The sequence below is a fragment of the Haliotis asinina genome, chromosome 4 (assembly GCF_037392515.1).
Source record: "Haliotis asinina isolate JCU_RB_2024 chromosome 4, JCU_Hal_asi_v2, whole genome shotgun sequence".
Taxonomy (NCBI): domain Eukaryota; kingdom Metazoa; phylum Mollusca; class Gastropoda; order Lepetellida; family Haliotidae; genus Haliotis; species Haliotis asinina.
The window spans coordinates 23,246,456-23,534,813 of NC_090283.1; the positions used below are offsets into that span (position 1 = coordinate 23,246,456).

The 288,358-nt window shown below is 40.5% G+C and overlaps 13 protein-coding genes and 2 pseudogenes across 13 annotated transcripts; 7 read left to right on the plus strand and 8 right to left on the minus strand.

Moving 5' to 3' along the window:
* LOC137280851 (uncharacterized) overlaps window positions 1-75,188 on the minus strand; it is a 539,924-nt pseudogene extending 464,736 nt beyond the window's left edge.
* On the minus strand, window positions 28,395-29,384 carry LOC137281740 (glucose-dependent insulinotropic receptor-like). Its single transcript, XM_067813326.1, has one exon. It carries the CDS (start codon window positions 29,382-29,384, stop codon window positions 28,395-28,397), a length of 990 nt encoding a protein of 329 aa, XP_067669427.1.
* On the plus strand, window positions 49,275-55,812 carry LOC137282359 (uncharacterized). Its single transcript, XM_067814102.1, has 3 exons — window positions 49,275-49,420; window positions 53,795-53,872; window positions 54,731-55,812. Exons 1-3 carry the CDS (start codon window positions 49,403-49,405, stop codon window positions 55,607-55,609), a joined length of 975 nt encoding a protein of 324 aa, XP_067670203.1. The 5' UTR covers window positions 49,275-49,402; the 3' UTR covers window positions 55,610-55,812.
* LOC137281394 (putative serine protease F56F10.1) lies at window positions 74,817-97,765 on the minus strand. The gene is made up of 10 exons (XM_067812593.1): window positions 97,141-97,765; window positions 94,595-94,776; window positions 94,020-94,156; window positions 87,114-87,209; window positions 85,010-85,142; window positions 83,202-83,313; window positions 82,329-82,536; window positions 81,544-81,637; window positions 80,534-80,742; window positions 74,817-78,241 (listed from the first exon to the last, which is right to left on the minus strand). The coding sequence occupies exons 1-10, from the start codon at window positions 97,369-97,371 to the stop codon at window positions 78,111-78,113; spliced, it is 1,533 nt and encodes a 510-aa protein (XP_067668694.1). The 5' UTR covers window positions 97,372-97,765; the 3' UTR covers window positions 74,817-78,110.
* Window positions 97,766-116,179: 18,414 nt separating this feature from the next.
* Window positions 116,180-124,943, plus strand: LOC137282360 (uncharacterized). The gene is made up of 3 exons (XM_067814103.1): window positions 116,180-116,498; window positions 122,133-122,264; window positions 124,322-124,943. The coding sequence occupies exons 1-3, from the start codon at window positions 116,180-116,182 to the stop codon at window positions 124,591-124,593; spliced, it is 723 nt and encodes a 240-aa protein (XP_067670204.1). The 3' UTR covers window positions 124,594-124,943.
* A 5,318-nt stretch (window positions 124,944-130,261) lies between these two features.
* LOC137280852 (uncharacterized) lies at window positions 130,262-130,921 on the minus strand. The gene has a single exon (XM_067812048.1). The coding sequence runs from the start codon at window positions 130,919-130,921 to the stop codon at window positions 130,262-130,264; it is 660 nt and encodes a 219-aa protein (XP_067668149.1).
* Window positions 130,922-134,254: 3,333 nt separating this feature from the next.
* Window positions 134,255-145,523, plus strand: LOC137281403 (uncharacterized). Its single transcript, XM_067812605.1, has 3 exons — window positions 134,255-134,573; window positions 143,053-143,184; window positions 145,252-145,523. The coding sequence occupies exons 1-3, from the start codon at window positions 134,255-134,257 to the stop codon at window positions 145,521-145,523; spliced, it is 723 nt and encodes a 240-aa protein (XP_067668706.1).
* A 3,193-nt stretch (window positions 145,524-148,716) lies between these two features.
* LOC137282507 (uncharacterized) lies at window positions 148,717-158,952 on the plus strand. The gene is made up of 3 exons (XM_067814262.1): window positions 148,717-149,044; window positions 157,659-157,790; window positions 158,681-158,952. The coding sequence occupies exons 1-3, from the start codon at window positions 148,720-148,722 to the stop codon at window positions 158,950-158,952; spliced, it is 729 nt and encodes a 242-aa protein (XP_067670363.1). The 5' UTR covers window positions 148,717-148,719.
* A 3,077-nt stretch (window positions 158,953-162,029) lies between these two features.
* On the plus strand, window positions 162,030-166,997 carry LOC137281203 (uncharacterized). The gene is made up of 3 exons (XM_067812325.1): window positions 162,030-162,348; window positions 166,093-166,224; window positions 166,664-166,997. The coding sequence occupies exons 1-3, from the start codon at window positions 162,030-162,032 to the stop codon at window positions 166,930-166,932; spliced, it is 720 nt and encodes a 239-aa protein (XP_067668426.1). The 3' UTR covers window positions 166,933-166,997.
* Window positions 166,998-187,574: 20,577 nt separating this feature from the next.
* On the plus strand, window positions 187,575-195,624 carry LOC137280853 (putative serine protease F56F10.1; annotated as a pseudogene).
* On the minus strand, window positions 195,288-202,483 carry LOC137282361 (uncharacterized). The gene is made up of 5 exons (XM_067814105.1): window positions 202,415-202,483; window positions 199,799-199,926; window positions 198,833-198,869; window positions 198,043-198,156; window positions 195,288-197,071 (listed from the first exon to the last, which is right to left on the minus strand). The coding sequence occupies exons 2-5, from the start codon at window positions 199,916-199,918 to the stop codon at window positions 196,695-196,697; spliced, it is 648 nt and encodes a 215-aa protein (XP_067670206.1). The 5' UTR covers window positions 199,919-199,926; window positions 202,415-202,483; the 3' UTR covers window positions 195,288-196,694.
* A 969-nt stretch (window positions 202,484-203,452) lies between these two features.
* LOC137282362 (F-box only protein 36-like) lies at window positions 203,453-219,196 on the plus strand. Its single transcript, XM_067814106.1, has 5 exons — window positions 203,453-203,600; window positions 204,947-205,061; window positions 210,961-211,133; window positions 212,897-213,031; window positions 214,188-219,196. Exons 1-5 carry the CDS (start codon window positions 203,487-203,489, stop codon window positions 214,257-214,259), a joined length of 609 nt encoding a protein of 202 aa, XP_067670207.1. The 5' UTR covers window positions 203,453-203,486; the 3' UTR covers window positions 214,260-219,196.
* A 30,590-nt stretch (window positions 219,197-249,786) lies between these two features.
* On the minus strand, window positions 249,787-257,218 carry LOC137282057 (uncharacterized). Its single transcript, XM_067813806.1, has 3 exons — window positions 256,900-257,218; window positions 250,237-250,368; window positions 249,787-250,046 (listed from the first exon to the last, which is right to left on the minus strand). The coding sequence occupies exons 1-3, from the start codon at window positions 257,216-257,218 to the stop codon at window positions 249,787-249,789; spliced, it is 711 nt and encodes a 236-aa protein (XP_067669907.1).
* Window positions 257,219-262,531: 5,313 nt separating this feature from the next.
* On the minus strand, window positions 262,532-270,320 carry LOC137282058 (uncharacterized). The gene is made up of 3 exons (XM_067813807.1): window positions 270,002-270,320; window positions 263,227-263,358; window positions 262,532-262,803 (listed from the first exon to the last, which is right to left on the minus strand). Exons 1-3 carry the CDS (start codon window positions 270,318-270,320, stop codon window positions 262,532-262,534), a joined length of 723 nt encoding a protein of 240 aa, XP_067669908.1.
* A 5,136-nt stretch (window positions 270,321-275,456) lies between these two features.
* LOC137282059 (uncharacterized) lies at window positions 275,457-282,394 on the minus strand. The gene is made up of 3 exons (XM_067813808.1): window positions 282,076-282,394; window positions 275,976-276,107; window positions 275,457-275,768 (listed from the first exon to the last, which is right to left on the minus strand). The coding sequence occupies exons 1-3, from the start codon at window positions 282,392-282,394 to the stop codon at window positions 275,497-275,499; spliced, it is 723 nt and encodes a 240-aa protein (XP_067669909.1). The 3' UTR covers window positions 275,457-275,496.
* Window positions 282,395-288,358: the final 5,964 nt, after the last annotated feature.

The following is a 288,358-nucleotide window of genomic DNA, read 5'->3' on the forward strand; positions in this document are numbered from 1 at the left end:
TACTCTGAAATTTAAGACCTATTTCTTGATAAGCCTATCATTGGACACATCAAGGGAAATGAATACACAGCTTAGATTGTCAAATAGTAACTAATCTTTTACCTAATGGAGGATATAAGGTTAAAAACATACATGTCCCTTCTATGATCACGTGGTGTGTGTGCATGCGTACTTATGTTCTGTATTTCACTTCATGAAATAGACGGTAAATGAACACATCCACAATCGGAATTGCGAAGAGACGAGAGTTTATTTTTAAGGGTAAAATGTTTGCTTATATGTTCATCACAGAACATGGACGCTAGCCCAGCCCAGCCCAGCCCAGCCCAGCCCAGCCCAGCCCAGCCCATGGGTGCAATGTGCAAAGCCCATTTCTGGGTCCCCGTTGTATTGCTGTAGTTTTGCGAAAAGTCAAATAAAACCACACCCACTCACTCACTCTCTCTCTCTCACTCACTCACTCACTCACTCATCCTAGAACGATCATAGACCAAAGAAGTAAGACATGCCACATACACCCACTGTGAAAGAATTTTGACTTGGTCAGTCACCCTTTTCCATACCCAAATTAACCCTCAAAGTAGTGCTGTAATTATTATTTTCAAATGTCCATATTTCCCCCAGAAATACCCCGAATGCATCAACTACACATACACATCTAGTTAATTACTAGGTCACGTGACCGTCGCCGTGTAGCTGCATGGCTGCGTCCAAGTTAAATTGATTGGCGTTTAAATTTTAGTAATTACAATCTGTCGACAACAAATCAATGGTCTGGTTGTATCAGTGTTTCAAAGCGATTGTTTATTTGTGTATTTGTTTTAACAAAAGAAGTCAGCATAAATGTTAGTATTTGCAGGTACATAACACAAACACCATACACTTGACACAATGCAAGTTTTCAAGAAACACAGTAACACTTTACCCATCTTCCAATCCGCCCATGTCTTAATTGTAACAAATGTATTAATTATTGCTTTCATCGTCACAAATATGCCCACACACCTGACCACGGTTCGTAGGTATGGATGTGCAATCGACAAGTCGACAGTGGTCAATATACTTACGTACGTGTGTCTCGCTCGCGGCATGCCAGCCTGTGGTAACATTTATCCATAAATTTATGTAACGTTGTAACATAGTTGTTTCGCAAACAAGAAACGTTATTTACGGTGAGATCCAGTTCTGCATATGAGAGTATATCTTTAGTAAATCTATGACATATGTTTACAAGAAATAAACATTTCACATGCTCGAAATAAAATACAGGTTTGCTGTTGTCTAGAGTTTTAACAATATGTAACATCAATTTGTATTTTGTTTGTTTTCAGAGAGGGATGCTGACGAAAGAGAAAATATTGCCAGATCTCGGGTTATGCCTCATGATTTTTCATGCTTGTTTGAACAACCGCATCTGTGTGTTTGAATAAAATAGAGTCTTAACTCTGTACAAGATTGTGTCCCTTGTGGTGGATTGTGTCATTCTGTGTTTGGTTTGTAAGACCACATGCAGCAATATTCCAGCAGCAATGTGACGGCGGCCTGTGGCAGTCTTGTTAATTACTCACATGTTGAACAATTGGGATAGGATCAATGACATGACTCAACCAAATCAGCGAGCCTGACCACACGATCCCGTTAGTCGTCTGTTGCCCCGATCTTCACCGATAGCTACCTGGACCAGCAATGGTTTTGGTTTTGTTTGGGAAGAGCAATCTGTTCATTCTGCTACCTCGTTTTTAACTGAGTTTGTCAGTCGGCTTAAATGTACTCACGTACAGAATTGGTACAATTCACTTCAAAATGGCAGCAAATATATGTATCAATATTTTATTCTTATTTCAAAATATCACTACCCAGGGGACTGTATTTAAATGTGATTTACATTAAAAAGTTGAGAGCAGCACTCGCGCAGTTTAGACGTTGTTCACATCGTTTACGTATTGAAACTAAAGTATTATAATGTAGATTGAAATCATAGGTTATGTTTCCAGTGTGATGAAGGAAATGTTGAACATTAGCACCACTTTCTCCTCGTGTGTTCCAAAATCAAACAGCTGCGCTTGAACCATTTACGAAAATCCTTTTATGTCACCCAAGTAAAGCTAAGTTCGAACACCTGTTTTCCCATACACAATGCAAAATTTGTATTTATGCTATGTTCTCTGGATGGTCCAAGAGGTGATCCTGGAATATTTTCTTCCGTGGTCGAATCGGAACTGTTGCACTGACGCCATTCAAAAACGTTCAAAGTGTATTACGTACAATACTCTATGCCGCGATACACAGCGTGCACGTGCACCCGTAATCGGGCGAATCGGAACTACAGTGGTTGAACATTTTGGACTCTATTGCCGTTTTGGGTACCGTACCCGATATTGTTCTGTCTTGTGATTTAGGATAGGATAATATTTGGATTTATTTACCCATACAGTGAAACATAACCGAGTACAGACAAATCACATGTTGCACGCGCGTAATAAACCCTAAAACGACTTTGATTGGTCAGTTGTCTGACCATGACCCCATTGGAATGTGGAACTACTTCTTTCATACATAATTTTTTACTACATATTTACTACGAATGATCAATCTCGCTACTACGAGAACACACCAATGAAATGCTGTCAAATACAAAACGTTACATACAAACAAACAACTTTTCACACACCCTGTTTATTGATGGCTCCATAACGACACACGTCACTGGCGACAAACGGCTAACTAATCACAGTGCCCGCAAACATTTCATTCAGAAGTTGCAAGACATTAACGCACCTTCAACGCAAATCATGCAAGTGGCTGGACATAAAAATGTACAGAGTGTGAACAACTATTCACGCCTTTCTTGTGCACAACACTGGGGAAGTGGGAATCTGTTGTCCTGTATCGGAAATCAGCCTGCCATGTTTCCATGCTCGCGTCGCGCATCTTCAATCGTTCCGTTCCCGTTTGTCCGAAATAAAGCTAACATCCCAATCAATGCATGTCGTACACGAACACAGTCAAAGGCTTGTCTAGTGATGTTGGTCACACTATCTTCGGAGGACATTCCACATCAAAATGGACAAGTCTTGAGACCGTTGCTGGTTTCAAATATGTTGTCATTCCGATTTCCCCCTTGATATCGTTCCGGAACAGTAAACCAAGCTAATGAAATGCAAGGACTTGTATGTCAGTGTAGACATACTTCATATTGTGTACCCAGAGCATGACCACCACATTTTACTTTTTTAGAAGCAAGCGCCGTTATGCAGCAGTGATGTCACAGGAGTAATCATCGTTTCATTTTTTTGCTGCTAGAGAAAGTCTGAAGTGTATTTTTCAGCAACAGTAAAATTATACACATGCACAAAAGTTTTCATAGTGTCTTGATTTCACCACCGAAGAAGATCAGAAATATAAACTATAAATGTTACTGAATTAGCTTTCCATAGATTATTGAACCTAAGCTTGTCAAGGAAACCATTCTGCACGTGCAACTCCATTTCCCTACCATATGAATCTTGAAAATCAAGTTTCACACACCTGGATTCACCGGTCTGTTGTGAGATTCCCCTTTCACTCCAGCGTTAGTTGGTTAACTACCGCTGAGAGATGACAGGTGATAGGTGATAGGCATAAAAATGTTAGCATGTCATGCAGGGCCATCGCAAGGCAAATTGGTCGTCATCACAGCGTCATCACCCGTTTAGTTGCCAAACATAATCAAACCAATGATGTCAATGACAGTCATAGATCTCGTTATGACACTTACCTTTGAGAATCCAAAGTAGCAGATCACAAGGATAGTGGGTGGCGCTTAACTTTTGTGCATGTGTATACATTGAATTGCACATTTATGTCTTACAATCTTCCTTCCTTTGACCAATCAGTTTCGGTACTGTTGCATGGGACATTTTTTTATTATAGAATTAGCCATTCCAGGTAATGTGAGGGCGTTCCCCAATGAAAAAAACCCACAAACTAACAAACAAACAAACAAACAAACAAACAAACAAAACTATCACTATTTTATCCAGGAATACGTCACACTGTCCATAATCCTTAACTAATCAGTTTTAAAAAGAGATACACTCACTCCAAATAGTAAGAAAACTGACTCGTTTTCCATCAAGAAGTGCCTATTAATGTTGGAATCGTCCCATCGTGACCTCATCTAGATGTCACAGGCAGTTAACCGCACGTTTGTGATGCGATCGCTGTCCTTCCCATGTGCACTGATGCGTTGCAGGTCATGTGTGAGAGACGATAATATTACTTAAATTATATACAAATCCATGTTAGTCTACACTCAAAGTGCCACAAAGAGGCCAAAGGTTTCTTTGTGGTTTGTAATGGTGTTTGCATCGTCCTGATGGACTGTAAATATCATATGTTTGTTTAAACTGCAATAATTCCGTTCTTATCACTCACCATGTTCAAATAAGTAATGCCATGATAAATTCCCTCGCCCTCCGAAAAGGCACTCGTCTGTTATGTAATGTGTCAAGTAATAAGTACTGACAATTAACAATTTGTATTGAAACATGGTCTCTATTAAGATTAGGAAAGTGTAGCAAATATTTCAAACCCAAATAAATGAATCGTGGAAACACCTGCCTTACATTCTGTGGATATAATGATTCTAAGGATATAAATAATTTTGCACCAATGTATGTTTTTATTTCCCTAAAGGTTGACAAATATCATCTGCCAACAGTTGACGAGTCGTTGATCGAACCATGAAATATATTCATGTTTAAATACAGTAATGTATAAAACCTGCCCGTTCTGTACACAAAAATATGTTTAAAAGTATGTTTAAAACTGGAGCATTCACGTTGTACATGCTTATCCGTTCAACATTTACCCGAATTCTTACTGTGAATGGTCTTTTAGCATCCCCTAGAGGGTGGACACGTAGACGGTGCACACGCCTCTGTGCGTGAATATGATGGTTGTCTGCTTCATCTGTGGACCAAAACAGGAATTAGACGGTATATGGCTTAGCCCTCCCCCCGCCCTCTCTCTCTCTCTCTCTCTTTCTCTCTCTCTCTCTCTTTCTCTCTCTCTGTGCGTGCGTGCGTGCGTGCGTGCGTGCGTGCGTGCGTGCGTGCGTGCATAGTTTAAGAGGCACCGAAACGTCATCAAAGGTGGACAGTGTATGTTGACAGGTTGACTGAAATTTGTGCACATAGCACGCCACTGTTTGCCGTCCCAGGACCAAGGCTCTCTAGTTCAAGTACAGACGTAATGACGTCACAGGTTTCCACTCGTCTGCTGTCCGTCCAAGCTCTGAAGTTGAAGACTTCACCACAAGCTTGGTTTTCGAAATATTCAAATGATTTAAAAATGCGCTCGATTCTCTGGTTTAGGAGGAGAGGACTGAGTTGGTTACGGGAGTTGGAAAAATAGATAGAGACACTAAAACATTAAGCACTACAGTGTCCTATTTGTCATTCTATGGACAGTCAGTTTCTTTATTTATTGTGTAGATATTGATACATAAAAGTTCATATGAAATCACTCAAAGATTGAATGATTCCCGTAAGCTTGAATTAAACAAACCTAATAAACATAGAATATATATGTACTATAACATTTATGCAGCACAGTACATCATGTTGCATTGCCCATGTCGATATACAGCGAGTTTGGGAGGATTGGGCGATACCAGGCGATATATTACCCAAACTATCCACACCCTTTCCTTTCACCCCAGGGTATATCTTATCATTCATACTTCAGGTTATGTTTTCTGATTCTTTGTACACGTGTATATACAGAAATGTTACAATGGTACGTAAAACTTTTGGGGTGAACATCCACTAAGCATGTGATGTTGCACTGTCCTGTATGGGTAGCTTACGGCTGGTTTTAGATATTTGCAGGCCGCTTCAGTTACTTAGCACTGCCTCTGTTAACTCCTCTTTTAACTAAGAGGAGGAAATGTAATACAAAACACAATCAACCAGGTTCGAACTTGCCGAACACTCACGTTATTTTCATCAGAAAATGTAAATACTCAACGCTCTCTTGGTAGATGTGTGTATGTACAATTCCGTGTAAGAAAGAACTTTTAACTTATCAATGTCTACCACACCATCACCATAAAACATAACTATTTCGATACTGTGTGGCTATAACAGGTAATCACAGTGTGTAAATGCTAAGTTTTTACAGTCCATGTGGCTTGCGACAATAAAACCTGTCTGCCTTAATAATAGCGTTACGTATTAGTATTCCCGCCCCGCCCCGCCCCGCCCCGCCCGGTACCAGAATGTTCCAAAGTTCCTGAGTCTATCCAGCCCTCAATATTGTTTTCTTCAACTTTATTTTCACACATTCTTTATTAGACCTTTTATCATGAAAAATATGAAGTAACATATGAAGACAATTTCAGTTCATTAATCACGCTCAAATGGCTATAATATCATGTATAACATATCCCAACTTACTGCACACTGTACAACACTACATAACATTACTCTGGTCAAACAGCCGTACTGCCTTTCCGCCCGTAATATATGAGTGTCTATTCCACCCATCCATAAATACAATGTAGGAAGGCCAGCAACAATATTTCAAGCTCACTAACCATCTTCCAGGAAAGAAAACGTTTTTATTCAGCTTACGAAAAAAGAAGAAACATATTTATCGCATACAGTTAAAGGCTGACACTAAATCGGAGGAAATTGTTTTTTCCGACTCCTTAAGAAACAATTAGAGAAATAAAACATAACATGTAAAGTACCAGTGTCTAGAAACATCGTGTGTTAAGTCCAACAATGTACACATTTAGAGTGAGCGAGTGATTGAGTGAGTGAGTGAGTGAGTGAGTGAGTTGGCGAGTTGGCGAGTTGGCTTAGTGTTGCGCCGCACTCTGCAACATTCCATCTATATGGCGGCGGTCTGTAAATTATCGAGTCTGGTCCAGTCAATAAAGTGATCAACAACATGAGCATCGACCTACGCAATTGGCAACCGATGACATGTGTCAACCACGTTAGCAAGCCTGACCACCCGATCCCGTCAGTCACCTCTTACCACAGGCATGGTTGCCTCTTATGGCAAGCGTGGATTGCTGGAGGCCTATTCTAACACATTTAGATAGCACCCGCCACACGGTCAGCCAGCCTGCAATGTGATAAGAGTGTTTTCTCTCCTCTACCATCCATTCAATGTAGAAATAAAGTATTTGAATTTTGCACTGTGCACGTTTTGCACTGTTTGTTGTTTCACGCCGCATTCAGCACCTATCCACCTATACGACTACGGTCTGGAAATATTTGAGTTTGTACCATCATCATCATCATCATCATCATCATCATCATCATTTTGTAAATGATATTTTCGCAAATCGGTCCTAGTTTCCTATTTTACTTTACCCCTTATACTCAAGATAAAGATCATGGAAGGAAGGAAGGAAGGAAGGAAGGAAGGAAGGAAATATCAAGTTACTTCTTGACTCTAGTATGTTTGTCTGTCCATCTTGCTACCGCATCCGTCGTCCAGCTACCCGAGTGATGTTACAGAAACAGTGCATGTTACCTTGGATAGTGGACCCAGGCAGCAATGCGTTCAACACTGTACTGTCTGACTGTCTGTCTGTCTGACTGAAGTCTTGAGTGGGTATGACACTTCAAGACACGGTCACGCGCACGCATTTTATTGAAAAAGTGTTCATAGTTAAGACTGAATGATATACTGAAATGGAGCCCTGAGACTTTCTTCATCGAAGCAACGGAAAACTAGACTTATCACATTTTGTAGACTTGAATAGGCTTTCTTGGATACATTTGCTTCAGGGTCTGTACGACAGACAAACGCACAGGCAATCTTCCTTCCATGCAGTTGATAACAAGACTGTGTGTCCAGAACGCCACCCTATAGTCGCCTTGGTGCAGAGTGCGGCGTTGAGCAACATACCACCACCACCAACAACAATAGTAATAGCAATGGCAACAGCAATGTACAATGATAACCATTTAAGCCAATGCGAAATGAGTATTTTTCCCTGTATGATTACCAGAAAGAACGTTTTTCAGTGTGGTATGGTGTGGCTGATAAAGCTGATGGAAAAATGCATTCTTGTCAAATAAGGGGTGGGGTGTTGAAGGACACACCAGTTTGACTCCGTAAATGGTAGTTTTCAGATACTTGCATCAGTCACTCTAACCAAGCGCGCACGTTTCTACGTTACACTAAACACTAAAACTAAAACTAAACACATCATGATCAACATTGGCACGTCCATTATCATCACTGGGACACGCTGCTCAGTATGCACGGCCGAATTTATTTTCACGTCTTACGTCACAATCTGTTCATAATCGCACTGACAATAATTCCTTCACCAAAACAAGGCATTATAGGTGTTTAGCATAACCTAACAGTCCGTTGCTGAAGCCCGAGACGCAAAACCAGACATAAAGTTCCATGAAGAAAACTCAACGTATGCAACAACAACCTGCACTGGAGGGTCTACAGCAGACTATGTTTAGCTTAGATATACGGGACATGTGTAGGAGTGCACCTAATGATTCTATTCTTATAATGTCGTTCAAGCAGGACAATATTCTAGCATCGACTGTAGTCATGAGTAAATAGAGCGAGTTATTATATATATATATATATATATATATATATAGAGAGAGAGAGAGAGAGAGAGAGAGAGAGAAACAAAAATTTATGTTGTAAAGTGGCCTTGATATACTTCAGCGAGAATAGCTAATTCAAATTGAGTAACCCTTATATACTCTTAACAGCGCCACCCCACGGGCAGCTAACTCTCGTTACACACCGTTAGGAGAAAACGCTTTCCTACTGACTCATCCTTCAAACATGGGAAATATAATTTCATGAGACCACACGCGGCTATTTTCCACACATTTATAGTCCGCTTCAGTCAGTTTGTGAGACCATCAAGCAAGGTGTCTGTGAGGCCCTGAATCTCAACGGACGGAAATCTCTTGTCACTACTACTACTACTACTACTACTACTACTACTACCACTACTACTGTTCTCGGAGACGACTAAGTCTGTTACACAACAGGAGTCATGCATGACGGTGATATACTATGTATCCTTGGTCTGAGCAAAGTTTCGCAAACAGCCAACTTCTTCCCCAAACTCCTACCTGCCAGCAAAGCGAGAGGTTCCCTCGTTGTCTGAAAAAAGAACACACTAAACTTAAACTATTCAATCCCTCCACAACCGTCAGCTCATCATTTGCACTCAGCCCCTTCTATGACAGCAGAGATTAACACTGCTTTAATCCAGTTCTGCATGTTGCTTCCGTGACTCTGTCTTAGTAATACCTCGAAATATGCGACGGGTGTTCGCATGCAGTGGCGACAGTTTAACATGATGACCACTGTACCGAAACATTCACAACAAAATCAAAAACACCATTCATGCCACAATAGTTTGACTAATTTTACTAATGCGCACATTGGCATTACTTAATTAGATCAAGGTAATGTCCTTCGTATATTTAAGGTTCAATAACCATCTTGAATGTGTCTTGATTGTGGTTTATGAAAAGAATGCATTACGTTGTCGTAGCGCTCATCAATTTACATCCTGCTTCCCCTTCTTTACCTGCACAGCAGTACCAGATGACCCCAAAGTGTACATTGTTTAGAACATGGGCTTCAGGTGTACTGCTTCTTGAACAGAGGGAGCGCTGGACGCTGGAAGCAATTAAAAAATGGACAGACTCGTGTTTCTTGAATGATGGAAAAAAACTTGTCCAAATTGCATTAAGGAGGAATGTTATTGTTGGAATCACAACAAGAACCCAAAAAATATTTCCAATAGTTTTGGGGTCGGATGCATAATTATAAAGAACTGTGACCCGGAAGCTGTCGTGTTTACCACCGATTCCATAGTGTCATTGCGCTTTCCTGTATCATCTTAGGGTTCGAAAATTCCACAGCCCAAAGTCGTGGTCCAAATTCTTGGCCTGAGCGCCAAATCGGCATCCCCGACTGCAACCATCCACATCGGTGCCGGAAGACATCGCAATCCCTGCCATTCTGGGTTTCTAGAAGGCACTTACGGACACCGTTGCACCACCTTCCCACTAAGGTCACCTGCTATCAATAACGTGCCGACCGACCACACCAATCGCCTTCGGCCACATCCTCACCCAGAACACTCCCTCTCACACGCATCGGAATCACTTCGCCACAACCATCTTCTTTACGATGCTTTCGCAACCAACCAAACATCAGATATCTACCACGCATCCAACACACCTAGACCAAGTAACGCCAAGGTTACAAAAACCCGCAGAAGACTTCAAAGAAAGGCAAGCTAACAAACCTGACCACACTGCCTTCACTTCATTCGTCTCCCATATATGGTCACGTAGTACTATCGCCTCCACTCACCCACACACGACTACCACCTTCGCGTTTCTCAGATACACTTTACCAGTGTTCAGCCCTTCGACCATTCATTGTGCAGAAATTCTCTTTATTTTCTCTACATACACCCATATTTTACAATCTGTTCTCCTTTTCTTTCATCATAGCTCCAATTCATTTCTTTGCATTTCCCACTTTTCACATTAACACACAGCTGGAGTAGGCACTGTCACCTGCATTCACAGGCACCCGGTAACCCGGAAGCAGCATGCCGCAAGCACCAATCACAGGCCACATCCCAATGTTTACCTTCGTCAGCTGATCATGGCGGCCTACACTGCACACCAAGGCATGGACGGCTTGTAGTCACTTTGCTACGCCTTAGCTGGTCAGCGACGACTGTCACATGAATCTGGAGGTAGGTAAGTACATTAGTGTCTTTCGCGCCACATTTTAGTATTCATAACGCCCGTATGAATGACGTCTTTCTAACACTGCCATGTTTTGCAAGGCCAGCAGCTGTAAGTGTATCTCGTTCGTGCAAGACAGTGTCACCCGTTTTCGTGTCTCTATGCCAAGTGGTTTTCGTGGAGAGGATGCAGGCAGGGAACTTCTTGTGCTCTGCTGTGTATAATACATGAACCACCGTGCCTTTCAACGTATAACTCAACAACTCAAACAGAGCACAAATATCAGATATGTTCCCTCATTCCAAAACGTTTCACTTACTTTTTGGTTCAGTGCCCAAAAGTATTGTACGAGCGTTTGGTTTGGTTTGGTTTGGTTTGGTTTGGTTTCAGTGTTTGCTTCATGTATTTTAGGAGTCTACGCATTGCGCCAGCTAATATTCCCGGGGTAGTTCGTGGCACAGAGCACACAAGGTCAATTGTCCCTTATGAATATTACTCACTTATGTCGTGTTTATGAATTCGCATCTAATACAGTACACTCTGTTCAGCATTTTTCATGCAGCGCATACCAATGAACAGTTTCATTCAGGACAGTACAGAGCTGGGTTTCTTACAATCCGAAATGTTCAGTAATGGTAGCCCATACTCAATAGAATTCCTTGCATTTATTGTCGGAGATTGCAGCTTCTACTCGTAATATAGCTGTTTTATCAAGTCTACCAAGGGATGAGTAGAAAATTACCCCAAAATTGTCCTTCTCCATTTGTACTTCACCTACAATATTTCATTCATGTATACACACTACAGTTTCTGATCGATGCTCCGTTCATTGACGCAGCTGTGTCTCTTTGTTCCATTCTGCCCTAGACCTGTCCTGTTGCTGAACCTATGGCTGAACCTATGCCTGAACCTGTGCCTCAACCTGTGCCTCAACCTGTGCCTCAACCTGTGCCTCAACCTGTGCCTCAACCTTTGCTAAACTTGACAGCCAGTAATGTACTTTGTGATGTAATGTATTCTGTGTTCCCAGCACACACATGGTAACCTTGGTAACAGTTCTGTAATTATTTCACCATTGTACGAACTCATCATCAAGAAAATGTGCACAATCAATGCTTTGGGCTACCATGGTTTCCGACCATTAGTATCTCTACAGCAATGTGGGATCATCTTTGTTTATTTGGATGGTAGTAAGTGGTGGTCATTGTGTTGGATGTTGTTGCAGACCCTGACTGATGTTGCTGCCACTGACACAACCTCAGCACACACCTCTACACAGCCCCCAGCGAGGGAAGATTGTGCAGTGCAGGTACGTTTGTATCTCCTAGGTCTGTCACTGTGCTCAATAGTGTTAGATATGTGTTATGTACAGTGTTTACTGCATTGTGCATCCCCTCTCCTCCTCTATTTTGCAAGGGATGCATTTTGCTGCCAAGCTCAGCATATGTTCACAGGATGACCCAGGCTGCTAGCTGTGGGATATGGTGGTGATTACCTCTGCTTTCTGCTTTCCTGGGTTGCGTGCAGATGATGTCTTAAAGATGTTGGAGGTGTCGAACCATGGCTGATGAATCTGTGAGTGGTGTGTGTGGATTATAGGTCGTCACTTCTGGTTTTTGTAGAGGGATATTGGTGAGGAGAGCGATGGCATCATCTCCAAGGGTAGATTACCGTCAACTGTATCCTTAGCCCTTGGATCCCCCTTTCCATCCAACAACCCTTTCCATCCAACAACCCTTTCCGATCCTTAGGGTTAGTTAGGTTAGGGCTTTCTTTCCTGATTTCTGCTCTGTTTGAATGCTATCTTGACATGTGTCCTAACACCTGCATTTAGATGTTTGTGTTGTTAACAAAGGTTCTTGAAAGTCACGATTTGTTGAAATGTGCCCATTATTTGCCGCAAGGGTTTTTGTCTACATACATATGTATGAAGGAACGTATACCACATCTATATGTGACGAATAAGACTGGTCTGGTAAATATTTCCCGTGTGCACACTTCACTCAGTAATTACAAATTTGCTAATTTTCACCCTGATCCTTGCTGGAAATAACCCAATATTCTTCGAATGTCTTCATTTCCCGTGGCCTATGACTAGTTAAGAGTCATGCAGATAAGAAGGGTGTTTCTCCAACCAACTCTCTCCTGAAATGTATATTTGTCATGTTAACAACTGTAACTTGACGTTGCTGCCAGGATACTCTGTAACTCTGTCTGTGGCAAATATCAGTTCCATAATGAGTAAATACACCTAGACGGTATATACATCATGAATGGTTTTGGTAGTCAGGAAATTTGAGTTAGTTGTCTCCGTTACACTACTGTTTTCTTCCAGTATTTATAGGTGTCATATTTACCATACATTACCAAATTTCATTGATTTACCCCACTTCAAGTATTTACGGTTTACAAAGACACTACAGTTTGATTTAAGCACTGATATGTTTCATTAGTAATTTACGACGTTGTATGTTGAGTGACTGATTTGATTTGATTTGATTTGATTTGATTTGATTTGATCCTCCAATGTCTTTGTGTAACTGTTGAATGTTCCTGACAATTCCTATCCATTCTTGCTTACATTATTTCGCTGAATTAATCAACCAAGTCTGTGCCAACGTCAGCAACCCACGCAATGCAATTATACCCTGGTGTTGTGAAAACTGTAAAACCATTATGAAGGTTGGTACCCTTCCAACTAAACACGTCTATTTGGCCCAGCAGAAATATTACTTGGCTGTATTTGAGACTAGGCCTTTAAACGTTTAACTTGTGCAATTGTTTCTATTTTCAGTTGCTATGATTAGCAATGATTACTAAAGATGCTCACAGTATTTTGTAAAGTCAAGTTAAGAAATTTGTCCTGTGCAATTCCAATTGTTTTTAATTTCAATATGTCTAGAAAACATTTAAAGCTTGTGTAAGAAGCTGCCATTGTATAGATATTTGAGCAGTTGCAGGTTGGAAGAGGCATGGATGATGCCAATTCTACTGCATTTGAAGCCGGGAAGCGGTGAAGGAGCAGAGACATGGATGAGACATGGACCTCCAGATAACGTTCACCCAGGCCCACGACCTCTTTGATCCCAACTGTTGAATATTCCCCATTATGTCTCAAATGAAAGAATATTTGTCCACGTCATCATGTGCGAGAATCAGTCATTTTTAGCAAAATACATATTCAAGGCCTCAGTTGTGAGACAGAAGTACCCCAAATACCTGATGCAAGGGCGATAACTCCATTCTATTTCACAGACCATCTTGTCCACCTACAACTGTTAGAGTTCAGTTGTTGGACTTGTAACAGCTACAAAATCTTGTGCTCATTGATCACTATGTCAAAATATAATTTGCCATGACTCAATATGCTCTTTGTCCATAATTGTGTGTCAAGACTGTTATACATCAGGCTCCTTTTCATCAAATCTTGCATCCAAGTGTTATTCATTGTTATAACTTTTCTAATGCAAGGGAGTTAACTCTATCAACTTTTGTATTATTATTATCCAGTTGTTCAATGTATCTGCTTGTATAATTATGCCATTCACATTCTTACGCAGAAGCCACCAAAACAAAATGCTATATATTGTTTGTACTCTGGCCTAAGGCCACTTCTGCCAAAATAAATTGAACTTGAACTTGAACTTGAACTTGTACAACTAATGTATGTGATGTAGACAAATCTAAGAAAGTTATGGAGGATGCTACTTTGTCAGAATCTTTACCATTGTATATTCTTGAGTCCACACACACGAGACCGCTAATGTTAACTGCCAAGGGAGACAACTCATCATTTTACCACCGCTTCATCTACTTTCGGTTCTGAATCATTTTCATTGTGCATGGTGGATATTGTGACTCGAATTTGAATGTGTCTGCGTCACAGCTGCACGACAAGTTGACAAACAAGTTTTTGCCAAGTGATTTTGCAAGTTTAGCTCATGCAAAAGTTACAATTTTTAGGACTGCATTTTGTAAAATGCGCACAAATCACACAACTGTCGGTGTACAGTTAAGGGAGACAACTCACCATTGTACGAACGCTTCGTTTACTTTTGGTGATGGAGAAACTTAACCATTATAAATGAAGACGATATACTTTGTGACTTCCACGTATGTATGTATGTATGTATGTATGTATGTATGTATGTATGTATGTATGGATGGATGGATGGATGGATGGATGGATGGATGGATGGATGGATGGATGGATGGATGGATGGATGGATGGATGCATGCATGCATGTATGTATGTATACATATACAGTGTCTGCAACCTGTCGGCAATTCACAGTGGTGATATTCAGGAACAGACGATTTATGTGAAAATACACGCTTAGTACCGACTGTGTTCGATGCATTTGCAAGCGTATATTTTGGTTCTCATATTAATGCTTTCCTTGGCGTGGCTGTATCCCCCAGGAGTCTTACCTCCTCCATACAATTGAAATCAAAAGTAAAAATCAACACGGGAACAAAATAGCATGTACTGCTCTGCGTTGACAGGTTTCCCTGCTCAAGGGATTCGTCGGATGCCCATCTGTTATGGAGCCCTCATGTGGATAGCCCAATATTGCAGATATACATGGTAGTAAGATACACTAGTGAGGTTACTAACTGAAGTTTGTGTTTCTTCGGAATCGTTCTTCTGGTTAGGGGCGGCGGGGTAGCCTGGTGACACCGCTTGTCACACCGAAGACCCGGGTTCAATCTCCACATGGGTACAACGTCTGAGACCCGTTTCCGGTGTCTCTGGCCCTGATTTTGCTGGATTTTCAGCGTGACAAGCAAATGCTTTAACCAATATAGCTACCCCAACGCCATCCCACCCATGTTGAGCATCAATGACGATGTAACCATATTTCCTATCCTTCACAGCGACACGTTACATATAGATTGTCCAGGGAATATAAAGATATGGGGCCTGAAAAGAAACTATGCATCAATTATTTTTGCATAAAAATTAAAAACGCTGTAGTGATAAAACCATACCGAGCCATCACACACACACACACACACACACACACACACACACACACACACACACACACACACACACACACACACACACACACACACACACACACACACACACACACACACACACACACACACACACACACACACACACACACACACTCCCCATCACAATTTAGACGCTTTAATGTAACATTGTAGATATTTACTTCAGTCAATGGAATGATATATAGTAAAACACATTCGTAGCGGTGAAAAAATATTGTTATGAGTTCAATAAAGTATGAAAATCGGTGAATTTGACAGATTCATTAGAAAACTTCACACCAAAACTCAACTGTTTCCATGCATCATATTTGCAGTCTTGCTTTTCAGCAATTTGATGTATGATCCGTGCAATTCATTGGCATAAGGTTTGCTGTTGGTTCTCCAAAGTTTGTGGAGAAATGAAGCCTCTATATGACCATAAACATATGCATAACATACAGTGCGTGTTTTAAGTATGGCGAAACTCTTGATGGTCAGCGTTTTGATGTACTCATTTTCCACCTCACGCTACAAAACGGCTTCAGTAATTGTCCCGAAACCTCGCTGTTGTGTAAAGTCGACGTTCATCATCCACAAAGGCTCCTAAAAGATTGTTTGCCTTAAAAAAACATGTCACTGGATAGTTAAGCATGCAGCAACATTGTCATGGAGACATAATTGCTCGCGGATGGCACGCATCGCTGGCCGTATGACAATCCTCCCAAAGGAGGTTATTGACTGGGAAAGCAGGAAAAACAGGGTTGAAAAAGCGCTAAGGCAGGTAAACGTGAATAGAATGGGTTTCAAACTAGCCGACTCGCGTAGATACTCAATAAAACAATTATTTCTTATTACCTATCCAGTTATTTCTTTAAATCACTTCAGCTTCTGGAAGGGTCAAAAGAATTCAGTGTTTTGTCTTTTTCTGGTAACTGTTTAAAATAAGAGTTGCTTTTGCTTCAATTATTATGTTTACATTCCAGCTAAAAACTGAAAAAATATAATAATAGAAGACTGGCCATATATTGCACGACTACACTGAAAACAACACTTGTTTTATGGTTGGTTGCATAAGGCTTGACATAAGTTAATGATAGTCGATTGTGAGAACATAATTGCTTTCCTTTTTCACAATTTCAGGTTTGTGGAAACTTGTAAGCTAAAGGTTTATTCCCCGGAAATGTAGGTGAATTCTGCATAGGCCCTCATACCCATACCTCATATTACGTCACGGAGACGCGCCGCTGTGATTGGTTGAAATTTCGTTCACGGCTAAGAATTGTGCACTTTGTCGATTTAAGGTAATTAAAGATCGAAATGGGTTATTTCAATAACAGGGTTTCTTTCACAACGCTGCCATTTGATGTCATTTATGCATTTGCACCACATAGAGTACATGTGATCTTTAATTCATGTCATGAATTATGATTTTCATATTTAGACACATTGCACCAACCTATATTTGTACATCATATCTTGGTACATTCTCTTACCTTACATTGTGTGAACATATTTTGTCAAAATATATTCACTCCATGCACTGACTCAGTATTGACCTGATGAGAGAGCAAGAAGTAGCTCTGAAAAGTGAATTGTTTGAAAACGGAACCACCTCCGATGGTACATGAGTACATACAATGAAATGTAGAACATACACACTATGCAAGGGGTGACGAGGAATATACACAATGATTACTGAAAACTAGAACATATACATTTGATAAATTTTGATAACAGTTTGATTCTGAATACCATATTTTCATTAGTAAAGAGATTAGGTAACAAGCACGTCAAGGGACTGATACGTTGTTGCCTAAAATTTGAGCAAAAATCTGAAGATGTAATGGATTTCCTCCCGCATGAACTGTGTGATATTCGTCCATCTCCCTTCTTCTTTTGGCAATTTATGGTTAGAAGTTTTAAATGTTTATGGTTAGATGTTATAGAATAGGTTTCCATAGTTTTTCTGATAACATTAAGAACTTGTCGAGTGAAAGTAAGTTTTTTAAATGATATTGTCCTTTGGGTGAAGTATTCATTTCAGTGGTCCACGATTGATTGTAAAATAACTGATCTTTCAGGATTGAATCTGTGTCTATGATCCAATATTGAGCATAATGAAATGGGTTTACAAAATATTTGTTTCACGTGATTCAGTCACTGAGCACCATCCTTCCTATAATCTAAAATGAAAGCTGCTATTTTGTTGTTTGGATGGGAAATTTTCGATTCGCACCAGTGAGCTGAATATGTCGTCTTCCAAGTTCTCCAAAACCATAAGGTTCGGGGTGTTGTGTCCAATTTCAGGAATTTAAGATGAACACGTTCAATGATATCGCAATTTTGGAATCTCCATATTTCACACCCCAACTGTGTTTATTGACAATGTTCAAACGCACATTTCTATGCAATAATATAATTCCAAAACATTATGTATCTGTAATCTCTATTGTCTGATATTTGAGATAAACGTGTTTACTTCCTTGCATCAATATTGAAGTCACGTCAAGGTCATCGTTGTCTGATTAGTCTTTTACCATCAACACTGGTATCAGCAATTATAAAATTTCCACTGACTTCTTTTTAGTGCTTGTGTATGTCCATTTCTGCATCGTTGTTAAATAATATTGCCACTCCTGCTGGAGTTTGAGCTAGAAGGAGCTATGATGATATTGATTCCTCACACACTTTTTCATGATGTTTTCATCTTTTTCAGAAATTTGAATATCCTGCAAACAAATAATTGAGACTTTACGTTTAATCTACATATTCATGGATAGATGTCTTAAAATAGCGAATAGGTTTTACATACGTTTAATCCACATATTCATGGTTAGATGTTTTAAAATAGAGAATAGGTTTTACATATTTTTTTCTGATAACATTAAGAATTTCTCGAGTGAAAGTAAGGAAGTAAGTAGTAATTGAGGCTTTACGTTTATTCCACATATTCATAATTTCATGCCTATTTTGGTTTTCAGCTAGCCCACTGCAGCTTGCCGAGACAACTTTAATTCTGCTATCCTTTATCTAAATGGTTAGAAAAAGTAGTAATTACAAAACACATTGACAATAGAGAGAAAGTCAAAGTACACATACTGATTTTTTTTCGTTTTCTATACATAAGAAAAAAAAACAGAGGCAGAAATATATAACGTAACATTGTTGCAGTCGCTTTGATAATCCGCCCTATAGCAGTACTGACAGCACCGGAGCAAGTAGAAATGAGCAAAGGACCGTATTATTTTATCTCTAATTTACTTTCCATACTTTATCAAAAGCGTTCGATATGCACAGAATAATTTTGTATCAGCCTCTTCCATTTTAGGAATAGGATTCGGAACGATAAAACCATTATGCTTTTTTTAAACCAGATTGAGTAAGCGAAATGAACTCGCTATTGTCACGAAATGCTGGTGAATACTTTACCAAAACAACCTACAATCGATATCAGTCGGTACGTGGCAGTTTCCACGTGATTACAACCTTTTCATATGAACAGATCGAATGATACCACTCAACCATGAACTCCGCGTTCTGTTCCTGCATTGAAATATTAATTACAAAAATCCATTCGATAGGACGAGGTTGAAGTTCGTTTTGAATAGAGTGTTATACAGGGGCTTTGTTTCGCTTGAGCTTTTTTGAAGGCTACATTAACTTCAACCAGTGATCTCACCTCATCAAGTCTATTTCATCATAGTCTTGGTGATTTAAATCAATATCTGGCTTTACATCTTCATTGATAAGTGATTCATTTACATGCTTGAAATATTCATGGAAACTTCCAATGACACGGGGTAGGTTGTATTGTATGCCTTAACATTTAACAAATTCCAAAACGTATCGGGATGTGTGAAATGTTTCCTGTAGCTTCTGTCTTACATAATTATTTTCTTTCTAAATGTATTTCAGTCATCACTCTCATTTACTCCTTACCTGTTGTATACAGTAGGGATTTATTCGATTAATCTTGTGTTTGTTTTACTCTTACTAATTGTATTTGTGCTAATAAGAGTAACTGGCAATGTTAATGTAAAAAGATGTTTTTGCCTGTTATAGAGAGAGACTCAAATGTATAAACGGAAGTTGAATTCAAAATGAAGTCACTGTCATCCTTAGCTAATGAATAAAATAGTGCCCAATCAAAATGCAGCGCGTTCCTTCGACATGTGACGACAGTTCGTGACGTTGAAATATTGGATCTTGGAGAAAACATTGTGCTCGCATTCGCCGTGTATTTTACAGAATACCCCGTACGCATGCGCAACTGCAAGATTCGTACGGAATTTCAAGGTCAAAGTTTAAGGCTTTGCAAGGCTTTTCTGGGCAAAAGTAAGGCCAATAAGACGAGCAGTTATATATGCCATGTAGCCATCCGAACATCAGTGAAAAAGGAATATATTAGGAAACAAAGTTGTAAAAACAGTTGTAAGCAGTCTATCACCAACACCAACAACACAACAAAGTTTAACTAGACTGTTCTGACAAATGCATGCAATGGTTGTTCCATGGTAAACACCATTACCCTGAACTGCTCAAAGCTCTCTTCACAGCATCTCTTTAATGTTGCATTTAGGAACAGTGTGCACATTTAGGAAACAGTGACATTAGCGCAATAGTTGTTGGAGGGTCTGTTGGTGCGTTGAATGATGTCCATGACAGGAAATCATCGTTGGCCAACTTTTGTTTCCCAGTTGTCTCTTCATGTTTTCCAACCACTCATAACTATTTACTGTGTTAACCCCATGTATATCTTCAGTTAAGACGGTACATAATGGTGCGTCTTGGTAAAACACAATTTTACATTGGTACAGACAAAGTTTTCAGCGTTAATGTTACGTTTTCTTTTTCAACCATGAGGTACGTGTGAAGAATATCTAATAACACAATAAGATCATTTATTTCTCCGCAAGGAGTGCAAAATCATCAGCATATGCTTTTGACACTGTCTATGTCGACATCGATATCACTGTTATTCAGCAAATTGAGGAGGTCATTGATGAACAAGTTAAAAAACACGGGGGAGAGTATGCAGCCTTTCTATGTCAACATCGATATCACTGTTATTCAGCAAATTGAGGAGGTCATTGATGAACAAGTTAAAAAACACGGGGGAGAGTATGCAACCTTTCTATGTCAACATCGATATCACTGTCATTCAGCAAATTGAGGAGGTCATTGATGAACAAGTTAAAAAACACGGGGGAGAGTATGCAGCCTTTCTATGTCAACATCGATATCACTGTCATTCAGCAAATTGAGGAGGTCATTGATGAACAAGTTAAAAAACACGGGGGAGAGTATGCAACTTTGTCTCAATCCTCTATTCACCCCAGACCATGCCGTTAAATACCCATCTAGCCTCACGCAGCACTACAAGTCCTTGTACAAGGATTCTACCGCAGTTGACATCTTTCCACCTACACCGTCAGTTGCACTGTGTACACTCATATGCATTTTTATGTCAATGAACGCCACAACCGTTGATTTGTTTTGCTGGCTTTAGGAGTTTCTACATTAGACGAGAGAGTTTGTACATGGTCTACAGTTGCATGTTTCTTGCGTAAACCATTCTGAGAATCACTGAGTATGTTATCTGATTTTGATTTAGCGGCCATCTTGGAATTTTTTCAACATCAGGTGGCGCTACAGATGCACGTGCAATACTCTGCTGATAATTCTTCAAAACAACATGATAGGGTATATATATTATTATACAATTTATATACAGTATAGACTGACATATGAACTTCAGTCAAACTGGCGCCTATCCTGGATTTTCTGACACAAGGGGAACTGGAAGTTCCATATTCATAAATCCTTAGAAGTGTTCGGTGTATCAGTGTGCCAAGTACGGTGCGCGTTGTTTCACAAAATTCTAGCATTAACCGCCCGAAAACCATGATAAGCATCTTCACTGGTGTCAACATGTGTTAGTATAGATATAAACTTCCGGGCAAAGGAAAGTTATCACCAACTTTAATTGGCTCAACAGTAAAAACAGTAGCGTATTTGAGATTTCTGATAACTGATGTATTGACAGAAATCATTTTCTGATAATTCGAATGAAAATTCATTGTCGTGTCATTTTGCAATCTCCCGCAATACACGAAGAAAGAGTCCAGGGGTCCAAGTTTAAAATTACACAAATCACCGACCTTTCAAAAAGGTGATAAAGAGTCATTTTATGGCACAGAAGGCAGGAAACACTTCATCAATAGCGAGTGTGACCCCCCTGGGAGTCATTACACGCCAACACACGCCTCCTCATTGACGTTGTCAGACGGCGGATAACGTCAACAGGAATCCATAGGTTCAATAGAGTCTGTTCGAGTTCCTGTCGACTTACTGGAGGTGGAACATGCTGTCTCAACTGACGATCAAGGTGATCCCACAGATGTTCAATGGGGTTCATGCCTGGAGAACACACAGGCCAAGGCAATATGTTGACTTTAACATTGTTGAAGTACTCTCTGGTGGTGTGAGGCCTTGCGTTGTCATGCTGCAAAAGTAACCCTCTTGGCAGATGTTGAATAAGAGGCACCGCAACAGGTCTCAACACTTCATCCTTGTATCGCTGTACAGTCAAATTTCCACGGATGATAACCAGTGGTGTTATCACCTGGACACAAATGCCACCCCATATCATGACACCTCCACCTCCTAATGGTTGCCACCCCATATCATGACACCTCCACCTCCAAATGGTTGCCACCCCATATCATGACACCTCCACCTCCAAATGGTTGAACTTCTCTGACGCACTTCGGTGCCAGTCGCTCGCACCTTCGTCGAAAAACTCTAACCCTGCCATCGTTCCTGAAGAGACAGAACCGACTTTCATCTGTAAAGAGTACCCTTTCCCAGTCGCGTCGCTACGGGTCAAGGCCATTCCACGTATCCCGGCTACACGAAGTCGCCGAATGACAGTTCGCCTGCTGATGGCATGCCCTAGTACCGTCGCCGTCACGAATCTGTTCCGGAGGCGAATCTGTCCGATGTAGCGGTCTTCGGCTGTTGTTCCCGATCTTGATCGGTCTTGAGTCTGTCCTGTCTGCCGGTTTTGCTGTTGCGGGGGATATCGATGACTTTAAGTCTTTCTTGTTTATTTTTCAAGGCTGTTAAATATAGCGGACAGTTTTACCTGGCTCGTGTCCGTCCGTGTTGAAATCGATATCGATCGTATTGGAGTTATGAGGTCATTTATGTAGCTATTAAACATGAGAGGAGATAACATTCATCCTTGTTTTAGTCCACAACCAACCACAAATGTTGCGCTATGTCCTCCATTTAGACATGCACAGTACTGAACATTCTTGTAAAGCAAGATGATGCATCTTTCCTTTGATAATTATCATTATCTGGTAGCTTTGTCCATATAGTTCGTCGATCAATGCAGTCGTAAGCCTTACGAAAGTCTATAAATAAAGCGAATGTTGTTTTTCAAAAGGATTTGCACGTTCCAAAAAATGCAGAAAAAATAGATGCGGTATGTTCCGTTGTGATCTGCTGCGTCAAGAGCTGTTCTTATTATGCTCTAGTATGCAGTTGGTCTCCACAAAGTTTGGAGGTTTCTCATTTAGGGTACTGCAATACAGTTTATATGTGGCACAAGTGAGTCGTTTATATGACAAGGGATCACAGCGGCATTCGGTGGACGTTTTCCGAATGTGGTTTACTATACCTATAGTCCATCTGAAGGAATACAACCACTGTCAAAACCAATATGACAACATTCTAATACTGTAAGCTTGACATGCAAACGTTTACATTTCCTTCACTCCTTGTCGAGTTTCTTTCTAACATCAATGTACATACTTTCAAAATGTAGTTTATGGGGAACAGTGGGCGAATTATTTCAGGTAAACAAATGACTAGGCTTAGCATGTCTTTATGACGACTGCCACCGGTTGGGCAGGATGCGCTCACTTTTCGCGAACCTCTGGTATCAATACGATTTCACAGTGATTCATTACTATTTAAAATAGCATATTTATATAGCGCACATATCCACGCAACTAGTACATGCTAAAAGCGCTGGTATTGTTTTCCATCGTCCAATGGATGTCAGTCTCAACGAGACATCGTATAAAAAAAATCTCAACTCCCCAGGGATCATACAACATTTGCTTCCTCTAGGCGCTTCGAGTTAATGCGTCTTTCCCATCTTCACGAGATACCCATTCACAGCTAGGTGGACTGGGACACATAGTCAGAGTGATATGCCCAAGTTTACTGCACATGTATAAACACATGCTCCGTCATCGTATCACACGGTGGCAATCACTGGATTGTCTGGTTCAGACATCTTACAGCTGTATTACTACAAATGTCTACTTATGATACCGGCACAGCTGATGTCGAATGGCAGAGATATCTTATGAACGTGGAAAGGGGTTTGTCGCTTTTATTTCCAGCATCGCTTTACTTTTTTTTTATGTACCATTTTTACTTATTTACAGATACAATACTTGTAGTCAGTGTGGTTCACATGCACAGTTGTGTTGATGTATAATTATACAAAAACACCAATGATGTATCGTGTTTGCCTGATTCACACATTCTGTTCCAGCATTCCGAGAGTCAATTCTACCATTCCTTTTTAGTTTACTTCTTTTATAGGTCCGTATAATCGTTCTTGAAGGGACAGAACGCCCCATCTCCGCCAAATCTAGGTCTGTAAAGTAAGTACACACCTGACTATCAGTCTCCTGTTTTCTGTCCTCTGGTCTTCTTGTCATATCATTAACACTATGATAATAAATAGGCATGTGTGCATTTATATAGCGCCAAACTGCACTCACTAGGTGAATGCTCACAGCGCTAACAATCAAGGCAGGCATATTATTACCCTGGATAACCCAAGCTCCGTGTTAGGTGCTGGAAGGTTACAGTCACATGACGTATTCCACCGGGTACCCATCCGGGTGAATAGAGACAATTTTGAGGTTGCCTAAGGTGAGACCACATGTGTCATGTGCTTCGTTGTGGGGCAGGACTGAAGTCCTAGAAACTCTCACGCGTCAAGCTGCCAGTCACCCACCCGAGCACTATCTGCACCTTCAGACTTGAGAAACAGGCCAGGTTTATATGAACAATCAAATTCAATCGATTTTGGAACTGGATTGTCTACACCACCAGTATCTTCAGAACTTTGTTCACAATCAGTACACATATGCCATACAATCATTGAGTTAATTTCCGGATACGGGCTATTCAGGTACATTTACAAGTTATTGTATAGGTGTACGCAATTCAGAATACATTTGTTGGGAATGAAAGAGAAAGGAAACCACTTTAACGCACCAGTTATCGTCACAGACAGCCAGTTTTGTTACAGTTTTATCACAAAAATCTTGAAGAACATTGATTTTCTTTTGTTGCTGCAGAATAGTATCTGCTATCATTGACTCGTCATCTGCGAATGGTAGTGCATGTATTTTTGGAATTAGAGTTGATATGACCACATTTGCTTGCAGCATGTTGACTAGTTGATTGATACGCATGATAAATGATTTTGGACTTAGTATACGTCCTTGACGAGTTCCCATGTTACAAGTGAAATATTCCGAGAGACCAGTTTCAGTTTTCACACAAGCTGCTAATTTACCATACTTGTCATTCAGTATCTTGAGGAAGTTACTATAGATTTCAGACATTGTGATGAACGCCGTCAAAGGCCTTCAACAAGTCGATGAATAAACAATAAAACCTTCCATTCCATTTAGATATATACTTTTGAATGATCTTTACAAGCGATGTACATATATTATGGCGTTACAAAGACGGGTTTCTGTAGATATACAGCTCTACTTTTCTCAACATGGCAGTAAGTACGTCCAGAGGCAGGGCAAACGCTAAGTAAACTGAAGTACTCCTTAACAAATCCACATATGCACCATCAACAATATAATGAATTAAGAATTGCTTATGATACTTATAAATAACTTCATGGATTGCTTTAAAGATGGTGACACATTTGATAGTGCCACTGCTGTTGGATCATGAACAATATCTGTCATGAACAAGATGGCAGCTCCTTTTCACAACAGAGGCTAATGTTACTTTAACAGGTCTACAATTTATAAACAGCCAGTCTAAATCGACATAATTTGTCGTATTCACACCCTGTCTATTTTTCTGGCTATTAAACAAGCGTCTTCTAAGCATCCACACATTTAAACTTGAAATGAGTTGTAGTACTGATTGTTTAATGGTCTTGCTACTGGCCAATACGACATCGTTCTTGTTGGTTATTTCTGGTAATTTGTTGGACTTTCTGTAACTCTGTGACGGATGCCGCTATCAAAGCGTTGCATCGTTTTCCTGGTTATTGCTGGTAATTTATTGGAATTTCTATAACTTTATGACAGACGCAGCTGTTAGAGCAACACTCAACAAATCTCTCATGCTTCATCTTCCCTATACTGATTAGGCTGCATGAAAAAATAAATGTTTCTCGGGTACACTTCTTTCAATAGTGACAGGGGTGGTAGGACTTTATTTATAAATGTTCATAAAAAAGTGACGAGGGAGAAACAGATTTTTAATATTTTTTTCTCCCTCAGAAATACAGCTTGGGAAGTTTAGCACGTGTTAATGAGTTGTAGATTCAGTCACACTCGTTCTTACAGACACTCATCCTTAGGGTGGACAGATAGATGATCGGGGCCAAGTCAAAATTATTTTATTAAAGGTCAATGAAAAAATGTTATGTTCACAAATAAAAGTGACGCGCCGATGCCCGAGAAACAGTTCATCTCTTTACTTAGCCTTACAAACATGGCGCTAGAACTTACATCTGTGATCTGTGAGAAATGGGGATGAAGCAAGCATGCATATACAAATGTATTGTATTGGATCCATTACATAGCGGGTCGCGTAATGCAATGATATTGATCTGGAAGACCTCTGTACATTTGTAACTCAGCAACCCCGTCACTCGGTGTTCACATTGCCAATAAAAGTGTCTGTGCACTCTCTGCGACACTGATAATTTACGGGACATTTCCTGCAGTAAAAATGACTACTTGTTTGGGGCAGATAAGACCGACTTCGCTCGAGTGCACTAGGTGTATCATACGGTATATGCGGGGAGGTATTGACAGGTCGACAATCGGGTCAATTTGTGTGTTTCAGCCCCTCCCAGCAAGTCGGCCTGGCATAGCAGTACCCTTACCAATTTTAAAAGGATTAGCGAAACAATCTCAGTGAGGAAATAGCTCTGGAGAAGAGTACATACCGTTTCATTATATTATTACACAAAGCTATATATTTTGTACACTTGTTCGTCCACGGTGGGATGGAGTAAACTTAAGATCTGTCTGTGCGTAAGCCATGATTGGGAATGCATGGCTTAGTAATGTATGGTTCCTCTACTGATACTCTTTGCGAACATTTTACTGATAAACATTCTTTAATGTGGTGAACTCAATGTTTAACCGTTTCCACAGTAAACTCGGTAACTGCTGAACTTGTTCGTATAAACTAACGTGGTGACGTCAAACTCATACTTACAGGCGAATACGTTAATTTCTCTGAAATGATGAGACGACCTCATACTAAAAAATCAAAGTCCGTCTCCTATTCTCGCGGTAAACACGTTTTCTGCCGAGATCGCCTATGCGTGACACTTAGGTGTTGTTTACATCACATAGGTAACTAGCAAGTGGCCCAATTCTAAGAATAATCAATATTTTGCAATGTAACGAATGTTGGTGAGTTTTTACCAACTTGCACAAACCATAAAGTTTTCCAAAAACGTCTTCCTTTATAACGTTACGTCCTCGTTACGCCGCGAGAAGAGGAGATTTCTCATGAAGTCAATAGCGGAGCTATTAACCGAGCTCAAGATCAGTAATACACCTGACAGATCAAGCCGTTGATAGATGCATTTGTTAGAGGAGGAGTCTCTTCGTTTAAAAACAACAAACATTCGTACGATAAGCAAGTTTTGTACTGTTTCTTTCAGCCGATATCCGTAAGTACCGCGAGGACAGTATAATACCTCTCTGCATGTCTGTTTGGTACAAATGTCGGCCTTGTCCCACACCCCGTTTATGTGTTACCTTAACTGTGTTAAATTCGCTGAACAAACTCTTGTCTTTTTTTAATTCGTGGAATGGGAGATTTGCAACATCTAAATGTGATTAAGTGGGCATGGCTTCACGTGACACTCGGCAGCCTCCAAATTACCAATCGCATTGTTGCGCTGAGCCTCAGTTATTGAGCCTCAGTTATTCTAGGCATGACTTTAACACCAAATTTAATGTTGTCAACTGTCGCAAGAGCAATGAACACCCTTCTTCTCGAATATGTTCGCAGACAGCGTTCACCAAAGATGTACTAATTGTTTATGTGAGGGTTTCTGTGAAAAACGTTTGTTTCTCTTTCACTTTACAATAATATAATTCAATATTTATTTCTGTGTCGACAAGCATCTACATGGATAACTGGGTGACGTCACCGGTGGAGCACAATACGCTCACCTGCTCCCACATCTGGGTGAGAGTGATTCATACACAGAATCTTATTGTAAAATCAGCATGGTACTGTTGACTAGAGAGAACTGTGTTCGTTACATTGAGATATATAGTTTATATACGTCATCACATATATCCGTTATGACGCTGGGCAACACTGCCGTTTAATCGTGTTTCTGAAGTTATCCCTGAAATCCTTTGTTCCCACTGCGTAGATTAGTGGATTAAGAAACGAATTAGAAAATCCCAACATTAATAAATATGTTCCAATAATTTCCTTCAAGAAACACGAAACCTTGTCACCAGACACTAGCTGAACAACAGTCGCTATCAAAAAAGGACACCACGTGATCAAAAGGCATCCAATCACACACAGGAGAGTTTTAACTGACTTCCAGTTCCGGGCGGAAATGCCAAAGAGTCTACCTGACTTCCGGGTCACACCAAGTTGTTCCAAAGCATCGATTCGCTTGATGTGGCCCCTTGCACTGCAGTATAAACGAACGTAGATGACAAACACGATCAAAATAGGCAGCACCCCTATAATGAATATCAACACAACATAGCCAGGTGACACAACGAATAAAAAAGAGCAGTATTGGTTATAATTCCCGGTATTCCATCCGATCAGAGGTGCGAATCCAATGAGAAGTGATTGAAAAGTGATCCACAGCATGGCAAACACAACCCGCCTAGTGGTCATTATCTGGATGTATCGTAAAGCACGGGTGATTGCTATGTAGCGGTCAACGGCAATCCACATCACGCACATTGTTGACACTTGAATTCCACTGATGGTGAATCCTATCCTCCCAAGACACTCGTTTAGAGTTGACTCATTTGCTTTTGTGACCACTGCACCTATAGATACAAATCCAATACACATATCCGCTATTCCGAGTAACGTCACAAATGAGTAAGTTGGTCGATGGGACTTCCTCTGTAATGCTATGAACAGCAGAACCGCCCCATTGCTCAATATGATGCATACTGACAACGGTATTAACACAATTCTCTTAACGCGTTCATGAGCATTGTCCCAGTCCGGTTCGCATGTTTCAGGAAGAGGTGTTGATGCAAGGGAAGTCATTGGGTCAGCAGTTTTTGTCAGGTTATGAAGCAACAACATGTTCTGGGTATTAAATTCCTCATTAAAACTATTCGGCTTCTTTAGTAAAATTATATCATCGTCGCGATGGACAATTCTAGCAATGACTGTTTCGCCTTGCTTAGGTGGAAGTCATTTCATCCAGTGTGGTATTTTTCAATCCGATCCATGACGATAAGAATAAAGACTCTTGGAACCGGCGAGTGGTCACGATTCCTCTTAGTCGTTGCGAAATGACCCCTAGAAAGTGTTCAAGAGCTCCAATCAGAGAAACAATCTGGGTGAGTCATTCATTGGCACTTCCTTGTGGCATATGGCTGCCATTCAGACAGACACAGTTATGTCTCAATGTGATCACCCTGAGGAACAATTTCCTTGACATTCCCTTGTATATACGGGTGTATGTACGTCAACTCGGGTGTATGTACGTCAACTCGGGTGTATGAGCCATTACTTCGAATAACTGTCTCCTGCAATTAACAAAATATCAGTTATATCATGATAATAGTATTATTGTCTCTCCACCTGAAATCAGATGATATGATTGATAAATGACGAGTAATTTACAAGTGTAAAATGTGGAAAGTGTATTAGTGCAGCAGTTTTCGATATGTTTGCTGATGCTGATAAAAGCTGTTGAATGGAGTGTCAATGTACCTAGTTAGGCTGTTATGGGACGCATCAAAGCTTATTCTTATATCATGAGTAGTTATTAGTGTCATTTCCGTGTGATGGGTACATAAATATTATACACTTATTGCATTTATGGAACATGTAGATAAACGAACATTGCACACAGGTGGTAGATAATCCAAAGTAAGATACAAGACCAACAGAAACACATTGTACGCCAATTTATGTGAAGAGGTAATGGCAAGATGACCAAAAGGGGAAGAATATATCGTAGTTACACTGCCAAAAGTTGTATTCCGGTTATGACATTGTATTGTATACAGAGAAACCGATTTGGGTTTATGTGTGAAAACAGCAGTCCTATATTCATTCAACGTCTGCCAGTGGCTGTCACTAAAGGTTGTGCAAATATCAGTGAGTAGTTTCCAGATTACAATGCTATAAAATCGTATTAATTTCAACGTATGGGCCTAATATCTTTACAACTTGTGCTGTCATTTCGCAGTTGATGTTAATCAATATCTTATATACCATTCAAAAGGTAGGGGCTATTGGATGTACAAGATTGACAAAGTGCAACTGATGTAGCCAAGGAAGAAACTGATGATGAAGAGAAATTAAGGAAAAATGGGACAATATATTTCATTCATTTGCATATGTTTCATCAGTATGTATATATATTGCTTTTTCTCGTATGCACTGGCATTGGCTAGAGGTATGGAATATCCACTGCATTTTTTGAATGGCATGTATTTTCGGATAAATAACTGAGGACCATTGTTAGTGTTTGTTATGACCATCTTTTCATACAAATGTATAACTGCAATTTGCCAAACTAATCTGTATACGCATCAAAGCTTATAATAGCAATATACTTGTAAAGTTACTTCACGACCAGGTTGGCAAAGTTCTGGATGGGGCAGGTTCTAATTGACCTCTGAATTACAGTAGAGGGTCTAGACGAGTGTCATACTGACAGGTGTCCTTCTGTAAATACGCAATCGATCATGGTTGTATTGATCTTGTTCATACAAGTTGCCTAAACAAATAAATAAAGCGAAAGACTGAATCCCGATCAAATGGTAGAATGCACCGGGTCATTTCGTTCATTTAGATACCACTCCACTTCTTCCACCACCTACACACACTGCATACTTTTTCGAAATAGTTTACACATATTTCTAGCCAGTCGGGATAGCTATGCCTGAAAGTTACTGGCTAAAATAATTCACTTGCTCGAAATGTGAATGTGGACACGGAATTCATCGTTAAGCTGCTAATGAGATTAACAATTTTATCAGGCCGTAATCATGCATGACTTAAACAAGCATTATAACTTAACTGGTCGGAGAGATTGATATATTTACAGAGTGGTCCCATAAAAATATACTAGCCAGTCGGGCCGGTGACTCTGGAAGTTTACTGACCCGACTGAAATTTTACTAGTCACAGTCTAGCGGACCAGTGGCTATTTCTCACAGTCAGTGCAGAACAAAAGATAGACTGTTTACTTTGAGCACACTGACAGGAACAGATTTCAATGAAAACCAATGCAGTGTATTTTGTCCACGTTAGGAAAACACCTTGCGTTCAGTTCCGGAGAGTATGGCTGGATAACACTGGGGTGATCCACGGGAAAGGAATGTTCCCAGCTGTACTGAATCAGAGTGTGGTTAATGTGATGGAAACAAGATGCTGATGTAGCACATTCCTGCTCATCATCACACTATTCCTTCAGAGACATACATATGTTCGCATCCGAAGCAATGCTCGCGTTTATCGACTAGTTGACTGTTAATATTCAGCAAAACGATGATATATCCTGGTCAGTAAATGGGGATTAACTAATGCTCTTGTACCACCTACAAACAGAAAAGCGGCTAAGATCATGCTTCCATTAAAACTATGCATTTAATGATAAAGACACAAAACCAGCTCATTTCTGACATAATTTCAGATATGGAGGCATAAAGATTTTGTCTCTGTGTCTGCATGTGTAGTTGACATGAAATACCATACTATTTCCAATGTTTCCTCTTACGTGGGCAGCTTAGTCATCCATTGCAAACCATTAATTTCACAAGGAATGTTTTACAGGTGCAAGACAAGAGAAGACACATGCATCTTAGTCATCCATTGCAAACCATTAATTTCACAAGGAATGTTTTACAGGTGCAAGACAAAAAAAGACACATGCATCTTAGTCATCCATTGCAAACCATTAATTTCACAAGGAATGTTTTACAGGTGCAAGACAAGAAAAGACACATGCATCTTAGTCATCCATTGCAAACCATTAATTTCACAAGGAATGTTTTACAGGTGCAAGACAAGAGAAGACACATGCATCTTAGTCATCCATTGCAAACTATTAATTTCACAAGGAATATTTTACAGGTGCAAGACAAGAGAAGACACATGCATCTTAGTCATCCATTGCAAACCATTAATTTCACAAGGAATATTTTACAGGTGCAAGACAAGAGAAGACACATGCATCTTAGTCATCCATTGCAAACTATTAATTTCACAAGGAATGTTTTACAGGTGCAAGACAAGAGAAGAAATCGTTAGTTTACATTAGTATAAAACTCTCCAAAATGTAAATGTTTCCTCCATCCAAAATGGCATGTAGCAGACATTCTAGGGGAAAATAAGAGCTCCATGAAAAAGATATGTATGTTGTGGTTTCACTGATCACTACTGACTAAGAGTGCACGTGCTGTTTGGCAAAATAACTCTAGGACAATATTTCCTTAGTATTAGGTATGTTGCAATAAAATCTTTGTGTTGCCTAACGGGGCAGTCATTATTTGTCGTCATTTTATTGTAGTACGCAAAGCATCACTAAACCACACTTATTTATTTTTTAAAATGTTTAACACTTTAGAAAAAAACAATTAAATTATTGCCTTTCAGTAACAAGTTTGCCTAATTCGATGTTAAATTGCAAGGTGAAATATTCTTTGTACGTATGCCTTCAGAAAATACCATTTCAATGTGATTAAGTTGTGAGGTGTTATTTTCAAGGATGGTTGATGATAATACATTGGCTTTATGTTCATAAAATATTTTATTAAAAAATGAAACACATTAATTCGTGACACATTTACAGGCCTGGTGGCAGTTATACCACAAATCATAAATGACAAGTTACGATATTGAAGTTGGCCGTCATGCTCAACATAATAATGGAATATATCCATGAGCATAGATCATGAAATAACCCACGCTTTAAAGGCGAGTGCGAAAACACACGTTGGTGCATATGCTATGAAAACAAGAATTATACAGGTATATATGGTAACTATGACATACTTTACTCGGATTTCAACTCAGGAAGAACTGACACTGAAACATGATAACTGATTACTGCAATCTGAGAGGAACAAATAAAAATGTCAACATCAAAATTGCTTGACAGTATGATCACCATGACTACCCCACCAATCTGATTGTCGTACACTTTTTAATAATGCTTGTCTTGATTGTATGAACCACCACAGGTACCAGATATCGCCAAACTTTCACCATTACCACAGGCAGTCATCCCTCGAATTAATAACATCTGCTAGTCTCTTCCTCATGTAGCCACAGAAGCCTCGAGGCATCCCACTTCCGTTGCAATACTTCCTCATAGACATGATGCTGATGTTTTATACGAATTTACACCCGTTCACCGTGGTCGCTGGTGTTCCCCAATTTGTCGAATGACACTTTAGCTCATGCCTGGTCACGCGGTTTCTCGTTGGCCGCAAGATTCACCTTAAGGGGTCTAACAGCCATGTGATCAGTGTACAAGTTAGCACCAATGTTGTGACAGGACATCCCTGCATTATACTTGCCATCATGCTAGACAGTGGCTTGCCAACAAGAATTTTCTGAATATCTGGGTTTTGTCTGAACAAAGTTATATTTCAGCATCGCCGACTTTTAAATCATTTCAGGAAAAAGTAGCGCATATACTGCAATTTTGAAATTTGAAGCTAGGCCATCATACCATGTGTGCATATAATCTATACAAAAAGAACAGTTTGAGGCCTTTACAAATGAAAGTTTGTCAATAGAACAAAGCCGAGTAATGGTGTTGTGTTTGTGTTTTATTTATGGCGTATTCTAACTTTCTTTGATTAATAAAGGACGTAAGGAAGAGCGTTGAACATCAAAGAGTGACGTGGAACTCACCACAGAAGGCGTCAGTCAGTAGATGATTCTAATCAGTCTGAAAAGCAGAGAGCATTCCCATCAAAAACAGCTGAAGCATTCGCATTGGTATAAAACGTGACCTGTTGGCACATATAGAAACGATAACTCTGGACACAGCGAGAAAGAGGCAAGTAAATTCCCCAATAGAGGACACTTCTCCAGGCTCGTTTGAGTGTGTTTGAGGCGGGTGAAGATTCGGGTTAGACAAAAGGAAAGGGGGATCAGGCTCGCTGACTTGGTTGACATGTGTCATCCTATTCCAGCTGCATAGATCGATGCTCATATTGTCGATCACTTGATGGGTTCATATCGTAGGACGAAGCAGGTATATTTTTGAGGGCGGGAGTTAATAAATATACAAAAACTTATGCACATGCGCAATGTTTCTTTTTAGCCGCTCCACTAAAATACAATCTGCCAACCCGTGAAGGTCCCGGGGTAGAATAGGCCTTCAGCAACCCATGCTTGCCATAAAAGGCGACTCAGCTTGTCGTAAGAGGCGACTAACGGGATCGGGTGGTCAGGCTCGCTGACTTGGTTGACGCATGTCATCGGTTCCCAATTGCGCAGATCGATGCTCATGTTGTTGATCACTGGATTGTCTGGTCCAGACTCGATTATTTACAGACCGCCGCCATATAGCTGTAATATTGCTGAGTGCGGCGTAAAACTCAACTCACTCACTCACTCACAATCTGCCATTATGCATGCCACCAGTGCCCAAACGAAGGAGCTACAAATGGCATTAGAGAAGGTCACTGCTTAAATCTTTCGTCACCATCCGTGGTTGGCTCATTTCTGGAGTCCCTGCAGTGATATTTAATTCGTGTATTTTTTTCATCCAATGGCTCTGCTTCTCGTGTCGACATGAGAAACAAGTATACCCAATGGCACTGCTTCACTTTCAGATGTCACAAACAATTACACCCACTGATACTGCTTTACCGGTCAATGTGGGTAAGAAATACACCTAATAATACTACCGTACATGTTAATATGAGAAATAGGTATACCCAGTGGTACTGCTTCACATGTCAATATGAGAAACATATATACCAAAAGTACTGCTTCACATATCAACATGAAGAACAGATGTACCCAATGGTATTGCTTCACACGCCAATATGAGAAACATATATACCAAAAGTACTGCTTCACATATCAATATGAAGAACAGATGTACCCAATGGTATTGCTTCACATGTCAATATGAGAAACATATATACCAAAAGTACTGCTTCACATATCAATATGAAGAACAGATGTACCCAATGGTATTGCTTCACACGCCAATATGAGAAACATATATACCAAAAGTACTGCTTCACATATCAATATGAAGAACAGATGTACCCAATGGTATTGCTTCACACGTCAATGTGAGAAACATATGTACCAGGTGGTACTGCTAAATGTCAATATGAGAAACAAGTCAACCCAGTAGTACTGCTTCACACGTCAATATGAGAAACAGGTATGCCCAATGGCACTGATTCATATGCCGATATCAGAAACAAGCATACACAATGGTACTGCTTCACATACCGATGTGGGACCTAGGTATACTCAGTGGTATTAATTCATATGTCAGTATGAGAAACAGGTATACCTAATAGTACTGCTTCAATTATCAATATGAGAAACAGGTATTCCCAATGGTACTGCTTCACGTGTAAATATGGTACTAATTTAAATGTCGATATGAAAAATACGTATTCCTAAAGGGTACGGATTCACATGTCGGAATGAGAAACACATATATACCACATAGTACTGCTTCACATGTCAATATGACAGACACCTTTACCCAGTGGTATTGATTCACATACCGATAAGAGAAATAAGTACACCCAATAGTACCGTTTCAAATGCAGATACATAAAACATGTATAGCCAGTGGTACCGACTCACATGCCGATATCAGAACCATGTATACCACATAGCACTGTCTCACATGTCAGCATGAGAAATCACCGGTTCACACACATTAGGAACATGGTATTAACACATGCGATAATTAAATACAAATCTCCGGTTAATTATCTGTAGAGGTGTAACACAAGGCTATCCCTTTGACAGAAAATGCAGCACACTGTGTTACCCCAGTGTATATCTAGATATATCAGATCCGTAAACATAACTTCAAGTTGCAATTATTAAATAAATGTTTACCTTGACAACGAGTATCCGGCTCGGGTTTTACGGTAACGGCTCATTCAAGAACAAGACCCCGGATTTCTTTACCATTCTTGTCAAGCCGACAGCCCTTGCGTTGCTTCATATCAGACCCTCATTCTAAATGGGGCACCACATGGCAACGTGATTGTTTGTAGCTGTGCAAGGAGCTGTTTAGTCAGGTGCCGTGTCGAGGCAACAGTGATGTATTGCTAGTATACTTTGCCCCTAGATAACACTGTGGTGTTGGTATGAGTTTAGACTCTCCATGGGTAGTTAGAGAAGGATCCTTCATATTTATGGGAGCGGCTGAGGTAGTTTTTGTCCTAGTAATTTTCTTTTTCCGTCTACGTGAAAATCCGGGTTAGATTTGATCGTCAGCCACCCATGCTTGTCATATAAGGCGACTAACCGGGTCGGGAGGTCAGGCTCGATGAATTGACACATGTCACAGAATCCCAGTTATGTCGGTACATGCTCATGCTGTTGATCCGTGGATTGTCTGGTCCAGATCCGATTATATACAAACTGCCATTATATAACTCGAATATTGCTGAATGGGGCTCACAATTATGCTCATTCACTCACACTTTTCCCGTCAGTTCTTCAAGACATATATGTTACCTGAAAGCATGAGTTTCAAGAAACAAACCACCTAAACTGCTTATTTAATCAGCACTTAAAATACTACTCAAATTTTCCCAAGTATCCTCATAACGATAATAAGGTAATACTTCGTGTGCATCTGTTGGAGTTTATATAAAAACCCCTATGACAACGGGCCAGTGGTTACTGTCATCATGAAATTGATAGTCTACTGGGTTTGGCAATGCTTAGGTCACTTTGTATATGCTATGACTACTTCGTGTCAACTGCTCTACTGAGGAGGGCGTTATTTTGACCAGTGGTTAATAGTATAAGCATCGAAGCACTACTCTACCGAGGAGGCCATTATTTTAACCAGTGGTTGATAATAAGCATCGAAACACTGCTCTACCGTGGATGACGTTATTTTGACCAATGATTGATATTATAAGCATCGAAGTAAAGTGATGATAAGGATCTGCAAGTTAGCATGTTCCCCACAGCCATAAAATTAGAATCACAGCATATGTCAAATGCTGTTGTATTTCACAGATTCGCACGATAATTCATTACAGTGTGGGACGGCACCAGGGCTGCATGCTTTGGTTGAAACCCACAACCACCATTGTAATGCTGCACACCAAGGATTCAGTCAGGGTGAAACAGGCATTTCAATTCCAATAATAGGATCCCGGCATGGCAAGTGTAAATAATTCTACACAGCTGGGCTATCTCTGGACCTTCCTGTAAAGAAATCGTGCTGAAAGGGACTACAGAAAATCCTAACGCAGCTCATACCGCGAAGACAAGATACAATAGTGTGAATGCTGCTTTCACGGTGTAAGATAGTGCAATGTTTCGTAAGTGAGTGTGTGAGTGAGGTCAGTTTTACGCCGCACTCAGCAATATCCAAGCTATGTGACGGCGGTCTGTAAATAATCGAGTCTGGATCAAACAATCCAGTGATGAACAGCATGAGCAAATGGGAATCTGTGACCGCATGTGGCCGAAGTTTAGAACTAGTTCCTTTTAGCGGCCGTAGTATTACTTGAATGACGCTAAGTGCGGGGAAATACGAAACTCATTCGCTCACACTTTCATCAAGCAAAATGCAAGCGCACAGTGCAGACTCGCTCTTGATGGATTTGTCAAGGACAGCACCAACAGGGTGCTGATTCAGAGGAAAGAATGAAGCTTCGTTGATTGTGTTTATGTAAAAGGAATGTTTGTATTTGTTTATCAACTCAATCATCTATCTTCAAGCTTCCCGTTTTATCGCATTCTCCCTGGTCTGTGGGGCCCGGGCCATATGGAAGGCTTCCTATAGTTACATGATAACAAAACATTTTTTGAGAGAAATCAGAGCTACAGGAATTGGCATGACTTCTCAATATACTTAAACAAAAGGTGTGTTTGTGGAAAACATACAAACGTATTGGTTGATGAGGTCCTTTAAAAAAATCTCTTTTTCATCTATTCTGTTTCATCGTAACCATCACCTTCAGTGAAGCCTTTCCACACAAAACACAGGTTTTGACGATGTTTGGAGATTTTATGTTCATTAAAGGGTTAGACTGTCGAATTGTGGAGAAAAGGTTTTCCGTTGTGATGTACTTAGTTCATGTAGTATCTTCTTACAGTTTTCCAGTAAGTGAGGGTTTACGTCGCTTTTAGCAATGTTCCTGCAATATCACGGCAGAAGACAGGAGAAATGGGCTTCATTCAATGTGACGAATGAAACCCGGATCTTCGGCATGACGAGCGAGCGCTTTAACCACTAGATGACTAGACTTACAGCTAGATGACTAGACCTTAACCTAACGGTACATTACTCTGCTTTTCATTGACGCTAAGGACGCTTGTTAAATCACGCAAACTCTACGTATACACGTAAATACACATTTCATGGGGGAAAGGTGAGACGTGTATTTCTTTCCCTTGGACGTATATACTTACCTGGCGTTTCGTCGGATATGTCTTGTTTTATGGTTTCTTTAATCAATTCAGAATAGGCTGCGCAAGAAATTTAATTCTTCAAAATCTTGATCGCTATTCCCATAAGTGCATGTGATAAGGCTGTCGTTATTTCTTCATTTCATCATTTAAAACGTGTGTACAATTTGCGACACCATCACACAAAATATATAGAATAGCAATTAGTTACACACATATATTTTATATTAAGTTATGACACAGATCAATTGCTTTCATATTATTAATATAAACGACAAGAATAAATATTCCCTATTTGTTAGTTATATTCCAGCAAAATTTCAGCTGTATGGCAGTCCGGAAATATACGAGTCAACACAGCGAGCCTTACCACCCACCCCTTTCGTGGCCACTTAAGACGAGCATGGGTTGCTGGAGACCGATTCTAAACCGGACCTTCACGGATATATGTAGTCATTGGGATGTGATGGCATGTGCCAACCAAGTCAGCGAGTCTGATCACCCACCCCTTTAGTGGCCACTTTGGGCAAAGATGAAGGCCAGTTCCTAGCCAGGTCTTCACGGATCGATACAGTACAGAAAGTATTGCCGTGATTTCTAATGATTACGGAAATGTACTTATCGGTTTGTATTTACCTTGATCTTTGTTGATTTATTACATACGGTTTAGAGGGTGCTGTAACAATGCTTACGGCTGTCAAAGCACCTTCACGTTCAAACCTCGTCAAACATTATCGTGAAGAGTATTTAACCTGTCATGAAGATTAATTACGTTATAAGAGAGCCACGACACGACAGCAAACAACGACTGCATCGAAACAGCCTCAACAGAACAGTCAGTGTACGTGATAATTATGTATGTGTCACGGGTTCGTTGGGTCACTCATGTTTAATTAAGTTATAATACGGTCTAAGCAGTCTGGTTTCCCTTAGCAGCCGAATAATTTTCTAGATGAGATGACAAATCGTCTTTTGTCGCTGTCCCGATAGTTAACACTTAACACGTTTACGATAACCACAGCCCCTCACGCCAAACACTCTTGTCGACAGCCGGTCATATTAAAGGTGTAACGCGTACTTGTCGCTAAAACCAATAGAGAGTGTTCCTGTGTTAAGCTTCTTTAAATAAACCCCCACTACAGGCAGAGTGCTGATCAATGAGAAATATTGATCCGATTTATTGTTGTGGTTGTAAACGTGTACTATGAGCTGATGATTTATTGATGTATGTCTCAAGTAACAAGTAACAATCCCTTTGGTAGAATTGAGTACATGATAAAATATGGACACTCAGCAATCAGGACACTGTAACGTTTGTAATGTAATGTAACACTCAGCAATCAGGACACTGTAACGTTTGTAAGGTAATGGGACTTGCGGCGTATATCAACAAACCTGATCATTTTTGAAAACTTCCAGTGGCGTAGATTGATATTCATGTTGTTGATCACTGGATTGTGTGGTCCATGGTAGATTATTTACAGACCACCGCAATACACTTGTAGTTGGAATATTGCCGAATGCGGCGTAAAACTAAACTCACTTACTCACTGTTTCACTAGGTTGTAGGAAGGAAGTCCTCGGTAAAAGTGTATCAGTACAAAGGTCCTCTGTAAGCAGGTCCGTTTTAATAAAAACTGATTTAGTTATGTTTCTTTGACAAGATTGATCAAAATAACCACGAAGAGGTCGCATACAATGACAGGTCAAATTTTAACATTTTAAATTGTTTGATCTTGTATGTGACATCTAAATGAGCATGATGTCCTCACGGAGAAAGCATCTAAACTAACCTTTGATCTGCAGTAAAACAGCCGTAAGTGTCTCAGAGCGCAAGCATCTCACCCAGCGCTACGTACCAGTAAAGGACATTGTAATCTATATATATCCCGCTATTCTACAACATTAGTACCAGGAGCACCTTTCACAAAGCAACCTTTACTAAGGTTAACCTTAACTACTATTCTCTAACACTGCACTAAGGTTACATTCGACTTACGTACCCTTAGTGCAGTGTTAAAGGATGGGAATGGCACTTGGTTGTTGACAGACTTCCGCAATATAGCTGGAATATTGCTGATTGCGGCGTAAAACTAAATTCACTCACGCAAACACTCACTGTGTAAACGTTAACAACACGGTTAGATAGTATCTGCAAATAATATTGGTAGATCTGTGATCGTGGTATAGGCATGTTCGTCTGCGAGTATAACTGAAACCTTCGGAAATATCTATTGTCAATATATACTGTAACTCTCCATTCTTGAAACATAATGCAGCCGAGGTCTCGGAGGGTCCTAGGCACATTATGTTTAAGAAATGGAGAGTTGCGAGGGTATTACCCTACATAAATTACATCATTGGCAATTTTATAACGTAAGGTAAAGCTGATGACACTCGCCATGCCAATACTTACAGCTCTTCTGTCGATGATGACACTCGTCATACCAATATTTACAGCTCTTCTGTCGATGATGACACTCGTCATGCCAATATGTACAGCACCTCTGTCGATGATAACACTAGTCTTGCCAATATCTACAGCTCTTCTGTCGATGATGACACTCGTCATGCCAATATTTACAGCACCTCTGTCGATGAGGACACTCGTCATGCCAATATGTACAGCACTTCAGTCAATGATGACACTCGTCTTGTCAATATATACAGCACCTCTGTCGATGATGACGCTAGTCATGCCAATATCTACAGCTCTTCTGTCGATGATGACTCTCGTCATGCAAATGTTTACAGCCCCTCTGTCGATGATGGCACTCGTCATGTCAGTATTTACAGCACATCTGTCGATGATGACACTAGTCATGCCAATGTTTAGAGAACTTCTGTCGATGATGACACTAGTCAAGCCAACATTCACAGGTCTTCTCTCGATGATGACACACGTCATGCCAGTATGTACAGCACCTCTGTCGATGATGACACTCGTCATGCCAATATGTACAGCACCTCTGTCGATGATGACACTCGTCATGCCAATATTTACAGCACCTCTGTCGATGATGACACTAGTCAAGCCAATATTTACAGCTCTTCTGTCGATGATGACACTAGTCAAGCCAATATGCACAGCACCTCTGTCGATGATGACACTAGTCAAGCCAATATTTACAGCTCTTCTCCTGCTAACGACACTCGTCATGCCAATGTTTAAAGCACTTCTGTCGATGATGACACTCGTCATGCCAATATGTACAGCACCTCTGTCGATGATGACACTAGTCATACCAATATTTACAGCACCTCTGTCGATGATGACACTAGTCATCCCAATGTTTAGAGCACGTCTGTCAATGATGACACTAGTCAAGCCAATATTTACAGGTCTTTTCTCGATGATGACGCTCGTCATGCCAATATGTACAGCACCTCTGTCGATGATGACACTCGTCATGCCAATCTTTACAGCACCTCTATCGATGATGACACTAGTCAAGCCAATATTTACAGCTCCTCTGTCGATGATGACACTCGCCATGCCAATATGTACGGCACCTCTGTCGATGATGACACTCGTCATCCCAATATTTACAGCACCTCTGTCGATGAGGACACTAGTCATGCCAATATATACAGCACCTCTGTCGATGATGACACTAGTCATACTAATATTTACAACTCTTCTGTCGATGATGACTCTCGTCATGCCAATATTTACAGCACCTCTGTCGATGATGACACTAGTCATACCAATCTTTACAGCTCTTCTGTCGATGATGACTCTCGTCATGCCAATATTTACAGCACTTCTGTCAATGATGACACTAGTCATGCCAATATTTACAGCTCTTCTGTCGATGATGACACTCGTCATGACAATATTTACAGCACCCCTGTCGATGATGACACTAGTCAAGCCAATATTTACAGCTCTTCTGCTGCTAATGACACTCGTCATGCCAATGTTTACAGCACTTCTGTCGATGATGCCACTAGTCATCCCAATATGTACAGCACCTCTGTCGATGATGACACTCGTCAAGCCAATATTTACAGCACCTCTGTCGATGATGACACTCGTCATGCCAATATTTACGGCACCTCTGTCGATGATGACACTAGTAATGCCAATGTTTAGAGCTCTTCTGTCCATGATGACACTAGTCAAGCCAATAGTTACAGGTCTTCTCTCGATGATGACACTCGTCATGCCAATATATACTGCACCTCTGTCGATGATAACCCTCGTCATGCCAATGTTTACAGCACCTCTGTCGATGATGACACTAGTCAAGCCAATATTTACAGCTCATCTGTCGATGATGACACTAGTCAAGCCAATATTTACAGCTCTTCTCCTGCTAACGACACTCGTCATGCCAATGTTTAAAGCACTTCTGTCGATGATGACACTCGTCATGCCAATATGTACAGCACCTCTGTCGATGATGACACTAGTCATACCAATATTTACAGCACCTCTGTCGATGATGACACTAGTCATACCAATGTTTACAGCCCATCTGTCGATGATGACACTCGTCATGGCAATATTTACAGCACCTCTGTCGATGATGACACTAGTCATGCCAATGTTTAGAGCACGTCTGTCAATGATGACACTAGTCAAGCCAATATTTACAGGTCTTTTCTCGATGATGACGCTCGTCATGCCAATATGTACAGCACCTCTGTCGATGATGACACTCGTTATGCCAATCTTTACAGCACCTCTATCGATGATGACACTAGTCAAGCCAATATTTACAGCTCCTCTGTCGATGATGACACTCGCCATGCCAATATGTACGGCACCTCTGTCGATGATGACACTAGTCATGCCAATATTTACAGCTCTTCTGTCGATGATGACACTCGTCATCCCAATATTTACAGCACCTCTGTCGATGAGGACACTAGTCATGCCAATATATACAGCACCTCTGTCGATGATGACACTAGTCATACTAATATTTACAACTCTTCTGTCGATGATGACTCTCGTCATGCCAATATTTACAGCACCTCTGTCGATGATGACACTAGTCATACCAATATTTACAGCTCTTCTGTCGATGATGACTCTCGTCATGCCAATATTTACAGCACTTCTGTCAATGATGACACTAGTCATGCCAATATTTACAGCTCTTCTGTCGATGATGACACTCGTCATGACAATATTTACAGCACCCCTGTCGATGATGACACTAGTCAAGCCAATATTTACAGCTCTTCTGCTGCTAATGACACTCGTCATGCCAATGTTTACAGCACTTCTGTCGATGATGCCACTAGTCATCCCAATATGTACAGCACCTCTGTCGATGATGACACTCGTCAAGCCAATATTTACAGCACCTCTGTCGATGATGACACTCGTCATGCCAATATTTACGGCACCTCTGTCGATGATGACACTAGTAATGCCAATGTTTAGAGCTCTTCTGTCCATGATGACACTAGTCAAGCCAATAGTTACAGGTCTTCTCTCGATGATGACACTCGTCATGCCAATATATACTGCACCTCTGTCGATGATAACCCCGTCATGCCAATGTTTACAGCACCTCTGTCGATGATGACACTAGTCAAGCCAATATTTACAGCTCATCTGTCGATGATGACACTCGTCATGCCAATATTTACAGCTCTTCTGTCGACGATGACACTAGTGAAGCCAGTATGTACAGCACCGCAGTCAATGATGACACTAGTCAAGCCAATATGTACAGCACTTCTGTCGATGATGGCACTCGTCATGCCAATATGTACAGCACCTCTGTCGATGATGACACTCGTCATGCCAATATTTACAGCTCTTCTGTCGATGATGACACTAGTGAAGCCAGCATGTACAGCACCGCAGTCAATGATGACACTAGTCAAGCCAATATGTACAGCACCTCTGTCGATGATGACACTCGTCATGCCAATATGTACTGCACCTCTGTCAATGATGACACTACTCAAGCCAAAATGTACAGCACCTCTGTCGATGATGGCACTCGTCATACCAATATTTACAGCTCTTCTGCTGCTAATGACGCTCGTCATGACCATATTCCCTGCACTCCCGTCGATGATGACGTATAATGGTCATAATGTGAAGTGTTCTTATCCATCCCAGAATTTTAAAACGCAGTAATGTGATTTTGATTTTTGTTACACGTACCAGTTATCGCTAGTGACTGATGCAGTCAGTCGCTAGTGTGTCCATGCACGAAGCAGTCAGTCTGTAAGTCCCTAGAGAACCCAGAACGGTGATCTACCTTCAATGACTGGCGGTCTATAGTCCATTGTCATATTGTTTTGTGTAGTGATATCGTTGTATGATTACATGCTGGTTTGAAATGTTTGTCTGTGATAGTATTATAGCTATCTGCTGTCCGTCGTTGACAGATATTTACATCAGCTACGTCGGTTTTCATATGGAACTCTCATAGTCACTATATGGCTGAATTACACCCGAAATATAAACTCACTCACTCTCTCAATCACTCACACACATATGAAGATCCGAATGAGAAGTTACTCATGCTTATGAATTTCGGCATCGGGCTGTCTGGTTGCTTTAATTGGTGAATACTCGTAATCGTATCCAAACTGCATAGATTGATGTGTGTGATTACCCTTGGGTCCATGCATTTCCTAGGGAAAACCTCCGAGAGAACGCTTCAACCACTAGTTTCCCCGAATCCTTGACCCTGGAGATAGGTATCCTACATGTTAAGTATTTACTTCTTTTTTTTTTCATAATTTTACAGCGATGGCCAATCGAAAATGCATTGCGGTGTTCCTGACTCTGATTTCGTTCATCGGATACATTGCCTTCTGTAAGTATTCATTCATTGTTATAACAACTAATGTTACTATCATGATATTGCCAATATTTCAAATGTCTTTGATTTTATAACTCAATTTAATCAAAATGACAATTTCCCTTTGTTGTTCCAATTCACAACTTTCAATGGGGATTGAGAAAGGTGTTACATTTATTCATAATATAAATATCCTATTTCTTTATTCAGGCATGCCACTCCTGAGAGAGTATCGTTAGTCCATGCCAGTTAAAGAACATCATATCAACCACCGTTGCCAAATATTTGTTGACCCGTGAAGATCCGGGTTACAACGGGTCTTCACCCAACCCATGATTGTCGTAAGAGATGGTTAAGGGGAATCTGGTGGTCAGATTCAATGACTCTGTTGACACATGTTAATCCATGGTCATGGTGTCAATCGCTGGACTGTCTGATGCAGACTCGATTACATAATAACTGCTGCCATATAGCTGGATTATTGCTGACTACGGCGTTAAACAACATCTCGGCAAAACCTTATGGGAACAACCACCATGTGTTGAGGAATTTCTGACGTTTCCTTGGCCCGTGAAGGTCCCGAGCTAGAATAGGCCTTCAGCAACCCATGCTTGCCATAAAAGGTGACTCTGCTTGCCATAAGAGGCGACTAACGGGATCGGGTGGTCAGGCTCGCTGACTTGATTGACACATGCCATTGGTTCCCAATTGCGCAGATACATGCTCATGTTGTTGATCACTGGATTGTCTGATCCAGACTCATTTATTTACAGACCGCCGCCATATAGCTGGAATATTGCCGAGTGTGGGGTAAAACTAAAGTTACTCATTCACTCCCTGTAAAAAAACAATGTTACATTTCTGTCATTAAAACTGACTTTCAGTCCTCAGCGAAGCTACCGTGTAATTTACTCCAAAAGAAAATCACACATTAGGATTACAAAGTGAAAAAAAATACAAGTTCAGATATATCAATGTTTCGATAGCACTGGCCATCAGTAACCCATGCATGTCGTGAAAGGTGACTAACGCGATTATTTACAGACTGCCGCCAATATTGCTGAGTGCGGCGTAAAACTAAACTCACTCACTCACTGACATTTCCTTTGCGATTCAACAACTAACGACTGGTAATCAAACACCTTTCTACTCAGATTGGTAGAAAAAAGGAATAAGGTCAGTCAAAGATCTCTTGGATAATGATGGAAAATATTTAGATTTTAATGAATATGTAACTAAATCTCAGTGCAATGCGATTTTCTTATCTTATCAAACTATGGTCAGTTGTGTTAAACACCGACAAAAATATTATACTCTTGCTACCCTTAATTCAGACCACTTAACATTAGAACTGCCTATAGCACCTTACTACATTCATACACTGTTACAGCCTGATATTGGTAGCAAGTTATTTTATATCACTCTTTTCCCGTCAAATTCAAGAAATCAGCTTCAAATTTTAAATGGGAAACCATACTTGAAACTAACATTGCTGAATCAGATTGGAGAACCTACGATATTATTCTATTTAGATGCACACAGAGTACAGAATTAAGATGTCTACATTCATACACTGTTACAGTCTGATATGGGTAGCAAGTTGTTTTATATCACTCTTTTCCCGTCCAATTCAAAAAATCAGCTTCAAATTTTAAATGGGGAACCATGCTTGAAACATTGCTGAATCAGATTGGAGAACCTACGACATTATTCTATTTAGATGCACACAGAGTACAGAATTAAGATGTCTCTAAATGAAAATTATTAACAATATCTTAAGTACAAACTATTATCAACATAAAATTAAAGTCAGTGAATCATCCCTCTGTAGCTTTTTGTAAAATTTCCAATGAAACTGTTTTATACATTTAGGGACTGTAATTTGATACGTAGACATTGGAAGAAAAGTGAAGAGTGGGTCATGTTTGATGCTGGAATAAGAATACCCCACAAAACATACTATTTGGATTAGAGGAAATCGAATGATCCTTTGAATATAATGTTGCTTCATACTAAACGAACACTCTTTGGGAATCGAAAATATTGAAAAACACCAGATCAAAAGAATACTTTTAGAATCTGCTGCCAGTACTATTATGTCTCACAAAGTATCGCTTTTACAATTTGTTCATGTGATAAGTTTACAAAGTTTTGTCATCACTACATACTTTATTTACCTAGTAATGTAGTACCTGCTTTGGATATAGTCAATATCTAACGCTGAACATAAGCAAAGACTGTAGAGCAATATACTTGTATGTTTATGACATTAACACCATCACATACCTGGTGAATACATGTCAGGGTTTAATTTAATGCTTTGTTACTTGCACTACTGCGGCCCAATATTACCAAATGAACCTACTTATGAGTCTAACTTGTACAAGGTGCAAGTCTTTAAGAAATACAGCTACAGCTAGTCTAAAATTATAAGCATACGTATGTCAGCTCCTCTTTCTCCTACTCTTTGAATAGCTATGACACCGTAGCAATGCTGTTCATGGACACTTCTCGGCTAAGACAATTCATGTAAACAGGGATCAGCGTTGTCATCGTGTTGCTATGGTTTCATTGTAACTACATCAAGTTTATATACACAGAAGCCTCTAATGTTTTACACACTATTCTATAACTGGAGTTTTGGAATTTGGCTGTTGCAGCTGGGTTCCTGTCATAGGCTGCACCTGGTGCAAGTAGGATAGCACTCTTTGAATTCAGCCCTGCATATTCCCTTGGAAATATTAAGACCATGCAATTGCTACCTACGGTTTTGTTGATTACAACATGTAACATGTGACCGGTACTTTGAAAAAATGTGCAAATAAAAAATAATAATATAAAGACCCACCTGAACAAAACATCTCGACATGCATGGTCACTACCATCAGTTTATATACCCAGTGTTGGGAATATGTACATCTAGAGTCAGTCAGTCCTTTTTCTTATTGTATTTTCTGTAAGACTGAAATATGTTGAGGGTCATATGCTAGTTTTAGATCTTTATTTGTGATATTACACGTGTCCTCGACATATTGTATAATCATTAATTTTATTATGAATGTGGAATTGTTTTGTCGGGCTGTGACTTGAATACTGCTGATGGATGTGCCACATGAACTGAATCCATGGTACCCATGTTTGTTGGAAGTGGCGGCTTAATGAACTGAGTGTCAGTCTCGGCGACTCGGTTGATTACACGTTGCCTTTTCCAATTTGGGTACGCGATGCTGGCTAAAACGCCAGGCTAGTAATGCAGCGAGGTGGAGGTGTTGGGATCGAGCCTACCTGTGACCGGGTGTGAAAACCGTGGACTCAATCTTGGCTTGCTTTTCTATGAGTTTGTGGCGGTCTTTCCTCAAACACCTGGTACAATTATCAGAACTATTTTGTTGTGTTCATATGTTCCACATAGTGTTCACATGTTCGGAATCACGTAGTACTTTTATCATATACTCATGTAAACAAATAAGGGAACACACGAGGGTACGTGTTCATATCAAGAATTTCTCTCAGAGTGCAATACATTCCCTGTGAAGAAACTTGTATAAGATTAAGGAAAACGTGTACATGTATTCCCTTAGTAGATGATACATGTAGCGTGCCATGTGCGATTCCGAATGCGGATCGTTTTGGTACTTTTACTTTCCATGGAATTAACACAAATCTCCTTCTTCAGCATCCTATTTCAAGTGGACAATCAGGCTGGAGATGCTTCGAACACCTAAGGTACATATTTAGTTTCATAATACTCTAAATTGTCAAACACCATTGAAAAGCCCTTTAATATGAGATTTCTTATGATTTGAGAAAGGGTTTTTCACTACAACTTTAAATTTAGAGAGTGCAGATATAAGTTAATGACTATGTGACAATAAATGAATGTTTACGGGGAAATACATTTTATTCATTTCACAAAACATTACAACATTATGTATACTCATTGTGTGAGTGAGTGAGTTAGTTTTACGCAGCACTCCGCAGTATTTCACCTTCATGGCTGCGGTTTGTAAACTAATGGCATCTACACATACGTGTGTACATGTAAACATTTGACGGGAAGTAATGGGTCATCTGGACTGGTCATAGGTCATATACAATACCAGCATGTATCTACATAGGCTTGTGTACTTGTAAACATTTGACGGGAAGTAATGGGTAATCTGGACTGGTCATAGGTCATATACAATACCAGCATGTATCTACATAGGCTTGTGTACTTGTAAACATTTGACGGGAAGTAATGGGTAATCTGGACTGGTCATAGGTCATATACAATACCAGCATGTATCTACATAGGCTTGTGTACATGTAAACATTTGACGGGAAGTAATGGGTAATCTGGACTGGTCATAGGTCATATACAATACCAGCATGTATCTACATAGGCTTGTGTACTTGTAAACATTTGACGGGAAGTAATGGGTAATCTGGACTGGTCATAGGTCATATACAATACCAGCATGTATCTACATAGGCTTGTGTACTTGTAAACATTTGACGGGAAGTAATGGGTAATCTGGACTGGTCATAGGTCATATACAATACCAGCATGTATCTACATAGGCTTGTGTACATGTAAACATTTGACGGGAAGTAATGGGTAATCTGGACTGGTCATAGGTCATATACAATACCAGCATGTATCTACATAGGCTTGTGTACTTGTAAACATTTGACGGGAAGTAATGGGTAATCTGGACTGGTCATAGGTCATATACAATACCAGCATGTATCTACATAGGCTTGTGTACTTGTAAACATTTGACGGGAAGTAATGGGTAATCTGGACTGGTCATAGGTCATATACAATACCAGCATGTATCTACATAGGCTTGTGTACTTGTAAACATTTGACGGGAAGTAATGGGTAATCTGGACTGGTCATAGGTCATATACAATACCAGCATGTATCTACATAGGCTTGTGTACATGTAAACATTTGACGGGAAGTAATGGGTAATCTGGACTGGTCATAGGTCATATACAATACCAGCATGTATCTACATAGGCTTGTGTACTTGTAAACATTTGACGGGAAGTAATGGGTAATCTGGACTGGTCATAGGTCATATACAATACCAGCATGTATCTACATAGGCTTGTGTACTTGTAAACATTTGACGGGAAGTAATGGGTAATCTGGACTGGTCATAGGTCATATACAATACCAGCATGTATCTACATAGGCTTGTGTACATGTAAACATTTGACGGGAAGTAATGGGTAATCTGGACTGGTCATAGGTCATATACAATACCAGCATGTATCTACATAGGCTTGTGTACTTGTAAACATTTGACGGGAAGTAATGGGTAATCTGGACTGGTCATAGGTCATATACAATACCAGCATGTATCTACATAGGCTTGTGTACATGTAAACATTTGACGGGAAGTAATGGGTAATCTGGACTGGTCATAGGTCATATACAATACCAGCATGTATCTACATAGGCTTGTGTACTTGTAAACATTTGACGGGAAGTAATGGGTAATCTGGACTGGTCATAGGTCATATACAATACCAGCATGTATCTACATAGGCTTGTGTACATGTAAACATTTGACGGGAAGTAATGGGTAATCTGGACTGGTCATAGGTCATATACAATACCAGCATGTATCTACATAGGCTTGTGTACATGTAAACATTTGACGGGAAGTAATGGGTAATCTGGACTGGTCATAGGTCATATACAATACCAGCATGTATCTACATAGGCTTGTGTACTTGTAAACATTTGACGGGAAGTAATGGGTAATCTGGACTGGTCATAGGTCATATACAATACCAGCATGTATCTACATAGGCTTGTGTACATGTAAACATTTGACGGGAAGTAATGGGTAATCTGGACTGGTCATAGGTCATATACAATACCAGCATGTATCTACATAGGCTTGTGTACTTGTAAACATTTGACGGGAAGTAATGGGTAATCTGGACTGGTCATAGGTCATATACAATACCAGCATGTATCTACATAGGCTTGTGTACATGTAAACATTTGACGGGAAGTAATGGGTAATCTGGACTGGTCATAGGTCATATACAATACCAGCATGTATCTACATAGGCTTGTGTACTTGTAAACATTTGACGGGAAGTAATGGGTAATCTGGACTGGTCATAGGTCATATACAATACCAGCATGTATCTACATAGGCTTGTGTACATGTAAACATTTGACGGGAAGTAATGGGTAATCTGGACTGGTCATAGGTCATATACAATACCAGCATGTATCTACATAGGCTTGTGTACATGTAAACATTTGACGGGAAGTAATGGGTAATCTGGACTGGTCATAGGTCATATACAATACCAGCATGTATCTACATAGGCTTGTGTACTTGTAAACATTTGACGGGAAGTAATGGGTAATCTGGACTGGTCATAGGTCATATACAATACCAGCATGTATCTACATAGGCTTGTGTACTTGTAAACATTTGACGGGAAGTAATGGGTAATCTGGACTGGTCATAGGTCATATACAATACCAGCATGTATCTACATAGGCTTGTGTACATGTAAACATTTGACGGGAAGTAATGGGTAATCTGGACTGGTCATAGGTCATATACAATACCAGCATGTATCTACATAGGCTTGTGTACTTGTAAACATTTGACGGGAAGTAATGGGTAATCTGGACTGGTCATAGGTCATATACAATACCAGCATGTATCTACATAGGCTTGTGTACATGTAAACATTTGACGGGAAGTAATGGGTAATCTGGACTGGTCATAGGTCATATACAATACCAGCATGTATCTACATAGGCTTGTGTACTTGTAAACATTTGACGGGAAGTAATGGGTAATCTGGACTGGTCATAGGTCATATACAATACCAGCATGTATCTACATAGGCTTGTGTACATGTAAACATTTGACGGGAAGTAATGGGTAATCTGGACTGGTCATAGGTCATATACAATACCAGCATGTATCTACATAGGCTTGTGTACATGTAAACATTTGACGGGAAGTAATGGGTAATCTGGACTGGTCATAGGTCATATACAATACCAGCATGTATCTACATAGGCTTGTGTACTTGTAAACATTTGACGGGAAGTAATGGGTAATCTGGACTGGTCATAGGTCATATACAATACCAGCATGTATCTACATAGGCTTGTGTACATGTAAACATTTGACGGGAAGTAATGGGTAATCTGGACTGGTCATAGGTCATATACAATACCAGCATGTATCTACATAGGCTTGTGTACATGTAAACATTTGACGGGAAGTAATGGGTAATCTGGACTGGTCATAGGTCATATACAATACCAGCATGTATCTACATAGGCTTGTGTACTTGTAAACATTTGACGGGAAGTAATGGGTAATCTGGACTGGTCATAGGTCATATACAATACCAGCATGTATCTACATAGGCTTGTGTACATGTAAACATTTGACGGGAAGTAATGGGTAATCTGGACTGGTCATAGGTCATATACAATACCAGCATGTATCTACATAGGCTTGTGTACATGTAAACATTTGACGGGAAGTAATGGGTAATCTGGACTGGTCATAGGTCATATACAATACCAGCATGTATCTACATAGGCTTGTGTACATGTAAACATTTGACGGGAAGTAATGGGTAATCTGGACTGGTCATAGGTCATATACAATACCAGCATGTATCTACATAGGCTTGTGTACATGTAAACATTTGACGGGAAGTAATGGGTAATCTGGACTGGTCATAGGTCATATACAATACCAGCATGTATCTACATAGGCTTGTGTACTTGTAAACATTTGACGGGAAGTAATGGGTAATCTGGACTGGTCATAGGTCATATACAATACCAGCATGTATCTACATAGGCTTGTGTACTTGTAAACATTTGCAAAAAGGTGAAAAAGTACATTTTGCTTTGAAATCATATCATCAAAGGAATGTGACATAAATATATGGATGTTGAGGTATTCGAATCCAGTAGCGTTCTCAACATTAACGAATGTCTATTTGAGTGGCAACGATGTAATATGTATGACAGTCCTAAGCTGCGCATGACAGACAATGGATTTCGACAAAGGATAATTGTTCATGTTTTATTTTATGTTTCAGTCTTGGCAAGGCTCCGACACAGGGGTGAAGTGGCATTCCTTACAAGTGACATATAACATAGACAAGCGTACACATAAAGTGAGTGAGTGAGGGACAAATGAAGTACGTGAAGCACGTGAGCGAAAACCTCCACGGGAACTACACTGTTCCTGAGGTCCTCTCAACGTTCTGCCTACTCTATACGCAAAATCCTTGAGTGCACCCAGCAATCTGGGCGTTTTCAATACCTGTGCGCAAAATTTAGCGATGATGATGATGGTTTGGACATTTTACGTGCGCTTTTCGATATAATGTGTAGTATGCACACACCCATTTAGCCGCGCAAGTTTAAAGCAGGCGCCAGTTTATGGAAGCCCCATTTTCAATATATGGTGCATTTCGCTACCAGCTTAATTTATGGGACTAAATGGAATATAAATAAGACCTAACATACACATATTACTTTGGCATCCAGTAAATTGCATCATTAGACACGAATGGAGTCTATTAAGTCGACCTTACTTCACATACCTGGTAGGCTTTCATTTTTATTAGTTCCTTAGCTCGTGGAGCGGGGATACACTGTAGCCCATGAAAATTAAAGTACGGAAGCAAAAACGTTTGTTATACTTTGATACAGACAAAATCGACGAAAACACACAATGAAATATGGAGTATAATATTGAAAATTTGGCCTAATGGAAATTGTTCTTGAACTTGCATTTAAGCCGCGTTCACACGAACTATATTTGTTCACTAAGACCTCTTATGGATTAATGTTCTTTGATCTTTTTCACACAACGTTTTGGGTTCATTCCAGATCCCTGCATCAGGTGAGGACTATTGTCTTCAGTTCACCTGATGAAGGGATCTAGAAAGACCCCGAAAGTAAGTATTCGTGAATGAATAATTGAAATATGTTTCTCCCTGAATTATCAGAAATATCTTTATTTGTAGATCCTTTCTCAAAGCATTGACGATCCTTCTTTGATCAAACCAGAAATCACAGTGGTTACAGCCTATTTCAACATCGGCTCCTTCGCCAAAGGAAGTGGTGCTAACATGTTTACGCCAACCAAATATAAGCATTGGATGAAAGCTTTTGGCAACATTAAAAACAACCTTGTCGCATATACCGATTCCAAGGATGTGTACGAACTCTTCATAAACCTGAGACGCAAGTTTCCCAGCAATATGACGAAAGTGTTCCTGATAGACAGATACAACCTTTGGTCCTTCTCTTTGGCCGAAGAAATCCGGAGTATCTACAAGCAGCCCAACTATCCAAAGCATCAACCGAACACAGTCAACGAGAACTACTCATGTGCAATGCATGCTAAGTTTGAATTGGTCAATAAAGTTTTAGCGGAGGAGCTGTTTCCAACAAAATATTTCTGCTGGCTAGATATTGGACTCTTCCGGAGTATCGCTGATGACAAGAAGACCTTCAAACTGCAGATTCCCAAAGAATGGGATCAACGGAAAGTCGCTTATAGTGCAATATCCCCCTTCAACAAACAGGAGACAATCGCAAAGGTTATTAAAAACAATATGGTATGGGTTGGAGGCGCCATGTATTTAGGTACACCTGAGGTGCTTCACAACTACACAGAAGACTACATGAATACAGTTAAGATGCTGATAAAGCAACGCTTGATGAATACGGATCAGCAAGTTATATATTCCATGTACCTGCCATCCTCACAGGTTAAACCCCGAGTCCAGATACAAACATTCTCCCGCCAGCATAGTCCTTATGATCCTTGGTTCCTTCTAGGGTACCTGTGCAGGGAGACATGGTTAAAAACCCAAACTCCTGTGAATAAAACATTCTAATAAATGGTGGCCTTTTGCCATGGTCCTATCACTTGCAATTGGCCCCCTAAACACTTATTAATTACAGAAATCTTCAGCTTAAACGTAATTTTGGGGTTTTGTTGTTTTGGGGGATTTTTTGTTGTTGTTCTTGCTCGTTTTGGGGGTTTATTTTGTTTTGTTTTGATGGGTTTTTTGTTTTTTGTTTTTTTTTGTTTTTTTGTTTTATTTATTTTGTTTTATTTATTTTATCTTATTGTTTTTTTGTTTGTGTTTCTTTTTGTTTTTATTTTTTTCTGTTATGTTTTGGGGACGTAAACTATTGACAACCTAGATGAATATCAGCCTCTCTATTTCGTGAGTGTGACGTGCAGATACAAGATACAGTTGTCACAAGCAGAGGAGCAGGCGTATATATACTGAATTGGGCAAAGAAAACAACACAATCAAAAGAACAAAATAGGAATTCTTAACTCAACCGTTATTTTATGATATTTAGAAGTACACCACGCCCAGAGAGGCAGTCTTTCAGTGTTGTCACAAACCCTAATATACAGTTCACACCTCTGAATCCACGAATCCTTTGGTAAATCCACATGGTGACACCGAGTTGCGGGTACAGCAACATGCAATAAACATGGACTAAATGCTGTGACTTTGTGTCCCAGTTCACCCAGTTGTGATTGGGTGGGAAAGCCGCAATACCTTGCTGTGTCATGTCGTACGCGTTGAAGAGTCTGTGCATTATGAGACAAACGTGCGTGTATAAAATAATGGCTGTCTCCATTTCACCCATCAACTTACACTATGATGTAGGGGAATGGCAATAGTGTTCTAGTCCGAGTAAAATGAAGGAGTTCAGTACAAGAGTAGTGTTACCACTGTGGGGGAATTTCATGATATTGGAGTGAATCGTCCAAAGGGAGGTAATTATGTCTATATTGCATAGACGTTCCACAAGTATATGTGTTTACACACACACACACACACACACACACACACACACACACACACACACACACACACACACACACACACACACACACACACACACACACACACACACGTGTGTGTGTGTATGAAAGAAGAAAACGAATTTTTTATGTGTGTGTGTGTGATAGTAGAAAACGCCAATTAGTAAAAAAAGAGGGAGTATTGGATTTACAAAATTGATAAAATGCAAATGATGACGCCAAGGAGGGAACAGATGATGTAGAGAAATAAAGGAAAAATGTGACGATATATTCCATTTCTTTGGCAATGTTTCATCTGTATGGATATATATTGTATCACTTTGTGGCACATGCATAGGCATTGGCTACTTTTTCTTAATGTTATATGTGTGATTGATATTTGGGATATTATCCACTATGTCATGTACATATAGTTTAGTCAGTTTGAACATTTCAGTTTTCAGTACAATTTATACTGGCTCTTATTTTACCATGTTCAATTCCTTTCAATTACGGGTCAATGCTCTACCCATTAGAGTAACTGTGATGTGTCTGCTGTTTAACGCCACACACACAGTATATATGGAGGTGGTCTGTAAATAATCGAATCTGGACCAGACAATCCAGTGATCATCATCATAAGTATCGATTTACGCCACTGGGATACGATGACAAGTGTCAACCAAATCATCGAGACTGATAACTCGATCCCGCTAGTCGCCTCTTATGACAAGCATGGTTTGAGGAAGGCCAGTTGCAACCAAGATGTTTGGGTGCGGATTTCAGCTTCATTAAGTTTGTGTTTTAACCGTTTACTTGATCTGTGATTCAAATTTCTTGTCAGTTATTAAAGAGACTAAAACCACTTCAGCTTGTATTTATTTCATATAAACAATACGTTCATTTGGTAACTGACTTCAAATGAGACACATCAAGGAGGAAAGGAGCTATTTTAATAGTACTGCAATCACTGTGAGAAATGCCTGAAAGTTGCTAACCCACAAGATAATAATTCACTATAGTTGCCAGAATTTGAACGTGGAAACTAAGAAAAAGATTACAAAGATATATAATACTAAGATATTGTCAGCGTGACAAGTTTCATCAATAAGCTGCAAATGCGATGAACATTTTTATCAGGCCATAATCATGGCTTGAAATTGTACTATAGCTTAACAAGTCGGAGAGACTGATATTTTTTACAATATGACTCCTGACCCCATGAAAATTCACTAGCAATGTTGGCCAGTGACTTTGTAGATTCACTGTCCCAGCTGAATTTGTATTAGCCACGTGATAGCGGACCAGTGGCTATTTCGGAAACAGATTGCTATAGTTGGTCGCAATGGACTGCCATCGCTATCGGCTATAGACTGTCACTGTCACTATAGCATGTTGCAACAAGCTATCGCAATAGTTGCTTCTCCCTCAATGGTCACCCCTGGTTCATGTTGAGTAGGTGGCTTACGGTCACGGCTGCTTCACGTCACACTGGTTTATTGGATAGTCTTGTTCCACAATTCCATCGGACATTATGAAGAGGAATAAAAACCCAGTTGTCTGATATGTAGATGTTACAGTCAGGTTTTAGACCCGTGGAATGCTGCTGTCGGTCGAATCTAGCCCTACATAGATACTGTCAACGTGTCTGAAATCAATAAACAAATTTGACTTTTCGCTGCCTTGGGGGATCCATGATCTTGGCTTGGAATTACGGAGGTAGCTGTTTTCTGTGAGTCGTGGCGTATAACTTTTGAAATAATGAGTCGATTGTGATCATTTACAACTCATCTTGTAGGGAAACCATCTAGTTTTTGATCCGTAGGCCTCGACGGAGTCATTGTGAAATCTAACTTTGACTGAGGAGGGTGTGGTTTCGTTGTTACATACCTTTCCTTCGATATAGTACTTGGGTAAAGTCTGTGTACCTATATGTCTTTCTAACACAGTTTCTAAGCGATACAAGCCCCTATGGGTCTGAGCAGGTTAGGCATGTGTATTCATATTTGCACGATCAGCGTGCACACGATCCAGGGTTGAAATCACAAGTTGGAGCCCCCATTTGTTTATCTGACATACTAACTATTCTTTGTCTAAGCTTCAAACAAAGGCACACACAACACATTACTTGGCGTTATGTTTTTTCTTCCTATCAAGAGCACCCCGTGTGCAGGTTTTAAGAACGTCCTCCCTTGTTTTGTGTAGACGTCTCCGATAAATGACAGTTTAATGTAATACATTGTAATTAAACTCACTGAAAAGCAAAGTATCTAGGGGGACAAACCTCACTCAACGTTGTCGCATCTGTGGGTACCTCTTCCTCCACCCTCTCTATTTTCGTCAAAAGACATGTGTTTGACGTCCTTACCCTAAGGACGACTTCAGTATCCAGTATAAAGAAATTGGGGCATAATTAAAAGATAATTATTCCCATGTTCGTTAACGCCCCGAATCGTGTTTCAATGGAAGTTGACGAGTGAGTTCATCAGCATATTTAAATATAATTTCTCACCAAAACATTGCCGGAATTTTGACAACCAGGAAGGTCAAGGTTATGTTTGAAGTCGGCCCCTGTGACCTCATATGGCTGACGTACTGTCAGCATTGCTTTTAATGCCTATCACCCATTTCATTTCTGCGACACATACTTGATTTTACAAATTGATATATGTCTGATATTCAATGTTTTATGATAAATGTCACGATATGCCGAAGCCGCAAACATAGCATGTGAATCCTCTCTTAAAAAACGCTGACCAAGCGGTTTTCACATTTCGTGTTTCAGTTATGGAAGAAATCTCGCTGATGTCAGTGTTATGGATCATTTGAAAAATGATAACTTCATACATGCAACCCCTTGTCAAGTCACACATTTCAAAGTATGTCATGAATCATCTTCATCATCATCATCGTCGTCATCATCATCATCATCTGAGTTGTTATTTTTGCTATTTTGTTATAGATGAAAGATAACATCCAGCAGAGAGTGTTCGGGTGGTCCTGGCACTGTCAGACTCATCATTAGCTCAGGGCCCTTGCCTAGTCGAACCCACCAGGACCTTTTCGGAGAATATGTAGGCTCCCTATCTGCTGATTTCATAACTATCATACTATCATCTATATACTATCATTTCTAAACTAACATCGCTTTAAGTTATTATTATTAACGTGACCAGAGAAAGTGACATAAATGAATAACATAATATAAGCAGCAGGTTATGGTAGAAAGGTAACGGTACATGTGTTCACAGAAGCGTTGATTATGGTTATGGTTTTGTTGCTTTTGATTATGAAAATATACTGGACAAACTACGTTAGGGATATTGGTATTTTTATGATTGATATGTTATCAGTGTGTCCATGAAAAAATGCCTCATTATTAAAAAAATCAAAATTTGCTTGTATCCCTGACTATTTTTGTCGAGTATATTTACAAGTGTAAATACGTTAGAGAGTGGTATGACTAGAAAATGAAAAACAGAACAGTTCATTTGACTCCAACATTACAAACTTTATCTAAACGATCATAAAATAGTTGTCGAGATATTTGCAATTAAACGAACAAAACACAGCTGTGTTACCCGCATCAAAACAAACTACCACTGAAAAATATTAGACATATGTTTCATTTTACACTTCTCCTAACATACATGTCTATACTTTCATTTGGCCGGCAATTTTGCTCACCATTTTCAAGCACATTCTCGAGATATAGTCACAAATGTACACTCGACTTAGCCTTTATAGAGATTTCTTAATATACACCATGTTTAAACATGTCTGCACCGATAACTTCACAGTCTCCCTGAAATTTGACACAAACTACATGTCTATACTTTCGGTTCACGTTATGTAGATAGATGTTCTGGGCAAATATAGGCATCTGTTATCTACAACCTTCAGAAAACAACAGGGTCCAATAAGCATTTCAGTTCAACATACGATTTTCAGTTTTCCTCGACAGAAGTAATATATTCATGCATCCGATCTTTACTTTTCATTATTTCAATATAAATGCATCTTAGAACTATAGACGTAATTAGACTTCAATTCCAATCAAATGAACAATAACGATACAAATTACAGAAAATACACTCTCGTAACATTACACATGTAATGTTTGGGATTATGTACCATATGTATAACATTGTGTACACATCGTAATTACACGTTAAAATGACATCAAAGAAAACCTGTATATTTTCTTCTATAAAAAAAACAGTTCGTATCTTTGAACTGAAGTTTGTCATTGTAAATAAATCAGTTAAGTCGGTCAATCGGTTACTGTAGGAGTTCATGACGTTTTCATTAAGAGGGTAGATTAGCAGATGTTTGGGTAGTACATATGTAACTCGTTATTGTGCACTTCAGTTGTTATTGCTGTTGCTATACACACTATTGTTACTATCTTTGAACTGAAGTTTGTCATTGTAAATAAATCAGTTAAGTCGGTTAATCGGTTACTGTAGGAGTTCATGACGTTTTCATTAAGAAGGTAGATTAGCAGATGTTTGGGTAGTACTTATGTAACTCGTTATTGTGCACTTCAGTTGTTATTGTTGTTGCTATACACACTATTGTTACTATCTTTGAACTGAAGTTTGTCATTGTAAATAAATCAGTTAAGTCGGTTAATCGGTTACTGTAGGAGTTCATGACGTTTTCATTAAGAGGGTAGATTAGCAGATGTTTGGGTAGTACATATGTAACTCGTTATTGTGCACTTCAGTTGTTATTGTTGTTGCTATACACACTATTGTTACTATCTTTGAACTGAAGTTTGTCATTGTAAATAAATTAGTTAAGTCGGTTAATCGGTTACTGTAGGAGTTCATGACGTTTTCATTAAGAGGGTAGATTAGCAGATGTTTGGGTAGTACATATGTAACTCGTTATTGTACACTTCAGTTGTTATTGTTGTTGCTATACATACTATTGTTACTATCTTTGAACTGAAGTTTGCTTTTGTAAATTGGTCAGATAACATGAACCTGTTCATGGAGTTTTTTATTAATAGCGGGAATGTTCGGTTTGATGTCCTGCTTACAAACTGAGAGTTACGACCGAGTGTACCTATTGCTTTACTCAGTTTGTCGGAATATTCCAAAATCACGAGAGAAGGCACTAGAAATGGCTGCACTTAGTGCTGTTATCTGAGGTAATCAAGCGCATGCGCCAAAATATATTTCAAAACATTGGCCTTGCTAAAAGTCTCAAACCCGCCGCCATTTTCGTTTTTCACAAACGCCAAGCTACTGACACCGACTAAAGAGGAATCTCTAGTGCAACTACGACTACAACTTTGCATACTGGTTCCTCTCTAGTGGTTCAACCATACATATAAAAGCATTTGTAAGTATGTTTCATCAGGATAAGTCTCAAACTGTGCATCCCACTGGGCTTAATGGATATCTACGTGATCATTACACAAATGAATCTTCACTTTTTCTGTGTCTCGGAACAATAGTTCAGCTTGTTATTTCTCCTGACGATATGTCTCCTTGAAGACAAAGGGTACTTCTTCCACACTCCCCTGTGGGGCTCCCCTTTAGCTCCAAACCCTAGTACGCAAGTAAATTTACGCACATATAGTGCACTCAAATACATAATAAATACTACAAAGGGTTAAAGCGTAGCATGCCTGTCACTAAAGACTTCTGTCTCCTGTGGGAGGCATTTGAGCAGTTGTTAAGATGAAGTTTTATCGATAGGCAACTTCTTTATTGCAATACGTATGACGTTTCGGGGAAGGTACTAACACTGCTATCAAGCAAGCCATCAACTATATTGAACTTGGTTTTCCTTTAAAGGCATCTTGTTCTGGAATTGAACGGGATAAACACAAACAATTCAACCAGTGGATGTACATGTAATTCACACTTTGTCCAAAAAACAGCATTACAATGGAAGCTGCCAAAACGTCATCTGTCCAATCCAGCAAGTTGTCAGCATTGGCATAAAATCTCAGTCTCAGTGGCTTGTACATTTATCATCAGCTATACGATCCAGCACACTGTCTTAACCGGGTTAATTCTTCAGTCCCAATGACTGCCGGTTTAGACAACTTCCACATTATCTTAATGCCGAACCAATACAAATGCATTGATTACATTCGCTAGTTGGCCATAAATGAATCATCATTAGTAAAACTTCCATAGACTTACAAGTTAATTAACTGTTGCAAGAATGACTTTCATAAACTGAGAAAAGCCATTTTATTTTGATACTTTGTAAACACCTTGGAAATTAATTCATGTACGTAATTCTCTCTTTTCTTTCTCTCTTTTCATTTTTCTTTCCTTCTGATTTATGTCGTTTAGATAGCTGCGGTTTTATTAAAAATCATCAGAAAATTGAATGGAAATTGAATGTGCATATACCTGAGATGATTTTTCAGCTGGTACATAAGTATTGAAAACAATTCGAAAATTATATTTCTGAAAATATAAAGTGGCATATCAAACGTAGCACATAAAAATAATCAAGTCACACTGAATTTGATCAAATGAAATAAAATTCCTTTACGTTTGATTAGCAGTTATGTGTTACATTGCATTTCAATAATTAAATCTTAAATCTTAGATCGGCAAGATTTTTGAACAAAACAATGAGCAAAGTTGACAATTTGTTCATCCAACTGTCCACTTTAACACACGTGACATGACTCAAGTTGTCCTCGAAAATTGACTCCTGGTGCTGCCTGTGTTCATCTGTCAAGCGATGAGTATTGACTTACTGCAGAAGAAGATGCGTAGGGCCCTAGCGATTTGCAGTTCTAGATTACTGTAATGATACAGAGACTGGGTGAAAGGCTGCACAATCTTGAAGTGACTTTCGGTACAACAAAACGACTGATTACTGTTGAAAATAATCCGTTAACAAAATACCACGAGACCAGCATCTGGCTGTGCGCCTTGCTTGTAAATGTTCACCTCATTAAGAATAATAATTTGCATAATATTGCAATGTTAAGAGTGAGTGCGTTCCACACACTGGAACCAGGTGGGGAATCAAACACGGGTTTTCCGCCTGACGAGCGAACCAAAGGCTATCCCACAGACCCGAGTGTTTGAAACTCAAGTGTGTTTACAGTACATGGTCAACCAAAACGAGCAGCGTCTGATTTATGGTTTTAATTAAACATCCGGAAATGGAATTTAGAGACGCTTAACATGTTCGGATCAGGCTTTGCAGTCTCGGGAAAACTGAACCATGATTGTAGGATCAGATACTATTCTGTAGTAGGATGCGGCAACAGTTAGTAGAGTTTGGGTGCTGAGGTCACATCTTCCGTCAGAGGCACGCCTGTCAGCTGATCGACAGACGAAGGCGGTGTGGGTGGTGCAGCGGTCCATGCACTGTTGTTCAGTCACACCTGTGTAGGTAGCCATGTTGTTATCACCTATATAGTAGCCACGTATTGTAGTGTAATGAGGACCGTACTCTGTACAAGCTGCAAACAAATCAGTCATGTTGAATATTTCTGTAAAGGATATAGAAGATGCTCAGAATTAGTATTTACTTTAAATGAAGTTGGCTTTCCATCCCCCCACCCCCAACAATTGTTGTTTTGCACAAGATGCCTGTCAATGGTGTTTGGTAATTGTACACAGACATGAACATATTTTCAGATAAGAGCCACCATGAGGTGCTCGCTTTATTACAGGAAATAATTTTGAATACACACAATCACAGCAAACCAACTTCAGAGGACTCTTTTCGATGTTTCAAGACAGGTGCCCATGCCCGTACATAGCGGGTCGTGAAAGACATGGAGATGGTAAATGCACTAGGTAAGAAGAGTTTACGGAGCTGATACAAAAGGGATTTCCAAATATAACTGAACCCATTCGGCTTTTTACAAATTAGAAGAAATGTCATCTCATGCATACTTGAAACACATGACTTCTGTTGAGGTGAGAATGCCAGTCCGGGATCACACATGCACTCGGAATTGACACAGACGGAGTTTTCCAAGGAACAGTCCGTGCTGTGCTGACAGGAAGATCCAATAAAACCTGAAAAAAAGCCAAATATCATGGTAAAGAATGAATTGAATGTATCTAAAAATATGAACCAGTATCTCTTGCTTCGTTTAAGATATAGAAGTTAAAATGAATAATCCTCACAAACTATCGGAAGGCTTTACAAAAGTTAAACAAAAATAGTAACGTGTAAGGTTAAATTCAAAATAGGAGTCAAGATTGCATAGCTCCCATCATCATACTATATACTTCTTGGGAGAAGGCATCATAGCCTTTAGCTTAGTATGTTACTGTTATTGCTTTGTTATCCCTGATCTGATCTATTAATAATGACTTAAATCTGCCATCCTTTGAATTATTTATGCTCACCGGAATAACTCCTTGCTTCCACAAACCTGATCTTTTTACCGTGACAGATCAAACATTGTACCTGATGTCACATCATTGATGTAGCGTTAAACAGTGTCACGCATTATTTTCAGTGACCGGACGGTGTAAGGAAAGTCCTGCTGTTTTCAGCAACACATGAATATCACATGGTGCCTACACGTAAGAAAGCGATGAGCTGTCATTTAATGTTGCATACCAGTGAGAAAGAGTTGAGCCTTGATTATATGTTGCATACCAGTAAGAAAGTGTTGAGCCTCCATTATATGTTGCCTACCAATGAGAAAGTGTTGAGCCTTGATTATATGTTGCCTACCAATGAGAAAGTATTGAGCCTCCATTATATGTTGCCTACCAATGAGAAAGTGTTGAGCCTTGATTATATGTTGCCTACCGGTGAGAAAGTATTGAGCCTCCATTATATGTTGCCTACCACTTGAAAAGTTAAAACAAGCAAACGTGTACCATAGTGACGCTGACATTGTGAAATGGTCATATATGTAAAATTATAAAGATTATTCAGGTCAGGTATCCTAAACATCTTAATCACAACAAACGTATACCAGAATGATAAACAACATTCCTACACACGGTTTGTACGTATTAACATTACTTACCTTTCTCCTTTACAAACAACATATATCCCGGGGCTGATTCACTTGCAGAGTTCTCGTTAAAGGCGACGGCGTAAGCTCTGCACACTGATCCTTCTGAATTCACTTGAAAGCTAACACAGGTTTTCTCTTGAAGACAGAAGATGGCACATTCATTTCTGTTCACCGATGATTTTGTCCACAACAACCACCTTGAAAACATCCGATTGTCAAAAGTCGTAACATGCGTGTACTGGACAATGACTGTCTGGCACTGTGGAATGGCTTGAATTTTACCTTGCGAAAATCGCAGAAAAAGAATCAGGATGAAGACGCCAGTTCTGTCCATGATGTGGAGATCACGTTCATTACCGCAAAGTTTTCATCGTGTCCATATAGTCTGCAAATGGATCACCGATCCGTTCATATGATCTACTACCTGTCAGTCTGCAGGCACGAAGAATCTTGCAGGGTTGTCATTTGATTTTACATGTATAAACGCAGGCGCGACCAAATACACGTTGAAGTCGTTTGCTTTGCTTCGTTGGTTTGTATTCATTATGCATCGACGCATTTGTTTGAAGTTTAAGTCTCTAAAGACTCGGGACCAGACAGTTATCGACATGCAGCAAGTATTCATCTTGAATTGTCATCTTGTAAAACATCCAATCTGCACAAAAGTCCCCTAGCAATAAATCCCACATATACACCTTAAGGAATGTGAATTACATGGATGTCTCTTTATGTGCATGTCTTACACCTGTACTGGATGAAGTCTCTCTCTCTCTCTCTCTCTCTCTCTCTCTCTCTCTCTCTCTCTCTCTCTCTCTCTCTCTCTCTCTCTCCACCACACCGTGACTGGAAATAAATTAGAGATTCATGTCACCTAAACGTAGAGTATAAAATCCCTGTGGACGAAAAAAGTAAAACCAGCTGGAATATCATTAGTTCAGATGTAAAACCAAGCATGAGGATCTAAAACTTTATACGAAACATTAAGTGTTAGGCATATTGCTGACATCCGAAGGTGAATCACCATACTAAGGGCTATGATTAAATCAGTCTCTAGATAGAAATTATGAGCTGTCATGGACTGAGGAACAGTAAAGGTCCAGGTTATAAATGGTCCTCAGCAACACCTGCCTGTCGTAAGAGGCCACAAACGGGGTCGGGTGGTTAAGCTTGGCTAATCTGGTTGACAGATGCCATCGTATCGTACTTGCTCATGTTTTTGTATCCGATATGCACATGCTATTGATCACTGGATTCTTTGTGTTGAATGACAGATAAGTGTAAACAAACATATATGTGTACTTCAAAAACTGAATTGCATCTTGGATGTTTGTCACTAATGCTTTAAAGTATGAAATGCCCTGAAATGTCTTGAAAATGGAAAGGTTAATGAAACAACAATAGAGCAAGATTTTTATGACGCACTTTGAAATCATCGACGAAAGAGTATACGCAATTATACGGAAGCATGAAAAATGTAGACAGCAAACTCAAGGACGGAACTAATAATTTACTACTGGCCATAAGATAAATAATGACTGCTAGAAAGTTGATGGAACCACTCATCAATCTTGTAACGCTAGAGTTGTATTTTCTTCCCCGTTTCCTGCTCTGTTTTAGACCCGAAGAAGTTGAAGGAGAACAGCATTGTGCCACATCTCTTGAGAATGAGAAACATACGGGGCCATCGTCTGTTGAGCACTGTGAAAATTTCCGTTACTTTCATAAATTCATGAAGCGTTGACGTCATGAACAGTTTTGCTTCCACCTCATATAATTAATACATGATGACTCCCTGCTCAAACGTTCACTATAAGACAGTAGCTATGCGTTTAATACCTGTACTGCAGGCATATATTAATCCACATTTCCTCTTATCGATTAAGATTGATGACATTTCATTATTGTTACGACGTAGTAAGCAACATCACAGGTGTGTGTCGGCGTTCTGTAGTGCAGGTCAGACAACACAGTAATGACTCCCTGCTCAAACGTTCACAACAAGACAGTAGCTGAACGTTTAAAACCTGTACTTCAGGTATACATTTACCCACATCTCTTCTTATTGATTAAGATTGATGACATTTCTTTATTACTGCGAAACACTAACGACCACGAGAGGTGGGTGACGGTGGGCTGTAGTACAGGTCAGACAACACAGTAATGACTCCCTGCTCAAACGTTCACAACAAGACAGTAGCTGAACGTTTAAAACCTGTACTTCAGGTATACATTTACCCACATCTCTTCTTATTGATTAAGATTGATGACATTTCTTTATTACTGCGAAACACTAAGGAACACGAGAGGTGAGTGACGGTGGGCTGTAGTACAGGTCAGACAACTCAGTGATCAATATCATTAGTATAGGGCCACGAAATTGGTTTGCTATGGCATGTATCAGCCTAGATAGTGAGCCTGACCACCCAGTCCATTAGTCGCCTCTTACGGCCCCATGCTTTCCAATCACAACTGATAGTTGACGGTTGACGGAAAAGTATCAGAAGTGACAGTAACTGTATCGATTTCACGTTCACGACTTTTGACCATAGTTTCCGTTATTGCCCTCACTCGTGAACACAGTCTGTAAATTTGTACATGTTATTTCAGTGTAGCATAAATATTTTTCATGAAATGAATTTAGGATGGATCATTGTAAACTTTGACAGGCAAATGTGAAATCGTCTCTGCTCCATGCACATAATTTCAGTTCAATTTTCCAACCACTATTAATTAATGACATCACATTTATCAACTTACGAATGGTTCCACAATGAGCATAATCACATAGTCTGTCATGGCACTGTACATGTGTCGATTAAATTGTCGCCATCCGATAAATAAGCAACGGAAAAATAAACAGAAATTATGTGATTGTAAGGAAGATGATTTCTCATTGGGTCTAACGAAAATTAGATTCATGAAAATTATTAGCATGTAAGTGTAAGGGAATTACATCAAGTGTCCTAATATATCTGGCAAGGGTCTGTCGTTTCTTTCTTCAGAAAAGCTGGCGTTCCAACTCCTGAATCAGTCGTTGTCGTGTACCAACAGCACAGAAAACACCACAGATACCATATATCGATAAGCCCTTTTATTACATCAGAGAGAATGTGTCACAGTTTCCTGAATGTCGTTAACTCCGGAATTATACTGAAAGCAAATTCGGATAATATTTACTTCAGAAATGAAACCAGATACATAAACATGATTGTTTTAAGAAGGGTTTCATTTTGAAAGACTCGTGAAAAATTCGGATAGAATCGATTGCTTGCAAGGTATGCTTGCTGACTGTGTGCGAGTTCAGAGTTTAAGTGACACTGGCAGTATTGCAGGCATATCGTGACTAGAACAAGTTATAAATTCATAACCGGCGAAGATCCGGGTGAGAATTGGTCTTCAGCAACCCAAGCTTGCCGTGACAGGCGACTAACGGGATCGGGGATTAGGCTAGCTGACTTTGTTGACACATGCCATCGGTACCCAATTTTGCGTAGATTGATGCTCATGCTGTTGACCACTGGACTGGCTGGTCCAGCCTGGATTATGTACAGACCGCTGCCACATAGGTGGAATACTGCTGTTTGCGGCGTAAAACTAAATTCACTATCTCGCCCACTCACTCACTTGTAAACTCAAAATACAGACAGTTTAAAGTATTCCAGATAGTACCAAGTTATATATATATATATAGCCAACAACTGCAGCTTGTAATTAGGGACACTGGGAACGTACAGTCCAATTGCTTCGTACATGAACCAACCTGGATTTGCGCCATCCGTTCAGCTACTAGCAGTATTAGACAATCTAGCTATGATTTAAAATAATACATAAACTACGGTAAAAGAATTTATTTTAAATGTTTTGGACGTCCGGAACTATCACTGTGGTTAAATAGTCGAGTAATGGGGTCGTGTGACCGCTATTATTACCCCAAATCGATGCCACTAAACTGAATCACTTGATTGTCTGCTCCAGAGGAGATTAGTTACAGCCCACCATCTGTTTCTGTAATATTGCTTGAAACACCAAACAAAACATTAGATTTATTCAGATGACTGTACACTGAATTATCATATGTGAAATATTTTCTTCCGGCGAGGCTGCCTACATGATTTACCTTTGATGAGTTTTCCGTGGACCTCGACTTCGCAGATGGTGAGGTATCCATGGTTTGGTGGTATAAAATGTAACATCACGTATCGACCCGTTGTCGAAGGTTTGCAGACTAGAACCTCAGGCCTTGACAATCGTCCTTTCCTTTGTGCGCATGTCATTGACTGGGCAGTGCTGGTTTTCATGGGGTTTTCATTAAATACACGGACTTCCAGATCGTGGAATCTGTACGCTGACATCAAAACACCACACTGCCAGAATCAGCAGTCAACGTACATGACAGTTTAACATCAAGAAGTTTATTTCCAGGTTCGGTTCCGGAAGAAAATATATAATAAGGAAATGAAAGATCATGCTTGACATGAAAAATGTTAATATATGTACTCTTAAAAATATTTTTTAAAATAAAAATCGTCAATTTGTAGGAGACAAATGAAAGAATGGAAATGCATTAAAGCGGTATTGCAGTGTGACAGAAGGCAGTACAACCCCCAACGATGTTGAAGGGTGAGATGGTATAATTGTTAAATGCAAAGTGGTTTGGTACAGTGATGCCCAAGACCACCACTACTGGTAAAATATTCATTAACTACACCTTTTCAAAAGAAGTAGAGGAATTTACAGTTAGTAACTATCGATTCAAAAATGGGAGCTATATTGAAGATGCAGGGAAATAAAGAATTGCAACATTATTATCAAGCACTTACTATAACCATCTGTCCGTCCATAAAGGGTGACGTTGTGAACGTCATATTGTCCCTGCAAGTCAACCATCCACCAAGGCTTCCGCTCAGATGCATGAGAAGTAAAGCATTGACCTGCTAGACGGTTACCTCCCTTGTCACCGTCTACCACGTGTCGAGGATTAGAGAGTCCGTCGAAGTCTTTACATCCGTATGCAGGTTTTCCGAGCGACAAATTGTTGGTGTCTGGAAAAAGTGAGTGAGTTTAGTTTTACGCCGCACTCAGCAATATTCCAGCTGTATGATGGCGGTTTGTAAATAATCGAACCTGGACCAGACAATCCAGTGATCAACAGCATGAGCATCGATCTGTGCAATTGGGAACCGATAACATGTGTCAACCAAATCAGGTAGGCTTTCCACTTTCCCGTTAGTCGCCTCTTAAGACATGCATAGTCACTTTTTTTATCAAGCAGTTTTGGAAAAAGAATTTATCATAAGGTTTAAATAGTTCCGTGCCACTGTTAAGTTTCATTTTGTTCTTGTTCGTTGAAAAATCGATTTAATTGATAAATTTTTATTGATATGATCTGTGGATAGACGTATTTTACTGATTGGTAGTTGGGATTAGTACCTTTCATTGTTAGTGACTGTACCCACAAAGAAGGGTAAAGAAATGTACAATTATTGTCCTCCTGAGAGGATACGTAAGTCCCAAAACTTCCAGTGTCAACTGAGCTCAATCAACCTTTCTATTCGATTTACCTTTGTTATTTCAAATTTCGGCTATAATCGCCAGCAACTGAAGGGATGATATGAATTCAGTTAGGGTCTATGGAGGGTCTATGGAGGTAGCAAAAGTACTGAAAGTCCCCTTCAGTTCCTTACGATCAATAGTTTTCTGCTTTTCAAGATATATGCTAGCCAGTTTTAACTCATTTTGTGATAATCTAGTAACTGTACTGTCTTTCGCAGGATTGTAAATAGCATATATATGAGTTTAGAATCAGTTTTAGTAACGATATGGCTGAACTATTGCCTGTGTCACTTCATCGATTCAATTCTTGGGCGTGGTGAATACATTCTTGAACCAACAGGCTACGTAACGACCAGAAATCAGAACAAGTCTAGGTACCGCTAGACGATTGCTTGCTTTTTTGTTGAACGCCGCCCTCGGCAATATCTTGGCTATATGGCGTCCGTCTGTAAACAATCGAGTCTGGACCAGACAATCCAGTGATATATGAGTATTGATCTACACAACTAGGATACGGTAACAAGCGTCAATCAAGTAAGCATGTCTGGCTACCCAATCCCGCCAGTCGCCTTTTACGACATGCATAGGTTGCCGAAGACCGGCTCTTACCCGGATGTGCACGGGTCATCACCTCTAGAGATAGCCCAGTCAGTCTGAGATTTAACCTTGAGTGCGTTTACCCAGTTTCAGTGCCTTTACGACTTTGTCCAACTTGGTGTTGATGTCGTGGAGCTTGGTCTCAGTTTCTTCTTGTCGCAACCCAACAGACTCCAGTTCTGATTTCATCTCTGAAACTGAAGGGCGTAAATATGCTATAGTTTAATGCGTGTGAATTGTTGATTTTTTCCCCTCCGAAATGATGACACAGATCAGGAGGTAAACTGTCAACGTATAGTGAGTCGCATTTAGCAATATCACGGTCGCGGACACCAGAAATAGGGCTTCACACATTGTGACCATGTAGGAAATCAAACGCGGGTCTTCGAACCTTTTCACCACGTGTTTTCGATATTTTCTCGAAGTCCTGACAAATTAATATGATTGTTCGGCCCCTAAAATGATACAGAAAATATCATATTCAAAAATACTTTTGTACAGGTTGATTAATGCGTGTATTCCAGGGACGTGTATCTATTTGATATCCGAAGACAGATGGATAAGATCATAGGCGTTACAAAAACGTAATTTTTATCTTTTTAAGTTTGTAAAGAGCAATGGCCATACGAAATCTTATCGGCTTCGGTGATAAAGCGATTTGTGACGTCATGCCGTTATGTAATTTCATTGTGATGAGACAATTATCTGCCAAGTATCCTTTTGCAATTTCATTCCTGCGTTATCGCCCGTCACTGTTTAAGAAATCGTTTTATCATAGGCACCGACGTAAACAATATAATGACAAAGAGTTTAAGTTTGTTTCCGGATAAAAGATGCATACAAAATTACAAAATTACTCTTGTAGGGTCTTGAATGTGTAGAAGGAATTATGAAGCATAAGAGACGATTACATGTGCACCTTGCTCTGCTTTAGTATCTGATTCCACGCTTTCCATCTGCTTTAGGATTGTATCGATCTTCTTTTCGTTTACTTCTTGTCGTGACTCCACAGAAGCAAGATGGGAGTGGACTTCTGAAACTGGAAACATGTCACTCATGCTATACTACTATCAATGCATTTTCTACCTGTGAAGATCCGGGATAGAAAAGGTCTTCACTAACCCATATTTGTCGTAACAGGCGACTAAGGGGACCGAGTGGTCAGTCACGTTGACTTGGTTGACACTTGTCGTTTCTCAGTTGCATAGACTGACGATCATACTAATGATCATTGGATTGTCAGCTCCAGACTCGAGTTTTTACAAATCGGAATATGGTTGAGTGCAGCGTTAAACAACAAACCTGCTAATTAAAACATTTTCATTTGGCGGTGCAGTTTGGCAATGTCTTAATCGACAATACCCGACTAAATACCCAAACGGTGTCATCTGATGTCGAATATGCAATCAGTCTCTTGTACGATGTGAATAAATAATCATTACTGAAACTTTGAAGGCTGCAAACACTACTGCACGGATTATGTCTTAATCTCCAAAGCCATTTGTTGCTGCCAGTGTTGGCCCAGGATCAAATGTGTGGTCATTAGTTTCGTGTATGGTCTGTGGCAATATGGTCCAGGAATACTGAGTGAATTTAGTTTTGCGCCGTATTCAGTGATATTCCACCATCACCACGGGGTCAGGCACCAGGAATTGGCTCCACACAATGTACACATCTGGGACTGGAATGTTTGGTTATCGGTGTAACGAGTGAACGTTTTAGTCACTAGGCTACCCTACTCCCAGCTGGGAGAAGTCGCTTGATTTTGGAAAAGTCCCGTGGAGGCCAGTTGTGAAGGATCAATCGAAATTGCTGTCAGACATTCGATTCGGAAATACACAGGTGATTATTTATCTACGTATGATGGTTAAGATGATGCTAGTTTTGTGTAGTTGTTTTGGGATAAGTATAATTCTGTATTGACAATGACTGGTAATAAATACATACCTGCTTCACCTTCACTTCCTTCCATATCGCGTATTTTCCCCGTGAGCTTGTCGACCATCTTTTGCATCTTCTCCATTTGACCGCGCAAAACTAGGAAATATATACAACTTTTAATACAATCCGAACAGTCTGAAAATTACAGATGAAGATCTGTGGATAAACGTAAAATTTAATGTCATCTTGACACTGATAGGCATATGGACAGGATTAACCAATCTCCTGGGCAACGGCGTGTCTGAAAGGACATCGCGGCATTTACAAGTAGAGAGGCAGTTCTAACTACTCAGCACCAGCGTGACAAATACCCACCTTTTAAAAATGGTTGTATAATAGTTCAAAACTTTAAATGAAGATCAAAATTCCAAATGAAGCAGTTTAGCATGAGCCCGATACTAAGAATGATACCTATGTTTTGATTGGCCTGCTATAGGTATTACTCAGAGAAATATTTGTAAGGGTAATGGCCAATTTTCATCTTTTGGCATAGAATAAGGAAACATGGTCTGATGACTGAGTAAAGAAAACAAACGATAATAAGGAGACAATCGTGAGACGTCTGACACGTCCAAATTTATACCGGATAGCAACCCTTCTCTCGACCTTATTATCATCACAGGTTTGTACTAGACTCGTGCTTATGGAGTTCAAACACAGTGTGACTTTGGAATCTTACACTCATTCAAATACAGTGACATGTCTCAAAAAGTGTTCATATTGGTTTTAGACGCAAATCAGTCTTCTTCTCCAACAGCAAATTTGAACTGAGTTAGTTAAGGTCAGAGTGGTCAGACTCTCTGACGTGGTTGACACATGCCATTGTGTCCCAATCGTGTATTCCCGTAACGATCCGGTTAGAACTGGCCTTCGGTGACCCAAGAGGCTGCTCTTGGGATGAGATGATCAGATTCGCTGACTTGGTTGACACGTGTCGTCGTATCCGAGTAATGTATATCGTTGTTCATGCTGTTGGTAACAGGATTGTGTGGCTCAGACCCGATAATTTGCAGACCGCTTGCATATCTCTGTATCAGTGATTGGAGTATACAGTTTTTAAATGTAAAATGAAGGTGACGGAAAACACTCCAAAAAGTCATGGTCCTCGAAATATGGAAGTTGATATCCACTGGTCAAATGGCATAACATATGTGTTAGACTGAACAAATAGAAATGTATATATTGTCAACAGAACAACAAAATATTGTGAACCAGTGTGTCTGTTTATTCCTTCGTAAGGCGTGTCTCAGTGAACCAGTCATGGGAAATATTCCTGACGACACATCGTTCATTAATGAATCTCAAGATGATCAGTTTGAAAGCATAGCATACGGAATTGGACTAGAGCATATTTGCGACAGGATCCCTATTTTTGTTCAGCATATACATGGAAAGAACTCCCGGTTTGCGTTTTACAAACAACGCTCCCTGATACATGAACAGAGGATTTGTTACCTTTTTTGGAAGGGTTGGCTCCTGCAGGTGGAGTGAAGGAAGGAAGGAACACTGAAGCTACTGGGCTCGCCTCAAAGCCAGTAGCCACACAAAAGGACCCAAGAAGTAGAATACCGATCATTATTGTCCCTATACTTTTGAAGTATGAGGTCAGATTTCAAGCTACCTCGGAATATATACGTGAAATCCAGATTGTTATTTAGATACCTTCCAACGGCAGTATATACAGAGTGGGCTTAAACTTGAAAGGCTAGGCATCAATGGTTCCCTTTAGAAAAGCAACACAAATAAATCACCTTCCAATTTTTGTAGCTTCAAATAAATAAGAAAAGTCCTTTGTTTGATTCATATTTACTTCTCCTTCTCACGTCAGTTTTGCATTAACACGACTTGCATGTCAGTCCTTACATTCCGTTGATATCAAGCACTACTTCCTCGTATCGACATTGCTGTTTTGGATTTACTCAAATCACACGACGTTGCGTCAGTGGAGTGCAACGGTGTCTATTATCAGCTATTCATAGGAAAGGCAATTAGAATCATTTTTTGCAACTTGTGGCTGGTTTTGCTGGAGCACGCCACAATGAGGTGAATTTCAGTTCTTCATTTCCTGTTATTTTCAATGTATTCAAAGAGTATTTGCGCACTTGACTTGTAACAGTATAGCATAATATGGCACCATTTTCCCAATTTGCTGAAAAAGGTTTATGTTGGAGAAATGAATATTTGGATCAAATAAATGTGAATTATAGTCAATGTAACAGTTCTTGTGGATGCCTAAGATACATCTTGCACATCAATTGGTCAGTCCTGTGTAGAGTTATGTCGGATTTCCTAATCGCCTATATTTGAAGGGAAAACTGGCGGCCATATTTAAAGATGGCCACCAAAATGGCATTTGGCAAAGTGATCTGAAGGTCCATCAACTATTTCTGGACACCTCAGATATCAAGCTAACCAAAAATCATAACCAAATCTGTTCAGCAAATTGGTAATTACACCTCCAATTTTGACATCTGGCACATGGTCTAAATGTCCAACAGGCAGCACATACAATAAACGTCCCCAAGGTCCTGAGTAATGTGACCCTCAGTTGCTGGCGATCCGTTTTATACTGCTTTGTGCACGTTAACAAAGTCGTTTCATGAAAACATGCAAGTTTTACCTAAATATATGTGATACTGTCGTGGATTACTACTCTTCGAAAAGATTTCTAATTTTATTGATCTTTAATATGATGAATAATTGATCTCGGAACGATGGCTGAAATATTGCCGATGTGACGATGTATATGAACTCTCTTACTCCAAATTCAAACAGTTATTTCCAGTATAAAGGCTCTCCGTAAAAAAAATCTCTGTGTCTCATTAGTATTAATTATTATGAGTGAGTGAGTTTTACGCCGAACTGAGCAATATTACAGGTACATGTCGGCGGTCTGTAAATAATCGAGTCTGGACCAGATAATCCAGTGATCAACAGCATGACCATCGATCTTCGCATCTGGGAACCGATGACATGAGTCAATCAAGTCAGGGAACCTGACCACCCGATCCCGTTAGTTGCCTCTTGTGACAAGCATAGTGGACTTTTATGGCAAGCATGGGTTGCTGAAGGCCTATTCTACCCCGGACCTTCACGGATCGGATCTTCTGAAAGTACAATGTTAACTATATAAAAGATTGCATGTTTAATAAACGATGATTTTTTTGTTTGGCACCTTCAAGTCATCACGCTATAGGATTTCATAATTCAGGTGTGTTTTCTCACAGCCGAGCTATAACTTGATTAAACATTTCATGTCATGGTTGCACTGCCGTTGAAGTCTTTCGCGAACGATCCTCACTGACACATAGATTGGTGCGGAACTCGCTTCTAAAAGGTTGTCAGAAGCAAATGACTCCATGTTGTGCTCAATTACCTCTTGGCATTAACGAGGCTATAAATATATGCACTTCCTTACGAGTAAATGTGTTTTTCGAGGTTTGACTCCGTATGTCCAACTCCAAAATGGCCATGTTCTTCTACATTCAACAGGTTCAGAAACAATGAACAAACGTCTTCTCTGGTATTATATCTTCTCACGACATTATTCAAGCGTGATCTACAAATAATAATGTCTGGTTTATCTTTAGTGTCCAGGAAGGATTGTTTTATTTTGTTTGTCAAGTGGGGATTATGTTGTCTTGATTGTCCAGGAAGGATTGTGTTACATTGCTTGTAAAATAGAGATTATGTTATCTTGTTTTTCGAGTAAGGATTTTGTTATATTGCTTGTAAAACAGAGATTGTGTTATCTTGATAGTCCAATAAGGATTAAGTTATCTTGTTTTTCGAGTAAGGACTGTGTTATATTGCTTGTCTAGTAAAGCTTATGACACCTTGATTGTCCAGTAAGGATTGTGTCACCTTGATTGTCCAGTAGGGTGTATGTTTTCTTGATTCTCCAGTAATGATTACGTTATCTTCAATGTCCAGTAAAGATAACACTATCTTGAGTATCCAGTAAGGAGTATGTTATCATTATTTTCCAGTAAGGATTGTTATCTTGATTGGCTGGTAAGGAGTATGCTGCCTTGATTGTCCAGTAAGGAGTATGTTATCATTATTTTCCAGTAAGGATTGTTATCTTGATTGGCTGGTAAGGAGTATACTGTCTTGATTGTCCAGTAAGGAGTATGCTATCTTGATTGTCCAGTAAGGATTGTGATAAAGGTCACTTGTGCTTTTAATGTCTGTGTGCATCCCCCACGAAAAAGGCACTGTTCTAGGGATTAGTGTCATAAACTATAACATTGTGTACACAAGTTTCGTTTAAACACTTACTTTTATTGAAGAATTTCGTGTCTATTGGCCTTTTCATTTGCGTATCGATGCTCATGCTATTGATCACTGGATTGTCTGATCCAGACTCGATAATATAGACCATCGCCACATAGCTCGAATAATGCTGATGCGGCGTAAAACTTAACTCACTCACTGATTTGTACGATTAAGTATTGAATTGCCATTGGCGTATCTTCATGTCACAGTGCACAGCTCTTCATCCCACAATGGCTGGATCACGTGATGATATAAACTGACCAATGAGGCGCTGGATTTCCAGACGAGCATTTTTCAAGTCAACACTGTCTGAAGTGGAGGATGGTAATATTGCTGCCACGTGACCGACGCCTGCAACATAATAAGGGACCGTTCATAATTTATGGCTAGTAGAGTTGGTAGGGGGTTGATGGTGATTTTAGGGTTTGGGTGCGATGTTGGGTTGGGTGGACACAACCTTGTATAAAAAAAAGAAAGCTTAACAAATAGCGGTAGGGGAAGGGGGTCACTGATGGTGATAGCCCACATGCATTCATATTTGACATTTTGGGTGGAACCAGCGCTAGAATGTACAACAATTCCGATAAAACGTCTCAAAATAAATTGAACGATTTTCTTTTTGCAAACTCAACATTAACAGGGAAGCATTCGCGTCATTTTATCAAGTTGACTTTTAACCATTTTGGCGGACGAGAGAGACTGATCGTCTCTTGCTTACTGTTTCCATTTGCCATCAAATATGTTAATTCATTGCAACTCAACAGCGTAACCACTTCAGATGGATCAATGAGCAGAGTTTTAGAGCTTTCAAGATGCTGGCACTCAGTCACAGGTTCAGCTAGCATCGTTGCAATTGCACCCCAGTGACTGGTTCTAGGATGCAAGGCATTTGGGTGAAATTATTCGCTTGTCACCCCAAAGATTTGGGTTCGACTTCCGAAATGTGTGAAGCTCATTTTTGGCGTCCCTCGCCGTACATATTGTTCAAATACTGCTACTGTTACCTATACTAACCCACCCACTAATTGCTGTGAACATGGCAAGTTAAAATATCTTGATTGTATATTCTTAAATAAATAAATATATGTGTGCAAGAAATGTTTATGTTTGTGTTTCATTTACTCCAGCCAACCTGCTGTTTTTGCATCGCTTGGTAGATCAAGGTCAAGGTCGTCAGTCGTGAATGACGAACGCACACGAATCGCAGCCGATTGAAGTACATACTTGTATGTAAACCAATTGTGGCTTAGAAATAATTGACTGGAGCACGCACACAGATGCCATCTATCCAGCGTGTTCTGGTGCAGTCGTTTCTGTACAGTACACAAAAATTCCCATCTGTTATCGATACAAATTCTGAGCAGGATTCCTGTTGGGAATATTTACCATAGAGAGCTCCTCAAGATCGGCGTTGGGTTGGAATGTTCTGTTTTTATATCGATTTGTTTATCTATAGCTGTTATGTTTGATATTTAATTACTACTTTAACATTTATATCTCTGATGTTTTACAGTTCTGTAGTTGGTTTTACTGTCCTTTGCAGACAGGTTTCAATAATGTATCTTTAGTTTTTGACAGATATGTAAGTCCCAAAACAATTCAAGAAAATTTAAACATACTATTATTTTTAAACTGCAGTATATGTGTTATTTTAATTTATAGCTAGGGTGTCAAAATTACTAAGATCTGAATGGATGGTGTAAATCCAACTATTGTCCATGCAAGTAGCAAAGTCACTGTAAGACCCCATGGTCCTAGTATGGTGATCTACCTTCAGTTGATAGCCTGATTATATGCTGTGCTGTCTTCTATAATTAAAATTAAATCAATTAAAATTAAAATTAAAACGTTTTAGATTTCATAACTGGCTTTGCGTTTCTATCGGTGATAATCCAGTTGTTTCACTGTCCTTCGTCGATAGTCGTTTGTAATTTAAATCCATTAATGATCACAGTATTTTCATATGTTACACAGGCAGGAAATTACATCAAAACACTAACCACATTTACACATGTGAAATACATGCAAATGAAGAGCTGATCGTTCGTTAATTTTAATACCGTTTTAAACGTGTGTAAATCTGACAGTTTAGATGGATATGTGGGTTTTTAACGTTGTTTATAAGGCCGCCGGATGACACTTATATTTATTAACGTTAGTATATTTGGGAAATACGCTCATTTTGTGTGATGGTATTAATCCAGGTAGGGTCCATAAAAATACTGTAAGTCCCCATGATCCCAAGTATGGTGATCTTCCCCAAAACAGTACACTGTTTTGACCAAATATAGCATTCAACCTTTAAAGACACATGCTATCTAGTTTTGACTCAATTTGTAATAATCTAGTAATTATGATCTAGTAATCCTTCTTTGACATGGTTTTATGATATATTACGTGTCTGCATTGTGGATATAAAAGTAGTTTTAGTCACTATATGGCTGAAATATTGCCGATTCACTTTAGATTTTTACTCACTTGTAGCTAAATAAGTAGGTTGAAGATGGTATTCATATGTCATGAAATCATTCAAAATAAAAACTAGACATGGGGACAAAGGGGTTCACACAATAATTCGATTCTTCGACGTGGTGATCACATGCTTACGTGACCATAAATAATTATTTGAACTCACTGACATACCTTTGACAACTACGGCGTATGCCCTGGGGTTAGGATTTCTGGTGAAGCCATACTTGATCCATGGATCATCTGTTCCTTGCGTGTAGATGACGTTGGTTACCCGAATGTCAAGGCCGCCGTAGTTCATGATGATGTCGTCATGCCCACGTTTCACCAAGGACTGATTGAACGCCGGACCAAACATACCTTCACATATTTTGTAGTAGTAACTGTAAAAATACAAATCAAGTACATAATTCATCAGTACACCTTTTCTGTATCAATGCATTTAAACGATTCATTTGAACCAAACACAGAACAGAATCCATTCACTGGACTATTCGTCAAGATGACGTTGTAATGCGGCGATGTCGTATCAGACATCAGTCCTATACCCATACCATGAATCGTCCTCGTTTACAGAAAATCCATATATGCCTAGCCATCGATCATTTTGTCATAGTAAAGAACATTTTCAAGATGACCAGTTTTGCCATGATTAGGAGAGCTTTGGTTGAAATACCAACAAGTTCACTCCTGGGTCCCTAATACAAAGCTGTCTTAGGAGTCCACTATATAAAGTAAGGGTTCTATGATAATCTTTGCGTTTTGCGTCCTTGGGCGTTGCTACCCTTATCCAACGAACATCACAGTCGTGCGTCACTGTTTATGTTATACTGGGGCGGTCAGGTAACCTTCTGGTTAAGCGTTCGCTCGTCACGCTGAAGAACCGGGTTTGATCCGCAGATGGGTATAATGTGTGATGCCCATAACTGTTGTCCGCCGTGATATTGCTGGAATATTGCTAAAAGCGGCGTAAAACTAGACTCACTACTCATTACGTTGTCCTACATATATTCTGACAAATCGTGACTGATATACCGATAAGAACCATGCTAGTTAGCATTTCTGTTTATATAGTGTTCTAGGATCGACCGCGAAAAACAATACCTATTTACGACAGGTTGTCTGTTACGAATATAAGGTGAATGGGGGTTTGTTTTTAAATGAAATTTAGGATGTGTACTCACTCTTCACTTACTGCGTTCCCAAGAGGCTGCCTATCTGACGTTGTCGCCACGAACACCCCAATTTGGGTGCATTGTTGATATCTCCACTGACGAACTGGAATTTCAAATTCAACATAAAGTGATGTATTTCAGTTGTTTCAGCATTTCAACTTTTATTTCTATTTCTGCTAATCTGGTAATTAGCAACTAATTTACAACTTTCTTAGTCACGAAACAGCTGCACAATGCCGATGTGACTTCAAATGTTCACTCACTCGCAAGCGGGAAACATCGACAACATTAAGGACGAGGACCTCGTTGTGTGTATTTGTCTCCTTAACTTTATGTCCTGTCCTTACATTATGCAAACCAAAGACAGACAAGATACTGATAGAGATATTTGAATGAAAATATATACACAACAGGAAACAAATGAATTGAACTTTTCCTATCACGATCCTTTAGGGAAAAAAGTGTTGGTAAACAAACAAGTTGGTAAAGTGCCAAGTTGGTAAACCCAGTTACTTATTGTAGTGGTTTGCAGTTTTGGGAGTGAACTGAAAAAACTTATACTTAATGCAAAAATCTCTGTATGAATAGATGGCGCCTTTGTGTAAGTGGTCAACTTTAGTTAACACATGTTATATGCGGTATTACACCTTTTTCATTTAAGGATAGACTAGACTGTGGTACTAGACTAGACTCGGTTCCAATAATTCTAGGGCGCCTTAACCGCCCACGAAATATCGGATTTACTGAGAAATGACATTTCCAATATCACACATGTTACAGAAGAGTAACCGCACTTGAAAATCCATCATTGTTCTCGTAGTTGATGACGCTTCCTGTGCTGACAAGGGAGGCGAATGTTGTGTTGCGGCACTGATCTTTCTGTACTGTATAGTTCTGGTTGTAGATACGGGCATACTCAGCAAGGCGTTGTAGAGGAGATCCCGTGGTCTTGTCGGTCAGCACGTTGCACATTGAGGATATCGTTTGATTTGGAATAAGCATCTACAGAATATACACAGGACCAAATCAAACATGGGTGATCGGGTGAGTTTGATTTTAAGCTGCTTTTTGCAATATTCCCGCAATATCACGGTGGGATACACCATAAATGGCCTTCAGGCATTGTACCCATGTGGGAAAACGACCCTGAATCTTCGGCGTGACGAGCGAACGCTGTAAACACTAGGCTACCCCACCGATGAACATTAAGCATGGAGTGCACAACATCTTTGAGCAATCTCGAGCCTCTCAGCGGCACACACCAACACATACATCGAGGTTTGCAATAGAAACTGGCATTGATCAGCACAAAATCACTACTCTCAAGCACGTCCACGCACCACGGCAGGTTTTGTCTTTGGAATGAACTCAATGCAGCCCAAAACACAAATAGCTTGCACATACACACGCACAAACGCTTTCGTGCAGATAGGCTATTTTATTAAACGGAAAGCATCATGATCTAGTAGACTTCAAAGTACGCACATCCATTGTTTGAACTTGAATGTATCCAGAGATACAACTAGTATCTGGTGTCGCCCTCTGTGATATTGCTGGAATATTGCTGGAATGCCTGTAACTATGTAAGAAAGTAAGTAAACATGGGAATGAATAAAACAAAATGAAAAATATCTGACTCAACTGTTTCAACCTATGCATGAACATACCATTGTGCCTGGGTGGATGTTATTGAACTGTATTGTTGATACAATTGGAGTCACTAGATCCATCATCAGATTTTCAACATCCAGCTGGTTTGTCTGGTCAAAATTACAAACCCTAAACAGACAAGGAAAAGCACTATGATGTCATCATAAATGTTCACATTATGCACTAGGGTAGCTCGTCAAACCCAATGTCTGATTTCGTTTCGTCATACGGGTACAGAAAGTGAAGCGAGTTTCTGTTGTTCACCGCCATGTCACATTAGCTTCATACCTTCATACAGTGATACATGCATTTGTCCACTAAGTAATGGCGTACCAAATTGTATTACCCGCCCGGTTACATGCAAGATGCACTTCAAAGTACCCCGCTGCCAATGGCAACTTATTCGGTATTTCGTGGTAGTACTTCTTTATCTCGAATAACGTTGAATCACGCATGATGCACGGGATTTACCGATGTTTCGCGAAGGCATATCGATTGAAGGGAGATAACTCTAAATCTGTTTCTTGTGTCGCTTGCAAAATCAAACGGTGGCTACGACAAGATTTGCCTCGCATTCGAATAAATATGAATTTTGACAAAACGTTCAAATGTAGTCCCTGTGAATATTAAGAAAGGAATTACACCGCGGCGACTTTATTAAGACAATACCTGCGGAATAAGCAGCTACATTTCAAGGGGTACTCACGGGAGAAAAACAATAACAAACGAAACCACCAGTCCACGGAAACTGCTCCGCATCAGTGCCCCTTTAAATCGTTTGATTCACACGGGTTGGCTGAAGTGTACCACCCAATACACAGGATTCAAAACAATTCAAAATCAACACTGGTGTGTTCGGTAAGATAAATATGTTGTTCATTGGTCCCCCGGGGCCCACGAGTTGATGTACCTCGATATTTGTTTATGTTCCATAGCATGTAACATAAACAAACATCGAAGACACATCAACCCATGCACCCCTCGTGACCAGAGAACAACTTTTAATATACGTCTGATTTTCCAACACAGTTTATCTTAACTCACACATAAATGTTGCTGTCTGTTTGGCTGAGCGCTCATCTATTGTTTTCAATGTACCCCGTGTACCAACGAGGTGCATTGCATAGCAACTCATTCGGTACTTCGTGGTAGTTGCTCTTTTTATCTCGAATAACATTAAATGTCGCATGATACATGGAAATTACCGATGTTTTGAGAATGGAAATCGAATGAAGGGAGAAATCTCTAAATCTAAATTTTCTTGTGTCCTCCGCAGAATCTAGCGATGGCTAAGAAAACATTTGACTCTCTTTCCAATAAATAAATTTTGACAAAAACGTCCAAATGTAGTCCGTCTGAGTATTAAGTACTAAGACAATACCCAGAGGAGAAAAGAGTAAGATGCAAGATTCGATGTTTGATTCACACAGGTTGGCTGAGGTGTACGATCAGATACCCGTGCTTCAGACAGTTCAAAATTAACAAAACTGGGGTGTGTTCGGTAAGATAAATACGTTGTTCACTAGTCCCTCGGGGTCCACGGTTTGATATACCCTCGATGTTAATAAACATCGAGGGTACTTCAAGTCATGATCCCATCGTGACCAGTGAAGAACGTATAATATGCCTCTGGTTTTCCATCACAGTAAGTTTATTTCCTAACTGTAATATTTTAAGGCAATATTACACTAAAGTAATTCCTCTAGACGTATGACGTCATAAAGTTCACAGTTATGACGTCAGAATGATAATGACGCTGTCGCAATGGTACTTGTCTCACTCGCGGAAAGCTGTTTCTAAAAATCAGTTCTCGAATTACCCTCACCTGAATAGATTCTGCAGAGTCTTCACTCCAGAATCCGTTTTCAGAATTTCCCTAACTTTATCAAAAGCTGCAGACACAGTCTCGTAGCATCCTGGCACAATGCGCATGTCTTCTCCGGCCCCTACTAAATATTCTGGAATAGAAGCAAAGGAATTGTTTTATGGAACGTGTACATGTAATTTCTTGGTCGAGACCTAAGTTCACCTGAAAGGGAAAATGTCAGACGAATCGTGATACCTGATATCATTTTAGATCAACAGTAGTTTCATGTGCGATTGAACAATAGTTCCATGTGCCAGTGGGCAATAGTTTCATGTGAGATTGGACAATAGTTTCACGTGTCATTGGGCAATAATTTCGTGTGAAACTGGGCAATGGTTTCATGTGCCAGTGGGCAATAGTTTCATGTGAGATTGGACAATAGTTTCATGTCAGATTGGACAATAGTTTCACGTGCCATTGGACAATAGTTTCATGTGATACTGAACAATAGTTTCACGTGTCATTGGGCAATAATTTCGTGTGAAACTGGGCAATAGTTTCATTTGCCATTGGGCAATAGTTTCATGTAATACTGGACAATTTGTCGCCACCTGGAACTGAAACTATCGTTTGTACTTCCTCCGTTGTTCTTTTGATCGTGTACCTGTTCAGTTTCATGATATTTACAACCACTCATGACCTTGTATTGTCCTAATTTCAAGTCTTATTTTAGAGATATATGCTGGTTTTATTTCTTGATATTGCGATGCTCTAGTCGGTTTCATTGTCCGTCGATGTCACGTTTCTATAATTTACCCTAAATTATTATGTAACGCAATTACATGTTCTCGTCACAATATGGCTGAAATACTGCCGATTTGACGTTAAATCTAAACTCACTCCCTCACTACAAACCACTCTTGGCCCTTGAAGATCCGGGTTTAGAATTGCTCTTCAGCAACTCATCCTCGCCGCAAGGGCGGTCATCCCCACTAGCTTGTTAAATGTCATAGTAAATCAATTAATGAATTGAAGCTAATGAAGTTACTCGAAAATGATCACTCGATTATTTAGAGCTGTGAGCGGTGTGAAACTAACAACAATCAAACAAACTGCATCAGTCTTAATTGGTCAGAGAATTCAATTGGTCAGGGATTCAATACGCAAAACTGCAGCGTGGGCTTTTAAAGTTGAGCTATTGTCTAGTGCTGAATTTGTTAACTCATGTCCTCGTATCCAAATTGTGCAGATCGATGCTCATCCTTGTCATCACGGGATTGTCTTGTCCAGACTCTTATACACAGAGTCGCCGCCTTATAGTTGGCATATTGCTGAGTGTGGCGTTAAACAACAGACCAACAAATCGATCTTCCTTACAGCCCAACAGAAATATGTCAGTCAGATCTCCGACACATAATGCCAGGCACACATTCACAAGAAACTGTTATCCAGTCTCGAATAACATTAACGTGGAAACGGAACTGACCCAATGTGGCACTGTTACAAATTATTTGTTGGTGCATTACCATCTTGAATTAGAGACCAACTGGGACAAGACCGGGACGTACCCGTTTGGGGGAGCACAGTGTCCTATCCTTCCTCACGTCCACCCGTTGTTTATACGTTACGTCAGGCACGTTTAGCTATTGGCTCCACGTTACGTCAAGCACGTTTAGCTATTGGCTCCACGTTACGTCAGGCACGTTTAGCTATTGACTCCACGTTACGTCAGGCACGTTTAGCTATTGGCTCCACGTTACGTCAAGCACGTTTAGCTATTGGCTCCACGTTACGTCAGGCACGTTTAGCTATTGACTCCACGTTACGTCAGGCACGTTTAGCTATTGGCTCCACGTTACGTCAGGCACGTTTAGCTATTGGCTCCACGTTACGTCAAGCACGTTTAGCTATTGGCTCCACGTTACGTCAAGCACTTTTCGTGTACGCTTTGACATACAACAAGATCAGGTTCTGTACTGAACGTAAATAACTGTGGTACGCGTCTTCATGACAACATGAAATCCGTCCAGTCACGGGATCCCACTCGGACATATTAAAAAAATAGGAAATATGCTGGTGATACGTTCTAACACGACTACCGTTGCGGGTAACTTGGACTCACCTGGAGCAATCGTTGGCACAGCGAGGGGTGCACTGTGGGCGACTGCTCCCGCAACAAGGTGTGGGAACTTCAGTCTCATCCATGTTGACAGTAGCCCTTCAACAAATCAGAGATTTATCATTTCGACTTATGCTTGATACTCCAAATGGACACTGTCTAATCTAAAGTTACAATGCTACACACTTCAAGATATAGTGCAGCTGTATCGAAACACTTTGTCACTGAGAGAGAACGTGAGTCCTAATTCTTTTGAAGTACATTTAAATTACCAGATTTTCACACGTAGCATTTTGTGATTTTCAGTTATGGTTTAACTTTCCTGCTGAAGGGATGGCGTAAAGCCAGGTAGGTCCCATGCGGGTACCAAAGGACACTGTAAGTCCCCGTGGTTCCTAGTATGGTGATCAAAGTTCATTTGTTGGCGTCCTTTAATCTTTTCCTGTTTTTGTTTGTTTGTTTTTATTTTTATATTGTATTGTGTTCATAATTATAATAGTTTTAGAACTACATGCTACTTTTAGACACCATTTTCGTGGACCGGATATTTAACGGCTTGAGTATACTGCACAACTTTTCTCCTGACTGTGTGGCTTAAATATTGCCGAGGTGACCTTAAATTTAAATCACTCACACATAGTGGATTTATCTGCTAAATGTTTGGATACATGTTTAAATTACACATTTCAGTCAGGCTAATGGCAGTCATCCATAAACATTTCTAAGTAGGGAAGTATTTCCGTAACCAACATGAAGACTTGTCCCCCCTCTCGATGCTTGCTATGTTCAAATATCATTCGTCACCACTCGCCCCTTTCCGTAACATTATAGAAGACTTTTCACCGTCTCGATGCTTGTTATGTCATTCGTCACCACTCGCCCCTTTCCGTAACATTATAGAAGACTTTTCACCGTCTCGATGCTCGCTATGTCATTCGTCACCACTCGCCCCTTTCCGTAACATTATAGAAGACTTTTCACCGTCTCGATGCTTGTTATGTCATTCGTCACCACTCGCCCCTTTCCGTAACATTATAGAAGACTTTTCACCGTCTCGATGCTCGCTATGTCATTCGTCACCACTCGCCCCTTTCCGTAACATTATAGAAGACTTTTCACCGTCTCGATGCTCGCTATGTCATTCGTCACCACTCGCCCCTTTCCGTAACATTATAGAAGACTTTTCACCGTCTCGATGCTCGCTATGTCATTCGTCACCACTCGCCCCTTTCCGTAACATTATAGAAGACTTTTCACCGTCTCGATGCTCGCTATGTCATTCGTCACCACTCGCCCCTTTCCGTAACATTATAGAAGACTTTTCACCGTCTCGATGCTTGCTATGTCATTCGTCACCACTCGCCCCTTTCCGTAACATTATAGAAGACTTTTCACCGTCTCGATGCTTGCTATGTCATTCGTCACCACTCGCCCCTTTCCGTAACATTATAGAAGACTTTTCACCGTCTCGATGCTCGCTATGTCATTCGTCACCACTCGCCCCTTTCCGTAACATTATAGAAGACTTTTCACCGTCTCGATGCTCGCTATGTCATTCGTCACCGCTCGCCCCTTTCCGTAACATTATAGAAGACTTTTCACCGTCTCGATGCTTGCTATGTCATTCGTCACCGCTCGCCCCTTTCCGTAACATTATAGAAGACTTTTCACCGTCTCGATGCTCGCTATGTCATTCGTCACCACTCGCCCCTTTCCGTAACATTATAGAAGACTTTTCACCGTCTCGATGCTTGCTATGTCATTCGTCACCACTCGCCCCTTTCCGTAACATTATAGAAGACTTTTCACCGTCTCGATGCTTGCTATGTCATTCGTCACCACTCGCCCCTTTCCGTAACATTATAGAAGACTTTTCACCGTCTCGATGCTCGCTATGTCATTCGTCACCACTCGCCCCTTTCCGTAACATTATAGAAGACTTTTCACCGTCTCGATGCTTGCTATGTCATTCGTCACCACTCGCCCCTTTCCGTAACATTATAGAAGACTTTTCACCGTCTCGATGCTTGCTATGTCATTCGTCACCACTCGCCCCTTTCCGTAACATTATAGAAGACTTTTCACCGTCTCGATGCTTGCTATGTCATTCGTCACCACTCGCCCCTTTCCGTAACATTATAGAAGACTTTTCACCGTCTCGATGCTCGCTATGTCATTCGTCACCACTCGCCCCTTTCCGTAACATTATAGAAGACTTTTCACCGTCTCGATGCTCGCTATGTCATTCGTCACCACTCGCCCCTTTCCGTAACATTATAGAAGACTTTTCACCGTCTCGATGCTCGCTATGTCATTCGTCACCACTCGCCCCTTTCCGTAACATTATAGAAGACTTTTCACCGTCTCGATGCTCGCTATGTCATTCGTCACCACTCGCCCCTTTCCGTAACATTATAGAAGACTTTTCACCGTCTCGATGCTCGCTATGTCATTCGTCACCACTCGCCCCTTTCCGTAACATTATAGAAGACTTTTCACCGTCTCGATGCTCGCTATGTCATTCGTCACCACTCGCCCCTTTCCGTAACATTATAGAAGACTTTTCACCGTCTCGATGCTCGCTATGTCATTCGTCACCACTCGCCCCTTTCCGTAACATTATAGAAGACTTTTCACCGTCTCGATGCTCGCTATGTCATTCGTCACCACTCGCCCCTTTCCGTAACATTATAGAAGACTTTTCACCGTCTCGATGCTCGCTATGTCATTCGTCACCACTCGCCCCTTTCCGTAACATTATAGAAGACTTTTCACCGTCTCGATGCTCGCTATGTCATTCGTCACCACTCGCCCCTTTCCGTAACATTATAGAAGACTTTTCACCGTCTCGATGCTTGCTATGTCATTCGTCACCACTCGCCCCTTTCCGTAACATTATAGAAGACTTTTCACCGTCTCGATGCTTGCTATGTCATTCGTCACCACTCGCCCCTTTCCGTAACATTATAGAAGACTTTTCACCGTCTCGATGCTCGCTATGTCATTCGTCACCACTCGCCCCTTTCCGTAACATTATAGAAGACTTTTCACCGTCTCGATGCTCGCTATGTCATTCGTCACCGCTCGCCCCTTTCCGTAACATTATAGAAGACTTTTCACCGTCTCGATGCTTGCTATGTCATTCGTCACCGCTCGCCCCTTTCCGTAACATTATAGAAGACTTTTCACCGTCTCGATGCTCGCTATGTCATTCGTCACCACTCGCCCCTTTCCGTAACATTATAGAAGACTTTTCACCGTCTCGATGCTTGCTATGTCATTCGTCACCACTCGCCCCTTTCCGTAACATTATAGAAGACTTTTCACCGTCTCGATGCTTGCTATGTCATTCGTCACCACTCGCCCCTTTCCGTAACATTATAGAAGACTTTTCACCGTCTCGATGCTCGCTATGTCATTCGTCACCACTCGCCCCTTTCCGTAACATTATAGAAGACTTTTCACCGTCTCGATGCTTGCTATGTCATTCGTCACCACTCGCCCCTTTCCGTAACATTATAGAAGACTTTTCACCGTCTCGATGCTTGCTATGTCATTCGTCACCACTCGCCCCTTTCCGTAACATTATAGAAGACTTTTCACCGTCTCGATGCTTGCTATGTCATTCGTCACCACTCGCCCCTTTCCGTAACATTATAGAAGACTTTTCACCGTCTCGATGCTTGCTATGTCATTCGTCACCACTCGCCCCTTTCCGTAACATTATAGAAGACTTTTCACCGTCTCGATGCTCGCTATGTCATTCGTCACCACTCGCCCCTTTCCGTAACATTATAGAAGACTTTTCACCGTCTCGATGCTCGCTATGTCATTCGTCACCACTCGCCCCTTTCCGTAACATTATAGAAGACTTTTCACCGTCTCGATGCTCGCTATGTCATTCGTCACCACTCGCCCCTTTCCGTAACATTATAGAAGACTTTTCACCGTCTCGATGCTCGCTATGTCATTCGTCACCACTCGCCCCTTTCCGTAACATTATAGAAGACTTTTCACCGTCTCGATGCTCGCTATGTCATTCGTCACCACTCGCCCCTTTCCGTAACATTATAGAAGACTTTTCACCGTCTCGATGCTCGCTATGTCATTCGTCACCACTCGCCCCTTTCCGTAACATTATAGAAGACTTTTCACCGTCTCGATGCTCGCTATGTCATTCGTCACCACTCGCCCCTTTCCGTAACATTATAGAAGACTTTTCACCGTCTCGATGCTCGCTATGTCATTCGTCACCACTCGCCCCTTTCCGTAACATTATAGAAGACTTTTCACCGTCTCGATGCTCGCTATGTCATTCGTCACCACTCGCCCCTTTCCGTAACATTATAGAAGACTTTTCACCGTCTCGATGCTTGCTATGTCATTCGTCACCACTCGCCCCTTTCCGTAACATTATAGAAGACTTTTCACCGTCTCGATGCTTGCTATGTCATTCGTCACCACTCGCCCCTTTCCGTAACATTATAGAAGACATTTCACCGTCTCGATGCTTGCTATGTCATTCGTCACCACTCGCCCCTTTCCGTAACATTATAGAAGACTTTTCACCGTCTCGATGCTTGCTATGTCATTCGTCACCACTCGCCCCTTTCCGTAACATTATAGAAGACTTTTCACCGTCTCGATGCTTGCTATGTCATTCGTCACCACTCGTCCCTTTCCGTAACATTATAGAAGACTTTTCACCGTCTCGATGCTTGCTATGTCATTCGTCACCACTCGTCCCTTTCCGTAACATTATAGAAGACTTTTCACCGTCTCGATGCTTGCTATGTCATTCGTCACCACTCGTCCCTTTCCGTAACATTATAGAAGACTTTTCACCGTCTCGATGCTTGCTATGTCATTCGTCACCACTCGCCCCTTTCCGTAACATTATAGAAGACTTTTCACCGTCTCGATGCTTGCTATGTCATTCGTCACCACTCGCCCCTTTCCGTAACATTATAGAAGACTTTTCACCGTCTCGATGCTTGCTATGTCATTCGTCACCACTCGCCCCTTTCCGTAACATTATAGAAGACTTTTCACCGTCTCGATGCTTGCTATGTCATTCGTCACCGCTCGCCCCTTTCCGTAACATTATAGAAGACTTTTCACCGTCTCGATGCTTGCTATGTCATTCGTCACCACTCGTCCCTTTCCGTAACATTATAGAAGACTTTTCACCGTCTCGATGCTTGCTATGTCATTCGTCACCACTCGTCCCTTTCCGTAACATTATAGAAGACTTTTCACCGTCTCGATGCTTGCTATGTCATTCGTCACCACTCGTCCCTTTCCGTAACATTATAGAAGACTTTTCACCGTCTCGATGCTTGCTATGTCATTCGTCACCACTCGCCCCTTTCCGTAACATTATAGAAGACTTTTCACCGTCTCGATGCTTGCTATGTCATTCGTCACCACTCGCCCCTTTCCGTAACATTATAGAAGACTTTTCACCGTCTCGATGCTTGCTATGTCATTCGTCACCACTCGCCCCTTTCCGTAACATTATAGAAGACTTTTCACCGTCTCGATGCTTGCTATGTCATTCGTCACCACTCGCCCCTTTCCATAACATTATAGAAGACTTTTCACCGTCTCGATGCTTGCTATGTCATTCGTCACCACTCGCCCCTTTCCGTAACATTATAGAAGACTTTTCACCGTCTCGATGCCTGCTATGTGCTAAAAGACGACAAACCAGTCAGACCGAGCATAGTGGGGCGTTGCTTTGATAAAAAATAATCCCGACTACTTAAATCGTGTATGACATTATATTATTGTACAACAAACCATAAACATGTATGACACAGAGCTGACAGAATTGTGCTGTGAAATGTGAAGGTTTTTTCTATAAGAATCATGAGACTGACGGTTGTGATATCGGCTCTCGAAGGTCCAAATGAGTGTATTACGGAGTGTATCTTGCCGGCTTGTTTTGGAGATTGTACGAGAGCTTCCAACATTGTTAAAAACAGTAACTATACATCAAAAACAATAATAGTATGTCTACATGTAACTAATCAACTTCAGTCTTCAACTTTGGGATTATATTTTAGTCTGACATTTTTGTGGTCACTTATATTCGGTTCCGCGAATACATTAAAAATTCCACCAATTGTATGTCATCAAGGTTGCACGAATGTTTAGTTTGAGAAAACATATTTCAGTCAATTTTCAGATATTCAATAAATCAGTTGCAATTTGTGGTTCTTTAACCCTGCTTAGAAATATACATTTGGAAATGTAAGAGGAAGAGCTGATTGTAATTACGATCATGTTTTCTCCTTCTGTTCGTTGTTTTGAAGAGGTCTTAGCTCGTTTAGAAGAAGAAGAAAAAAAACCAAATGTAACCCAGAAGAACAATAAAACGTGCAATTTCCTCGGTGATATTAAGTGCCATCGGAATCAAATACGAACAGAGTTATCGTTCTTGTTTAAAGAGGTTCTGATGTTCCTACGCTAATATGAAGTCCTGCAGAAGGGCACGAGTGGGTATTCGGCTTGTCCCAAAATAACACGAGTGGGTCACGAATGTCCTTCCTGTTGGCTGTCTCTTACGACACGTACGGACTGTTCGTAGATATCAAGTGTTGGATATTTTGTGAATGATTTTGCTGGGTTGTGAAGAAACATGTAGTTTTTGTTGATTTTTTGTGTGTGGTGGTTTGCTATGATCATGTCTGAATTCGCCATGTTCTCTCACGAACGTCAAGCTCGTTTGTAACGAGCTTAAAAGCTTGTAACAAGCTTCAACATCATTGATGGATAAAACGAACTTTATTTTTATCCTGAGCCCTCGGATTACAATTTAGTTCACATTTTACAGACCATTGTTAAAACGGACAAGAATAAATGGACCCTGTGATGTCATTACAGCTGTAGATACAATATGCATACCTCCATATGATCCTCCAAATGTGATCCATTTGATGTCTTTGAAATTGTGTTCCTTGTTACATGCTACGATGAAACTGGCCAGATCCTCTAACGCTTGTTCAACGGACAGGTATCGCAGGTTGGCCGTACTCACATCCCTGATTTTGAAACATTGAAAACAATGTATACTTCAATATCATTTCTGGTCATTCGTGCTAGTATAACTTTATGTTTTAAAATATCATTTGGTTTTGAATTTTACATAAAATAATTATCAATTTCAAATTCCCAATCAGTCCTCGCTATATTTAGACCCTCTTCACACCACCTACAAACTGAAACCGGTGGATATCTTAATCAACCCAGATGAAATAGATTCTGTTTTGTTGGAAAGAAAACTTTATTGAAAATGAATTTCATTTTATTTTGCTATGTTAATGTTATCAAAATCTGTTTCTTCTTACCATGTAAAATCTAAACTGTCAACTTTTTGGAAGATGACAGACATCGATCAAATACTCAAGAAGAAATCCCAATATCCAGAAATTTAAGAAAATTAAAATTAAAATTCAAAGAATTTTTTTAAAATGACGAACGTTGTGGGTCGACTTTTTCCATAGTAGCGATGCTCTAATGCAAATCCGATGCCGTTATGGGTCTTGGCATACTCCAACCAGGCACCTTTCTCTGCATATATGGCAGGCAGGGCCACTTCTGGTCCTATGTACAAGAACGCAGGACCACCCGGCTTGTAGAACTTGTCGTTGATGAAATATCTCTGAAGTAATAATAATGAAAATAAACCTGATCTTGTCCTTTTTCATAAAGCCGACGGTTTTATTTATATCATTGAATTTTCTGTCCGTCTCGATAGCAATGTGATTCAGGAGAAGCATGAAAAGTGTGCGGACCTCAGACTCCCATTGTTCTGGGTGCCTTTGGTGCAGTACCCGGGTTCTGCACTGGGAGCACAGCCCTTCTGGCAACCAGGGTAATGCAGAAGTCTGAACGGACTCTTCACACACTCCGGAAAGTTCTTGGTAGGTTCGACTAGGCAGCGTTTCCTGGAGAAGTTCCGTTCGCTGTGTGGGATGCGTGTAGAAGGGGGCAAGGGCCCCGAGCTGATGATGAGACTTACAACCTGACGGTGCCAAGATCACCCGAACCCTTTCAGCTGCGTACTATTTTCAATCTGTAAAACATATTCTAATAATATTGTTTCTTATATATTGAAAGTGTGCCCAAAGCAGTAACGAAATTCACTGAAACAACACATTTACAATATATTGCTATCAGTACCCCGGATAACCCAAGCTGCATACGATGTTTACAGTCACATGACTTATGCCACCGGGTACCCATTTTGTGCTAGGTGAGACAGAGAACAAATACACTTGCTTGACTTCAACTGATCTGTGACCTGAGCATTATGCACAGGACATAACCACACACCACAACTCAGATCATGTCCCCTCTTCGAAGGTGGTGACCGTAACGCGTTCAACGATCACCTTTGCTGTCCCCTGATCTCGGAGTTTGGTAAATATAACACGTGATCGCAAAGGAATGTCGTGTTTTGATGAGCCACAGAAGTGTATGCCAATTGGTGTAAAGGCCAAAATAGTTGTGAAAATCATATGAATGAACCAGCGAAAATCTCTTTTGACACCAGGTGTGTTCAGGTTGGTTAATCGAGTATTGATTGCTGAGGACCAATTCTAACCCAAATAATCATGGGTCGATGACTCGAGGAGTTGAGAGATGTGGAAGCAAAGCAAGTCCCGGGTCTTATCACTAATTAAGGATTTATTCCTTGCCACTACATGTTTTTGTTTATCGTTATTTCCTTTGTTAATTCCACAGCTGTTATCTTTTTTGTTGTTGTTCATAATAGAAATAACCCCTGGCTTCTATCTGGCCATACCACACACATTCTACCAGTTTAACGCTAATTAACTACTGGCTTCCCTTTTCTTGTCACAGTTGTTAACATGTAGTTTGTTTCACTCGTCTGGTGAAGGAGTTATGATTTACTACAATACACTGTGTTCGTCGAAATAAAGAATTTAACATCCGTAAATTCTCGTCTTTTTACTGTGCCAACGTTCAGAGATTCATACAAATTACGAAAAACGTTTGCGAAAACCCATTGGCATCCAGCACCATGACGGCAGTCTGTCAATAATCGCGCCTGGGGCAGAAAATACCCAAACTCCCTGACATCATAAGTATCCCCCTGATGACAGGATGACTTGCAATTGTCACTACTAAAAGTCAGCGAGTCTGGCCACTTTATCCGTTAGTCACCTATTACGACAAGCATGGGTTGCTAAGAACAATTGGCACTCGGCTCACCTCGGATACATTCGTATCATTGTGATAGCGTAGTCGAGGTCACAAAAGTAGGGCATTTGATCTGTTTTTGCAATCGCTACACATGGGTACAATAGCTAGACAACCCTCCGGAAACTGGCATTTTACTAACATTTACTGAAGCCTCGAATCGGGGTTTTCTAATACGGATGTGTTCGAATCTGTATATGGTCCCGCAGATGTCCTTAAACGCAGGTGGTCAAGATCTACTAAAGGCCATAAAACAAGCATAAATAACATAGGCGGATCAAGGGGGCTAGTGGGTGTAGAGAAGGGGCCTGGGATGACGCATTCCGTCCTTTTGTCCTGAACGTTTATCATTATAGAAATGTAGTGTGCACCACCTGTTCTCAAGAGTGTGCTCCCTCCCAATACCTTTCTGAAAAAAACTGCATTCGCCCCTGAAGACACAACATAAATCCTTCATCATTACATGATACATCAGTCACATGATACTTTAAATATATAGAAGACTTAGGGTCCTGACCGTAAAACTACCTGGGACATCTGTAGGAATGGTATGTTTGTTTAACGAAGCACTATAACGGCTGCAGTTTGTAAATAATTGAGTCTCGACCAGAGAATCCAGTGTTCAACTGGCTGAGCATCGACATGCGCCAACCAGACTCGAATATATATATAGACCTTCGCAAAATAGGAGAAATACTGACTGCGGTTTTAAACAACACACCGACTATCCTACTCTGTAACAGTAAAACTGTTGTTCCTTTGGACAAATGAGCACATATCAGTTCACACTAGTCCTCACCTGTTTCCAGTGGCGATCGTCCGAGGCATTAAAGTGGTCAAGCTTCTGCTGAAACCAGCGTTCAGTTACAGATGAGGAGGAAGGCGAAGGCGCATCTTCTCCAGCATTGTTGAGAGCATCAACTCCCGACGGAACAGGCACAATACTGCCCTGAGCTCCAAGAACAAGTAGGCTCAATATTACAGTGGATGTGACCATATTGAAACCTATCATTTTTCTCAGCCCCGACATGTGTCTCGACACCTACTGAACTGGCGCATACAGGACTGTTTTTCAACACACACTGTACATTAGTTGTTGGGTTTGTTTGTTTTAGATAAGATACAGCCTTCGCATAGCTTTTTATCCAGTGTATGGCTGTTTCAACAACGCAGCAGAGGATTGATGCACAGCATATTGTAAATGTAGAACACCACCTCCAGCACTCGGGCTGTAACGATGCATCGAACTATCGACGGATTTCAACAAATGTTGAGTCTCAGATAGCAATGATGGTAGAAACGAAAAACTATTGATGCATCTGTATAGTACGTGAGACTATCGATACCTTAGTAATTGACTGGTCTTCTGATAATAAATGCGCAATGCGAAGTACAGGAAGTACCAGATTTGTTAACTTTGATTTAGAGTTATCCTCCCCTGCTGCCCCTTAAACAAACATGGAGGCAAACACGGTATGTGACTAGGAGTTTGAAATTGTGAATAACGACTCCATAGTGTAGAGACATTTCGGGGATTTTTAAGCTCAAAGAAAAGGAGAATGCAGATAAGAAACACGTTGCTTGAAGAAATGACTCCAAATAAGACATTTGAGACAACCAACAAAATTATCGGACACTTAGCTGCTATATTATATACTTGAAAACAAAGACATTTTTCATAAATGTCAACCTATATATTAGGAGAAACACAACGTTTTGGAGTATATCTACGTAGGACTTACTATCTCCTACGTAGGACTTACTAGCACCTACGTAGGAGATGGTAAGTCCTACGTAGAAGATAGTATTCCCAAGTCCTACTTAGGAGATAGTAAGTCTTACGTAGGTGATAATAAGTCCTACGTAGGAGATAGTAAAGTAGTGTTAGGAGATACTAAGTAGTAAGTCCTACGTAGGAGATACTAAGTACTACGTAGGAGATAGTAAGTCCTACGTTGGTGATATTAAGTCCTACGAAGGAGATACTAAGTCCTATGTAGGAGATAGTAAGTCTTACGTAGGTGATAATAAGTCCTACGTAGAATACAGTACGTAATCAGTGAAAGAGAAAGTGACAACAACAAAAAATTTCACCGTGGCCCTAATACGCTTCCGTAGAAACCGACATTTCTATGTTAGCCAAGATAGATTTGCTCATGACATTATATTTGTAAAATACCAACTGCAGGGAAACAATACATCCAAGGGGGTAACTCCGAATAATTTGTTTCTGTCGTAAGGATTATGTTATCTAGACAGGCTCTCGAAAGACTTAGATGTAAGTCTATGGTTTTAAAACGTTTTAACACTCTGTCACCTGAACCTAAAGAAAACCATCTCGTCTTTCAGAAATGAAAGTGGTTACTTATGGAGGCTATTCGATATGCTTAGTTATCTGTCTAAAGTAATACTGATACTGTTACCCTTTCTTTTACTTTAATTAACGATTCCCTTGAAATTACAAGGCGGTTACATACGGCTGTTATTTATCTGTCTAAAGTAATACTGATACTGTTACCCTTTCTTTTACTTTAATTAACGATTCCCTTGAAATTACAAGGCAGTTACATACGGCTGTTATTTATCTGTGTAAAGTAATACTGATACTGTTACCCTTTCTTTTACTTTAATTAACGATTCCCTTGAAATTACAAGGCAGTTACATACGGCTGTTATTTATCTGTCTAAAGTAATACTGATACTGTTACCCTTTCTTTTACTTTAATTAACGATTCCCTTGAAATTACAAGGCAGTTACATACGGCTGTTATTTATCTGTGTAAAGTAATACTGATACTGTTACCCTTTCTTTTACTTTAATTAACGATTCCCTTGAAATTACAAGGCGGTTACATACGGCTGTTATTTATCTGTCTAAAGTAATACTGATACTGTTACCCTTTCTTTTACTTTAATTAACGATTCCCTTGAAATTACAAGGCGGTTACATACGGCTGTTATTTAAATGAAATCAATGTGTTAGGCTCAGATAGGCTGTTTACTGGCCCATGTCGCCCTAAAACTGTAAAACCAACCAACCGACCTGTCGTAATGAACGAATGGCACACATGCGTAACTGTGGTTATGGCTTTCTCAAAGAATAAGATATGTACCTACTCTATATTTAGATGTTCGCTACGATTAATGTGTCGTCCAATGCTCCCTCGACTCTCATGCCAAGTCGTACAGTCTTTGTTTGGGCATTTCCCGCATGCGCTGAGAACAAAAACAAGCGTAGTGGGTACATCTCTTATTAATGTCAGTAAAACAATCACACGGTCGGCTCATAATTTAAGGCATCTTTGTCTCTTTGCAATGTTCACTCAGTGTAACGAGAAGGTTTGAATGACTGGTAGTCAGGCATCGTGTGCTCTGCCTTCAGCGTGAATAGAGCTCTACACAAAAGGCATCAACGTCGCGTTCAGCACTCTCCTGTCCCCGGAGAGTGACAACCAGTGGCCATTGTCTATGGTTAGTCACTCTTGAAATGAGCATAATGACGTCGAAGTAGTACCTACGTCAATTGTTTAGCCGTCAACTACAGCTAGTTTGCTGAACCATCACCAACACCAAAGGGTCTGGTGAAAATCCAGGAAGGGTGCATGCAAAAAGTAGCAAACGTCCTGTAGGTCCCGATGGTCCCTTGTAGGGCGATCCATATCCCGTTCTTACATTGTATTGTCCTCTTAATGATATCGTTTTACAAAGTCATGCTTGTTTACCTTGGATGTGCAGTCATATCATTACGATATGATTGAAATATTGCCGACGTGGTGATAAATTCTAACTCACTCATTCACTGTTTAAAACGTTGCAGATGTTGAGTACAGGCTTGGATTGTTCAACGTCCCACTCAGCAGCTTTACCAGCATGAACCTCGTGATTATAAACGATTATGACATGATTATAAACGATTATAACATGACTGTAAACGATTATGACATGATTGTAAACGATTATGACATGATTATAAACGATTATAACATGATTGTAAACGATTATGACATGATTGTAAACGATTATGACATGATTGTAAACGATTATGACATGATTATAAACGATTATGACATGATTATGAACGATTATAACATGATTGTAAACGATTATAACATGATTGTAAACGATTATGACATGATTATAACATGATTGTAAACGATTATAACATGATTGTAAACGATTATGACATGATTAGAAACGATTATGACATGAGTATAAAAATATGTTTAAAAGTAGAAACAATAAGATATGTTTAATGTATCAAGGCTGTATCAATACAGCGAGGGATGTGTTTTGTGTTAAACAGACACTGACAAGGAGAATCATCGCCCTCTTAAAGGAATGGATAAATTAAGTGCCCGGTACGGCACCGTCAACAACGACTGGCACTGATGTGGCTATTTCTTACACACCTGTGGCTAAAAACCCCATTTGAGAAGACTGGTAACACCCATATGTGTTACATGGATTTCTAATTCCGTGATTGGCTACTCCATGGTGATGATCTAGGGTGAGGTAATGACGGACTACTTTCCTGATTAAAATTCATTGATAAGCTACTCGAGCTTCAATCGAACAGGAACCTGTTACTCGTGCCAAAAACAACAACGTTTACAAACATGAACAGATATTTATGAAATGAAGAGCAATTAGAATAACTATAACACAAAACTAGTAATTTTCTAATTCCTATGTGTAAACAATTATGTAAAAATGTTCGTTAGAGATAAAAGCTGCTGTTCCCTTCGAATCTTCCAAATGTCCAACTTTGGTACTTTTACTGGAGAAATGTGAAAAGTGTCATGTATCGTCTTACCAAGCGTACCCGACACGAAAACGTCAGTAGCTCTCATTTGGGAGATTCTTTGCTTCGCGGGTTGCTTTGATAAATAGATGAAGATGGCATTTTTCACTGATACAAATGCTGATTCTTTCGATAAAGATCCACCTCCATCTCCGACCTACCATGTGATCCCAATGTTATCGAATGCACTGATGACAATCGGAACAAAGACACACTACTTGACACAATGTACAACATGGAACATTCGCGAGGGTTCATGCGCAAATGGTGGCACACGTGTTTTCAATCGGACATGTACAGGAACGGTTTATCTGCACATACGCCATTGCCAAAGATATTGCTAAGTCCATGTCTTCATAACATGCAGGATGTAATCAACTCAAATTTCCCACTGGCAAATCCATAAATTCCGTAACATTCCAAGTGTCAGTTTCTCACTTTGGCGAAGAAGAGTAGTCTCCCCTTGAGAGTGAACATCGCCTCAGCAATGTCACATGCAAGCACACAGGTTGCATCTTACTACACACACTCAATAATTTTGGTTCCGGTCGATGGAAGAACATTGAACGTAAATTGGTACACAAGTACAGATCCCCAGTGTGTAGCGATATCGACAACAATCTGCTGATGACGACAACCACCAAACGATAACGATGACGTCAAACTCACAAATATATATGTTAATGCTTGCAAGAATCAAAATCCCCCATATTTACATGGCACCTTTATGGAGTGTTTAATCAATTTTTAGTGATTTTGTCTAGTTAGCAGTTTCACTACTACCTTGGTGACGCAAACATGTGGCAGAAACATATTTTGTGGAGGATCACCTTGGGGATGAGTAGTGATAAGGAAGGCAAGAGACGTCTCTCATTTATAAACGTTATGTTGTACATTACTGCGCAGCTACGAAGAGAAAATATAAAATTTGAATCTATTCTACCTTGAAATGATGCGATTGTATGGTGCGTAAAACAGAGTATTGTACTCGCCTCTGTCAGATACCATTCAACTGGATTGGTAATTTCTGTGAGTCAACCAAGTCACTGAGCCTGACCGCCCAACCTCGTTAGTATTCTCATACGACAAGCATGGGTTACTGAAGATCACGTCTAACCCGGATCTCTACGGGTCCTATATTGATTATGTATCATGTTCACTTGGAATTGGTATGGTTAACAGTTACTGTCATCTACATTGAGTATGTGTAATATTATCTTGGTATTGCCATCGCCATCGCCTTGATATGGACACCACTTATTGTGATGGAGCTGTCTATTTATACTGATTATATATAATATGCTTTTGTCATCGTCCTCGACACCAACATGAGGCAGAAACAGTACATTAAATATGCAAAAGGTGTGTTATATGAGCTCAGTGCTGTATGAGAACAGCTGTACTTGTACCATTCACAAAATGTCTTTCCTTTACTTTAAGAATAATACAAACAGAATAGTTTACCATGGTGCGTTCCAGCCACAATTAATAGTGAATGGTTTAGGACTGGCTGGTTTGTTCTTTCACGCAGCAATCAGCATTCATACGATGACATGTGTCAGTTATGTCAACCACCTTCATCCCGTTAATCGCCTATTCCAAGTCTGGGTTACTGAAAACCATAGCTACCCATGCTCTTCACGGGTAGTGAGTGAATGACATTGCACTCAGCAATATCCCAGCTATATGGGGGTGGTCTGTAAATAATCGTGTCTGGCCCGGAAAATCCCGTGGTCAACAACATGAGCATCGATCTGCGCCATTGGGAACTGATGACATGTGTCAATCAAGTCATCGAGCCTTACCACCCGATCCCGTTAGTCGCCTCTTACGACAAGGATAGTCGCCTTTTATAGCAAGCATGGGTTGGTGAAGGCCTATTATACCCCGGGATCTTCACGGGTCTCTTCACGGGTAATTCGTACAGCTTATATAATTACGTATGGTGCGTTCTCATAGTGCGACTTGCAGTAAGAACGTGTAGCATGGAAGACAGTTGATACGTGAGAATTACAAAGTCGTAAGAATGTGAAATTTCATACAACTAGTCGCTGCTAAGTTGGAAGACATAGGATTGGTCTACTTCCTACAAGGCGCAGGCTCTCCCCAAATCAAATCGCTCAGATCTGTGTCCACCTCGGTGTGTGAGTGAGTTAAGATTTAAAGTCGCATTGGCAATATTTTAGCCATATCGTGAATGAAACACGATGTCAAAATTTGACTCGTCCATACGGAAAATGTCTTCACTGACCTTGGAAGTCAAGCTCTCTAAAAAGCATGTTAAATGCTCCAACAAAGTACCACCTAAAACTCTCGACAAAAATGTCTTCATTTTTGGTGACTGTTACACGTGAGCTGTCATTAAACCCACCGCTTCTTTTCCATTGAACGAACCCATATTGTCGAGCCGTACATGGGAATCTCGCGATATACCAGTTGCATGCGACACAGGTAACAGCGTCTTTGGGATCTGTGCTGTTTTTGAAATAGTATGCTACACGTTGTCACTGCAAGTTATGCAGCGATGTAGCACTTAACAAAGACAATAGTGGTGGGAAATGGTTGAAACTTCGCAATTGGTGATTACTTCATCACAAAAGAACAACCACAAAAAATGAATAGCATAAGTTTTCAGATTTTCCTATCCAGGTTGTTATTGCAGATATGTACAACATGATGCAACGTACTTCTTTAAACTGATGAGCAATATATCATGAACATAAACTTCCGGGAGTCTTCAAGAAATATTTAGTCGGGTTTTTTCAGTGAGTGAATTGAGTTTTCTAAGAATTATACACGTTTCCAGAAACTGACAACTTCGAAGATACGTTCTATGGCATAGTGATTCAAGGACTAAAACAGCAGTTCCAAAATCGCTCGTGTTCGATCATGAGAAAATGTGATCGATTGCTTGTTCATTTAGTCACTGCGACCAATCTTCGATTATTTCAGTTAATCAGAACACCACCACTACAAGACATGTCCAGTAGGAATATACGTTGTTCAGATGGTCATCGCACCACGTGTTAGTTTCAGGATTGTTTGAAAATTGTTGTTCTGTAAGTATTTCGACTCTTAGAATGGAATCTTTTCTTTAGTTATTGACTAAAATCAGGATGGGTGTATATCTTGAACTTCGCAAAACCTCAGTTTTGAAAAAAATATGAAAACCTCATTTAACTTCTTGGAGCGTCATTTGCAGGAGACTTTTCAGCGCTTTGGTCAGATTCGTACAAACATCTATCTGTAGATAAGTCAAGATGTTATTTCCATGGATATGTATGAAAGAAGATAAAATAAATAACATTAAATTACGTCTCACCCGTGGACAAGAATATTCTCCCTTGATCATAAATCATGTTTATTTTCTAATTCAGGAAAATAGAAATTCGTGACAGTTATTACAGCAAATGATTCAACCTGATTTCCCAATGGGCAAGAAAACCTTAATAATGTAGGGGAAATACAAACATGAAAAGGTCTCTCTCTTGACATTACAAAATTGACAACAATTTGAATGTTTACGAATGTTTAACCGAGTTAAAGTGTCTCCTGTATGAGAAAACAATTTGGCGTATGTGGAAAGAAAACATTTTCCTTGGTTACGCCTAAACACAACAATTGGCGTACCTACAAGCATCACACCGATTCCTTGGGTTTTTTGGTTTATTGGTTTGAAGTAACATTCTCTTGTAGCCCTTTAATGTATAATGTCATTGTTTCGTTTAGTAAATGAACATTCACAGTTAATTCAAGTAACCCAATGACACTACATGTTTTATTAGGAATGAAGATGTAAATGTATTTGTTTGTTTGTTTGTTGTTTAATGAAGCTTTCCAGCTACAAGACTGCGGTGTGTTTATAAACGAGCCTGGACCAGACTATCCAATGTATGGTATCAGTGGCATCGGTCCACGCAGCTGGGATACCTGTGTCAACTCAGTCAGTGATCCTGACCACCCGATTCAGTTAGTTGGCTCTTACAATAACCCTAGTTTGCTGAAGACGAATTTTAACCCGGATATTAAAGTCCGCCTGGTTCAAGACGGATCGACTAATTGCACTATAACCCCAAACCTAATAAACAGGGCATACTCTATAACTCATAATCAAAACATCGGACCGACTCTGTGAGCTTTTTGCAGAAGTTATGCCCTAAATATAGCAAAATAGTTTCTTCTACAAACTATCATTAAAATATTCACATAGTTCACTGTTTGTTACGAGATACGAATGCAGAGAGAGGGACAGCCAGGTGTGCGAGGAGCACGTGCACAAGCGCTGACAAAGTTATTGATTCTTTGACCCGTGCCGTCTCCTCCCTTTCTCGCACACCTGACTCTTCCATTCTTTGCCCTACTTCCTTGTAACAAATAGTCAAGAAATGGTAAATTGTGAAAAGGTGTTGATAACGTACATATTATCTACCAGAAGTTGTACTCTGCAACGCAATCGTTCAATATATGACTGATAGCAGAGAAACACCAACATCATCACGAGACCCTGTTACAAATAGGACAAGGTACTGGATAGACCGTATGAACAATGTTGATATCAATCACAATTCAGTCTTATGTTTCAGGGATAACTGTGTCTGATTATAATCACTCGTGACGATCATTTGTTCAGCATTTTATGATTTACACACTGTAATGTTAGCTGGTGAGGCTGGCTGACTTGGTGGACATATGTGTCACTACACCTACTGCACGGATTGATGCTAATGATGTTGATCACTGGATTGTCTGGCCAAACCTTGATTATTTATAGACCCTCATCAGTAGTTTATAGGGTGGTGGTACGAGTAAAGTCCCCTCTAGGGTATGTTACAGAGTTAATTTCAGGCCAATAGGTATGAAATTAGATGCAACAATGATGGCAGAACGACCCGGCGTGTTCACCCATTTTTTAAAAAAAGAATTGTTCTGGATGTTTAGTTTCTTATTGTAAATAATTTAGTTTCAGATCATGTCTGTTCCTTGGGACCTGCACCATCCTAAATGACATGTCACTACAAAAAGGCCTATGGAATATGTATTGTTCGCAAAGGAGTTTTTTCAATGATATGGAGCTGATCGCACTTAGATAAACGTTTGTCTAATTCATGGACTGTGATAGCATTCAACAAAGGTGAGATCCGCTCCGAATCGTTGCAAATACGTACACTAGGGAAAAGCTAAGACGTGTGACAGACCATGCAAGACCAAGTATTGCAGCACACACATGATGTCTGTCCAAAGGGGCATGGTGAACTACTCATGTTCCGTATGTGGTACTGGAGTGAAATGTCACTACGGATTGTGCAAATCCTACAGAGCAGGCGTGGTCTTAAAGTGAGTGAGTGAGTTAATATTTAATGTCACATCGGCAATATCTCAGCCATATCGTGACGAGAACATTTAATACTGAAATGAAATATATATCTATTATAAAACCTGTCAACGAAGGACAGTAAAACAACTGGAATATCACAGATGAGAATATAAAACTAGTAACTATACCTAAAACAATTTGTCTATAGAGGACAATACAACATAAAAATGGGCTATAGATCGCTAACAACTGAAGGTAGATCACCATACTAAGGACCATGGGGACTCACAGTACCTTTGCTACCTGCATGGACCCTAGCTGGATTTACATCATCCTCTCAGCCGTCAGCAATGTGGGAAATCTAGCCATGCAAATAAGAAGACACTTATGCTACGATTAAAAACGTGGAAAGTTTGAATTTACTTTGAATGTTTGTGGACTTACGTACCCTCTCGGGAGGACAATAGTTTTACAGTACTTCAACCCCCTTTGAAGATACAGCCACTAACAAGCACAGTTATGAATTTAAACTTCCAATAATAAAATATTTATCTATTTACAATTCAGTCAATAAATCTAATTCTTTTAAAAATGCAATGATTAAATGAGAGCTTGTGTTATTAAAAAGATCCTTCAGAGTTCTTGAATTAAAATACTGATCCCTTGTATGGAATACTCAACACAGTCAAGCAGGATATGCTTGACTGTGATTCTTCCATCACAAGGGATACAAAACGGAGGATCCTCACCTTTGAGCAAATATTTATATGTATATCTTGTGTGGCCAATGCGACATCGTCGCATGATGACCTCCTCAAATCTGGACTGGCAACCCAAGTAGGTGTAGCCAACATACGGTTTTATTTCATGTAATTTATTGATACCTACTTGAGTGTCCCACTTCTTCTGCATCAGATCACGGATATATGTTCTAATGCAAGCTTTGTAATCAGAATATGGAAGAAGAAGTGGTGTAACAGATTTGTTGAGTGCTGCTTTGGCAGCAAGATCGGCCATCACATTCCCAGAAATGCCGACGTGGCTGGGTAACCAACAAAAGACGATGTCGTATTGGCCAGTAGCAAGAGTATTATACAGTTCAATAATTTCAATTAAAAGTGGATGTTTACAAGAAATATTTTTTATAGCCTGAAGACAAGAAAGAGAGTCGGAATATATTATATACTGTTTACGTTTCGGGTGTCTTTGAATATATTTAAGAGCTGTTAATATGGCGTTAGCTTCTGCTGTAAAAATAGAACTATTGTCTGGTAATCTAGAAGATATTGTTCTGGATCCAATGACAGTGGCACAAGCCACAGCGCCACCGTCCTTGAACCCATCTGTCAATAAGGATTTGTAATTGCTATATTTATGTTTCAGTTGATGATATTCTTGTTTATACTGTAATTCATTAGTTTCTAATTTTTTAAATTTCGTTAATGTTGGGTCAACTTGTGGCCTAACCAACTGCCAAGGAGGAGAAGAAAGAAGACGGGAAGGAGCTATAAGTGGTTTTATTCTTAAACCAAGAGGCGGAACAAGAGAAGATTTCTTATTGTATAAATCCTCATACAGGGACTTGAAAACACAGTTATATGCAGGGTTTGACTCATTTGAATATAGTTTTGTTACATATTGTAAAGCTAATTTTATACGTCGCTGCTCTAGAGATGGTTCATCAACCTCGACATACAGGCTGTCAACAGGTGAAGTTCTAAAGGAGCCAAGACAAAGTCTTAGACCTTGATGATGGACTGAATCTAATAGCTTTCAGCTGCTTTTGCAAGTTCCACCATAGACGATGGAACCATAATCAAGTTTAGAACGCACGAGAGATCGATATAGATGGAGAAGGGTAGCTTGATCCGCTCCCCATTTAGAATTTGAAACCACTTTCAACAAGTCAAGTGCTTTCAGGCATTTAGTTTTAAGTGATTTAATATGTGGTAAAAACGTTAAATGTGAATCAAAGATTAGACCTAAGAACTTTGCTTCCTTCACAACTTTAATGGACGTCCCATCTAGAGACAGTTCAGGGTCTTTATGTGGTTTGTATTTACGACAAAAATGTATGCAGTTAGTTTTCGATTTAGAAAATTTAAAGCCGTTTTCAAGACACCATTTATCTATTTTGTTTAAACACAACTGTAATTGTCGTTCAATGGTATGTATATTTTTACCACGACAAGAATATTAAAATCATCCACAAATAACGATCCATCAATTGAATCGTTTAAAGCTTTAGATAAAGTGTTGATCTTGATGCTAAAAAGAGTGACAGACAAAATACCGCCTTGTGGAACACCCTGATCCTGATTGTAATGATCAGACAGGGTAGAACCCACGCGGACCTGGAATTGTCTGTTATTTAAAAACCTGGCTATAAATTCAGGCAAACGACCTCGCAATGCGAAGTCATGTAAATCTCTTAAAATGCCAAGTAGTGTCATATGCTTTTTCAAGATAAAAAAATATAGACACAGCGTGTTGTTTATTAATTAGTGCGTTTTTAACAAATGATTCCAGTCGCACGAGGTGATCAACAGTACTTCTGTTTTTACGGAAACCACACTGTATACCTGTGATAAGGTTATTTGTTTCCAAGTACCAAACAAGTCGATTATTTATCATGCGTTCCATGGTCTTGCACACACAGCTAGTTAATGAAATCGGACGATAATTGGATGGATCCGAATGATCACGTCCAGGTTTAGGTATTGGTACTACTATGGCGTCACGCCATGACGGAGGAAAGTTACCCGATGTCCAAATATCATCAAAAATATTTAGGAGTGTTTCTAGGCAGGATTCTGGTAAGTGCTTCAGGAGTTGATAATGTATGTTATCAGCTCCTGTAGTAGTGTCATGAGCTTGATCAAGGGCAGTATGGAGTTCATGAATAGAAAAGGTTTCATTATAATCTTCCCCATTATCAGAATTGAAATTAATAGTTTTCTTTTCTTGTTGTTTTTGATACTGCTGGAATTTAGGTAAATAATTAGAAGAGGAAGAGTGTTTAGCAAAGGTTTCGCCCAGTTTATTTGCAATATCTGATTTATCCATACGTAACTGATCTCCATGTTTAAAATGATGGACAGTAGATTTAGTGCCTTTACCTTTAATTTTTTGGACCATGTTCCATATCTTGGACATGGGTGTCCGAGAATTTATTTTAGATACATAATTTTGCCAAGATTGGCGTTTGTTCTGTTTAAAAGTACGCCGTGCTTTAGCATTTAAAATTTTAAATTTATTTAAATTATGCACAATAGGATGGCGACGGAAATAATGTTCTGCTTTTTTCCTTGCCTTCCAAGATTGTTTGCAGTCATCGTTGAACCATGGTTTTCGAATATGTGGAACTGCAGAGGACGTTGGTATACACTCATCAGCTATAGAATTCAATGCATCAGAAAAGCATTTAATAGCATCAGGAACGTCAATAAACCGTTCGGGTTTACGTTTTTCAGCACACAGTGTTTCATATAAAGCCCAGTTAGCCTTTTTAAAATTCTGCCTTGATGATGGAGGAACATCAGATGGAGTTACAGATTTTAGTATAGTAGGAAAATGGTCACTTCCACAGAGGTCATTGTGGACTGACCATTCAAATTCATTTAGTAGTTCTGAATTTGTAAGTGACAAGTCGAGAGCAGAATAAGTTCCTGTACCAGGGTGTAAATATGTGTTTGAGCCGTCATTATATAAGCATAAATCGTTATCTGAAAAGAACTCTTCTAATAGTTTACCTTTAGTATTCGTAGTTGTACCGCCCCAGAGTGAGTTATGGCCATTCAAATCTCCCATAATGATACACGGTTTGGGGAGTTGATCGTGTAGGGTTTGAAGGTCAGTCTTCTGAAGAGCTGTAGACGGTGAGACATGTTCGGACACGTCCATGTCTTCAAGTGATCCATGTTTGTTGTAAAGTTTAATCTTATTTTCGGACCCGTTTTGGGGTCTGCCACTTTGTTTTTGGGAAGAATCCGGCTTATGCTTACCTTTGCCTTTAGCAGTTTGTTGCATGTTACACAACAATTGAGACCTTGTGGTAGACTGAGATGACAAATTTTGATCACGATCTGGCTCTGGCTAATTTTGAGACGTGCCAGGAAGTGGCTCAGCAGTTTGTGTAGATATTGCAGGTGCAAAAGGGGAATCAGTGTTCACCCACGTCAAATCTGTTTGACAGCCTGAAGTTGATCTGGTGGCTTTATTCGTCGCCTCAGATAATGTCTTAGTTTTTGAAGCATATGTTTCTGTTAATTCAGATCTCTGGACAAGCTGTTTTGCTTCTGAAAAACTAATATTTTGAGTAAATTTCAGTTTGTTGATCTCCATCTGCTGCTTCCATATTGGACACTCTTTTGAATAAGAGGAACGGTCTCCTGAACAGTTAGTGCATTTCTTATAACTACTGTCACAATCTTCTGTTGTGTGTGTCTTCTCACCACAGTGAGCACACACAACAGACAATGTGCAAGTATTGACGCCATGCCCATACTTATGACACTTGAAACATCTCAGTGGATTCGGAATATATGTTTCCACTTTGATATGACAGTAACCAGCCTTTATCGATTTAGGAGCAGTCGGAGTAGAGAAAGAAAACAAATAGGTGTTTGTTTGTTGGATCTCATTGTGTTTACGGGTAGTGAAACACACCTTGTTCCTTCATCTCTGAGGCAATATCAATTTCCAGCATATCAGCAAAAAGGCGGTCTCGGTCTCTCACTATGCCTTTGCTGGTGTTAAGCGTTCGGTGGGCAGAGACTGATACGGGAATGCCAACAAAAGATTTAGTTGACAGGAGGTTATTTGCCTGTTGTCTCTTACTACATTCAATAAGAAGTGAATTGTACGCAAACGTCTAACATTTTTAACATCTCCTGCTATGCCTTGTACGCCTTTTGAAACAGCAAAAGGGTTCAGCTTCAAAGGAGTCTTGTCAACAGTCTCAAGTACTACAAAACGTGGCCAATAGTCAATAGATGTGGACGGTCTTTGTTCATTAACATCAGGATCCATGTCAAGAGGACGTTTTTTCTTGGTCATAGGGGTTTCGTAAGCCATAGTTAGTGTTTTAAGGTTCATCATCCGAGCTCCCCACCCACCACGGAGTATCACAAGGACAATGCTAAAAACAAGTGGGTCTCCAACTTGCAGCACCAAGGATACTCGGATGACATACTCCAGCTGAAAAGTTATAAATAGCTAATCCACCAGATTGGCCTATGAGCCACCGCCTTCTGACATAAGACTCTAGGCAAAGAGCAAAACATCATATTACAAATCATTGACATTTGATATGAATAAATGTACCAAGTCCAAATGTTAAACATTTTCAAATTAAATTTGTGGAGTGACGTACAAGTCCATACACAGGGCTTGGCGTGACCAGCCGATTGATAGAATCGGGCCGAATCTACCACCCGTCTAGGTGAAGTAAGGCCCAAAGTGGTGTGTTGAGCAACAGGAACATGGTTGAGGCTCCTACTGCCCTCAACCACCAGACTACCGTCCTCCACCGACACGGGACGCAACCCACGGCAAACAGGTTGCCCAATTCGGGTGCTCCTTGCAACCAGCAATGGGGTGCTATGGACCTAGTTGACCCGGGTCCACATGGGGGTTTGAACGGCTCTTGGCGTTACCCAGCACCCACCACGAGGAGGTGGCCGTTCATGGGTGCCCGTGGTCTTAAAAACGTTAGGAAAAAAGATTATCTCAATGAACGTAACTGACTAAAAAAAGACACAGAACCTATCTGCCATCATTGTCGTATCTAATTTCATACCTGTAAGACTGGGATTAACCCTGTAGCATACCTTAGAGGGGATTGAACCCGTACCCCCACCCGGAATACTACTCCACCACATAGCTAAAATATTTCTGAGCGTGGAAGAACGGAATGAAAATCCCAAACAAACATTTGCTAAGAGTGTTAGATTTTAAAATGTCCTCAGCATGCTTCCCTGGAAAGTTTCAAAATATTTACAATAGTTTCCACTCGATTATTTCCAGACTGCAATCATACAATTAGGATATTCATGAGTCTGGAGGTAAACAGCTAACAAGCTAAATATTGTATGATGAAAACTAACAGAGCAGTTCAGAGCAAAAAAGCATTGCGACATCCGTCTTTGCACTTGCCCCTGGCTAGGATAAAATCGTCTTCGTTAGGTTCAATAAATACTACACGCTCATGGGTTAGTCATAAACAAGTCAACTCTCTTATGCGTACTACAATAACATACCCAGTCTATCTGACTGCTCTGAACAGCTCTGTTGATAATTTAGATGTGGGCTTAGCAACATACACAAGGCGAGTGTTACTGTAAAAGCACAACTTTCTTTTTGCTTTTGGCAAACGACGGTTGTCGGAAATGACGGAAATGACTTTTGCACTCTCATGCTTGGCAGCATCTGTGTAATACCTTACTATGCAATTATCGTAATCACCCCTCAAGATCCAGTCTTCAGCCATCCGGCCCAGGATTAGTGTGCGAAGTAGCCACTGGCTCACACGTCTGTGGCAAGTTCAGACGGACCAGTGAATCTCCATTTACTGGCCTGACTGACTGGTGAATTTTCATTCGGTAATTTTGTAAATGGTCACATTAGCAACTTTATGATGAAAGCCGTGTCTATATTGAAATTTCTGGGTAGGGAACTAGTTTTCTGGGCTAAAAGCTTTCAGGCATAGCAAGTCAGACTGCATAGAACAATTCGGAAACGGGTCTTCAGCAATCCGGGTTAGAATTGGGTCTTCAGCAATCCGGGTTAGAATTGGGTCTTCAGCGGTCCGAGTAAGAATTGGTCGTCAGCAGTCCGAGTAAGAATCGGTCGTCAGCAGTCCAGGTTAGAATTGGGTCTTCAGCAATCCGGGTTAGAATTGGTCGTCACCAGTCCAGGTTAGAATTGGGTCTTCAGCAATCCGGGTTTGAATTGGTCCATGCTTTTTTGTTGCAAGATGCGACGAACAAGATCAAGTGGTCAGCTTCACTAATTTGATTGACCCTCATGTCATAGTAACCCTGTTGCGTGGATTAATGCTGATGATGTTGCTCAATGGATTGTCTGGTCCAGACTCAATCGAATACAGACCGCAGCCATATGGCTTTCACGTTGAAGAGTGCGGCGTCGAACAACAATCAAACAAACGTTTCCAATCTTAATCGATTACAGGAAATATGAATCAATACAAAGCTGCTGCATAAGTTTCAAAGTTGAGCTATTGTGTTATTGAGGAGGTTTGACAAGGGAGTCTCCGTGTAGCATCGTGGATAAAATGTCTAGAGACGACAGCAAAACTGTCCATTATGTCAACACGTCTTATGCCATGACACTTCATATATTAATGAAAGTAACGAAAATGTTCATGATCCTGAACAGACCAAGGTCCCCTATGCTTTTTGTACTCCAGATATGTGGTACAATATATTATCCTTTTCCGTCAACCTTTAGGCATCTGAAACAGTGCGGAGAAGGAGACACACAAACCCAGCAGCTGTGATCTTACAAGATGTTTTATTGACATCAGTGAGGCATGAGACGTCATCTTTCCAACACATTCTATAGAATGCATGTGTGTTAGTTATCTAGAGATGTAAACGAACGTACTGACTACGTACGTCAGCTTTCCAACAGTCAGCGTTCCTTTTCTATTGAATCTTTATGTTCTTCAGAAATGAATTCATGCAAGCAAAGGAAAGTGTCTTAATATGTATGTTTTTCATTCTCAAGAGATATGGCACAATACATAATTCTTTTAATTCAGTTTCTTCGGGTCTAACACAGTGCATAGAGGTAACTCTAGCTTTACATGATTGAAAGTTGAGGTCCCTAGACATCTCCTCAGTGTTGGTGAGAATTGAAAACACTGCAAAAGATGGTTGTGATTTTTTAGGGGACTGTTGTCGTCTAACGAGATGTTTTATTGACAGCAATGAGACATAAGAGATTCCATCAACTTTCCAGTAATCAATTTTTCTATCGAGTAATACCCTATTAGTTCCAGCCTTAACACGTCTGCTCTCTACACTTACCATGCTTCCATATAAATGAATATGCTCTTTCTTTAATGATTTCAGAGTGCGTCATGCGAATCTTGTCTATTGTTGTTTGATCAACCTTTTAGTATGGAAGACTACAGCAACGATTTTACGGTAACAGCTGTACAGTATTTCCAGACGCCTTGGATACAAACATGCTAGACGCAGTTCGATTTTGTTTAAATTTATATTTTATATTTGTTTGAAGTTTCTGTTGTTTAACACCACACGCAGCAATATTCCAGCTCTACACAATGTATCTCTGTATATACGTGAGTCTGGAGAGACAATCCAGTGAGTAATGGCATGAACATCGATCTACGCAGGTCGGATGAAATGTGTCAACCACATCCACGAGCGTGACCACCCGGTCCCTTTAGTCATCTCTTACACGCGTGACTTTCTGAAGACCAATTCTATCCCGGTCCTAAGAAGCTCGCCAGTTGACAGTTTATATGGGGAGGCTGGTGAGCCCCATTTAAAACATTGCCGTCTCATATCAGTGAGTGAGTGAGTTTATATATTCCAGCTATATGGCGGCGGTCTGTAACCAGACAATCCAGTGATCAACAACATGAGCACCGATCTGCGCATTTGGGAACCGATGTCAACCAAGTCAGCGAGCCTGACCACCCGGTCCCGTTAGCCGCCTCTTTATGGCAAGTCTTGCTGAAGGACCTTCACGGGTCCGTCTTATATCAGGGTTCTTAGTATCGTGAATTACATCTAAAGCCTGACACTTACTGTTTGTCTACAGATTTACATGCTAGGTTTGTATCTGTGTCCATGATTATCTAGTTGGGTTTACTATCATTTGTCTACGGGGGTTTTATACCTTGACTTTATATGACAAGAATCTCTAACGTGTTTTCAGTCACGATATGGCCGAGATTCTGTCAATGAGACACAAAATCCTATTTGATTTTTGGTTCTGATGCAGCATTTGTTCAGTGTTGTGTTATATATTCAGGCCATGATTGTCACCGAATATTCTTATTAGTCTCTTACGACAAGCAGGGCTTGCTGAGGACATCATCTTCCTGAGTTGGTGTACAAGACGAATGACACTGGTTTTCCTCAGATGAAGCCTTATACGGATATGTGTGTGTGTGCGTGTGCGTGTGCGTGTGCGTGTGCGTGTGCTTGTGTGTGTGCGTGAGTGCGCCTGCAAGTGTAATATCTCCACTGCATCGGAAAAGATTGTTGGACAGGCTAAGACGCTGATCCATAATACCACATATTTTACCTTCTTAAAGGTTTTAAACACCATGTGGAGGATGATTGTTTATCAATTTGCAATTTACAAAATTATGATTAATTTCAAATTTGTGCTGCCTTTTCCCATGTCGAGAACTCATTACAGACTCAAACATCAAAGAGACCCCATGCTTGCCCCAAGGCACTCATGCCACATGAAAAGAATCAAGTTCCAGATTTGCTATAGACTGACAACCAATTTACAGATGACTAGATCAATTAATAATGGATACAAACCAACGAAGCAAAGCTATTGATGTCCATGGAGACATACATTTGGTCACATCTGCATATGTAGAATCAATTCTGACAACACTGCATGGTTCTTCGATTAACAAGCCGTTGACCATGCAGTAAGTGTTCCATTTGCTGAATGTGGAAACAAGCTTCAGATTTATTCCACTAAATCATGGGGAAAACAGGCGTTTTCATCTTGATTCTATTTCTACGTGTTTCGAAAGACAGAATTCAAGCCACTTCAGGATGCGAAACTGTCCAATACACACATGTCACGACGTTTGACAATCAGCTGTTTTCAAGGTGGTTGTTGTGGACAAGATCATCAGTGAACAGAAATGAATGTGCCTCCTTTTGTCTCCTAGTGACAACTTGCGTCACCTTTCAAGTGAACTCAGAAGGAACACTATGTCGAGGCTATGCAGTCGCCTTTAACGAGAACTCTGTAAGTGAATCAGCCCCGGGATATATGCTGTATGTGACAGAAAAAGGTAATTCATGTTATGAAACATGTACGTGTCAGACTTTTATAGAAAATAATATGATACACGTTTGCTCGTTTACGTTTTCTAGGACACCTGGATTCCTATAAAATGTCTTTTTTGTATGGTTAATTTTCGTGATATTTGAAACGTTGAATGAATCTAGAGCGGCACTGTCAGTTCCAAAAATATTCAGTGTCGCTGCGACAAACTTAGATATGAAAAATTGCGTGGCATGAAACCAACGTATCATACTTCCATATTCAACCGAAAATATACTGATAGAAACGAATAAGGGAACGCTGAAATGTATAGGGATATATGTATTTACTGTCAGTGTAATTAAAGCGCGATTTTACAAATACAAGACATTGTTGATAGCAAAAGTCAGTATCTGGTATGTCCCCCATGTCTGCGGATAACAGACTGGCATCGGCGGGGTACACTCTGGATTAAGTTCCGGATTACCGCCCTTGGAACAGCACGCCACTCTTCTTGGAGAGCAATGAACAAAGCGTCCAGTGTTTGTGGCTGGACGTCCCTACCCCTGACTCGACGGCCTATGACATCCCAAAGATGCTCATTTGGACTAAGGTCCGGACTCTTGGCCGGCCAGGGAAGCACTGTGACGTTGTGGTGTTGAAGGAACTCCATCGAAACTCGGGCTGTATGTGGAACTCGAAGTTTCGACCAACTCGACGTTGAAAGGGAACAACTATCGGCCTCAATACCTCATTACGGTAACGAACACCTGTGAGGCGTCCATCTACACGAAGAAGTTCAGTCCTACCGTCGTAGGTGATCCCTCCCCACACCATAACAGAACCTCCACCGTAACGATCATGTTGTCTGACAGTACATGGAAGAAATCGCTCATTTCGACGTCTCCAGACACGAATTCGACCATCTGCAAAGTCTAAGTTAAAGCGTGATTCGTCACTGAACATTGTATACCTCCAGTGACGTAACTGACGGACGCCATGACGTCTAGCCCATGCCAGTCGTAGACGCTTGTGTTGGCGTGTCATGTTGACTCCGAATACGGGACGTCGTGCTTGTAACCCTGCTGATTTCAGCCGATTCCTTACAGTTCGGTCGCTTATTCTTACATGAGTGATAGCCCTGAAGTCAATGTTGATTTTGGAAGAGGATTTAAAGCGATCCCGCAATGCAAGGAGCCGTATGTGTCGATCTTCACGAGCAGTTGTTTTTGGACTTGGGCCACGACCAGGTCTCATTTTCACGTCACCAGTTTGACGGAACAAGTTCCACAAACGTGAAATAACGCATTTTGACTTTTGCATGTCCCTAGCAGTTTGGCAAATTGACATCCCACCCTGTATTTTCCCGATCGCTTGCCATTTCTGCTGGTTGGTTAGGTACTGTCTTGGCATTGTTGTAGACCTTTCTGTAACCTTTACTCTTCCTTAAATGAAGGATGCTACCAAGCTTCAAGATCTTTATACCCACTTTAGCATGTTTTGCACGTGCAAATGGCACTGTATGGTTGTGTTTTTGAGCATTGTTTTTAAGAAGTATTTGGTCAAGAGGTCTGAGACTTCATGATAACATGTCTTATTTCTCTAAATAAATCTAAGCGTTCCCTTATTCTTTTCCATCAGTATACGACGGTATTGTTCGTGCACTCCCAGTTTTACTGAACTATGAATAGCACATTTAGCATGTACCGCTTTGAAACATCTTGTGATATATCCATTCAACTATAGTATGCATTGTACGGAAATGGGAAGGGAAGGAATTACTATATCAAACACGTCTTCTAAGCTTATCTTATATATTGGTACCATTCATCTCTCATCTGACAGGTCGTAACCTGTTTGGTCATTCCTGGCAGTACTTATCTGGTCATTCTGACTTTGGAAAACTATGTATGTATGGGCAAGGTTGTTCCCATACTTTTTGTTTGTAGTATATACTCTTCTAAAAAAATAGGGGAACCTGAACTTTCAATTTGGATAGGAAGTGTAAACATCGGATAGGAAGTGTAAACAAACGTAGACATCTTATGAACGCACCACCATTTCCCTCTATCACCTCCCCTAAACACAACGCATGACATTCACGTGGACAACGCAGTAGCCCATACATGTGCATGGGGTCCCATTCTTGATTTTGACGTTTTTTTTCAGGAAGGTCGAGAAATCACTAAGAACATTAATTTTGACACTCATCTTACATCACACACTTGTTAGTGTTTTGTTTTAAACTGAAATCGTATACATGCAAATTACATGCCATACACCAATCATCTTTCAAAAGCGACTACATTCAAAATAACTATGGTTGTAAGGAAGTACAAATGGTGATGTACTCTCAAAACATTCAATAATATCGTATCAACACTGATTGACTCCGATAAATCTCCCAAATATGTTTAATCGTAAATAAAAACATGAAGATCCCTATCTTTTTTTAGAAAGTATATTTTGTCATCAGTATATTGTTCTCTCATGATCTGAAGACATGGGGCGCGGTGGGCGAGCTGGCTAAGGTGCCAGGCTGAGCCCACCTGTGACTGGGTGTAAAATCCTTGGAGTCAACTTTTAGTGCAGACTCTTTCCGTGTTGTCACAATCCCTAGTGTAGGGTACACAACCCTGTGCACTTAACAGAATCCACGAATCCTTTGGCAGATGACCAGATGTAGCCACATGAATACGTGCAAACACCTAGTTACGGGTACAGCAACATGCAGTAAACTTAGTGACTTAGTGTCCCAGTCCCCCTCCACCCATAGGATAAGACAGCTACAAATAACTCGGTCTCAGTTAGCCAAGAGGCAGCAAGAGTCATATACTTTCCAGGGAGTAGTTAAGACTGATAGTATGATGGACCGTTGATACTGACATCCAATGATGGAGTTAAATATATGGCAGCGCCTTGAGGAAGCACTAGTCTCTGCACATGTGCGCTACATAAACAGCCAATAATAATAATAACTAGGACTGCATCAAAGGCAATACTTAATAGTCTTCAGACTTCCTCCATACACCCCCGTGGCTATCTTCACCTGAACAGTTTCTTTGGACGGCAGCTGAACCGTCCATTACTATGTTTTTTCACATTAATTTGGCACTGAGTAAACAATGCTGACACGAACACAAAATTCACAAACTCCACCAAAACAAACAGGATGGCACAGTCAAATATGCAAACTAAAGGAAAGATTAGAGCCTGACGTTTCCTGAACACTAATTATTTTGACTGTTCCAAATTGTGCAGGTTGATGCTCATGCTGTTGATCACTGGCCTGTCTGGTCCAGACACGATCATTTACCTGCTAGTCTAGTGTAACGCAGGTATGGCCTGTCATTGGTGCCCTGTTACACAGGTCGGTGCTTATGCTGTTGATCACTGGTGCGTCTGGTCCACACTCGATCATTAACGGACCGCAGCCATACAGCTGAAATATTGCTGTTTGCGGTGTGAAACTCGACTCACGCACTTTTACAAAATCGACTATTTCCTTGACGCTCATGTATTTCTGTGACCATTCAGTGCTTAGCCAGAGTAACGCAGGTGAAGAGAAACTCGAGTTCTAATTAGACTGTGCCATAGCGGCGTTAAAAATAGAAATATGCCTGTCAGCGCGGCACGGGAACATTTTGTTAAAACGCGAATTGATTCTGGCTGGAAAGTTTGTTTCCGTCGTAACTGTGACGTAAGTATTGATTCTTACATAGCCACAATGCGAGGTAAAGGTGTTCCCCATTCAAGTATCTACAGTTTGGTACCATAAACGATGAAATCCATCGTGTTTTCGTTATGACATTTTAATGTACCCTATGAAAATGCGTCTTTGAAAATTTGACCAACTTTCAAGGACGATAACTCCGAAACTATTTAAGACATCAAGATGCCTTGAACAAATTATGCTTTGCAGGGCATAATTGTGCTACAATGCCGTTCTGGAGAAGGAGATTTTCAAAGAAAGGCACTGTCAAAATGCGGAAATCGGCGAAAATTGCAGTTTTTTTTCAAAATAGCGCAAAATTTCACCTGCCGGATAACATTTTTACATGGGGAATGGGGTTGTCTACAGAGTGTGAACATTTGGTTAATGTATCTGTTATAGTTTTCGAGATATTCAGGATGGAAGATTTTCACATTTTGGCTTATCTGCCCTCACCAGAAGTCGGAAGTCGGGATTTTTGTTCATTGTATAGCTCTCACAATGCAGGCTATCATCCCTGAAAATTTCATCGAAATCGGCACTGTGGTTAGGTCAGGAGAGCTGGTACAAAATCGTACAAATAATAATAATAATAATAACATTCGAATAATAACAGCAGGTCTTCCAGACTTTTGTCTGAAGTCCTAATAATAATAATACATGCAGTGTGTACATGCAGTGTGTACAGGCAGTGCATGGAACAGAACGGCAATCCAACTGACTTTTTCTCCTGGATGAAGTCGGCTGGTCTGAAATGTGAAACTGAGGGGGACCAGTCACTTCCAATTCGAAATCGCCAGAGTGTGATTCTTAATCAAAATGTGAACATGAAATGTCGTCTTTGCAACGAATTTACAGAGACTGTCCAACACCTTGTTAGTCCTTCCTTGGCACAAACAACATATCTTAAAAGACACGATGGCATGTCTCGTTGCTTTTACTATCGTCTCCGCTATGCTTGTGGCTTTGATCCCGAGGTCCATCCATGGTACGACCTTGAACATGTCCAGGGCGTCCTGGAAAATGATGCTTTTAAACTTCTCTGGAATAGGCCAATACACAGCCTGAGACGAATTCCTGCCAAAAAACCTAATCTTGTCCTTTGTGATAAAACCAATGAAATAGTTATATCATTGAATTTTCTGTCCCTTTTGACAGCAACGTGATTGGCAAGATTCAGGAAAAACATGATAAAGGCCTCGCCTTTGAAATGTCTCGTCTGCATCCCAAGTACACCGTCGTCAGGCTCCCCATTGTTCTCGGTGCCCATGATTTGGTACCTCCTGACCTCTTGGAGGTAGATCAAAATAGTGCCTGGGTTCTCCACCGGGAGCACAGCCCTTCTGACAATCTGGGTAATGCAGAAGGCTGCAGTGTTGGGGAGCCTTCATATTCTCCGAAAAGTTCTTGGTGGGTTCGACTAGGCAGTGTTTCCTGGGAGAAGTCCCATTCCCTGACTGGGTTGCGTGTAGAGGGGGCGAGGGCCCTGAGCTGATGATAATCTTTACCAGCCCGACTGTGCCAGGATCACCCGAACCCTCTCTGCTCCATTCTATCCTAATCTGTAAAACATAATAAGAAAGACATCCTATCCAGTTTATAGTCTAAGGTAGCCAAGGTCTAAATGTGAAAGGCCCCAGGAAAAGGAGATATGACTGTAGTGTTAGGAAACTTACTTGATGTCAAGCATTATATATATATATGTTTTCCGCCCTACTAACATCGTTTCCTTCAGTGAAGCTGTTACTTTTCCTGCAGTGAAACTGTTACAGATTGTCAAACCTATATACCTTGGTTTCTTTGACTGACGTACTGGATCTTCCTGTCAAAATAGCACGGGCTGTTCTCTGGCTAACTCCGTGTGTGTCAACTCCGAGTGCATGTGTTCATAATTTTAAATGCATTCAATGATCATTTCATTTGTAGTGTTTCTTGCTTTCGTTGTTTCAGCTCAAGGCTTTATTGGATCTACGTGTCAGAACAATGCAGACTGTTCCCTGGCTAGCTCCCTCTGTGTTAACTCCGAGTGCATGTGTGACCCCGGCCTTTCATTCTCACCTCAACTGAAGTCATGTGTTTCAAGTATGCATTAGATAATCTCTTTTCTAATATATAAGGTGCCCCCTTGAAAAGGACGAATTTGGTACAAATTTGTTTGCAAATCCATTTTTCCAACGGCCCAAATGAGCCTACGCCTATAAAAGACTTAGATAATGGTATGCTTCCGGGTGGTTTTCATCTATTTGAATTCCATAAATTTTACAGTCCCACCCGCCTTTGGTTGATTGGAATAAAATTAATGTTTCATTAATGTTAATAAGTATTAAGGAACAAATTTTGCTTAAAACTACTAATCTTGCACTACTGATTTTGTCAGTTTTGAGTCAAAATGATTAATTAGTTCTGCCTCTGTGTGTAATCTGAAAGAAACAAAGCATGGGACTTCATAACCTGACGCTCGAGGTGATTATAAGAAGACATTTGACTTGCTTTTCGGATCGTAATGTATCGAGCATTCTGCTGTTCTTGCTATCGCCGTTCTAGGGATACACTTTTCACAAAAAGGAAGGAACGCATAAGCCATTTTAGTTTAAGATTAATTATTTCATGTAATTTCAATGCTAAAAAAGTGAACACACCCATAGACGGGAGTAATTCGTGAGAACAACACCAAACATTATTGTTCAAGTGAGTCTACAAGATGGCGTCAAAGTTAATACTTTGTATGGCCCCCATCGGCAGCAATTCAACTGAATCCATCTCATACGTGTTCCATCGGGTTTAGATCCTATGATCGGGAAGGCCATGCGAAGACATTGACGTTGACGGTTGCTGTATGTGAAGTAGTCAAACTCGGCAGGATGTAACTTGTAAGGGTTTCATTGAAGTACCAATTTGCTGTCCAATTTTCCTGAACTGCCACAAAATCAGATCTTTGTGTGCTGGATAACCCAGCCCACACCGTGACACTTTCTTCACCGAATCTGTCGATCGGAAACAATTAGGAGCAAAACTTTCATTTCTCCAACGGTAAGCGTGTTTCTGTTCTATCTCGCTGGTGAAGAAGAAATCATGGTCCATAACTGAACCAGACTCCCCCCCACTTTTAAGACTCCGGTTCCAGACTCAATGACGCCGTTGCAAATAATCGCGTCAATGGGGGTCTCTCAAAGGATGGGCTACAAATGTCCTTCCTGGTCGAATCCCCTCTTCACGCAATCGATTCCTGAAAGTTTGGTTGGGAATTCCTCTAAGACGAGGGCTGCTTTGTTCCCACGGCTGTGGCAAGACGATAACACAAATGAACAGCCTGGGTGTAACTCGTGGTTTTCGGGCGATCCTGGGCGGACATGGTCTTTAGGAAATGATCCCAAAGGCGAGATACGATGCTCTGATGAATGTGGCAATGTTGACCAACTGCAGACTGCAACTCCCCAGCTTCATGTCAGCTTTGACGGCACTCAGTCTTTGCATGATGTTTTCCTCTTTTCCAGCAAAACGAATGACAAAATCAAACACAACGTGATTATTTATGGTATGCATTCACTTACTTGCACGTGCAGTTAGCTTTCGCTCTTTTTGTCGTTTTACCGACTATTTCTTCAAACACTTAGAAGAAGGGGCAAGTAAAGAAAAGTCATGTTTTGTCACACAAAGGTGATCGCTGGACGCTTTGGAAAGAAACATAATTGATCTTTTTCTGCAGATACATGTCCAATATTCTCATATCATCTGTGTATTTCTTTGTTGGAAGAGTGTATTTAAAATCCAACAGAAGTCAAGGATATAGTACAAACAGTGGCCATTATGTTCGCAGGATGAGATATTTCAAGGCTGTTAGTCCAAACATAGGTGGAAGAATTCGAGCTCACCCGATAAGCATGGTCAGAGACACTGGAGGGTCCATTATATTTCATTAATGAGCAAAAGGAGCGTGTTTAGGTGTGATCATGTGCATTCAAAAATAAAATATTTTCTGAAATAGAGCTAGCAGTGTAACAACTAGAAAAAAAGTGCTTTCCTGTATTCGACTACCAAAGATCCTTATCGCTTTTTACTTAAGTTTCTTGTGCAGAACGACCAAACCGAGGGGTAACATCGTGTTACAGAAATATTCAACACAACTTATTTGTTTGCAGCTTGTACAGAGTACGGTCCTCATTACACTACAATACGTGGCTATTATATCGGCGGAAACAACATGGCTACCTACACCGGGGTGACTGAACAACAGTGCATGGACCACTGCACCACCCACACCGCCTTTGTCTGTCGATCAGCTGACAGGCGTGCTTCTGACGGGAGATGTGACCTCACCACCAAAACGCTCCTGACTGTTTCCTCATCTGACTACAGAATAGAATCTGATTCTACAATAATTGCCCAGTTTTCAAGAGATTGCAAAGCATGATCCGACCATGTTAAACTACCCAACATTCTCTCAGTGACTGTTTAATTAAAACTATTTATGAGAAGCTTTAGTGCACGCTTCTAACGATATAACATAAATTGTATATACACTTGGGGTCCAAACAAAGGGGATGTTGGGTTATCCGAAGACCCATTTGATTCCATACATGGGTACAAAGTGAGAAGCCCATTTCTGATGCCCCCTGCTATTACTAGTACATTGATGAAAAAAACGGTGCAAAACCAAATCACCTACTCACTCCAAACAAACACCGCAATACTCTATAAACCAGTAGTTTGATGAGGTCAGCATGCACAAACAGAGACCTGCAGACCCATTCACCAAGGAGATCAGACCACACCCAAATGGAGGCCAGGAGGTCTGGGGTACCTTCAGGTGTATTATGTTCACAGATTGAATTAATCAACAGTAATCAGGTGTTTTGTTATACCGTAGTTTACTTCAAGTTTATGAAGCCTTTCAACCAGTCTCTGTATCTCTACAGTAACCTCAAAACTTAAAATCGTTAGGCTCGACGGTATTCTCCAACACTAAGTCAATACTCATCGCTTGACAGGTCAACAGTGAGAGTGTGACGAGTCAATATTCGAAGAAAAACTTGAGTCATGTGATATAGGTTTAAATGAATTCTTGGATTAGCTTACGAAACTGGAAGATAGGTACTGGAGACATACCAACGTTTTCTTCAAACGGACCCGTGAAGGTTCGGGGTAGAATAGGCCTTCAGCAACCCATGCTTGCCATACAGGGCGACTATGCTTGTCGTAAGAAGCGACTAACTGAATCGGGTGGTCAGGCTCACTGACTTGGTTGACAAATGTCATCGGTTCCCAATTGCGCAGATTGATGCTCCTTCTGTTGATCACTGGTGTGTCTGGTCCAGACTCGATTATTTACACACCGCCACCATATAGCTGGAATATTGCTGAGTGCGGAGTAAAACTTAACTCACTCACTCACTTGTTCAAACGACCACACGACAAAACGACCACACGACCTTCACCTAATCCTTCGAGTCATCAATGGTACTGTTTCTGTATTTACTGTAGACTTTGATGATGCTGTGCTCTGTCTTATGGCTTCATAGGGATCCGTTTATGTCGAACTTGGCTGGTGTTGTTCAGTGACTTTCAGTACTTCAGCAAACGTGTATAGTATCAATTCCTCCGATGTTAATATAATCATTACCTACCAGTTATATATTTTCATGATATGGTCATTACTTCAGTAGTTCCGATGTATACTAAAGGGTTTGTCCAATTATTACACTGCCTTATGACACTGAGTCTTTATGAATTAATGATTTTGCTGACATTGTCGATTATGGTTCCACATTTGCTGAATAAACTAGCATTGTTCAATGGATTTGTTAAATTTGAAATAATGCTTTTGTACTATCGAGGTGTCTATTTATTTTCTGTGACAACTTGCCTATTTATTCTCAATTGCAACTTCAATATATATTAGTTCCAAGATTAACTATGTTTGTGCGAATGTTACCAATACGAACACACTTTCAATGAATGAAAGATCAATAATTCTATGTACTCTCAAATATATAAAGAGCATACGTACTTTTCCGGTTGTTCCGTTGCTTTCATATAGAATGTCTTTTTATTATTAACATTTATGTTCAGCAGATGTTTTGCTCCTTCAGTCATATATCAAATGGACGGGATGTTTCACCTATGTATGTGTAGCCACAATTACAAAGCAGTTTGTATATTAACTGCTACTATCAACCACTAATGTCCATGATTGGCGCAAGCGCAAACTTTTAGAGTCTTTAACAGAAGGTCCACAATTATTGTGACCACGTCCTTCAAAGCACGAGACGATAAGACAGTTACAACCTCAGCTCAACAGGGGCCAAGGAATGTACCTACACGCTGCCTAGGAAGTCAATTAGATTTTACCTTGCTTCTGTCCACATCTGCTAATCACGTGTATAAACTCTTCCCATTGTGTGAACAATATCTCTGCATATCTCGTCCTTTCATCACATGTTTCACATTCAGTTTCTCGTAAATACATCCAAGTGAAGTCAAGGTTTTTATTTCGTATGAAGGCCATCGGCCTATATACAGTGCTACAGATACATACATATATATGTTGAATGATACACATGTACACTGTAAACACGCTTATGACAACATAAGAGGCACCATGGAATACAAATGTGCTATCCATTAACCAACCGCTGACGTAGCTCAAAGCTCAAACATAAATATTTACAAAGACTATTCAATAACTCAGATGATGTAGAAGACAGTAATTGCTTGAATTTATAGGTAGACGGATTGTGATTATACATTTGTGGTAAATAACAGGTTCTTAGATAATTGTAGCATTCACATACAAGTATAACCTGAAACTCATCTTCTATTCCCTCATTACATATAGAACAAATGCGTTGATTAGAATCAACTCCCAACCACCGTCCCTCATTAGCCTTTAGTTTTAGAATGCCCGCTCTGATCCTAGTAAGAATATTTCAGTATTTTTTATTTGTTAGCATAGTCAAATATTTTTCCGGCTCTAATAGGCTTTTGTATTGTCTGTATAGCTTATACCTTGAACTTTCTTCCATGGTACTATTCCATGTCTGTATATACATGTCAACTGCGACTCTTTTGAACATTTGAACAAACTGGGATTCGTTACCAACACCTTGAAATAACCAAACGTAACCAAAGCCTTATGAAAACAATAAATTACGCACATATGAAACATAGTTAACATAACCACATTAACATATCATAAGCTTTTTTTTGATTCTTTGTTGATGCATATTTACCAGTTTAAGCCAGTATTTTATAAAACGACACTGCGCATTTATATACAGTCTGTAACGTCCACATTCACCATAAACAATCACATTTGGTGTCTGGGGACCAACATTTAGGAACTTCTTACATGCAGTTAAATGTACATTTTCAATCTTATAAAATTTATTAATGCCCCACACTTCGGCACCATACAAAAGAATTGACTGAATTTGGGTATCAAATATTTTGAAAAATACAGAATAGTCAACATTATCCAGTTTATGTAAGTGGTGTAGTACTTCTAGCAGTGCCCTTTTACCCCGAGATGATAAATCTAATGAACAAGAATTTACAAGAAGAGGATGAAAAAAGAATACATAGATATCGATAAGAGTCATCTGTTGAAACACGTTCACCTTTATAAAGCCATTTCTCATTTCTGGCTAAGGGTCCCCCTCTCCTAAAAACAACGCTAACTTAACAATTCTGGGTTTTCTCTAGATTGACAGTCAACCCCCACGTGTCAGTATATGAATCTATGAATCGTAACCCCGATATAGCATCAGAAACTAGAACAACATCTTCGGCAAATAGTAATAACAGGATTTCTAGCATATCTGGAAATAATTGCACACCAAATTTTCCGTGTTGTGTGATTTCTAATGACCATTCATTGATAAAAAAACGAGAAGAGGAGCGGACTTAGAATACATCCCTGCCTTAATCCCATTGGACAATCAAAATAATCTGATAAAATATTATTACTTTTTACACAGGCTTTAACAGAACTATAAATGCTTTTCAGTGCTCTAAGCATCATTCCATTTAAACCAGTTGCATAAAGACATTGCCATAGTTTTTTTACGGTCGATAGAGTCAAAGGCCTTTCGGAAATCGACAAAGGCGACATATACCTTCTTTTTCTTCTTCAGTAGGGTTTTCTGAATGATAACATATAATGTGAAAATGTGATCTGCTGCTGAATATCCGTTTCTAAAGCCAGTCTGAGTTTCTGTCAATTTGTCTCTTAGGGTAGCCCAATTTGTCAATCTTGCATTAAGTATACATGTGTAAATTTTACTCAAAGTGCAGAGTATAGATATCCCGCTATAGTTGTCAGGATTGTCTCTATTACCCTTTTTATATACAGGGATGATAATTGTCTTTGACCACTGGTCAGGAAATAGAGCATCGTTGAACAACTTGTTAAATAATTTGCCCAAGAACGGGATAATAACGGCTTCTGAACATTTTAACATTTCAATTATGATATGATCATTACCTGGGGATTCACCATTCTTTAAGTGCTGGATTGCATCATGAATTTCTTTATTAGTTATGGGTGCTTCAAGAATGTCTAAATCAAGATCTTCAAGTAGATTGTCATCTTGGACGGATGTATCATTATTAGCGGCAAGTAGATCTATGTTTTGGAATACATTCTTAAAATGATTCAACCAGCTATCAAGTTCAATATTACAGTTTCTATTATCACGCCTGGAAATATTCCTTAACTCCTTCCAAAATCTAGAGGAATTATTAACAGTATTTTTAAGAATATCTCTTTTTCTGTTCTGGTAATCACGCTTTGATATTCGACAAACATTTTTATATTTGTTTCTCATCTTGCAGTAGGCACGTTTATTTTCACATGATTTGTGACGTCTAAATCATCTTAAATGCTGTCGTGCTTCTTGCTTAGCTTTTATACATTTCAGAGTATAAAATCCTGTGTTATCGCCAACTGACCCACTTTTAAGGGATTTTTGCATACATTCAGATGCGGAAAGAACTGCTTTCACAAACATATCTAAACCGTTGTTAAGGTTACCGCCAACTTCATCCATCATATCTTGAAGTGAGGGACATGAGTTACTAAGGGAAATTAAACATTCCGATGCCTTGTTATCATTCCACTTGAAAGTAAAACTGCCTTCGGCATGTGGCATAGGCTTAAAAGATATATCATTCGCAAGTATACGAGTAGAAGCTGCCACAGAGTCGACACAGAGAATCACGGGCATATGTTTAGATTCAACTCTAGAATCGACTATAACATCATGTTGGATATAGAATAAATCAGCAGTACCAATAAAGTCAAATACGCTACAACCTTGTTGGGATATATAAGTAAATTCTCCTGTATTGTCACTTGGCGTTCTGCCGTTAAAGATATACAAATTATGAGAAAAGCAAAAGTCAATCAGTTTACGACCAAAGGTGTTTACAGAACTGTCGCATGAATGTCTTTCATTTACAGGCACTGAGGGTTCCTCCGGAAATGCAGCTTCGTCTAGACCGTGAAGGTCAAGTGTGTCTGGTGGGTTGTTATGGACACCTACACGAGCGTTCAAATCTCCGCAAATGATGACGTCACATCCGTGGTCTGAATGGTCTATCAGCCACTGGTCAATATCATCGATAGCGGTTGTGCCGTCGGCTGCAACATAAAACGTTGAGCCGATAGGAGGTACATATGTTGCAAATACAAGGACATCTGTATTGTTGCCAACTGTACTTTTAGCTAGTTTGATACAGACAACATTGTCAATATCTAGAGAAATGTGTTGGCATTTACTAGCTAGAGTGCTTTTCAACAAAACGATCACTCCGCCAGATAATCTTCCAGCCTTTGCTATTCTATGAGCTTTGGATATGTACAAGACGTAAGCAGAGAACTGGGTTATTGCTGTTAAATTATCGAGAAATGTTTCCACTAGGCAGATAAACTCAAAGTTATGTATATAAGCAATAAAATCGGGGTTGTCGACCTTTGACAGAACACCCTCTATATTCCATGTTAGGAATCTAAAACTGTAGCTGGAACGTAGTAAACCTGATATATGCTGTAGATCTTCAATCTGGGGCGAGCCGGCTCCCTAGCTCCCATCCATTGGGACGTTGCGGTCAGCAGATATCCCTGTGCCGGAGGGAGGCAGGTCTCCAGGTCGATATAGTGACTCCGGTATTGGTGTAGGCGTAGACGCAGACGCAGCTGCTGACGCTGAAGTTCCTTTTCTAGCAGCAAAGGCATATCTGCGCGTCCTGTTCGATACCGACTTGTCAGGATTGCCTGGTCTCGTGATCAGGTTACCATTCTTGTAGAATGCAATTTGACCCTTGCTTTTCAAATCAGCAAGTGTTTCCCTTTGAAGCTTTGTAAGGTCATTTGCAACACCGATGTTACCTACTCTGAGATTATCACGATGCTTCAAAACAGTAATCTTGTCCTCTATCAGAGAAAACCGAGCTATGAGAGGGCGTGGTCTCTCTTGATATGTTTGTTTTTTTCCGATTCGATGCGCACATATAATGTCAGGTCTCACCCAGTGCCTAGCTTTTACGAAGTTGTTAAGCACTGAAACCACCGTATCCTTACATTTATTAAATGACTCGTCTTGTGATTCTGCAAGACCATGAAAGACGATGTTATCTCGGCGGCTGAAGGCTTCGAGCTTATCAATATCAGCATCTTGTTTCTCGATACGAGAATCAATATCGTCAACTTTCTGGCTAAGTGCATCAGTGTCGCTGTACATTGTAGCCTGTTCATCACTGATTTTCTCTATGTCCTTTGCGTATGTCGGAAATAGATGTTTCGAGGGCCGTACACGTAGTACTGAGGACAGAGAGCTTAGTTTTAATGTCACTCATCTTTGAGACCATACTTTGTCTGAATTATCTAATTTCGGACAGAATATCAGCTTTTAATTTAGATGTAACATTGTTCAAGTCTCTCATAGTCACTGCAGGTCCTGGATTAGTCTCCACGTCGTTTGATAGTAAGATTCGTAGTGGGATAGTATGAACAGAACTTTCATACACAGTGAGACTTGCAAGCTCAAAAAACGACAAGCATCAATGAACACGGGGTAATGGAGTGTGACGTCACTAATCAAAACACGGTCATGTTCCCTTGGGATAAGTAGGACAAAGTAGTGTAGATTTTCAGAGATCATATTAACATTGACCAAGATAAATGCTGACAACAGATGCACAGTAATCAGTATAGAGCACACAGATAGCCGTAACGGAGTGTCTGAGGTGGATGAACGCGGTGTGTAATCACAGTCAGTGAAAACATGGCTCACCTGTCGTGACCCGGGTGGGTGTACAAATGTCCCGAACCTGGCTCTGTACGTTACTATATCGATCATCTTGGCAGTGTATGATGTTCCGGGAAACTTTAGGAAACAATTGCGCAATCGAGAAATTCATAGGTCAAGTCACTAAATTGAGGTTTTGAAAAATGTTTATCAGCCCATTCACCTGTGTGTTAAGCTCCCAAGGGAGACCAATCCAATATTGGCTTCTTGTACAATTTAGTGTATATACTCAATGATGAATCTTGTTTGTATAAATTCCCCTGGCGAAGGGGAAAGGAATAGCTCAGATACGTTATGGTATACAATAAACAAGATGCCATTCATATTATTTGCTTTTTACATTAATGTCAATACTTGGATTGTCTGGTAAAACATATATAATCTCTACAGACCGCATTACATCTGGAGTTGCTGAGTTAAAGAACAAACAAAGCATTTTTGAATGCATAAATATGATTCCAGTGTTTATTTGTACAATGATAGAAAACTCCATTATTCATCTCCATATTCTGTTGAGATTAAACTTATTACCCACATCTTACTCCGAAAAGGAGTGTCATAGCAAGGAGTTATGACACACATGTGTCATAACACCTTCGAGTGATTTGATTGATTATTACGTGAACATTGACATTACCGGTACTACTTTCATCACTCATTTCATTCATGATTTTCATTCATTTCAAACCTTCTGAGAAAATGTAAAATGAGAACACTTGAATGAAATTAAATAACCTTGAATTCTTCTTTATTCAAGGTTGAAGGCTGTTTCTATTCAGGCCCAGTTTTCGACAAGTGGGAATTTGTTTTCACTTTACAGCTGCTTTGTCGAACTACGTTATTGCATGTGAAACCAAATCCTCAAATGAGAGGATTAATTTTGATTCCGACTTGATTCTGTCTTAATTTGTATATTTTCTTGACTGGTGAAAGGAACTACATTGCAACTACGCAGCATCTGTTTTCCTAGAGTGAAGCGGTTGGTATTGCAATCACAAATATGTATGATGTATTACTCCGCGTTGCGCGGTTCTATATAGGAAAGCAGACCATTGTTTTATTTTCCTTATTTAGAACGCGGGTAATGAATACAAAACGTCTTTCCCTTTCATATAAAGTGTACGTCCCTCATGAAACAATTTTGCTTTTTTCACGTGTTTTCACTCAGACATAAACTTGATACGAAAGAGGAACCTCTTTTTATGTCCTATAGATATTTTCTTAGGCCTGATCTGTATTGATATTTATTTCACACTTGACTGCAGCATTAAATAATGAACACGGACAACAAAAGGGTGGAAACAATGCTAATTGAGAAATACAATCTGCACATGTTTTCGTAGAATCAATTCTTACAACACTGTATATTTCTTGAAGACTGTATGAACGGATCAGTGCTTCATTTGGTGACTGTTTGAATACGCTGAAGATATATTCCACAAAACTCGATGTGCAAACATGGAAACAACAGGCGTTCTCATCCTGATTCTGTTTCTGCCAGTTGACAGTTCGTATGAGGAGGCTCGTGAGCCCCATTTAAAACATTACTGTCTTATATCAGTGAGTGAGTGAGTTTAGTTTTACGCCGCACTCGGCAATATTCCAGCTATATGGTGGCGGTCTGTAATTAATCGAGTCTGGACCATACAATCCAGTGATCAACAACATGAGCATCGATCTGCGCAGTTGGGAACCGATGTCAACCAAGTGAGCAAGCCTGACCACCCGGTCCCGTTAGTCGCCTCCTTATGGCAAGTCTGGTTGCTGAAGGACCTTCACGGGTCCGTCTTATATCAGGGTTCTTAGTATCGTGAATTACATCTAAAGCCTGACACTTACTGTTTGTCTACAGATTTACATCCTAGGTTTGTATCTGTGTCCATGATTATCTAGTTGGGTTTACTATCATTTGTGTACGGGGGTTTTATACCTTGACTTTATATGACAAGAATCTCTAACGTGTTTTCAGTCACGATATGGCCGAGATACCGTCAATGAGACACAAAATCCTATTTGATTTTTGGTTTCATGCAGCGTTTGTCCAGTGTTGTGTTGCATGTTCCGTTATGTTATATATTCAGGCCAGTAATGATTGTCACCGAATATTCTTATTAGTCTCTTACGACAAGCAGGGCTTGCCGAGGACATCATCTTCCTGAGTTGGTGTACAAGACGATTGACACTGGTTTTCATCAGATGAAGCCTTGTGTGTGTGTGTGCGTGTGCGTGTGCGTGTGCGTGAGTGCGCCTGGAAGTGTGAATATCTCCACTGCATTCGGAAAAGATTGTTGAACAGGCTAAGAAGCTGATCCATAATACCACATATTTTACCTTCTTAAAGGTGTTAAACACCATGTGGAGGATGATTTTTTATCAATTTGCAATTTACAAAATTATGATTAATTTCAAATTTGTGCTGCCTTTTCCCATGTCGAGCACTCATTACAGACTCAAACATCAAACAGAACCTGTGCTTGCCCCAAGGCACAGATGCCACATGAAAAGAACCAAGTTCCAGATTTGCTTTAGGCTGATAACCAATTTACAGATGACTAGATCAATTAATAATGGATACAAACCAACGAAGCAAAGCTATTGATGTCCATGGAGACAATTCATTTGGTCGCATCTGTATGTGTAGAACCACTTCTAACAACACTGCAGGGGTCTTCGAGTCTGCAGATTAACAAGACGTTGACCATGCAATGAGATCAGTGTTCCATTTGTTGAATGTGGAAACAAGCTTCAGATTTATTCCACGAAATCATGGGGAAAACAAACGTTTTCATCTTGATTCTATTTCTGCGTGTTTCGAAAGACAGAATTCAAGCCACTTCAGGATGCGAAACTGTCCAATACACACATGTCACGACGTTTGACAATCAGCTGTTTTCAAGGTGGTTGTTGTGGCACAGATCATCAGTGAACAGAAATGAATGCGCCTCCTTTTGTCTCCTAGTGACAACTTGCGTCACCTTTCAAGTGAACTCGGAAGGAACAGTATGTCGAGGCTACGCAGTCGCCTTTAACGAGAACTCTGCAAGTGAATCAGCACCGGGATATATGCTGTATGTGACAGAAAAAGGTAATTCATGTTATGAAACATGTACATGTCAGACTTTTATAGAAAATGATATAATACATGTTTGCTCGTTTACATTTTTCTGGAACACGTGGATTCCTATAAAATGTCTTTTTTGTATGGTTCATTGTCGTGATATTTGAAACGTTGAACACATCATGCATAGAGCGGCACTGTCACATCAAAATATATTCAGTGTCTCTGAGATATGAAAAATTGGATGGCATGAAACCAACTTATCATACTTCAATATTCAACCGAAAATACGACGATATTGTACGTGTACTCCCAGTGAATTGTTTTACTGAACTTTGAATAGCACATTTAGTATATACCGCTTTGAAACATCTTGTGATATATCCTTTCGACTATAGTATGCCTTGTATGGAAATGTAAAATTGGTAGGGAAGGAATGACTATATCAAACACGTCTCTCCTTCTAAGCTTATGTTATATATTGGTACGATTCATCTTTCATCTGACAAGTCGTAACCTGTTTGGTCATTCCTGGCACTACTTATCTGTGCACTCTGACTTAGGAAAACTATGTACATATGGACTATGCATAAAAAAATCCCATTTACGTATAACCTAGACCGGAACTGAAGATGTACCTATCCACTTTAGTGTATCAACTGAATCTGGGTTAATGGGGATTAAGTCCATTAGATCCCATTTGAGGTAGTTATAACCTGTGTAACAGCTGGATACAGCTGGAGTTATTACAGTGGTAGGCCTGTTAGGGACCATTGGGAGGCGATTGCATTCCACTTTAGAGAAAAATTAAGAAAACCAAACACACACACAGATGTGTGTGTGTGTACATACATGCATACATACATACATACATACATACATACATACATACATACATACATACATACATACATACATACATACATACATACATACATACATACATACATACATACATACATACATACATACATACATACATACATACATACATATCTATATCTTTCATGGCTACTACAGAAGAGGAAGCAGGAGAAAAAGGGTGGCTCAACTAACCCGCTCTTCCCCTAGTGACTATTAATGATTTGGAACTTTCATGTGTTCATGACCACAAGGGAACGAGTACAGTGTTAAATATACTGTAGCAAAAAGTATGGGAACACCCTAAATTATGATGGTCATATATAAACTTAAATGTAGAGTAGTCGTTTATATTCTAAGGTAAACGCAGCTTTTTGTGTGCTTAATGGAGTCTCTAAACAACACGTTAGAACTCGCAGTTAAGCAACCGATTTAATATTTGTTGGGTTTGAGTAAAATGAAACGTTGTCAATAACAGCGAACAACAAGGTTGCTTCCATACTTTTTGTTTGTAGTATATACTCTTCTAAAAAAATAGGGGTACCTGAACTTTCAATTTGGATAGGAAGTGTAAACGTTGGATAGGAAATGTAAACAAAGGTTTCAAAGATAGACATCTTATGAACACACCACCATTTCCCTCTATCACCTCCCCTAAACACAACGCATGATATTCACGTGCACAAGGCAGTAGCCCCATACATGTGCATGGGGTCTCATTCTTGATTTTGACGTTTTTTTTCAGGAAGGTCGAGAAATCACTAAGAACATTAATTTTGACACTCATCTTACATCACACATTTGTTAGTGTTTTGTTTTAAACTGGAAATCGTATACATGCAAAGTACATGCCATACACCAATCATCTTTCAAAAGTGACTACATTCAAAATAACTATGGTTGTAAGGAAGTACACATGGTGATGTACTCTCAAAACATTCAATAATATTGTATCAACACTGATTGACTCCGATAAATCTCCTAAATATTTTTAGTCGTAAATTAAAAATATGAAGATCCCTACCTTTTTTTAAAAAAGTATATTTTGTTAAATACTTGACATCAGTATATCGTTCTCTCATGATCTGAAGACATGGGACGAGGTGGGCGAGCTGGCTAAGGCGCCAGGCTGAGCCCACCTGTGACAGGGTGTAAAAACCTTGGAGTCAACTTTTAGTGCAGACTCTTTCCGTGTTGTCACAATCCCTAGTGTAGGATGCAAAACCCTCTTCACTTAACAGAATCCACGAATCCTTTGGCAGATGACCAGATGTGGCCACATGAATATGTGAAAACACCTAGTTACGGGTACAGCAGCATGCAGTAAACTTGGACAATGTACTGTGACTAAGTGTCCCAGTCCCCCTCCACCCATAGATGGGTACCTCCATAGGATAAGACAGCTACAAGTAACTCGGTTAGCCAAGAGGCAGCAAGAGTTGTATACTTCCCAGGGACTAGTTAAGTCTGATAATATGATGGACCGTTGACATCCAATGATGGAGGGAAATATATGTCAGCGCCTTGAGCAAGCACTAGTTGCCTGCATAAACAACCAATAATAATAATAACTTGAATTGCCTCAAAGGCAATACTTAACGGTCTTCAGACTTCCTCCATACACTCACCGTGGCTATCTTCCCTTGAACAGTTTCTTTGGACACCATGCTTTTTACATTAACTGGGCACTGAGTCAACAATGTTGACACGAACACAAAATTCACAAACTCCACAAAAACAAACAGGATGGCACAGTCAAACATGCAAACTACTGGAAAGATTAGAGCCTGACATTTCCCGAACACTAATTGTTTTGATTGTAGGTCCTAGGTTCCACATTGGGCAGGTTGATGCTCATGCAGTTGATCACTGGATTGTCTGGTCCAGACTCGCTCCTGTACAGACCGAAGCCAGATAGCTGAAATACTGCTGAGTGCGGCGTAAACTCTATCATTTACAGACAGCAGTTACATAGCTGGAATACTGCTGAGTGCGGGGTAAAACAATATACAAACTACTGGAAAGATTAGAGTCTGACATTTCAAGAACACTACTTGTTTTGAGTGTAGACCTAAGAACAGAGGAGGTACGGCCTATCATAGGTTCAAAATTGCACAGATCGATGCTGGTGCTGTTGATCACTGGATTGTTTTGTCCAGACTCGATCATTTACTAACCACATCCATACAGCTGGAATGCTGCTGAGTGCGGGGTAAAACAATATACAAACTACTGGAAAGATTAGAGCTCATACTGTTGATCACTGGATTGTCTTGTACAGACCGATCATTTACCTGCTAATCTAGTGTAACGCAGGTATGGCCTGTCATAGGTTCCCAATTGCACAGGTCGGTGCTTATGCTGTTGATCACTGGTGCGTCTGGTCCACACTCGATCATTAACGGACCGCAGCCATACAGCTGAAATATTGCTGTGTGCGGCGTAAAACTCGACTCATGCACTATTACAAAATCGACTATTTCCTTAACGCTCATGTATTTCTGTGACCATTCAGTGTTTAGCCAGAGTAATGCAGGTGAAGAGAAACTCCAGTTCTAATTAGACTGTGCCATAGCGGCGTTAAAAATAGAAATCTGTCTGTCACAGGAACATTTTGTTAAAACGCGAATTGATTCTGGCTGGAAAGTTTGTTTCCGTCGTAACTGTGACGTAAGTATTGATTCTCACATAGCCATAATGCGAGGTAAAGGTGTTCCCCATTCAAGTATCTACAGTTTGGTACAAAAAACCATGAAATCCATCGTGTTTTCGTTATGACAATTTAATGTGCCGTATGAAAATGTGTCTTTCAAGGGCGATATCTACTTAAGATATCAAGATGCCTTGAACAAATTGTGCTTTGCAGTGCATGGGCTTTCTAATGGTGCATCAAACTCGATTGTGCCGTTCTGGAGAAGAAGATTTTCAAAGAAAGGCACTGTCAAAATGCGGAAATCGGCGAAAATTGCAGTTTTTTCAAAATAGCGCAAAATGTCACCTGCCCGATAACATTTTTTACATGGGGAATGGGGTTGTCTACATAGTGTGAATATGTTAAGTCGGAAGTCGGGATTTGATTTGTTCATTGTATACCTCTCAGCATACAGGCTATCATCCCTGAAAGTTTCATCGAAATCGGCACTGTGGTTAGGTCAGGAGACCTGGTACAAAATCGTACAAATAATAATAATTCTCTGGAATAGGCCAATATACAGCCTGAGACGAATTCCAGCCAACAAACCTGATCTTGTCCTTTTTGATAAAGCCAATGAAATTATTTATGTCATTGAATTTTCTGTCCCTTTTGACAGCAACGTGATTAGCAAGATTCAGGAAAAGCATGATAAATATGCTGACCTCGCCTTTGAAATGTCTCGCTTGCATCCCAAGTACACAGTCGTCAGGCTCCCCATTGTTCTCGGTGCCCTTGGTTTGGTACCTCCTGATCTCTTGGCGCAGATGAGGAGAGTGCCCGGGTTCTCCACCGGGAGCACAGCCCTTCTGACAATCTGGGTAATGCAGAAGCCTGCAGTGTTGGGGAACCTCCATATTCTCCGGAAAGTTCTTGGTGGGTTCGACTAGGCAGAAGTCCCATTCGCTGTCTGGGCTGCGTGTCCCATTCGCTGTCTGGGCTGCGTGTAGAGGGGGCGAGGGCCCTGAGCTGATAATGAGCTTTACCAGCCTGACTGTGCCAGGATCACCCAAACCCTCTCTGCTGCATTTTCATTCTAATCTGTAAAAAATAATAATAGTCAAACCAACCTTACTGGAGATGGGACTTGCCCCAGGGGAAGGCACAGAACCCGTTCAAGAATATGTTGGTCAAAACATCTAAAATCCACACTACTTGAGTGTGCGATGGCGACTGGATGGCCTGATAATCCACGTATCAATGGCAAGTCGCTTAAGCTACATTGGGACAATGCCATGCCCATGTATGCTTACCTGACGGAGCAAAATCTCCGAGATCAACTCCGGCGGCTTAAACATCTAATGCCCCGTGAGCCAGTTCAACCCACAACTGGTGCCCGTCAGGAACCTTTGCAAGAGCAAAGTGCTCAAGTGGCAGCAGACCCCAAACTTCTGATGGACGTCCGTGTCAACCTCTTTCCTCTTCCTGATGGAAACTCTTCTCAGAAAGAGCCAATTGGCCCCGAAATTTTGAACCCTCACTCTTCCTCTTCTTCAGTTGCAGACCTTACCGAAAATCCCGTGTACATTTGTTTACATCTATTTATGAGGAAATTTGTGATTTACCTTTAGAAAAACGGAGACCAGTGAAACAACTAAACGTGTCTTTTCCCAAAAAGGAAATTGATTTACTTAATGAAATTATCTCTCTAAAACTCCCTGCGGACTGTTCATTACATGAAGTAAATTGTTGTGTCTATGCTGCCGCTCGGACTTTGGAGGAACTTCACACAGTTTCCAAAGAAAAATCTCCCAATACTAAGAACAATAAACCAAGAAAAAACCGGTTTCAAGTAAAATTAACAGAAACTAGAAAATATATTTCCTGGATAGAGCTGTGCCTGAAATTAAGATCATCAGGGAATCCCATGTCTAAACGACAAAAGACAATTTGGAGAAAATTAAAATTACAGTACAAAACAACAAAAGAAAAGGTACTTCTCCAAATTGTCGATTCCCTTAAGGCAAAAATAAAAATTTGGACTGAAAGAAAGAAAAAATGGGAAAAGAGAAACAAATTTATCAAAGAAAATAAACTATTTAGAAATAATGGAAAGCAATTTTACAGGCAACTCAAGACAAGTGGTGTTGATGAGCATGATAAACGGCCTCCCATGGCTGCCAATGAAAGGTTCTGGAAACAGTTGTGGTCTGTACCCGGCAACTGTAACCTGGAGGCACCATGGGTCGATGATTATGACCATGCAATGCATGAGAAATTAACCAGGTCGTTTGTCTGTTACATCTCACCAGATTGCCTGAAGACTGTTATAAAGAAGTCTAAATCTAATACAGCTCCAGGGCCTGATGGCATTCGAAACCGGTATTGGAAACTGTTTCCCTGTGTCCAAGGACCATTACTTCACTGTTTCAATTCTCTTGTGGACACAGGTGATGTTCCTCCATGGTTCTGCAAAGGTCGCACAATACTCCTCCCCAAAAAGGGAGACTTGACTGATCCCCAAAACTTCCGCCCTATCACGTGTTTGAATACTCAATATAAATTATTCACAGGGTGTTTGACAAACCTTGTGTCATCTTACTGCTCGTCCAATGAGATAATTTACAGAGAGCAGAAGGACGCGAGAAAGGGATGTTGGGGGTGCAAGGATCAACTTCTTGTACAGAAAATGATTTTGGAAGAGGCTAAGACATACCACCGCAACCTCTCCATGTGCTGGATAGACTACAAAAAGGCATATGACTCTGTCCCTCACGAATGGATTCTGAAGTCTCTTCAGTGTATTGACCTCCCTGAGCGACTACTTGATTAACTCAAGTCTTTAATGAGTTGCTGGTCGACTCAACTTGAGATGTACTCGCAAGGAGAGGTGCAGACTTCGGAATCTATTCCAATCAGAAGGGGAATTTTCCAGGGGGACTCCTTCAGTCCATTGCTTTTTTGTCTGTCTCTAAATCCTTTGCGTTTCCTGCTCAATAGGGAGGAAGGTTACCATCCCGGGCCTCCTCAGCACAGATCCCCAACACCTCTTACTCATCTCCTGTACATGGATGACATCCAGCTCCTTGCCAAAGGAGATACCAATTTGAAAGAACAGGTTCACCTTGTCGAGTCCTTCTCTAATGATATTGGCATGACTTTTGGGCTCGACAAATGTAATACTCTTCATTTGAAACGTGGCAAGGTAACTAATGATGGATCGGCCAAGTTACAAGAGGGGGGGGGGGGGGGGGGGGGGGGAGAGGGGGGGGGAGTTATTAAGCATCTCGTGGAAGATCAGGCCTACACCTATCTTGGAATCGAGACAAGCTCCAGAATGCCCAGATTCAAAATAAACTTCGGGCCGAGTATAAATCTCGTTTAAAGAAAATCTGGAGCTCCGAATTAAATGCTCGAAACAAGATCAAAGGCAACAATACCTTGGACATAACAAGACATCCAGAGTCTTGACCGCCTGACCAGGAGGATCATGTCTGATAACAGAGCACACCACCCTCGTTCCTCTCTTAATCGTTTATACATGCCAATCAATTTGGAAGGTCGGGGTTTGATTAATGTGGAAGCTCTTCATGATAGAATTCTATTGTGCACTTTTGCTCATATTTACTTATCGGATGATCCTCTGGTGATTGCACGTCAAGACTCACGATGAAAGCAAGGAATTCCACAGCTATTTTAAGCGTGCCAATGTTGTTGGACACAATCCGAAATTGGAAGTTGATTTTGCTCATGGCGATGTACTGCTGGACGGTACAGGGATGGGAGTAAACCAGGTGAAGTCCTTCACCAAGTCTGCTCAGAGTCGGTCCTTTGTGGAGAAGCTTTCTGAGAAGCCATTGCATCGTGTTTACATGCAGTGTGTGGAACAGAATAGCAATCCAACCGACTCCTTCGCCTGGATGAAGTCGGCTGGTCTCAAATGTGAAACTGAGGGCTTCCTTTTTGCAGCTCAGGACCAGTCACTTCCCACTCGCAATCGCCAGATTGTAATTTTTAAACAAAATATCAATATGAAATGTCGTCTTTGCAATGAATTTACAGAGACTGTCCAACACCTTGTCAGTGGATACCCTTCCTTGGCACAAACAGCATATCTTAAAAGACATGATGGCATGGCTCGCTGCTTTTATTATCGTCTCCGCCATGCATGTGGCTTTGACCCCGAGGTCCATCCATGGTACGACCCTGAACATGTCCAGGGCGTCCTGGAAAATGATGCTTTCAAACTTGTCTGGAATAGGCCAATATACAGCCTGAGACGAATTCCTGCAAACAAACCTGATCTTGTCCTTTTTGATAAAGCCAATGAAATTATTTATGTCATTGAATTTTCTGTCCCTTTTGACAGCAATGTGATTGGCAAGATTCAGGAAAAGCATGCTAAAATTTGCGGACCTCGCCTTTGAAATGTCTCCCTTGCATCCCAAGTACACTGTCATCAGGCTCCCCATTGTTCTCGGTACCCTTGGTTTGGTACCTCCTGATCTCTTGGCGCAGATGAGGAGAGTGCCCGGGTTCTCCACCGGGAGCACAGCCCTTCTGACAATCTGGGTAATGCAGAAGCCTGCAGTGTTGGGGAGCCTTCATATTCTCCGAAAAGTTCTTGGTGGGTTCGACTAGGCAGTGTTTCCTGGGAGAAGTCCCATTCGCTGTCTTGGCTGCGTGTAGAGGGGGTAGGAAAGGGATAGGAAAGGGAGATATAACTCTAGTGTTAGGAAACTTACTTGATGTCAAGCATTATATATATAAAAGTTTTCCGCCCTACTAACATCGTTGCCTTCAGTGAAACTGTTACTTTTCCTGCAGTGAAACTGTTACAGATTGTCAAACCTATATACCTTGGTTTCTTTGACTGACGTATTGGATCTTCCTGTCAAAATAGCACGGGCTGTTCTCTGGCTAACTCCGTGTGTATCAACTCCGACTGTATGTGTTCATAAATACCTTCAATGATAATTTAATATGTAGTGTTTCTTGTTTTCGTTGTTTCAGCTCAAGGCTTTATTGGATCTACGTGTCAAAACAACGCAGACTGTTACGTCACAGGTTCCGTCTGTGTCAATTCCGAGTGCATGTGTGACCCCGGCCTTTCATTCTCACCTCAACAGAAGTCATGTGTTGCAAGTATGCATTAAAGAGATAATCTCTTTATAAGGTGTATAAGGTGCCCCCTTGAAAAGGATGAATTTGGTACAATTATGTGTTTGCAAATTCATTTTTCCAAAGGCCCAAATGAACCTACTTACAGACATACGCCTATAAAAGCCTCACATAATGGTATGCTTCCGGGTGGTTTTCACAAATTGTACAGTCCCACCCGCCTTTGGTTGACTAGAATAAAATTAATGTTTCATTAATGTTAATAAGTATTAAGGAACAAATTTTGCTTTAAACTGCAAATCTTGCACTCCTGATTTGGTGAGTTTGGTGTCAAAATGATTAATTAGTTCTGCTTCTTTGTGTAATCTGAAAGAAACAAATGGGATTTCATAACCTGACGCTCGAAGTACATTTGACTTGCTTTTCGAATCGTAATGTATCGAGCATTCTGATATTCTTGCTGTCGCCGTTCTAGGGATACACTCTTCACACAAAAAGAAGGAACGCATAAGCCATTTTAGTTTAAGATTAATTATTTCATGTAATTTCAATGCTAAAAAAGTGAACACACCTATAGACGGAGAATTCGTGAGAACAACACCAAACATTATTGTTCAAGTGAGTCTACAAGATGGCGTCAAAGTTAATAATTTGTATGGCCCCCATCGGCAGCAGTTACTGCCAGGCACTGTCTCGGCAGAGGATGGATTTGCTCTTGTGGAATTCTTCCACACTCCTTCTGCAATGCGATCACGACTTGTGGCAGTGCCTGGGGTGATGACGTACACTTCGACTGAATCCATCTCATACGTGTTCCATCGGGTTTAGATCCGATGATCGGGAAGGCCATGCAAAGACACTGACGTTGACGGTTGCTGTATGTAAAGTAGCGCTGTCATACTGGCACGACTCTCTGTCGATCCAAACTCGGGAGGATGTGACGAGCAAGGGCTTCATTGAAGTACCAATTTGATGTCACATTTTCCTGAACTGCCACAAAATCAGATCTTTGTGTGCTGGATAACCCACGCCACACCATGACGCTTTCTTCAACGAATTTGTCGATCTGTCGGAAACAATTAGGGGCTAAACGTTCATTTCTCTGACGGTAAACGTGCCTCTTTTCGATCTCGCTGGTGAAGAAGAAATCACGATGTATCACTGAACCAGACTTGTCCCCACTTTTAAGACTCCGGTTCCAGACTCAATGACGCCGTTGCAAATAATCGCGTCAATGGGGGTCTCTCAAAGATGGGCTACAAATGTCCTTCGTGGTCGAATCCCCTCTTCACGCAATCGATTCCTGAAAGTTTGGTTGGGAAGTCCTCTAAGACGAGGACTGCTTTGTCCCCACGGCTGTGGCAAGACGATAACTCAAATAAGGCGAGGTATGGTGCCGTGATGAATGTGGCAATGTTGGGCAACTGCAGACTGCAACTCCCGAGCTTCATGTCAGCCTTTGACGGCACTCAGTCTTTGCATGAAGTTTTCCTCTTTTCCAGCAAAAGGAATGACAAAATTAAACACAACGCGATTATTAATGCATTCACTTACTTGCACGTGCATTTAGCTTTTGCACTTTTTGTCGTTTTGCAGAGTATTTCCTCAAACACTTAGAAGAAGGGGGAGGTAAAGAAGTGTATTTTTTCCCGCAGATACATATGTCCAATATTCTGATATCACCTATGTATTTCTTTGTTGAAAGAGTGTATTAAAAAGTCCGACAGAAGTCAAGGATATAGTACAAACGGTGGCCATTACGTTTGCAGGATGAGATATTTCAAGGCTGTTAGTTCAAACATAGGTGGAAGAATTCGAGTTGACCCGATAAGCATGGTCACAGACACTGTAGGGTCCATTATATTTCATTAATGAGCAAAAGGAGCGTGTTTAGGTGTGATTACATGCATTCAAAAATAAAATATTTTCTGAAATAGAGCTAGCAGTGTAACAATTAGGGAAAAAGTGCTTTCCTGTATTCGACTACCAAAGATCCTTATCGCGTTTTACTTAAGTTTCTTGTGCAGAACGACCAAACCGAGGGGTAACATCGTGTTACAGAAATATTAAACATAACTTATTTGTTTGCAGCTTGTACAGAGTACGGTCCTCATTACACTACAATACGTGGCTATTATATCGGCGGAAACAACATGGCTACCTACACCGGCGTGACTGAACAACAGTGCATGGACCACTGCACCACCCACACCGCCTTTGTCTGTCGATCAGCTGACAGGCGTGCCTCTGACGGGAGATGTGACCTCACCACCAAAACTCTCCTGACTGTTTCCTCATCTGACTACAGAATAGAATCTGATCCTACAGTTATGGTTCAGTTTTCCCGAGATTGCAAAGCATGATCCCACCATGTTAAACTACCCAACATTCTGTCAGTGATTCTTTAAATAAAACTATTTATGAGAAGCTTTAGTGCACGCTTTGTAACTGACGATAAAACGTAAATTGTAAATACACTTGGGGTCCAAACAAAGGGGATGTTGGGTTAGCCGAAGACTCATTTGATTCCATACATGGGTATAATGTGTGAAGCCCATTTCTGATGCCCCCACTATTACTAGTATATTGATAAAAAAAGAAGTGGTGCAAAACCAAATCACCTACTCACTCCAAACAAACACCGCAATACTCTATAAATCAGTAGTTTGATGAGGTCAGCATGCACAAACAGAGACCTGCAGGCCCATTCACCATGGAGATCAGACCACACCCAAATGGAGGCCAGGAGGTCTGGGGTACCTTCGGGTGTATTATGTTCACAGATTGAATTAATCAACAGTAATCAGGTGTTTTGTTATACCGTAGTTTACTTCAAGTTTATGAAGCCTTTCAACCAGTCTCTGTATCTCTACAGTAACCTCAAAACTTAAAATCGTTAGGCTCGACGGTGCTCTGCAACACTAAGTCAATACTCATCGCTTGACAGGTCAACAGTGAGAGTGTGACGAGTCAATATTCGAAGAAAAACTTGAGTCATGTGATATGGGTTTAAATGAATTGTTGGATTAGCTTACGAAACTGGAAGATAGGTACTGGAGACATACCAACGTTTTGTTCAAACGGACCCGTGAATGTCCGGAGTAGAATAGGCCTTCAGCAACCCATACTTGCCATACAGGGCGACTATGCTTGTCGTAAGAGGCGAGTAACGGGATCAGGTGGTCAGGCTCACTGACTTGGTTGACACATGTCATCGGTTCCTAGTAGCGAAGATTGATCTCATGCTGTTGATCACTGGTATGTCTTGTCCAGACTCGATTATATACAGACCGCCTCCCTATAGCTGGAATATTGCTGAGTGCGGCGTAAAACGTAACTCACTCACTCACTTGTTCAAACGACCACACGACAAAACGACCACACGATCTTCACCTAATGCTTCGAGTCATCAATGGTACTGTTTCTGTATTTCCTGTAGACTTTGATGACGCTGTGCTCTGTCTTATGATTTCATAGGGATCCGTTTATGTCGAACTTGGCTGGTGTTGTTCAGTGACTTTCAGTAGTTCGGCAAACGTGTATAGCATCAGTTCCTCCGGTGTGAATATAATCATTACCCACCAGTGGTATATTTTCACGATATTGTCATTACTAAAGGGTTTGTCCAATTATTACACTGCCTTATGACACTGAGTCTTTATGAATTAATGATTTTGCTGTCATTGTCGATTATGGTGCCACCTTTGCTGAATAAACCAGTATTGTTCAATGGATTTGTTAAATTTAAAATAATGCCTTTGTACTATCGATATGTGTATTTATTTTCTGTGACAACTAGCCTATTTATTCTCAATTGCAACTTCAATATATATCAGTTCCAAGATTAACTATATTTGTGCGAATGTTACCAATACGAACACACTTTCATTGAATGAAAGATGAAAATTCTATATACTCTCAAATATATAAAGAGCATACGTACTTTTTCGGTTGTTCCGTTGCTTTCAAATAAAATGTCTTTTTATTATTATCATTTATTTTCAGCCGATGTTTTTGCTCCTTCGGTCATTTATCAAATGAACGGGATGTTTCACCTATGTATGTGGAGCCAGAATTACATAGCCGTTTGTATATTAACTGCTACTATCAACCACTAATGTCCATGATTGGCGCATGCGCAAACTTTTAGAGTCTTTAACAGAATTACCACACTTATTGTGACCACGTCCTTCAATGCACGAAACGATAAGACAGTTACAACCTCAGCTCAACAGGGGCCAAGGAATGTACCTACACGCTGCAAAGGAAGTCAATTAGATCTTTCCTTGCTTCTGTCCACATCTGCTAATCACGTGTATAAACTCTTCCCATTGTGTGAACAATATCTCTGTATATCTCGTCCTTTCATCACATGTTTCACATTCAGTTTATCGTAAATACATCCAATATTGACTTCGTAGTGTATATACTCAATGATGAATCTTGTTTGTTTTAATTCCCCTTACGAAGGAGAAAGGAATAGTTCAGATACGTTATTGTACACAATAAACAAGATGCCATTCATATTATTTGCTTTTTACATTAATGTCAATACTTGGATTGTCTGGTAAGACATATATAATCTCTACAGACCGCATTATATCTGCAGTTGCTGAGTTAAAGAACAAACAAAGCGTTTTTTAATGTATGTGCATGATCCAGTGTCGATTTGCACAATGTTAGAAAACTCCATTATTCATCTCCATATTCTGTAGAGATTAAACCTATTACCCACATCTTACTTCCAAAAGGAGTGATATTCCATTCATGATTTTCATTCATTTCAAACCTTCTGAGAAAATGTAAAATGAGAACACTTGAATGAAATTAAATAAGCTTGAATTCTTCTTTATTCCAGGTTGAAGGCTGTATCTTTTCAGGCCCAGTTTTCGACAAGTGAGAAATTGTTTTCACTTTACAGCCGTTTTGTCGAATTACGTTATTGCATGTGAAACCAAATCCTCAAATGAGAGGATTAATTTTGATTCCGACTTGATTCTGTCTTAATTTGTATATTTTCTTGACTGGTGAAAGGAACTACATTGCAACTACACAGCATCTGTTTTCCTAGAGTGAAGCGGTTGGTATTGCAATCACAAATATGTATGATGTATTACTCCGCGTTGCGCGGTTCTATATAGGAAGGCAGACCATTGTTTTATTTTCCTTATTTAGAACGCGGGTAATGAATACAAAACGTCTTTCCCTTTCATATAAAGTGTACGTCCCTCATGAAACAGTTTTGCTTTGTCACGTGTTTTCACTCAGACATAAACTTGATACGAAAGAGGAACCTGCTTTTATGTCCTATAAATATTTTGTTAGGCCTGATCTGTATTGATATTTATTTCACACTTGACTGCAGCATTAAATAATGAACACGGACAACAAAACGGTGGCATCAATGCTAATTGAGAAATACAATCTGCACATGTTTTTGTAGAATCAATTCTTACAACACTGCATATTTTTGTAAGACTGTATGAACGGATCAGTGCTTCATTTGGAGACTGTTTGAATACGCTGAAGATATATTCTACAACACTCGATGTACAAAACATGGAAACAACAGGCGTTCTCATCCTGATTCTGTTTCTGCGAGTTTCGAGGAATAGAAGTCAAGCCTCTCCACAGTGCCAGGCAGTCACTGTCCAATACACACATGTGATGACGTTTGACAATCGGCTGTTTTCAAGGTGGTTGTTGTGGACAAAACCATCAGTGAACAGAAATGAATGTGCCAACTTCTGTCTCCAAGACAAAACCTGCGTTAGCTTTCAAATGAGCTCAAGAGGATCAGTCTGCAGAGCTTACGCCGTCGCCTTTAACGGGAATTCTGCAAGTGTATCAGCCCCGGGATATATGTTATATGTAACGGACAAAGGTAACTAATGTCATTAAATGCATACCTTGTGTCAGAATATCATTATGATGTATGTCTCTTGCGGTTAAGCTGTGTGGGCCTCGGGTACATGGCCATGTATGTCTGGCCTCTATTAATTTGCATTTTTTAACATATGTGACAATTACACAATCTGATCGACACGTTTGTGTATTTGAAACTTTTCTGGAACTTGCTGACTCCTATAAAATGTCCTGTTTGCATGTTTTGTTTTCGTGATATTTGAAACACTGATATCATCCTATCTGCAGCATGATAACCACCTCAATACATATTCAGTGACACTGAAACATCATTTATGGATGAGAAATGGCATAGCATGAAATCAACTGTCGGTATTATATTTCCTGGACTGTTGGTAAAACATAAACAGCCCACAATATGCCATGTCTGCAAATTACCGTGTACCCATAAACACTGGCAGAGGACCTGGTTACAGTGAGAGTGTGATCTTTGTGATTTTTGCGACGGAAATTTGCCCTGTGTCACATAGCTTTTGTGCTATTTTAGCATCAGGAAGGGATGGGTTGGGTACTGATAGTTGTCACGAAAAACATTTTTTGATAAATAACCGGTATATTGTGACAAATGAATCAATACTGAAGGGTGAAAATAAAACCAAGTGTTTCTATTAGTGTTTATCATCTTTCAGCATGAAGCAAGCGTTGTTTTATTAGCTATAACAAACGAGTGATAAATGAGCTTTGAAAGGTGTTAAATAATCCTTGAATGGTTTCTCTTCCCACAGAGGTTATGTCATATCTTCCTACGAACATCTGTTCTAATACGGTCAAACTTCCTAGTTCTCATAAAATCCCTTACCGGCGAAGAAATCGCAACACGAATTATCTCCGTTCTTTCTACCAATCAGAAGACGTGTTACATCAATTTGGATCCAACTTGACTAGTGCAAGCAAATATGGGGCCACAAATATTTTTCCAGCTGGAGACGTGTGTTGATGTGACACACAAGATATTTGATGGCTAGCGTCTCCGTTGCCAACGAGGGTGATGGAGGCGCTATTGATCTGCTTATTACAATGACTTAATGATCTTTATTTCCTCCACAGGTTTGCAGAGTTATACATCTAATTATGTATATACTTTAGAACTAAACATATTGTTGTATCCACAAAATTAGACAAAACTCTGATAGACAGGCAACATTTAATAGTAAGTGAAAGGCGAGAGAGGACACACACATGTGTCTCCTGGGCGCGCTACATCGAACGTGACCCAGATGAACTGCAAGTGTCCGGATTATTCTGATTGGCGTTCGGGCCACACCGCATTCCTGCCCGTCTCGTAGAAATTGATGGTGTTCTGCGCTGTCTACTACAAAATGACACCAACCGAGCCACTTAAAACGCCACGTCTGGGATCCTGAATGGTGATGATGTGAGATATGGTGAGTCAGTCTCCAGTACAACTTGATTCAATGGCACCGATCTGACAACAGCCGCAAATCTCTCATTTATCCAAGGCCTAAATATGAGAGGCGAGATGCCTTGAAGAATGTCTGGAAAGGCATCCCTTCAACAGGCGACTTGATCAAGACCACCTGAAAAACAATGATAGTGCACTTTGTGCGCTTTGTCAAGGCAGCTCTTCATAACTGTAAGGCACCGTTCCTTCAACTGCCTGGTGCCACGACAATGGAGGACAGCAGGCAGACGATGTTCTGCAGCTATGTGTAGCTGCTGCTCTAAAACATACTGCTGACGGTCCAAGTAGTCACTGATGTCCTGCTGGGTGGAGTCAAGCCCACATTCTCCGTTTGCCGACAACCTGCCGAAACATTTTCTTGCCGATGCTTCAACAACCTTCTGAATTTCACAAGTGTCACTGCCTTAGGATGAATACCAACTGAGAACCTCAGTACGTCATCCTACATCTTCGAGACGACTGACCAGTATCTGGGCCAACAGTAGTTGGCGACTGCTAGAGTGAGTTTAATGTTGTCATCACACTGGAGTGCTACCTCAGCATGACCAGGGCAGCCGTTCTGCTGAAGCAGCACATCCAAATGAAAATGACTGTTGTTACGATTAAGAATTTACCGTGACAACAATTTAAGAAATCCCCTGTGAACCAGCAAAACAGAACAAAGACAAGTCGAAAACGGTCAGCTTGTATTACTATGCAACGAGAGCAAGGTATACAAAGTCACAAGTCAATATAACAATGCTGATTACAAATACAATTCAAGAGAGACAAAATCTAAGTCAGTGGGTCGCAAAATACAATATAGCAAACTCACCTAAGTCTCAGTACGAGAGGTAATCAACTATGCAGAATGTCAACACAGCGATGGTCTGACAGCGGATAACGTAGGTCAGGCGTGGACTGGTTTTGATGATCAATTGTTGGCAGTAACTCCAGTAAATATGAATGAGTGTCGCCCTCCACACGGCAACCAGCCTTTTCATATATTTTAAGTCATTTCCCGAAAGTTCGGGCACACGTGACTATCGTCAACACTGTAGAATGCCCTTGAATAAGTCTCCCAGAAGTAAACACATAGAAAACTAGGAGGAGATACATTCTGGAAAACCCGAATCCTAAAAGTGTTGACCAGCTATTGAAACGAAATGTGACCCATCATATTTAATATTCAAAACACTTAACATTGTGACCCAATAATAATTATTACTGAATTAATAACAAAATATACAGAAAATACACACGTAACACTGTTAGCCATTACCCCATCAAAACTGGGCAAACACACGTCATTAACTACCTTACTGCACATTGTTACTTCCTCTCTTGTTTGTTGTGGGAGCAGCTCCAAAAAGGTCAAGGTTGTTTGCCAATGAAGTAACTCACCATTCTCGCCATTGTTAATAACTGATTTTAAAGCGTCTGCCAAAGGATGTGCAGTATTTATATCGATGGGTTTTTTTAACTTCCTCTAGCATCTCATCATGTGACTGAAAGCACAGTCTTATTCTTAAATAGTTGAAAAATCGACCATACATTGTTGGAGTTGACGTTCACCCATGAAAGAGGACAGATTACGATCATTTTCATGGTCCCTGTCTCAAGGGAAAGTTAAGTTGGCCAAACTGATCTTTACAAACCCAGCAAGATGATGTTGGCTAAAAAAAACCATGGGAGGTGAGTCTGGGTTACGTGATGGTGAAGGTGTGTGAACTTGCCTTTACACAACGTACACATACTGCCCTTTTCTCGCAAGGTGGATCCTCTCCTGGCGACTGGACTGGTCTGTACTCTTTCATCCTCGTGAGTGAGTCCGGATTCGTCATAATCAGGAATAACGTGTTGTTCTTCCATAACAGCTAAGAAATACAAATATATATCACTTCCACCACTTAACCCTACTTTACATACATGAGCATATATAAGCCATATCACCTCCCGTGATCAAATGATGTTCATGACATATACACTTACCACCAGAATTATATACAATCTGAAAAAGGTACTTATTAGATACAATCCCTCATCCACCACGGTCTTTTACGAACCCTCTTCTCAATGGTTGCTAAGCCCTCCCCATCCACTCTAACCGTCTTGTCGACAGATACATCACTTTGCTCTGCCTTATTATCTAGCTGATCATTTTCTTTCCCATCCTGATTAGCTGTGACCCCTGGATCTGATTCGTGACGTAACCACTTAAGCCACACAGGAACTGTGCGATCACGACACATCTTGATTCGATCATGATGTAGTTCACATGTCTTTTTCCGACCACTGAGTTGGAAAAGTGCAGGGAAAGGCACTGAGTGATCAAATAAGGACCCTTCCATGGAGACTCTAGTTTCCTACTCATTCCAACTTGAGTTGATGAATCCAATACATAGACAATATCTCCCGTCTCGAAAGATTGTTGGTTCAGTTTAATGTCATAATCCCACTTTTGACGATGCTGGACACTTCCTATTGTCTTCCTTGCTAGTTGGTGCACTTCCTGGAGACTTTTGCCCAGATGGCAGATATAAGAGTTATGATCCTGGTCCTGTTTGTTCACCTCAAACCAAACATGATGTCTACAGGAAGTGAAAGTTCCCTTCCAAATAGAAGCTTGTTTGGGGTGAATCCAGTTTGCCGACTTTTGTTTGCTCGCACAGCTCCTGCCATCTGCTGGAGATGCATATCCCAGTTATGTTGCTTACCACCAGTGAAGCATCTAATCATCTGTAGAATGATTTCTATGTTGCGCTCCACCTGTTTATTTGAGCTCGGGTGATAAGGAGTCATTCTGGTTTTTGTTATTTTCTACAGTGCACATACAGCTGAAAACAGGTTACCATCAAAATTTTGTTCCTTGGTCCGTGTGTATCTGTAAAGGGCAACCAAACCGGGATATAAAACCATCACACAAAAGTCCTGGCAATGGTTTCATCTGTCTGATCAGGGAGAGGGATACACTCCAACCACTTAGTAAACTGATCACTGATCATCAAAATATACTTGCTTCCTGCTGTTGTTTCTGGCAATGGCCCTGATATATCTATGTGCACACACTCCATCTGTGTGCCCGCATGATACTGACCCAACGCTGCTTTAGGCTTTACATTAGCCCCCTTATTTTGATTACAGGTAGAACAAGACAAGACATACTGATCACACTCTAAAGACATACCTGCCCAGTAAAATCTTTGTTTCAAACCTAGTAATGTTTGTTTTTCAACCCCAGGTGTCCTGCCGATTTTGTATCATGACATTGCTCAGGAACATCCAAAACTAATGCCCTTGGAACCACAAGCAACCTCTTAGTGGAAGTAAGCTCTTCCCACTTATACCAAAGAACCCCACCTGCTACCAACAACTGAGACCTACATAACCAAAGTGTCTTGGCCGTTTTGCCTTACAGGCTCAGTTCCTGTTGCGAGGGTTGACAGTTATCAACCACCCAATCTCGGACTCTTTTCAGCTCAGCATCATCATCTTGCAACTTTTTGAGGTCGTCAAGCGTATATCCAGGCATCCAACTGGATACATCTTTCAGCTGGTTTGTTGTGATTTGACTAACATCAGCCTTCCTCAGTGCCAAAGGGACAACATCATCGACATCATTTTCAAATTTGGACCATTCTTCTTGAACCCTCTTGCAAAAATGGTAACCCCCCACATGGCAAATTTGCAAGTTTACAGCCAGCAGCGTAACAGTCACAAAATGTAAGTTCATCCGGTTTCCTTGACAATCCATCTGCATTACTGTGTTTTATACCAGGTCGATGTTCTATTTTCATGTCAAACTGGGCAAGTTCCTCCATCCATTGGGCCAACTGTCACTCAATGTGCTTGAATTTCATCATCCAGGTCAGCCTGTTGTGATCAGTCCTTACCAAGAAGAGTCTTCCGAGTAGGTAAGTCGGGAAGTGTCTGGTAAAAGTTCCCATGGACAGCAATTCCTTTCTGATTGTACAGTAACGTCTTTGAGCTGGAGTGAGAACTTAACTGGCAAACCCAATGGTCATTTCTTGTCCATTCTGTATCTGAATTAGTTCAGCCCCTACTGCATGATTTGAAGCATCTGTATCAAGAATGATCGGATCTCAAGAATTTGGATACCCCAGCACAGCCGAAGCTGCCAACGCCGATTTCAACTTTTCAAATGCTTCATCCTGCTCTCGCTGCCACAAAAAGGGTACATTCTTCTTGACAAGAACATGCAGTGGAAGTGCCAGAACTGCAAATCCACGCATGTGCTCATGATGATAATTGACATATCCAAGGATTTTACCAAGAAACTTTACCTTTGTCTGAGGTAAATAGCACTTGGACAGCTTTACTTTGTTGTTGTGTTGTCTGAATCTACTCAAAACTGCTCGAAGATAGGCTAAACTTCCTTCCGATGGCAGTCCCTGTAACACTAGCTCCACTGCTCTCTGAAAAGTAGCTGGTGCATTACAAAGACCGAAAGGCATTCTAACATATTAAAAAAACCCATACTTTGTGGTAAACGCAGTTTTATCTGTATCCTCTTCAGCCATGACTATCTGGTGATAACCTGAAGTCAAATCCAAAGTACTCATGAACACTGAGCCACCAAGCATACCAAGGCAAGAATCTATATTTTGGAGAGGGTACACATCTTTAGAAGAGCAAGCATTTAACAAGCGAAAATCTTGGCAATATCTCAGCTTCCCATCTTTTCTTTTCTAAACAGAACAGGTGGTGATGCCCACTCCAAAAGTGAAGGCTGAATAATACCCTGATCAAGAACGTTTCTCAAATGGGCTTTTGCCTCAGCTTCAAAGCCCAACGGAGTCCTTCTCATCCTCTGTCGAATGGGTTTTGCATTCCCAACAACAATCTTATGCTTAACAACTGAATGGCAACCGAGGTCCCACTCATCTTTGGCAAATACATCTTTGAAATCAATCAGTACCCTTGCTAACTCTTTACTTTCTTCATTCGAGAGAGTTTTAGAAGATCAATCAAATAAAGCTTGTAAATGCATAGGGACAGAATCATCTGAACCATCATCAACTTGTGCAAGACGCACGCTGAAATGTTCTTTCCCACATAGCGCAGTATAATTTTCCAGGACCTGTTCAGATTCGTTAGGAATGCCTGGTTGGAAATGTTGTCTAAGAGTCACAAATGAATCTGAATGGTTTCACAGCACAACTGGCACTGTCCCAGGTCCTCATACAATAGCAAAATGTGACAACAGTCCATTGAGGTTCTTTGACGGCTGTAGAAGAAACTCACCATCACCCTGAAGAGATGCTTCAACAGATTTTATTGAGTTGGGAGGAAAAACAACCTTTTTCAAAAGTTTGACATGCACAACTTTGCTGACACTACTACCAGTTCTTATAATGCTGCCTCAACCACTTCACCATTCAGTATAACTGAAAGATTGTCCAAGTGAATGAGTGCATGATTATGCCTGCGAAAGTCTAGACCTAGAATGATAAAATCTGAAATCGCATCAACTACCACATCCGATTTTAAAAGTTGTGTTCTGATTTTCATTGGATACTTCCGAAGCCACCAACCATTCAGGCTACAGTTTCTATCAACATCCAACAGAAGGATGGATTCTGACAGATCAAGAGAAATACCTAACTGGTGTGCTACCTCTTTATTAAGGAGTGTAACCTGAGCTGCAGTATCTACGTGCGCTTAGCATAACAAACCACCACACTGTACTGGAATAATTTTTATTTCTCCACATGCTGCGGTCTCCATACAAAGCAATTTCTCTAACACTGGCATCAGAACCAAGTCTGGACTTGGTGTAGGAATCGGAGGATCCGATTCAACTGACCACTATCGTCATCATACAACTATCGTCTTGGCCACTATTAAGTACACAGGTTGTGAATGGGCCACTTTTCCCAACCATTACTTGTTTAAAGACTTGGTTGCTGGTGATGGAGATCTTGACTTCAGTTTCTTTGGACAATCTCTTGCAAAGTGGCCCTCCTCCCCACAAGTGTAACAATTTCTCTGTTCCTTAGGGCTTGGAGATCTAGACTGTCGCTCAGTGAGTGCCTGCATTACGTGTTTCAATGTATCAGTCATTTCTACGAGACAATCTCTAGTTTTGGCATTTTCGTTTGAGAGTTCTGAAAAACATTTCTTCAAAAACTCCTTATCCCTTGCTATAGTTTTCCCATTCTCTGCAGTACCCACAAGGAAATCTGAATAAAATGGACCGTTCTGATATCCGAGCTCTTAGAGCCAAGAATAATTCTCAGATTGTTTTGAGGATGTTTTCACCAACTGTAGTGCTTCGACTGAAGTATTTGGAACCTTATCCATCGCTGATAACGCTGCTTCCTTGTTTTTACACCCCTTGAGAAAAGTATCAACTGTTTCCCACACATGATCGGGCGCATTGGGATACCGTGCTACCACTAGTTCCTGGACCTTTTCCGCAAACTCTTCAATCGGCTGGTCCAAAGATTGCTTCAACCCCATAATTTTCCTTCTTATTGTACGTGGGAGATCAGTGCAGCAGAAAAAAGCTCTCAACTTGAGAATGAGGCTATGATAATTGTATTGAACCGATTCAGACAATGCACTGAAATATTTCAGAGCCTTTCCCTCTAATGCCTCAATGTAATGAGTTAGTGAGTTTTGTTTTACGCCGCACTCAGCAATATTCTAGCTATATGGCAGCAGTCTGTAAATAATCGAGTCTGGACCAGACAATCCATTGATCAACAACATTAGCATCGATCTGCACAATAGGGAACCACCGATGACATGTGTCAACCAAGTCAGCTAGTCTGACCACCCGATCCCGTAAGTTAGGGCTGTTGAAGGCCTATTCTACCCCTGACCTTCACAGGCCCTATACTAAACGAATGTTGTGAATCGTGATGTCTTCATCCAAATGGACTATTTGTATCATCCTACAGCATCTTGGGAATTAGGTGATGAAATCTAATAGGTTATTCCTCAATAATCTGAGTAATCTTGACTCCCTTTTTATTCTTTATTTCTTATTTTTTTACTCCTAACTTGTTTTAATCTCACGGAATTTTAAGGATTCTGCTCTTTTGAACCGTTATATCTTTTGCGCTCCGGCAGATATTTTCTTCATATTTTAAATACATTCAATGATAACCTCATTTATAATGTTTTTTCGTTGTTCTGTATTCAGCTCAAGGCTTTATTGGATCTACGTGTCAAAACAACGCAGACTGTTACGTCACAGGTTCCGTCTGTGTCAATTCCGAGTGCATGTGTGACCCCGGACTGGCATTCTCACCTCAACAAAAGTCTTGTGTTTCAAGTATGCATGAGATATAATAGTTTCTATTTGATAAGGAGTCCCTAGAACACAACGAATTTGGTGCAAAGTTCTTTGTTTGTAAAACCCATTTGTTTCCAACGAAAGAACGTCCAAGTGAAATTACTTACTGACATACTCCTATATAGGTACCTCGCGAATGTATGCTTCCCGGTGGTTTTTATTTATTCGGAAACCGTAAATTCTCAAGTTCTGCATTTTCCATTTTCCTTTTTCCTCTGTCATTGAACCACACAGTTTTATTACTGTAAGTGAATGTTTGGGGACAAATTATACCTTTAATTGCACAATTTGAAGTACTAATTTGAAGTCAGCCTGGTAAATTAGTTTTATTTCTTTGAATGGTGTGAAAGGAATCAAGCATGAGACTGCAAGGCAATAAATAGGAGATTCAACTTCCTTTTAGGACCCTAAGTGACATTAACAGCAGTGACAGATAAAGTTTGAACAGTCACCATTATTACAGTTCAAGGCTGTTAGTCGAAAACAGGTGGTAAACCCGAAAACTTCGTTTTCCACCATACACAGGCACAGAAGAGTCGATTCTACTTTCTCAAGGAAACAAAAAGTTCTTTTGGTATGGTTATGTGCATTTAAAATACCATCCTGAAACAGAACGAGTTTCTCATTGTATCTCTTTTCTGTGTACAGCTACCAAAGACCATAATGGGTTTTGACGACTGTCTCGAGCAGATCAACTATTGGTGGGTGAACAAACGTTGAAAATCATTGAAGGACTTCTGTTCATATACAAACCATTCCTTCATCATCATTCTGCATTCAGGCTTTAGCTAACATTTTTCCGAGTTCATTTTAAGTCCCCACATTGAGCATCATGTTATAAAAATACACAAGATAGCTTTTTTTTGCAGCTTGTACAGAGTACGGTCCTCATTACACTATAATACGTGGCTATTATATCGGCGGAAACAACATGGCTACCTACAACGGGGTTACTGAACAACAGTGCATGGACCACTGCACCACCCACACCGCCTTTGTCTGTCGATCAGCTGACTGGCGTGCCTCTGACGGAAGATGTGACCTCACCACCAAAACTCTCCTGACTGTTTCCACATCTAACTACAGAATAGTACCTGATCCTACAAGTATTGTCCAGTTTTCCCGAGATTGCAAAGCGTGATCCGACCATGTTAAACTACCCAAAACTTCCTCTGTGATTGTTTAATTAAAACCCTTAATCAGAAGCTATAGTTGTCGATACAGAATACACTGTAAATACTGTTCAAACAAATAAGGTGGTGATGTGGCCTAGTGGTTAAAGTGTTTGCTCGCCAAGCCGAATACCCAGGTTTGATTACTTACATAGATCTGTACAGTGGATGAATCTCATTTCTGGTGTCCCAAGATAACAATGCTGGAACATTGCTAAAAGTGACGTTAAACCAAATCATCCAGTCATCATCCAATCATCATCCAATCATCATTCAATCAAACAAACATAGCAATACCATAAGAAATCTTTATTCTTCATGAGGTCAACATGCAGAAACAGGGGCCCGCAGATTCAATAACCCAGGTGATCAGACCAGACCCAAAAGGCGGTCAGATTCTGGTATTTTGATAACAGATTGAACTATTCACAGTATTCAGTCGTTTTGTTGTACGGAAATATATATTACTAGTATATATACTACCCAACAAAACTTTAAATTGGTAAAACAAACTTGTGCAACTACCGTGCATGTCATCAGTTTGGTGTGAAGTTGGCGTTTTTAAGAATTCGTCAATTTTATCGCTTATTGAACTCATGAAACCTTTTCAACTTTACACATTTGTTTTCCAATACCTTACGTTATGTGTAAACAGTACATTGAAACGGTATGGAATATTTTGCAAACTCTACTTGACGTACACATTTGTGAGTCAATACTTTGGATGGGCAGCACTCGTTATACTGTTATATAGTAATGACATTCTTTGATAGTTTACATGGATGGGCAGCTCTCGTTATACTGTTATATAGTAATGACATTCTTTGATAGTTTACATGGATGGGCAGCACTCGTTATACTGTTATATAGTAATGACATTCTTTGATAGTTCACATGGATGGGCAGCACTCGTTATACTGTTATATAGTAATGACATTCTTTGATAGTTCACATGGATGGGCAGCACTCGTTATACTGTTATATAGTAATGACATTCTTTGATAGTTTACATGGATGGGCAGCACTCGTTATACTGTTATATAGTAATGACATTCTTTGATAGTTCACATGGATGGGCAGCACTCGTTATACTGTTATATAGTAATGACATTCTTTGATAGTTTACATGTTAATGCTAATGAGTTCATCTGACCCGTGAAGGTCCGTTGTAGAATAAGCCTTCAGTAACCCATGCTTGCCATTAAAGGCGACTATTGATTGTCGTAAGAGGCGACTAACGGGATCGGGTGGTCAGGCTCGGGTACTTGGTTGACACATGTCATCGGTTCCCATCTGTGCAGATCGATGTTCATGTTATTGATCACTGGATTGTGTGGTCCAGACTCGATTATTTACCGATCGCCGCAATATAGCTGGAATATTGCTGAGTGCTTCGTTAAATTAAACTCACTCACTCACACACTAATGAGTTGATTTAATTAATACACTGCGTATAATACGGTGCCCCTTTTCCCGAGTACCCAAATATTGTTCAGTGGATATACAAGAATCTGAAATAATGCTTTTGTAAAATTGCCGTGTCAATTTACTTTCTGTGGTAGCTTTGCCAGTTGTTCAAAATTAAATCTTCTATATATTAGCTTCCATCTGAAGCTAACATTGTCTTAGGAATATATTTACCTAAGTACTTGTCATAGGTAATTCTTTTACCCACATCTTAATTTGTGCGAATGTAAACAATCGTATTAGTCAATATTTAAAAACTCGGGAACGAATTTGAAAAATGCAAAATGATAACACTTTATGTCCCCAAAACAATAGCAATTAAAACAAGCAAGCACATAGTATTGGAGGCGAAGCAAATGCTCCGGTTATTTTACTTGGTCAACCTGGAGCCCTTTGTGGTGGCAAAACAATCGGTATTGATTAATAAAGTAGTTACAGTGCAAGATAAGGTCACCACAGTTTCCTGTAAATGATTTATTTTTATTTATTTATAAATAACCATACACATATTCATATTTCGGTTTTACGACAGACAAATTAGACTGTCCTGTTTATTTCACCCCATATTGAAGTCACACCTTCTATAAGATAAGACATAGTGGTTGTTGATGAACCTGACACGCTTTGCGACGATGGGCACATATAATTATCCTTGCGAGTAGTGAACTGATTGATAATGATGCATCTTGATGTAAATTGGTACCTGTTGTCCTATTATCATTTGTACATTATGGCTTCTTGTGACCTTCACTTTGTATTACATAAAGTCATGAACTTTGGATTATGTTTCAGGCTGTAATCCGTTGTCCGATCAAGATTTAATCTTTACAGGCCGCATTCAACTATCAGTTGCTGAGTTAAAGAGCAAGGTTTCTTGTTAATGCAGAAACAGGATCCCATGTTGATTCGTACAGTTAGACAACTCCATTATTCGTCCTCACGTTATGGAATGATATTTGTTTCTTTTGTGGTTTAATGCTTATTGTGAAATTCACTGTTGTACTGTATTTTACGTCGTGCTTCACTGTTGTACTGTATTTTATATCGTGCAGGAACTCGAGCCTATTTTTATATGGTTGGGCCATTGCTGAGTGCAGCGAAAAGGAACAAATATACCTATAACAAAATCACACAGCGTTTATACTAAGCCTTTGATGATATAAATACAGGATTCAGTGAAGATTTGTTTCTAGTATAAGACAAAATGATATGGATGTCAACTATTTTCTTACTGTAAACACAACATTTCTAGGCTATTCCTTGCCCCTTCATCATGTTAGTAAGAAAACGCAATTCGTCCCCATATTATGTAGAGGTATATATATTTTTGCTTAGGCATGAGTTGTAATTAAATAATTCTGTCACAGTTGACTGCCAAAATACATAATGAATCCAAACCAAATCCTGCTAACAGAGAATTGCAATATGCATAATGTATATGTAGAATCAATCCTGACAACACTGCATGGTTCCCGGAGTCTGTAGATTGACAAGTAGGTGACCAAAAGAACGGATCAGTGTTCGGTTTGTAGACCGGGTTAACAAATATTTATTCAACTAAACTTGTGAAATATACGTCATGGAAAATACTGTTGTTTTCATCCTGATTCTATTCCTGCGTGTTTCTAACAATAGAGTTCAAGCCATTCTAGAGTGTGAGAGTGTCAAAATCACGCATGTCATGACGTTTGACAATCGGCTGTTTTCGAGATGGTTGTTGTGGAAAAAATCATCACTGAACAGAATTGAATGTGCCACCTTCTGCCTCCAAGAGAAAACCTGCGTTAGCTTTCAAATGAAGGAAGGAGAGTCAGTCTGTAAAGGCTATGCCGTCGCCTTCAACGGGGACTCCACAAGTGAATCAGCCCCGGGATATGTGTTGTATGAAACCGAGAAAGGTAATTAATGTGATCAAGTACCTGACCTTGTGTCAGCCTACCGTACATCACTGATATATGTTTGTACAGTGATTAAGATACATGGAATACTGAGTCTCGGCTAAAAACGTAATGATTGGCTACTTACAGTCCGTTGTTGAGTACAATGGAAGCTGTCAAAACCGGCATCTGTCCAGTCAAGCAAATTGTCAACACCGGCATAAAATATCACTCCTGATTGTGGCTTTTACATTTATCATCAGCCCCACAATCCGATATGTTGTCGTAACTGGATTAATTCTTTAGTCCCCATGAGTGCTGGTTTATACATCTTCCACTGCACTTCTAACCCCATCAGTGATTCTGAAAAGATGCTAAGATGTGTAAACGTGGGACAGATATCAAAAAGTACACATAATTAAACCATCTTTCAGTATTACACTTCCAAGATTTTCCTTCGTTGTTATATATTAATTTAAAGGTGAGGATTATCCTTCAAAAGGAGAAGTAGGATTTTTTGGGGGCCCCTCAATGCATCCTTACACTGGATGTCGAATTACAAATATATTGAGTCAAACTATAAACTTCACAAATTATAGCAAAAGGTCTTCGCGAACTGATGCTGTCCAGCATCAAAGGTTTTGGTTTGCTTGGAGCACAGATGCCAGACGTGAGTACAATGTGTCAAGCCCATTTCTTGCACCCCACGCCGTGAAATTGCAGTAATATTCCCAAACTCGAAGTGCACTCTGTCTCGTGCACTCATTAGCTTTCTGTCAACTCACTGGAGTTGGGACCCGTGAAGGTCCGGGGTAGAATAGGCCTTCAGCAACCCATGTTTGCCATAAAAGGCGACTATGCTTATCGTAAGAGACGACTAACGGGATGGGGTGGTCAGGCTCGCTGACTTGGTCATGTCATCGGTTCCCATTTGTGCAAATCGATGCTCATGTTGTTGGTCACTGGATTGTCTGGTCCAGACTCGGTTATTTACAAACCATCGCCATATAGCTGGAATATTGTACGGCGTAAAACTAAACTCACTCACTCACTGGAGTTGAAACGGAGATATTTATAAGCTTTGCCCTCGTAACAACACGGGTTTTTGTTGTTGTTGTTTTTGTTGTTGTTTTCTTGCTATTTGGAAAAAGTAGATTCGCAACAATCCGTGAAGCAAAGTAAAAGTTGTTGAAAACCATCAAAGAATTTAAAGCATTTAAGTGATCTTCAAAACAGTACAAATAGATGCAAAGCACTTACAATGGAAGACGCGGGCGGTGGGGTATCCTTGTGGTTAAAGCGTTCTCTCGTCACGTCGAAGACCCGGATTCGATTCCCCACATGGGTACAATGTGTCCAACCCATTTTCTGGTGTCCCCTGCCGTGATGCTGTCGGAGTTTTGCTAAAAGCGGCGTAAAACTAAACTCACTCACTCACTCACTCACTACAATGGACGACAACACTAGAGTAGCAACAGATTAATGTCCACTTTGCAGCTACAGTGCACACGATTACAGAATATGCTTCAGTCGGGTATTGAGGATAAATGCATGATCTTCACACAACCGCTTGTATGACTCTACAGAGGTTTCTAAAATGTTTCATAAAATCCTGGTTTAATCCACCTGGTCTGACGATTGTGGCAGGTTTGATGACACAATACTTAAGTCACCAATGATCTGACGTACGCACGTCAAGTGACGTTTAGTCCAGCATATTCCAAATATCGTCTGAATAGCACTTTCGCTTCCTTAATTAAATGCGTTTGCTAATGTGTCATTGAACATTCGGTTCCGTCCTAGATCATGCATGAGGCGGTAATGGGAGAAGTGAAACCTTCAAATATAGAATCCATCTAAAGAAACCACTCTCTGATTAATATACTCTTCACAAATTGTAGGGCAACTTTACTTTCAATGTACGATTCTCAAAATTTGGAGATGCATGGAACTGAATTAAAGTTGATTCAGTAATAATGGATGTTTTGAGAATGTATCACCACATGGATTTCATTCCAAGCTAAGCTGTTCGTGCAGTTATCCCCTTTGTTAGGTGACTGGAGTATGTTAGTATGACATGAAAACTTCAGGTTTACAATTTTCAGTCAGTAGTGTGTGATTTACCCCTGAAAACCCCCGACCATGCACAGATGCAAGAAAATTATCGGAAACAATTTTCTACAGTGATTTATTGGCCTGTCTGAAAAACGTCAAGATTCGTAATGACACCCATGCACGTGTAGGAGACTCCCAGGTTGTAATTATCAGTAACGTCAGTAATAGAGTAATCAGAAAACGACTGTGGTCAAGCTTTCAAAACAAGTCTTTGGACGTTTAGTCAGTGTGTGAGTGAGTTTAGTTTAAAGCCAAACTCAGCTATATTCCAGCATTATGGCGGCGGTCTGTAAATAATCGAGTCTGTACCAGTGATCTGCGCAATCGGGAATCATGTGTCAACCAAGTCAGCGAGTCTGACCATCCGATCCCGTTAGTCGTCTTTTACAACAAACATATTCGCCTTTTTTGGCAAGCATGGGTTGCTGAAGGCTTATTCTGCCCCGTGACCTTCACGGGTATTAGGACGCCCGCGTTTAAGGTGACTAAGGGTTGTTCCTGACTGGTTCATGCATGTTATCGTGTCCTAATTGGACATGACGTCAGTCAGAGATTTGTCTGGTACAGAATACTTACGCGTCTTTACGTTTTTGTGACACTTCAAGTCAGTGAATGTAAATGGATGTTAATTAACAGATGTAATTCAACCGTTAATTCAGTACAAGATGTCAGAATAGGCGTGAGAACCAACGAATTTACCTTTTGTAATCACCGATACACACACAGACGCACGCACACATGCACACACATTGAACTCTCATCTAGACATTGTTCCAGACGTGCGAATATGTCATCTACTGATGTCCTTTGTTTTAGGGGCTTGTTCATTGTAATGTCTGTCCGGTAATATTTGTTTGTAGAAAAAAAACAATATTCCATCTTCTAACGATTTTGCTTTCAGTGACCTTGTTACAAAACATCAAATCCACTTTGCTTTATGAGACCGTTGTGCCCATGAAGCATAAATTTGTGTGATAAAGCAGTGTCTATAATGAGTTCTTGTTCTCCTCAGTTGGTTATGTTGGGTTCATGAAGAACTTGTACTTATGTCATACTTGGTAACCTGTAGTATTATTAGTAATATTGATTCCTGCTTGTTAGCTATCGATGAAGACTCCGTTACCTGAAGTCTTCAGACGCTTGATGAAGTAAATGAATGTTTATGCCCTACGCAGTGCAAATGGACTCTACGGTAATCTCAGTTTGAATTAGGAGATAAACATCATGTGTCGGTTCCAAATGCATTCCCGTGCTTCAAATACTCAATAACACCCGGAAATTGGCAAACACATGATATTTATCGACATTGTAAACAAAAAAGTAAACCAAAGGGGGTTTACTGTCTGCACTGGTTTACATCGAGTATGAGTACAGCAGTAAAGTGTCATCAGCTGCCCGTTTCAGCTGGTTCCCATGGTAACATTTGGAGTTGCTCATTTGTGACGTCATTCTAACTTTACGTCACAATATGATTTGAATGACGACACCACTGTTGATGACAAAACAAAACAATTGTTTACGTTTAAGTACGCAGTGAATAGTCTTGCAGTTTCCGGGAATCTAATACCATTTGATCATGTTTTTCAACCAATCAGATTACAGAACACAGTGACTTTTGGTTTACAATGGTATTTTTCGTGTTGTTTTCAGCTCGAGGCTTTATTGGATCTTCGTGTCAGAACAACGCAGACTGTTACCTTCCTGACTCCGTCTGTGTCAACTCCGAGTGTATGTGTGACCCCGGACTGGCATTCTCACCTCAACAGAAGTCTTGTGTTCTAAGTATGCATGAGATAATTATTTTTTAATCTGTAAAACTCCAGTTTAAATTCTGACCAGGGAATTTAAGGAAGAAATGTGCTTTTAATGAATAAAACCACATGGGTCCTCTGAAATATCAAAAAGATTACGATGTATCGGAAAATACTTCAAAAGATGCAAAAGATTCATCACTACGGCTATGTAACTCCGTATGGGTAATATGGAGTCAATGTTGTCTTTGGGTTTAGCGTCTGTGTGTTCTTCGATAATTGCGAATGTACTACGTAACTACCAGTCCTTAAGCTCAAGTTAGTTTAAAGTGAAATACTTATAACTGCTTGTGCTATAAAACAACACTCACTTTTGCCAACATTTTGTAAATGCAACAAATGCCAAAAGAACTAATCTTCTATTCTACCTCTGTGTCATGCAACAAATATTTGGTTTGATTTGTTTGCAGCTTGTACAGAGTACGGTCCTCATTTCACTACAATACCTGGCTACTATATAAGGCATAATAACATGCTTACCACCTACGGGGTGACTGAACAACAGTGCGGGAACCTCTGTGCCAACCAAACCAACTTTGTCTGCCGGGCAGCTGATCACGAAACCGATGTCGAGAGATGTGACCTCACTGACCAATCTCTCCTGACTGTTGACAAATCTGACTACATAATAGAAGTGGATCGTACAAGTATTCATTTTTCCAGAGATTGCAAAGCCTGATCCAACAAAGTAGACTCGTCATTTTGGAATGTGCCTTTGTAGTCAACAGCAAGTCAGTTGTGACCTCCGCCATATAGCTGGATTATTGCTGATATTGCTGACTGTGGCCTTAGACAAAACTCACTCACTCAGTCACTCGCATTTGTACATTTGATTGGTTTGGCTTACTAAAGGGGAATTTTCATTTCTGGGTAATATTGTCTAGTAAATATACTGATACACTTTATGCAGTACTACTACTGGCTTGTAATACTTACTACTTTAATTCCATTGTGTTCTGAGATTACAATCGGATTCCCTGATCACATTACAATACAAAGCATTATTCTTGATGAGGTCAACAGTGTGGGACCCGAAAGTGCAACAAACAACTTAAGGGTTTTCTCTATACCATATGTCCGTAAATTACAACAGTAGTCATTTGAGGAGAGAATTCTATTGCCATCTTCTTCGTTACGTTTCGTAGTATAGTTACTCATATTTATGGAACTTTAGTTTCATTGATATCAACTTCATCGTCTTCTTCTTCACGACGTCAAAGAATATATAGCCCTGTAATGTTGTGTTCCTCATAATTAAAATAGTTGACCGCCGCAAAATGGCTAAAAGCGGTGTAAATTTATACTTTCTAACCCATTACTACTTGAAGACATCGTATTTTCCATCAGTGAGCCAATACTCATCGCCCGACAGGTGAATTCTAATTGCGTGACGAGTCATTCGAGGAGAGCTTCAGTCCAGCGATTACTTTGTCACCTTGGTTGGTTTAAACAATACATATGGAAGATTAAATAGAAATATTTCATAAAAGCAGACGTGCTAGACGGTCACACGATATCCACCGCAGTGGTTAGTAGTGTCTTTGCCTTTGTAGTTCAAGTTGTGTTCCATAACTTTCTATTTCTTTTCAACAGACATCGTTGATGTTCTTCGGTGACGTTTAGTAAATGCAAACGTAGGTTCGTTGCCAGTATTGTTATCCATAAATACATCTTTGTTCCGAAGACACACGATTAATGTCCTCCTGAGAGGGTATGAAAGTGCCAAAACTTTCAATGATAAATTTAAGCCAACCAGATTTTTTTTGTTCAAAAAATATTTTTTTGGTCTTCAATTAGGCTAAGTATTTCTCACAATCACAGTGACTGAAAGGATGGTGTAAACCCAACCAGGATCCATGCAGGTAACGAAAACACTGTCGGCCCCTAGCATGGTGGTCTGCCTTCAGTTATTGGCGACCTATAGCCGATTTTTATATTGTATTGTTTTCGTAAATACAATATTTTCCCTTTTACTACATGGTATTAGGCACCATCTGTGATACTCTGTGTGATTGGTGTTTTAGAAGTTGATGGATAATAGAAACGTATAATACTTTATGGATAACAGCTTCTTTATTTCTATGATGCGACGTTTCGGTATAGCTTTTTATGCCGTTTTCAAGCTCACTCTTGTTTGACAATGTTATAAGAAGCTGTTCCGATACGTCGCATCATAGAAATAAAGAAGCTGTTATCCATGAAGTATTATAGCTCTCTACCATCTGTGATATTCTAGATGTTTTACAGTACCTAGAGGAATGATTATTCAACAACGTGTATGTATTGCTTGTGTAATACCTTTTTCGTCACTACATGGCTGCAATGGTAACTCACTCACTGACTCCAAATTCACTAGTTGTATATTTCCATAATGTATGTCTTAATTTCCCATCGTATGCAAATGATTAAGCCAATTAGTACACTTCGTTTTATACTTGACATTGTATTTTGACGTATACAAAAGTTGTGATTTTAAAAAAAAAAAAAGAACTTGTGATTTTCAATGATTCCATTTATGGCAGATATTGGTAGTGTGTTTTCAGTGACTATTTTAGCGAATGTCAATACATGTCGGTGGGGGTAGCCTAGTGGTTAAAGCGCTCGCTCGTAACGCCGAAGACCCGGGTTCGATTCCCCACGTGGCTACAATGTGTGAAGCCCATTTTCTGGTGTCCCCCGCCGTGATATTGCTGGAATATTGCTAAAAACGGCGTAAAACCAAACTCACTCACTCACTTTTCAATGAAGGACCGGTGTTACCTTGATCTATGAGTATACTTTAATAAGAAACATATATGCACTCGTTACATCTATGTATAATTTAGGTATTCATTAAATGATTCCTTTGTTTATGCATACATGTTGTTATGGATGTTTGTTGGGTTTTTATGAATTCAGTTTTGATAATTTAACGTTATTGTGTCAGCATTGCGCTCTATGGTCACCTACTATGCATAGAGTTGTGTCGTGAATATATTTGCCTCAGTTATGTTCAACATATGTGTCCTTTGAATAAACAGTTGTTTGTAGCTTCTCTATTGTGATCATCCTGGCAATTGTTCCCAGTACTTTCTTTAATTGTTAAGATTCGGCGGGGTAGCCTAGTGGTTGCAGCGCTGTTTCGTCACGTTTTTAAGGGTGAAACAATGTGTGTGCTTGCCTCTGGAATATATATTACGAAAAGTCGCATGAAAAATGTTCAGTCATTTCTTGTTTGATTCTGTAGCGTTAGTGCTACTGAACAAGAGACACAAGAAACAAGTGAACATGAACATTCTGCTGTCCAAAAAAACAGGTTTGGTTAATGGTAAAGGACGGATGGAATTTCCAGAACATATAAAAGACGCTCCATAAAGACCAGTTTGAAAAAAAAAAATTTCTTTCGAGTGTATGCGTGTGCATACACGCAAAGTTGATGGTTTATTAGGAGATAAACATCACGTGTTGGCCATTTTCCGGGTGTTATTGAGTATTGGAAGTACGGGAACCGACGGCGTCAACCGGAGGTTTCAAATGAAATATTCCCGTCCTTCAAATACCCAGTAACACCCGGAAAATGGCAAACACATGGTGTTTATCAACATGGTAAACAAAAAAGTAATCCAAATGGTTTTACTATCTACACTCGGTTACATCGAGTACGGGTACAGCAGTGAAGTGTCATCAGCTGGCCGTTGCAGCTGGTTCCCATGGTAGCATCTGGAGTTGGTCATTTGTGACTTTACGTCACAATATGATTTGAATGACGTCACCACTGTTGATGACACAAGATAACAATTGTTTGCGATGTTTCTACGTGTCTATACGCAATGAATGGTCTTGCAGTTTCCGGGAATCTAATACCTTTTGATCATGTTTTTCAAACAATCAGATTGAAAACACAGTGACACAATGCCTGTGTAATGGCACATAAACCATAAATATCACCTTCCACCGAGTAAAACATCAGTGTCATTGATCACCCGGATATGGTTGGCGCCGACGAATGTATGTAATCATTATCCAAAGTGAACTTATTAATACTGCATGTGTCCCTGTGCTTTAATAGCGCTGAAATTATCATTTGTGATTAATTTATGACGTCTTGAAGCATCTTCTTGTCTGAACGTGACGTTATATACGATTTATCAACTGTCGGCGAGTTTACCAGATGTAATCCATGTGTCAAATTCGCTTTGTCTTGGTTTTACACAACAATTCATGTTCAGACGTTTATAGCCTTAAATGAATCTACCTCTTGGCCATCGCGTCCAGAGAAACAACTTCTTTTTGTTATATCTCTGAAAAGCAGGGCGTGGAGTCATCCCACAGATGACATCCTTACCTTGTCAGTTTGCTGATGAGGTAAACCTCTTTGGTTATGTGGACAAGGCGTCCGACTTAGGATCAGAGGGTCCGAGATTCGAATCCCAGGGCATAGGAAATTTGATGGCCGCTACTTCTGTATATCCATATATTATCGTTCTTTCTCCCCTGTGACGATCCGGGTTAGAATTAATCTTCAGTGACCCATACTTGTTACAGGCGACTAACGGAAACGGGTGGTCAGGCTCGCTAACTGGGTTGACACATGTCACAGTATCCCAACCGGGTAGAATGATGCTCTTGCTGTTGATCCTTGGATTGTCTGGTCCAGATCCGATTGCTTACAACTGCTACCATTTAGCTGAAATTCAGCCATAGTCATAAGACCAAAATTTTCCTGGACACCATCATCATTGTGTGACGTTGTATAATATGAAGCATAGGACTGTCACCTAGGTGATAATTAGTGGATTGTAGACTCGTTAAGGGACGGTGGATCAACTCATTGGTTAAAGCGTTCGGAGTCCTTTGGGGTGACGTGTACCAGCCCATGGACCCCGAGGGACCACCCACTGAGGTATTGCTGGAACATGCGTGACTCAAAAGGATGTAAACCTGTACTCACTTACTCACTCCAGACTCGTTTATTTCGAGGCAGCAGTAATTACATCGCTTAGTGCGTTGTTGATTAACAAACCAACAAGCGAAACAGTTAGAAGGGATATTGATGTCTTTGATCTCTCGTCTTGTTTGATGTGTGTGTGTGTGTGTTTGTTTGTGTGTGTGTTTGTTTGTGTGTGTGTTTGTTTGTGTGTGTGTTTGTTTGTGTGTTTGTTTGTTTGTTTGTGTGTGTGTGTGTGTGTGTGTGTGTGTGTGTGTGTGTGTGTGTGTGTGTGTGTGTGTGTGTGTGTGTGTGTACATTATTCAGTAAAAAGCAACACATGGTGGCTTTAGTTGTTCATAAGCCTTTAGGACCATGTCCTGTGAGAAACTGGAAGACTTTCTGGAAAACCTAGGCTGTTGTTCTGTTCCGTTATGTACATACAATTAAGAAACACCGAGTACTCATGCGTTTCCGTTGTACAGAACATCTGAAACGTTATTGTTGCACGGAGTATCATTCCTGAATCATCATTTTCGTGTCCCCAGGGTTTTACCCAAATTATCTAGTGTCTCAGTTCAGTTAAATTCAATTCATTACTCAAAACACCACCAACGGTGGTACATGAGAATACAAATAAATATAAATATATATAAATATACTCATTGTAGTCTTAAATATTACATTAATGTACACAGCAAGATTTTATAAGATTGCGTGTTTTTTAGAGGAGAACGGTTTGACGACTTTCTAAAGGGATAATGAATTCAGGTACGAAGGTAAATATTTTTGTCTATACTGCAGTAAAGCATCGCACTTGAACAGATAATGAAATTCATCTCCCACTGCATGCGAATTACATAAAGTACACAGACGATATTTTCGAGGAACATTTGCCCAACGGTCAACTTCTACAGGGAGGTGATGATTACTTGTTCTGAATCTTAAAATCGGGAAATAGATATGTCTTGGCAGAAAGAGGTATCTCTCAAATTCTATACTGTTTTTTAGAATACGATAAAAAGGCGATTTTGATCTCTTTCTGTAAAAATTGGTCTTTGAGGGTCTATTCAGTCTTAAATCTCAACGCGTGCTTATTTGTCTTCAGGATTGTCATTTCTTCCAAGCTGTAACACTAGGATGGTTAAAGTGTCACTGGCCTACCTAGCAACTATCAAATGCAAAATGTATGATATAATGCTATAAACATTAAATAATATTAATATTAATATAATTAAGTATTTGGATATTGATGATACTACTTAATATAAATTGTTCTACTAAATCGCATTGCAGTAAGACATCATTAAATACACATAACACACAAAACCAAGTACATTAATGTTATTATATTTAGTTTCCGTGTTATTAAATATACTGTAAAATTCAAACATGTTTAGCTCTAGTGACACCCTCCTAAATACGTGTGCGTCCAGTGATGTGGGTGATTATTGGTGGTGCTGGATATAATTACATACAATGTAGTGAAATTATATGCAAGCCAGCAGTCACCTGACAAGTTGTACCGAATAAAGCGGGAAATCGCACCGACTTTATGCAAAAGGTCTGTCACTAGAAGAGTGCTCTTGTTTGGAGGAATATGCATTCTGGTCCAGTTGTGATGTAAACAAGTTGCCTTCCCTTTAATGAGCACGTAAGTTTAACGCTCTCTCTCTCTCTCTCTCTCTCTCTCTCTCTCTCTCTCTCTCTCTCTCATATAGTTTAGGTGTTACTATACGCTCACACACACACACACACACACACACACACACACACACACACACACACACATACATACATACATACATACATACATACATACATACATACATACATACATGCATACATACATACATACATACATACATACATACATACATACATACACACGTTCATTAGCCTGTATGCCAGTCGTGAGCCGTATTATTCTCCCCATTGCCCAGCCCTTTCTGCAAAGCTGAAGTGTTTAATGAAACAAGTCTAGATTTCCTCAGGTTCTGACTGGCACACTTTTTCAATATAAGAATAATTGTTTGTTTCTAACAGAATTACATGTACTCAGAGCCAAAGTTTTGTTTACATAAATATACAACAATCAACATACATAACCATGTATGCGTGCGTGTGTCTGTATGTGTTGCTCCGGCATAAAGACTGTTCTCGAACTTTAGCCGATTGTACGTCAGTATATTGTGAATACACCACCCAGTTTAGAGACTTTGTTTCAGAGAGCAAAAAGGCGTCATTCCGGACACAGAAAGCAGTGATGTGCACTCACCTCAACTAATTTCTTCACTGTATGTGAAAATCAACTCTCTCGTCCCTCACGGCAGATAAATAATGTATAGAAATGAGACGTATCCCATAGTGTGAATAGGCTGTTGTATGAATATATCTAAATAAAACGTTAATAATTGATAACAATCTCCACAACAATGCAATAACAGATGCATAATTCATGTCACATAAATGAAAACAACCCTTCAAGGAAATGCGTGTCTGTTTACCAATGTAAAGCCACACCCTGCGGACGACTGATTTGGCCCAAAAGTACTCGAGACAGTCAGTCATCTCTACGGTAGACTGATTGCAACTTTCCAATCGTCAAATGAACCCAGACGTCCAATAATATATTAGCTTTTCCTGTCTTTGTCATTCCGCAAGACAAAAGGGATTCTTTATGCTCATATAACCGTTTCTGTATGTTATATTTTTTCTTAGGTCTTAAGATTGAAGACCCATTCTTTCAATCAGTCAATCAATCTTTATTTCACTATTGAGGAGGTCAGATGCCTATAGTAGATTCCATATGTACAGTCTTCTTATCACTATGCTTTGATAAATGAAAACCGCATTTTCTTTTGCAAATTCATTTGACAACAGAAACGAACGTTCATCGATTGATGAATGGACAATATAGATTTCTTTAACATATCTGTTATGTATAGTATTATATGTTGGGCATACTAGAAGAAAATGATATTCGTCTTCTATGACGGTGCTATAACACACGCTTCTATATTCAAGATCAAATTTCTAATTCGGAAAAGAGCACAACCATAAATGTCAGTCAATGTCAGACTTGTTGTTATGGAAACCACAAAACATAAACTTCATAATCTGGTGTAACCTTCAAAAGGCACATCTAGGGATCGTGGTGAATATGGTGAACATGTGTATCAAGTTTGGTAAAGCTAAAGTTTGGGAGCCTGGCACGTTTTCATGAAAACCGCAAAAATATAATTCAAATCTATGTCTAAGCCCCTCAAGGCACATCTAAGGATAATTGTTGACATATGTACCAAGAGTGATGAAGCAAGCATCTATTGTTTAGGAGATCTGCTTCGAACAAGATGACAGCCACAGACTAAGCCATGTTTACATGAAAACCGCGAAAAATAAATCGACATCAGTGTCTGATTCCTCAAGAGGCGCATGCTTGATATATGTACCATAAATACAACAACCGTTTTATTCGTTTTTAGGCAATCGGCCCATGTACGTCTGTGAACATTAACATTGTGATATAGCATTAGTGACAATGATTATGCACTGCGGAGAGACAAACAATGTTTAACATATTTTGATACATTGAGTATGGTTTGATGATCTTTACTACATACTAGTTGCTTATATGGGTAAGCAGTGGGGTTATCGGAAAATAGAGAATCTGATGGTATATATCTAGCCCTTACCAAATTATACATTGGGCACACAAATAAGAAGTGCATAACATCTTCAACTATCTTATCATTACAATACTTACAGACACACAATCGTTTATCGATACCATACGTTCGTCCAATGGTTGTTTGAACAGGCAACTCATCTAATTGAAGCAAACAAAAGCATCTCCTCAACTCCCAGTTTCTAACATTCATGACATAATATTCTGTATCAAAGCATGATTTTAACTGGAGATAATGTTTTAACCTATAAGATGCACTTATGTTATCAAACATTACTTGCACATAACACTCACATATGCGTTGCTTAAACAGCATTAAAAACCTATCCATATCGCCAATATCCTGAAACCACCACACATCACCAAATCCAAAGCTGAAAAGTAGCTGCCTTAGACCACTCGCCCATGTTGTCCTGCCAGATTCATCGAGTTGTTTCATTAAAAGATAACACTGCCTGGGATATCTGCTATTATCCATCCTCAAAAGTTTGCACCAATACTTAACACATTTAACATGATAATCTATATACAATCGATGTCTACCACACTCTGCCAAAACAGCGTTGCTAGAATTATATTTGCTAACGCCCAGCACAAACTTACAGAAATTAGAATGTAATGATTCTAACACTAAATATCTCTGAAATCCCCAGACTTCAGCACCTGTTAGCTTAATTTTGATGCCGAATGGTTTAAATGCAATATTAGCTGGCAATCCCGGGAGCATAAAAAGTAACTTTTTGATCAAAAACAGTGCCTTGTTGCCTTTGACAGCTAACGTGTCTACACACTTTGACCAAGACAATCTGTTTGAAAACAAAATGCCCAAATAATTATAATACGTAGTAACCTTTATCTGAGAGCCACTAAAGAACCATTTTTCATAATGCCTTAATATACCATTTCTGAAAACCATGACTTCCGTTTTATCTAAATTAACTTAAAGACCCTACTTATTGCAAAAACTATCAAGAATATCTATCTTCCGCTGCAGTCCCATGACACTGTCATCAACTAAACACAAATCATCCGCATATAGTAATAATAATATTTCCATAAATTCTTGGCCAACCGATATACCTCTAAGAGTGGACGATTCTATCATATTCTGAAGTTCTAACATAAACATGGAAAATAACATTGACGAACACCACTTAATGAATCAAAGAACTCCGACACTGTAGTGTTAGAGAGTTTTAGAATACATGTTTTTTTAACAAAACAATTATACGACCATGAACACCATTCTTCATTATGGAGTACCAAAGAAGTTTCCTGTTAATAGAGTCAAAAGCCTTTTTGAAATCTACAAAAATGCAATAAAATCTCATGCCCTTCTTAGATAGATATTTTTGAACCAAACATTGTAGAGTAAAAATATTATCTACAGTAGAGTATCCGCGTCTAAATCCAGCTTGTGCTTCTGGGGTCTTCTCATACAAATCGGCAAACTGAGCTAATCTGTCATTCATAACCGCAGTCAAAATTTTTCCCAGCATGTCTATCAAGGATATACCTCTATAATTATTAACGTCTTTCACACTTCCCTTCTTATGTAAAGGTATAATATTACTTTTAGCCCACGTAGAAGGAAACACTCCCGTACGCATGATACAATTAAATAATATTGTCAAATATGGAACTAAAGTACTACAACATTTCATAATTATTTCCGGCGGTAGACCATCTTGTCCAGGTGCAGTCCCGCATTTTAGCCTATTTATGGCACTATATACTTCACTCTCTATGTGAGAGTTCAAAATGCTATTTAAGGTTACGTCTTGACAGACGTTACAGTTCTCCTCAGTGTGGTTGCATTCATATAAAGTTGCAGACTCCATATTATCAGGGTCCACTTGAATATCCGTCAGATTAAGAACTCGTTTAAAGTACTCAGTCAACTCCTCCGGTTGGGATATCATCTCTATTTGTCTTATCCTTTGCTTTGAGTTAATGATTTGAGCTTTCTCCAAAATAATTTACCATTATTACTGGTGGCCACGAGATCATTTACACAGGCATCTTCATATACACTTTTCTTGTTTCTTCACACACGTCGGTATTCATTTCTAACGTGTTGGTATTCTTTAAGAGTTTCTTTATCCCCCGTTCTTCTGAAAATATCCAACGTCTTGAACTTTTTCTGTTTTAACGCAGTACACGCATCGTCATACCATTTGTTGTTATTTTCAAATCTTTGACGATGTCGAGTAGATAAGTGCTTCTGAAGACCACAAAGTCGAGCAGATTCTTGAATGATGTTCACAAAAGTGTCAACAGCCACATCAATATCATTCAAACAACAGGCCTCACAATCCGCTAATGTAAAATTTTCAAGAAGATTCGACAAGTTAGTAACAAGAGAAGCACCCGTGCTATTATTCCATGTGAATCTGGGTAAAGTTGATGTATTAACCGCTTCCTCCCGATTTGGTTCTATATAAACAATCGCATTCTTTGGCATAGTCATTACAATCGGAAAATGGTCAGAGTCACACCGTGTTTCAACACAAAAGTCAATATCATACAAGAATATACTACTGGAACATAAGCAATAGTCGACTAAACTCGCCCCCTCTCCTCGGAAGCACGTGTAAGCGCCATTATAATCACCCTGATACCGGCCATTTAACATATGAATATTAAAGGTAGCACATAATTCGGTTAGCTCCTTTCCGAACTGAGTATACACCTTGTCTCTAGACCTACGTGGTATATTATAGGCGTCTGATACATAGTGCATATCCTCCAGACATGGTATGTGTCTATTATCATCATCAATCACATAATCAAGTAAAGTACCAGTTCTTGCATTGTAATCACCAAATGCAATAATTTCATATCCGGGAAAATCATACACGACAGACATTAACGACCTTTCAAAGTATTCAATACCTTTATAAAGTCTGTTATCAGTTTGTACTGATGTGTTTATAGGATGTATATAAATAAATGCAAGGATAATATCATGAGTAAAGGAGAATACATTCCTGTCACACACAAGAAATATCATATCATTAAAATGGGTAATAACCTTTTTCACACCATTAATAACTGAGGAATGTACACACACTGCAACCCCTCCTCTTGGGTTATAGTCTCTATAATTCACAAACACTGTGAACGAAGGGAACGCAGCTTCGATACTATCTTTATCAACACTTTTCCAAATTTCTAATAAACCGAAGATACAATATTTGGAACAAACAGAGATAAAATCACTGTTATGTAGTTTATTTTTAAGCCCGTTTATGTTCCAACACATACAGTTAACCCGTTCTCCACTTGAGACGGATATACCGTTATGTGCGTCTGACTCACGAGCCAGGCCTCACTCCTAGGTTGTTTCACGTGATTCATCATCGATTGACGTCTGCACGTTTGCACGTGATTGTCGTGGTCTCGTACCATGTCGATTCAGCTGAATGACACACCCCTTATCGATGTCATAGGTGTACACCTCATCCTCGATATATAACTTATCGAACCGCATTGATGTTCGTCGTTCATCCTTCTTGGCATCCATCATCATAGGTTTCAAATGCTTCCGTTTTTCCCTCACAGTCTGGGAAAAATCTTCGGATATCCATATTGATGAAGATTTTAGCTTCTTAGCTGATTGGAATATTTTCCGTCTGTCGTGGTCATCAGGGATTTTAGCAATTATTGCTTGGCCTTTCATCATCCTATGGGCGCGATTTATAATTATACTACCAGCATCAAGTTCAAGTTTATCGGAGATCACCTCTCTGACTGCTTTTCACAATCCTGCCATGATTCAAATCCATCTCGCTTTGGGACGCCATGGAATATGATATTATCCCGTCGACCCTCACCATGGTTGATATATGTACCATGGTTGATATATGTACCATGGTTGATATATGTACCATGGTTGATATATGCACCATGGTTGATATATGTACCATGGTTTATGAAGTTGTGTCGTTTGGAATATCTGCTCCGGATAAGATGATCAGTCATAGACATGGTCACAAGGTGAGTGACGAACGTACTGAGGGAACTTTCTATTCTTCCGGCAACTTCGTTGTTGCGGGGGATAATAACGTTCAGTATAAATGTGTGTTTTAAAGATGGCGAAATAATTACACGTTGTAGATGCTGAAATTGTTTCAAACCATTTTTGTTGGTAAATACATTTTAATGTTCCGTGACTCAACAAAAAAAGTTAAGGTTCATGGATATTTTTCCTAATATTCACACATGTATATTGTATGTATGCAATTTTCAGTTACAAGCAGATAAAAGACATTGCCAGGAAAAAGGATACACGCAGGAAGAACAGGAAAATGTGTTTATTCAAAGATAAACAGATTTTTTGAGAGGTGGTGGTTTATGCAGCGTTTCTACAGAAGTCTCTGTACGCCACGAAACTGGACAGAAACCATGTCAATATCGAGTATGCCCACCGCGAACGTTGATCACGGCTTGACAGCGTCTGGTGAAGCTGAGGACAAGATTCTGAAGGAGTTGATGGGGAATCCGTTGCCATTCTTGAACAAGTGCGTCTGCAAGTTCGTTGAGAGTTGTTGGAGACACCGGAAGTTGCGAAATGCGTGCTTGAAGCGTGTCCCAAGCATGTTCTATCGGATTAAGGTCTGGTGAGTATGCCGGCCAATCCATACGGACGATAGATTCCCTTGCAAGGTAATCATTGATGATTCTTGCTCTGTGAGGTCGAGCATTATCATCCATCAGTATGAAATCATTGCCAACAGCACCTGCAAACGGTCTGACAATTGGATCCAAGATCTCATCCCGATATCTCACAGCATTCAAACTGCCGTTCCTAATCACATACAGTTCTGTGGAACCGTCAAGAGAGATGCCCCCCAAAATTCTAGGCGATTTCTTCTGTGATGCACAGCCAAAGGTGGACGAACAGCTGGTCTACGAGCACGCAAGTTGTGATGGTGGAGCCTATTTCTAACGGTTTGATCAGACAACTGAATGCCAGTGATGTTTCTGAACTCAGAATTAATCGATTTGGCTGATTTTAATCGGACTCTTTTGGCGTTCCGTAGTTTTGCGGGGACGACCACTCCTGGCTCTTTCCTTCACTGTTCCAGTCTGCTGATGCCGTTCACGTAATCTGCTGACCACGCTGTGGCTGACGTGGAGTCTTCTGCCCACTTCTCTGTACGAAAGACCAGCATTCACAAGACCAATAGCTTCGGCTGCCTCTTCAATCGATAAATGTCTTCTGTTGGGCATTTTGGCTTGTCAAGATGTTAAGAAACTCAAATTTTGTCAAGAGACGCTCAGCCAATGTCATATGCGTACCCAATCGCATCTCACAAATGTGAAGACTGAAACTGAAATTGACTCAGTTGCCTTTATAATGAACATTCCACAATTTCACGTGCAACACGGACTTGGCAGTTAGTGGAGAGCCAGATACCTATCGGGGCTATTCAGGGCCAAATTTCATAATTCAAACTCAAGAACATCATTACATTTTCTACAAAAATAGGAGTGGTCCTTAACTTTTTTTGTTGAGTATATTTAAAAACAACTACAAACATTCAACGTTTTGTTCATACCATAAATGATTAAATCAAGTTGAAATGTCTGTTATCCAATTCCATTTCCTTCTTTGTCACATAGTAACATCATATTATAGCAACGGTAGGATGACTTGTTTAAAAACGTTATCCAATATTTAATTGGCCTGATTGGTGGAGGTATGATGAACGGGGGATCTTGGGATCTGCTACATTCCCAATCTACTGTAACGTCTTATGTGCTCATCTTTACCCCGGGAAATGTCTTGCAATATGAACTACTTATCCTGGTTAAGCTGACGTGTTTATCCCGTTCCAGAACAAGAAGTCTTTTATTAGAGACATGCCACGCTTTAACCCTTCACAGCATTTATTATGCATATAAAGAACGCAGTGTGTTTGTGAATCTTATTTGTGTATGATTGGTTGTAGCTGAAGGGATGGTGCCAGTCCCCTGGGGGAAGTGTCAGAAGTGCCCTTTGTCTTCAAGGAGACATACTCTCAAGAGCAGTGATAGCAGGTGAAATGACAGGTTAAACCCTTGGTCCGAGACGCGGAATAAGTTAAGATCGATATGTGTAAGGGGTTAAATGCACTCCACTGTAGTAATCCTGACAAAAATACTTACAAATACGTTTAGACACATTTTTCTAACAGGCAATCTTCTGTTTACCTTCCATTGCAGGCAACAAGAACTTGCCTGGCCAGAAACACTTTGGAAAGGTGTGGCCTTTGATGCCCAGGATATATGGACGCTCGTTGTTGTATGATCCTGATCATGTATGGTTATTTATCTAATGAAGAATCAATACTACCGCTGCTAAACAGCTCATGAGAAAAAAGGCTGTTCTATTTGGGTTTTTGATACGTCCTCGGGATATACTGTGCAGTTTCGGTCATGTCAAGGTGACGGTACTACGAGTAATCCCGGTCGAGGAATACGAGCTTATGTTGTTACCTTTATGGTCTTTCATGTCATGTTTTGCATTTATTGACCTCTCTTAAACTACTAGACTGTCTTTCTGCAAAGGTTGTTGCAGGAACCGGTTCAGTACGAGCACACATATCTATAAAATGTCCAGTCATTGGCCTAAAGGAGTCACTGGAAACGAGGAGCTGTCGACTTTGCCCTATACATATCGAACAACTTGTTTCAGTTAGTTAATTTTGTTCTGCAAGCATGGATATGTACAGGACATTTCTGTTAAACAGGAGGTGGGGTAGGTACATGTACATTTCTATTAATCAGGGAGACGGTGTTACCGAGTAGATGGAGAGCCACTTCATCACTCCGTAGACCCATGGTCGATTCTTATTGGGAATACTGTAAGATTTAGTTGGTATTTTCACCAGCAACACGTAATTTCTATAGTATACAACAAAGAGCAAACCATATCAACTCCGCAGCCCAGTCTGTCGTCCTCCGGCACTGACACCAACCATACTGGATGTGGCACAGAACCTGACCAAGAGCATGTTGGTCCAATCATTTTAAAATCACACTATTACAGCGTGCAAAAGCGACAATAGTATGTCGCTTAAGCTGCATTGGGACAAGGCAGTGCAAATATATACTTACCTGAACAAAAAGCTCAGAGACCAAATCTGGTGGCTTAAAGAGGTTGGATACCGTGGTTTGTGCGCATGTGCGACGGGATGTAGCAATATTAGAGCGTATTTCTGTTACGCAGTTAATTTGATTATTCTGGTTTTATTGGAAATAATGTTGATATCCTCTGGTAACATTTTTTATTTTTATTTTTGAATGTTAATGGAGTGTGAATATAAATATCATTTTAGAAAACAATCATCATTTCATAAAAATCTCTTGTCATTGATGAATCATGCTTAATTAATGACTGCTTTGTTGAATTGTTTCTTTTTTCAGAAGTTAATTAATGTGTCAAATGCAACATTCATTCATTTTTATTTATTTTCCTATCTTATTTTATGTCAATACCGAATACGGTTGTTAAAAATAATTGTTCTTTTGAAACTTGCTGAAACTAGAAAAGGTCCTGGATAGAGCTGTGCATTCAAGTACAATCGTTAGGGAATCCAATGTCCAAAAGACATTCATTTGGAGCAAATTACAATTACAGTACAAGACAACATACGGAAGGGTACTTCTCCAAATAATGAATTCCTTTGAGGTAAACTGAAAGGTTTGGACAGACAGAAGAAATGGGTAAAGTAGAAGAAATGTTAAGAACAAAATAAACAACAATGTATTTAGACATAGTGAAAAGCGTATATTTAGGTAACTCAAACAACGGGTGATAGTGGACATGAAAAACGGCCTCTCATGGATGCCAATGAAAAGCTCTGGAAACAGTTGTGGTCAGGGCCCTGAGGTGATCATGAGCCTAAACAGACTGACTGTACGACAATCACCGGAACCCTCATTTTTCATTTTAATGTGTAAAACATAATAATTCATTCATATAGAACTTAGTGTCCGCCTTACTACCTGCTCAGTGAGCACTGTAATCAGAATCAGGTTATTATTACCTCGGATAACACAAACTGTGAGGCGCTAGACGGTTGATAGTCATATGACTTATTCCACCGGGTACCCATATTGTACTGGCAATTTTGAACAAAAGGTGACTTCACATTTATAACATGTGTCCTCCTTACAAGTCCTCGAAACTCATGAGTTAAGCTGCCAAACACGGTTTTCTTCTGTTTATGTTTGTTTGGTTGGTTTGTTTTTGTTTTGTTTTGTTTTGTTGTTTTTTTTTTGTTTTGTTGGTTTTTTATGAGCATTGCGTTCTTGCGTTCCTTGTTTGTTTCTTTCAGTATTCACTCAACTCTAGTTGCAAACAATTATTGTCACGTGAAATAGTTTTTTGTTATTGTGTGTTGTTTGAAAGTGTACTTATATGACATGTTTCTTACTTTTGTATTTCACCAGTGTGTTATACCTTGGAGACATTAGTTTGGTTAACTATTAATGGTAAGAATATGAATTAACGTTTTTCCTGAAAACTAATTTGTGATCCATTGTTTTGGGATATTTTTATCAAATGAAAAATGAGTTCCAAACGCATCACCTTTGAGGGAAACTGGAGCCCTAGTTGTTAATCATTTACCCGTTGTGGAATAGCTCGGTTCATGAGTAAACCGCAAAGGACAGCACTGTATCTTGTTCTAGTGTGGCGATGTGGCTCTGTGTATTATACCCATCGATTAAGTGGTAACAGCCGTGAATCTAATGAACAGGGCATAGTTTGCTCGGTACAATGCAAATCTAAAGCTTCGATTCATCTGATGTCTGCCTGGGTTTGTACTGCATTCATAGCATGTCAAGCATCCCTTTCCTGTCGCCGACACGAATCGTTCAATGGTTCAAAGGAGGTTTCTCTCTCTCTCTCTCTCTCTCTCTCTCTCTCTCTCTCTCTCTCTCTCTCTCTCTCTCAATGCACACACGTGTTTGCATAATACTTACCTACATACTAACGTACATGCACGTACGCACGCATCTAAAACTTTAGTTGCGTATCTAAAGATTTCGAAAAGTGTGTTGATAAATACTTGTTTAATTATTTTGGAGATAATAATTTCATTAGTACAATGCAATCTGGATTTATTCCTGGTGAGTCTACAGCTTATCAGTGCCAGCCCCAGGCCCCCATTATTTATGAAGGGATTCCTATAAATGAAGTTGATGAACATGAACACTTAGGTCTTATATTTTAAAAGGATGCTAATTGGGCTGCTCAAATTAATAATATTGTAGATAGAGTTACTCCTATGATACACTGCTTGAGAAGTTTGAAATCTCTCTCTCTCTTCCCCCCCCCTCTCTCTCTTTCTCTCTCTCTTTCTCTCTCTCTCTCTCTCTCTCTCTCTCTCTCTCTTTATCTATCTATCTCTCTCCCTTGCTGTAACTTTGGACCCCAACATCTTACACGGCTCATTCCAAAGGGCAATATTGTAGTGACCCGTGAAGGCCTTCAGCAACACATGCATGCCATAAAAGGTTACTATGCTTGTCGTAAGAGGCGACTATAGGGATCGAGTGGCGCTGACTTGGTTGGCACATGTCATCGGTTCCCAGTTGCGCAGATCGATGCTCCTGCTGTTGATCACTGGATTGTTTGGCTCAGACTCGATTATTTACAGACCGTCGAGATATGGCTGGGACATTGCTGAGTGCGGGGGAAAATTAAACTCAGTTACTGCATCTCGCAAATGTGAGGCAATCTAACCATATGTCGTTCAGTATTAAACGAAATATTTGTATTGCATTTAAATCGTTTTACCATGATTTCTTTTTCAGTTTCATCTGCTTTTTTATTGAAGGAGCATGATAAGTTTGTGTGTTTGTTTTGTTGTTGTTGTTGTTTTGGTTTTTTGGTTTTGTTTTGTTTGTTTGTTTGGGTTTTTTCTTTGTTACAGAGTTACAGAGGATGGCTGTCTGGTGGTTATTCACCTACGCAATCGGACGTTGACGGTGACGTCATCAGCAACCACATCACTGGGTCGTCGCATTACAAGCATGAACCTCCGACAAGACGACGCATGCTGCTGGCATTTGGGCCTACCGCAACGCTGAATGGCCTTTGTCGTCTTGCATGGTAGGGACCTTCTACACTGGTCATAACTGCATCGTTGTTCATCGTTACAATGTCATTTTGCTGATAGAACACGTTTAGGCTATTCCAATGTCAATATACATTTTCCATTTCATCGAGAGGTTTCGCTATTTTTATCTTATTGCAAGAAACACAGCCTATGTACCTTTGCTCGTTCGTTTAGAATTCAGTTTTTCAGGTTTTTAGACTAATTAATTTAATTTATTTTAAATATCTATGTAAGGCAGAATTAGCCTTGCTTCAGTGTATTTAGAGGAACAGTGAGTACATCGCGTAAATACCACGGATAAGAACTTCTGTTCAGTGGTAGGTTTGATTGGATCTTCATGTCAACTCCGAGTGCACCTTGCCAGACTCTGTCTGTGTCAACTAGGCGTATATGGATAACCCAGGGTTCTCCTTCTCGCCACTATCAGCGACCTGCGATGCAAGCAGGTACAAGTGTATCTTCCTAATAATCATGCAATTATGAAGAAAGTGCCAGGGGCCAGTTTAACGTTAACGGTATGTATGAAGAATATCAATATTAATGTTAACTTGCATGTCTGAGGATGTCATTGTAACCCGACTGCTTGCGTTTGTGCTCATTATGTGTTTCGCGGAATTGTCTGGTGAAGACTCGTATATTTGCAGACAGACAGACATCTGGTATACTACAGACTGTGATCACAAGAAGAAGAACAAACCTGAATCTCGTAACGCATTTTTAACTAAGTCAGATCGGCGCGTATATTCTCCCTGTATGATGTATCGGTAAATCCAAAGATCTAAGGCAACTCCTTAAGATCTAAGGAGTCCAAAATCTGACGTATGTAGTTTAATTACATTAGTTTAATTACCAACGGATGATGACCTATTGGAACCTTTTCATGAGCCGATGGCACGTTGTGACATGGTAGACCAATCACGGTTGATCGATGATTTTGATGTGGATTTCTCCCTTTCGTTCATATACCCGTGAAAATCCGGCTTAGAACTGGCTTTCAGTAACCTATGTCTGAGGATGTCATTGCAACCCAATTGCTCGGATCGATGCTCATTACGTCAGCCACTGGTCCAGACTAGATTATGTTGCTGAGTGCATTGTTACACAACAAACCGAATCAAAGCGGCTTATTTAGACAACATGGCGTGGATTTTCGAATCTCTCTTTGCGCTATGATAGTCGAAAGTGACATACATTAATATTAACTTACGACTATCTTAGCGCTCAGAGAGCTTCGAAAATGTAGGTTCTGGTTTCTCCACTCCGCACTCTTCTATCTACATCTACTCCAGTTGACTGTAAAAACACATTCCTGGCACCTGTTTAAATGCCTCTCATTCATACTCTCTGCCTGGTTTGCATCGAGGTAAAAACACAATTGTCACTCCTTATTGTAATAAACACTTCGTTCAACCACATATTTGTACTCTTGTTTTGTTCTTATGCAGAAAATATGTAATAGGACATCAATGAAATTTCATGTATGTCTTTGGCAGACGGTTGCTCGTATATGTTAATGTCTGTTATATTTTTAAAATATACATTTGGGTGTAATCATTGTTCCTTGAGATTGCTTTTACAATGCACACAAACCTTCCTCCACAAAAAAATGTGTATCCGGGGAATCGGCACTGCACCTCTGCGTTGCCAAATCGGTCTGAGGAGAGTTATGTGTGAGATCCATTTTCTGGTGTCCCCCGCCGTGATATCGCTGTAATATTGCTAAAAGCGGCGTAAAACTAAACTCACTCACTCACTCACTCTGAGGGGATTTTATAAATTAGATGAACAAAACTCTTGAAGATTCGGATCAGAAGCGGTCTTCAGCTTCTCAAGTGATGATCCCATGAAGATCGAGGCTAGAATTGATCATCAATAACCCATGCTTGTCGTGCGAGGTTCACATCCAAAGAGAAGTGATTACTTTTGTTTCTAAACCGACATATATTTAAAGCATTGCGTAATATCGAAAACTTCAGACATGTGAATGTTCTCCCGTTCACATGAACATTAAGCGCACAAGACTTTCGGAAATGCTTAAAGTAGCTTGTTTACCCCGTGGTTAGCTTGTGCACCTCCAACCACTTCTTCTTCTTACATCAGCGACGTGAAGACTTAGATTTAAACACCGTCAACTTTCGAGATGTTGACGAGTGGCGTTCGCTTTTCGCTTTGCGGACCTTTTAACTGAAGAAGGGTTCGAGACGTAATTGGAGTGAGTCACATACTCCCACCGCGGGTCCGAAAGATCGATAAACTAAGTCTCGGTTTAATATCCATCCCCCCTTACTATATAGTTTATAGTGGCAAATGAGCTGCGTAAAGCCATCATATCTGCTTAAATAAACAATGACACTGCAATCTGCACTTTTGCTGCTCTATATAAATGCACGTTATGAGACACTGTATTCAGTGAGTGAGTGAGTGAGTTTGCTTTTACACAGCTTTTAGCAATATTCCAGCAACATCGCGGCGGGGGACACCAGAAAATGGGCCTCACACATTGTACCCATGTGGGGAATCGAACCCGGGTCTTCGGTGTGACGAGCGAACGCTTTAACCACTAGGCTACCCCACCGCTCGTTTCAGTGAGAACATAGACTTACACCACAGTCATGAATACTTTCCTCGTGTGCCTCTTTGCGGTGCTGGCAACATGTTTGGCAATGGAGGGAGGATTCCATGTTTCAGGAGAAGACGATGATCCATCTACAGCGTATCCCGAACAGTGGTTCAATCAGAAACTTGACCATTTCAACGTGGTTGACACTCGTTACTGGAAGCAGGCGAGTTGGTTTCTTCTAACCTTCCATAAGATGTTCTAGTGGCTGAAATGGGTTTGGAATTCGTAGGAATGAAATAGATGGCCACAAGTGAATACCCCACACCGTCGGCGTCCAATGCAATCCAGCGATTTCAAAAAGCCTCTCAAGTGGTGGCGTCAGTCTGGTGGTTAAAGAATTTGCCTGTTTAAAAGAAATCATCCCCGGTGCCCTTGTAATAGTTACTAGATGGTCGCTATTTGCGATGAACACTTTTCTTATTCCGAGTCGCTTTAATGGGAAAAGTCACCCAACACCGTGAGTCATGTTAGGCTGATGTTTGTTTGTCTGTTTGTTTGTTTGTTTGTTTGTGTGTGTGTGTGTGTGTGTGTGTGTGTGTGTGTGTGTGTGTGTGTGTGTACATGTGTGTGTGTGTGTACATACATAGCTCTCAACCAATACCCACCACAAGAATATAAGCTCTCAACCAATACCTCACAGGGACAAGATACGCTGATCTTTTCACTTACCTCTATATTGAGGGGGCGGTGGGGTAGCCAAGTGGTTAAAGCGCTCGTTCGTCACGCCGGAGACCCGGGTTCGATTCCCCGCATGGGTACAATGTGTGTAGCCCATTTTCTGGTGTCCCCCGCCGTGATATTGCTGGAATATTTCTATACGGGGCGTAAAACTAAAACTCACTCTGTATTGGGACATCGCCACGATAGTCGAAATCCTACAAAGGACTTACTTTTGACAGATTGTGTGCATGTGTGTGTCTGCTTGCGTGGTGCGTGTGTACGTGTGTGTGTAAAGGAAGAACCAGTGTGCGAAGAATAGGCCAGAGACACAGCTTTCAATTACTGATTCAAGATAAATATGATCAGAGGTTACATGCACTATCCATACATTTCATAGAAGACATCCAGCAGGTGCACCGACTTGTCTGTCACGAAATCACCAATTTATCGTTTACCACAAAATATAACGTATTATATCTGTTGTTGTTTCCACTTCCAGAGACTTGAGCGTCATAAATCTACAATACCTGACCACTGGACATGGAGGACTTTGCCACCTTCATAGTCGCAACAAACAAGGATCGCAAATTCACGAACCCGAAGTGGATCGCATTTGGTGGATCGTATTCAGATAATACTAGTATGCTGGCATGAGGGAGTGAGGTAGTGAGTGAGTTTACTTTTACACCGCTATTAGCAACATTCCTTCAATATCACGGTGATGGATACCAGAAATGGGATCCACACATTGTACCCATTTGGGGAATCGATCCGGGGTCTTCGGTGTGACGAGGGAACGCCGAAGCCCCAGGTTCTATTCCTAACATGCTCACAATGTGTGAAGCTCCCGACGTGACATTGCTAGAATATTGCAAAAGCTGCGTAAAACTCACTAGTTCACTGCGTAAAACTCACTGACTCACTAGTTTGGTTGTTAGCTGTTTAACGACAACAATCTAGTGATTGATATGAGCGTCGATGCACTTCAAACACGATAACGTGCCTGAATCCACAATCAACGAGTGTGACCACATGAATCTGTAGTTTACAATCTGTGTTCATAGGTACGATGTCCACCTAGCTATGGTCCAAGTTCCCCCCTCTCGTCATCGGAGCTGTAGCTGACAGTGCACCAGTCGCTTCGCCCGTGTTTGCCGCAGGTGATTATATGTTTGTCTGTTTTTATACGCTATTTCAGGCATTAATCTAGGTCTGTGACCACAGCCTTAAGTGACTGGTGGCTGCTGGAACATGGCGGCTGCTTTATTTTAATACAAAGAGATTGAGAGAAGTTTCAGAAAGCAGAGAGTGTGCAGCGATAGAACGAGTCGCTGAAATCACGTGGTAACTAGGGACGCTTCCATTACTCCTGCGCTGAAGAGTTCAGCCTTAGTTAAGGTTACGGTTAAGGTTGGAGTCCGAGGTAAGGTTGCCCTAGGGTTGTTTCGTACAACGGGCGTATCTTTTTGTTAAGGCGATCGTAACTCTAACCTTAGTGTTTAAGGTTGATGTTAGTTAAGGTTGGTTTGAACAACGGATCACCGGACAATACTGCCGAGACGTAATGTGTGCGTATGTTTAGGATAATATGTAATGATCAGCCAGCTCTCTTGGCAACGGCTTCAGAGTACCACGTTGCTATCGGAGACGATCTTCGCACGCAGCATCAGATATTTTTGATGAAGTCAGGGCAAGTCTCAAAACGGATGCTCAAGACGCTGCAATTGCTGTGTAGGTAAGGAGATGAAGACGTCCCTGTTGAGACTTTTTACGTCTCGTTAGTTTGTCCAGAGACAATCAAATATTTTAAGGTATCTGGTCTCTGTCGAACATGGATGTGTCTCTGAGTGAAAGGTTATTCAGTAGACATTTTGCGAGTGTTGTCAAAATCGGATAACTCGAAGTATTAAGACCCTTTCAACTTCAAAACAACAGTGTTTAACCCGAAGTTATTTACTGCTATCACTGACATCACCGCTTCCATTCTTCATACCGACAAATATATTTCCTACAGTTACAAAATACACATTTTATATCAAAGGTTAGTACTATTCATGTCCCATAATCATTTCACAAACAAAATTTTAGAAGAAAATATAATCTAAAACATGAAAACACATATTATTTACGAAATCAGATTCGAAATACAAGATGAAAAAAAGCCCACATCACTAAGCACGTCACAAAGATTTTATTCAGAGCACTATGCGGGTCATCTTCAACACGGAGTGCGCGCGCGTCTTGACTTTGTAAGAGAAGGAGCACCCGTGTCTTGAGTTTAAGAGCGTGCACGTGTTGGTTAACGCCGCTCGGTTACATCACTTAAGGCGTGTTCGCCCATATAGTCAACTTTAAGCCAAACAATCCGGTAATCGATATTGTCAGGAATGCTCATAGTACTGTTATTATTCACAGCTGTTCACGAAATCAGGATACGTTGAAACGAATCCGCACGCACACGCTCACGCACGGAATACCCAATAGTGCTGCGATTAAAGTCCACCAACGTCTGTTTGTCGCTGCCGCTGCGGACGAAACTCCTTCGGTATTAGCTTCATGTTTGGGGAACACGAATAAATACATTTCTCCCGGCTTGTGAAAATGATATTCATAGACCTGAGCCTCCCTTCACAAAGGACCCGTGAAGGTCTACCCGGGGTAGAATAGGCCTTCAGCAACCCATGCTTGCCATAAAAGGCGACTCAGCTTGTCGTAAGAGGCGACTGACGGGATCGGGTGGTCAGGCTCGCTGACTTGGTTGACACATGTCATCGGTTCCCAATTGCGCAGATCGATGCTCATGTTGTTGATCACTGGATTGTCTGGTCCAGATTCGATTATTTACAGACCGCCGCCATATAGCTGGAATATTGCTGAGTGCGGCGTAAAACTAAACTCACTCACCCTTCACAAAGCACTAAGATGATGGTAAGCCATTAAGGTAACCCCAGAGCAGTGTTAAAGAATGGGAGCTAAGGTTAACCTTAGTAAAGGTTGCTTCAGAGCCCCAGTACACAAGTGTTTGAACACACCCTTTTCCTGTCAACAGAAAAGGTAATGTGAATTATTCGTGAATAGATGCGTGTAGTGATAACATGTTACATGTACTACAGGTTCTGTGACTTCGATGCGTCAAACAAACCGGACGTAGAGAATATGAATTATGTACTTTCTTACCCTGATTGGTTGGACGGCAATATTCAACAAGGACGTTCCTGGTGTCATGGTATTTGCTTCCAAACCGTATTATTGAATTTACAGACCCATGAAGGTCCGGGTTAGTGGTCAGCAACCCATGCTTATTGCTAGAGGCGGATAACAGGGTCGGGTGGTCAGGCTCTTTGACTTGGTTCACACATGACATCGTGTTCCTACTGCATAGATTGATGCGCATGATGTTGATCACTGAAAAACTAGTTTTTCATTCAGCTTTTGTGTCATGCTCAAGAAATGTATAGTAAAAGTCTGATTTGTTTGAAAAGAACGGATCCGAGGAGAATAGGTCTTCAGCAACGGATCCGTGAAGATCCGAGTAGAATAGGCCTTCAGCAACCCGTGCTTGCCCCAAAAGGCGACTATGCTTGTCGTAAGAGGCGATCGGGTGATCAATCTCGCTAACTTGGATGACACATGTCATCGGTTCCCAATCGTGCAGACTGATGCTCGTGCTGTTGATCACCGAACTGTCTGGTCCAGACTCGATTATTTACAGACCGCCGCCATATAGCTGGAATATTGCAGAGTGCGGCGTAAGGCTAAACTCTCATACTCACTCACATGAAGAACCGGGTTCGATTCCCGATTCTCCACATGTGTACAATGCGTGAGGAGTGTTCCTGGTGTCTCTGCCATAAATCCATTTTCACTGACTCACTCACTAAAGTGACATCAATATCCACTGACCCGTGGTTTCAAAGATATGCAATTAGCCGTTGTAGTATAGACACAAACATGACGTTTGCATTCCCGTCTTTTTCAGAGTCCACTGCCTGTCCGGTCCGTGTCTACAATCTGTAAGATATTCACTGACAAAGCAGCAGGGGCGCCGCTAGAGCGCTTCGCAAGCTTTGCAGCGATCGTCAATCAAAATTATACATCCCTGAACGGTCAGTGTATGAATATTACATTCGAAAGAGCATTGAGCTTGGGCAGTGACATCAGCTATAGCAGCAGCGACGATTTTGTCAGGTAAATGCGCGATGCGAATATTATGTACAGTTGTCTCCTTGCCTTGTGGATTGAGTATGATTGAACGGCACTTTTAGTATTTGCATTCTCGGTCTAGTGAGTGAGTGAGTTTAGTTTTACGCCGCACTCAGCAATATTCCAGCTATATGCCGGCGGTCTGTAAATAATCGAGTCTGGACCAGACAATCCAGTGATCAGCAACATGAGCATCGATCTGCGCAACTGGGAACCGATGACATGTGCCAACCAAGTCAGCGAGCCTGACCACCCGATCCCGTCAGTCGTCTCTTACGACAACCTGAGTCGCCTTTTATGGCAAGCATGGGTTGCTGAAGGCCTATTCTACCCCGGGACCTTCACGGGGCTTCTCGGTCTAGCGTAATACATGCTTTTGTTAGTACATCACTCTAAACTTGTTAAGAAAATGAGCATGTTTAAGTTATGAGAGTGCTTACTGTCAAATAAACTGATGGGGTTCGATGAGTCACTTGTTCATAAATGTACACTACTGATTTAGTAGAAAGATGAGGTAAGATAAGGGCCCTGATGTCACACTGGAAATGGCAAAGATTAACGCAAAATTTTGAAATAGAAATGGAAACTATGTCAGCCAGTTGGCATTTCTGTTTTTCTGCAAATATCTTGAAACCGAAAAAGGACGCACATAAGTATGGGAAAAGTAAAAGGAAAAGTAGTTGCTTGGTTGGTTGGTTAGTTTTTTGTCGAGACTTCAAGGTACAATTGAAATATGAGAAATATGAGTAGCAAGATGCATTTCTGTCCATGTCGAATGCATTGTACTTTTCTTACTTGAACCATTTGTTCCTGTGTTTGATTGATTGAACGATTGACCTGCATGACACAGGGCTAAATTAAGGTTTCCATTTTCTAGAACACTGAACAAAATGTCCTAAAACCTCCCCCATGATTTTGGAGGTGAATTCTGAAATGTGTGAACATCACCTTGGCAAATTCAGGCTTTTTCATGATGTGTTCATGACTGACCCTGGCTTGCTAGGTTTTGTTCATCTTTCTTGCTTTGCATGTTCTTTCCGAGTTCTAATGACCAAACATATTTGAATGAATATACGTCCAATCCACGTTGAAACTCAGACCAAAACGGTCCAGCTTATTTCTAAAAACTACAGCTATCTTTATCCCCAAAGGTGCTCAGGACTGCAATCCAGTGTTAAGTATGCAACACATAATATTTCTTAAGGGTATCCTTTGTGCAAAATCAGTCTCAACACAAATGCAGAATGATTTAATACAAAATGATTGCAGATATCAACGCCTAAGGCATTTACTACACATAGAATATCTTTGTCAGAAAACATGTAATTTTATCGGTATTCTCTAATAAGTAGAGAACCACTTCTACCAAAAATACCATGAACAAAAACATTCTCGAAGAAAAATCCAGAGAACACGCATTAATTCAACCAGATATTTCTGCAAAAGTTTCAGTTCTAACCCCAGTTCTGAGTGACGTGGTTAGAAATACATGCTGGTATACATATAAGATCGCTTCATCTCATGAAGAGCTGTCCAATGAATCCTCCTGTGTAATTAAGTTAACTTCTTGGCTTGGTGTAGATTCCGAAGGTATACCGACCTATCTTATGTGTCACGATTTAGTCACCCTTGCCGGTTTATTATCGCAATTTCACAGTTCATTGAACAAAAGTGCACAATTCCATCAGCGGCCGCCATCAATTTAATTTTCTCCACGTTGCAAAATATATCACCATTGTATCAAAAGAATGATAGACTATATGGTGTTCTACTTTATTTAGTGGTAATTAAAAATAAAGATTGTATATTCTGACTCATCGATCTTTTGACTGACTGGTTTCTTCAAAGACCGTCGCCGCATGTGGGATGACTGCTTTACGACGTCGTACAGTAAATGTCTATCCATTTAGGCGTCGAGAGGTTACGCCCTTTGTGACCTCCTGGTCAGTGGTCCATAAGACCCATGAAGATCCGGGTTAAGATCGGTCTTCAGCAACTATTGATAGATTGGTCTTCAGCAACTATTGATTGTCGTAAGATGTGACTAACGGGATCGGATGGTCACGCTTGCTGACTTGGTTGACACATGTTATGGTATCCCAATTCCTTACATGGATGCTCAGTCTGTTGATAACTGGATTGTCAGTCCAAACTCGTTTAGAGACATACCTCAGCCAATACATAGCTGGAATATTGCCTAATGTAGCGTTAAACAACATAACAACCAATCATTCACGTGAACGTCACTGCTATTTCGCTCTTTACACCGGATGTAAGGATGTCATGACTGGGTATAATTTCACACAGAGCATTTATCTAAGGAGAATTGTTAAGAGATGCTCTCCGCTGCCTCTCCGTGTATCATTACTAACACGTTGGCCTTGTTTTCAGCACGTCAGTGGAGGTATAAGAAGTGCCGTCAAGTGGGTTTGTTGACTCCTACATACGCAAACAATCAACCCTTTGGACAAGCCCTGAGTGAAGAGTATATTAACAAACGTATACTCCACATGGTCAAATCTAAACGTCTGACAGTTGCAGCGCTCCCGTCCTGGATGGATTCCGTGATGCCGCTTGTTGTAGAGAAAGATGAGGACAGAACAACTATAAGTTAATTAAATTCAAGCTACATGACGCAGGTCTTTCCATGATTGATTTGGACAGTATAAAAGTCATGTGCTTTTGGGATAAGATGACGTCCCTCTGACACCGTTTATTCCCATGGGTTGTTGATGACCGACACGGGTCTTAAGTTAATCAATATAATGTAGACATCAACAAGATATACAGACCACGCAAAACAGGCACGCAGCCGTTGAAATCTTTAGAAGCATCTCTCTGATTTTTTTCTGAACTAAGAATAAACTATGTAGAATCTGTCGATACTAATGCTGTGATTCAGGTACTTTCTTTTTTTTAAAGGCTACTTCGGCCCAGAATTCAATAGATCTCTGATTCTGAGAGGCCACGAGGGATTGATTACTAACTTCGCCGGACTCAACGTCCAGAACTCCAACATCGTCTACACCCAGGGATCCTTTGACCCTTGGTACAAGTATGGCTTTCGGACGGATCCGCACCCAGGAGCCAGTGTAATATTCGTTAACGGTAGGTTCCAAGCTGCAGTGATGAAGCAACACATGTTCGTATGTTTAAGTTTAAGTCAGGAAAGTATCTAGCTGGGAAAAAACGTTTGGTTACCCTTCATTTTTCTGGAATCTATGGAAGACAGCGTTCCAGTAGGTTGATGTAGGTTGCTTAGTGACCAGTGATAATTGGCGAAAGAACGTGGTATATTCCTCCACGTGCTATAAATCATACGAAGAAACGAAACAGAGGAAACAATCCTGGGAAGATTCTGTCAGAACTGTCTTAACATATCTTAATTACGCAGACTGGTTCTTAGCATGATGATTACCAGCGCCTGAGTTACATAGTTACAACCTCCAACCAAAAACATCCCATCCCAAAAACATCTTTTTAATCATAATAAACTGAGTAAACATAAAAGAGGCATATGGGGCAGTCATAGTTCATTTGAAAACACAAATATACAGGAAACCAGAACCAAGTGATAAAAAGACATCTTTGACTAAACTCCACTGTTGTTGATGGACGAAGTGGACATCAGCACACTGACTTGACCACACTGACTTGACCACATAACGGAAATGCATTCGCATCAATTGCTTGTGAAAAAAACGCGAAAGTGCTCACCCATTAATAGAGAACATAATTTATGTGATATCCGAACATCTTAACATATCTGAAGCAAATAAAGCGCTTTTTCCAAAAATAATCTTGGAATTATTTTCATTGCTAAGATCTACAAATAGTGCGTTTGGTTGCTGCATTTACTATGGGGCGCTTAAGGCGTGAACTCTCCACGGGGACCCGTGTTCGATTCACCACATGGGCAAATGTGTGACTTATTTCTGACATGATGTTCTTGGAATAATGCCAAAAGCAGTGTGAAACTCATTCACACGTGCACATACCCTCAAACAGAACCTTGATTTTCGTGCATTGCAAGTGATACAGTTATAAGTGTTGATCGATGCTCATGCTTTTGACCACTGGATTGTCTAGTCTAAACTCGATTACTTGCAGACCGCTGTCAAATGGCTAGAATATTATGGAGGTCAGCGTTAAACAACAAACTATAAATCAGTAATGCCAATTAAATGACAAACTAGCTGAGATAAATGAGGACAATAACTGCAAAATATTTTGCTAAAAACAAAAATATTCAACAAAATGCAAGAGTGATATGAGTATTCTCAATGGCATTGATCATGTCACTGGCATGGTTGGCATCACAGTAGATAATAGCACCCTGAGACAAATGCGAAATGCCATGGAATGTAACAGAACAATATATCCCTACCCGACACCATTGTGATGTCTCCACAAGAACTTTCATTGGGTCGGACAGGCTGCATGTGACGTGCACGTTGACCTGTGACTCGTCGACGTGACCCCGGAAGAAATAGGTCACATCCATGTGGATGAGGTAGAAGCCTGATAAAGGCACATGAACTTCGCCATCATTCATCTGGAAGCCCTGTAGCAAGGAGGTATTCGATTCTGGAGGAGCTCCAAAGCCCATCTTGACAATGCTGCTGTCTGTAAGATATATCATGGTTTACGGGCAAAACTGTAGTAGTACTCTCTGTTTAAACATATCTTAAAGCCTTTCAATTTATATTCTAAAATTAAAACAGTTTTCTGTTTAGAAAAGTGTCTCATATATGTAAAATCAAAAGAAACAAGACGCAGAATAGCGTTACTCAGATTTGGGGAGCTTCCCATTTATAAAAACATTAGCAGACGAGATAGAATTCCACGTCAGTATCGCTATTGTAAGTTGTGTAAATTGAATTACGTAGACGATGAATCTCATTTTCTTTATAATTTAAATGTCCAGCATATAACGAATTTCGGGTTAAATACTTTGAACGTTTTCGGTGCTTTGATCAATTTCCCGTTATTTATATTATTTATATTATTTATATTATTTATATTATTTTGTTGAATTTTCGTCATTTAAACCAATCAATGCGACGACAAAATTCTCGAAAATCGAGAAGATTTGCATAACTCCACGTTACAGGAGAAGTAGCTTGAGGCATTTGGTTCAAAAAATGGCAAAACTCCACGTTACAGGAGAAGCAGCTTTAGGCATTTGGTTCAAAACACAGCATACCCGTGAAAGTCCTGGGTGAAATAGGCCTTCAGCAACCCATGATTGCCCAAAAAGACGACTATGCTTGTCGTAAAAGGCGATTAACAGGATCGGGTGGTCAGGCTCGTTGTCTTGGTTGACACATGTCATCGGTTCCCAGTTGCGCAAATCGATGCTCATGCTGTTGGTCACAGGACTGTGTGGTCCAGACTCGATTATTTACCGACCGCCGCCATATAGCTGGAATACTGCTGAGTGCGGCGTAAAACTAAACTCACTCACTCCCTCAAAACACAGCAACTGAAATGTGCAGAAATATGCCTTTTGAAAATTGTTTTCTTCTTGTCCTGTCTCTGCCACTGTACTCATATAAATAAATCTAGTGTAATTTAATTGAACACGTGAAACTTACCAATAGACGGGCGGTTTATCTTGAATCCTTGGTGTAGGACTGGTCGAGAAGGATTGCGCATATCCACGTCTCCCTGGTATAAAACAGATGCATCTGCCGAACGGGACTGGTTAACTGTAAATATCGATCACAAATGAGTGAGTGAGTTCAACGCCTTCTAATTGAATTCCAGTTATATCGCGGGGGCAGTTACATGTGGGAACGTAATGAAGTCCCACCGGAAGCATGGATGAGTGAGTGAGTGTAGTGTTACATCGCTTCTAGCAATATTCCAATGATACCAGAGACGGCCTTGACAAATGTACACATGCGGGAACAGAACCCGGTTTTCGGTATGGCGAGCAAACGCTTTAACCACTGGACTACCCCACTGCCCCGATATAGGGCCTAGATTTTCGAAGCTCTCTTAGCGTAAGATAGTCGTAAGTGCCATACATTAACATTAACATACGACTATTTTAGCCGTTTAACCATTAAGGAGTAAGACCTTCGGGTGTTGGGCTGTCACACCTCAGAAGGTAAACGAAGAAGGCTTCAAATCCGGAATCGCATGTCATGAGTGTAATAAAGGGACGCAACTCTTCACAGTGAAGCTGACGCCGCTTTCGCCAATATGACAGCAATATCACGGTGGGTACACCAGAAATGGGTTTCACAAATTGTACCCAAGTGTGGAATCGAACCCTGGTGATGAGTGAACGCTTTAAATACTACTAGGCTATTCGCAGTGACCCGTCGCAATGCAAACGAACCGCACTATCGTGCTGAATACGTGAGCTAATATGCTTACCTTGCCGCCCGAGACTGTCGACCATCGCCTCCTGCAACTGATAGAAAATATGAAACGAACTTTAGTAATTATATTTGGCCAGTTCAGGGACGATTCTATCACCAGAACAACTGATGTGTGTGTGTCTGTCAGTCTATCTGTGTCAGTGTGTCTGTCTGTCTCTGTGAGTGTCTGTCACCCTTTTATGTTGTATGTATTTGTATTCTGGTGTTTGGTTGAGTGGGTGAGTTTAGTTTTGCGCCGCACTCAGCAGTTGTCCAGCTATATGTCGTTGGCCTGGAAATAATCGAGTACGGGGCAGACTTGAGCATGAGCATCGATTTACACAACTGGGATACAACGACATGTGTCAACCATGTCAGCAAGCCTGGCCATCCCATGCCGTTTGTCGTCTCTTAAGACAAATATGAGTTGTTGACAACCAATGTTAACCGGATCTTCGAGGGTATGTGGTATTTAAACATACGAGTATTAACTCAAAACTCCACGTTAGGTATATTACTCTTTTCATGTTCAACCGGAAGATTGATCAGTAAGGCTAAATACAAAAAGTGAAATGTTTCTCGGGCATCGGGTCTTCACTTTTATTTGTGCGCTTTAAAAACAATTATTGCCATTTTGACTTTGCCGCGACCCGATCATCCATTTGTCCACTATAAGAACGACTGTCTGTAAGAACTCATTACACGTGCTAAACTTTCCCAGCTGTAAAACAAATCCTACAGCCCTCGTAGTTTTTTAAATAAAATGTGCCCGAGAAACATTTAATTTTTCTAAATTAATCTGTCGTTTTGTCTTATTCATCCATTTGTCTGTGAGAAGAGAACGATAGAAGACAGAAGAAAGAAAACAAATATTTGAGTGTCACACAACGTACATCACAAACACATGGTGGAGACAAATCATATTTCAAGTCGTGTTTATCATTAAATAGGCATATCCCTATACGAGCATGAACTTACTGACCTCCGTGCTCCACCTTGGTGCCTGATCGTGATACAGTTTCCACACTGCTACAGCCACAACACCCAGTAACAGCACAATGTTCAGCACGATCGCAACACTTCCGATGCGGGTCCAGTTCATTTTGGGACCTGCAATTTTTACCGGGAAGAACACTGAAGTAATGCCTGAAAAAATATTACGTCAAAACAAACAAACAAACAATAAGTGACTTAACTTCCGGCATGAGAGTGACTGAGTTAGTGAGTTAAGTTTCACCCAGCACGGAGTTATATTACGGCGATATGCCGGCAGTCTGTAAATAATCTAGCCAGACATTCCAGTGATCCACAGCGTGAGCATCGACATACGCAGTTGGGATACCATGACGTGTCAACCAAGTCATTGAGCCTGAAAACCCGATCCCGTTAGTCGCCTCTTACGACAAGCATAGTCGCCTTTTATGGTAAGCATGGGTTGCTGAAGGCCTATTCTACCCCGGACCTTCACGGGTCTAATCATGCACGAAGCAGCACGAGTGAGTGAGTGAGTGAGTGAGTTGGGTTTGAACAAAAGATCATTTCTAATCCGGCTCCTCAAACATAAAAGCACGTTTGACGCAGATGAGAATCAGGACATGAAATCCCACGTTCTCTCCGGAGTATTTGAGAATATCTATACTCTTCACCTATGTATACGAGAGTGAGTGAGTGAGTGAGTGAGTTTGGTTTTACGCCGCTTTTAGCAATATTCCACCGATATCAAGGCGGGGGACACCAGAAAATGGGCCTCACACATTGTACCCATGTGGGGAATCGAACCCGGTCTTCGGCGTGACGAGCGAGCGCTTTAACCACTAGGCTACCCCACCGCCCCTATACAACTTATTTTTTCTGCAAACATTAGATCCAACAGTTTTAATGAAGGTAATCTAATCACACCGATGGTAAAGCAATGTGCATTCCACTTATTTGATCATAACAATATCCTATCATACCTTAAACCTACAGCCCCAAAATATACGCCTCGATGTTGTCAACATACGTATCCATGTACTCTGCCACACTTCATTACACATGTAAGCTACGATCACCGGCGTTGTGTCTCCATTCTGTAGCTGGCTTGATATATCTGGTGAGACACTCTAAAGAGTATTTAGCGACGTGTATGTAATACATGTTTGATCCATTAATTGCCTGCGATATAACCCCACGAGCAAACAGTGCATGTTAAATAGCCACCAATTATCCCACACGTCAGTCATTCTAAGTACTGGTTGGTTTGTTGTTTAAAGCTGCACTTAGCTATATTCCTGCTATTTTGCGGCGGTCAGTACATAATCGATTCTGGAACTGACAATCCAGTGATCAACAGCACGAACATCGACCTACGCAATTGGGAAGCGCCCAATAAGTAAGCGAGCCTGACCGTCCGATCCCGTTAGTCGTCTCTTACAATCATGGGTTAGTGAAGATCAGTTCCAACCCAGATCTTCAGCGGCTCTTTCCCAAATGTACGTGAAATAAAAAAATATTGTACTGTTTCATCTATTTTACTATCGAAAGATAAACGCTGAATCATTTTTAAAACATAAAACATGGACATTTACTACCCTTTGCAAGTTTTTGATGCTAGTGTTTTCTGGAAATCTAGTTTCTGCATCCGTTTCTTTTCCATTTCTGCCAAAGTGTGCAACTCAAAGCGTTCCGCCATTATTGTTACGAGAGACATCGGGACATATATAATACAATGGCTTAGATCCGGTTTTAAAGCTGATTATTACCTGACGGACCAAAGCATGAAACCTTGCAAAGTGCTGGGGAATATCATGATAAAACATATTGTTGGGGTGTGCTCGATGTTTGGGTCCCAGTTTCCGAAAAACCCGAGCAATGTGCATAGACGTTGCCAAGATGGACAAATTCATTTCTCCGGGCAAAAGAGGTTGAGACATGCAGCCACATTTGGCAATATTGTTAACAATGGTACCAGCAGAATACAATTGCAGTAGGCACTATTTCAAGCTCTTCCTAAACTACACTTCCAGACAGTTACTGTATAGTTCTTGCAGTAGCCTGCAATGTGGAGACAGTAAGTGTTAAAATTGGAAATCCTTGACTTTTTCGCAGCCATCTTGGATTTTCCGAAACATGGGCCCACAAACTCTGCCACATCCCCAAAATATGTTTCATCAGGATTTATCATCTGTACTCTGCATAGGTTCATGCTTTAGTCCGCCAAATATCTATTTTGACTCTTTGCTACTTCACTAATAAGGGAAGCGGCATAACTCTTGTGGGTTTTACAAACACAAATTTACAAATTTTAAGGGACTTGCTATTTCACATAATATTATATCTTTAGTTCCAATCATACAGAAAAGAGTAGCATAATTTTGAAAATATCCTCATCAAAAGGATTTTTCGTAATACTTGTAGTTGAGCTTTCCAAGTGAGTAGGATTTTAATGTCAAAGGCCGCAAACTGTCAAGCAATTCCATTCTACCTGTCGGAACATCCTAGAATGCTCTACCCGTGAACACTTTAGATAATGCTTTGCTTTCAAATTATTCTGATCTAACGGGCTGCTGCAAAGTGTATGCATGTCTGTACCTAGCTAAGATATATAGCGTTCACTTACCATAAACAGTTCGTTCTAAGGATCAATTAGCTTTTCACAGCTCGGCTTCAAAAAGCTTGCGTCACGTCTATTTGTGGATTGTTGGGTTTTCCCCGTCTATAAATAGATCACTACAAGACCACAAAATCAAATCATACTGACTTAAAAATGGATTTTGAGTATGTAGCTCCCTAATACTCCTGAACATTCCTATTTTAATTGTAACACGTCCTTGTAACTGGAATACATGTATGTTATGACCTTTGACATTGCTTGTTAAGGCCGAATCTAGTACTCAACAACAAACCAGGAAGTTAAATTGGGGTGTGTGAATCGCTTGTGGCCACAATAATGCATTAGAGATACAAACTTTATCAACTTGGCAGGCAATTTGATACTATGTTGTACGATATAATGGCGTCCACGGCCATGATATTGCAAGAATATTTCTAAAAGGGGAGCACAATCATAACATTATTCATTCGCAAAAGGTTTTACCACAAAACCTCCTCTTTCGGATATGTAGCTTTTTATACATTTTTGTGGACATATTTTGTGTTGAGTGCCATCCACAACATTTAAGTCTGAAAAAAAAAAGAAAAAGAAAAAAGATGATGACGCAATTACACACTAACGCACGTACGCACTCATGCAATAACGCGCTCGCTCGTTCGCACCAGGGAGACTACTAGTATATATACACGTTGTAGATTATCCCTGCTCGCACTCACACTCACAAGTGCACGCTTAAATGCAATCACCCTCTCACATATTACTATTATATGTACTCTGTTTCTTTCCAAACATATTTGTTTACAAATCATTACCGTCGCCTTCATGTCTACATTCTTTTGCGGCTTATTTGATATAATACGGTTTGTGCAGGCCGCACTAACCTATTAAACGTTACTTCGTCATTCGTCCACAATGATCCCTTGATAAGCATTACCGTAAACCCGTAAACCAGTGAGGTATTTTGTGTGCGTGAGAATTCCTACTTTTGCATTAACCCGACAGGTGCTCGTTTCGTTCCGTGTCCTTATCCGAGCACCTATTTAAGGCAGCCGTCGGTTGGGATGGTGATAGCGTCAAAATGGCGACGAAGTGGACACGGTGGTTGAACGAGAACGATGCTCTTGTTGAGTACGGTGAACAAGCTCCGTCACCATCGAAGGATTTCTTCCATATATTTGTTACACCGAACCAGGTAATTCTGTAAATTTAGCATGGGCTTTACTTCTTTGTTTTTACGAATCGGGTCAACCGCTCGTCAACACTCAACAACAGTTCACGCCCTCGCAAGTTGCATTCACTCTTTCTGTCATTGAATCAATAATGGATAGTGACAGACGGCGAAGCAGATTAGGGCTAGTTTATGTGCTTTATTTACATTCCCAGTTGTTTATGAATTGATTGATCGTACACTGTACGATGACGCTGATTCAGTGGTAGTTATGATAATACTCATCAATATATTCATACAGTACTTTCAGCCTTCCTCGTGTAAATGTTGCTTCTTTTTTCATTTACATGACAGAGACTGTGTCTGTTTTTGTTTGGTTTTACTGTCTATATTTAGCAGTTAAATAGGGTATGGTACAACATCTGTATCTCCAAATGTATTTTATTTTCTAATGAACAAATTGAAATGTGATTATTTCTAATATGAAGACGCATGTTTATAATATGAATAAGCACCACACCACTCCCCACACTGATACAAGTTCTGATTAAGTTGCTCCTCCCATCAACCATGCGCATGTCATGACTACAAGGTCAATTACTTCCTCTCCCAAGCATAACTAGTACAGATTGGTATGAAGGGATTTATTAATGTGAATAATATTTATAATACATTTGTACAAAATCTATGACTCCCCTCCCTCACCCTCCCCCACTCACCCTCCCCGAAACAAAAATGCCCAGGTGACCACCATGCACCACCATCCTTTGAAATCATCATCACCTCTCTTGCCATAAATTATATAAACAGTCACGTAATGACGTTGCTATCTCTCCCTCCTGATTACTGTACATCCATGGGCTGAGCTTCAGTACAGCCTTGGGCCATGGCTACTCACAGCCATATATTGTTTTCTGTATTATGGTTGAATGTAAGGGTAAACAAGGATAAGTTTGACCAGCACAGAGAACATATTTAATGAGAGATGGTGCAACTGGCAGTGAGCAAACCCATTTGGTTTGTGATGGGTAGGTAGAGCAGATGTAGGTTAGTGCACGTGCAGTGCATGACAATGAAAATGATACCACATGGAACAGTTTCCATGACAACCTGGGCCCTCTTTGGTCACAATGGCAAGCACCAGTGTGCAGCACTCATGATCATACATGCTGTTAGAGGTCAATTGTCAGGTCGGCGCTCAACTTATTCTTGTTTGCCAGTAAATATCTAATGGGTTATTTTATTTATGGTTATTCAAGGTTATATACAGTCACAGTTTGGATTTTATCTGGATTTTATGGGCGATACCATCTGGTTATGTGTATGAGCTGATGCTTTGAAGGTTACATGTTCTGTTCGTGTTGTAACAGTTCATCTACCGGCTTTGGAAGATAGTTCCTCCAACCCGCTCCGACTACCAGAACCACCCACCAACGGAGGTCAGGAACTCATGGGAGGACTTCCTGCTCGATGACCGCCTACACAGTGAGTGATAGGACTGCACGGTATTACCAGTATACCACAAATACAATTTTCAATTGATATGTTTTGTCCATGAACCATTATATTTGGTAAAGGACATATTTGAAGTTTTGGTAATGATATCTTTATAGTTGAAATTAAAATTGTCACTGACTTTCTTCCATAACTGATGTTTTCCTTCGTTATTCAATGACAAAGTGGCATACTGTACTTACTGAGGTTCTTGAGAGGTATTTTAGAAGTTGGTGAATGTATAAGACGAGTATGTGGATGACAAGTTCTTTGTTATTGTATAACATGTCGTTTCAGGGCTACTTATTGCCCCATCAGTCACCTGAAGAAGGGTCAAGAAGTAACCAAGAAACATCATGTAATGCAATGAAGAAGTTGCCATCTATACATATTACAATGCTAAATTCGTAACAGAAAGTCGATTTATATTATTTTTAAAACATTTAGTTGGATGCAGGTTAGAACCGGTCTTTGGCAACTGATGCTTCCATAACTCGCGACTAACAGGATAAGGTGACCAGGCCAGCTGACCTGGTTGACTCATCATTGTCTCCCAATTGTGTATATCAATGCTCTTGATGTTGATCACTGCATTTTCTGGTCCCAGCTCAGTTATGTACAGACCACCGCCATACAGCTGGAATATTGCCGAGTGTGGCATGAAACAACTAAACAATCAAACTTAATCAAATAAGTTGCCAGGATGGAATATTTCTTTATTTTGTTTCATTCTAACTTTTGTATTGCAACCAGTAACATAAAAGTATTCAAAATATAACGCCCCACATATCAAGACCATGTGTTGATAACAATTTAAAAGACTGGTCTGTCGTTTGATGAGGTCGTAACCTGTAGATTAGCAATATGTTGTTAGCCCAGCTTAGTAACACTTGATTAGATAGTACTTGGTCCATGTCAGCATTTCTCATACCTAGACACGACCTTTTGACCTACCCATATGTGTGTATTATACAAAGCTACCGACCTTCTGTAAGTAGTTAATCTTAGCAGTATCTGATATGTATGGTCCTTGTAATGTTCTATTGTCTCGTACTTGTTACATTGAAGATCATGAGTGTAATTAGTTCTTGATGCCAGAATGCACAAAGAAATATGTTTTATGTTAGGCTGCATAAAAAAATTAAATGTTTCTCAAGCACATTTTTTTCAGAAGCGACAAAGACGTTAGGACTTTTTTTATTACTTTTTGATAGAAACAAAGTGAAGAGGGAGGAACACATTTTTTTTTTCTCTTTACAGGGATGAGAAATTTCCGCGGATCCGCGGAAATCCGCGTTTTTTTACATCCCCAGAGTCATTTTTCTGAAACGTCTAAATATATATACAGTGTTAATATTGATTTTAGAAGCCATATTTAGTGTGTAAAATGCCAAAATCCCAGGAGCTTCCGGGGGGCTTCGCCCCCCTGGGCCCCCGTCCAGGCTCCGCCCTGGACTTGGCTAGACCCCCGACTAGTTTTCAGCTGTAAATGAAAATTTCCATTCTCATCCCTGTCTTTAAGAAATACATCACTGGAAGTTGAGCATGTGATACTGAGTTGTAGAATCAGTCACACTCGTTCTTACAGACACTTATTCTTATAGTGGACAAAAGGGTGATCGGGACACAGCCAAATCAAAAATATTTTTTCAAATGACAATGAAAAGTTGTCACGCACTCAAATAACACGGACACGCCGATGCCCAAGAAATATTTTGCTTTGTTTATTTAGCCTTATTTATTTTATTATTAAGTAAAGAAGATTATATGAGGCATCAGTGCCGAGTTTTACATTAGGATGTTGATTGCAGTGAACTAAATATAATTTTTTTCTTCCAGTTTATGATTCCATCATGGTTAAAATACTGGAAAAAAAATGTTTTTTTAACGACTCATACTTGTTACATTGAATATCAAGGTTAAAATTAGTCCCTGAATACCTGGTGAGTCTCAGAAATTTGTCTTGGTGTTTTTTATATGGCCAAGGCTTCGTTCTGAGTTTTACATTTTACCATTGGTTGCAATAAAAGGAATTATAAAAAGCTCCAGCATAACACCACGGCCCATGTAAATAATGGGAAAAATATGCTTCTTCTCTGTTGATTTGTGTGACAGTGTTGTGCCAACATAATCTCATATCAAAACATAGACTAACGTAGATATAAGATCGATTAGGACTGTGAGACAGACTAATATTAGAAACAAAAACACCATGATTTTGAATGTAGGAGACTGCTGGTCTGATTCATTTGTACAAGCATTATGTAAAAAAAATTGAAAAAAATTGGGGAGAATGTTTGTTGCAGTAAAAAGGCATTTGATTGCTGTCCGTTTACAGTTGAATCCAGCTTCTCAATGTGTGTGTGCATATATCAATGATACCCCAGCATCAATGTGATCTTTGCAAAAAGCTTATTATAAAACATTTACAGGTACACAGCAATCACAACCCATGATTTCATTGTAAATTGGAGCTGTGGTCTCACATTGCCAAAACGTTTTTTTTTAAAATGATCGAACATTAATGAACACTTTGTGTATGTCTCTAATAGTGTCCGTTAGTCCAGTAACCATTCGCTCGGGTGTATTCATCTGGGGCAGGTTTGTTGTTTATCTAAGTGAGATATGCAAACTGGAATATATTCAAGTCATGGAGTACTGACATTTCTGTTATTTTGCCAAGCCCCTTATGGCACCAATAGGAAACAAGAGGCATTGTTCGCAATTCATTGTTTGTTTTAGTCTTGTTCTTGTAAAGTGGCTCCTCATGGTACTGGTTTTAAACTGGGAGATATCATTTAAATACTTCAACTTATGCAATTACTTGACATGTTTGTTATTGTCATAACTAGATATTAACCATAAAGCATTCATGAATATATATATTGTTGTTCCCTGGTCGCGAGGGGGTCATGGGCTCATGTACCCTCGAGGTTTGTTTATGTTCCCCAAGTCTGCAGGGACCAGTGAACAACGTATTTATCTTACCGAACACCCGAGTTTTAATTTTAAACTGTTTGAGGCACTTCTGTTGAATGCGAGGTGAATCGCCATTTTGCAGATGACACAAGGTAAACAAATTTAGAGTTATCTCCCTTCCGTTGATTTTCAATCGCAAAACATCAGTAATTTCCATGCTTGATGCATGATTCAATGTTATTCGAGGTAAAAAAGTACTACCATGAAGCCCCAGAAGACCACCAGAATATATATATATATATATTCATTACTAGTATATACTTGTCAAATGTCACATTCGCCTCAGAGTGTATTCCTTGAAGCCCCCCGTCTTCTGTGTTTCAGACCCATGGAGTTCCGGGGTAGAAAATAGGACCTCTGTAACCCAATCTTGCCATAAAAGGCGATTATGTATGTCGTAAGAGGCAACTAACGGGATCGGGTGGTCATGCTCACTGACTTGCTTGACACGTCATCAGTTCCCAGTTGTGCAGATCGATGCTGATGCTGTTGATCACTGGATTGTCTGGTCCAAACTCGATTATTTACAGACCTCCGCCGAATAGCTGGAATATTGCTGAGTGCGGCGTAAAACTAAAATCACTCACTCACTGTTTTACTGTAGAACTGGTCCCTTTATCAGTAGAAGACATAACACGTATGCAAGATGGTCCCCCATTACGTGTACATTAGTGACTAGCCTAGAGGGGGTCACTCATTCGTGTGACTGCCTGATCACGGACACGGAAATTCTGCATGTCACACAAAAACACTTCTAAAAGTATTATTTATAAAAAAGAATGAAACGAAACTGAGAGATGTTGAAGTTATTTGATGGCATGAATGAACATGTAAAAAGAGTAAATTAAATAGTCAGATTTTGACAAATATGTGCAAACTTCAGCAAAATTTGATGACATGCAACAGTGAATTCCACTTATGTGCATGTTTTTCAGAAACTTACGTACTTGTGTTTGTCAAATTTCACAAGCCAGTCTTTGAAGATCAGCACTGTCATCCAAACCTTCTTGTTGGCATACCAGTGACACACAGAATTAGGATCAAAAGTACCAGAACACCTTGGCTTGTTAAATTTCCAAATCACCAGTGGTTCGGGTTTGTCAGTGCCTGATGGGTTCACCACAAGCATAACAGTAAGGTGATCTTTTGATTGTTTCTTACCGGACACGGGGCAAGTGCTCAGTGTGTAGTATGGTTCAGTTTTGTAAAACAAACCAGTTTCATCACAGTTATAATTGTCACATGGATTATATTCTGCCAGAATTTGCTGCAATTCTTCTCTTCCTGCATCTACAGCGATCTCTGGGGCTGAGGCTGATTCACCATGAATTTTGTGCATTTTAATTCCATGTCGTTGCTTGAATCTGCCACCGTCACCCATCCACTACTGTAGGCAAAATCAGTAACTCCTAATTTTTCCCCTAGAATCTTAGCCTGTTCTCTTAACAGTTCATCATTCATATGGATTGACCTACTCCTAACATCAGTAAACCACAAAAATAACACCTTTTCAAGATCCTCCTGCTGGGGTTTTCTAGCTCTTGAAGCATTGGAATCAGTTGTAGATATGCTCAACCACTTAGCGGACTGCTTCAGGATGTTAGATGTGGTTGATCGTCCAATCTTCACATCAAACTTCTGCTCGGCAAAAGTGATGACTTGTTGTGTTGTCTGGGGTTTGTCTTTCTTCAAAAGGCAGATTTCTTTCTTGATCAATGGCGTAATTTCTACTCGGGCTCGCTTAGCAGGTGGTGTACTCGTGACAGACACAGACACAGAAATTCTGCATGTCACGCAAAAACACTTCTAAAAGTATTATTTATAAAAAAGAATGAAACGAAACTGAGAGATGTTGAAGTTATTTGATGGCATGAATGAACATGTAAAAAGAGTAAATTAAATAGTCAGATTTTGACAAATATGTGCAAACTTCAGCAAAATTTGATGACATGCAACAGTGAATTCCACTTATGTGCATGTTTTTCAGAAACTTACGTACTTGTGTTTGTCAAATTTCAGATTTCTTTCTTGATCAATGGCGTAATTTCTACTCGGGCTCGCTTAGCAGGTGGTGTACTCGTGACAGACACAGACATTAATTAATTATCTTGTGTTTGTAATTAACAAGTGGGATGTTCACCAACAGTGGTGTCAAGCAGCAGCCAGTAAGGAACACGTTAATTACCAACCATGTGTGACTGTTTGTGTACGGTCAGATTATCTGACCAGCTGTGCTGATTGTCGGATTAACAAATGTTTTTACAATGTGTTTACAATAATCACTTGCTAGCTTGGTGTGTGAGAGTCGGAATGCGAGAATGTCGGATTAATGAGAGTAATAATCACCGTTTTAAATGGTTCCCTAATTTTTGGTTGGATTAGCGTGAATGTCGGATCATTGACTGTCGGACAGACGAGAGTTGACTGTATAGTGTTTTCTGATAGCTCATTCATCGTAGAATCAAAATTTGTTTATGGTTTATATGGTGATAAAGTTGTTGATGCAGTTGGTAAGATTTAGGCTTCAGATTCTAGTTTCTGATTATTTTCACTGAAATGATATGAGTCAATGACTCAGTCACTGACCCACCCACCCACCCACTCACTCACTCACCTACCCACCCTCTCACTCTCCCACGAACCCATTCCTTCACTCACCCACTCACCACTCATTCACTCATGCACTCACCCACACACTCATCCATCCACCCACCCTCTCACCAAACCTCTCACTCACTCACTCACTCACTCACTCACTCACTCACTCACTCACTCACTCACTCACTCACTCACTCACTCACTCACTCACTCACTCACTCACTCACTCACTCACTCACCTAAGATTTTATACAACACTGCATGTTGATGTCTGTATGACTGTCACACTCACTGCCCAGTTTTCTGTATACAGGTGAGCTGCAGCGAGTGGGCGGCACCAAGACACTGGACTACTTGCTGAATGTCGCCAACGGTCACCTGGACTATCTCCCTCGTCTTCCCTCCAAAGTCCTCATCCATATTATCATGATGCTTGACCTAGAGGACATCAAGGCTCTGAGTCTCGTGTCTCATTACTTCAAAGAGGTAAGTATACTGGATCAATTTACTGTCAGCATGGACCTGTCTAGCTCAAATTCCCCCAGTTCTGGAGTTAGAAATAACCAATTAAGATGTCAGAAATAGATTCTTTTTCAAAGTGTACAGAGGAATAGTTCAGATTCATTTGTCTTGGACTCATCATCCTCGATATCTCCAGGATATACGTTCCAATAAATCTCCACTATACCCTGGATGAATTTATTATCCCCTTGGCTTGCTTTTTTTCCAGTCAGGTGTCTACACTGGGAACTCGAGGCAGGGAATCACAATTCTTTTTAAAAGCCACTTGCCCCATTGCAAGTGACTTCAAGAAAGTAACTTGTCCTGACTAATTTTCCACTTGCCCTGATTTTATGACACAGTATTTAATGGTAATGTTTACTGGACTATTTATCAAAGAGTGATAAATTTCCAAGAATGATAGCTCTACTTTATAATTATTGCAAAATTTATTATTTATTATAGGTACATTATGAGCAGATATGAAATGGAATCCAATTTGATTTGCAGTTTGAAACCATAAGTGGAAATTATCTAGTAGTCCATGGACAAGTAAGATACTATTATTTGATTGCCAGTAACAAAAATTGACTTTTCCCAGGCCTCGGGCGATGGGATTTTTGAACCGCTGTGAGGGAACCAATCACAACTCACTTTCGCTCTGGAAATTATCTAATCGATGAAACTTGGCATCACAAACCATCCAGAGGTACAATGAAAGAGGTAGAAGGAGTTTCAGACCTGTCAGTTTGTCTGTGTGATTTCCCCAAAATCTGAGTCACACTGGGAACAAACCATCGCAGTTGCAGCTGCTATCTTTCTTGACACTGGCAAGCTCAGATGTAATGGCATCTTAAATAAATTATTGGACTGAGCCATAGATGCATTGAGGGTCTAGTGGAGATTTATCGGAGCATATACCCCTGGAAATATCACAGAGGTGGACTCACAGTCATAAACTAACCCACAAACTAAGTTATCATCCAAACTAAGGTATCATCCAGCTCCACCAGTGTTAAACTGAAAGTTCAAGAGGGCCAGCGCTAAACAGTTTGATGTGATGCAAAAATAGGCTTTTTCATCATTTCAGTTATTCAGATTTATCATATATCTTTCAAAAATCATAGTATTATTTATATAATTTTGTTTTTGTCACTATTTGTGTCATTTCAATATTTACTGTGCCATTGTATGCAAATTCTGCACTTTTTTAATCCCTGATGGATCTCAGCAGTAGGGATTTCAGATTTCCAAATTTCTGTTATGAAAGTCATGATCAACTTGTGTACACTTCATTGACAACAGAGTGAGTGAGTTTAGTTTTACGCCACACTCAGCAATATTCCAGCTATATGGCGACGGTCTGTAAATAATCAAGTCTGGACCAGACAATCCAGTGACTAACAACATGAGCATCAATCTGTGCAATTGGCAACCAATGACATGTGTCAATGAAGTCAGCGAGCCTGACCACCCGATCCCGTTAGTCGCCTCTTACGACAAGCATAGTCGCCTTTTATGGCAAGCATGGGTTGCTGAAGGCCTATTCTACCGTGGGACCTTCACAGGTCCATTGACAACAGAGGGATACAGTGGAAGTTTTAGACATTCTGCAATGAATACAATATTTAAAGGCTACCTTTTAAAGAAGTAAGAAGTTAAATGTTTTATCATAGTAAAGATTTACCCAGTTTTCCTTCTAGGGGCACTGTTGTCTGGAGTTATGGGTCAATCTCTTTTTGTTCTAGTTGTGTAACAGCAATGAACTATGGGAGAAGATCTACAGACAGAACAGTGAGACGCCAATCACAGATGAGTTGCAGAGTCTTGCCAAGGAGCATGGCTGGAAGGATCTTTTCTTTACGAACAAGCTTCAGTTGCAGGCATACCTTCACTTTACTGTTGTTTGTTGTGTGGTAGCATCGTGTGGACAGGTTCATTCTCAGTCAAATTCATACGAAATGCCAGTTCCTGTCGTGAGACGTTTTATTGACAATTGAAATGCGGATGTTAAGTTATGTAAAGAGCAAATAAACATCAATTTTATTTACCTGAGATCGTTAATACCACTTCAAATGCAAAATCAATTGCCTGTGTAACAAAAACTAGCGAGCGAAATTCAGCAAGATCAGTTGTCTGCTATTGACTGGTTATGTAGAATAGTATGGCTCATCATCGAAAACACATACAAAATGCCTGGATGTGGCAAGCGGCTACAGTTTAGCTGATACGACGTTTTGTAGGATACGCATATTTTTGTGAGATATAGATGAATATATCTTTACTACTCAAGGTTAGAAAAATCAAAACTTTAAATGACATTAAAGATAAAAATTACGTTTTTGGAAGACAACATTGAAAACCCCAAACACCGGGATATAGCTTGAATATTTTCTGATAAGGCCAGACCAATTTTATTTCACATTTCACAGATCCACCTCTTGTATTTTTTCAAGAATAAGAAAATAAATAAATAAATGAATTTTCCCCTTAAAAAATAAAATCGTTATGTTTTTATTGACCAAAAATGTAAACTTGCAAGAAAAAGCTTATGTGATTGTATTTTGTCCTTTATACACTTAGTATATTTCCAGAAATGAAATACATGTACTTATTATATTTAGAAGGAATATTACTTTGACTAGTGATAGAATTTTTATTTTTTGTTTCCTTCTGCCTATAGGTTTTCTGAAGACAAAAATCTGTTAAAAAAAGAAATAATATTGCTCTGGCCTAAGCACCATCTGATCAGAAATGACCAGACAAGCTCATGAGATCACGATCAGTAGTCTAAATCACTGAGATTAGGCTGGCAGAGTTGCGTCCCTTAATCATGCCAGGAGCTCATGATCAGGGGCTGAATTCCAGTACTTTCCCTGATTATATTTCTGTTTTAACTTGTGTTAATGGATTTTGTCATATTCATATAAAACCTGGAGCACTAAGAGCTTTCATTGCACTACCAGCTGCGTGTTCAATGTGACATTTGATACATATTCCCTTACTGAAGGACTAAAAATGTGTTGTCATTTTTCACAGAAACATTTGCGGCGTCAAGCGGAAAGACAAGCCCCAGCCAACCAGGCCTTCCTGACCCAATCAGTGGAATAGAGACAACGTTCAGGACAGCTGAGGTAGAGTCATCACATCCGCCATCTTTGCTCTCTACCTCCAATCAAATTCCAGCTCTTGCATCACATGACCTTATCTTGACCAGAGGGTAAATATCTTGGTCAGGCATTCTAGGTGTTTGTGCTTAACTACAGATTTGGTTAAGTGGAAAGGTTGATTTGAATTGTTTTGTTTGACTGTTTTGTTAATGTGAGTATTAAAATCATCATCATGATAATTTTTTAACAATAACCTTCACAATGAAGGAGGTTCTTGTTTGTTTGCTGTTACAAGAACTGATGAAACATGGCACTTTTACTTCCATGCCTTTGGGAGAAAGCAGTCAGATAATGACTGGCAGCGTATGTCAGTTGCCTTCCTAAATTTATAAGGTTAAGACTATTCTGATAAACTTTCTTACATATCATGTGACTACATAATAAACATGGTTCCCTTTTATTGCATATTCATCATTGTCTACAAAACAAACTACATTTCAATTAGAGAGTTAGATGGCTTAGCAGTCCATTATCAGCATTACATGAGGTGATGACTTGTGTGACCCTTAACTGACTTGAGATCATACAGTCAAATGACTCATTCAGATTAAACTGACAAATGCTCATCAGCCAGTAAAATATGACATTTCCTGCCAGTTTGGAAGTTCCACGTACTTGCCAGTTCCACAGCTTCTTACTACCCACACACTATGAATATAGACCTGTTAGAAGGAATCATTGTTGTTGGTTGTAAATTTCAGGATTTTGAGTATGAACAAATTTTGAGCTAAGTTAGTGAGGGAGAGAGCAAGTAATGTAACATCCAAACTGAATTAACTGTAGAGATGATTTGGAAAATTATTGTTATAGAATGATGCCACTTACTAACGATCCTGAATTTTTAAAAAATACCCATGTCATGAAATTTAAAATTAATGTGCAGAGTGTATGAAAAGATATGGGATGAGAATATACCCCTGCATCCCCCCTCTGGATCAGAGAGTTGTTACTTATACATTATGATAATGTAACTGAATTTGCTTTTGCTTAATTGTCTTATTTTTAACATAGTCAGCAGTATTAATTATCATTAAATATTCAGAGAAGCTTATTGCAGTATATGTGCATGAAATGTTTGGAGTAGTGGTGATGTTTGGTTGTGTGGTTGAAATATCTTGTAGTTGGACGAAACAAACAAACATATTTAGCTATGTTCAGTTTTGTTGTGCCTGATTATATGATTTGGTTTGCAATTAGTTTCAAATGGAAAGGAAGAAGTTTGAAAAGGGTCCTTTTGGTTCAATCTGAACTTGTTTTAGAAATACAGAAATGGATCAATTATATCTGTAACTGTAATGCCTGTTTAACTATTCATTTCCATCCAGCACTGTATAGTTCAGTACATTTCTTTATGGTTCTGTACAGTCCGGTAGACTTTGGTATAGTTTGCTACAGTTTCAAATGGATCACTGCCAGAATATGTGTTCAAAGAGGATTCGTCTTCTCAATTCAAGTGCAAATTTACTGCAGCCACCTGCAAAAGTCAAATCAGTAATTTGTAACATATTTCCTCTGGATAATTAATTGACTACTTATGTCAAGACAGAGTTGCTAGATAGTCTCAAAGTCACCAGGCATTGATTTGGAATTGATAAAGGTCCAACAGGGTATATTTGGTCAGTACAGTGTTTAATGTGTCAAAGTGGCGCTGAACAGGATATAGTGAGGACTGAAACGGAGATCATTTGCCAGTCTGTTTCTGTATCTGATAGACATATAAATTCCAGGAAAATTAGATCAAACAGAAAAGCAACCAACAAGTTGTTTAAGTCAATGTGTGAATATACTGGTGTTTCTTTGTTATATCATGTTTTCAGAAAATTTCATATTTCAGGAACAAAGTCCAATACTTCCCAGTTAATTGAAACAATAATTATTTTTGGCACAGGGTATTTTGAGAAAATGTGCTGTCTTTCTCAGGTCTGTTATGATTGTGACAGGGGCCTTTTATATATTATTCTGTGTGTCAGATGTATTCACATCACAATGAGTGCATTAAGGGTGATGTCTTTATAAACCACACTGCACTAATCATTTAATGCACTGTGTCCATGTCAGTCGTAAGAGGTGTTTAACAAGATTGGCTGGTGAGGCTTGCTGACTTGGTTGACACATGTCATTTTATCCAATTGCATGGATTGATGCTCATGCTGTTGATCACTAGATCGTCTGGACCAGACTCAAGTTTTACAGACCACCACCATGTAGTGTATTGCTGTATGTGGCGTTTAGCAACAAACAAACAGATAATGTGTCCAAGCAAAGTCATGCCCTTGTGTTTCTCACAATGAAGAATTATCTGAATTGTTATAACTTCAGGTCAGACTGTGGTCATGTGTCAGCCAGTATATACATAGCTGCTGCCATCTTTTGACAGAGACCATATATTATTGTATGGCCTCCGCTTTTGGTGACTGATATTCTTAGTAGTCACCTAGACACTGTAAATGCTCACAGAGTTATCTCCCTTTGATTACGGTCAGTGGTGGCTCTTGACAAGCTTTAGCCAGACGACATCGATAACTCACCAGTCAGCCTTTTCCTTGTCAATGAAACAATTGACACAGCCGCATTAAAAACCTGATTCATTATTTTTGTGTGAATCTGATTGAGAGTGAATCCGTCCATGCTTTTTTGCATTATTTTTTATACCTCCTGTTTATGTAGCGAGATGTTTCCTTTCTGCTTCAAGAGTGTGCCTTCTGTGCTAATATTGTGATATTCATTACTGGAGTTACTTCATACTTTAAAAAACATGATATCGAAATATTTTGTTTCTTTTGTCAAAGTTATGAATTCTCACTGATGAATTCCATGAAAAGTGGATGTTATGTTATTCTTGTTATTTCAGTTTGTTATTACTAATATTTTGGCCAGAAATATGAGGGGGAAAACGCCTGATCATGCTGGGATTATTCTTTGTTTTTCATAAAATAATTCGAACACATTGCCATGTGAAAATAATATTGGTTGAGAAATTAAATGTCAGTGCCTTTAACAAATTGAAAAAAAACAGGTTCAACAGTGCCAAAGCGTAACACCAGATATTGTACAATTGTATCATTTAAGTCAAACACTAAACAAAGACAGTGTAGTATGGACAGATCTTTGGAATTTTTTATTTTAATGGGGTAGTGGGGTAGCCCAGTGGTTACTGCCATGACTTGTGTTCATTTCTCTGAATGGTTGAGGTGTTTCGAATGCTATTTTCCTATTTACTAGTGTCATAATTGGGGAACATTTCCAGAACCAAATGACTCCATCCTGTTTCCAAAACATGTTGCATCGTCTTGTCATTAAAGGAAAGATAACATTTGCTGACAATTTTCTAACAGTGAAAATGCAAACAAAGCATCAAAAACAATTTCAGTATGAAGCAAATTTGACCTTTGGAAAATAAGTTACATGTAATGAATGGCCATACTGTCATGTCGCACAATAATATAGATTGGTCCTGATGACCTACCTTTAAAACAAGACTATGGAATGGCCTCCACAAATGTAAAACAAGAATGTAGAACATGTGACGCGTAAAACAAGAATGTAGAACATGTGACGCGTAAAACAAGAATGTAGAACATGTGACACGTAAAACAAGAATGTAGAACATGTGACACGTAAAACAAGAATGTAGAACATGTGACACGTAAAACAAGAATGTAGAACATGTGACACGTAAAACAAGAATGTAGAACATGTGACGCGTAAAACAAGAATGTAGAACATGTGACATGTAAAACAAGAATGTAGAACATGTGACATGTAAAACAAGAATGTAGAACATGTGACATGTAAAACAAGAATGGCCATGTTGAACAAAGAAATAACAGGATATAATGCATAGATACTTTGTCATGTAACCATGGTAACATAGTCCATATCAGTATCCTTTTAGGCTTTACAGGTTTTGAATATATTCACTGTGTGCATAGTTAGTTTGTTGCCAAAGTAGTTCACTAGTTTAGAGTTTCTTTGAAAATATTGTCATTGATGTATTGGTGTGCCTGAATTATCCAAAGAAACACTGTACATAGTTGTCAAATCAGTTATGGTTATGTTTTAATTGAAAGCATTTGTGATACTTCAGCTGCTGACAGCAGTTTCCCAGTCCATTGTCTAATGCTATTTCTTCTTAACCCTTTCTCCTTCAAACCTTTACAACATAGACTTGACGTCCAAGTTAACATACTTCACTGTGCCTATTCTCATTGGAGTTAGATGTTTTACTCCAGTGAAATCTCTCTTTTGTTTTATGGACATTCCAGAAATTGGTTTGTAAACCACAAAGCATTTGACTTTATGGATAACAGTTTCATTGTTATTTGTGTAGATTGACATTTCTAAAAACATTCTAGCACTAGTATGAGGTTGAACCTTTTGATGACATTTAAACTTGATAATGGTGTGAGAGTCTCTGGGTTTTATCTTTCTGTACAAAACTGGTTCAGAGAACAAATTTCTAACAGGAAACATGTGTCTGGTAATATTATGAAATCATTTAATTAGAATTGCCTAATATTCTTGTCACAAATCTGTTAAATAGAATTTCTGTCATATGAACCACTAAATCTACATTGTTTTATGCAATAAGTTGTCATCTGTTGACTCAAATGCATTGTGATCTTTCTGTCTACGTGGAGATCTGACAATCAATCGATCTCACACAGAAAGTGTCATCAATGGAGGTCAGTTCTACATTGTGCATCTCAACTTCTAAAATGCCACTGAAACAAGACTTTGTACGAGTTGTGTCACATGATAGTCCTATTTTCCATCCTTTGTGAGCAAGAATGGGTAAAAGGTTTTCTGCCATAATGATGTTCCTGTCTCAGTGTGTTTGAGTGAGGTTGGATAATAAAAAAAAATATTACAATTGCAGCTTTGTGTGTTAATCGTTTGTGTCACAAAGGATCACCGAAGCATCAGTTCTTGATGCTGGTACAGACATGACATGCAAGTGTTCACTGACCCATGAATATCCAGGTTAGTGTTGATCATCAGCTATGATGTTGTGTTGAGAGTCTCAGGAGAAGATGGTGAAATATGCTGAGATAGTTGACAGGTCTATCGTATCCCTGTTGCAAAGATCAGTGATCATGCTGTCAGTCACTGGATTGTCTGGTCCAGATTAATTTATTTAAAGATCGTTGTCATATAGCTGGAATAATATTAAGTGTGATGTTAAATAATACACCAAACCAAAGTCTTTGGTTATGCTACAGGTCTTACCATTCTTTAGTCTCTGCATCCAGTCCAGTCAACTGTAAAACCATTTCCTGGCACCTGTTTCAATACATCTCAACCATACTTAGTACATCGTTTGCATGGTGGTAAACCTTATCTGAAAACTCACTGAACCACGAAAGAAACGTCGCATTTTAAAAGCAAATGCAATTTTTTTTTCTTGCAAATGGTGTTTTTATTATGATTGTACCCTTTTTTACATGGTTTTCAACCCAAACTGACGCATATTACCAACATCAGCGTGTTTTCTGATGAAAAAGCATATCAGCCAAACACACCCGAAACGACAGACGTGGCAACAGGTCCCTTACGGCATTCGTGAAAATGAGTATGCACGTGCATATCGTGACAACCCTACTAATGAAATGAGTCCCAAACTCATTATGTTTGTTTTGACTCAATCGCCATGGCACGAATTACGAAACCAATTTTTTGGACGATTGCAAGCTGGCCACACTTTCAATCATTTCAATGTTCATGTTAGGAGTGAGTGAGTGAGTGAGTGAGATAATATTTAATGTCACATCGGCAATATTGCATCCTTATCGAGACGAGAACATACGTGCCATAAAATGGAATATATTATGCATATTATGACGAACCTGTCGACGAAGGACAGTAAAAGCACTAGACTATCACAGTTAGTATTAAACTAGCGTTGGAACTTAAAAAATAAAAGTATCACTCTTTGGACAAGACAATATAAAAACAGGTCATAGATCGCCAACAACGGAGGGTAGATCACCATACTAGGGACCACGGGGACTTACATTGCCTTTGGTACCCGCATGGGACCTAGCTGGCTTTACGCCATCCCTTCAGCAGGAAAGTTAAACCGTAACTGAAAGTCACAAAAATGCTACGTGTGAAAATATGGTAAATTTAAATGTACTTCGAAAGAATTAAGAATTAGTTCTCTCTCATGAGGACAAAGTGTTTCGATACAGCTGCACTATGCCTTGAAATTTGTGGCATTGTAACTTTAGATTAGACAGTGCCCGACTACCGAGTACAAGGGTGGTATCAGGTCACGCAATGGGCGACTTTTAGTAATATCACAACCTCAAGACCGACAGATTGTGGGTAACCACCTGCCCGATTGCCTCCTCAGAACGACGTATACAGCACGCTAGACCATTGGGACTCACAACAGACCCATCAGTGCCGAAAGAGCACGTCGACCTTTCCGAGAAAGAAACCTCTGATGTCAAAGACCATATCCCCGTCCGTCCTCACTGCTCATCACCGTCCAAACCGACTTCAGTGAGCAACTCCGCATCGAAATGGGCGTTATGGACACGGTGCTTTTGTCTCATGAAAGTCGATATATTATTTTGACAGTCGATGGCGGAGTGTGGTGAAAGTATGGAAACTGTATTGTTGAAAGAGAATGGTCCAAGCATCATGGTATGGGGTGCAGTCGGTCTGAACCAGTTAGCTGACACCGTGGTGTCTCTGAATCTGGGTCCAGGGTGAGGAAATGGCATGACAGCCAACTCATAAGACCCATCATTGTACCACACTTTGGACGTTACAGAAATCACATCTTCCAGCAAGACAACGCTCGTGCCCAAACTCTCAGAACAACGTTTGACTTCCTAGGACAACATGGTATCCAAACCCACGGAAAATGTCAGGCACCTAATCTCCAGCACTTCATGTAACCCGCTCAGTCACCGCGACTCCCCCAAACATGCAAGTCGGACAACTGGTCTACAAGTCTACACTGCGGGCTTTGTGTACCCCTCTGATAAGTATAAATTGGCAAGGCGCCCACTTTATCACAAATTACACAGTGCCATTTTACAAAATAGTCAAACGTGACATATGTCATATTTGGGATTACACTTTCTTAGGAAAGTACAAATTCCTTTTAAGGTTGTCGGACTTCCCCTTTTGTGAAGGAGGCAGTAGTATAGGGAATGACAGTTCTAAAACACTTTCAAGAAAAGTCTCTACAAAGCCTTATTTACTAAATAAGGCGTTGGTTGGGCCCTTAGCTCTTGCTACTATTACCCCTACTACAAAAACGTTGGCGTGCCTACTTGTTGGTAGGAGGTAACACTGTGCCGTACGGTACGATCAATAATTCTTCTCTTACAAACCCCCTACCCGGCCCATCCCTCAAGTAGTATAAGTTAGGTTCGTCGGCTTTCATATCCACTTTATCTATGTTGTAAGTTTTGACTGACCATATAGGATCGGTGGCCCGCTTACGGTTATCACCCTCGTGTTCCCCCGGCTGGTATAGATACCTCACTAGGGCCCTATCTGGTATCTGTTTCTCCTTCCCACGCAATGGAGCGGCCGACTCTGCAACTATTGATTTTAGTTTGATAGCGTCTGCCGGTTTCTTACCGGTGAGACGGGTGACTTCATGGTTGATTGCCGACACCACCTTGGGTAACCTCGTGACCCATTCAGTCGATCGTTTTCCAGGGGTGGCCATCTCCCTAGCATACTGATGGCCGAACAAGCGCTCAGCCAAAGTCCTATTAAATCTCTCAACTATGGCTTGGCTGCGATGGGCTCCGGCCGTGCCACGCCTGACCTTTGTATCGTGTTTGGCTAGCAGTTGTGACACGGCACCCATGAACTCCCATCCGGGGTCAACTTGCAGCTCTGTTGGCCACGTCAGCGGGCTGCGTTTGTATATGCGTTCGAATCCTCTGGCTACCTGGGCCGAATCTTTCGTGGTCAAGGGTTCGGCTTCCTTGTAACGACTGGCTACGTCCACTACGGTTAAGGCATACTTGTACCTCTTGTCGTGGGGTAGGAATAGTAGGTCTGCCTGGTGAACGCTATTAGGTATGTTAATACCGAACCTCCTTCTAGGCACGTAGCGTGGTGCCGGCAAATAGATCTGCCACAGGGCTTGTTTTTCAAGCCACGCTTTGGCTTCCTCCGGGGGTACTCGCGCTATTTTAGCTAGCTTATCTACTGCGCTAGCTCCTTTCCAGTACCCACGCGGGCTGTAGTAAATAGCCTCAAATTTTTTCATGTCCATACGCGTATGTGTTTATCCCATCAATAGCTATCCAACGTTTCGTGTCCATAGGCGACAGGGACGTCTTGTTTATAGTCAGTCCGTATATCTTATGTCCATCACTTCTAAGTGTGTTCATTTTATGCCTAAAGGTACGGGTCTTGAACAGGGCTTCCTTGAATCTGGCGTGTTTGATGTGTTTCACCACATACTTCTTAACCCCCTTAGCCTTCCGGATCTCACTATTGTCGGCTTTCAGTATGGAGTACATCTTAGGTCTCAAACCTATGTACTCGGCTATGGGCGTGCCAGCACACTCGTCCTTCATCTTACCTAGGACCTTTTTATTTACCGTACTGTGTATGGCATGGGTCTTAGGGTAGTCGCTGGTGTCGTATAAATCGAGGTGTTTTTTCATGTCCTCGTACACGTCCTCGGTTCGAATCTCCATCAGCAGGGAATCCGTGTCAGTGTACAGCACTTCACACCTGTCGCCGTACTGTTTCTTGAGCTCGTTGTAGTAAAAGTCGTACATCAGGTGTTTGGATAAATCGAGGATGCTCATCCCCACGTAAACAGGCCGGTTGAATTTTATGTGGCTTTTCTTCATGTGTAGGGCAACCAGGTTGTCTGTGAATATCTTACTACGGTTGAATGCCGGACTGGCTATCAATCTCCTGAGCTTGTCTTCCTCACTCGACCGAACCAGCTTCACTGTCACGCGTTTCCTCAGGTTCTCCATAGTCTTACCAAACACCGAGTTGTTCATGAGCTTGTAGAGATTTTTCTCAAAATCACTGGTGGCTTTTTTTCGTAGGTCTGTGTTCATTCTGATGTAGGGCTCCATCCATGGGCTCTGGTCGAACATGAGCACCCTGTGTATTTTGGTCAGCCTCATACCCAACGACAGGTACAGCTGTAGGTTGCGATAGTGAACGATGTACTTGGTCTTATTCATTAAGTTAGGCACGAGTTTTTCAACGTCTGTCACACGCCCACCTAACAACTTATGTTGGTACTCAGACATCCAGTCTGGGTTAACCCTCATACGTTCGGGAGCCAGGGGGTAGCTGTTGTGTGATGTGTGTAATTCCTTGGTATACTCTAAGTCAACCTCGAGGATATACCCTTTGTTCGAATCTGGTGCAACCCCCATAACATCAACGTGGGGTACCCATTCGAATCCCCCTGTAGGTAGATACTGGCTCATGGCCCAGCCATACAGGTTGTTTGCGTCGAGGTAGAGAATGTGATTGGTTGGCTTGTTAGGATCGTAACCTTTCACGTATTGATTATTTGCTTTCGCGTATCGTTTGGATGCCATGGAAATCCCACCTTGCAAGCCTTTCTCAATGAATAGGTGCATGTCGTAATCTGTGAGCAATTCCAAATTTACTCCGGTCTTTTTAAGCAAGGCGTCCCACGACAGACCTGGGCTGGTGTAATACCATGCGGGGTCGGGTTTATACTGCTTGAAACATGTCCGCCTAAACGTTTCAAACACGTCGGCTAACAGCAGTACATCTGTCCTCAAGTACAGGTCGTGATAATCACCCAGGTTCTTACAACCCAGTTTATTCCATACGTTAGTCGCGTGCGAGTAATCATCTCGTGAGACGGACGCCTCATTCAGCTTGCTATAAAAGCAGTCAATAGGGGGTAGTCTGGTCTCGGTGAACTTGGCCCAACTATCCATGTACTCATAGGGGTACACACCCTTCCTCATAAGCAGGGGTCTAGTCTCGGCGTCTGTGTATCGATCGTTTAAGCTGAAGGAGATGTATCTCTCCATGTTGTTGGGGATGCACGTTATATTACCATCGATTTTCGCGATGGCCTGCATGATCAAGTGTGAGTCGTACCCTCTCAAGTTGTGAAAGACAACGGGGATGTTTATTGTCTTAGGGTTGATTTTAAGCTTGAGGTTGCACGCGCTGTGAGCGGCGCCTCTATACTTACCAGTTATGTGACAGTGATCTCTCACCGAATCACCGTTAAGTGGTGAGTCACACACGTGACATTTAGTGCTACTAGCGTGAGCTAGCTTGTCGTCTTGGGTCAGACGCATGGGAGCGATTTTATACAATGCATTCCTAATAATTTTTTCTTCCTCCTGCAAACACTTTAGAAACCTTTCAGCCGCGTCAGGGCCCCTATACACTACCGGAGCTTTCGTTTCCCCGTCACAACGGACGACAATGTATCCAAACCCACAGGCTTTATGCTCGGTGAAGGGAGCCTCGCCGGCGGCACCACTGGGGGAATCCCCACCCACAACCAAGGCTTCGAAGTCGGCGTATATGATATAAGGCACAGACATTTGGTTCTTGTGGTTACTGAATTTTAGGATTTTGTTATCTTCCTTAGGCATGTCGACTCGTATAGCCGTCAGCCCCACACCTTGGCAATCCTCCCGGTGGGATTCTAATAAATCAGCTCAACTGAAACCGTGTAGGCATCGTACACAAAAGTGTTTTTCCCCATCGTGTTTCGACTGGTCGTGCAACAACCGGCTGAGATGTTTTATCCACGTGTAGTGATACTTTTCACCTCGTTGGATCATGAATATATTGATAACGCGACCCACGGGTCCACCCAATCTGTGTACTATTGTTTTGTTACCTTCGTGTCCAAAAACATTTATAGCCAGATTATTCTGTTTTTCTACTTTAGTGATCTGGGATATGGGGGTGGGTTCATCTATACCATCCCAGTTGAGCCCATCATCCTGAGGATAATTAGAAGGCCTGTTCGGATTAGTGTCAGCTGGAAATAAGGCTGACCTGATAGCTAACCTCAGGCAATCGTTTCCTCTATTCTTAACGTTTACTATGGCATGTTTGTTCCTATAGTAGGGAGGCAAGGCTAGGTATGACCCGCCTCTGAACGGCACGTAGTTAGCTATGTCTAGATAGACATTATCAATTTTATCTACAACCCACCCGGACCCCAAGTGTGTGTAGCGTTCTAGGTATTCTCGTATCTGCTGAAAACTGGTATCGATTGATGTATCAATGGTCTCTGTATGTGTGACGACCTCTTGTTTACCTCGGAAGTAAGGCTGAACATATTCAGTGGTACTCCCAACCTGCTTATCGAGCAACATTTTCACTGTGATCTGAAACTTGATACTTCCTAGGTTATTTAGTTCCTGGTTGACCTTATCAGCTATCAGAGGCTTGATATCTGTAATGTCTATGTTTCTATCAACGTGCATGCGCCAACCCCTCAAATAGTTGCCTACAGCGCGCTCAGTGCGCACGAACTGTAGGTCAATAGCTCTATTCTGTCGTAATAATTCTACAAGCTGTGTTTTCCTCATACGGGAATACCCGCCTAAACCCAAATCGTGTGCCTCGGCTTTCAGTTGTTTTACAGTGGGAGGTTTTGCTACGGGGGCATGTGATAACAATGTGGTTAACCCGGCTCTCCCCAGGTTTGAATAACCCGTGTATCCAAGCTGTTTTGCTTGAGCTTTTAATTGTGTTACCGTAGGAGGGGCTTCTAAACCTAGTAATCTCAACAATGCTGACTTCCGCATTCGAGAATACCCGATCACACCTCTCTGTTTTGCGACCCGCTTCAGCTCGCGCACAGTAGCCATAGTGTTTACACCTAAGAGAACCAATGTCTAATTGGTTCACAGTAAAGGGAGGTAACCCTTAAGTGGCTGTTTCACGCACTGTTGGATAACATTTAATTGGAGTCTATCTTGAGCAGTCGCCTACGTTCTTTTATGTACCCCATTTTATTCTCGTAGATGAGTTGATGTCTGACTACGTTCGCTCCGTGAGCTTTACATAGACAGTAGTGTCCTTTAACCCCGATACCACACACAGAACACGTGTAGTTAGGACTTCCCATATGGAAACAACAGAACCCCTGATTCCTGCATTTCCTACCACAGGCCTCGGTCTTCCCCATAAGTATGTATTCGCATCGGTATGGAGCGGGTCTCATGTTTACTTATATAGGTATTTTAATTTAATTGCTTCGCAACCAACGCAGTAGCTGCTATACCCAACACTATGAAGCCCAGTTCACGATTCATTTGTCCCTTGGATGGTGTGTAGTACTGAGCGAGTGTGGGTTTATTGAGCGGTTCCAATTGTTTACCAGTTAGTAGGTAGTATTCTTTCATTGCTTCATCGACATCGTTGAATGTTTGAACGGCATGGTTTTCACGCTGGAGTTGTTCGTTAATAAAATCGATCCTCTGGAGACGTTTTTTAGCGTACTCAGCCTGTGCTCTTTGTAATTTCTCAGTAGCGAGATCGTGCCGCTTCCTTTCTTCCTGTATTTCAGCCGCGTGATCATCTCGTAGTTTCGAGAAGAGGAAATTACTCCCGGAAAATGCCAGGGCATTCACTAACGCCCCACCGACCATCATAGCTATCGTGGCCATCCCTATATTTATTTCATTATATTTTCAGGTATTATTCCTTGTTTTACTAGGATGTCTTTTGTAGACATCGCCATACCAAGGTTCATTATAAGCATACCCATATCCTGCAGGTTGAAATCTAGCTTGATAGTTGGTTGTTTAAGTACCATTTTAGTCAACCGAGCGTACCCTACGGCTAGACTGGCGACCACTGTGGCGTGGTATGCGTCGTTGACGAACGTTTTCCCCTCAGACATTATGTATATGATATAAAATATTAAAATTATAACATGATATGCGTGTCGACTGTGGGGGTTGGGGGCTCACTGTTGGGTGGTGGCTCACTGTGGGAGGGTACCCCCACGTATAACCACGAGATAGCCAAGGCAGCAGTTACGCCTACAGCCAACAACAGTCGGGTTGGGTTGGCCACTTTATGTTGGTTACACCACCGTTTTTTACCGGCAGCTACTCTCTTAGGATTCTTCTGCCTGGTTACTGTTGGGGGCACCCCCACTGAAGGGGTTTCCACCGTCACCTCGGGACTCACTGTTGGGGGTGGGGTCTCCTCCATCACTGTGTCCACTGGGGTTTCCTGTGCAGCATCCATCTATACTATTATTATTATTCTTTCTCTCAAATTGACAATGTTTTGCCGTGATAATCGCCGCCGTCACTGGAGCCAACAACATGCCATATTTGTGGTACAGCTCGCAGCTAATAGAGCTCACGGCGTGTTCGATAAAAGGGTCTTTATGTAGGTCCTCCCACAGGTAAAGTCGGCGCTCTGGTGGAATGGGAAGGAAGTATGACACAATACCGGTGTATATCTGGGTCATAGCCGATCCTATTGTCTTTGTCATTTCTGCTCCTAGCCGGGACTCGTATCTAGCGTACAGCTTATCGATTTCTTCGACTGACATTTTGTGAATTTTATCCGGAGTGTAGTCTCCAAAGTAATGTTTGGCTTTGCCGCCAACAGCCAACGCCACCAGTTTCTCTCGCTTATCATCAGTGGGGCCTGCCGTACCCCCAGGTACTAACTGTTCGAGCAATTCCTCACACTCCATCTTATAATATAACAAGTAAGATTTAGTTTTAACTATATAATACCCGATGCAGACAAAACACAGAGAAATGAAGGTTAAGTTGCACACGACAAACACTTCGAATATCATAGCTATATGCTTAGCTTTGCTTAGCTTTAGCTTAGCTTTGCTTAGCTTTGCTTAGCTTTGCTTAGCTTTGCTTAGCTTTAGCATACTATATAAGCCACGGGTTGGTCGGTTTTTAGCACGATCTTAGCGTGTTTAGTTTCAGCGAGCTGTTTCTTCACCCGTTCCCGTTCTAATTTACTCATCACATCGTTCTCTCTCAAACACTCCTCAAACGAATCCCTGTCCTTGCAGTGAAATAAGGCCACCCATCGTGTCTGCTCCCTGAGGTCTTTCAACACCGAGTTGAACTTCTGCGTTAGCACCCAGACGCTGTGATTTGCATGCCGGCCGGAGAAGGCCAGGTACGATAGCATGTCTCTCTTTTTTGTTATCTCGCGATTAGCGCTGCAGTCGTCCAGTATGAACAGCGTCGGTTCCCCTTTAAATTTCTCGTGAAGAGCTTTCAACCAGTCCTGCAGGCGTGTTCCAGGGTCGATTTTGTGTACGTCCGGGTCCGTCATCACCCAAGGTCGCGCGTACGTTTTATTCATGCTCAGAGTAGGGCACATGATAACGATGTTATCGAACACATCCTTGTAGTAACCCTCCAACATATCCAACACGAAAACGGTCTTCCCACAGCCAGTCTGCCCGCACACTATGGCGCAGTGTGGGTCAGTGGGTAGTTGTGGGTACCCCAGGGGGGTGTGGGGGTCTCCCCCACTAGTAGATGGCTTGCACGAATCTCCCATTGTCTATATTAAGTTGCGCGTCCATAATAACGTACAGATATAATTTCAACTTACCAGCGGTTTGAGCCTTCTTAGTAATCTGGATGGTTATCCCTTCGCTGCCGTTATCTATACGGCGCCCGCTACCGTGCAGTTTATCATCATCCGTGGATCGCATGTCCAACCATAGGGCGTACTTGGTGGTCAGGTATTCACCGATCTGCACGGAGCCGAGGTCCAGGTCCTTTGTTATGTAATCCCCCACTGGTAGCTTTTTTATCTCATCCCACTGCTGGTGTGGTCTCATACCATGACTGAACAGCTGGTTGGGCACGCCCTCGATGGTCACTTCCACCTTTTCAATCTCGGGGTTGAAAAACTTCTCGCTGTCCCTCCGGAATGGCTCGTAATCCTCCACGGGGACGACCAGGATACCTTTCATCGATCGCGCCGGCACGTTCAGGTTGATATTCCACACAGTGTCGCTCTTATCTCGCACGACTGATCTATGCCTCAGTACGCGATCGTACAGGATGGCCATCTTCCCAGAGTACTGACTTCGAACCTGCCTTGCCAGCTCCGGGCTAGTGACCATGTCAAACTCCAGAGAGATGTTGTCTATGGCATAACTGGCCTCATCACCGTTCGGCGTACGCACTACTTTGCTATAGTCGTTAAACATGAGCTCGTATTCGAGCCTATCACCCAGCGCGGCCTGGTAAAACGAGCAACTCGAAGTCGAGCGGCACGCAGAATCGATTCCCGTATGCTCGAGCGATGGCCTTTTCACCGTCTGATAGCTTGTCTTGCTGGTCTTGCGTGAAGACATACCCTATGCGCGCCCGGGTTGATTTGCTGATACCCTGGTACACATCATTGACTCGTTCTCTCTCGCTTTTCCAGAGATCCCTGTAGCAGTGAAACACGTCGCTGTCGTCGATGCTCAGCACCTCGTTACCGCTGATCTTGACGGTCGTTTTCTTGATGATGGCTCGCCCCACGTTCCGCACTAGCTCGCGTTTGTCGTTGTCGGAGGTCAACGTGATATTGAACGCCAGTCGAACAGTGCCTGGTACAATGAGGTCATTCTCACCAAGGTTTGGAAATCTAACCAGCAGAGTTTGATTCTGGACTATCTTGCTGGGATTATTGGTGATGGTCACCGACTGACGCACGGCTCTGGCTCCTAATGGCTCTCTCAATCTTCTGAAAGGATCTAATTTTTTGCCGTACATTATTATATATAAACGAAATATATTTTTAATACTAAATAATGGATGAAGACATACCTATGAGGGAGATGTGGGATGATACTATGGATGATACAGGGGCCGATCAGGAGACATCATTCAGCCTACAGCCGGCTGTCGAGCAGGAGACCTCATTCTCACCAAGGACCAAACTCGTGAAGGGCGCCGTCAACGATTATTACAACACAGTTGAAGAAAGAGACGACATCAAACCGTTTAGAAGTCACCATTCCAGGTTTACCCTCGATAGAACGGGCAAGCTGCATTTTTTATATGATAACCAGGAGATCAATCTCATGAATAAAATCACGGGAAAACCGCTTGCCTTATCAACACTAGACAGTCGACATGGACCCAACTTTCTCCGCGAACTAGGTTTCATAAATTACGATGACGCGCGACCTAAGATTCCCCCGAAGGCCCGTCAAGATCTGGAAGTCATCAGGGACGCCACATCGGTTCAAAACATGACTTATGATATTGAAAAGGTGTTGGCTGATTACGAGAACAAGCCCTTCCCGGGCCTCGAAATTACCTTTCGGGAACTGAAGGGGTTGGACCTGTTGATGCAAACCATTCGTGGTCAGCTCTGGAAAAGCACGGCCAAAGTGAGTGAGATAGACGACCACATCGCCCGTGAAAAGGAAAAACTCGGTGAAACTGAGGACGAGTCTATGAAAGCCACCATCGAGCAACGAATACGTAATTTGGAAGATGAAAGGCAGGTCTGGTTGGAGACAGCGTCCGGCTACAAAGAAAAGCTTCGATCCCAGGTCAACCGTGTGCGGGAAACCATCAATCAAGTCCTCTACCGAGACACCACGTTAGCAGACAGGATTCGGATATTGTTCCGGGAGCAAGGGATCACCAACGCCAGCATTCTGACTGCATTTGGTTTCATCATATCAACCCTGGTGGTGTCACTGACAGGGGGAACCCCCACACCTGCCGGCGGGGGAACTCCCACTCCCACAGGCGGTGGTGTTAAACACTGGATAAAAAAACTCGGGGAAGGCCTAGCTAAACTGGCTGGTAAAGCCGCCGAAGCCCTTCCCGGCATCCTGGGTAGCATCGTCTCGTGGTTGTTGAGCGCTCTGTCTAAAACTGCCATGTGGCTCAGTCAAAACCTGTGGGCAGCCATCGTCGCTGTGGCGGGTCTGGTGTACGTAGCGGCTAAAAAATCTTTAACCAAATAAGTCCCAAAGCTACCCCACCAACCACCAGGGCCGTTTTACTATCAATATGCTGCTGATAGGAGGCCTGAATATGGGGGGCCACCTCCTGTGGTGTTGGTTGAACTTTAGACTCCGGGGGTGGCGCCACTATACCCGTTTCACGTGGTGGGATGTGTGGGATATAGGTGGTGTTAATATCGGGGTTGATACCCAACTTTTGATCCTTCGTGGCTATGACTATTTTGTTGTTATAACCCACCACTTTTTTTACTCTCAGTTGCATATCACTCGGAGCCATGTACAACCCCACGCCGAACACGTAATTGACTTTCGATCTGGCGTATTCTAACACGTTTTGGTAGCGTTCGATGGCCCGCGGGAGATCAACTGGAGAATTGATAGCATCCTCAACGTTGGAAACGAACTGTTTCTGAGCGTCGTAAGTAGTTCCCTTACCGAGGATGTTGGAACGCGTCATAGACTGCGCACCCAACAGCGCCCACACGTACGTTCGAATCGAATCGTTCAAGCGTATTGTACCAGCACGAGTGAATTCTTTCGATGTTTTTGAGATCATTTTAGTCCAGGCTGTGGCTGCATCAGGATTGGTTTGCTTTATACAGCTGACATGGATCTGTTCATTCGTTGTGGGGCCTGTAAATGTATGACGGTGTGGGTTGTATGAACCATCTTTAGAACCGGCCTGATATGTTCCGGACCTGTAGAAGTACACGAGAACTATACCGAGACCATGGTTCACACCAGGAAGGCGAAAGTCTTTATTCGTTGGAATCTCAAACTCCCCACAAACACGTTCATAAGCGCGTTTATCATAGGGGTTATTCGTCATACTCCACGCTTTATCTTGGGGAAGAGGAGCACTTATTTCCTTCAATATTCGTCTCGTTTGATAATAAATATGAAACAAAATGACTGCCTTACTCAGTTCGTCTATACCGTAGTCTAGTGTCACACCCGACCCTGTCGTCGCACACCACACAGCAAAGTTGAGTTGGTTCTGCCAAAACTGCATTGGGTTTTGATTCCAGTTTACCACCGCCTGCGCGTTATTAACGGACACGACATAGTTTTCAAAGATATTAATAAAGGTTGTTTTAAACCCCGTACTACCTGCCACCACGATTTTCAAGTGTGCTAAGTCCATATTATAATATATAATTTATATATTATAATATGTACATAACACTTCCAGGAATAACGAGCGGTGAGGCCGTTCAGCTGACGCACGCGATCGATAACACGTCAGGCCAACTCGAAGTCGCACTCTGCGATATCACCTACCTACCGCAATGGACTAACATCAACGTCAGCAACAATAAGCTGTTTGTCAGTGGAACTCGCAGCCAGATAACTGACGGCTACTACAGCGTGTGCTCTCTAAACGACGAGGTCTTCAAACCCCTTGGAGCCGAACTCAAGATGAACGACTCAAACGGTACAGTGGTGTTAATCAACAACGGAAGAACCTCATTGAGACTCGGCCGACCATTAGCGAGGATACTCGGTATGTCTCCTGACGAGATAAAACCAACAACAACCGTCACAGGCACGAAGTTACCCGATCTAGTACCGTACCGAGAGCTGTACATTCATCTCGGTCAGGTTTGCACAACGTACAACATTCAAGGAGGTCACCCTTCCACTATACTGAGAGCAGTGCCGGTGAAAACTGAGAAATTCAACGACGGTAGAACCGAGTCGTTTTCACCACGGCAGTATAAGAGATTAACCCAGGGCAACATACCTGAGCAGACAATATCGGTGTTAGATATAAATCATAATCCTGTAAATATAGGATACCTCAGCTTAACGCTTCATGTAAAATGACCAGCGCACAAGGGCCCGGAGTTAAAAAATGCGTCAATATCGGGATCTCCGACCTCGGAGACACGCGCGGTTTCGACGCTCCCGGAGTAGATGGTACATCGTACGCCTTTCAACTGAAAAACAACATTTACAAACGCGTTGAAGTCCCCTCCGGTGGAGCCCTGAGTGATATAATAGATACCACAAGAGCAAAAGTCAACACTAAGTACGCCCTTGTCAGCACCGGTGATAATAACTGGATAATATACCCATCGTTCGGGGGTAAACTGTTCGACTTAGACGATGTTGAGAGCACTACCGTCGTCCAAAACAAACCATATATGCTCGTCTTCACCGAAGATGACAAGTGGGTGTTGTTACCCGATAACGACGACTGGTTTCTCAATATTAGACTCGTCTCTCCCTACGTGTTCACGGATAACAAAGACAACCACCTAAACAAAGTCGTGAACAATGGAACCCTGCTAGTGGCTTACGTCCCAACTCAGAGACGTAGCATAGTCGTCAGCCCAGTCGACACTATGGCAGCCCACATGCTATCGAGTAAACTGACCATACAAAACGTGAAATTGCAGTTGGTGTCTGAATTCGAAGGCGTGGTCACTATATTAGAGAGTCTACCGGCAAACTCAACACTAATCATCAAAGTCTACCTAGGGGAACCATCGGGGAATGATGTCCAGATCGTGAAAGGGATCAAACTCGGGTGGGGGAAACGACACCAGTATCAAGTTTGCAACGTTTACGTGCGGGTGGGTTCCGACTCCAACACCAGTCTGCAGGGGGTCAACGTGATCGTGGAAAACACGATATCACTAACCAATATCTTCCTGCCTGCCAACATACACTTCATGGGTATGAAGTTCACCCCTGAACTATTATCAAAAAACCAGTTGGAAATTATATCGTAATAGTATAATAATGGCCAGTCATCGACCCAACACTACGCTTAACGACCTAGGAGATACGGAGGGATTCGATCAGCCTGGTGAGGAAGACGCCTTATATATCCTACACTTCAAAGACAACGTGTACAGACGGGTGTCGTTATCAGATTTTAAAGAGCCCAAATGGCTGATCAACTTAACACTCGCCTCACCTTATATCACAATAGACGAAAATGAGTTTATCTCTAAGATTAGGAACAACGGTGTCTGGATCGGGGATTTCATTCCGGAGAGGGGATTCATAGGAACTACTAATACCGAAAAAAATAGGTTAAGGACTGTAGTAAAAAATAAATTAGCATTTATCAAGTATTCTTTTAACATAAGTCTTGATATATACTCCCCTTTCACACTCATCATAGAAGTCTTCTTTAGTTTAGACAATGAAAACACCTCAAGAGTACACCAATTTTTACCCGGGGTGTCAATACACTGGTATGAAGAACACCTAGACCAATATTGTCGTATTGTTATACAACAGGATACCCCCGCGGATCCTATAAACCGCTTAATAAGCCTCAGTGGGGTTTTTATTACAACAGGAAATTCTATTAGCCTCTCACCTATTACCCTGAGTAGTAGTCTAGATCTTGTAGACTTCAAATACATTAATAGAGTATTAACTGAAACCCAATTAAAATATCTTTCATAATATATATTATAGGATGGGTCTGTACCCAGTCGTAGAGGAAGTAGCGAAGACGTTGGAAACCGTAGATGGGTTCCGCTTGAGGCAGTTATGTGATGTGAAACGCCAACTAGAACAAGACCGTGACACGCGGAAAGCACTATGTAAGAAGTACAATAGAGCTTTCAATATCGTGGACGGGGCTGACACTACCCTTATGGCAACCAGCATGGGACTAGGGGCGGCAGGCGTTGGGTTGTTGGCTACCATCGTGGCTGCACCTATAGTGCTAGGTTTTGAAATAACAGCTGGGATAGCGGGGGTGTTAGGGTTGGCGCTTAAGTTGGTATCACGCAGACTGCATCGTAAGGCATTGAAACACGACGAGATCAGGGTTCTGGCCGAAGCAAAGCTGAACACAGTGAGTGAGCGTATTTCCACGGCACTCTCTGATAGTAAGATCTCAGAAGAGGAGTTTCGTTCAATCCTCTCTGAACTCAAAAAATATAACGGAATGAAACAAGATATTCGATCCAAGTCTCGTAAGTCTGCTATCAGCGAGGACGAGAAAAAAAAGTACATAGAACAGGGGATACAAAAAGCCCAGCAAGCCTTTATTACGAACACCAAAGAGATCATAGGCGGTTCACGTTAAACTGTTTCATCGATATAAACGTGACATAGGCACCCAACCTTTTTGTAGTAGGGGTAATAGTAGCAAGAGCTAAGGACCCAACCAAAGCCTTATTTACTAAATAAGGCTTTGTAGAGACTTTTCTTGAAAGTGTTTTAGAACTGTCATTCCCTATACTACTGAGGCTGGCTTTGTGTGCTGGTGATTAGGTGCCTAACTCTGTGGGTGCGGGTTCAACAAAATCAACAAAAAGATACTAGAATTTGTACTTTCATAAGAAAGTGTAATCCCAGCTATGGCATATGTTACATTTGGCCACTTTCTAAATGGCATTGTGTAATCATCCCAAAGACATGACTCCCTTTCATGACACCAGGGAGTCATCAGGACTCCTGACTTTATACCAAAGCATGTCCATGACTCCCACTCCTGGCACCAGGGAGTTATAGTGACTGCTAAATTTTTATGTCTAGGTGAAACACTAGATTCTCAGGGTTTTATCTGGCAGTCCAAAACTTGAAGTCCAGACAACGTTCACGTACATACGTTTCTTTTTTAATGTCTCCCCACAACAAAACGGTTCGGTTATAAGAGGCTTTATTCCTCCAAACACACACCACCAAGGCAATCTGGAACTCTGACGTATCACATCTTGCCTTGTTTCGAGTAATCGTCTTTCTTGAATATGCACAATCCCCCCGGATATTCTTTTACATCAATTTATTGTTTTATCAAATAACTACTTTTTGTATTTCATCGTGCATAGAGATGAAAGTAATTCCCACGTTGTAGAGCTGCTTTATCTACACACTTACTTTGCCCCCTCTCGTGTTGCCCAATCGCAGCCCACTCTGCCTGTAGTTCCTGTGCGAGTTGCTGAAGTGTCTGTGGCTGATCGTTACGGCGTCGCACCCGTCTGCCCATGGCATCCCACAGATATTCGATCGGGATTAGGTCTGGCTACTTTGACGGCCAGATATTGTGGTTCTGGAGGAAGTCTGTAGTGTGACGTGGTGTGTGGGGCCTGGCATTGTCCTGTTGAAGCGATCAATGATTGGAAGGAGGTGTGGGCGTAGGATTTCGTCACAGTACCGTTAACCTGTCAGGCTGCCCTGGATCATCACTAAATCACATGTCCTATGGCAGGTGATCCCCCGCCCCACATCATAACACTGACTTAGCCGAAACCGTCCACCTAGAGAACGAAAGCGTCGTTGAAACTAGCGAGCTTCAAGGAGACCAATGGCAATATGACCGTTGGCTTCACTTGGACGTGGCAAGTTGTGTTCGTCACCAGTATTCCAAATACACGGAATAATCGACAAACAGCGATCAACCTTTTGTACCCATCACTACGCGTACGACTATTTGATCTCCTACTTTCACGTGCATTACATGTGAATTGTGTATTCTGTGACACTACACGCCGAAATTGAAAATCATGTTGTTAAATACGGGTATTTTACGGATGGTGCGTTTTGTTGTGATGTTACAAGACATAAACACAAACGCTTGTGTAAAATGGATCATTTTAATTCATTGCAACACGACATTGCAATCTTCATCATGCGGGTTTTTTTTTTTTTTTGGTTTTTTTTGTTGCTTTTTTTTATGTTTGTTTGTTTGTTTTTCAGAGGATGTTTACAACTGCGTAGGTTAACATATCAAATTTTATATCAAGTTTACACGTATGAATGCGTCCTAGTACAAAGCCTAAAATAGCTTGGGACTTGACGCTTTCATCTATGGAGGAGACACTTACGTGTGCGTAGATGTAAGCTTCATCTCCGTAGACAAATACGCTTCCTTACATTTTAAATAGATATCCTATTAATAAGTCCATTTTGATGAGAATAAGACCTTTTTAGCAGTATGATTTAGATCGTACAATACGTTATGCATACTGAGAGGCATTGATGTGTTTGATGCCGTGTAAAAACCCAACACGTCAGAACTTAACAAGAACTCCAGATGAATGTCCAGATCTTTAAGAGCAATGTGCGCTATATATTTATTTGTGTGGCATGGTGTGTGTGTGTGTGTGTGTGTGTGTGTGTGTGTGTGTGTGTGTGTGTGTGTGTGTGTGTGTGTGTGTGTGTGTTTAAATGAAATGTTACTGTGCTGTGACTATATTATTCGTGCGGGAAAGCCAGTGATATATTGTACGTAGATTGAAAGAATGGTAAGTTTTTAATATATATACTAACGGGAATTTTCGTAAATGTTTTCTCAATAATGTATCTTTTAAAAAAAATGGATTTTGAAAAACATATGTTCATATTGAAAAGGAGAATATTCTTAGGCGCATTGAATAATCAATCATTTCTATAGCTTTACTGCATAGCAAAAACCCTTTTCTTCACTGTTTACCGTTTGCAAATTAAACAGCCAATGTGAGTTTGTCACTTAGAATCGTCCCAGGGATAATGCCACCCTGTAAACTATAACTTTATCACAAAAAACAGAACTTAACAAGAACTCCAGATGATTTAAGAGCAATGTGCGTTATATATTTATTTGTGTGGCATGGTGTGTGTGTGTGTGTGTGTGTGTGTGTGTGTGTGTGTGTGTGTGCAAACAACATTGTAACGTACTGACTGTGCTGCATCCTGATTGGAACTATTTGTACACTTCGAGACAAAGAAACCCCGTATTAGAAACTATTTGTACACTTCGAGACAAAGAAACCCCGTATTAGAAACTATTTGTACACTTCGAGACAAAGAAACCCCGTATTAGAAAATATTTGTACACTTCGAGACAAATAAACCCCGTATTAGAAAAGCTCTTGCGCCAGATCTCACATTTGCAGTGCCTCTCCTCTGATAATTAATCCAAGAAGGTGAAGAATAAGGGATCACACGAAAGGACACATGTTCCTTTATTTGTTCCAAGGTTCCTTCACAAGCTTTTTGAGAACCTGGGGAAAAATAAGTGAACACTTGTTCTTTCACGAGATCCATTATTTCTTCCCCATAGTATGATTTATACAAGATCCTAAGGGTAGAAATCCCTTATGTGACATATCTGCTCCAACAGTAAAGAGAGTCCAAAGACAAATAAGAAGTTAAAGGTCTTTGAATGGCATTTAGATGTAGCATATACGAGGAAGGAAACTTTATGGATATCAACCTCTTTATTATGAGAAACACACCTTTTCGGAGTACATTCTTACTCCTTCTGCATGTGAAAGAATGGTATGAGTCAGAGCGCATATATACAGTGGAAGCTGCCAAAACCGGAATCTGTCCAATCTGGCAAGTTGTCAACACCGGCATACAATCTCAGCCCCATCCGTGGCTTGTACATTTACCATCAGTTCTACAATCGAGCACTTTGTATTATCCGGATATTTTCTTCAGTCACAATGAGTGCCGCTTTAGACAGCTTCCACAGTATGTAAATGTAAGAACAATAAATGTTATAATACAGCAAAGATGCAAGCCAGCTAACTGACGCTGACGTTGATAAAGGTATTTTATCCAATGCAGTCGTCAGTTTTATACATAAAGATCACATAATGTAAATTGTCCCATACCGTTCGATACTGATATCAAATAACATCTTTAATAGTGTAATAACTTTCCATTAACATAATGGCACCATCAGCCTATAACGTTAACTTCCATTGTGTAAATGGAATCGAGGATGTAAATATTTATAGATAATCGTGTTTGTTTCTGTTCCCCGCCAGTTCCTGCTATGTTTCACTTTGTCGAAAACAAGTTCATATTGATCATTTATAGTTTGATCATTCTTGGATTGTAAGGGAAGGATGTTGCATTCATGTGACTGATTGCGGTTGGTGCCTCCAGGGATTGTACTCCAGACATGACCTGGTACACATCTGTAAACATCACATGTCAGAATGAACTAGACATGACCTGGCGTACAGTTCAAGACAACACATGTCACGCGGCTCAAGACAGGGCCTTACTCGCTGATCTAAATGTCACCTGACACAATGCTATAGACATCTGCTTCATCGAACAGACTAATCATTTGATGATTATTTTATCACCCTCAGGAGTAATTTGCCTCAGAGGTGGCTCATATTTATCATTTATCATACCTTCAGGACAATATCGCTTTTGTGTGCCAGGAATGTTTGAACTCCACAGTAAACACAGATACGCCTGGGTCCCATTGCATGTTACGTAGGAACGACAAAACATGAGAATTGTTTCCAAGATCATCACCGAAGGAGTTCTTGTTCTACAAGACAAGAAAATAAGATTTTGAGTGTGAGTGAGATTATGATTAAATATCTGTCAGTTCAGTAAAACAGTAAGGTAAGCGTCATAGTTTAGCTATAAATCAAAGCATGTTAGTATTAAAAAAATGAACTGTTCATTAGAATATTTTGTTTACATTAATACTAGGCTACAGACGCTAGACCACCAGCAAGAATTATTCCACCTTACCAGGAATCATGCTTCTGCTTCCTGCATGATTGCCAAGTCTGTTGGTTTTATCAGTCAATAAATAGTCCCAATCCTTTGCCGTTCATTATTTGCACCATGCTTCACGCCTTGAAAATCGGTGCACAAGAATTTACTATGGAAACATAATTTCTCCAAGACTGACGTTCATATTGTTTACATTCGCTGAATCCCTTGGCACTTGAAATTTTAACTACATTATATACTGCAGGATGCCTGCAAAAATACTTTTTGACTTTCATGATACACTTTCTGGCCTGCTTGTATCCATCACTATACCATGGTTTACGAATGTGTTGTGTTGCGGAGGGCTGTGTAATTGTTTTGGCATGACATATCTGCAAACATAGGATCTTCACTGTTCCTGAAAACGTCTTACTCCAAGTGTTATGCAAACACCAGTCAGCCATAGTAAAGTTAAGAAATAAGTTTCGTGGCCGAAGAGACAGGGATGTGTGTGTGTGGTGGTGGTCAACAGTGACAGTGCCAGACAACAAAGGATATAAAAGGATGACGCCAGGGATACAGGGGTGTTATAATCCAGCGTATATGACACAGATAACTTCATTTATCTAGTACCATTTTCATGTCAAACTGGTTCGGTTCATGATATGAAACTGGAGGTCAGTCAAACCCAATCGGTCCATGAGCAACCGTCTTTTAGGCATTCTAAAGTAGGGGGCTGAGTGTTACGCCGCAATATTCCAGCCATGTGGCGGCGGTCTGTAAATAATCAAGTCTGGACCAGACAATACAGTACCCAACAGCATGAGCATCGATCTGCGCTATTGGGAACTGATGACATGTGTCAACCAAGTCAGCGAGTCTGACCACCCGATCCCGTTAGTCGCCTCTTACGACAAGCTTAGTCGCCTTTTGTGGCAAGCATGGGTTGCTGAAGGCCATTTCTACCCCGGACCTTCACGGATCACATACCTTGGAGTGACCAGCCATTTGATTGAACAGGACCCATTCTAGGTCTACGTGAAGTCAGGATCGAAGTGGGACATTGGACCAAAGGAGCATAGTTCCTTTGCCCTCTACCACTAGAATCCATCCACCACTGACAGAGGGGATCAACCCACGACCCATTTTGAATACCTCTTATGATCAGTAATGGGGTGTTGTGACCTGTTTTGCCTATGGTCCACACGGGGTCAAGAGCTCTTAGACCTCAAGAGCACCCAATACTTCCTACGTGAAGGTCACTCTTCACCACTGCCGGATCTGTAAATAGATTGTTTCTTGCTGATGTTGTATCAGACACAATTTGGCACCACAATTTATACACTCTTCACAAATAGTAGGGGATTGTCGAAATTGGGATTGAATCAATGTTGATACAATGATAATGTATGTTTTGAGAATGCATCACCACATGGATTTCATTCAAAGCAAAGCTGTTCGTTCAATTATCCCCCTTGTTAGGTAACTGCAGTATGACATGAAAATTTCAGGTCTACAATTTTCAGTCTGTAGTGTGTGATTTGACCCTGAAAACCGTGACCATGCACAGATGCAAGAAAATTCTCGGAAAAATTGGTCTCCAGTGATTGATCTACCTGCCTGAAAAACGTCAAGTTTCGTAATGACACCCAGTGCACGTGTAGGAGGCTCCCACGTTGTGCACGTGCTTCCCATGCATTGTGTTTGCGTGTGGTGATAACGTGAAATGATGCTGCGGACGCAAGGTGAATGTCATCGTAACGTTCCTCGGTGGGATTTCTTTCGAACAGATTTCAAAGTTCAGGTTCCCCTACTTTTTGTAAGAATATAGATTTGATTCTTGTTCCATGTGGAGGAGTAAGAGGATATTTACAGTTGTCTATATCCTCAAAGGGAGTATGTATTCCAAACAGAATTAGATACGGCGATATTTTAAAGATGACTCAACGGCCTTAGCGTGAAGACTATCGACCGGAAAAGTTCGAAAAGATCTACGGAAGTGGTGGATTGAATCTGAAAGTCAAGGATTGTGTTTGTAATATCCACCATAAACGATGGCGTCAAAATTAAGTTTAGAATGGATTCGTGCATCTGGAGAAAGGAAACTAATGTACTACCCTCTTCGAGTTGGAGACAACTTTAATGTATCAAGGGCCTTCGGACATTTCTTCTCCGAATACCATATACGTGTGTGAAAATAATATCCATGAACTTTGCTTCTAATGAGAGCACTTTCTAATCTTTGGTACTTCCGAGATATATTGCGACAAATTATTCTAAACTCTCTGAGTGACCAGCTTCATACCAACAGAACAACATGATGATACTAAGCTTAATACACAACATTTGGGATTAAAACAAAGACACATTCAGCATCCAGTAAGGGGGCAGTGGGGTAGCCTGGAGGTTCAAACGTTCACTCGTCACGCCAAATACCTGGGGCGAGTCCCCACATGGGTTCAATGTCCATTTCTGGTGTCCCCGATGTGATATTGCTGGAATATTGTAAACAAACGGCGCAAAATCCAACTCACTCACAACCCACGGCGGTACATGGTCATAATAAAGCAACTGCATTTATAATGCCGAGGACGTGCTTGACGACGTGTTTGACAGTGGAAGGCCGTTGTCAAGTTAGAGATACTACGTTTCAGTGTTTCCGGGGTTTTCTAAACCTGGGCATAAGGGGAAATGATCATCCTCCGAGTCGTCTCCAGACATATTACAAGCTTGCTAAAGCTCTCTTTCTTTATAAGTAAAGAGTGATTAGTGGTATGTCGTCTTAGCCTGGAAGGAAATATAGTGCCATTTTGAGATATCATTGTACAGCACCTAAGTTCAAACTGACCACCACACACTCTCTTAACTGATGCATGTAAGCACTGTATCAAAGTCGACGCCACTGATCCCTTATTGAGTGATCTGTGATTAGTAAATATGCACGCTTCATTTTCTATTAATTGATTGTTCCATACATGACTAATGTCAGGTATGACAAAAATATAATTGACAAATGGTTACCATGGTGAATGATAAATATTGTACGTTCCTTTTCTGATATGACAACCAGATCATAATAATTGAAAACTTATTAATATTCTGTAGCAATATAATTGTGGAAGGTCTACATTCCTTACCAAATGTAACCAGTGTGACCGGCTTTGCTATACATGTACAGCATAATCAAATATCTAATCTGACATTATGAATTTTAAAATCTTTTTTTCATGTGAAGTTGTACCAATGATGGCAGCTTGTAACAAAATCAATTAATTATTCAATAATTTCGATTAAAAGTGGATGCCTTCAAAACTAACTTGTAACTTCAACATAGCAGGGAAATCAACATTAGATGATGTTGTATTGGCCAGTAGCAAAAGCTACTAACCATCCAATAATTTCGATTAAACATGGCTGTTTACCAGGCTGCTTTATAATAACCACAAGCTGAGAATATATTTTGATTGTTCACTAGTACAGCTTAGTCCTGTCAATACTGACCTTTGATTCGGACGTACAAATGAAGCAGTTAAAACGGATGCAATCAAGGGGACGCTACCTGATGCTGCTAGTTAACGTGGACTGTTGTATGTCATTCATCAGAAACATTGAATAGACCTTGAATAAACGTTCAGAAACATTTCTGTAATCTTTTATTGTATAAAATACGAATTAAGACTAACCAATCCTCGAAAGATCAACCTTAATGGTGGTAGGTCATCAGATATATTTGTGGATGAAGGAATATTGGGAACATGGTCACTTCCACAAAGACCATCCTGACCAGGCCATTAAATACGTGTCATTAATTCAAAATAAAAACAGGTAAGAGCGTTAGCTATGCCAGTTGCGGGGCCACAATGTACGTAAGATAAATCATGAAAATACACAAATCTTTACCTGAGAATAAATCTCCAAGTACCTTTCCAATCGCATTTGTCAAACCACTATGCTTACATTATATTATATTATATTATATTATATTATATTATATTATATTATATTATATTATATTATATTATATTATATTATATTATATTATCATCATGTGATAATACAAGTTTTTGTGCGTTCTGAAGATCAGGGAGACGTAGAGAAGACGATCACAATGCTGTACTTGGTATCATGATGGAATGTATAGTGAAACCTAATTCAAAAGAAAGCATTGTCTTCAAACGTATGTACTTGTGTTTTTTCATATGGTCTTGTCAAGCAGATTTGAAATCTTAGACGAAAGTGAAAAATTAGTAAAATTGTTTCTGATTCCTCACTGTACAGTGTGAACACATGATCCCTTTGAAAGATTAAACTGGGATCTTCTCCTACCTTTTCGTCAGAGCCACACGCAATGTGTCTCTTTGTTGGCAGGAAACATACTTGTGGTCAAGTGAACGATGTTTGTTGAATAATATAAGGGTAACGCTATTTTTCAGGGCATTATCATTTGCAGAAGCCCGAGGTCTTTCATTAACTGCCCGACGAAGGAGGGCAGTTGAAAAGACCGAACGTTATTATAGCTAAAATGAATAGAATTTTTTATAAAAGAATAATAAAAACAGCGGCATCGGTTTAGAAGCATTTACTGCCAACAACAAAACGACGGAGGTCACTGACACACATTTTACAAATATAGTCACGTCATAGAACAACAGAGATGACGTCACTATTGAAAGTGACGACATTCGACCTTGACCTTTGCTCATACTACCAGCCGCCATTGTTTTCAGTGATCAACAACGTTAGACTTCAAGTCGATATTTTCATTGCTGTATGTTGTCATTTATGGCACAATCGTTATGGATGGCACAAGCAGGAAAGTACATAATGGCACAGGCACATGTGACGAATGTGAGCCAGACATATGGTCAATAATGAACCCAAGTTCATTCGAGCCGTAGGTGATTGAACTTCGACAGCTGGGCTACTTATGACGTCACCTAACAACGGGCTTGATAATGGCCCGTCGTCAAGCATTTTGCGAGCGTTATCAAGTTACAGTGGACCGCTCATTTCTGATAACGAGCGGTCGTTTTAATGATAATTCTATCCATTTTAGCTATAATTTAAGTTTTAGACCCTTTAAACGTACTGAATCTTTTCCGACGACGATTCTATCCTTGGACTTGTTGTTTTGTTTAAGCATTTGTTTCTGTTTAGGTTTTTGAGATAACTGAGAAACAAAATGGCTCCTAAAACATTTTTTGAACCAGCAGATGGTTGAATTACGTCAGGTCATTAGTTGTGGTCCAGGTGTAATCCATTAGTCAAGCAGCTGGAACCTCTGAATTTCGAAATGTGACTTTTCATTTGTTTTTATTTATCAGTTTTGAGCTTTGAACCTTGAATTTTGAAATTAAAAAGACGCCTACCGATCTTTGTCACACTCATTACTGTCTGCACAGTTATCAATACGATGATACCGACTGCCTACCACATGTCCTTGTCTCCACGGGGGCGATGTGATATCTGTGAACGAAAGAGTGGCGGAAACCATTGTGCCACTCGTCCATGGCATATTCCTTGTGTTAAGAGTGTGTATTTTCTGTATATTTTGTTATTAATTCAGTAATAATTATTATTGGGTCACAACATTTCGAGTTTTGAATATTAATTATGATGGGTCACATTTCGTTTTAATAGATGGTCAACACTTTTAGGATTCTGGTTTTCCGGAATTTATCTGCTCCTAGTTTTCGATGTGTCTATTTCCGGGAGACTTATTCTAGGTCATTCTACAGTGTTGGCGCTGTTCGTTTGTGCCCGAACTTTCGGGAATAACTTAGTAAATATATATAAAGGCTGGCTGCCCTGTTGAGGGCGACACTCATTCATATTTGCTGGAGTTACATCACTGTCACGCTTGATCATCAAAACCGGTCAACGCCTGACCTACATTATCTGCTGTCACACCGATCGCTGTGTTTACATTCTGCATTGTTGATTACCTCTCGTACTGAGACTTTGGTGAGTTTGCTATATTGTATTTTGTGACCCATTGACTTAGATTTTGTCTCTCTTGAATTGGATTTGTAATCAGCATTGTTATATTGACTTGTGACTTTGCATACCTTGCTCTCGTTGCATAATAATACAGAATTCGAACGTTTTCGACTTGTCTTTGTTCTGTTTTGCTGGTTCACAGGGGATTTCTTAAATTGTTGTCACGGTAAATTCTTAACCGTAACACTTGACAACTCAAGGAACTGGACATCATAATTAACGAAAATTAGAATTTACAACAGAATGTCAACACAAGTAATTTTCAGATTACTATCAATGCTAAAGATAGACTTACTCATACGTATTTATCAACTTATATCGCATGGTTAATAAGAACACCTGACCCTCTGTCGTGTTTATAGTTTGAAAAATAATTTTAAATCCTTAACGATAGTATTGACATTCAGATTATCAGGTTTGCTTTCATGCGTACAACTTAATATCTGAGAAGCTGCTTTTACAATTACCATTACTTATTCATTCATTCAGTTACAAGTGGAAGCTTTCAAAACTGGCATCTGTCCAATCTGGCCAGTTGTCGACACCGGCATACAATCTCAGGCCCATCCATGACTTGCACATTTACCATCAGCTCTACAATCCAGCACTTCCTCTAAACCAGATGTTTTCCTCAGTCCCAGTGAGTGCCCGTTTTAGACAGCTTCTGCTGTACTTTGTTACACCACATCTTGCGACATTACTGTTGTCTGGGCGAATGATGTATGGGGGTGGGGTTGTCGTATGGGGCAGCAGTATCAGGGAGGAATCGCTTATTATGGGTGGTGATCCTCTCCGCTACAAAGCTAGACCATGACTGCTATCCTGACTTCTCTAACAACGTTTTGGAACTACTCAGGTGTTACAGGTAGTTAGTGAGTGAGTGCGTGAATGAGAGGCAAGGTGTTTCTGTTTTTGGTTGTTTTACGCCGCATTGAACAATATTCCAGAAATATGACGGCGACATGTAAGTAATCGAGCCTGGGACAGACAATCCAGTGACCAACAGCATGAGCATCGATCAACGCGTTTGGGGTACGATGGCATATGTCAGTGAAGTCAGCGAGCATGACAAGCTGACACGACAAGACTGGGTTGCTGCAGACCACTGTTTAACCCGGATCTCTATGGGTAGTGTCGTTTAGTATTCAAACACTGAACTTCTCAATCCGATCTGAGAACGCACAGGTGGAATGCCGATTTCTGTGTATTCATAGTTTTAAAATGTAGCAAAAATAAACATAAAAGAACAACCGTGTGCCAAACACGTATACGAGTGTATACCAAATTTCATGTATATTTTATGACATTCGAATATTTTCTACACAGCAACAGTTCAAAAATAAGATACATGGCTGAACAACGTCTTTATTGCAATTAGGAGCGACATTTCAACTGATGTTTAACCACCATGCAATCGATGTACGAGTATGAACGAGAGGCTTCTATACAGGTGAGAGTAAATAGTTTACAGTTAAATGGATTGAGTGCAAGTACAATAAAGTTGACAAACCTGAATCATAACCAAAGGCTTTTGTCTGGTTTGTTTTACGTCGCCCTCAGCAATATTCCAACTAGTTTAGTCTGCCAGTTCTGCCAGTACCTTTTGTTGAAAATGTGTGTTTATACTTTAGTTTAATGAACCAGTTGATTCTGCAACGTTTGTGACTAAGTGAGTGTGTTCAGTTTTACGCCGCACTCAGCAATATTCCAACTACATCGCGGCGAACTGTAACAATCGAGTCAGGCCCAATGATTGTCATAATGGGCGTGAATCCAAGCAACTTTGTTACAACCACATCATCAGACCAGACCACCAAGTCTCACCATCACATTCAGGTCAGTATCATGAGCATCGACTATGGTCCAGTGGCAAGTGTCAACCAAGTCAGCGAGTCTGACCATCCCGTTAGACGCTTCTTAAGACAGGCATGGATTACTAAAATCCTATCCAAACCCGGATCTTCACGGGTCGACGAACCAAAGGAAGCAATCTACATCCAAACACTGCAATTATCAAGTGAGGTTGAAACTTCAGCTTACCATCATGAAATGTTCCAGTCAGACATCATCCTTGTTTATCCTTCTGACTAACTACACGCACACACTTCAGTTTTTGGACTAATTAGTTATCTTACGTCTTTGGATTTACCAATACATTCTGCAGGGAAATCATACATACCGGAATTCAACTATCTAAGCGAGAGTAGTCTGAGCCAAAAATGCGTTTCGGAATTTAGGATTGTATTTGTTGTTATGATCACAGTCTACAAAATTCCAGTTGGTAGGTTTGTAGATTTCGAGTTTTGACGAGACAATTAAGCAATCAGCAGAAGCATAAATGCTGTAATCGGGATGCAGTGCCTTTATCAGACGCGCAGTTCAACATGCCTTATCACATTTTATCTTACAACATGCTCAATTTGCTCAGGGCAAATGTTATTTATTTTCCCCTAGTTCATTGCTGTCATCCTCAATATTCCAGAAAGTGCGTCCGGTCAAACTATAAAATGTCGCGAAAGCCGAAGCCGTAGGCATTGAATGCGAGATGAGTAAATTTTTTTGGTTGTTGTTTTACAGATATAACTCACATTTACAGAGACTTCAAATAACGAGTCAGCTCAAAGAGGTCAAATCATTTCCCGCTTTGAGTATTGTTATAGTGCAAATATTTCACGCATAATAACTATAATATTCAAAATGTATAAGAATTCACAAATATACCTATATTGCAATTTTTCGTTCTTACAAACAAAGTAACCCACTCAGGTTGTAAAATACATGCCGCCAGACATAGACATACTGTTTGCACTGGAGTTACCGGCTGCATGTCACTTCCTGATTGACAAGCTGACCACTTAATTATAATCCCACAGACAAGTCGGCGGTCAATCTGAAATGCTTCTGGCTAAATGAAACGGTAGCCTTTGTGTTTGTATTACCACCGTCCGGTTTCAGTCAGACATGCATTAGGCAATTTATGAGAATATTGTGTCAACCAGGAACTACCCATGAAATAACAAAGGGATAACGGTGACAACAATTTACAACTGCTATGCGTTCCTCCGATATATAAGCAGGCGCAGTTTTACTGTCAAGTCACTCTGCATCTGAATAAATCTTGGAACGCTAGCAACTCTGATGTCATCATTATCCTGAATTCATCTGTTTTACTTTAAGGTAAGACATTTTTCATGGTTGTTTCTATGTTCGTTTAATTACACGTTGAAAGTGTTTTGTGATTACTGTTTTAGATGTCGGTAACTTCAAATCATATATATTATTTTAGATGTTCGGCTAACTGACTCACTTTCATTGGTTTAGTTATCGTTCAATGTATTGTGAAATTGTTGAAATGTTTGTGAAGGTTTGAAACCCCCCAAACATGAGTACACTTACACGTATGTAAAAGTATTGTTTCAAACATTTTGTTCTATAGAGTTTGTATTAAAATGAGTACGGTGGTGCGTAAAGGCACTACCGTAAAACATCTACAATAGGTATAATAGTTAATGTTGCATTATTTTAAGCTGAGGTTACAACAGAAATCTAATGTGTTACCGTATGTTTGTGTATTGTATGTGTCATTCAGTAAACTTTAAAACATTTTTCAGCAAGGTATTACACAAAAGTATATTGTCCAACTTACGTTGATGTTGTGATAAATATAATGTTATGTATACAAATACTCATATCAGTTATTTGTAATAATGTACCGTATCATGTGTTCATACACATATGTATATTTAAATGTATATAACTTAACTGAAATACAATATTTATGTAATGTTTAAAACATTGATGTTCTGCTAAGTTTGAGAGTTATGAAGATGAATATTATATGATTGTTCTCATATCTTCATATACTGATTTGAACTGAAATGTTTGTTAACGACTCTGTATCTGAATAAACCTTGGAACGCTAGCAACTCTGATGTCATCATTATCCTGAATTCATCTGTTTTACTTTAAGGCGAAAAATACAGTGAGATGGACGACCATATGGCACCAAATTTCCGTTTTACGTTCAAGACAGTGTCCATATGATTCATTCAGCTGAACCAAGAATGATACATTTTGATACAGGACTGGAATGAGATTACACTTCACAATCTCTAGAATAATGAGTCACGATCGTCCTGTCGTCCACCATGGTGCAGTCAGTTTTGAGAGTTGCCGAAGTGAGGTCACATCTCACGCGTACCCTTGACCAATCAGCTGACCGACATTCAAAGTTAGTTTCGTTTGTACAGTGGTCCCTGCACTGTTTGTCCGTCAAGCCGTAGAATGTAGCCATGTTGTTCCTCCCGATGAAGTAGCCGCGTAATGTTGTGTAATGATGGCCGTACTCAGTGCAATCTGTAATGGGATATTGTACCATTGTGAGCGAGGAGGTTTCATTTCCAAGACCAAGGTTGTAATTATGCATCCAGTAATACAGATTGTCATGAAGGCAGTCACATAAGCTAAACAAATTATTAGTATGGACATGCATTCTTCATACATACCCAGAACGTAAAATTTATTAGGTAGACATAATTGTACCCACTTGCTTTGCAGGCCGCTGATAGTGGCGAGAAGGAGAACCCTGGGTCACACATGCACTCCGAGTTGACACAGACAGAGTCTGGCACTGTACACTCGGAGGTTTCCTGACATGATGATCCAATAAATCCTTCCGCTGCAACAGAAGTTTTCATTCGTGTTATTTAGGCGATATACACACTGTTCTTCTGTAAGCATTGAAACTTACGATAAGGCTAGTTCTGTCTTACTTACATATTTGAAATAAATAAAATTAATTAGTCGACACTCTAAAAAGCTGACTCTAAACCATCGAGCAAAAGAATATACACAGGTAGTGTTTCTTCCAATGAGATAAAAATAACAAAGCATTTTGATGACATGGCAATGTACACTGAAGCACACTGCAATGCACGAGTTTATCAGCAATTTTGACATTTTACCGATATATAGCGGTGTAGTTATGACCACTGCAGAGGCTTCTTCCGATGATGGAAGGTCAAGGCCATTCAACGCAGCGGTCGATTGGACCAGCAGCACGGAAGAATCGACACAGGCGAACGGCTGTAAATCGGCGATGACCCAATGGTGTGGCTGCTGATGACGTCATCGTCAACATTTGGTTGTGTAGGTGAATAACCCGCAGATAGCGATCCTCTTGGGGTGTTGGGACTCTGGGATGACCAATTCTGGGTCGATCATATGTCTAGCCTGTCATATTGAAACGGTTTAACAGCTGAAAAATAGTTTGTCTTGATCAACCCGATGTCCTTGCAACACGGCTGTTGAAAGTACCCATATGTGATGTTCCTGTGGACCTTCCCACTTCGATGACGTCAATCTTGGCATTTTCTCGTGAGATTTGTGTCAAGTGACTGTTCATTCTTCATGAGAAACATGTCTGAACATTGTGTAACAAAGTGGACTCAGTGGGCCATGACAACTGTGTTAACAAATCCATTTTAACGAAAGGGAGAGAGAAGAAGCCATGTCTAACCCGTAGAATCGGGGTTGATGTAGGGGCCATAGAAACTCAGAACAATGACCAAATGGTCAGTGTAGGGTAGCTCCCCGTTGCTCCATGAGTGGACTATTGCCCTGTACAGTAGACTCTAGCCAGTGTAGTAAGAGTGACCAGGGGTCTAAGAGATCGTGTAGAAATCCCCTGGATAATGGTCACTGGACAGTGCAGAAAAACTCTGGCCGAGCATGGCTAACGTATAAAGAGGAGGTCTCAATTATCAGGCAGAGAGAGAAGGAGTTCACAACACAACCTCGCTACTACCCAGGCTCTGTCTCTCTTTCTTTCTCTCTCTCTCTCTCTCTCTCTCTCTCTCTCTCTCTCTCTCTCTCTCTCTCTCTCTCTCCCAGGTGAGTATGTGACGGAGTTGAAAAATAAAGAAGCGTCTACATCCTTGTATTTCTGGTTGTTGTTTCTTACTTTGTTACAAGTAAGGGGCTGGATGGGTTCTTGATTGGTGCCGTGACCCAGAGCACCCAGTGGACTGCGAAATACGAGTGAGTAACTATGGGTTCGTTAATACTCTGGTTGGCCAGGAATTAGGCGAAGTTTTACAAAGGTTGGCAGGACAGATAACGGGACAGTTAGCGAATTTGTCAACCACACTAGGGGCTCAGGGTATTTCCAGTGTAGTGCAAAATTTTGAGGCAGAACCTAAGAGATACAAAGGATGAATTAAAAGTATTGAGAAATACGCTATCCTGACTAATGCTAATGACAACCAAAGGAAACTAATTGCTTACCAAAGAAGTACAGGTACAGTCAGTGATTTTATCCAGCGATACATGTCAGATCATGAACAGGCAACTTGGGAAGAATTAAAGGCTGAAATAGCACAGAGATTTGCTGAGATAACTGACTCCCAACACGCTTTTATGTTATTAAGAACATTGAGACAAAAACAGGGGGAAATGTGCAAATGTTCGCCGAAAGGCTACTGAACCTAGCAGAAGAGGCTTATGCAGGACAAGATGGCAATGGGTTAGCGGTTGAAAGACAGCTGGTAGGGTTCTTTATTGATGGGTTGACACATGATTATTTAAAAAAGAAAATCATGAGAGAGATCCTCCAAATTTAGCAACAGCAGTTACTTCAGCAACCCATGAACAGAATCTTAGGGCTCGTTTCCATTTGAGAATAGGGACGTCCGCCTCATCGGGATATCGCAAGATGGAATCTGGTAATAATCGAAGTGATGGATCCTATTCACAAGGGCTAGGAGAACATGGACATATTATATTGCTGGCAGACCGAATTCATGTAGCATAAAGATAGGAAAACAAAGGGTTCTTAAAGGTGTTTAACTGACTCAGGAGCAGAAGTCTCCTTAATGCATAAAAGGGTATTTGATTTACTGCAATGGGGTTAAATTAGATGAAAGAACGGTGTCCTTACAAGGAGTCAATGGGACTTTATTAACTGTAGAGGGCAGCGCTACAATCACGTTCAGGCTTAGGGGGATAACACTTTCCCATAAATTTGGAACGACAACAAAAGCTCACGCAGAACATCTCAGAGTAGCGGACCTTGACGAATGGGATATCCCAAAGAAACCGGATGGCCGCCCAAGACGGAAGGCTACTTTAGTTGTTTCTCCGTCCTCTGACTCAGGTTCTGATGAATCAGATTTGCCGACAAAAAATCCACTGGTACAAATTGCTAAACGGTGTCGACACAGAGAGATCTGACTCATATGAATTAGCTGAATTGGCTAAACGTCTACACAATAGTAAAAGAAATCACCTGTATGACGATAGTGAATTGGACCCCTCTAACAAGTCATCCGATACGACTAGCGGACAACCTGATATGGCTACGTCCAGTGATGAGGAACATGCCTTTGCTGGCGCAGTAAGCCATAAATCCCGATTGAACAGTGATAGGAAACACGATAGTAACGTTAAAAGTTTGTTAGAAGCTATAGCCCAACTGGTATAAGGCTTCATGACAGTGAGGGGTTAGCACAAATATTGTGTATATTATGTATCCAGTTACGACGTATTTACATGTAACCACAAACTGTATGATGAGTTATTATATTTGGTGGTAGACGTACAGACTGGATGAATGAAACTTGTCATGACAATACATGTGTACTTATAGATAATTATTGTGTTTTCCAGAACGCAAGAATGGGTGGTCTCTTGTTCTTGTTAATTGGTATAGCCAGTGGTACTATGATGTTTATGAGAACGTAGTATTCCAGAAATTAAATGACATAACGACTACACGTTCTAAATGGCTAATTACCCTTGTAATTGACTTGGACCCATACTATGCTTTCCTCAATAAGTGTCCCAATGACATTGACGCAACACTCTGTGCGAGGGTTAATTAATAAACATCATCGTGATAATTCAACTAGTATATTGGGCATGTTTAGAAAGTTAGACCAAGGTCTCATTGGACTCAATATATCCTTGAAGGCACTTGAGAGCTGTTTTCACGAATATCAACGATTGTCACGACCAAAAAGGACATTGTTACAGTTTGTAGGAAAAGCGCTAAGTTTTTTTATTTGGCCCTGTGTCAGATGAAGATCTATCAGGAATTAAAAACAACATTAAAAAGCTAACCGACAATCAAGCAAGTATGGCACACGTAGTACAGGAAGGTCTAACAATCTCAAATGCATCACGAGTAGAAATTAACGGCAATAGGCATGCGATAAATAACATTATTGGCAGCTTACAAGTAATTGAAGAAAGACTGGCAAACGTGACTTATTGACAGATGTGCGTATCACGAAACTGGAATGGACCGTAAGAGCATATTTACAATTGGAATTGGTGATCCAAGAGATAAGGGACACTCTACAACTTCTGTCCACATACCTTGAACATATCCACCTGCAATTAAATATACTATCTTTGAGCCACATGTCTCCAAGTACTATCGCCCCTATTACTTTGACAACTCTGAAGGACGTTCAATTTAGCAGGAGATCCGGAAAAAAGAATTGTCAAACACTAAAATGTAACACTGTCCTTTATGATAACAAGATAATAGTAATTGTTCCTCTGTCTTTGCTTGACTTATACGGACATTTCGAAATTTACCAAGCCCAAAATCTCTCAATTCCGATAATGTTCAATGATCTCAATATCAAGGAAAATTCTATCAATAACATGGTGTCCAGATATAAGCTAGAAACTAGTTTGATAGCAACTAACGCTAAGCGCACAAAATACTTGCTTCTATGCGGGGCTGAATGAAGCTTGTGTACTGGATCCTTGACGAATTATTACCAAATTCAGCGTCCAGTATATCCTATTAATCCTAGCCGTCTCTGTATCATTGCCCTGTTCACGAAAAATATCGAAAAAGTAAAGATGCTGTGTGATACCGAGGTTAAGCCACGAGCTATCCTGCCCCAGGCAGAATATTTATCTGATGGTCAATGGGCCGTAGCAACCACTGACAGGCTTGAATTCACAGTCGTGTGCGACAATGATGTACGACAACTTCGTACAATAAGAGTTTATCCTCCCCTCGATGTAGTGAAACTTAACGCGACTTGTTCGGCCTCGAACGATCATGTGACCTTACTTCCCTATAATCACAAAGAAACCAAGCATTCTGTGGACAATAATGTCCTAAGGTTAATACGTAAAGTGAATATATCCAGTATGTTTATTCTAGAACCATTACGAAAGCAACTTCCAAATTTAATTTTGTCCAAGTTGCCAGATAAGCTAAAGGGGGTCGAGAGTATTCCAGTGCATCACTTAATGCAGCAGCTAAGGGATAGAGATACAACTGTTGATAACGGGGAGATGTCTTATTGGAAATACTTTCTGTTAATGGGGTTCATAATTGCCTTGGTAATCATAATGTTCATAGGATACGGAAAAATTGTAAAATCCTGGCTAGCCAAAAGAATAAAGAGGGGAAGACACAACCAGGTTACTCCCGAATTTGAAATGGTGCCGATGGAGTCAGGAAGTGCGAGAAACGCCAAGAGAGAGCGAGTAGCCTCTGCGCCACTTCTACAGGGAGGAGAGATTGACGCCAGCGATGCAGACACAGCACCGGTCATCAGACAACTATACCTAGGACTAGATATGTTGCAACGAGATCCCTAAAGGCCTTTTAACTGGATCTGACGCAGAATTGGGAGGAGTGCTGAGAACTCAGAGATGCAGTTAGCGAAGAATGTGGATTGTACTGGCTGCAGGATATATGTGCTTGGTGTCCAGAAGAGGCTATACGTGCAGCCGACACCCTACGCTGTGGACAAACTGTACATAAATATTCAAATAACCCTATGAAGTTTACGAAAGATGTGACTTGTTACAGCAACTATTGGTGATTAAGCAACTCAGTGTGTATACATGAACTCACCATGTGCTTGGTGTGAAGAAGAGGCTATATGTGCAGCCAACACCCTATGCTGTGGACCATTGCACCAAGACTTTTACATCAATCAGTGATCATATATAAACACAACGTAAGGACTGTTCTATAAATCCTAGACGATCCTATGAAGAAACCCCGATAATTGAATGTTAAAAGAAAATTTCCGTTTGGAAATGTTCTTGTTTCAAGGGGACGAACGTAGCAAAGTGGACTCAGTGGGCCATGACAGCTGTGTTAACAAATCCATTTTAACGAAAGGGAGAGAGAGAAGCCATGTCTAACCCGGAGTATCGGGGTTGATGTAGGGGCCACAGCCTGCGTGCAGAAACTCAGAACAATGACCAAATGGTCAGTGCAGGTTAGCTCCCCGTAGCTCCATGAGTGGACAATTGCCCTGTATAGTAGACTCTAGCCAGTGTAGTAAGAGTGACCAGGGGTCTAAGAGATCGTGTAGAAATCCCCTGGATAATGGTCACTGGACAGTGCAGAAAAACTCTGGCCGAGCATGACTAACGTATAAAGAGGAGGTCTCAATTATCAGGCAGACACAGAAGGAGTTCACAACACAGCTTCGCTACTACCCAGGCTCTGTCTCTCTCCCTCTCTCTCTCTCCCAGGTGACTATGTGACGGAGTTGAAGAATAAAGAAACGTCTACATTGTTGTATTTCTGGTTGTTGTCTCTTACTTTGTTACAATTGCTCGTGCATGAGACAACAATCACAAGTTTGCAAAACACCTACAATTGATTTTGGTTGCATTTTGGTAAATGAAACACGATGATTGCGTTCTATACAACCAGTGTTCCTCAATAATTTTAGTAATTAGAACGCAAATTTAGGATTGCAGCAACAATTACATATGTGTACTTTCTTTTGTTCGGCAGGTTATAAAAGTGTTTTTGAAAAATCAGTGAAAATTGATTAAACTGGATTGCTAATTCGATATCGAACAATATGTACACAGTATATCAACTTCAGCAAAACTTCATCCACACTTGAACTAGTGGATCCTGTGAATTCAGAACCGGTATGGATTCAGCAAATGTGTGGAGGAACGAAACCATATTGGAAATACAAAGAGACAAAAATAGAAAATAGTCACTGAACGATTTGTAGAGTCGCGTTAAAAAACAGTACCACTCTTTTAAGTGGCAACACGAGTGTTAAAATTATAATCATAATTATTCATGATGTGTAAGTTTGAAGTGCTCTGAAAGTGTCATTACCTCAAATTTATCTTTTGATAATCTAACGCAAAATATGATACACTGGACCCTGTAAACTAACAAATGCCCATCGAACAGTACCTTTTTCTGCCGCATACAGAACATATCCTGGTGCTGAGTCATACATAGAGTTAGGGTTGAAGGTAACGGCGTACCCTCGACAGACAGATTCTTCTGTGTTGACTTGAAAACTAACACAAGTTTTCTCTTGGGAACAGAATGTGGCACATTCAGCAATCATCGTACAGTTCTTCATCCACAACAACCAGTGGGAGAACAGCCGATTGTCAAGCCTAGTAGCATGACTATAGTAATAATTACTACACCTCTGAATAATGCTTTTTGAATGCACCGAACACGTCCACCATAGTGCCAGGATATATAAGTACGTTCTAGACATTCTTGTCATATTATGTTTCTGCAGTAGCGTTTATACATGTTGGTATTTTGGTGAAGACTGTCGATAACTCGATACCTTAGTCAAACATTACTCGGTGAGAAGGCAATCAATAGCCTCGCCTTGTGTGCAGGAATGGTATGAATATTTATCAATTAGGGCGTAGCCCCATGAAACAAGAACCAGGTTTCAATGATGTCTTCGATAAATAAGTAAAACTACTTAAAACCATGCAAATTTGTCAAAAGTGTAGACTCTTGATTAAGAACTGACATGATATACAAATATACTTCGGAAACCTTTCATACAAAACGATCAGGTTTATCATTCACATTCACAGTGACGTGTGCCTGGGCATGAGAGTGTAACAAGAAGTACTAAAGTTAACATTTTGCAGTTAACCAACTTTTTCATTTTGAAACAACCTACGAAGTCTAACAGTGTTTGGCATTTTGTGAAACTAAGGTTTACTAAATTGGTTTCTGGAATCAACAAAATAGGGACGTTCTAAAATGCATAATATTCATCACCGATAGAGGTGTTACAAAGAGTACATATACTTTACATATACGCCATTCCAGCGCTGACTTCAAGATGTAAGGAACAAGAAGAAGTTTAATCCAGCAGCGTTGTGGTAAAACGCTTAAATAATTTTCAAATCTAATTTTGTGTCTTAAAGGGTATTTTTCCCTTGAGAATTAATCGTAGGAGGAGAGACTTGGCATATCGTTTTTATATTGTAATTACTTCAGATCTGATTAAAATCCATTGACAATTTGTACGCACATCGGTTGCGGAAATATGTTTCAGCCTCTTCCAAAATCATTTATGTGTATGTGCAAGAAAGATATCCTTGCACAACCAATATCACTTTCTCGCTCCCTGTAAATTATTAATTACCATTGGCAGTGTAGTAGAATGACACGAGGTTTGTCAAACGCCCTGTTAATATGTTTTATTGAGCATCCAAACATGTGATAGGGCGGAATTTGGGGAATCAGAGGAGCTTTGTTCCACCTTTGCTGAACCATGGAGGAACACCACATGTATCCACAAGAGAACTGAAACAGTAGAATAATCGAGTTTGAGGAGGGTGGTGGGGGGTAGTTTCCAGTACCGGTTTCGAATGTCATCAAGCCCTGGAGCTGTAATATACACCTGGAAATTAATCAAGCAACACCCCAATTTTTTCTATTGGAGCAACTTTGAAGTGTTCTGACAATCAAAATATGCCGGGTTGATATAGTTTGACACTTTTTTATTCAACAGACGATCTCTGACAAACAACTTAAAGGGAAAAAGTATCAAGACTTTGCTTTATTGCAACGAAATCCAAATTCTTAAAACTGTCTTAAATTCATGAAAAAATGGACACAATTTACTATTCATCCACAGACGTTGTTGTCAGGTGTATTAACACAAATGTCACATGGAAAGAAAGCACAGTCATCTGAGAGTCTGCACACCGACTTTCATCAATATCTAGTGTGTCCTCCCTGCGCACGCACCACCGATTCCAGACGCCTCCTCATTCCTTGGATGAGTCTCCGGATCTGATTCTGGGGGATCCTGTTCCACTCCTCATGCAGGGCAGCCGTCAATTCGTTGAGATTATGGACTGGTGGGTCTCTCTGCCTCACACGACGGCCAATAAAGTCCCACAAATGTTCAATGGGGTTGAGGTCAGGGCTCATGGCAGGCCATGGAATTCTGTCAATTGCATTTTGCCGCAAAAAATCATTTACAGCATGCGCCCTGTGAGGTCTAGCATTGTCGTCCATAAATATGGGTCTCGTTGCCAGAGGATGGTTCTCAAAATGAGGTACCACAGCCCTGTCAAGAACCTCCTGTTGGTAACGAACACCGTTAAGGTTGCCACGGATGGTAATGATATCCAACTTGCAGTTCATGGAAATGCACCCCCATACCATAACGGAACCTCCCCCAAAGGCCACAGTCTCCTGGATGTTCCGTGGAGCCATTGCTGTGTTCCTCTGCCTCCAGACCCGAGTACGACCGTCCACCATGTGCAGCAAGAACCGGCTCTCATCTGAGAAATGGACCTTCCTCCAAGAGGCAATGTTCCAGTGCAAACGGTCATTACACCAGGCCAGTCGGGCTGCCTTATGGGCTGGAGACAGTCTGGGTCGCTTGATTGGCCTCCTTGCCCGGTATCCTGCAGCTTTCAGACGATTCCGAACAGTCCTGTTCGAGATGGGTCTCCCTGGAAGCCACTCCTGTCTCAACCGAGAGCTCGAGTCGAAGGACCTGCGCCGTACAAGTCTCAGTAAAGCTCTGTCCTCCCGGACTGTGGTCTTCCTGGGTCTTCCTGGTCTAGGCAGGTCTTTAACTTCATTAGTGGCCCGGTATTTTTTCAAAAGTTTTGAAATTATGGAATGATGTCGTCCGATTTGAGTCCCGATTTGTCTTAGAGACATACCAGCATTCCTCATGCCGATTATTTGCCAACGAGTGGCCTCTGATAATTTCCTACGTGCCATGACATTGAAATGAATGAAAAACCGAATGCAATCGACAACCTGCGCTTGTAAACACCCCAGGGAAAAAGTGCATTTTTCGAAAGTTGAGGTTAAAGCAATGCACGTGCGCTGTGCAAGCTTCACGCGCGTCATATCAACCCATGAAAAGCTCATGCTGTATGTCAATACATCAAAATTGAATAATCAATCATCAAAATTACTTCGTTAAACTTTGTTAAGTTTTTATGTGTCTTTGAATTTGGTGTTGCTTAATTAATTTCCATATGTATAGTTTTAAATGATGACACTTTTCAGCCAATCTGCTGAGATGTAACAGACAAACAACCTAGTTCGCCACCCTTAATAGGGTGATATATCATCGGTTCAGGAATAACATTCCACGATTGGGGCCAACCACAACGAGGCATACGGGATATTTATATAGCGCACAGATCCAGGCAGCCAGAATGTGTGTATATATGTCTGTATGTATGTCTGTCTGTCTGTCTGTCTGTCTGTATGTATGTATGTATGTATGTATGTATGTATGTGTGTGTGTGTGTGTGTGTGTGTGTGTGTGTGTGTGTGTGTGTGTGTGTGTATGTATGTATGTATGAACAATCTGCCGTATGCTTTACATGTATGTATTACATTCAACATATGAAAGCCTATACATTCTTTGTCAATGTCTCTCAGAAAGGCATTAAACGTTTAGCATAAAATCAGGCAGCAGCTATATATCTGAATTGTGCATTTTGTTCACCTTTACAGAAAAATCAAGTTTAATTAGTTTACGTTTACAAGTTTCGAAGTTTGCTTTCGTTCTGAGTGCTAAATTCAGTGAACATATATGTAAAACTTTGAAACCATCATGATTTTACAAGATTTCACAGGAAGATCAATATGCACAGAAAGGATGTTTTATCGACGCCAAAATAAGTTTATTTCAAAGAAGTTTGTGCAAATCGAGTCTGGACCAGGCAAGACGTAGACCGACTGTATCAGCATCCACCCATTGCATTCTATCTCAGTAACCCAGGTCGAATCAGGTATAGTGACCCTCCGATTCTAATAAGCATTCTCTCAAATCCTCACTGATCACAAACTGAGTCAGTGCAGTAAAGTAATTCGCAAATTTCACAGGTCGCAAAGCCGTTCGTCAGTTCCTGAACATATTCAGGGAACTAACGAGACGCGGGTTCAGCGATGTTGTTGTTGTTGTTAAGGATTATTGAGAGCAACATTTCAAACTTTCCTCTACCATTTATTTACCAGTCAAGTTGGAAACCATTTTCTCATTTGTCATTAATACCCAAACTGTGTTCTGATTGGTATCGAGGGGCTACTGTGTTATAGTTCAAACATTGGTCAATACCAGCAACCAAAGGCGGGATTTTGGAAGACTTTGAAGTGCTGATTGTGTAAAATATTAGGGATCCATGAGACTATTGCTACCTTGTGTAGTAAAATACACATCAACCATTAACGCCCATGAACGTCCGGTGTGGAATAGGGCTTCGGCAACTCATGCTTGCCATAAAAGGCGACTAAGCTCGTCGTAAGAGGCGACTATAGAGATCGGGTGCTGAGCTAGTTGATACATGTCATCGGTTCCCAGCTGCGCAGACAGATGTTCATACTGTTTATCCTTTGATCGTCTGGTCCAGGCTAAATTGTTTACATATAGCTGGAATATTGCTAGTGCGGCATGAAACTCAAATCACTCAGTCAGTCACTCACTTACCCATTAAATCTGCTTAATGGAGCAAACAACATTGAAGTTGTTAATTCAAAGTCAAAACGTTTCCCGCTCACAGAGGGTGTCACGCTGTGATACAGTGAGTGTATATGGTTTTACGCCGCTTTCAACATTCCAAAAATTATTCAAACAATTGAAAGATTTGATTTTAGTGTGTGGCTTGTTTGGATTACGTGACGATTTAAACTATTGCGTCAAACTATGTATATGTTTTTACTCACCTTCCTGATCATTTCACACGGTCCGGTTTTACTTAAAGACACGTCATTGGACACACAGTCAGAATAATGCAAACTCTATCAGCTGTGTCCTGTAATCTGTAAATTCTAGTGAGGTTAACATCTGTAGCTTTGTTGTGGCATGCTTTCACCAACAACTTGAATTATCTTCATAGCAAGGGCTCGTGAAGATCCGGGTCATAACTGATCTTCAGTAATATTTCAGCTTCCCAGAAGGTGTGCAAACCACACACCTTCAACACAAGCATCAGTCTACTGGAATGAGATACACTGGCATGTGTCATCCAAGTCAATGAATCTAACCACCTCCTCTTCAAGGAGTCATGATCGAATTGTCAATGGCTGGTTTGCCAGGTACACATTTACCATAATGAATATATACACACACATCACCACCACACACAAACACACACCAATACATATATATATATATATATATATATATATATATATATATATATATATATATATATATATATATATATATATATATATATATATATATATATATATATATATATATATATAAAATGGTGGGTGCGTGAGTTTGTGTGCGCTTGAGTGCGTGATGGTATACGGACATTGACCATAAAGTGAAGATTAGCTAACATGGCTGAATAAAAAGTATTTCAGTTAGGAGTGACATTTCGATGGAGATACATAGTATGGTTGCTTCGATGGAGATACAGAGTATGGTTGCAAGGCTTTGTTACAACGGACAGTTCCAAGGACGTTTAATCACCGTTAACATGCAAAGGATGTACACAGAATGCTTGCAAGGCTTTGCTAAAATTAGGAGTGACCTTTTTCAATGCAGCGAGCCAAATATGATACAGGGTTAAAGTTCACATTCTCTGGAGAAATGCGTGACGTATTCCTTATCCTGCACTATACGGTAGTTCCCCGCATGGACGGTCTTTAGAGTTGCCGAAGTGAGGTGACAAAACCCGGTTGACCTTCCCCAATCAATTGACCGACAGACGAAGCTGGTAGTGCTTGTGCAGCGTTCCTTGCACTGTTGTTCAGTCACCCCGGTGTAAGAAACCATGTTGTTGTTACCGATGTAGTAGCCGTGTACCGTAGTGTAATAAGAACCGTACGAGGCGCAAGCTGTAATGAGATATTTTACCTCAAGAAATAAGGAGGCATCAAGAAGATGTTTAAAATGCTGGTCAACACAGAAGAGCGAGTTGGGTTTTACGCCGTTCTCAGCAATATTCCAGCCAGGTGAGATCTGTAAATAATGGAGTCTGGACCAGACTTTCCAGACTTTTCAACATCATACGTATCGATCAACGCCACTGGGATACAATGATATGTGTCAACCACATCAGCGAGCCCGCGACCCCATTAGTCGCCTTTTGCGATAAGCATGGGTTACCGAGAACCCATTCTAAGCCACATCTTCAAGAGTCAGGAATGAAGACTGACAAAAGTTGTATAATATTATATACAAATACATCCACCTAATGTACCGAGAACATAAATCCAAATCTTTCGTCATCATTATGAGGAAGATACACTTGTACATACTTGCATTGCAGGTCGCTGACTGTGGGGAGAAGGACAGCCCTGGGTCACACATACACTCGGAGTTGACACAGACGGAGCCTGGCACGGTGCAGTCGGCGTTGCTAGTACATGAAGATCCAATAAATCCTGTCACTGAAGGAGAAGAAATCTTTCAGTTTTCATCCATCCTTGTTAGGCGATAAGTTAACCAATCTTGAAAATTCCGGTTGAAATACCGCCTTACTTACATATTTACAAATCTAAACAATTATCAAACATAATTTCAGTAAAGTTTTCATTTTGCCGGTGCTGCAAAATGTGGTTTGTATCGTTTATCATAGAGTGAGACATATTTCAAATCTGTTTGTGTGAAATGTCTCTGGCTGAACCGGATTTTTAGATACTCATGATAAAAAGCAAAATAAATATAGCATTAAGATTTGTTGTTCAAGTGAGATGATATGCTGATTCATATTTCACTACCTCATCAGAGGTTCGGGAACCCAGGTCTATCGTAAGAGGAGACATGGGATGTAAGATATCATGCCGGATATACGTATCTGTGCCTGTGTGTGTGTGTGAAAGAGAGAGAGAGTGTGTGTGTATGTGTGTGTCTGTGTCTCTGTGTGTCCGTCGTAACAGGAGACTTATGGGATCGGGTGGTCAGACTCACTGACGTCGTTGACGTCGTAAACGTATCCACCCGTGGCACTCATCATAAACATATCCTGTGGCTACATGTGTGGTGACGTCAACAGCAGGCGTGGTGGACTTCCAGGTTTTATTGATGCTCTGGACACTTTGCCTGCCTGTTCTGTATTCTGAATGGAAGGGGTAATGCTAAGATTGACGTGTTTAGCTACAAGAGGAATGTCTGTGGTACTGTCTATGCCCACATGAAAGCCCATACAGCGAGCTACCGACAAGACACGGGAAAGTGCGACTCTTGGAACAACAAATGACGGCAACGTTGCAAGCAGTGGCGTAACCTACATCCGGACCGGCTAGTGGAATGGGTGAAACGGAAAACATTCGACAGACAAGTAAAGTAATTTAAAAACGTCAACCCGCAGTAACTCATCCAAAACCTTCATCTCCATAAAGCCATCAACCAAGACCTTTGGAAGCAATGGACAAGACCTTTGGAATGACGTAAACGTCGGCATGCCGAATCAAGGACAGAGACCTTCGTCACACATTCATTACAAACAGAAAAAATACCGTTGTGGTGCCTCGTATGCCATGTCTGACGAAAATGTCTTTAAGACACTAAAGACCATTTTAAAAATTTACCTGTAAGAGTACTGACGCTGCAATAAAAAATCATTGTAAACATCACACAATGCATTTGTGAACAAAATGTGAAAAGCTGCTTGTTCAGTGAACCACCTGAATTGCTTGATCGAGGCTGTTAACTGTGAAAGAAATGGCAGATGAAAGTGAATTCGTGTATTTGAAGTCGATGTTTGTTGCTATGTACATACATTTACTAATTCTTTGTTGGTACAAAGGAACAATCACAGTATTTAAATAATTATGGTTGCTAAAGATATGCGGCGTACCCCACAAGGATGGCTTTTGCTTCTTGGTAGGAGAAACAAACACAGGTAGACAATTCATGGCGCAACATGATTATCAGAAGGTACAGCGATTTGGTTTTCAATATTCTGAATATTCAAAGTCATGTTTCAACAGTTATTTGAACTCGTCAGCGCTCTGGATATGAAAATCTCAAGTGATGGTACTTCAGTGTTTCAAAGACATGTACGATCATTCTTCTTCAGCCAAATCGACAAATATGTCGATGACGTTTTGTACAATTGTTACGCCTTGATCGTTGTCTATAAGGTATCCCATTCTTCAAAACGCAGTTCGACATCATATACAAAAGGGCGTCCACCCGAAAAAGCCACATTTGAAAAATTCCAATTGCCGCTTAAGTCACACTTCACGTACAAGCCTCGGTACCGCGCATTGTTATATGTAAAATACTTTAGTTTGTATGAGTGATATATTGCACCAACAGAGAAGTTTGGGACAAGAGTTTTCCTTCAAATTTATTGTGACGTTATAACTTTAAATCAAAATGTCATTAACGCAACGTCAGCCGAAATACTGGAAAACTTTGCATAAAAACAGCTATGAAATATGAAAATTTAGGAGTCACATATGTCGTTGTTTTTAGATATTTGTGTGCAATAAATGTTTATCCTTCTAAGTTAATGTAAACATAATGAGTAGGGCAACAATATCTCTTATCTCAACCAGTTTGAAAAGGAAAAATATGGTATTGACCCTCCAATAAGTTAAGATATCTCAAAGAAATAAGTGGTTGTATAATCATAAGTAATTCGTTAAAGGTGTTTGAGTGCACGTGTGAGGCAGCTAGTTTGCGGGATCTGAACTTTTCTTCGGAAATAATTCAACTAGATTTCTAGATTGGCTAATAACGCTTAGCCGGGAGAGCACATTCACACGATCACTCAACCATGCCCAGCGCAGCTTTAGCCACACCATTTACAACTCTGTTTTTGCTTTAGTGTAGCCTTCCCGTGCTATGGCCATCTAAGATGGGTCTGACTGATCACATCAATCATTGATAAAAGTGGGAAGCCTGACGCCAGTGTGCTTGGGGTGCAAGCGAGACATTTCTAAGTCGAGATATGCATATTTAGCATGTTTTGTTCCTGAATCTGTTGTCAGAAGGGGAAAATAAATTAAATGACAAAAATAAATTCATTGGCTTTATCAAAAATGAAAAGATCAAGTTCGTTGGAAGGAATTCTTTTGAGCCTGCATTGTGGGCCTTATCCGCGAATGTTTAGAAGCATCACTTTTCAATAACGCCCTGGCCATGTTCAGTGTCGTACTAGAGATGGACCTCGGAGTCAAAGCCACAGGCATGGAGGAGATCATAGTAAAAGCAACAAGACATGTCATCATGCCATTTAAGATATACTGTTTGTGCCACAGAAGGGTTTCCACTGACAAGGTGTTAGACGGTCTCTGTAAATTTATTACATTGTCAGCATTTCATGTTGAGATTTTCTTTTTGAATCAAATTTAGGTGATTGGGAGTGGGAAGTGACTGGGCCTGAGCAGCAGTTACTATTATCAAGTCATAATACTTCTTCGGTTGTCGATGTGTATGAAATTAACATAGTTATATTCACTGTAATACACAGAACAGCAAGGCAGAACCTTTACTTGTAGCGACAGGCGCTGATTACTGAAGGCCACTGTTTTCTAACCTAAACCTTCCTGGGTTAAAACATGAAGAAAGTAAAATTCAATAGACCTGAACAAAGTCTGATACCATTAAAATATATCCGTAAACTGCATGTTTAGTTTCCACTTCTAAAATATCCAAAGTGGTTGCAGATTTGTGTATTTCCATTTTACAAATTCAAAACTGCATAATATGTAAAGCAAAGGCAAGATTTGTCCTTTTTGCCAAAATCTACAGCAGATAAACAAACCCGTGATGCAACTTTCCCTGACGAAGAAATCGAAAGGACACAGAAACGTAAGCCGAATGTGAAAACACGGCATTCTGTCAAACATCATTATATTAGCTGCATCGACACGTTTGGGAATGTCCTGCACGTCCTTAACAAACTCATTTCTAAATTGCTTTTGCAGGCTCCACCAAAGACAAGGAGGCTGTTTTCAGCAGATTAACGATCTGAACTGTTCAGGTGCAGGAGGGTTATGTCATCCCCTCCCCTTTATGAGGTCTAGTATGTTTCATTATGTAAAGAAGTATGTATACAAGAATCTACATCGTCGGTACATCAGCTAAGGAAATAAATGAAGCAATTATTGAGTCCAACACGTGTCCAAGTTTCACATCTGGAACTGACATGACCCAGATTTACAGATTGGAAACATCAACGGCAAATTAGAAAACGGTTATACCTCCATTTCACTACTGTGGAAGCAAAACTACTGTATTCCACCCTTTTACCGCTAATCTTCACCCTTCTTCCACAGCATTCCGCCATGACACGCAATAATGCGCAAGTGTCTTTTTCCTCTTCAGCCAGACTGAAGCTCATTTGCGAAAAACAAATTCTGTCTTTGTTTCTGTGGGACAAATGTTATTCTGCAAACTTCTGCTGTTCATTTAAAGACATTCTGCCATTTCCGCAAACACTTCTCAGTCATTCCTAATATAAACACAAGAAGCGCATGTTTTGTGCTGCCCTTCCACAACTCTTCCTTCCTTTTCTGTGTGGTTTACAATGGCTACAGAATAGCTGCTTTCACGTGCGGATAAACGTGGAACGCCTTCGCTCACAGAATGAAGGGATGGGCTGCATGCGGAATAACTGTGAAATGGCTTATTGCAAAATATTTCTCCTACTATAAATATGGACATGAAAGCCCGTTCTCCTTTCATTCTCAGTGCGCCCACCAGGAAGTCGGCCATGATGAAAGCCAAAGGGAACAAGAAGGGTGGCAAGGAGGTCCCCCACCAGAAGATACAGATCCCATGCGTATGGAGAGTCCGACATTCAGAGGATGTTGGTTTTCTAATGGCGATGTTCTTCCCATCTAAGGCTCCGAGAGCATGAAAGAGGTTCCATTTATCCTGAGTGATTTCCATTCCTGCTCAGTATTTGGACACTGTATTACCTCGTCTATGTAGTGATCAATGCCGCCAAGCAGACGTCAGTTATAAAGCTTGCAGTGGTGTGACGAGATACCCTGAAGTTATATGCCAGAGTCGGATATTTGTCACCAGGGGCCAAATGATGTATGGTGACTTTACAATTCAGGGCAGGACAGACGGTGGCTCTGAAACTGGTGTCCATCTTTGTTAGTGGGGCTCCTCCATCAGATTGTCATAGTTACCAAGAGCAATTCTTCGTTCCACTCTCAGCCATGGACGCACTTAGAACCGTTGTGGGGGTGGGGGTGGGGGTGGGGGGTGGGGGGGTGGGGGGATGACCTTTGTCTTGCTCGTCTTCTGTTCAATATTTCATTGCAGTGGACCCGTGAAGGACCCGAGTAGAATAGCCTTCAGCAATCCATCCTTGCCATAAAAGGCGACTATGCTTGTCGTGAGAGGCGACTAATGGATCGCATGGCCAGGTTCTCTGACTTTGTTGACACATGTCATCAGTTCCCATTTGCGCATGCTGTTGATCACTGGATTGTGTGGTCCAGACACGATTATTTACACACCTCCGCGATATAGCTGGGATATTGCTGAGTGTGGCGTAAAACCAAACTCACTCACTCACTCAATGTACAGATGTAGCATCAGCAGCAGATGAAGGAGATCCAAGCTTTGCAACGTCTCAGTAGACATGTCCATGTGGAGGAGTTGAAGTTTTCCATGTTTCCAGTAGGGTTTTCCATGGTGCCGTGGTCGGACCAGCGTTTTCATAGGTGGACTCTTGGAAACATTCTTTGATCTTTACTGGAGGTTCTGCAGAAATGACACGTTCATTCCAAACTCAAACATGATTTGCGAGGGTTAACAGCGGTGTGTAGAAGCTTATTCTGTCCTGAATGCAAATGTTGAAGTTCTTCCGTACCATATGAAGTATCAAGTATTGGATAAGACTCTTGTATCAAGATGATAATGTTATTCTTAAGAAAGTTTATTCCTACCAGTTATCATTAGCAAATCAGGGTTTGAGCTGTTGGGCATTAAAGGTAAAGTCGTTATTATTTGAGTATGGCTTTGGTGAAGTCTGGAGTAAGCAGGATGTTGGTGTTATAAATCATTTCATTTCCTCTTTCAAGCAGAGATGCATAGATATTGATAAGCAGCGCTGGTTTGAAGATCTCCACAGATATAACAAACTAACTTTGTACCGCTCTGTAAAACAAGAGGCAGGTTTTGAAAAGTACTTATCTTGTATTTCTGTTAAGGTTTATCGTATTGCCCTTACTGCATTCCGCTGTTCTGGCCATAAATTATTCATTGAACAGGGTAGGAAAATAGGTTTAGCCAGGGAAGAGAGACTTTGCCCCATGTGTATAGTTAGACAAATTGAATCAGAATATCACTTTTGTTTGGTATGTCCTTTTTATGATAGTCTAAGACGCTCCCTCATTCCTGCATACTACTTCACATTTCCCTCAGAAACCAAATTTCAACAGTTGTTAGCATAAAAAAATGTTCATGTATTATCACTGCTTGCAAAATATGTATTCCTAGCAGTTAAACTACGATCACGTTTTGTATTGCCAAATGTATAACTGATGTTCCAGGCGCTTTGTTGTGCTACACACTGTATTTCTCTTTTAAATGTATAATGGGCCAGTGGCCACCCATACTGTCAATAAACTCACTTCACTTCACTTCATATGAATTACTACCGTAACCCAACGCAGCTATTCATTGCACGTTTTGTGCATTCCGAGTGTGTTCTGCAAATTTTCCGCTGTAATCCGTACTCATTTTCAGGTGTCGTTTCTCCGCAGAATTTCCCGCTGCTTCCCTTAGGTTTCGAAATGTTGCTATTGATGACTGAACGACAAGTTTACATAATAGAAAACCTCTCTAAAAAGCCTACAAGTGAATTTCACACATTGCGGGCATATAGGGAATCGAACCTGGATCTGTAGCGTGACGAGCGAACGCTTTAACAATTGGGTAACCTCACAGTCCCATAACCTACAAGTGTGTCAAAGGTAAGGGTATTATTCACGAAGGGCGAGTGGCAACGGAATATGTTCAGTGTTGTTAGTTTTTTTTTCAAATACCCAATGTAAGCTCCTGTTAATTTTGCTCGACCTATTACCCGTGAAGTGGAGAATATACAATAATGAGCATTACCTTTATGTGACTCAAACAGAACATATCCTGGAGCCGAGTTACTCTTGGAGTTCAGGTTGAAGGTGACGGCGTACCCACGACAGACAGATTCTTCTGTGTTGACTTGAAAACTAACACAAGTTTTCTCTTGGGAACAGAAGACGGCACATTCAGGTTTCCTCGTATAGTTTTTCTCCCACAACAACCTGTGGAAGAAGAGCCGATTATCAAGCCTAGACGCGTGACTATAGGAATAATTACTACAACTCTGAATAATGCTTTTTGAATCCGCCGAACACGTCCGCCATAGTGCCAGGATACATATGTAAGCTATGCACATCTCGTAACATTCAACGCAGTTTCTGCAGTAGCGTGTATACGTGTGAGCGTCCTGATAAAGCCTGTACGCTAGAAACCTAAGCCAGCACCGCTTTGTTTTGCTGGAAACATAAGTAACCAGCAAAGTGTACATTGGTCTTTTAGATGTTTTGGTCTGCTTGGCTGACGTCTTAATAAGGTAATTAGATTTCACGCGCTGACGACAATAACGAAAGTCTTTTTCTGAACTGAATCAACTCCACAGGATATTCTCAAGAGGATACCAATCTCTCAGTAGGCAACGTTAATGTTTGTAAACTTTCTAAAACGTTTTATTTCGTCTGTTGAGACCAGATAGTTTTCCTGTACAAATTTAATGCATACAGGTTAGAAGTGATCTGAAACGCTTCCTGCATGACCAACCGGATCAGTAGTGAGGCTCGCTGGCTTGATTGCCACATACTCAATTATTGGACCAGACTCAGTTGTTTACAGTGCCAGACAACCCACTGGCTGACACCATGACGATGTACTACGGTACTAGGATACGCTGACATCAATCAACCATGACAGCGATCCGTACCACCCAATCCAGTCGATCAATAATTGCCTCCTACTACAAACTAGGTTGCTGGGTATCATTTTTAACCCGGATCGTGCATTCAAGGTAGCTACCAAACAATAGGACCCATAGTACATGTGCCAAACCGAATTTCTTACCAATTTGCTAAACAGATGTGGTTATGATTTTTGACTAGCTTGATGTCTGAAGTGTCCCGAAATGGTTGATGGACCTTCAGATCACTTTGCCAAATGCCATTTTGGTGGCCATCTTTAAATATGGCCACCAGTTTTTCCTTCAAATATAGGGGGTTAGGAAATCCGCCATAACTCTACACAGGATTGACCAACTGATGTGCAAATGGGCTCAAAATGTTTCTAATAAAATTTCGCATGTCCTGATATATGATTTGTGCTGTTTAGTTAAAATTACCTGCTTCATATTTGCAAAATACTTTGAAAAAAGTGATATTTTTTGCATTTTTTCACGATTTTCCTTCATATGTTCAGTCCCAAAGGCATAAAAGGATCCAGGATGGGCAATATATGACTTGGGTAGGTTAGAGGGGTGTCTTAGGCATCCACAACAACTGTTACATTGACTATAATTCACATATGTTTATACAAATATCCGTTTTTCCAACATAAACCTTTTTCAGCAAATTGGGAAAATGGTGCCATATTTTGCTATACTGTTACCTCTAGCGTCTCGTACAGCCACACAATGTCTCCTCATGGATCTCAGAACGTTAGTTACGTTTTGTCCAACATAAACCTTTTTCAGCAAATATGGAAAATGGTGCCATATTTTGCTATACTGTTACAAGTCAAGTGCGCAAATACACTTTGAATACATTGAAAATAACAGGAAATGAAGATTCTAAAACTGAAATTCAACTCATTGTGGCGTGCTCCAGCAAAACCAGCCACAAGTTGCAAAAAAATGATTTTAATTACCTTTCCTATGAATAGCTGATAATAGACACCGTTGCACTCCACTGACGCAACAATGGTTACCGTACATATTAAACTGATCAGGAGATCAAAACCCTTGTCACTGAAGCTACTTGTGCCTGGTTTTGCTGGAGCGGGCCACATTTTTAGTCGATCAGTATTCAGTTTTAGCAAAAAAGATTTCTTTATCTATTTTGGGTTTTACTTATAGTTGGCTGATCAACAATGTATCAACAATGTATTAACCAATGTCTAAAACCAGTATCATGCAACAGGGTTACATACATGTAATATGAACTTGTGGCTCTCATTAGTGCATTACAAAGTCCCTTTAGACCCATTTTCAATATTCTTCCCCACTGTCGCTGTCATCCAAAGGCTGACTGTCCGACCGGTCCCCATTCTCTTCTTCTATGTTGGCACAGTTTATCAGTTTGCATGCTGGAGTAAACGGAATTCATTTGCCACACATGGACAGCTTTCAATTTGCTGAAAAAGGTTTATGTTGGGAAAACTGATATTTGGATCAAATAAATGTGAATTATAGTCAATGTAACAGTTCTTGTGGATGCCTAAGACACATCTTGCACATCACTTGGTCAGTCCTGTGTAGAGTTATGGCGGATTTCCTAACCCCTTATATTTGAAGGGAAAACTGGTGGCCATATTTAAAGATGGCCACCAAAATGGCATTTGGCAAAGTGATCTGAAGGTCCATCAACCATTTCTGGACACCTCAGACATCAAGCTAACCAAAAATCATAACCAAATCTGTTCAGCAAATTGGTAATTACACCTCCAATTTTGACATCTGGCACATCGGTCATTCGTGTTGAAACACTGTAAAGATTTTGACAGATCTCTTATATGGGATAAAGGAAATCCAATCAAGGTTGTCAATATATAGTATAAGCGGGTAAACGTTGTATGTGCAGACTATATAATATGCGCATGCACAGTTGCAAAACCAATGCAGCGCACGGACAAGTTCCACAAAATGTATCCACAAGAGAACTGAAACAGTAGAATAATCGAGTTTGAGGATGTGGGTGGGGGGTAGTTTCCAGTACCGGTTTCGAATGCCATCAAGCCCTGGAGCTGTAATAGTTTTAAACTTTTTGATGACACTTTTCAGCCAATCTGCTCAGATGTAGCAGACAAACAACCTAGTTCGCCACCCTTAATAGGGTGATATATCATCGGTTCAGGAATAACATTCCACGATTGGGGCCCACCACGAGGAGGCATACATCTTCAGGTCCTTGTCATTACTATTAGTTTTATGGGATATTTATATAGGGCACAGATCCAGGCAACCAGAATATGTTCTAGGCGCTGATGCGTTTCCCACTATCACTGGATGTCAATCTGAACAGCATGTCATATCATCAATCTCAACTCCACAGGGAACATACAACACATGTATGTATGTATGTATGTCTGTATGTGTGTGTGTGTGTGTGTGTGTGTGTGTGTACAATCTGTCGTATGCTTCCATCTACCAATGTATTACATTCAACATATGAAAGCCTATGAATTCTTTGTCAATGTCTCTCAGAAAGGCATTAAACGTTTAACATAAGATCACGCTCTTTACATTGTGCATTTTGTTCACCTTTACAAAAAAATCAAGTTTAATTAGTTTGCGTTTACAGGTTTCGAAGTTTGCTTTCGTTCTGGATGCTAAATGCAGTGAACATATATGTAAAACTTTGAAACCATCATGATTTTACAAGATTTCACAGGAAGATCAATATGCACAGAAAGGATGTTTTATCGACGCCAAAATAAGTTTATTTCAAAGAAGTTTGTGCAAATCGAGTCTGGACCAGGCAAGACATAGACCGACTGTATCAGCATCCACCCATTGCATTCTATCTCAGTAATCCAGGTCGAATCAGGTATAGTGACCCTCCGATTCTAATAAGCATTCTCTCACATCATGACTGATCACAAACTGAGTCAGTGCAGTAAAGTAATTCGCAAATTTCACAGGTCGCAAAGTCGTTCGTCAGTTCCTGAACATATTCAGGGAACTAACGAGACGTGGGTTCAGCGATGTTGTTGTTGTCGTTAAGGATGTATTGAGAGCAAAATTTCAAACTTTCCTCTACCATTTATTTACCAGTCAGGTTGGAAACTATTTTCTCATTTGTCATTAATACCCAAACCGTGTTCTGATTGGTATCGAGGGGCTACTGTGTTATAGTTCAAACATTGGTCAATACCAGCAACCAAAGGCGGGATTTTGGAAGACTTTGAAGTGCTGATTGTATAACATATTAGGAATCCATGAGACTATTGTTCCCTTGTGTAGTAAAATACACATCAACTATTAAAGGCCCGTGAACGTCCGGTGTGGAATAGGCCTTCAACAACCCATGCTTGCCTTAAAAGGCGACTAAGCTCGTCGTAAGAGGCGACTATAGAGATCGGGTGGTCAGGCTCGCTGACTTGGTTGACACATGTCATCGGTTCCCAGCTGGGCAGATCGATGTTCATACTGTTTATCCTTTGATCGTCTGGTCCAGGCTAAATTGTTTACATATAGCTGGAATATTGCTAGTGCGGCATAAAACTCAACTCACTCAGTCACTCACTTACCCATTAAATCTGCTTAATGGAGCAAACAACATTGAAGTCGTTAATTCAAAGTCAAAACTTTTCCCGCTCACAGAGGATGGCACGCTGTGATACAATGAGTGTATATGGTTTTACGCCGCTTTCAGCATTATTCAAAAAATTATTCAAACAATTGAAAGATTTGATTTTCGTGTGTGGCTTGTTTGGATTACGTGACGATTTAAACTATTGCGTCAAACTATGTATATGTTTTTACTCACCTTCCTGATCATTTCACACGGTCCGGTTTTACTTAAAGACACGTCATTGGACACACAGTCAGAATAATGCAAACTCTATCAGCTGTGTCCTGTAATCTGGAAATTCTAGTGAAGTTAACATCTGTAGCTTTGTTGTGGCATGCTTTCACCAACAACTTGAATTATCTTCATAGCAAGGGCTCGTGAAGATCCGGGTCATAACTGATCTTCAGTAATATTTCAGCTTCCCAGAAGGTGTGCAAACCACACACCTTCAACACAAGCATCAGTCTACTGGAATGAGATACACTGGCATGTGTCATCCAAGTCAATGAATCTAACCACCTCCTCTTCAAGGAGTCATGATCGAATTGTCAATGGCTGGTTTGCCAGGTACACATTTACCATAATGAATATATACACACACATCACCACCACACACAAACACACACACAAATATATATATATATATATATATATATATATATATATATATATATATATATATATATATATATATATATATATATATATATATATATATATATATATATATAATATATAATGGTGGGTGCGTGAGTTCGTGTGCGCGTGAGCGCGTGAGCGCGTGAGCGCGTGATGGTATACGAACATTGACCATAAAGTGAAGATAAGCTAACATGGCTGAATAAAAAGTATTTCAGTTAGGAGTGACATTTCGATGGAGATACAGAGTATGGTGGCAAGGCTTTGTTACAACGGACAGTTCCAAGGACGTTTAATCACCGTTAACATGCAAAGGACGTACACAGAATGCTTTCAAGGCTTTGCTAAAATTAGGAGTGACCTTTTTCAATGCAGTGAGCCAAATATGGTACAGGGTTATATTTCACATTCTCTGGAGAAATGCGTGACGTATTCCTTATCCTGCACTATACGGTAGTTCCCCGCATGGACGGTCTTCAGAGTTGCCGAAGTGAGGTGACAAAACCCGGTTGACCTTCCCCAATCAACTGACCGACAGACGAAGCTGGTAGTGCTTGTGCAGCGTTCCTTGCACTGTTGTTCAGTCACCCCGGTGTAAGAAACCATGTTGTTGTTACCGATGTAGTAGCCGTGTACCGTAGTGTAATAAGAACCGTACGAGGCGCAAGCTGTAATGAGATATTTTACCTCAAGAAATAAGGAGGCATCAAGAAGATGGGTTAGCGAGAACCAGTTCTAAGCCTCACCTTCAAGAGGCAGCAATGAAGACTGACAAAAGTTGTATACTATTATATACAAATACATCCACCTAATGTACCGAGAACATAAATCCGACTCTTTCGTCATCATTATGAGGAAGATACACTTGCACATACTTGCATTGCAGGTCGCTGACTGTGGGGAGAAGGACAGTCCTGGGTCACACATACACTCGGAGTTGACACAAACGGAGTCTGGCACGGTGCACTCGGTGCTGCTCGTACATGAAGATCCAATAAATCCTGTCACTGAAAGAGAAGAAATCTTTCAGTTTTCATCCATCCTTGTTAGGCGATAAGTTAACCAATCTTGAAAATTCCGGTTGAAATACCGCCTTACTTACATATTTATAAATCTAAAAAATTATCAAACATAATTTCAGTAACGTTTTCATTTTGCTGGTGCTGCAAAATAATGTTTGTATCGTTTATCATAGAGTGAAACATATTTCAAATCTGTTTGTGTGAAATGTCTCTGGCTGAACCGGATTTATAGATACTCATGATAAAAAGCAAAATAAATATAGCATTAAGATTTGTTGTTCAAGTGAGATGATATGCTGATTCATATTTCACTACCTCATCAGAGGTTCGGGAACCCAGGTCTATCGTAAGAGGAGACATGGGATGTAAGATAACATGCCGGATATACGTATCTGTGCCTGTGTGTGTGTGTGAAAGAGAGAGAGTGTGTGTGTATGTGTGTGTCTGTGTCTCTGTGCGGCCGTTGTAACAGGAGACTTATGGGATCGGGTGGTCAGACTCACTGACGTCGTTGACGTCGTAAACGTATCCACCCGTGGCACTCATCATAAACATATCCTGTGGCTACATGTGTGGTGACGTCAACAGCAGGCGTGGTGGACTTCCAGGTTTTATTGATGCTCTGGACACTTTGCCTGCCTGTTCTGTATTCTGAATGGAAGGGGTAATGCTAAGATTGACGTGTTTAGCTACAAGAGGAATGTCTGTGGTACTGTCTATGCCCACATGAAAGCCCATACAGCGAGCTACCGACAAGACACGGGGAAGTGCGACTCTTGGAACAACAAATGACGGCAACGTTGCAAGCAATGTCGTAACCTACATCCGGACCGGCTAGTGGAATGGGTGAAACGGAAAACATTCGACAGACAAGTAAAGTAATCTAAAAACGTCAACCCGCAGTAACTCATCCAAAACCTTCATCTCCATAAAGCCATCAACCAAGACCTTTGGAATGACATAAACATCGGCATGCCGAATCAAGGACAGAGACCTTCGTCACACATTCATTACAAACAGAAAAAATACCGTTGTGGTGCCTCGTATGTCATGTCTGACGAAAATGTCTTTAAGACACTAAAGACCATTTTAAAAATTTACATGTACTGACGCTGCAAGAAAAAATCATTGTAGACATCACACAATGCATTTGTGAACAAAATGTGAAAAGCTGCTTGTTCAGTGAGCCACCTGAATTGCCTGATCGAGGCTGTTAACTGTGAAAGAAATGGCAGATGAAAGTGAATTCGTGTATTTGAAGTCGATGTTTGTTGCTATGTACATACATTTACTAATCCTTTCTTGGTACAATCACAGTATGTAAATAATTATGGTTGCTAAAGATATGCGGCGTACCCCACAAGGATGGCTTTTGCTTCTTGGTAGGACAAACAAACACAGGTAGACAATTCATGGCGCAACATGATTATCAGAAGGTACAACGATTTGGTTTTCAATATTCTGTTCAGGAATATTCAAAGTCATGTTTCAACAGTTATTTGAACTCTTTAGCGCTCTGGATATGAAAATCTCAAGTGATGTTTCAAAGACATGTACGATCATTCTTCTTCAGCCAAATCGACAAATATGTTGATGACTTTTTGTACAATTGTTACGCCTTGATCGTTGTCTATAAGGTATCCCATTCTTCAAAACGCAGTTCGATATCACATACAAAAGGGCGTCCACCCGAAAAAGCCACATTTGAAAAATTCCAATTGCCAATTAAGTCACACTTCACGTACAAGCCTCGGTACCGCGCATTGTTACATGTAAAATACTTTAGTTTGTATGAGTGGTATACTGCACCAACAGAGAAGTTTGGACAAGCGTTTTCCTTCAAATTTATTGTGACGTAATAACTTTAAATCAAAATGTCATTAACGCAACGTCAGCCGAAATACTGGAAAACTTTGCTTAAAAACAGCTATGAAATATGAAAATTTTGGAGTCACATATGTCGCTGTTTTTAGATATTTGTGTGCAATAAATGCTTATCCTTCTAAGTTAATGTAAACATAATGAGTAGGGCAACAATATCTCTTATCTCAACCAGTTAGAAAAGGAAAAAATGACCCTCCAATAAGTTAAAATATCTCAGAGAAATAAGTGGTTGTTGTATAGTCAGAAACAATTCGTTAAAGGTGTTTGAGTGCACGTGTGAGGCAGCTAGTTTGCGGGATCTGAACTTTTCCTCTGAAATAATTCAACTAGATTTCTAGATTTCACATGGATTGGCTAATAACGCTTAGCCGGGAGAGCCACATTCACACGATCACTCAACCATGCCCAGCGCAGCTTTAGCCACTCCATTTACAACTCTTTTTTGGATTTAATGTAGCCTTCCCGTGCTATAACCATCTATGATGGGTCTGACTGATCACATCAATCACTGATGACAGTGGGAAGCCTGACGACAGTGTACTTGGGGTGCAAGCGAGACATTTCTAAGTCGAGATATGCATATTTAGCATGTTTTGTTCCTGAATCTGTTGTCAGAAGGGGAAAATAAATTCAATGACAAAAATAAATTCATTGGCTTTATCAAAAATGAAAAGATCAAGTTCGTTGGAAGGAATTCTTTTGAGCCTGTATTGTGGGCCTTATCCGCGAATGTTTAGAAGCATCACTTTTCAATAACGCCCTGGCCATGTTCAGTGTCCTACTAGAGATGGACCTCGGAGTCAAAGCCACAGGCATGGAGGAGATCATAGTAAAAGCAACAAGACATGTCATCATGCCATTTAAGATATACTGTTTGTGCCACAGAAGGGCATCCACTGACAAGGTGTTAGACGGTCTCTGTAAATATATTACATTGTCAGCATTTCATGTTGAGATTTTCTTTTTGAATCAAATTTAGGTGATTGAGAGTGGGAAGTGACTGGGCCTGAGCAGCAGTTACTATTATCAGGTCATAATACTTCTTCGGTTGTCGATGTGTATGAAATTAACATAGTTATATTCACTGTAATACACAGAACAGCAAGGCAGAACCTTTACTTGTAGCGACAGGCGCTGATTACTGAAGGCCAATGTTTTCTAACCTAAACCTTCATGAGTTAAAACATGAAGAAAGTAAAATTCAATAGACCTGAACAAAGTCTGATACCATTAAAATATATCCGCAAACTGCATGTTTAGTTTCCACTTCTAAAATATCCAAAGTGGTTGCAGATTTGTGTATTTCCATTTTACAAATTCAAAACTGCATAATATGTAAAGCAAAGGCAAGATTTGTCCTTTTTGCCAAAATCTACAGCAGATAAACAAACCCGTGATGCAACTTTCCCTGACGAAGAAATCGAAAGGACACAGAAACGTAAGCCGAAAGTGAAAACACGGCATTCTGTCAAACATCATTATATTAGCTGCATCGACACGTTTGGGAATGTCCTGCACGTCCTTAACAAACTCATTTCTAAATTGCTTTTGCAGGCTCCACCAAAGACAAGGAGGCTGTTTTCAGCAGATTAACGATCTGAACTGTTCAGGTGCAGGAGGGTTATGTCATCCCCTCCCCTTTATGAGGTCTAGTATGTTTCATTATGTAAAGAAGTATGTATACAGGAATCTACATCGTCGGTACATCAGCTAAGGAAATACATGAAGCAAGTATGGAGTCCAACACGTGTCCAAGTTTCACATCTGGAACTGACATGACCCAGATTTACAGATTGGAAATATCAACGGCAAATTAGAAAACGGTTATACCTCCATTTCACTACTGTGGAAGCAAAAATACTGTATTCCACCCTTTTACCGCTAATCTTCACCCTTCTTCCACAGCATTCCGCCATGACACGCAATAATGCGCAAGTGTCTTTTTCCTCTTCAGCCAGTCTGAAGCTCATTTGCGAAAAACAAATTCTGTCTTTGTTTCTGTGGGACAAATGTTATTCTGCAAACTTCTGCTGTTCATTTAAAGACATTCTGCCATTTCAGCAAACACTTCTCAGTCATTCCTAATATAAACACAAGAAGCGCAAGTTTTGTGCTGGCCTTCCACATCTCTTCCTTCCTTTTCTGTGTGGTTTACAATGGCTACAGAATAGCTGCTTTCACGTGCGGATAAATGCGGAAGGCCTTCGCTCACAGAAGGAAGGGATGGGCGGCATGTGGAATAACTGTGAAATGGCTGCTTTCATGGACGGAAAATAACGACAATATATGATGATAAATAATGACCATTAAATGAGTGCAGCTTATTTCCGGAAGGAGTATGGAGGACTTGCAAAATATTTCTCCTACTATAAATATGGACACGGAAACCCGTTCTCCTTTCATTCTCAGTGCGCCCACCAGGAAGTCGGCCATGATGAAAGCCAAAGGGAACAAGAAGGGTGAGAAGGAGGTCCCCCACCAGAAGATACAGATCCCATGCGTATGGAGAGTCCGACATTCAGAGGATGTTGGTTTTCTAATGGCGATGTTCTTCCCATCTAAGGCTCCAAGAGCATGAAGGAGGTTCCATTTATCCTGAGTGATATCCATTCCTGCTCAGTATTTGGACACTGTATTACCTCGTCTATGTAGTGATCAATGACGCCAAGCAGGCGTCAGTTATAAAGCTTGCAGTGGTGTGACGAGATACCCTGAAGTTATATGCCAGAGTCGGATATTTGTCACCAGGGGCCAAATGATGTATGGTGATTTTACAATTCAGGGCAGGACAGACGGTGGCTCTGAAACTGGTGTCCATCTTTGTTAGTGGCGGAGCCAAGACCATAAGCAACTCGTCAAAGAGGTTAGGTGACACTCGGAGATGGTTGAAGAAGGAGCTCCTCCATCAGACTGTCATAGTTATCAAGTTACCAAGACCAATTCTTCGTTCCACTCTCAGCCATGGACGCACTTAGAACCGTTTTGGAGGGGGGGGGATGACCTTCGTCTTGCTCGTCTTCTGTTGTGGATGGCAATATTTCATTGCAGTGGACCCGTGAAGGACCCGAGTAGAATAGCCTTCAGCAATCCATCCTTGCCATAAAAGGCGACTATGCTTGTCGTGAGAGGCGACTAATGGATCGCATGGCCAGGTTCTCTGACTTTGTTAGTTCCCATTTGCGCATGCTGTTGATCACTGGATCGTGTGGTCCAGACACGATTATTTACACACCTCCGCGATATAGCTGGGATATTGCTGAGTGTGGCGTAAAACCAAACTCACTCACTCACTCAATGTACACATGTAGCATCAGCAGCAGGGGAAGGAGATCCAAGCTTTGCAACTTCTCAGTAGACTTTTACATGTGGAGGAGTTCCAGTTTTCCATGTTTCCAGTAGGGTTTTCCATGGTGCCGTGGTCGGACCAGCCTTTTCATAGGTGGACTCTTGGAAACATTCTTTGATCTTTACTGAAAGTTCTGCAGAAATGACACGTTCATTCCAAACTCAAACATGATTTACGAAAGTTAACAGCGGTGTGTAGAAGCTTATTCTGTCCTGAATGCAAATGTTGAAGTTCTTCCGTACCATATGGATTACTACCGTAACCCAACGCAGCTATTCATTGCACGTTTTGTGCATTCCGAGTGTGTTCTGCAAATTTTCCGCTGTAATCCGTACTCATTCTCAGGTGTCGCACAGTTTCTCCGCAGAATTTCCCGTTGCTTCCCTTAGGTTTCGAAATGTTGCTATTGATGACTGAACGACAAGTTTAAATAATAGAAAATCTCTCTAAAAAGCCTACACGTGAATTTCACACATTGCGGGCATATAAGGAATCGAACCTGGATCTGTAGCGTGACGAGTGAACGCTTTAACAATTGGGTAACCTCACAGTCCCATAACCTACAAGTGTGTCAAACGTAAGGGTATTATTCACGAAGGGCGAGTGGCAACGGATTATGTTCAGTGTTGTTAGGGTTTTTTTTCAAATACCCAATGTAAGCTCCTGCTAATTTTGCTCGACCTATTACCTGTGAAGTGGAGAATATACAATAATGAGCATTACCTTTATGTGACTCAAACAGAACATATCCTGGAGCCGAGTTACTCTTGGAGTTCAGGTTGAAGGTGACGGCGTACCCTCGACAGACAGATTCTTCTGTGTTGACTTGAAAACTAACACAAGTTTTCTCTTGGGAACAGAAGATGGCACATTCAGGTTTCCTCGTATAGTTTTTCTCCCACAACAACCTGTGGAAGAAGAGCCGATTATCAAGCCTAGACGCGTGACTATAGGAATAATTACTACACCTCTGAATAATGCTTTTTGAATCCGCCGAACTCGTCCAGCATAGTGCCAGGATACATATGTAAGCTATGCACATCTCGTAACATTCAACGCAGTTTCTGCAGTATCGTGTATACGTGTGAACGTCCTGATAAAGCCTGTACGCTAGAAACCTAAGCCAGCACCCTTTGTTTTGCTGGAAACATAAGTAACCAGCAAAGTGTACATTGGTCTTTTAAATGTTTTGGTCTGCTTGGCTGACGTCTTAATAGGTAATTAGATTTCACGCGCTGACGACAATAACGAAAGTCTTTTTCTGAACTGAATCAACTCCACAGGATATTCTCAAGAGGATACCAATCTCTCAGTAGGCAACGTTAATGTTTGTAAACTTTCTAAAACGTTTTTATTTCGTCAGTCGAGACCAGATAGTTTTCCTGTACAAATTTAATGCATACAGGTTAGAACTGATCTGAAACGCTTCCTGCATGAGGCGACCAACCGGATCAGTAGGGAGGCTCGCTGGCTTGATTGCCACATACTCAATTATTGGACCAGACTCAGTTGTTTACAGTGCCAGACAACCCACTGACTGACACCATGACGATGTACTACGGTACTAGGATACGCTGACATCAATCAACCATGACAGCGATCCGTACCACCCAATCCAGTCGATCAATAATTGCCTCCTACTACAAACTAGGTTGCTGGGTATCATTTTTAACCCGGATCATGCATTCAAGGTAGCTACCAAACAATAGGACCCATAGAACATGTGCCAAACCGAATTTCTTACCAATTTGCTAAACAGATGTGGTTATGATTTTTGACTAGCTTGATGTCTGAAGTGTCCGGAAATGGTTGATGGACCTTCAGATCACTTTGCCAAATGCCATTTTGGTGGCCATCTTTAAATATGGCCACCAGTTTTCCCTTCAAATATAAGGGGTTAGGAAATCCGCCATAACTCTGACCATCGACTGACCAATTGATGTGCAAGATGTGTCTTAGGCATCCATAAGAACTGTTCCATTGACTATAATTTACATTTATTTGATCCAAATATCCGTTTTCCCAACATAAACCTTTTTCAGCAAATTGAAAGCTGTCCATGTGTGGCAAATGAATTCCGTTTACTCCAGCATGCAAACTGATAAACTGTGCCAACATAGAAGAAGAGAATGGGGACCGGTCGGACAGTCAGCCTATGGATGACAGCGACAGTGGGGAAGAATATTGAAAATGGGTCTAAATGGACTTTGTAATGCACTAATGAGAGCCACAAGTTCATATTACATGTATGTAACCCTGTTGCATGATACTGGTTTTAAACATTGGTTAATACATTGTTGATCAGCCAACTATAAGTAAAACCCAAAATAGATGAAGAAATCTTTTTTGCTAAAACTGAATACTGATCGACTAAAAATGTGACCCGCTCCAGCAAACCCAGGCACAAGTAGCTTCAGTGACAAGGGTTTTGATCCCTAATCAGTTTAATATGTACGGTAACCATTGTTGCGTCAGTGGAGTGCAACGATGTCTATTATCAGCTATTCATAGGAAAGGTAATTAAAATCATTTTTTGCAACTTGTGGCTGGTTTTGCTGGAGCACGCCACAATGAGTTGAATTTCAGTTTTAGAATCTTCATTTCCTGTTATTTTCAATGTATTCAAAGTGTATTTGCGCACTTGACTTGTAACAGTATAGCAAAATATGGCACCATTTTCCATATTTGCTGAAAAAGGTTTATGTTGGAAAAACGTCACTAACGTTCTGAGATCCATGAGGAGACATTGTGTGGCTGTACGAGACGCTAGAGGTAACAGTATAGCAAAATATGGCACCATTTTCCCAATTTGCTGAAAAAGGTTTATGTTGGAAAAACGGATATTTGTATAAAAAAAATGTGAATTATAGTCAATGTAACAGTTGTTGTGGATGCCTAAGACACGCCTCTAACCTACCCAAGTCATATTTTGCCCATCCTGGATCCTTGTATGCCTTTGGGACTGAACATATGAAGGAAAATCGTGAAAAAATGCAAAAAATATCACTTGTTTCAAAGTATTTTGCAAATATGAAGCAGGTAATTTTAACTAAACAGCACAAATCACATATCAGGAGATGCGAAATTTTATTAGAAACATTTTGAGCCCATTTGCACATCAGTTGGTCAGTCCTGTGTAGAGTTATGGCGGATTTCCTAACCCCTTATATTTGAAGGGAAAACTGGTGGCCATATTTAAAGATGGCCACCAAAATGGCATTTGGCAAAGTGATCTGAAGGTCCATCAACCATTTTGGGACACTTCAGACATCAAGCTAACCAAAAATCATAACCAAATCTGTTCAGCAAATTGGTAATTACACCTCCACTTTTGACATCTGGCACATCGGTCATTCGTGTTGAAACAGGTTAATGCTCTCTCTCTCTCTCTCTCTCTCTCTCTCTCTCTCTCTTTGAAAATTGTGTTCATAAATACTTGTTTAATTATTTTAGAGATAATATCATTAGTACAATGCAATCTGGATTTATTCCTAGTGATTCTACAGCTTATCAGGTAATGGATTTGTACAATTTCATTGCAAGTGCTTTGGATAAAGGTACAGAAATAAGAGCAGTGTTCTGTGATATAAGTAAAGCATTTGGCAAAGTATGGCATAGGGGAAATTCAACCCCGAAAAAACGAAAACAATTCAATTTAGCAGAAAACGGAATGCCAGCCCCAGGCCTCCATTATTTATGAAGGGATTCCTATAAATGAAGTTGATGAACATAAACACTTAGGTCTTATATTTCAAAAGGATGCTAATTGGGCTGCTCAAATTAATGATATTGTAGATAGAGTTACTCCTATGATAAACTGCTTGAGAAGTTTGAAATATCGTTTATCACGTAGGTCACTTCAGATTATGTACCAGTCTTTCATTCTGCCATTATTTGATTACTGCAGTCACGTTTGAGACAACTGCACCTCTGCTCAGAATACCGCTTTAGAAAAATTACAGTTAGATGCATTAAGGTCAATTTGTGGGGGAACAAGAGGAACAAGCCATAAGAAACTATATGCAGAAACTAAGTTCATTCCTCTTATTGAGAGAAGACGTATACAAAAATTAACCCTCTTCCATAAAATGATAAACGACAAAGCACCAGACAACTTATGTACTCTTGTCCCAGACAGCGTTTCGGCCTGTAATTCATACAACTTAAGAGATTCACCAAACTTACAAACAAATTCGCGTAAAAACAATTCTTTATTCAGGATCCTTTTTACCAAGTACAGTAGATCTTTGGAATGCTTTACCAAATGACGTTAAAATGATACAATCCCCAAAATCATTTATTGAAAAAATAACCCCACAACCTGGACATACATTTGGATTTGATGTGAATTATGGAAGTCGATTTTGTCAAATTATTCACTGCAGGTTTCGTCTTGGCTGTAGTGATTTGAACTTTCATAAATGTGAACGACATCTTTCAAACGACCCTTCCTTTTCTTGTGGCGCAACACTATCTATTTTCCTGTCCTAATTACACTGTACTAAGAAATGATGCAGAACATTACATACACGGATACATTTTAAAGACAATCTTATATGGATATACAGAATTATCTGATCCTGATAATCTAGCCATCTTACAATATGTCTACCTCTTCGTCACCGATTCTTGTAGATTTGATACTAAATATGGTTGAGAATTACAAGCTCTAAGAAATATATTGGCTGTTTTTGAAACATTAACCATTAACTAGTTTACCTTGTGGTTTGTCATGTGACTATCCTGTATTAGAACTTTGGTTTATTTACTTTTGTAAAATGCATTGGCTTCTAGCTATTCTAGCTTCTTTGCCAATCCACTCGTTTTTCACGAATAAATATGTTTAAACCATAAGTGAAAACCTTAAGCCTTTTCCGAGTCTCTTCAAGCCCCGAACACAGTGCAAATTGCGTCATCCTTCAGTCTAAGCTCATCAAGGAACAAAATATGGGGAACTATCTTCACTGTCGTACAAAGATTAGGGAAAGAAGATGACAGAGAATTACCAGTGAAGCCTTCATTTCAAAGCTTTGCTGTTATAATATCTGAACATTGATCATTCCAAGGAGTACAAATGTCTTTGACTAGACAGTACGGCATATGTGTGTAAGAGTGTGTCAATAAAACTTAATATTAACGTATTTTAATATGTTAAACTTCGTTGTATTTAACATAGGTATACAATGCTGTTATTACCAAATTTAACACTAATACTTGCAGTGTTTTATTTACTCAAAATCTTGAAGTTGAAAGCATAAGTGAAGCCATATCTATGGATGTACCTTCTATATTGTGAATAAGTGATGCTTGGTCCTGCATCAGGTAAACAGTAGGGAAGAAGAAGAAGAAGAAGAAGAAGAAGAAGAAGAAGAAGAAGAAGAAGAAGAAAAAGAAGAGGAAGAAGAAGAAATTACTTTATTTAAGTGTCACGTGCTGTGGTACAGAATATATATACACATTACCATGATATATAAAAACAACACCCAGCCGGTTGGCCTATCAGACACTGGATCACACATACATTACATACACACACACACACACATACACACACACACCCGGCTTGCAACACACACGCGCGCAAACACACGCACACGTGCAATCGTACATACATGCAATAGCATAATGGTATAGTCCGCAACATGGACCAGCCTTCCACCCAAACCATACGCACTTACTTACTGCAGTATTGGTAAATACAGCATGGGCATAATATTAAGCACAGGCAAAGTAGGTAGCAAAAAGAGGGGGTGGTGGACGGGTGTGTGGGGGTGGGTGGTGGGGGTGGGGTGGGGTGGGGGTATATACAGAAGCTATACAAAGAAAACACTAAAACAAACATGAGAAGTCAGTGATGAGAATTTGACATCCGTAAATCTGGCTTTTCTTATGTTTTATTTACTCACTTGTAACCTCTTTAGGGTCAGGTTCGATCTCATTCGTGACCAACTAGCGTTATTCCGGACAGAACAAACCGAACAGCGACTCGTGAACATCTGGAAGGATTTTATATTGACTTAGAAACATCAGAGCTACTTCAAGCAGGAACAATAACTCTATTCCTGTTTTATTCCAGTGGTACTTATAACATACATGCATAAAAACCTGTCATCTGCATGAACTAGTCATCTGTATTTGAGCGTTTGAATCAAGCATACGTTTGATCAAGAGTTTTTCAGCACCCCTGTCTTTCGCTGTTACGCTGTATTTACCTTAGAGTATATATAACCTCACCGTGTTGAGTTTATAAATGACTATCGAGTTTTAGAGTGTTCCCATACTTTTTTGTTTGTAGTATATTATTGTTTTGAAACTCGCAGTGGCTTATAATTGTCTTACCGAAAACCGCTGAAAAAAGTGTCCTCAGAAAAACACTCAGTTGGACCAGTGAGAGCCGTTATGTCAACAAACACACGTACGTTCGTGTATTTGAATCTCCCGCCGTCAGTCGGATGATTTTTATTAAAATCTTCACATTAGACATCACAATTCTGTAAGCTACATTCCTAGCACCTTCAATATGACGATATATATTTTTCATTTTCTTTTTTTTAAAAAAAATACACAATGTCATAAACGATTTAAGTCATATGGATTATTTTATGTAATATCACCGCAACAATTACGCGCGTTCTGATAGGTTTATTGTATTTTCGCTCATACCAAGCATCGATTGGGGACGAGTCTTCTTGGAGGTTACGAAAAGGGGCGCGTGGTGACAAATTGTGCAATCTCTGCACTGGCCTGGTGTAAAAGTGACTACAGATTGCAGCTATTACCGACCTTCTGGTCACATTTAAAGCTTTCTACGGCCTTTCATTCGTGGAAGTCTACATGTTCCTCTTTTGAAATCACAGCACATTATGGAGTACGTCCACTTGCATCTTTTAGTAGTATACGTACTGCAGGATTTAGTGTTATAGGTTACATTATTAAGGAACAGATTTTTTGTCTGATATTTAATGTAGGATACACTGTAGGTGCTTGTCTTTAAATATATGCATAC

Coding starts and splice junctions, on each gene's coding strand:
- LOC137281740 (XM_067813326.1), bottom strand. CDS start 29,384: ATGTTGTTGCTTCATAACCTGACAAAAACTGCTGACCCAATGACTTCC.
- LOC137282359 (XM_067814102.1), top strand. Junction 53,873..54,730: donor TAGACAAGCGTACACATAAA/GTGAGTGAGTGA, acceptor CTTTATTTGTAG/ATCCTTTCTCAAAGCATTGA.
- LOC137281394 (XM_067812593.1), bottom strand. CDS start 97,371: ATGTCGGGGCTGAGAAAAATGATAGGTTTCAATATGGTCACATCCACT. Junction 94,777..97,140: donor ACGATCGCCACTGGAAACAG/GTGAGGACTAGT, acceptor TTATTACTTCAG/AGATATTTCATCAACGACAA. Junction 83,314..85,009: donor ACTCTGCAGAATCTATTCAG/GTGAGGGTAATT, acceptor TTGTCTGTTTAG/GGTTTGTAATTTTGACCAGA.
- LOC137282360 (XM_067814103.1), top strand. CDS start 116,180: ATGGGGAAAACAGGCGTTTTCATCTTGATTCTATTTCTACGTGTTTCG. Junction 116,499..122,132: donor GCTGTATGTGACAGAAAAAG/GTAATTCATGTT, acceptor TCGTTGTTTCAG/CTCAAGGCTTTATTGGATCT. Junction 122,265..124,321: donor ACTGAAGTCATGTGTTTCAA/GTATGCATTAGA, acceptor ATTTGTTTGCAG/CTTGTACAGAGTACGGTCCT.
- LOC137280852 (XM_067812048.1), bottom strand. CDS start 130,921: ATGTACAGCGACACTGATGCACTTAGCCAGAAAGTTGACGATATTGAT.
- LOC137281403 (XM_067812605.1), top strand. CDS start 134,255: ATGGGGAAAACAAACGTTTTCATCTTGATTCTATTTCTGCGTGTTTCG. Junction 134,574..143,052: donor GCTGTATGTGACAGAAAAAG/GTAATTCATGTT, acceptor TCGTTGTTTCAG/CTCAAGGCTTTATTGGATCT. Junction 143,185..145,251: donor ACAGAAGTCATGTGTTGCAA/GTATGCATTAAA, acceptor ATTTGTTTGCAG/CTTGTACAGAGTACGGTCCT.
- LOC137282507 (XM_067814262.1), top strand. CDS start 148,720: ATGGAAACAACAGGCGTTCTCATCCTGATTCTGTTTCTGCGAGTTTCG. Junction 149,045..157,658: donor GTTATATGTAACGGACAAAG/GTAACTAATGTC, acceptor TTCTGTATTCAG/CTCAAGGCTTTATTGGATCT. Junction 157,791..158,680: donor ACAAAAGTCTTGTGTTTCAA/GTATGCATGAGA, acceptor TTTTTTTTGCAG/CTTGTACAGAGTACGGTCCT.
- LOC137281203 (XM_067812325.1), top strand. CDS start 162,030: ATGGAAAATACTGTTGTTTTCATCCTGATTCTATTCCTGCGTGTTTCT. Junction 162,349..166,092: donor GTTGTATGAAACCGAGAAAG/GTAATTAATGTG, acceptor TGTTGTTTTCAG/CTCGAGGCTTTATTGGATCT. Junction 166,225..166,663: donor ACAGAAGTCTTGTGTTCTAA/GTATGCATGAGA, acceptor ATTTGTTTGCAG/CTTGTACAGAGTACGGTCCT.
- LOC137282361 (XM_067814105.1), bottom strand. CDS start 199,918: ATGAACTGGACCCGCATCGGAAGTGTTGCGATCGTGCTGAACATTGTG. Junction 198,157..198,832: donor CGACAGTCTCGGGCGGCAAG/GTAAGCATATTA, acceptor CGATATTTACAG/TTAACCAGTCCCGTTCGGCA. Junction 197,072..198,042: donor GATAAACCGCCCGTCTATTG/GTAAGTTTCACG, acceptor TATATCTTACAG/ACAGCAGCATTGTCAAGATG.
- LOC137282362 (XM_067814106.1), top strand. CDS start 203,487: ATGGCGACGAAGTGGACACGGTGGTTGAACGAGAACGATGCTCTTGTT. Junction 203,601..204,946: donor TATTTGTTACACCGAACCAG/GTAATTCTGTAA, acceptor GTGTTGTAACAG/TTCATCTACCGGCTTTGGAA. Junction 213,032..214,187: donor CGAACAAGCTTCAGTTGCAG/GCATACCTTCAC, acceptor CATTTTTCACAG/AAACATTTGCGGCGTCAAGC.
- LOC137282057 (XM_067813806.1), bottom strand. CDS start 257,218: ATGTCTAGAACGTACTTATATATCCTGGCACTATGGTGGACGTGTTCG. Junction 250,369..256,899: donor TCTGTATGCGGCAGAAAAAG/GTACTGTTCGAT, acceptor CTTCTGTTGCAG/CGGAAGGATTTATTGGATCA. Junction 250,047..250,236: donor ATCAGCGGCCTGCAAAGCAA/GTGGGTACAATT, acceptor ATCCCATTACAG/ATTGCACTGAGTACGGCCAT.
- LOC137282058 (XM_067813807.1), bottom strand. CDS start 270,320: ATGTGCATAGCTTACATATGTATCCTGGCACTATGGCGGACGTGTTCG. Junction 263,359..270,001: donor TCTGTTTGAGTCACATAAAG/GTAATGCTCATT, acceptor CTTCTCCTTCAG/TGACAGGATTTATTGGATCT. Junction 262,804..263,226: donor GTCAGCGACCTGCAATGCAA/GTATGTACAAGT, acceptor ATCTCATTACAG/CTTGCGCCTCGTACGGTTCT.
- LOC137282059 (XM_067813808.1), bottom strand. CDS start 282,394: ATGTGCATAGCTTACATATGTATCCTGGCACTATGCTGGACGAGTTCG. Junction 276,108..282,075: donor TCTGTTTGAGTCACATAAAG/GTAATGCTCATT, acceptor CTTCTCTTTCAG/TGACAGGATTTATTGGATCT. Junction 275,769..275,975: donor GTCAGCGACCTGCAATGCAA/GTATGTGCAAGT, acceptor ATCTCATTACAG/CTTGCGCCTCGTACGGTTCT.